We start from the raw sequence: 288,358 nt of genomic DNA on the forward strand, positions 1-288,358 counted from the left end.
AGAAGGCCTCTTTACCAAGGTCTGAACAATGTTTAATATTTCTAAAAGTATGAATCTGATTTAAAATGTGTTTAATATGAATAATGTCAGAAAGATGTGTAACATTTTAAAGTTGGAATGAGGTTTCTGAGTGAAAGTATGAAGGAACAGTTAGCAGTTGAAGTCGCATGAAGATTTTTCAAGTCTGAAGAGTTTCTCCATCGAGAAAGCGAAAGCGATCGAGCTGAACGTTTTGATGTTTGAACGGAGTTTCTGCGATGTGGAATGTGGGAGAAGAAGACGGACAAAATAACCCGGCGGAATAATAATAAAGAATTTTGTGCGTAGAAGAACAGGTAGTTGGAATGCTGTATCAGCATATACATTGTATAGTATGTTGAAAATATGAAACAGAAGGCATAGTTTAGTATTTCACATTTTGCAAAAAAAGGAAGAGTATGGTATGTCGAAAATGTGCAAAAAACTGCATAGTATAGCATGTTGAAAATATATCAAAAAAAGACATAGTATAGTATGTCTAATCTTGCTAAAATAACTAGATAGTATAGTATGAAAAACATTAGAACATAAGCCTAAAATATAAGAAAAAATGACATAGTATGTCGAGAATATCTGAAAAAATGACATTGTATAGTACTTCTAGAATATCTGAAAAAGAACATCATAGTATATTTGAAAAATGTCCGAAAAACTACATAGTATAGCATCTAAAAAATGTCAGAAAAAACATGTCGAAAAAAACCGTTTATAATAGTATGTAAAAAACATAGCATAATATGTTGAAGATAACCACAAAAATAATATAGTTTAACAATAAAACAGTATGTTGACAGACAAAAATAGGCCTTGATTATTATGTCATAAAAAAAGGTAAGTTGAAAATCTCAGTAAAAAACAACATTGTATAGTATTTGTTAAATATAAGAAAAAATATATAGTATATCATGTCAAAGAAAAATCACAGTACAGTATGACAAAAATATGAGTACAAAAAAGCGAAGTCCGTTAAGAAATATTTGGAGAAACAGCATATTTTAACATCAGAAAAAAAGGTTTTACACTTCATCATTGCAGCCATCACTTTGTATTGTATTGTTCCCTAGAGCGACACTCCGTCTTCTGCGTTTGGGGTACTGTACAAACGGCTTATTAACAGAATGTCGTATAGAATCAGAACAAGTGTTAAGCTGCTTCAACTTTCGTATACCAAGCTTGAACCAGGTGATCCCTTACTGTTAGACAATTAGTCTGCCAGACAAGTTCAGACGGAACAATGGAAGAAACTGTTGACCCCATACAAGGTTCTTAAGTATTTACTCAGAAGTGTTTAAGAACACACGCTCCTTTTTATGATGAAAGTAAGAACTTAACGTCTGATTTCAATGGGGTTCAGTTGAGGCCTCAGGCTGAAAAAACTACATTTAAAAAGGATGCATACCTACAGACGACATTGTGCAAATTTGGGTGTGGCATAGCAGTGACACAAAAACAACAGTATTTTCCCAATTTTCTTTTAGCAGTTTTTTATGCTGTGACAAAAAGAATCCCATCTCATCTTGTTTGTCGAGGCTCAAAGGATTAAACAAAGTCAACAGTGATGGAGAGGCACTGATCTTTTGAAGTATTTACATTTGTGTGTTTTTGTGTCCCCGTTTTCCCCCTGAAGGCTCAAGTCTATATTTCCTCTCTTCACTCTGAGTTTGTCTTTGCTCCGGTTTGGTAAATGGCAGCCTCTGCGACAGACAGGTGCTCTCCATCTTGTAAACCCAGAGGGGGTTCGGTATAAGACAAATGGGTCTGGGAGCGTCACCCCGCCCCGTTCCACCTGGCTCATCTCACATGCAGTGATATGTCATGGGAGTTGTAGTCTTACCTCAAGTCCCAGTCGGCCCCTAGAACGCAGGAACTCATCACTCACCACAAAACAGCTGAGACAAGTTGGCTGAAGTAGACAAGTTTATTAATGATAATAATGAGGATGATGAGGATGATGATAATATTAATAATTAGTCATAATTATAATAACGTTAATGTCATAATAAATAGAACTCTTCATCTGAAGCACATAAAGAGAAGCATACAGAAAGAGAAAAACCAAAAACACAAAGTTCAGAGTACAGAGCCAGAGGGGGGGCGGGGACTTCTAGAGACATTTTTTTTTTTAACCTTTCAATATATCCATTTAATTTTTTAACATTTTAAAATTGTATTTAACTGGAACATTTACAAAAAGGAGAAAGAGATAGATTTTAAAAAATCCTTATAAATAAATGTTGTCATTATTAGAACAAAATACAAGATTTCGGGGACTCAGAGGATGGAGTTTTTTTTCTTTTTTTAAATCTTTTTCCCCCTGAAAGGACAGCTGGGGGTGGGGTAGGGGTAAGGAGGGGTGAAGGTTATTATGTACAGAACACCAGGTGTACAAAAGGGGCCAGTCGACTCACATACTAGAAGGCTAGGTATGGTGGGGGTCGGGGGGAGGCGGGACATCCTGCTAGTGTCACAGCTCAAGCAGTTGTGCTCAGGAAGATCAGGACCAGGTCATTACAGTATAATGAAGGCATCAGAGGGGAGGGTCTCTTTAACACCGTCTGTCCCCGCTGAGGTGCAGGCTGGAGCTTTAGACAGACTCACATGTTTGTAAAGGCAGAACCTCTCTGGACGCAGAAAGTTTAAAATGCAAAGGAGCAGAGATAAACAACCACATTTGAAAAAATTATAAATCCAAACCATACCTGACCACTGACACTAACATGGAAGACCAGCCAGAATAAATAGCTCGATTGGATACATCTAAATACCACCAATAAATATATTTTTTATATCAACAATGGATTAAAGTATGATGGTAAACAGGTTGCACATCGTCCCACGAAACATTATAAGGCAATACAATCTCAGGTGTGTTTCTTTTAGATTAAGCCTTTGTCAGTAATGCACCAACAACGCCTCATGGGAGCTGTAGTTGTGGAATGCTTACACAATAATATTTTTTCATACAGTAATGCAATAAAAAACATACTTTTTGTTAGTTTTTTACTTCTTCTGTCCCAAGAGCCCAAAACAAATGACAGTATTTTAAATAAAGAAATCTGTTTGATCAACCATTAGCTCTGGCTTACTTGGAGTCATTTACATCACAGGACATATTATTTATAATGGTCCCTTAAAAATGCCATATTTACTTCTCTAAGGCTTTTAAAAACTACAGTTCCAAACTTTTTTGAATGAAACTGCATCTATTGTAAAATATACACATCATTAGTGGGAACCAATGGGCTGGAAGCTAAGGGCAGGAAACAGGAAGTCAGAACGTTTTGAGAGACAAACCCAACACTTTGTCAGTTTCGGTCTGTTTATGGGATTTATTTAAACAATAAAATATATAATATAATTTATGAACTACTAGCTTATAAGTAGGTAACAGTGGTGTCTTCACATGTGACATCATTACTGTTTTGTTGCAAAGTGCATAGATCATTTAGTGAACAAAAATCAAATCAATGGTAATAAGCTAAAAATTAAAAGCTGTGGTTCTTCATCTCTGTCAGTTATTTTGACCCCCCCCCCCCAGGAAGTTCCTTTTCAAAGTAAAGCTCCAGCCTGCCCCTGAGTCTGTTCTGACCCACCACCAGCGCAGTAAGTAGGCCATACCAATCATGTGACTCTCAGAAACAAACCTACAGGTATAAAAAATGCTAAGCCTGAATGTGATCGCTGCATGGGAGAACAAATGACCGACTTTACCCCAATTAGACTTCACAACAGTTAGTTGCCATGATATAGATACTCTTTGTAATATATGAGAAGCTGTCCACAGATGAACAGAGGTCGCGTGGGTAGAAGCCCTGATTCAGAACAAGTTTTTCTTTTTTTTTTTTTTACCTGAAATAAGATGAAGTTAAGTGTGAGGTGAGATTTACTGCACAGGATATTAACAGTACACACTGCAGTTTTGTACAGGAAGTCAGCAGCTTAAACCTAGTGTTGCCTTCTCGGAACAATTCACACAAAACCACTACGAGCTAAGTAGTGTACCCTGAACTCTCAAACAAAGTTGTGCTTCACCCGAACCTGCTCGCCTCTGATCAAAAAAAAGTTTCTTTTCAGGGCAAGCAGGTTTTTTCTCCAATATGCAATAAAAGCCTGCCCACCAGGGTCAGCAGGAGAACAGCGAGGCTGCTGCAGGAAACTGGGCTTCATCAGCGGGGCTCCTCGCAATACAGCGAGCTCTTCCTCAGCCCTGATGAGCCAATGAAATCTGGGTCACGTCAATACACATCCGGGCTCCGCTGTCATCACACAGTCTTGCTGCCTCCTGATCAAAGAGCACCGAGACTGTGTGTTCAAATCATACTTTGGTTCAAGTAAGAAAAGAAAAATCAATATTCATAAACTTTTTATCTGACACCCACAACACCTTGCGCTAATTAGCAAGTCTTCCTAGCCTCCAATGAAGGGGGGGAGGGGTGGGGGGAGGGGGGGCTGGAAGGACTTCAGATGTTTTTTCCTGAAGTGTCTGTCGGGTTAAAACAGGATGTGATGTCTTGCATTAGATGGGGCATAGATATGTGTAAATCTGCATTATTGTAAAATCTATCTGTGTGGTAAAGGGGGGGAGGGGGGTTCAGGGAAGATCAGTTCACACTATCACCATCACACTTTCAATCATATAACACATGATCACATGTTACAGTAAATATCAGGGACATATTTAGTTGGAGGGGGTCTGATATCTATGTTCGGGGGCCAGAGGCGTTTCCTGCCCACCCCCTCTACTCCCTGACACCACCACAGCCCATATAATAGATATGTATATATATTTATATACAGGAAAAGAATACATACTTATTGGACACCCTAGACATTAATGTACATTCAAAGAACTGAACCAACATTCTTTTTAAACACGTTTACAGTGACTCTTCTGATATAAAGAATTAAGGTTTCGCCTCCACCAAATTAAAACTTTTTTTCCTCTTTAAAAGTTTTCAGTGCTGCAAAAAAAAAAAGAAACACACAAATAAATATTCTCAGAATACATTGACAAACAATTTGACATATTTCAGCCCTCGTTCCTTGTTACCGTCGGATGGGCACTACTGTATTTCTATAATGTTTTATCTAGCGACATAGTCTATATGCCTCAGGCTTGTGTTTTGGTTATGCACCTGCTGATGTAGTACAATGGGATTATTCGGTTATAATTCAATTTGTTACATGGACGTTGATGAGTTATTCTCGTCAGGTGGAAACGTGCATCCTTGGTAGTTGTACGCACCTTTTTCCATCGTTAGTCTGATAGCTTGTCCGTCGGTGCAGAGTGACACAAAGGCTTGGGCTCGGAGTCTGGCAGGTGAGTAAAGTCGGCGACTTTTGCGCCATTTTCTCTAACTAGTCCTCAGTCAGTGACCTCTGCTGGGGCGTGGAGAGGGGCAGACCGGGGGCTCGGCTTTATACCGTCTCACCGTCCCGCCGTGGCTCACCCCCCCACTCCCCAACGCTGTAAACCAGAAATCGCTGCCCATTGGGGAGGGCGGGGATGCCCGATGGTGCTGCCAGGAGAAAGTGACATCACGACAGTATCCACGGGGGACGCTGCTAACAGTAGGCGCTGCGGGGCCAGTGACACCGCAACAAGGAGAAAGGAGCGACATCACCAGCCCGAAAAAAGGAAGTGAGAAAGCAAGGAAGGAGGTCAGGGAGGTTGGAAGGAAGTGGGCAGAGCAGTGAGACCAGCAGGCTGACCTTTGACTCCGCCCACAGGAAGTACAGCGTAGAAAGTGCTTCTGGCTGCCGAGCTCTCCCTGCCACCTTTCCTTTTGTTTATTCTGTTTTTTGTTTACACGACCTCTGCGACAGAGCAGTGTGCCATAGAGAGAGGAGGGGGGGCTCCTCCCTCCTCCTTCCTGCATACCACAGAATCAGCATCAAGGGCCAACTGTTCATCTCCCTTAGCAAAAAACATAAAAACAGATTTGTACATATATACTGCTTTATACACACTTTTTACCATTGTAAATCACAAAAGTATAGAAAAATAAAATGTTTTATAATAACGGGACACTTTTCATTCTCTCTCTGTCTTTTCTACACGGCAAAAAGGTGGTCCCTGGTGGAAACTGGCTCACTCCGTCTGTCAAGTTTGTGGCTGGTTCGACACCGCTGCCGCGGCGCCACTTTGTACGCCTCCCGTCTTCCCTCGCCAGCCTCAGTAGAGGGACTCCTTCTCGTCTTCTTCTTGTGTTATTTTCTTAAAGCTAGTTCTCCTCCCTTCGTTGTTTTCATCTGTGATGTCCATCAATACTGAGTACAGCTCTTCCTTTTGTATTTACTGGAAACAGGGGAGAGAAGCAGGGAGACTGGTAAATATGCAGAATGGAATGTTATCATAGGCATATATAATGAGGTCTTATTATAAGTGTAGCAGCAAGTTTATTCCTTTCTAAACAAGTTTTTTTAGGAGTAAGAATCTTGTCATGGAAAGAATATGCTGGAAAAAAAGTCCTTTGAAAAACTAAAATACAAGTAAACATGTGAAATAATGTATGGGAACTTCATGTAAAGCCCTCCAAACCCCTCTTTTCCCCATCTATGTAATGTACAAGGAGGAAAAGTGCAAAATGGGTAAAAAAACTGTCACAAAAAAAGGAAACAATGTTAAAAACTCTACTGCAAAAAAAGTTTGGGAGCAGAGAGACAAGAGCTTCATTCACTTTTCATCCTGCTCTTGTAATGTGACATAAAAGAAGTGGGAGCAGAGGCCTGGCGCCTGCCAACACTACCGCTGCTCTCCCCAGAATACAGATCACAGCCCGCTGTAATCATACAAGTGGAGATCGGCAGTTTGGCAGTGCAAAGTGAAAATCTCAGTGTAATGGGGCCGGATGGAAGCGGGGGAGGAGGGGGTGTTAGGGGCAGGCAAGGCGAGTTTCCCAGGACCCTCGTCACGACATATGCTGGCTAATTCGGATGGATCTCTGGCAGCTCTTCCGACAAATAAATAAATAAAGGAATAAAAGGAAGACAAGCTTCTAATTTGCCTTTGTAGTGCGTTACTCCCCCCCCTAACTCCCCACCAATCCAGAGAGACAAACAAGTGGCGTGCTCAATCAGCGTCCACCCCGTCTCCCTTTGCATATATCTCATGGAGGAGCTGCTCCCCCCCCCCCCCCCCCATCTCTCCTATAGCTCGGATTCACTGAGCGCTCGCTAGGGACCGCTATACAAAAATATCCTCATGCAGCCTTACAGCTCAGCAGGGAGGGAGCACAATACAGCGGAGCTACATATAGTCCTCCCTGACAGGCAGCCTCGAACTGAGAGGGCTGCGGAGACAAATATATTAATCACCCACGGACAGGAAGTATTCAGGGGGGGGGTTAGTTCAGGTATTACAGCCTGCGTCCCTTTCACTCATACTTTGTTTAAACCAGTCTATCTTTAGCAATTAAAAGTGGAGCCTATTAAAGGGCCGGACTACAGAGAGAAGCTTTCTTCTTCAAAGACCGAGTAGTGTCGAGCCATGCAGATGTGTTTAGTTGTTCAGCTGTAATAACAATGTGATGCCACCCCAATACAATGGAATGTTGTTCAGACTATGATGGCTGAGAGAGTTCAACACAATACAACTTACACCTGAGACAATTGCATTTGTTCTTCTTCTTCCTTATCAACTCCACCACCGGCTTTGTTAGTTTGTTTTTCTTTCAGCAGGATTTTGCAGTGTCCATGTTGTTTTAACGTTATGACTTTAAACTCATGAGCACACCAAATAAAATCTGCTGAATTGTAAAAAAGGAAATCTGAGGAGCACCTGAATGCACCATTGGCATTGGCGGAGGTTTGCGCTGAAGTTGATGTTGTGTTCAATCCTGCCAATTAATCTTGAAAGATATTTATATAATATATAGATATTATTAACTATTATTAGCTGTCACATATCGGCACAGTTGTTTTTATTTTTATTTATTTTTTGAATTTGTCGAACGTTTTTCTTTGCAATCAATTGTTGTCAAATGTGTGAATAATTCCAAATTTGCAAAACTTTTTATAGAATTGAAATGATTAACTTGTTCATATGTTTTTAGTCACATTGTGTTAAGCTCTCTTCGCCATCATACGGTAGCAGCTGTCCCTATTTGCAACCATCTGAAGGGCCAGACACCACCAGGGCTCAGTGATGAAATGCTTTAAACAAACAGATGAGATGCACACATAATGCAACAATCCAAAATCAGATTCTGATAAAACCCTTAAAACAGCAACAACAACATCCATGTGTGAAGGCAGACATAATGTTCTTATAACTGCTTTATTCTGACACTGAAAACAATCAGAGGTTACTTATATGTCACATAAATAATCCATGAAATAAGAGAAAATGTCATAATAGTATACTATGAAATGAATCCAAAAGAAAATTACTTTACACCTTTCAGACAATATATTCTCATTATAGAAATTACATACAATTCAAGAACAGCTGAATTGAAAATACACAGATGACGCCACTTCATATAGGAATACATATAAAACAGTTAATCAGAGATTTGCGATAGATGTATATACATCTAAATGTATTTACAAGTACTGTAACTTTTTTGCTTGGTTCTCTTTTGTACAAATATTTTTTAACTAATAAATGCACCTGCCAGCTTATCAGGGCTTAGTAAATACTTGTATTAAATATAAATTATGGATAAAGAGTCTTTTTCTGCTGATATGTAAACGTTTCTCAATACTACCATTAATAAATACGAAGAGATGTGTGGATCAAAGAGGTCTGGTTGCATATTAGGCTGGTTATGGAATACAATGAAAGCAAACAAAACGGAGAAAATATCAAAGTGTCTGTTTTATAAATTCACATTTAGATTACTTTTAACTTGCAGAACTAAACGGCTCAGACCTCTACAATACCGACATCCAGTTATTTACATGTTTTGTCTTTAACATTTAAGCCTTGATAAGCTGACACTGACACAGACAATGCTAATTTGAACTTTTTCTGTAAACTGTAAACAAACCCGTGCAGACTGATAGGAGCAGATTCTAGATGACAATACTCAAACGTGTCCCTGTAATAACAGTGCAGTAGAATCATATTTCCAGTTGGCTTTGAAAGTCGGCCATTTTGAATTTCTTTGAATTTTCTGCTTTTTAGTGGACATTTCCGAAATACTCTAGGGTGTAGAGCGGAAAATATATATAGCATGTCAAAATGTCATGCTATATTTAAAAGGAATAGTGGTAGCTCACAAATTAAATCTGTTTGTCGAAGAAAAACAAACATTTTCAAAACTATTATTATGTGTCTACTGAACATTGTCTTAGATTTTGGAAAGGCCAGACCTCTCTCACTGAAGTCCGATTGACAACAAATGTTGCACACTTGTCCATCTGAATGTGCCATGGTACAAAAAGCTCCATGGTACAGCAAGGCCCCGCCCACCTGGAAGTCGGCCATTTTGAATGATATGCATTTCCCTGTATTTTTGGTGTACGAACTACTCTTAAAGAGTAGATTGATTCACTTACATTTTTGGTGAGAATATACCATGTCAATATGGTATTTATATCATTTGAATGCTTTATAAAGTGGTTATTTAGACTGCAAATATTATGTTGATTGACTCATCAGTCAATCAATGAGTACTGTGATACATTCTGTCATGTTTGGAATTATGATGTTTTTGTTAGCATTACATTGTAAGTCTTGGATAAATACTGAATAAATGTCAATAACGTGGCCAAGTACTTTTTATTTCTCTCTATGACTGTGTAATGTTAAAAATCTTTGATTGATACTGATATTTTAGAGGCTATTGTGATGTTATTACAGGGACTTAGAGTGAAGGCATGTCAAACTGTATCCTAACTACAATATGTTAGCAAACTGCATTCACTTCCTCTTTCTCTCTTATCCCAAACACACTCGCACACACACATTCTAATGCATATGTATATATATATATATATGTATATATAGAGCACACACATTCACATCAGAAAACTAAAATCTATTTAATTCCATTCTAGCTTCCTAATAGTGGTCACTAACCAACTACATGGTACACATGAACTCTGCTGCAGAGTTTACACTAGAAAGTCACACAAATGCACAAACAACTTCACCTGTTTGGTTAAAAATAATATTCAAAGTTCGCTTTGACTCATATAAAAACCCCAAATGGTTTGTAAGTACTAGCATATAAAAGGAAGAACGACATTTGTTTACCCACGTGAAGATTCTTTTAGATTCATGAGATTATGGGTTCATTTATTTTTGTGTGTTGATATACAACATATGGTTTTAACATCTCGACTAGACATAACTAGCTGTATATGATACTTTTATAAATATGTAACATCTTGTAAAGTTTGGAAAAACAAAAGTGCAACAAACTGATTTTCTTTTTTTTTCTGAGACCACAAACACTTTTGTGATTACATATAAATAAAATACTGTCAGCAATAGCTTTGAGTTGTATTCCTAGCTGCACTGAAATCTTGAACCGCTAACAGCTACACAGAGATTTTTATTTTCAATCTGCCTCACGTAGCACACAGTTGTAATAGAAGCCAATGCAACCACTGTATGTGGACTAAGAGGCGAGCTCTGCTGCACTCTACACATTTACATCACGTCTCCTGGGTGCTTTTAGAATATATCGTACTGTACGTGTGAGTATGCAGTGTAAACTTAGTTATACAGTATATGTCTACATATATATAATACAGTAGCTTTAATAAAGAACAACAGTACAGTCGTTTTTTATCGTCCTCTTTTGGGGTCTTTGCTTGAACAAAAAATCATCTCGTATAGAAAGCTGTGTTTGCTAAGAGGACAAACCTGCTGGTTGTGTTAGAAATTAAACGATCCTGCCTGCTGAGGAGTGTGTAGCACTGTATTGTTGTGTGTGATCAGTTAGTTTATCCTGAGGTAAAACATTTTGTGAAATGTTTAAAAAAGAGACTCTATGCAGAACAGCCCCCTGTCGGGTTCAGCCACCTCCGTGCTGTGTCATTACTGCGTATCAGTGTGTTTGTGATAATACAGCGCACCTTGAGTACAATTCATCTGCCGTGGTGTTAGTGCCAAGTCTTCTGCAAATTACGTTCATCTGCAACTATTTAGCAATTTGTTTATTCTGCAAAAATGAGGAAGGCGACGTCTTTAAATAGCTTGTAGTGTTCACACAGAAATCCAAAACTAAAGGGATGCAGATTAAAATGATAAAGATAAAGTTGGATCCATAATGTTAATTTTCTTATGATGGATTTACCAGTTAATTGATTAATTGCACTAATCCGTTTAATAACTCCTATTTACAAGCTTCTGAGATTGTAATCTATCTTGATGTATCTACCAATACTTCCCCTCAATATCCATGTCATTTTATGTGAGTAAGATATTAAAATGCCTTCCTATATAATGCATCACCAATGATCTCCAATTAAAAAATACAAAAAATCCTTTGACTATGTTGAAAAATATTCTAACTTTATTTAAACAGTAGTTAATATGTTTGAATGGCAACATTAAAGAGAGGCACTTCTCCAATTTTATATTTTACAGTAAGGTGACTCAAACTATTTAGCCAGTGAAAACACTTTTATACTTCATTCCCCTAATTCTCGAGGAGCATCATGGTCTAAAAAAGGTTACTTTTTACATATTTAAAAAAAAAACTGATTTAAAATACGTTGCCGTTTACCAAGTTGGGTGTGATACAAGAAGGAACTTTGTTCTTCTAAAAGCACTGTGTATACAGTATGTGTAAAATGGGTGTGTTAACAATGTAATTACAGTGTAATTTTGCTGTAGTTTTGGTGCAACATGGGTAAAATAAGGGTGAATGACGGGTGCAATAACTGTAATATGAGTGTAATATTGCTGTTATTTGAGTGTAATATGGGTCTAATAACAGTGGGTGTAAGATATAAAATAGCAATCAATTCATTTTCTAAAATATTGATATGTAAATCCCCATTTAATGTTTAAAATATCACTGCCAACTACTAGAATGGGCGATGCAAACCAAGGCTGCTGGTTGGAAAAACAAACACTCTATCCCCGTTTTTTTTGTTCCTGAACACAACCAAGACAGCGCTCCATTTCCCTCTAAAACCGTGCAGAATAGTTGCATATAAACATCGAGTGATTTGCAGAAGACTGAGCCAAAGTGTGAGCATTGTGAGACAGAAATCTGACCTTCAGGCAGTGGTCTGCATGCTGTCAGACCACAAAGTACAGCTTGTAAGGCTCCACTGCAAGTGCACAACAGTAGGACACTCCAACGTTTAAAGAAAAAACAAAAGCAGTCAGAACAGTGCCGTCTTTGAGCTAAGAATTACCGAGGCATGTGAGTCAGCGGGTACACCGAGCTCTTTGTCCTTAATGGAAGGTTACAATTGGAATTGGATCAGCGTGGACCCGATAACACCTGCTATGTTTCCAGTTTGTCATGCATGTATCATAACAAATAAATGCCCCAGTATATTCTTAGTCAGATGACAGCGGCTGCGTATACACACACCTCTGAGCATGCATCATGCGTGCTGCAGTAGGCTCACATTGGTTATGGTGACACAGCACCCATATACAGCAAGGTAATGCACATGTGCATAAAAGACTTTCCAAAAGAAAACCAAAAGCACAAAATGAATACAAAACAAGAGCAGACCAATGATGACATCAAATAGGTTGTTGTAGAAATATCAGCTTGAGAGGGTGTCAGGGGGAGGGGCTCAGCGTGGGGACCTGGAAGCTTTTAGTTTGATTTAGCTCTCCACCAAGGACCGGGCCTTTGCTTGTTTTGTGTTGTTTTTTTGTTATTTTTTAAGATCGTTTGTTTTGTTTTGTTTGTTTGTTGCGGTAATGTCTCTGTCTTTTCTTTTTCGTTCTTTTAGTAGGGAGTGAAGCGACTGTACCCTCCTCTGTATAGGCTAGCCTGCAACATCAAAGATGAAAAAGTACCAATCAGTATTCAGGTGACAGCTTTAGTCCGTTTCTCTTTTTCACCACAAATTTCCTTCCTTTTTCCATGAAAGTTATTTCTATATGTCGGAATGATGAGTTTCCATACGGGACCATCATTAGTGGGGTTGGACATGTTAAGCCAATCATTGGAGTGTGTGTTAGGAACAGGGTCATTACTATTTAGGATGCATTTAACATGGAGTTTAATTGGGGAAGAGCAAAAAAGAAACACTGGGCCATCGCATTTTAATTTCTTTAATTAATTTCTTAAGGGAATTAAAACATATTGTTTTTTCTACTTATGAAGACTACATTCCTATCTAGGGCAGAGACACATAACGCCTGCGAGTGGGCCTATGCATGCACGCACGCGCACACACACACACACACACACACACACACACACACACACACACACACACACACACACACACACACACACACACACACACACACACACACACACACACACACACACACACACACACACACACACACACACACACACACACACACACACACACACACACACACACACACACACACACACACACACACACACACACACACACACACACACACACACCTCATCTTCCTGTGGCTCTGCTGCAATTAGGGATTCAGACAAACTCCAAAGGCTACTGAATGTCTTCAAAGGCTAATTTTGCCTAATTTCGGGGAGTCCTCTCTCTGGTGCGAAACTTTCATACGAGACGCTTCTGCACTCTGGAAGTGAGTAAAGAGAATCTCAAACCTTAATCTCAGAGGAACTCATTATTGTATAGCTTTAAAATGCAAAAATGACTCCTCTCTGCTGGAGAACCATTAATCAAATATGATTAAAGAATTAAGAACCACACTGCTCCTTCTCTCCGGCCCATGAGTTCATTGGATGTCGGCCCTCAGCACAGCCTGTCTCCCAGTAGCCCTGCCATTTGTTCAACACCAAACCCCTGCCCCCCACCTCCTCCTCCCCCTCCCCCTCTCGAGTCCGTGTTAGCTCCCTGGTCTCCTAACACACACAACATGAGGTATTTTTAGTTGGTCAAAATCTTCTACTTTGGTTGAGAGGAAACAATCAAAGTGTCAGACAAATGGAAGGAAGTTTGGAGGAAAAAGAAGAAAGAATAAAAAACATTCAAGCACATTTTTTATTAATTAAGTAAATCAAGAGGAAAAAGAAATGTCTTAATTAATGAAAGCTTTTAGCTAGCAGCTGCACCGGGGAACTGTACGCACCTTTTTGTTCATTGTCATGTTAGTGAAAAATCGCATGCATGCCGGAACTGCACATTTGAGTCATTTCTCAAGCTGAGAGCACGCTTCGGAACAAGCTTGTGGGCACCAGGGGGAAGGCGAGACAACTCCCTCCCCCTCCCCCGCTCTCTGTTTTATGTCCCACGGCACACTGCTGCATGCGTTTGAAGGCCCTTAATCTCTAGGTTTGTTTTTTGTGAGCCCGGTCCCATCTCCTCTTCATCATCAAAACTAAAAAAGAGAAACTCTCTCTGTTTAAAAAAAAAAAGAGGCTCTTTTATTTATCATCACTTTTCATCTTTGATGTTACAGTAGCTGCAAAAGCTAGCTAAAAACAGACATTAACAATTCAACCTCATGCCTTCAAGTTTGGTTGGACTGAATGGAAAGTAAAGAAGATGATCCACTCTGTAGTGAGGTGTGTCGGATGAACAGAATGCTGGGAAATGTAGTTGTGTTAAGATGCAACGTTTGGGTTCGGAAACAAAAACTGCAATAAGCACTCATTCTCATTTCAGGAACACATGTCAAATTCATATTGCATGGGGGGGGGGGGGGCATGACATACAGTATGTTATGTATTAAGGAGCCTATTTCAACATGCATTACCACTGAGCTCCACTAGGGTGTGCCAGATAGCGTGACACAAATCAATTGATGAATAAATACACAAATAAAGACCAGTGATTGCTGCAGTCTCTGGTCTTTATTTTTGGAATCGAGAGTGTGTGTGTGTGTGTGTGTGTGTGTGTGTGTGTGTGTGTGTGTGTGTGTGTGTGTGTGTGTGTGTGTGTGTGTGTGTGTGTGTGTGTGTGTGTGTGTGTGTGTGTGTGTGTGTGTGCGCGCTAGCTGGTGTCGTGGTGTTTCAGACAGGGTGCACGCAGAAATACAGGCGGTGGCCTCAAAGACTCACCATAGTCCCCACACTGTATGTGGCTGCGGGGCCAATCGTGTGGTGGTAGGGGTCTGCCGTTGCATAGACTCTGCCATAGCTGCACAACAGGAGGAACAGAAGAAGACAGTCATTGATCTATCATTGACGAGGAGAGCGGAACATTTATGCATGCTTGTTTAATGCTCGAGCCCTCGAGTCAACTCTTTCAAGTCTCTAACACAATCAATTATTTCCCCCCCGGCCTCCTGGGCTTCCTGCATTATACAAGGTGGTTCAAAAAGGGGAGTTCAAAGGTGGCTGAATTATACTTGTCTTTTCATTGTCATCTTGATTAGGTGCAAGGAATGGGTAATGAGCAGGGAGAGAGGGAGGCGGAGACACAGAAAGAACGAGAAGGAGGCTGCAGGGCTTGGTCTCTCACCCTGTTCTTGTTTACCCAGAATGCACACTGGGCTCACGCCCTGTCTTTTCATTGTTGCTGGTTTGGAACTAATCCTTCCAATTTCCTTCTGAGACAGGACAAGATGTGTCTGCCTCATTTACTTATTTATTCGACTTCACATATTCCTCTATTTACTTTCCTCCGGTTTTTTTTCTCCCCTCAATGCCTGCTTGCAAATGAGGGTCTGCACGGAGCAGATAAGGCACACCCAGCCAAGGACTGAGGGCACCAACTCAACCAGGAATACAACGGGAGTGGAGAGAGGAGAGGAAATTCTCCTAAAGGAAACAACAAGACATACAGCCGCTCATGCCTCTCACATTGACTTATATAAGATCTAAATATGGCTCGGTCCATTTACGTCCGGCAGCACCCAAGGTCAGTGAGCAGGACGTGAAATCAGAAAAGGCTGCCTCGGCTCCTTGGGGAAGAGGCCGGCGCCATGAGATGGTCAGAGGGAGTCTCCATGGTCCTCTTATCTTCACTGAGCACTGAACCCCACAGGCCCTCTAAGGCTAATATATCTACAAAATGACTCTCACCAGAGTGGCAGTGCTGACGCCTGGCAGGTCAAACCACCCAGCACAAGGTCGCAGAGCCTCCACAGAGCCATATGGAGGCCGGCAGGGTCTCCACAATGTCACTGGCTCCTCTCTAGGCTTCTTAGATACATCACGCCCACTGCTATGAACCGTAGAGGTGCTTAAAGGGGCTTTGGTAGTGCAGCCTGTGAGCACTGCAGGAGGCTTTCCAGATAATAAATGTTTCATATTTTTCAGGGGGTTTCACACGCCTTCCTCAATCCTGGTGACCTCTTTTTATGATTGTCTACGGTTAAGTCTGATAAGGTAAACAATAGCAACAAACCCCTATTGATCCAATGGGCCGCTTATTCAAAAGGATACAAACAAAACAATCAAGTTGAGGGCGAATTACTTTAAATCTCAGAGGCAAGAAAAACAGGAATTAAATCACTCTGAGAGAAAAAAAAAAGAAATCCGCTGTCCAATTTCTGCTCTCGCCGAGCACGGCTGCTCATAATTCGAGCCGCGGCGACGGCCTGATAAATCTTACATTATCGATATGATCTTCAGGCTCTCAGGCAGGGTGTACGTTATCACAAGTGACATGCTCAATCCTTCCCAGATTAGATTCCCAAACCAGCCCACAACCCCGGCTGACAACGGCTTTCAGGGGCCGAAATGAATCAGCGACGCCTCCTCAAACGGAGCACACCTGAACCAGAGTGACATCGCTCAGAAGTGATAGAGCTCCTGCCGGTCCATCTCTCCCCCGCTCTCTGTCTCTCCACCTCCCCTCTACAGACCTGAGGCCATTCATAAATACCGCAGTGATATACCCACTCTCCCATCACAAGCACAGAGTCACAACATATATCACGGCTTTTCTCATCCAGTCCAACAAGGTTAGTCCTTCTTTTTTTCGGTGTGTGTTCTTTAGCTCCGAGCTAAAAAGAATATGACGGTTTGCCTAATAGATAACTGGAGAGGTGGAAAAAAAAAAAAAAAAAGGAACCCGGAATAACCTCCATAGAATATTACAAAAGTGCAAGAGACGATCATTCATCACACACATTCTCCCACGACGATAGTTGTTTCTTTTGGGAGGAAAGCACTGTAATTGCTTAAAACTAAAATCCACTCTCTGCTACTTCTACGTTGCTCGATATCATTCTGCTGTATTCTCAACACTCGGTTTCCTTCAATCGTCCTCATCTGTTTCTACTCCAGTCTGTCATGTCCTCCATTTGACAGCCTGCAGGATCAACTTGTTGCTTTAAATGGAAGTTCCCATTAACAAAAAGAGCTTGTCGAACACGGTGCGGAGTGTCTATCATTTCACTTTATTGAGCAATACGTTTGGTATCTTCTGCTTATAGGGCAGGGGGGGGGGGGCAATATCTGCCTTCTCTAGGATCTCTGTTTTACTGAACAAAATAGAACATTAAAGGGGCCCTGTTATGATTTGGGTTGTTTCCTTTCCTGTAGTGTTAGTGTAGTTATCTAGGTGTTATTCCTGCTGTGTGTTGTATAGGTTTGTATACTGTGCATGTCAATGGTCTGCAAAGGCAAACATCCCTGCGTTCCCTCCAGAGGGAGTTTGAAACGCCTCCATTGGACTACTTTGTTTACTTCTGTAACATAGTGACATCACCATGTAACACCCGCTAAGGGGCGGTACATCTCTAAGCGGCTGAAAAATCACAACAGAGCCAGCCAGCTAACCAATCAGAGCAGACTGGGCTCTGGTTTCAGACAGAGGGTGAAAGGAGGTGCTGATGAGAGTGAAGTATGAGACAAATAAAGACCGTTTTGAAAATGTAAAGCATGGAGACATTTCCCAGTAGAACCACTAAGCACACGTATGAACCTGAAAAGGAGCATAATGGGGCTCTTTTAAAAAGTATATAAAGAAATAATAACAACATCTTACTCTGATGATGTATTTTGGAGTGTTTCTATGACCCCTGGGATCACACAATGTTTCATGCATTGGTTTCTGATGCCATCTGGGCCTAATGCAACACCTAATACATGTAGAAGTCCTGGGTTACAATTTACAATTCTGCATAGGAAGGTTCCTAACGGAGTGAAATGACCCGGAAGTACTTTAGTGGCAGCCATGATAAGAGCTGTTCAGCTTTTCTAGATGATAAGGTAAGGAGTTTCAATGCTTCCTTCATAATCTAGTTTAGTTAGTTTAGTTTATTTATTTTTTTCGAGCGTGTAAAACCAAAGAAAATACAAATGAAACAAAAGGTGATACAGACATGATACAGTACTATACAAATGAATGCAATAACAAAACGAAACATTTAAATAATAATTGAATAATCTGCAGTATCATTGTCTGATATCAATAAACAATAAACAACAAAGCTTTAGCTAATTACACGTCCGAAAAGGGGTCGGAAGAAGTTTACACTTATTTAATCCGACCCCTTCTCCCTTTTTTATTTTTATTTTTATTTTTATTTTTTTACATTAACATACAATATAAACGTATACTTATAATCTTGAATAATTGATATAATATATAATATAATAATATATAATATATACAGGCAAGTTAGGACAATGGTCTCTATATATTTATATATATATATACATATATATACATACACAAATTCATACAAACACATATTCATAAATAAAATACAAAACAAGAATACAAACAGTTATGGTTTAGCAGTTTCATCTATCATGTACCTTGTGAGAATTGTGTCTTTATACCTCTTTTTGAATAGTTTTATGTTTGGACATCCCTTTAGCTCTTCACTCAAATTGTTCCAGATCTTCACCCCACAAACAGAAACGCAAAAACTTCTCTTTGTTGTGCGCACCCTAACATTAGTGAATATAAATGAACCCCGTAAATAATGATTCCCTTGTCTTTCATTGAATCTCCTTTACCTTAGGATACACTTCTTCAACACTTGTTCAACATGTTTGAATGGTGAAATACTCAGCGTTAGAGCTGGAGGCCTAACAAGTTATGCGTTTTTGCAACAAATGTATTTTTGTTTCAACTCCAACCTTGGTAATGAAGAATATATTTATCACTGTCCAAAAGCCTGCATGAAACAAAACCATAAGTGTGCATGGGGGCAGGTCCGGATGAAGTTCTGATGAATTGTCCTAACATATTTACTTAACCCCATGATGTTTTTCCATGAAGTTAAGGCATAGTGGTTAGGAAATGATGATTGGAGCTGGGTTTTTTTACGATTCGACTGCAACCCTTATGGTACCTTACGGTAAATAAAGAATGGATGAAGGGATTCTCACCTGTCACTGTAAGCAGCGGTGGTGGCGGGCTGGGCAAATCTGTATGCTGCATATCCTCCCTGTAAACATAGCAACGTGTTAATCAATAATTAAACACACACAGAGAAAAGGGTAGATCTCACAGACACAAACAAGAATTCATACACAGATTGCCTTAAATGTCACCGCAGTGTATCTGCTTGCATGTGCAACGTCGGACACCAGAGGGCGCTGTTTGATGTATGAGGCAAGTGGTGGCAAAAGGGGGATGAATGAGAGGCAGCAGATTGGAGGGGGGTCAGTCATTGTCAGCAAGAGCATAACAAGAGGCCACGTGAACCAAATATTTTAGATTGAGGAAGCGCAGCTGCTACATTATTGAAGAGACCCTTTTACCTATACAAGACCCCCTCGGCTCACAAATTAGGTAAGAAGGCAGGAGACGGCCGGACCGTGGGGGAGTCAGGACCGCTGGGGAGTCAGGACCGCTGTATTCATTTGCCAGAGTGGGGAAGGAATTAAAGACCTCATTGTGGAGTGCTGCTATTACTCTCTTTGAGAAATGAAGCTGTTCTCCCACTGTTTTTCTATTAGTGCCAGTGGAGTGTGTGCCCATCTGCGTCTATACCGTGGATAGGTGGCTTTTAATAATGCATGTTTTCATTCATTTTTAAAACTCACGGGGGGAAGACGTCCGACGGAGAGTGGTGCAGGGAGGCAGCGGTGCGGTGGTTGCGGCGGTTGCGGCTGCACGTGAAAAAAAAATCAGGTCAGGGGCCGCGGCGAGAGAATCCCACTCCACGCACAGGAAGTCCCAGCACTCGAGGCAGATGACTTCCTGTGGGACAGCCATGCCTTGGGACTGCGCTGATTACAGCAACAGCCTGAACAAACACGGACCAATAAATCACTCTCCCACATTGTCAAATCCTGCACACAACAGTGCAGCACATTTGTTATTTCGTCGTGCCGAGTGCGTGTTTCTGCATTCATGTATGTATGCGCTTCCACATTGAGGTGCATGCATGCATATATATAAGCACATGCGATGTATGTAGAGTACATTTATACGCAGCCAGTTTCTGCTAATGTCAGCGAGTCATTTATTTCCAAAAAGGAAGCCTAGACGAATCAGCTTGCTGGTTTTGACAGCAGGACAGTGTCCACTGAATGATTGTGGAGGACACTGAGGGCTGAGGGACGGCTTCCTCTTGGTCACTCGAGGCCTCCACGCGCACTCAGACAGTCTGAAGCAGTGCAGTGGCCAGTGCCAAAACTAATGGCAGTAAAAGCACCAGGGTCTGGCGTGACGGGTTGAGTGATGGAGCGACCTGGCCGGGGGCCGTGGTCAGGGGACATCTGGGTGCAGGACTTAGCTGGAGGTGGCTGAACGAGTGCGAGAGGCAAACAATATCACTCAGAGCACAGCCCGGGTCTCGCCTATGGTGGTGGATGTCACTACAATAAAAAGCAGTGAAATACAGTCCTATCATGTGGGCTGGTGTGTAAGTGATATATCACCGGGGTTCAGCAACCGTGCTCCCAGACACTGGGCAAAAGTGAGAGGCAACTGTCATGTCGCTATCTCGGCAGACGGGGGGAAAAATAGCGGCAGAATAAAAGGGACAAATTACATCCCCTCCGCAAACGTTTGGACGAATGTCAAAGTGGGGCAGCGTGGTAATTTCAGCATTATCTCCACAGCGACCATGCTTTTCTCTGTCAAGGGCGACGTGCAGCAGGGCCAACCCCCGATATGACCCTGCCTGCACGGACAGATCCAGAGGGACGGCTAATCCCTTTATCTGCTGCCGCTCCTCTTATCTCCCACATGGTGATGGCCTGCGCGAGACCCCCCTGCGGCATGGCAGGGATATCCCGTCCAAACCCTTCGGATTGAACACACAAACACAACACGGAAGAGAAGAAGGAACGAGGAGAGTAGAGGGACGAGCCACCTCAAAAACGCAGACAAATCTAAAGTGAGAAATGACCTGACTTGACACGGGACACTGAGCCTGGGTTCTGCCTCTTTGCCAAAGTCTGAGATCATAGGAAGGGAGAAGGGAGAAGAGAGAGAGAGGGAGGAGCAGAGGGGGTTTTAAATGTGGTTGTTGGGTTTCTTGGCACAGCAGACAGAGGCCTAATCGACGCCGGCTTGGCAGCGAGGCTGGGGGAGCGCTGCGGGCTGAGGAGATCACGTTTTTGTCTCCTGGGCTGGGCTTTTTGTCTGCTTGACTTCTGTTTCATCTAAGCAGGCAGGAGGAAGAGCCAACTGTACTTACATAGATCTCTGCACCATAGAAGCCATCTTGGTACACCACCCTGTGAAATGAAAGAAACACGGAGCATTAGTTTCCGAAAACCCCCCTGAATCTCAGCCCTACACCTATGTCCACCATTTGAGGGTCTGTGGGGTCAGCTCTTTGCAGCTTCACTGTGCTGAACCACAAATACTGAATGACACATTAAAGGAAAAAGTGCAACCGTTTCACATCCCCGTCCAATGTTCTGCTCTGGTCAAATTGTTTGTCTTTCCAGTTGCTGCAGTGTTGTCGAGAGGTGGTGGGGAGAGAAGGGGAGGGGAGGACAAAAGAAGGCAGCGGAGGAGCTCCATCACATGACTCCGCTATATAAATCAACCAGCTGCCATCAGTAGCGAAAGGGCCCTGGAGTGGGAGGGAGGGCGAAATAGAGCACGTGGGATTTTCTAGACCGAGCTTGGACAGCAAGTCTCTCCCTGCAAGTAAGACGGATCCTGATCTAATCACAGATAGACAGCTATAGTGGGCCCTGGGCTGGCCCCCGTCAGACCTCTCCCACGGCCACACAGACCACTGCTGATAAGAGCGAGTGTGAGGCAGTGGCTGCACAAAGCCAGGAGATCAGCATAGACCCTGGTCACAGTCCAGTGAGATCTGCCCAGTAATACGCTATCTGGGCTCTCTGCAGCTCTCTGCAGCTCTCTGCAGCTCTCCCTGTGGCTTTGTTAGCTCCTCGCTTGTCAATAGTACAAACATAAGGATAGGCAGAGTTAAGGGATGAACATACCTAGATAGCAACAATGATTTTACCCGCCGAAGGAGTACAACCCCTTTGAGACAAACAGAGTAGAATAACATAAAGGGGGAATAATTGAGTAAGAGGACAGCAACACCTAGCGACCAGTGTTATTATTTGAACACGTTTAAAGAGGCCCTTTTAAGCTGTTGGTTTCTTTTTCTTTCCTGTACTGTCATGTAGGTGTGTGTGTACCTTTATCCCACATGTCTTAGCACACTGAAATGCCTCGATTGGACTCCTCCATTTCCGTAACATGTCACACTAGGCCCAAAATACTAATATGAAACAAAAAATGTGCATAAAATGTCAACTTTAAATAACTATAATGAATAATGACTAAAAATGTCACAAACCCTTGTGGAGGAAGTGTTTCCTTTTTGAAATGTGAATGTATGACTGGCACACCTACATTCAGTATGTAAGACTGCAGCATGTGCATCCAAACATAATTGGAGCATGACAATCCTACAGCAGCAACACGACGAAAACACTGAGCGCTGTCTGAAGTGCTCATCGTGGTTGTTTTCAGCATGCAGGTGAGAGACTCAATACTCACGCTCCGTAAGCTGGGATGGGTGGTGGGGGTGGAGCTGTGCGGAACGTGTTGTACACGGCCCGCCCTCGACCTCGCAAGTGGGCACCCCTATAGGCCACGGTAGCGCCTGTGGCAGGGTAGGGAAACCCTGTTACTACGGAGAAGGAGAGAAAATGACTTTCAGAAAACATCCTCCACTTGGCATTGCTTACCTTTTGACAGAATACATTAGAGAGAGACGTGTGGCACTGCTTTGCCTATGACAGAATGCATTATGGGGAAGACAAGGAAACAATAGATTTAATCTTTTCTAGGTGCGCCTCATCGAGCACTCTCCCCTTTCCCAGCTCGCTGCTTTGTGCCGTACTCAGCAAGGATCCACATTTGCTGTACGCATCCTTTCCTGGTGCCTGGCGAGGGGCAGCCTTGAAGCAGAGGCAGGTAATGGATGCAATACCACTAGTTTCGCACCACGGCTTTTGCATAGTTTCCACACAATGGGCTAGCAGCGAGGAGAACAGTGGGAGGGTGGACGGGGGAGAGGTAGAGGGCGTTTCTAGGTTTTTGGCTACAGTCGAATGGAAGGTTGTTGAACAACCCGACTAGATGATCGGAACCTTCCCCAAGGGAAAGTGGAGCAGATGGGCTGGACAGCCAAGGCCCAAACCTCAGCATCACCCCATCCCAAACCCATCTGGGACCATCTTTGGCCAATCACAAGGCCACATATGTCCTCTGCTGACGGCTACCAGTGAGTGAGTAGGGGTTGTGGTTAAAGGGCTTCAGCAAGGGTTGGTGTGATGGTGAGCAAAATGCCCGCGGTCACAGATCATTAGAGGACAGGCGATTGTGATCCTTCGCTCTCTACTTAACCTTCAATCAGTCCAGTGGCTGTCTGATTACAAGCGATGGAGGTGCATACAAACACAGCCATCTCTAGACATGATTAAGTTGGCCTCCTCCCTTCCAGCAATCGAAATATCCCTCACATCCCCCTTCCCAGGTTCTTTACCCCCCCCCCACACCCATGCCTAGTCCATCAAAACACAGTCATCCCCATTATTCATCATCCCCAGCGACGCCCTCTCATCACCCTCCCCTCACCTTATTATTCTTTATTCATTTCCATGACATGTTTTCGGTGAATTCATCACAGAACGCTTTTCAATCAGACATGTGAAGAGGAGCTCTGGGTCTGGCCTTGTTGGTGTGTTGGGGGGGGGGTTGGGTGCTCAGTTGGGGTGACTAGCACAGGTTAATAACATGTATCCGATGTGTTTTAGATGGACCCGCTGCCACCAAGGCGACAGCAGGCAGTCCCTCTCAATGGCAGACGAAGATGCAATGAAGATCCATGGTGGCTAGTGTACGAATCGGTGGCGTGCAGGGAGTGACGGGCGGGCGTTGCCGTGCCGTGTGCAGAGTGTGACCCTGCAGGTGGACGAGGCCAGTGAACACCCTAATGAACGATGCACACCCCAGCCCCGCTGCCTCAATAAAGCTGACAGGGAGACAGATTAGTGGTGCTTTTAAAAACACAGAGAGCCAGGTTTAATGTCTTCTGCCATTAACATCACGCTCCATTAGTGGGTCTGCACACATATTCAAACTCTGCGACTTATTTGGCCAGGTAACACCCCCCCCCCCCCCGTTCAACGCACACACTAAGGTGCACAACACTTTGTTTGCTGCCAGCGTACCAATAGTCTAGCCTGGACTCGCAGGGTGCCCCCTTTCCCCCAAGTGATTTATAATGCTGACCTTGACATTTAAATTAGTCTCTTTTTTTGAAGCAGTGGACATCTGAGTGCGGTTTGCTAAAGGGCAAAAACAATCCTCTTTGATAGTTTCCGAGGTGTTTTTTTCCTTCTCTTCTTAACAAATCGCTACTACACCTAGGCCCCAGAAAGTCCAATCCTTTATTTTTTGGAAATTTGTATGCAATATGCTTGCGGTGATGTATGTGAATGTAAACTTATAATGAGTTGGCGATAGGCTACACTGCTTCAATAATAACCCATAAATCAAAGGCACTGTCACACCTGGGTAAGCCCGTGAAAAGCAACAACAGCTACGGTGTATGAGAGCACAAACCTGGTCTAGCCACCAAAGTCAAACACCTTTTTCCAGGAGGGGGGAGGGAGGGGGGAATGGAGGAAATATGAGTTATGCGCTGGAGGGCGGCAGGGTCACGCTGCACCTCATATGTCATATGTGTCAACCTGGGAGAAGCTCAATACCTGCAGAGCCAGTTGGACCTGAGGTAATCCAGCTCTGTGCCAATGATGGGGTCATAACCGGCTCCCATAAAGAAAGATCTGATTTTCCACAAGGTTGATCTCTCTAATACTTCCTGCTCAAACACATCGGGCAACGAGCACTTAATCCACGCACTGGGGACCGAAAACAGCTTAATCTAATCAAGAGTCTGGAGCTTAATTATCCCCCTAACGTACACTCCAACAATGAAGGGATCTGTCTACTTATAATAAGCAATTAGCCTTTCTTTTCTGTCATTTATACAGCTGCTAGCTTTACACAAGTACTCAAGAAAACTCCACCTTAGTAGCAGAAACTGTGAAAAGCTACTTGTCTCCATAGGAATCAGCTGCAGAGGAGAGTCCCTCTCTGTTAGCCTGAGGGGAACTGGCCATATGAAGGGATTTCTAAGTGGCAGCTGTCCATGGTGCTGAACACATCCAACAAGAGGAACAATCCAGATAAGTCGGCCAATTGTTGTCAAAAGAGCTAAATAGTGCAAAATGTATCTGCCTCTCAATGCTTTTTACACTTTAATCCATCCTTTGATGTGTCATTTTTGTCAGCAATTGTTTTTTTTAAATAAATGTTGAAAAAATTAAAATGAATGCCAATTAAAAGTGATTTTAGGCCTACAGATCTGCATCTCTGCATGTGCACGTGTAAATACTAATATGCATGACTTATTTAAACACATTTCCTGTTCATTTCTGTGCTAGCTTTAGCTTCACACACAATCACTGTATGCATCATTTTAACTGTAAGGTGCACAGGTGCCATTAAGCCAATACAAGGGACCAGGGAAAGGGCAGACAGATGGTCGTTGTTAAGTATAGATGTACCTATATATATATATAGGAGTTAGTGCAGGACTAAATCTGGGGTTTGTTCTACAAAAAGTGTTCCAGATCAGCGCACAGTAAAGGAGGACAAAGGTGAGCACAGATCCTGGATGCCATGATTTGTCTCATTGCTATGTTTTTATTGCCAATACCTCCATTTGACTGGGAATCCAATCACCCTGCTCCTTTTTCCAGGCTTCCGGGGGAGTTTTTAGGTGGAAGCAGAGGATGTGGACTCCCCACCCCCCCCCACTTCTCCATCAGTAGGAGGAGCCAATCTACCCTGGAAGAGGTTAAGAGCGGGGAGCCGGCGTGAGGCTCTCATCCGTCATTCTCCTGAATGGGTTTTGAGGACAATAAACCTGTAGCGCCAGGACGAATGGAGACGAAGTGTGCTGTCACCGAGCCAGGATTTATGGCTCCCAATTTCACTGATCTCCCGCACAGAAATGAGGACTGATAAACAGTGATTAATCGCCTTTATATCCCATTTTACTCCCACCAAAAGTATATTAACTGTAGCTATGATGATCCTGGAGTATGTCCTGAATCCTGTGATGTTCATAAGGTGGGAAGTAGTCAAAAAGCATGATCTGTTTTTTTTTTTTTTTTTTTTTTTTTCAGAGCTAAAGCGGCCTTTTGCTGCTCATTAGGGCGGTTTGTTTAAAAAATGTATCTCTTATTTATGTATCCCATCTTCCCAGCTGGCAAGCATATGTTGTCGTTTAGGCTTGGCAAACTCCAGTGCCATGTCAAGACGACTTGAAAAATTAGCAGCCAATAAATCACCCAACCCCTCCTGCTTCCCCTGCCTGGAGTGGTGGACCACACTCCCTCTGATTTATGAGATGATTTGGGAAGTGTGTGTGTGTGCGTGAGTGTGTGTGGGTGCAAAACGGAGAAAGTGTGCACAGAAGCGGGGACATGTATTAGTGTCTGTGTTCTACATAGGTTATCTATTTCTGTATGCTGGAATGCTTTGGTCTGCGTGAAAAAACAGGGGGCAGTGTTGTGAGCATATAGGTCAGTGAAATGACTGTTTACATAAGTTACTTAATGTCCGCATGTGTAATTTAGTGACATTTTTCCCGGTACCTGTTTGAGCACCTTCGAAGGGATGTGTGTGTGTTTATGTGCGTGAATAATTATCAGGGGAAGATGTCGAAACCGAGGGAGTGTTAGGGGGGAAGGAGGAGGCAGGGGAGGAGGCACGGAAGGGGTGAGGGGTTGGGGATGAAATAAAAATGATAGATGACTGCTTTCTGTCATGGACAGTTATTTAGAGGTTCGCCGTAAAGCTGTCCGGGGAATGAACAGATTTTAGTCTAATGAGCAGAAAGGAAAGCCGTTAAAGTGGCGCGATGTGCTCAGCACTTCTTCCAAATGAAATAGTACCATTTCCCCCTCATTAAAATGCAAAGGGTTCATATAACATACAGCAATAAAGCTGGCATGTCGAGGCAGAGAGAGATAGGGAAAACCCCACTGAGCTCATCTCATTCCTCCATTACGGAGAGCAGAAGGAATAGCGGCCTTCGACAGGGTAGGTGCCAACAATATCGCTCACTCAATCTCCCTTATTCGGTTAGCTCTGTAAAAGTCAATCTGGCGCACTTGGCAAATCCATCCACAGCAGCAGCCTCCACAATCTGATAACAGTTGCAGGGGCGCCTGCTCTTGAAATCATTTTTTTTTCAGCTTTACAGTTGCACACGGCGCAAACAATGGCTCAGGCTCCCTCAGCCACTCAGAGAAGCTTGGATCATCCACTGCTTATCTGCCACGCTCTCAGATTCACTTTGATTTGAGGGGAATTTCATGTTCAGTAGGTGCAGGATGAGCCCGATTGTAGAAATTCATGGGTCAGATCGGGATTGGTTGTGGCTGAAAGTGGCCTCAGGTATGGTGCGGCGCGTGAGGTTGGAGAGGGAGGGAAACAAACACTCAACATTCAGAGCTGCACACGCTGTAAGTTCTCTTACCGGCATACAGTTCAGGGCCGTAGACAGCTCCCACCACTGGATTCAGCTTCCAGCCTGGTGAACGGAAAAAGTAAACTCAACTGAAAATGAGAACGAAAAACTTGATTATTTTGTAAGTTTTACGATACTGTCTGGAGCTTACCGTTCGTGTAAGGGTTGGCCACTTTTTTGTTTGTCATCACTCGTGCTGTTGCGTTGTTCACCTGTTCAAAGCAACACAGACTGTTATCACCCACCTTCACACTCACAACCTCTATATATCGAGCACGGGCAAAAAGCAAGCAGCATACCAAGACAAATAAAGAGAAATTCATAAAAAGATAAAAAAATGTAGCACTTTGGTGTGAGTTTGGCTCACCCGTGCATGAATGTATTCATCATGCCTTACGTATTACCAAGTTATTGTGAATTGGGGGGGAAGGCATGCACCAATTACCCACAGGTATGAATACAAAAAAACGTTCAGAGTCAGTAATTGGTTGGATAAACAAATGAATTCCAAAAGAAAAACACAGACAGTTTTTAGATTTTCTTCTATTGACCTGATGAGAATGACTCGGGGGGGGGGGGGGGGGGGGGGGACTCGGCTCATCGTAAACAAGAGCAGGCAATACTAAACGATGGTGTCAAGACTTCTCAGATTCGACAGGAACCCAGAGGATGATGGCATGCATTCATTCTGCATTTTCAGGTAATGATGGACAAGTAGCGTGTCCACGTATGGACCCCACATTCCACTCAAGTAATATGCACCATTATGCATGCATGTTTCCAGGCGCACAGGGATGCAAATATCCACACACGTACACACGGCATCCACATGCTAATGAATGGCTTTGTGGGTCAATTTAGAAGGCAGCAGGCAGGAAGTAGAAAATGATGGTTAAAAGAGGCGGGGGGGGAAAAAGGAAAGCACCTCTATTTTGCGTCCCTCTACGATTGTACCATTTAGTTTCTCCCGCGCACGATCGGCATCTGTGCTTGTTTCGAAAGTTACAAACCCAAAGCCCTGAGAGAGCCAGGTTAGGATAGAGAAAGGAGAGTAGGAAAGGATGGACACACACACACACACACAGAAAAAAAGAAAGGGGAGAGAGGGAAAAAAAGAGGTGAGAAGACAGGAGTAGCAGCAGCAGCGGCGGCGGCGGCAGAGTCGAGTTGTAAGCAGCCAGATTAATTAGAGGCAGTTAGTGAGGCGTCAGGAAACAGCAAACAGAGAGATCCGAGGAGGAGAGGATAACGGTGACATGACCCCGCACAACAACACCAACAAACCTGCCTGCTTTACCCAATTAAACGCCACGGCACCTGTGCCACGGGTGGATGTCAGGAGGCAGCGGATGCAAAACGCTGTGTTAGCTGCCATAATAGTGGTATCATTATCGACGCACATTTTGGGCAGCGCGGTCGCTCAAACGAGCCCCTTTGAAGACGTGGGAGAAGGAGTGAATGAATCCTTGGGGGGACATGTTAACCTGATCTTTCACTATTTGTAATTCACTTCTCTGAAAATGACAAAAAAGTGAATGGTGTCGCCGCAAATACCATCCATCTGTGATAAAGATATTGATTTACACCCTGACCAAAATATACCTTGCATTTCTACCCCCCCCCCCCAAAATAAAATCCTCCCCCCTCCCTTCTTCCCTGGGGGGGGTTTGTCACTTCCTTGAGTTATGTGGACTGGGACACTGGACCTGAGCTCTACAGCAGCAGCAGCAGCAATGAGATATGCCGGCCAAGTCCCATTCCTTTGGTTTCTATATATACTTATAGAGGTATAGGCTAGAGGGGGGGGGGGGGGGGGGGGGAGGGGGGCATGGCCGGCGCTGCCTGATAATTGCTTGAGGATGTAATACATGTGAGAGATGGCGAGCGGCGTGATCTCGTATGCATACACAGGATCTCAGAGGTTGCTATTTCCAGCATAAATAACACAAGACCTGTCCTTGGGGGGAAGAGAGATAAAGAAATAAATTCAAAAAAGGAATTGAGGGCAAAATTAATCCTTTGGACATTCACCCGACTGTTACCCCCTCCATTTTTTTTTCTTTTTTTTTATCATGCACAAATAATTAGCTTACAAGAGGGGCGAGTGGAGCCACCATTTTTCAAAGGAGACAAACATATTGAATGCAAATTGCCAAAGCTTCATAGGAAATAGATTGTTTATTAATGGCCTGGTAGGTTCATTATATAGCACACAGGGTGCGGGGAGAGAGAGAGGCATCATGGGTAATGGCTTTGTAGGGCACAAACAATAAATGCTTGTTACGGCGGAGGAGGCAGGTTTATCCGGTGCTCAATCTTGTCTGGCAGAGGGGGCTGAGTGCAGCGGCTCCCAGGCTCCCTGCATGCCTGTGTACCGGCCCAAACTACTCCCAGGTATGAATGGGAATCAATAGTATTCATGCCTCAACACCCAGCCAGGGATCCTGTCTCCTTTATGAATGGAAAGCTGTGGAGCTTAGTGCACTCTATTAAATGAACAGCTGGATGAGTAGCACTCGGCTGTTCGCACCACCGCGGGCCTCACCTGTCCATGGTAGGTGGTTAGGAGACTGATACTGCAGCACAATGCGGCGCTTTGGCTATGCTACTGCTGGGTTATTGGAGTTATTGCTTCAGGGCTTCGGAGTTTTTGACATAATCAAGATTAAGATTACAAGAAATACATTTTGTATTGAATATTTCCATGACTTTAAAGGATTGGGCTGTCTATATATTCTGTATTCTTGCATAATTCCATAAAAAGACCAAAGCCACAGTATTTCCTGTGCAGTCAGAGCGTGCTAAATGCTATTCCTCTGTGCCATTGTTGATTAAACACATAAAGGTCCCATCACAAACTCACAGTGTAGAATCATTGACAATTTCATATATTGTGGGCCGTCGTGTTGATGGAAATGTACACTGGAGGAACACATGTGGAATAATCCGCTGCTGAAAATAGTCCTCAACAGCAGCACTTTTGTTACTATTCTTTAAGTAACTAAAAACTACAGTTCCCAGCTTTGCTAGGAACATTTTAAGCCTTTACATTTTTCTTCTTTTTTTTTATCTGTGACCCAATTTGAACGACTTACAGCATCAATGGGAACAATTGGACTTAGAGCCGAAGAGACGGACTGACACATTGCTGGTTGTGGTCTTTTCATGAGCTTGTCCTTTAACTGGCTACTTAAAAAAAATCACATTAAATTAGCTTGTGTGTAGGCATTCATTAAATGTCCGAAAGCTCCCACACAGCAAACACGTGAGGTCCTGTTTGTCCAAAGCTTGAGCTGGAAGTAGGATTAGCCTTGGAATTGTATTTTAGCTAAACTAGCATTTATTTGCAAAACACCCCAGAGAACTCCTATAGTGAATTATAGTATATGTAAAAAACAAAATGAGAAAACCCTGAATAATGTAGGAGCAACACCCAGGCTTCAAACACCCACTCCCTAAACAAGGCGTCTCAATTCCATAAGCTTCAGGACCTGCAGCCTGCTGCTGGATTAAGTGAATTGTGAAACAGCTCAATAATGAATTGATTGACAGGGCTAATGATTCACAACTTGGGTTAGAGCTGCAACAACAAAAACAAGAGGGAGGGAGGGAGACGGAGAGGCATGATGGGATGCGGCTCTCCAGGACCAGGCTTAGGGACCACTACCCTCCACCAATGTACACACTACACTAATGCCATCATTAGGAAACAGAAGAAGTACATGGTAATGAAGCAGCTGGTGTTCTAGTTCACTTACCTTGGATCCTCGCTCATTAAAGATAATCTCCACATCTAAAATCTTTCCAAATTGCTGCGGAGAGAAAAGAGAAAGAGAAGAGGGGAGATGGAGTTAGAAAAGCCTCGGCGACCGCAAATTCATGAGAAGGACGGCTGGAGAAAGAAAAAACCATTAAGGCAATATGGAAATGTTACTTTTGTGAGGAAATGGTGGTCAATTTGCATTTGTTAGCTAGGCAAACAGTTCTTGAAGCTGGCTTGGCGTGCTTTAAAAAGAGAACCAGTAGCCGCTGCTTTAATGCGCTTTTGTATTTCGATACAATTTGAAATGAGATCACAGTAAAAAAGACTGGAACTTTGATTACATAGGAGCTTTTCTGCTGTTTGTTTTCCCGTAAACACCCACACAAAAAGCATCAGATTAGATTTTGAAGTTGAGATATGGAACCTCCTCCACCTTCATGATCAGCTGGGGAAAACTCTTCTGAGCAGATAACGGCGGATCAGACGTGAATAAACCTTTCTTTCCTTTTGATATTCCTCTCTTTCTCTGTCTTTGTTTGTGTGCTCTCACAGTCAACAGGACCTAAGGGGCCGGTCCCCGGGGGTTAACATGCTCCAGCCTTTCCATTTAAAGGCCTGCATTCGGATCATTAGAAAACAGAGGAATGAAAGTAAACTGTAAGTTCCTCTAATGAGTGGAGTGAGAGCGACTTTTAATTGCTGTCTACAATGGCCGTATTATTTCATTAAAAGTAATTACCCTGTCAAGCGGTCCGCGTCGCCTTCATTTCGGCACAACAGGGAAGAAATGGGCCTTCCATGTGGTCGACGCTCAATGGGAATGGATGGATCGTTTGACTGAGCCACTAATAGGGGTTAGGAGGAGCTGGCTATTATCTAGCTGAAGTGAGTGGCTTGAAGAGGTGAGGGTTTATGCGTTAGCACTTGAAAACGCTCCGAACACACTGACTTAAAGGGAAAACAGTGCTTGGTTGTTTAATTGCTCCTCTGTTTCAGCAGATTTCCTCCCCTATATAAACTATTCCATAGATCCTATCCGCACATCTGCCTCATATGGCGCTCAGCTCCATTGATTCGAATGGGAAGCATTGGCTCGATCACACACACAAGGCATTTATATCCCAGCGTGATGCCCCTTTCTCGCCTGAGATGACAATGCTTCCCCCACGCAATGTGCAGATGCTAATTGTTTTAACCGAGCGTAATGGGCTTGTGGCGTCGATTAATTAGTTTCAGTGGAAGTCGTCTTTCAGGGTTTCCACATGGCGCTGGGGACTGCTCGCTGCTCACCAGTGATCTCATGCACTCCTATCCCCACCCACCCACTCACTCACACACACACACACACAGACACACACACACACACAGAAACAGCTGCATCAGCAGAGCCGATAAACAATAGCTTCAATGGGAGGAGTCTCCAGAGGGACCAGAAAGAGTGACGTCATCTAAGAGGCTGCAGCTCGATCCGTCCATACATCCATACACGGCTGAGACGCTTCAATATCAATACGAAGATGCAGATAAGAGCAGCATGCTAAAAGACCATACCAGAGGGCGCTTGCTTTATCCTATTTACCCCGTATTATTGCAGATTTGGCAAATCATGCTGCTGCACGTAAGAAATGTGGAAGTATTATTTTCATGTATCAGCTGATTTCTATTTTACATACAGCTAAAGGATTCTGCCTCTTTAACATTCCTGCAGAAGTAAACCAGGAATTGTAGAAGTTAAAAAACGTCTGGCAAACATGAAAAGTATACACGCAGCTATGGAGCTAAAACACACTAGTGACGCAGTGTGGCCTTGTGTGGCTTCCCCATAAATGAATCAACAATACACTGTGTTTTCAAAGCCTGCCACAGTGTGCCTCCACCTTTGATTTGCTTGAATATCTTTAAGCTCTTAAGAAACCTATAATTACGCTCCGGCAGCCCCTGTGTATTCAAACAGCAAAGTGGCAGTGTTGAGCATGCTCACACACACAGCAGTCAGCGTGACAGCAGGACGGGGGGGAGGGCAGAGGTCCTGATTGCTCCGGGGGAATGCAGTGAGAGCCCTTACATGCACTGAGAGAAGCGCCGCTGAAGAACCCAGTCGCACAAACGAGGGCACCCTCGAGCGGCACAGCATGGGCTCCGCGCATAGCTCACTTGCGCTTGGAGTGTTTTCATTTTCCCCCGCACTTGCTAGCTCTCAGAGATCACAGTTTCTAATTACTGATTAAGGTCCGCTGTGGTCGTCCTAATGAGCTCTTCATTCAGCGCCTCGTTAAAGGCTCACAGGTTTCTTCACACCCTTAACCCTGTGGCGCGCGGGGTAGAGTGCGGTCCCTCCCTTCTTGTTTTCAGGGCGCCGACACCGGGGAGAGTTTCTCAGTGTGACAGGGGAGCAGATGGAGCTCCTGGCTGGGGCTTTCCTTGTGCAGCACCTCCACTCTCCTTCTCCTCTGTCTTTCCCCCCCGCTGCATGTCTGTGGGTTTCACTCATGCGCAACAGTAATGGCGTATTGAGCCGGTGGCGCTCCAGAAGCCATTAGAGCTAGAGGGATGAGGCTTTGCACACGCTGATCACACAAAGGCCCATTGTGGAGGCCATGTCAGAGGGTGGAGCGGACCAGCTAGCTCTGTGCCAAGCGCTACCCAAGACAATTAATCCCACAATGCCAACCACCAAGTTGGGTGGGGCATGAAACAGGACGGAGTGGGCGATACGTGGGTGAGCAGGGTGATTGAGGGGGGGACTGGGTGGGCCGCGATCAATTTTATATCGTATATCTGCGAGCCAGGCACACAAAGCCTCAGAGCTAATTACTGAGGCGATTTGGATTCCGCACGACCTGCACCAGAGCTGGGAACAATAAAGCCTACAATCACAGGGAGAAAGGGAGAAGGAGAGCAGCCATGTTGTCTGCTATTCATAAAGCCACAGCCAGGGCTCTCCAGTAATTAATATCATCAGCTGGATGTTGTCTTCATAACGGCGAGAATTAACGCCTCCGGGTTCTAATGGTCCAATTAGCGCGTAACATTTAAAGTACATTTTTGGCAAATCGCCTCCGTTCAGATCCATTATGGTTATTGAATTGGGGATGTATGGTTCAATTCTTATTGAGGCTTTTGTGAGACACAAGGGTGAGCTGCTGAACTATTCATTGCCTCATTAATTGGGCAAGAGACAGAGAGAGGAAGGGAGAATTTCTGTTGAGGGATTTCGGTATGCTGATAAGAAATCTGATAGCATTTGTCTGCAGCTGACAGCTCTGTATGTGTATCTGCTAAACAGGTAATCAGGAGGAATAATCGGCCTGATTTAAGCTGTTCTATAGTGGTCTAAAAGCTATTAAAGAAGCTTTTGGGAGACCTCTGATATATGTGGACTGCTAGTGACCAAAAAACCCCATTCTTTTTCTCTTCATAGTTGCCATTACTATTGTTCTTGCAAAGTGAATAGCATCTTGAGACACAGAGACATTTCTAAAATGACAGGGCGAGCCAGTTCAGCTCATCAAGTTGATCAAACAGGTTTTTAAATCAACTCTGAAAAGAGAAAACCAAGATGAACGGTCAATGATCATCGTACTGGGTTCCATATCTCAACTTAACTTCCTCCTTGTGTCTGTGTAGCAGAGAGTTCTTCACACCCATCAGCCCGATTTTGAGACATTGGGCTTTACTTCTCCCAACTTGTCAAAACTCTCCTGTATTTCCTGAAAATGTAGTTACCTAGATGCTGGTTTTAGCAATCGCCTCTCTCATTAAATATGTGGCCTTTGTTGTGTGATTTAGCCCCAGTGCTCGTTTTCCCCCGAAGCTAGAATATTGTATTTGAGAAAAGTGTAATACATTTCTCTGACGTACGAGGATGCTCTCTTGGTTTCAGGCGAAAACGGACTTTGTTGTTTCGTTGTTACCATGCTACCAGATTGGAGGAATTAACTTACCAAGTTCAGTGTTATATAAACCGATGGAAAAAGGCCAAACCTTTTATAACATAATGGAATACATTTAAATGTTCCTTCAAGGTACTCACCCCAAACATTTGCCTTAGGTCAGGGTCCCGGAAGCGGAAGGGAATGTTGGAGACATGTAACCTTTTGGGCTGCTGCTTCTCTGAAGAGTCTGAGTGCTGGAGCTGGAGCTGCTGAGAGCCCTCTATTTGCGTCACATCATCTGTCTGCCAGGGGGAAACAAACAGAAAAGACACAAGCTGCTCATTAGCCGCTACAGTATACTGTACCTCCCGGTCCTGGAGTACGACAAGGGGGGTGGGGGTTGCAATAGGAGGGAGGCGGGGATGCAGGGTTGGCTAACTAACTTACTCAGCGTCTGCCATTTTTCAATCTGGCGAGAAAGCCAAAGCGATAAACAGCCGATGACTTATAGTGTCAAACCTGAGGTTGTGCATTACAAATCCACTTATTAATCTCTTGCACTTAGCTCTTGAGCAACAGGGAAGATTGAAGGCGCTGACAAAAAGGCGTGGATATAGATCCCACGGAGCCCTGACATGTCTAGACTAAAGACACATTATTGGTGACGTTTGCACACAGCCATCAGAGTGCGAGGCCCAAAGCCCTCAGCGTTGTTGTTTCCATCATTATGCGAATGCTATGCTGACATTTCTATATAAATGACGTGTCTGATGTCAATGACAAATTCCACTTGTTTCTCCCCGTGACACCCATGATGGATTTCACTGAGGGGGCTGGCGGCTTGTCTGTTTAGATGGACCTTGTTTTCGAGGCGGTTTCTTTTTTTGAAGCAAAACCTCATTGGTCAACAACTTGGTTTATTCTCTCTTATATGCACCAATGTGGAATGAGACCCTATGTTTGGCAAAATATGTCATTGGTCGTTTCCTTTCAATACGCTTTTTACTGTTGCGCAAAATGTCAGACCTCTCCTTTAGCGTGTTTTCTACCCTGCCTTCACTAACCCTAATCCTAATCCTAACCCAACCTGAGGCTTTGTTGAGTTAAAGTATTATTGTACTACAATTACTATAACAATTGTATACAAGTAATAGTTTTTGGAAGGTAGGATTATTTGCTTTCTTTCAGAGAGTTCAGATCAATTTCACTTTTAGGAGATGTTATATTTGTCTTTATGTACAGATTAAAAAAAATATTGTTAATTAGTGAGCTTTACATTTCTTCTTTGGAGAGAGCCTGTCACGGCCAGTTAAACCCCACGGCCCCGCGGGCGGGGGCAAAACGCAACATCTTGCAAGAAACAGCGTCTGAGGGCTTCTTAACATTTAATGAACTATGAATGTGTCATACTCACTTAATGGGAAGAAACTCAATATTACAATTTTTAGCTAAACGAAACAAAAGGGTAATAACAAAGGCTCTGAATTAGCCCTGAGCGAAAGAATGCTAACGCAATTAGCACAGAACTCAAGGTAAAATACCCTTATTACTTATCAAATCTGCACAAACAATATACCGATTAGCAAGCTGAGATTCCACAGACTCCAGAAATATAAGTATCATCACTGAGCGATCCGAACTCACGACAGGGGAAGCGAAAACAGACATCGCAACACGTAGCTTCACGGAGGAAACACGGGACATTTTCTTACCTTTGCTGTTGTTCTGATCAAAAGTTGTGTTCAATGGCATTAAAACGATAACAACGCTGCTGAAGGTTAATCCATAGGTTAATCCAATGTGTCTGTGTCACTTTGAAATGATTACTGATAATCCATCATTCCATTTTTGTCAATAACGGAGTTTTCATATCAAGCTGCTATGAGAGCTATGAGAGCTACAACCCAGCTTCCGGTTTTGGGCATTCTGGCTACGCATCACTCATTCACCAATGGGTAATGTTTAGATGGATTTTAGGGACTTCCCCTCGATTCTATTGGCTCTAACGGTTAAAAAGAGGTGTCAATCATCAAAATCGACCAAGGGGGGCCAGAATTATGGAAAATCTACCCAAATGACCCCAGAAGTGTTGTTGTTTTGCTAAACCTCTCTAAAAAGGTCAAATGTCACTTGTTTTGCATCAATCTTGATACAGGGTACTTATTATATGTTATAGTTTGGATTCCTAAAGCTTTTAGTCTCCAATCCCATCATTCAAGGGTGGTTTTCACTATAAGTCATGTTTTATTTTTGGACGGACACTATAATTTACATTTTCTTTTACTATGTTCAATCTGAATTTACTTTAAAATAAAAAAAATCTATATTGATTCTGACTTTTCTACATCCAACTCACAGGTTTATCATTACTTTGAGAAAAAAGATGATTAATTTAACCCTTTTAGAAGTGAAGATATAGTCATTTGTTCTGGGAATGTCCTTTTCGAGCCTGAGGCCTGAAAAACAGGCTCAGGGCTAAACAGGTTTTAAACGTTGGCTGTTTGTGAGAACCGCAACGAAGTGATGTCAGGTCCCACAAAACCAACTGCCTAATTAGCAAATCTATGACAGCATCACACTGCTCCCACCTTTGCCTCTGAGAGCGGATAGTAATTACTTCCATGACCACAAGAGGTCACTCATCAAGAAAACATAAGGTTTGTTTTTAGCATTTGAACAAACAGCCAGTGCCGTGGTGTTTCCTGCGGGAACCGTCTGCATTCTGCAACAGCGAGCGGGTGATCAAAATGAACAAAAATGAACCCTGATTTAGTGGCAGTGCCTGGGAAAGGGGACTAAATAAAGAAATGCAGAGAGGAAGAGGGGAGGGGATGAGAAACGCGAGAGGGGAAGAGGCAGATATTGAGCACAAAAGCTGTTTGAATGTGATATGTAAACTGCTAGGTCTCCTGGGAAGAGCTCTCTGAGCATGGCAAACACACTATACACTGGCTGGGGAGTCACATACACAGACACAAGCTTGTACTGAGATACAGACGTGAAAAGGGAGTAGGTTGTTGCCAGAGTACAAACGGTTCAGATGACACACACGCACACACGGTGATAACCCTCACCCTGCTCGGAGGCTGTCACACGGCTGCGGGCCACTCTTAGTGATACATTTCCCACCATTTAGGAAATGGGGTAGGGATTTATTCATTATAATTCATCATCACAGTATTATCATTATCATCATGATCGTAATGATGATCGTCTTTATTATTCTCATTATCATAATCACAATCTCCACTGTAATGGCCGTCATTTATTTGGTTTTTATGGCCCATTCGGAGACGGTGACATACATTGTTAACAGTGACAGTTGTTTGATTCAAGGTCCCACTTTGTCTCCCCTGCAACCATCCAGGTAGGGCAGGTTGGCGGCAGGTTGGCGGAAGCTTCCTGAGTCCTGCTCGGGCTTTGGTGGCTTCCGGACCAAAAGGGTAACAAGTGGCGAAGGACACGGGGGGCCAGGGAATGTGCGGACGGTAAGGAGTGGATTTGTGACAGAGAGAGGCGGGCGGAGGGGTCTTAACTCTGCCGTGTCCTCCCGCGCTGGAGGTTAATAGCCTGAGTAGCCATGTTGGGCCCCGGGGTGACACATTGCAGACAGATGCTGGGACTGTGGAGGGTGACAAGGTACCAGAGCCCCGCGGGTCAATCTGTTTCATCGGTCACACATGACACTATCGACCTTTAGCGTATGTTGCCAGACTACTGAGCACCGCTGTCCTCCAGCTCTGTCTGTCTGGCTTTTTATCACGGCGAGCGCAGTCGCGTGTTTGCAAACATCCAGATTAACTTTCACTCTGCGCTCAGACAGGCCGGCAGCACGCTGACATCGGGGGCAAGTACACATACGGAGAACACAAATACTGCAACGCTGACTCCACAGCAAACCCAGACTGCATGCTACTAACTCAATAACTTGGAGTGTCACCGGGATCCGGGATGTTGCCTCCGCTCCCGGGGCTCCAAATACCTGCCTGGTTGGGAAATGGTGGTTTTGCAGCGGAAAATAATTACCTTCGTATTACCATAGGAGGCCACCTTCAGTGGCACTTTACTGTCCCGACAGCTGCTGTCACGGGGAGGAAGAGGAGGAGGTGGGATGCAAAACATTCCGTCACCGCCAAAGCCAGCAAACCAGTGAGAGAGCTGTCAACTCCAGCAACTCTCCGGCTTCCTGTTCAGTCATTTCTCTAAAAGACTCCCTTGCTGTTATTTGCAAATCGCCTGCAAAGTGCTCTGCTCAGCACTTTCCCCCTCCGCACAGAGTGGCATTACAAGAGCATAATTGAAACTATCTGATTGGAATGCTGCCAAGCAGGTAGATTACATCCGATTAAATAGGGGGGGATACTGAGTCCTCTCTCACAATAATTATAATGCCCAAGCTTAAATTCATTATTTCCCCCCTCCCGGTCCTCCACTGTTTGTTTTCTTTTTCTAAGGAAGCTGCAAATATATCCTCTCCATCACCTGAGAGTGCAGGGTGTGTGGAATGGAGGGACCACCCCCACCTCCTCCCACTGATTTATATTAAAATAGCGAGTTATTTCGGGCGTTCAGGCGACAGTACTCAACTGTAACAGTGTCTGCGTACACACTTTAAGGTGATTGACAGGTGGAGCGCCAATAATGTTTGGATAGACATGAAACTGTCCAATTTAATGTATCAACAAAAAATGTAAGCTTCTGTATTGTCCAACTTTTGATTATTAGATTAAAAGGGAGCATTGGGTCAGTCCCAGTGAAACCATAAATGCCTGGCTCTTTAAGTAATGGCAGCTGAGGCTTCTGGGTATCGTAGTGTCAGGTTTGGGGAGTAACATTTTACGGGATTACGAATCAGGAAGAAAAGCTGTATTCCCTTACAGTAATATATATTAAAAAAAGATGACGTAATCAGATTACTATTACATTACAAGGATCATATTTTATTTATTCTGTGTAAGCTGTACTGTTCTGTAGGCTAATATTAAGTTTAAGCCGACAGAATATAAGTGTGATGCTAAACTGACATAATCTAACACTAAATACTCACTTATATAAACCTTTTATAGTTGACAGATTCTTCCAAAGACCAAACAAACAGTGATTTTATCTACTGACAACTATTATCTGTCTATCTTCATCCTTCTCTCTGCCATAAAGGCTCCATTGTTGTCCACAAATTATTAAAAACTCATCAATGAGCAATACTGTTGCACTGTTTGACATGTTCCTTTATTATACAATGTGTATTTAGACACAATCCCACATACACTGTCCTGCTGCTACAAATACTCTCTACCACAGCACCAAAAGTGGATTCATCCGCAACAGAAACTAGTCCTCAAGAACGCTTTATTATCAGTATTGGTGGTAGGGCGTACAAGTTTAATCTGTTTTATCTTATTCAAACCATCTAAACTGACATTCGTCATCACGACCAATTCTGGCATTTATTGGTTTAATATCAAACATTTGAAATGTTTGCAGCAGCTCAAATGCACTTGAAAATGAAGCTACATGTCAGCTGTTTTAATTTATTTATTATTTATTTAGAGGCACAGTCAGGTTATAGAATTGTTAAGAGAAGGACTTAACTTGTTACATTGGCCTATTCAAGGATAACTACAAAACTATAAATAGAAACGGCCTTATCCTTCAAATGATCCAGGAGTTTTTTATGTGGAGGAGCACTGATAATATCTGTAAAATGGGAATGCACAGTGGTGTAAAATCAGCGGTTCCTCCCACTTGAAGATAACCGAGTCATCCCCTTCTTAATGGTGGCCTACATGCTGCCATCAGCACCGCCTCTGAAAGCTACACCCGGCGGAGTCTCAATCCCCTAAACACTGCTCCCGACAGATGAGAGGGTGCGTGCGTGGATGTATGAAATGTTTGCATGTGCTCGCCCTTGTGTGTTGGTATGTGTGTGCGTTATCACAGTCCCCCAGAATACCCTTTGGAAAGTCTGACACGCGTCTGACACGGGCTGTGAAAAATCTGGAATGGAGTGCTGCCCCAACGCCACTGCCTTAATTTGTTATCTGAAAAGAGAATGATTACTCATGAAATTCAACCAAACCTCAGACTATTTGAACTGAGCCAGATAACGAGCTCAGTTTTTTTTTTTTTTTTTCAGCAGAGCTCCCTGGCAGCCCTCTGCTCCCCTCATCTCTTAGGATTTGGAGAGAAAAAGTTGGGGGCTGCCTCTCTTCCTCAAGTCGTCCCGCTTTCAAGTCAGCTTGTTTGAACATGTCACAGATCGGGGGTCCCAGAGGTCTGGCTCTGGACAGCGCCTCCTCCCCAGTGTGGACGGGTGAGACTGGTAGTCACAAGGCAGAAAACAGAGAGTCACCCCGCCTCATTAAAACACACTCTCCGTGCTCTGCGGGGAATTCACACAGAATCCATACGTTTCACTGAATGTTCACTCTCTCTTGACTCTTTTTAAGTCTTTAAGTCGAGAAGATGTGCAGAGTAAAGCGTCTTCGTGGGGAAGAGGAGCTGAGCGCAGCAGAGTCGAGCCTAGGGAGGAGGGGGGGGGGGGGGGGGGGGGGGGCAGGGGGGGAATGCAGTGAGTAGCTGATCTGCTCCCTCAATCTGTGTTCCTGCAGGGTGCCCTAATCAAAGGCACCCGGGCCCGTCTGTGGCACCCAGAGCAAACAGGCTGGGTCTGTCATTAAAGCTGGGGAACTCAGCGGTGGGCGACACTACACCAGCGGCCCCCGAGGATTAGACTCTCTGTTTACACCCCACTAATCTCATCCCTCTGTCCTCCCTGAGAAAAAAGATGGGTGGAAGTGGGGAGAGCGCGGGAGTGTGAGGAGGGTAGGGGGAAAGCGGGCACGGAGAGGGGATGTGGGGGGAGAGCATGAAGCAAGAAGTAAGGCGAGCTCTCATCTCTCCATGGCCACCATCTCTGGGCTTTCTTCACAGCGGGGGCACAGATGAAATGAAATCAAATGGAGAGAGAGAGAGGAGACAGTGAGAGCTGAACCTCACTTTAAACTCTCTTGTGTGTCAGCCATTACTGTAAAGTGCGGCGCGTAACCACGGAGCAGTTGGAGAGCGTCACACAAATCTTCAAATCAAACATTGCTACATTACCAGCCGGCGACAATACGCCACGGCTCCATTTCTGCCGTATAAGCACTTTCCTGCCACCAAATGTCCCCCAGTAATGGAGGCTCGGAAAAATGGAGTTATTAACAATGCTCTTTATGAGTGACCCAGATCCCTCTGAGGGGGGATGTGGCCTCACCGTGACCCCTCCCAGCAGGTGTTTTCACGCTAAAGGAGAGGTCTGAAGGTCTTATTTTTTTCCCCTTCATCTCTGTGAGCATTATCCGTCTTTCAAGACACGTCTGGAAAGTTAGGCCCTGCCTTTTATCTACACCTGACTCTTGTGAAGGTAAATCTCAGGTCAAGGTATTTCATATCGGAGTATCAGTACACAAGAATGAAACGAATAATATATCGTTTAGAATTCCACTCAGTCCCAGGCCGTGTATCTCCACATGCAGCATCGCCAGGGGTTTGTTTTCCACTCGGAGTGCCAATACTTTAAACATATCTTATAGTGGGGGGGGGGGGGGGGGGGGGGGGGGGGAAATGCAAATAAATGAGAGAGTATAATCAGGTCCTGGCACAGTTACGCAGGATTCTGTTTAAAGGGACGTCTCTTTTGGACGCTGGTACAAATAAATTAGCGGATTTGACTCAACGGTAATTTAGTTTTGGCTGTTGGAGAGAAAGTGCGTCTCTCTTTTACTGCCCGAAAAGATCAGGAGGGAAGGGCGTGCCCTCCTCTCACAGATCCTGAATCATTCATGTCTACAGCAAGTCACATCTCCTTTCACGCAAATAAATAAAACAGCGCAGGGCTTACATGTTTTTTAAGGGAGCCCCAAATGGCTCTTCAGAAATGCACTTTCATTTTATGAGCATATTTTCAACCAAATTCACCTCCCACGCCGAGCACAAAGCACTGCCATGACATCAAAGTCTTCTGCTGCTTCTGGATGATTAGTACTGTGAGACTCAGTATAACTTTTACACTCACTTTTTATTAAGAAAGTCATTTTTGTTGTGATTGTGATGCAGAGAACGATAATATTGTCAACTGAAATACAAGTTTCTCAAAGCAACTCTGTATAAACCTAATGGAGCAGAATTACACATTTGAATATTGCATAGTGAAAACAGAAGGACCGTATTTGCAAATGAAGACAAATTATCGTCGCTTAAATTCTCCTTTGACATATCTTGATTAAAATCGTATTTAATTGTGTGATATTATGATTTATGCAGAGCGTAATTAAAGGTGTAATTATTCTTAGTTCATTACCATTTTAATTCTGTGGGAATGTTTAGGCCTAATTCTTTTAATATTAAACTGATGGCAGGATATTTATCGTCCAAAGTGCTTTTTAAAGTTGTGTATAACTGAGTTGGATTCATGGCAATTGTGTCGATTTGTTGTAAAAGACAGAGAGTTTCTTCATGGCGTGAAACAGGAAGAAGGCAGGTGCTGAAGCTTTCAGGCTTTAGGCCATGGCAGACGGTGGAAAGAGTGAATGGATATTAGCAAAAATAGCTAACTTCCTCAGTGAAACCACAGTCAGGGAGAAGAAACAAGTACTGGGAATAATACGATTATTATGTAAGTAAATCTGTTCCATCTGAAAATAAAAAGCCATTGAATTTTTAGCACCAAATAATTATGCATTAAAATGATGTATCTGTACTTCAGCCTGGAAAATGAATAGATCACATTATTTTTCTTTTTTTCTCCCAGTTCAGAATAAACATTTTAAACGTGTAACATAGAGATTCAAGATTCTCAAATTCAAAGTTTCAAAGTTGCAATAATTCAATGTATACATTTAGGTTTGAAACATTCAGGGAACCCAAGGGAAAGCAATCGATTCCATATCAAGTCAAGCTACGTTCATACCCTCCAACGATGTGGGAAGGCAGTCATCTAAACACATTGAAACCTGGTTGAATGATGGTGCTTAAGTGAGTATATCAATTCTTATATATGCCATTGTGTTTGTCTGTTTTTCAACAAGGTGGTTGTCTTTTACTAAATCTTTGAAAAAAGCAAACACACAATGGCACATACAGTAGAAGAGTTGATCTAGAATTGAGTTTTATACATCATATTCATGCAACTGGATTTGGTCTATCAACATGAATATGTATATTGTATTTTTTAAGCGAAACGTTTTAATTCTGAAGTTGGGAACATTGAAAAATAAAGAATATTTTGAACAATTACATTACATTCTGAAAAATAAATTCACTGCATAATTATTCGTTGCTGGGAATTCTAGCACAGATGGCACAGATTTACTTCCATAGGTTCTCAATGAAACCTGTGTGAGACCAAATCTACCAAGCGTCTTCACTTGTGATCATTGTGTTTAGGGGGACAACGTCAGAATCACACATTTTAAATTGATATGAAACAACACATACAGATATACAGTATACTTTTCATCCAGGCATCATTACAATATAAGAAAAAAAAAGGTAAAGAAGTGATAATAGTATAGTTTACTTGCTGACAGCGTGTTGAGAACAGTGTTTGCAGATGATGAAGGACACTGACCGGTGCGGTCGTGGCGGCGGTGATGGCGGGCGTGCTGTTGTCACTGCCGGCCGGCTCGCTGTGCGTCTGTGTGGGGCGTGTACAGGGTCATGGCGTGTTCAGGGACCCGGCTCTGCCCGCTGTAGTCCTGCGTTGGAAGTGGGTGCGGTGCTGCGAACTCTGCGGGGATGCCATTCTGTGGGGGTGGGGGGTACTGGGCTGGGGTGTACGGCTGGGCCATCGCTTCTGGGGGATTAGTGGCCTCTTGGTTACCCTGCAGAGACACACAACAGGAGGCAAGCGTTAGAACTCGGCTCCAGATGAAAGTTAAAGTACATTGTTGCACTCGTACGAGCAGCATGAAAGACGTGCCAGTTCCCCACAGTTCAGAAGGCAGCCGGGGAGAGCTGTCCTGCAAACTAACTAAGTCAGGGGGAAACAGCCATCATATCACATCTCAGCTCACATTAGAGGATTCCTTGATCATTGCTAATGAACACAGTTTATGTTGTAGAGCATGGCTCGCTGTTGGAGGGGCAAGAGTCAGGGGGAATCTCAATTGCACTCGTGGCAAAGCACAAGAGGAAAGATCAATTCATTGATACAATTTTGATTAGAGCCTTTGATTCCGATGACAGGTCTGTTAAGCTCGCAGCTGCTCCCTCTCCGAGCTCCTACTTTAAACATTAACCTGTGTCTCACTTTATGAGGATTTCCCACCTCTCACTCTCGTCTTTATCAGAGTATTATTCAGAACGTTTTCTAACAGGTTTTAAAGAGGCCCTATTTTATCTTTCTGGCTTTTCCCTTTCCTGTAGTAGTGTGTTATATAGGGTTTTGTCCATGTCAATGTTCTGCAAAGTCCCCAAAAGTTCCCTTCCAGAGGGAGTTTCTCTCTCAAACACTCCCCCCCCCTGCCTGAAATGCCTCCATCCCCCTTTTGTTCACTTCCGTAACATAATCACTATCACTATGTAACACTCGCGCTTCTATCGGCTAGTGCTCCAGCACATTCTACGTGATAGGCTAAGGGGCGGGACATTTCTAACATATCTCTAGTCAGTTGACCAATCACAACAGAGCCGGCCAGCTAACCAATTAGAGAAGACTGGGCTCTGGTTTCAGACAGAGGGTGAAAAGTGCTGCTGCAGTATGAACATTAAAGCATGGAAACATGTCAAAGTAGAAGCAGAAGATACAATTATGAAGCTGTAAATGAGCTCCAATCAAATGAGGACACCCGAGATTCTTAACTAGCTGTACAAACTTGCCATTTTGGCAGCATCAAATTATGTCTCAAACCAGCAAAGCCAGAAAATAAAAAGTGTATATTTCATTGGAGACACATTTCAGTTGCCATCCTTACAAAGTTTGAGGATAAGCCCCGTTATTATTCCTATAACTCTCTTTCTTTCCATATGCTTCCAGAACACACACTGTGGAGTATCCGCAGCACATATGTTTTTAAGTCTTTCCTCTTGACTCAAGTGATAGATGGCCCTTTGCAACGAAGCACTTCCACGGACCCTTTGTCTCGTGCGGATGCTTGAGATGATGAGCTGCAGAAATAATGGACTTTTCTGGCTGGTGCACATTGTTAAACTGGGTAATAGCTGGACTACAGAAGTGCATGTCTTATTGTTGCGACGAAGCACTATAGGCTCTGCGACTCCAGACTAATGAGCAGAACAGTGAGATCAGTGCTGCCGGAGCGGATATCCATCCCAACATTAAAAACACGGAGGGAAAAGGTGAGACAATAACACTGGAATCCAATAACACCCCCTGCAAATACCCTCAATCAAATTTAAAGATACAGATCATGCGAACTCAATGCATAACTCTTTCGATAAGAGAGAAGGAGTGGAAAAAGGCACAATAGCAGCCAGGAGTAAGGTTTTTATGATTGGAGAAAAACAATAACAGTAAACAGATAGAGAAGTTTCTGTCTCTTCCTTTACAAGCGGGCTGGGGATGGTGAGATAGGAGATAAATGTGTTAAATTCACTTCTTTTCTTTTTTTTGTTGCTTGCCGTGGTGTTTGGCCTCTTTCTGCACACTTCCACAGAAAGCTCTTCTCTGGGCAGGGATTTTTTAATGAGAGAGCTGTGCAACACTATGCTGTAAATGTAGTGGAAATAATTCTCCGCTGACGTGTTGGCAAACAAACCTCGGCCTAAACTGTGCTCTGCCAATTAAGGAAATGCTCCATTATCTAAATGAAAAAACGGAGAAGCCTTGAGAGAGGAGAGGGATTGACCAGTTTCCTGCAGCCTGCGCTGGGCCTCAAGGCTGCTTGGAGTGGACCCTCGCTCCTGCCTGACCTAATCCCCCCCCCCTCCCTTCTCTTTTTTATTACACTGTATTTCTATCTCCTCTGTCTCTCCCTCAATCCCTCCTCCCTGCATTCCCTTTCATGCTCACCCCCCCTTCTCCTTTTATGCAGAAACTTTTTTTAATCTCTACCCCTGTGCTCTACTTTCCCTCTCCCTCCAGTCATGGCATTATATAACACACTTGCATTGCGGGGCATCCTAATTCAAGGAAGCTCTTGATGTTGGCAATGTTCAACTTCTAAGCGCCCATTGCAAAAAGGAGAATGGGGCTGGTTACCTAAAAAAAAGATGCACCTCCTGGTATGACAGCTGAAAAAAGTCCAACCGGATCCTGTGTCCTGCTTTTAACCAGCCGGAGCTACACCCGTCAACACGTCGGCGCTCAGCAGTCCAGCGGAGACATAAAGCTCAGCAGCCTGGATAACAGGGAGATGCTGAGCTCCACTGTACATCAAACACGGCTCATGTCATTAAGGAGATCAAAGCTTCAGTTATGTCTTTTTAGTAAGTCACTGTCAGATCGCTGCCCACCGATTGGTGTTTTTTGAAAGATTTGCCGAGGAGTGTTTACACTAACACCCAAGTGATGATCGGGGAAAAACATCCTCGTACAAACATCAGAATTCTGGATAAACCGTCATCCTGTGTTTTGAGATATCTCATTATGCTAGCCCGGGTTTTTCTGATTTAATTTGGGAAACTGTGGCACCTCAGGCCGTCAAAGAACACAGAGTCCTCATTAGGAGGAGCAGAGGCCTCCGGCAACGTGACGCAGGGTTACGCTGCAAGAAGGTTTAACCTGTCTCAACTACAGCCGCGAGGCATTGCTGTGTCATCCTGCAACAAAGTGCTTAGGACCATCAATTCCATGCATGCATACATTTCTGCCAGATGACTTTGTGATGTGAACTGTGTTTTCCTAAGGTATGCCTCACAATTGTTAAGACAGAGGATAAAAAGTCAGTCTTATACTATTATAAACAGTTGTGCGGTGGTTACCATTAGAAAAAGTCTGTGACATTAATCTCAGAATTTGACGTTTTTTGGACTAAAATTAGACTTAGCTACGGAAGAAGATTAGGGCTACATGTGCATTTCTTTTTGAGAACTGACCAAAATGTATTTATTTAGGGGTACTGAGAAAGTTGCTTTTGTCGCCTATAACTAAAGATTTGATTATAAGTCAAATCTAGCATTTGAGTAAACGCAACAATTTATCGGTAGACCAAATTCGCCCATTTCTATTGATGTAACAAGTTGAAAAATGACAACTACAGGTGTTCCATGTCCATCCAGAAAGACAATATAATAGAAATAGTTGGAATCATGTTTACACAGAGCTAGAAAACCAGCTTTGAAGTGAATGTCATATGATGAAACCAGTACACTAATGTGAGACACTTTGTGGGAATGTATTGGATCAGCGGTTTTGTTTTTGGATGTTTTATACTTTCGACTATTTCTGATGAGCAAGTTGTGAGAGAGCTTCTGCTTTCAATTTCCTTCTTGCTCAATCTTCAGCTATTTATCTGACAGTTCCTTGGCTTAGGGAAATTCTGTGATGTAGCTGACTTTCATTGCTTGCAGTACTGGACACTTTATTGTTCATGCCTCAGTTCTGCAATGGTCATGACGGGTTCTACTACAATTGTTAAATCATCGTCTGCCCTCGAGTGTTCCCTCCGTGCCGGCGTAATGCTCGCAGGGCATACAGGCCAGTGTATCTGTGTCAGGTCTGTTGCGATTTGAGCCTTAAACAAGTGCAAAGGACTGCGCCGGAGCCAAGTGACATACAAACAGGATAACAGCCTGCAGTTCAGTACTGGAGAAAGAAAAAACTACTTAAGCCTTGTAGCACCATGTCGTTGCTGTTTCAAAAAGCAGCAAGGCAAAGGCAAGGAGGCGGAGAGTACAGGCCTCATTAGTGGAACACAAAGTAACACTGGCTCTCGTATGATCTTCGCCTTCCTCTGATGTATGTGACAAACGAGTTATTCAACTGGATGTGAACTGGGAGAAGAAAAAAGGCCAGAGCAAAATCGGGGGGGGGGGGTTGGAGTTGTGCTCGTCCCAGTGCGACCGCGCGCCCTTTCTGCCAGTGCTGACGTGCCGTCGTCAAGATAATCCATGGTGCCTAATGAAAAGCCCCTCCATGACAAACCGGTCAGGTACACAGCACATCTCATTCCACTGAAACTGATTGCTGTTCATTACGGCTACGAACCGGCGCTACGAGTCTGTGTTCAATTGGGATGCTGGCGAGTGTTTCTCCACCTGTTTATAGGGAAAGAGCAGGTCCCTTTGCGGCACTTTAATGCCCCCCCCTTACATGGCCTGCTGCCACCAGCCGCCTCAACATCGTCTCCACGGACACGGCGACGAAGAATAAAGGCAACCAGAGAGAGCGGCTTTTATCGATCTGCCGTCCTCTCCATTCCTCTTTCCCTCCATCTCTCCTTTCACCCTTTTTACTCCTATTACTGAAGAGCACAATAAAAAACACTATCTCTAATCTTAAGCACTCTCCTTGTGTAAAATTGGATTGGACACCCGTACTTAAGGAGATCACTTTTGGAGCGGAGTTTTTGTTTTTACAGTCAGCATCGAGAGCCAAAGAGGTCAGGAAGGCCTTGTGGCAATGCCCACTGCTGAGGCTGGCAGTCTGAGAGAAACTCCCAGCATACAGTGCTTCAGAGAGACAGGGATTTCCACCAGTGTTAGCCACAGTGTACGTGGTCAAGGCTACATTCCGTCTCAGCGGGTACGCCTTGGCCGCTTGCCAGCCATCCGTGATCCTCTTTAGCAGCGCTGCGAGGGACGGTGTTGAGAGGCCAAGAGGAGACGGGCTGTGCAAATACAGGAGCTGTTAGGAGGAACTCATATCGGCAGAGTGCTGCACTGACTCACACGTGTGACGGAGGGTCAGAGAGCAGCGTAAAGGCAAAATACAGCGGGCGACTAATTGCGTTGCATTGAATCCGGAGGGAAATCACTCAAATGGGAGCGGGCTGATCAATCTCAGCGATCTGTGCCGTGATGGAGTGGGCAGCTTTATGGCTTCAGCTCAGTCACACGCAGCCTCCATCATTTTTCAGCCAAGGCCTCCCTACTTTACATGGTCCCTACTGTATGACACTAATAGTCTCTAGCAAGGAAAGTTCCTCCTGCTTCTATACACTAAGCAATTCAAAGAGATTTATGAACAGCTCTGCAGTGTTTTTTTGCATAATCCAAACAGCATGCATAGTTTAATGTTGACTTAACATAAAGCACCACTGTCTCTTTCCTTCACGGGGAATGTACACAAGCTACTTGCTTTGTCAGACTACAAATGACATAACATTTTTCTTAAGCGAATCTTAAGCTTTTCAGTAAACGAAAATAGTCCTTGTCTCATCCACAGCCTCGTGCGCTGAGTGTTCCTCTCTAGAAGAATGCTCATTTGGTTTTAATGACCTCCTGACAGTGATGGTGGCAAACTTGTGACAAATCCCGCTGGGCCGTCACAGCAGAATCTTTGGTGAAAAGCGTAGCGCAGCTGAGCCGAGGCCAGCGTACGGCAATCAGTTGATGCAACACGAACGAAACACTGAGTGGTTTTCAGCCAGCTGCATGAAAAGCCTCTTGTTGTCCCCTGCTCTGCTGCTGATGCTCGGTTAATTGTGCCCCGCACACAGACACTCAGGCAGGCAGGCGAGAAAAGACGGCCTGAGATGATTTCCACAGGCAACTGGCATTCATTTTGTCTTGAAGGCGCATAAATAAAGGCTGTCTAGCCGGGTCCATTTTAATTAGGCGAGCCACATGATCTTACTCCAAGTCTCTCTGTTAACGCTCACCAGAGGCTGCAGCATGTGTTCATCACAACCACATGCCACACAGACAATCCGAAGGTGAGCCAGGAAAAGAGAGAAACTCCCGAGCAGGTAAACAACAACAAAACAAAACACTTTCAGCTGAGTTTCTCATGATGAGGCACATATTTGGTGCAGCGGCTGCTCCCCTCCCCCAAGCCACCCAATTACAGCACCACGTCGAGAGAGAGGGGAGATGTGGAGAAGCAGCCCAATTTGATGCAGATTCACACACCCCCACCATGTCCCCCACCACTACAGCAGGTTTATGATTTCAAATAAGCTGGGGAGAGGGTTATTGTTTTGTCTCACATTTCCTCCTCTGCAAACGCCCGTCTTTCCATTTTTCCACCTCATTTGTGGAGAAATCAATTCATGGAAATAAACCCTCGGTGTCTTCGCTCCGCGTCCGAGTCAATTTAGATTTGGAGCATGTTTGAGAGCACTTTTTGTTGCTCTCCGAGAGGCTTAATCGTTTTCACATGTCACATATGTTTCATCCCCTCTAACCTGATTCTTCCTGGTTATTGGGAGCACTTATTTGCTCCGCGGCCTTGGATGGAGGTATTAGAAAAGAGAGTTCATTTCCCTCAATCCCTTGCTGATTTCTTCATTACGTTGCAGCGGAGGCGCCGCACGCGGAGCCCCCGCGCCGAGATGGGACTGCTCTTAGCGGTGCGATTGCGAGTGTTACTATACCTCAGAGACGCCCGAGCGCCACTTAATAAACAGAGCAGACAGAGGATCACTTTGAACTCCGGTGACATGTAATGAACCTGTCTGTCTCAGCCACAGCTCCCTATGAGCGCAGGCACTGCATGGTAAAAACGCAGATACATAAATAAACAAGCAAAAACACATCCAAATAAGCCTGGAGGCCTCTGTGAAAAAGCCATCAGTTACACATGGTTAGACTCGTAGCATTTTGCCAACGCCATAAGAGGAGATAATTGTCTGTTTCAGTGTTGTTGCCGCTTTTGTTGCATAACAGATATTTACATCTGGGACTAATTACTCCAGACTGGGTGTCAGAATTTGGATTAACTTGTAGGATGCATCCGGTTTGGTGTTGAGACTCATGTATTAGCGGGAACAGACACTGTGCTGCTTTAACCCCATCAAAAAGCACCGCTGATAACTTTTCATCTACTTTCCTTCTTCCAAAGTTGTCTCAACAAAAGTGCTATTGACTTATATTCTATTAGAGATCCACCACTTCTTCGAGATTGGTATTGATCACTAAGATAAAGACCGGGATAAAATGAAAACTGATAACCGAACAGTGGGTTGTTCTGTCATTCTGGTCATATAAACGCGTAAATCAATCCCACAGCGTCGTCATGTCAGCGAAACCCCTCTTCTGACTACTGATGAGCCCTTTGAAATTCTACAAGGGATGAGGAATGGCAACATTTGTTTTAGAATCAGCTGATTGTCATGTAAATTCAAGTCTTTTTTTCCCCCTTCTCCCATGCTGGGATTATGATACGGGGTCCAGAGTTCCTCGTGGGGACAAAATGCCATTACTTAAGCATGCAGGAATCTCGACGTGACATTCTTTGACCGCTGTGACAATGGCAAACATATGCAAATGACGGAGAGTGCCACTCTCATTATGACCCTGTCACAGTGACTCTGACACCTCCCACCGGACCCCGAGCATGTTGGAAAAAGAGAAAAAAAGAGAGATAAACGGGAAAGAAGGCACGACAATGACGGAATTCTGTGAGGAAAACAGGTGTAACATTGTTGTTTGTGTTATCTTTCTCCATTCCCTCTGCTCTCTTATGACCCCCTTTGTAATTTATTCCATTGGCCTATTTGCCTCAGTGATTTTTTTTGTGCTCTGCAGTATAAGCAGGAACAGGTTTACATGTGCTGGATTCTTTGAAGTGAAAATGCAGAGTACTCCCTGCTGTAGCCAAAGCTCATCTAATCAGGGGCTAATTCCAGTTATTAAGATTTGAGAGATAACTTTGATTCATCACAGTCCATCTACCCCTATCGGTTAATCACTGTCGCGCTAAGCTCTTTTTCAGTCATCCTTTTGTTTCCACACCCTCTGGCACGCAGAGTGGGGGAATAAGGGAGATAGAAGAGAAGGAAAGAGAGAAGATATTAACAATATTAATGACCCGTGATTCTCGTCTCCTTAATGAGAAGGGTTATTAACTGTGATTATCCATGATGAAATGGTGGTAATTCTTGAAAGCTTGAGAAAACTTGTACGATCGCTTGTCGGCTGATTTGTTCCTGTGATGTTTGAGAAAGGAAAAAAAAAAGGTGAGTGTAGTGAGAAAGAAACGTGGAGGATAAAGAGGCAGGGGCAAGCTGGGGGAAACAGAGATGCTCGCAGCAGGGAGCCTTGGGGTTTCTTTTTTTTTTTAAACTGCGGCTAAGGCAACTGTCTTCAATCCCAGAGCTGCTGCATATCAGACAGTTAGAAATCTGTCTTCTTCACAGATCCAAAACTCTGAAGTGTTTCTCCCTCTTAAAAAAGCCCCCCGGCGCCGCGTCTCCTTCTCACTTCCTGTCCCGGTGGCTAACGAGTGGGCTAACGCTACGCACCCAGTCGCCCATCTGCTGGTTGACACTGCTGAACGGCTGTTTGAACACCTATGCTGCTTTTACGCCAGATCCCTGATACAGCATTTCCCTCACTCACCCCTTTTTTCATTCCAATTATAGGAAGTTGCATGCTCGTGGAGTCCCTGTCGGCTCCACGCGATTCCCTCAACGGAGAAGGGTGGGGGGGGATGTATGGGGGGGGGGGGGGGGGCTGTCTGGTGAATCATTGATGTGCAGTCAGACTGTTTCATTGCAGATCTGTGTGCGTGTGTGTGGGGGAGAAGGGGGTTAGCAGCAGACGGATAACAATCCTGAATTATGCATGTCTGTCCCTTGTGAGGAGTGGATGGGGGGAGGGGGGGAGTTTGGCAACTGGGATGAGCCACACTCTCTTATCCCCGGGGACACATTTGGATAGAAAAGAGCTCGAAAAGTCGGGGCCACCGTGAGCGCTACCTGACCGCCTGTCTTTAGTTCCACGAACTCCTCAAACTGTGATAGCTGACAGACGAGCAGCTAGCCCGCTAACACAGGAAGTCCTTTCCAGGAAATCACTATAAGGCCTGGTGATAATGCTAATGAGCCGGCGTGGCAGATTTTTCCAACTTATTTGTTAGATGTTTCTTTTTTAAAGCATCTCTGGGAATTTAAGCCCGAAACACTATCACCCTCCTGAAATTACACTGCATCACAGAAACACCTGCTGGGCCCATTTTAGATAATAATCCCATTTCTACATGCCAGTACAGCTCTCAGGCGGGAGGAATGGGATTGTTTGCATTACTGACCTGTGGAGCAAGGCAGTCTGGAGAAAGCAACAGCCTCGAGGCTTTATTAGATTCAATCGTTCTTTCATAAACAAAACCTTACTTTTCGGAAAGGAAAAAAAATAAAAAAAGAATCTGCTAAATGTGGGTAGGCCAGCACTTTGTGGACACACTCCATCTATTTTCTCCAATTAAATCTCTTTAATTGGATTGAGGGCTGGCACCTGGTTTACACTCTGTCAACCACGCAATCCACAATAATTGATGCCAGAGCCATGTGTGTGTGTGTGTGTGTGTGTGTGGGTGTGCACGTGGGATGTGTAGCAGTAGGGGGAGGGATTTAGAGCATGTCTCACTACTCCACAATTTCACTGTGATCAATTTATCAATGGCCCGCCTCGCTGTCCACCAGCGTCCACTGCACTGAGATGGGAAATGCCTCAACACTTTGACACACACACACACACACACACACACACACACACACACACACACACACACACACACACACACACACACACACACACACACACACACACACACACACACACACACACACACACACACACACACACACACACACACACACACACACACACACACACACACACACACACACACACACACAGGCTGTGGTGGGGAAAGCATTCATATATTATAGGGAAGTAACCATGCTACAACGCCAATCTTCAACAAATACACAATTTGACATTTATATTATTCATGTTTTAGTACCGAGTCATTAGGTGGTTAAACACAACAATATTTTATATGTTGATGACCTACCTGAATTTAATATATTACATTGTGTCTGAATAATCAAAGTGAAACTAGATCTAAATGTATTACAAAAGTAGTTGAAAACACTTCTCCTACAGTATAGTCCTGTGCATAGCATCCCTATAGTAAATCGCAAATAAGTGAATATTATAATGTATTTATTTGTTTTAAAGATATTTATTGGGACAGAAAATGCCTTTATTAGAGACACGTAGGTGTTTAGACGAGATCTATTTGGTGTAACATTACCAGAATACTCCCAGTCAAACCCTTACTTAGCAGCTGGCATCAGATATGGGTGGAAATGTGTTATAATTATTTTTGACAATATCATTACGGTAACTAGCAACTTGCTGTCAAATACATGCATAAGGGTTAACATAAACTATACACCATCTCTCTCTGTAATCACATACAGACCCTCATGTATATGCTTTTTTAAAGTTCAAACACATGCTAATGCTGCAGATTTACATACATAGTTGTGATCCCTGATACACGGTGAATATGCACACCTACAGAACCGCGGATCCACTCCCTGAATACAAATGCCCGTGCAGAATACAAATGGTGTTCTCCCACACGTGGAAACACGCAGAGATACAAATCCGAGAGATGCATCACGGCGCGCTGACAGCACCTTTAAGACACTTTGAGAAACACCCCGGCTCCTGAATACCGAGCTCCGCCGCCATACAAATGGGGAGAGGCAGAGACAGAGCGAGAGGGAGGCCAAGGGAGACCCGACACAGTAAATAAAAATACAATTTCCTCCAGTGACATGCCCATTCTGTTGGAAGCCTGACTCTAATTATTCTAAGCACTTTGAGGGATGGCTTTCCACTGCATTAATCTACACATCCCACTAGCCCACCCATAGTCGATGCACTTTTAACTACCTAAGGACGCCCCGAAACTCTTCTTAAAACCTCGGGAGGAGGAGATTGACTTTGTACAGTGATGGGGTAAAAGTGCTTTGCCTGAGTGAATCTTTCTCCAAATCTCACGGCACAACACCACGCAACAATTTTCATTTCCAATTTCAAATAGCACATCTCTTCTTACCCAACACCAACAAAAAAAGACCAGATTGGAAGGGGGAATGCGTGGCGCGGCTCAGAATAAGTCTGTGTTCTCATTACGCCGCCTGTGTGAGAGTGTGGTTGTTTTCCTCTGGGCAGGAAAGCACTCGTAGCTCATTTGGAAACGGAGATGGATCGATAAATCACCGGGGACCATCGATCAATCAATGAGCCTATCAATACTCGCTGGACGAGGCTCCGCCCACCACGAGAGGCCATCTTTGGTAGGAATATGTCGGGCAAATGGGCTTTTAACATAATAGCTCTGTCCACTTGTGCTGAGTGCAAGATTGATGCCGTGCAATGTTTACATGTTGACACAAGCTGTAATGGTGATACACAGCAGCTTCCGTGTTTACATGTAAAATAATCAGCACACACACACACACCAGCAGATGTACTGTAAATTGAACGACTGCTCACATTCCGGTCATGTTTATCAAAATCCAAACAAGATCAAACCGTCTTTGAAAAGCTCTCTGATCGAGGCCGTGTACTTGGCTTTGCTGCACTGCAATATCTACTCTTTATAAACATCTGGCCCCTCGGCGAAGAGAGGAAAAAAATGTAAATAGGCGGAAGCAGAGATCTATCCATCCCAATTAATCTCCACTTGTTTTTAAGTCAAAACTTTGTAAGCATCCAGCAGTTCTTTATTCCCCGAACAGAGGCCAAACCGCACGGCGGGTTACGGAGGGAGTGACGTTTTGAAGTGGGCAGATTTTCTCCTCATTGCCTCTGCTAAAGACAGAGTAAGGGAGATGCTGCAATAGCTGTTAGCATTGCTACAGTTTAAGGATAGGGCTGGTCTATATGTACCTTAATGTCAGCAAATCCAATAATGGATGGATAATGAGAGTTGGGAGGGTCACTTTAAACATTAATTATGTTACAATTAACCAAAATATAAAAGTAAATGTAACCTGATTACTTTGTGGCATATGGATTACCTCAATATCAAATGCAATGCTAATGAATACAAGATAAAAATAATAACAAGATGTTTTTTATTATGTTAGCAGTGTAATCCTGCTAGTTATCCCCCATTTTTTTTTAATGAAACGGTAATCTGATTACATTTTTTGTAACCGTAAGGGCATACTGTTACATTTTTTTTTGTATCCTGATTACCTCATCAACATTGAATTAATTACTGCCAAAGCCTGAAGGTACAAAAACATATTGTCGTCATCACGGTGAAAACCGGATGCCACAAGCGTGTGGCTTGTCCGGTTGCCCTTTTCAAATGTGTATTAATCCGCCACTGTAAATAGTCCCCGACTGTCCTCCTGTCTGAGTTACATTTTTGTGAAACACTGCAGATGTTTCAGGAAATTACTGACCTTTTTAAAAAACACTTTATCTGTGAGTCACTTTTGCAGATTTATGTCTTCTGGGCGTCAGGATTAGTGCCACAGAGAAGATGATCTTGGAACACATTTGTAGATAATAAAATAAACATAGGATAATGTAGCCTAAGCCTTTAATTTAGAGCTAGAAAAACATATAATTGTAAACAACATTTGAATTGCTCTCTTCGTGTTACACCTCATTCATGAATAACTGTGTAATGTTTGCAATCTGGTATTCAGTAGGAGGAACACACATGTTATCAGCGGTAGCAGAGACCTGGGATTCTTCTGCCAAACATAATTCCTCACCCTGGCTGCAAGCGTAAAGTGTTGGCAGGTAAATTAACTTTGCTATAAGTTACCATCTCCATCCTACGTGCCCTTCAGCAAATCACTTATCCCCAAACTGAGCTGCTTGGTTGCCATCAGCAGAAAAACTGAGACTGAAAGTTAACATGCTGTGTGAGAGCACTGCGGGGTGATGCCTGAAAAAAAAAAAAAAGGCTGCACACTCAGCAAACACCCGTAGAATTAAAAGAAAAAGTAACAGATGAATAAACAAGCAACCAACACTTCTGTGAATAAAGTCGTCGTGTTTTTATTCACAGAGAAATTACTAGCGAGTGTGAGGAATTTGTTCCACAAACTACGGGGATTACGGAAATTGATTTGCATTATGGAAAAGAGAGGCGGCTGCGACTCTTGTTTTTCTATTCCGGCACCTAATGATGGATTTGAGAGTTTTAAGAATGCTGCACATCAGAAACAGAGCCGTTTCAAAAGGATATATTGCTGTCAAAGACACAAACAAAGTGCATTGTGTAGAATAATGAAAGGTGTAAACAGTATGATAACGAAAAGAAAATGACATGGTGAGCAACTGAAGAGAAAGAAAGTGGCCAAACTGAAAGCAAGATGTTTGATTGGCGTTTCCTTTTTGCACTAATGCTGTGACTCTTAGTGTCCCACTGTCTTCCTTCTGTGGTTACTTCTGGAGTAATAAATGATTATGAAAGAGTTGTTCTGCATTTTTGCAATTGACAGTGTTTATAGGGTGAAATGACCGAATCAACAACTGTTTTCTTAGACCAGTGGGTCAGTAAAAGACATGAAACTAGTCAAGAGAAAAAGGCACTTGGGCCGCTGTATAGCCTCCCTCTTTCATCACCGTCCCGTAAAGGCACTGGTTGCCTAAAAAAAAGAAATAAAGTGACTTATCCAAGCTGATACAAATCTTGTATAGATGCTATGTTTTATAATCTAAAGACAATAATACGTAGGCCTTATTACGAGATGGTTACACTAATACAAGAATGTTTCAATGAGGTTTGTACACAGCAAGTCTCAACCTGCAGCCATAGAAGGGCCACTCTTGTCAAGTATGCATTAATGATGAGGGCTCTTAATTCAATATGAAACACAAGCCGTCCAATCACAAGCACTTCCAAAATGGCATTTATAGCTCGCCAAAGCTGCACATTCTCTAAATGTGTTTGTCTTACAGCAGGGGAGATTCAATCTGAATCTGGATCAAAAGTGGCAGACTTTTTTTGCAAAGTTAAGAATAATTTCAACCATGTCAAATCCAGAAATCCACAGCAAAAACTAACAAACTGTTAAAGTTTCTCGCCCATGTCTTAACTTTGACCAAATGTCCCTGGTTTCACAGTAATGTATCCTGCTGGCTAACACCCAGAACAAGCACCAAATTGGACAGAAAACCCTCCTCGGCAGATCTAATAATCCGGACCCTTATTTATGTAATTGAATACAAGTATCGCTCCAAATGCAACAAGCTAGCCCGGTGACATGGAGTTCTTATTTAATGGGGAAAATCAGGTGCACGTATTGGTGTAACCCGAGTACACAGGCATGCATGTGTGTGTGCTGAGGCTGTGAATCCAGCGCTGCTATGTGGCAGCTGACACAATGGAAACAGATTGCCACGGTTGCTGTGCAGCTTTCCATCACATCGCAGCAGATAGAGGGAACGTGAGGCCTAAGGGTCAGCGCTGTGCTGCCTGCAGACACCCGGCACCGGGCCCAGCCATTACTGTTAGCTAATTGGAGTTTTCCTCGGGGTCAGGCTAGCCATCTGTGGTGCCTTTTACCAGCAAAGACCCCCACTCCAAAACCCTCCCGCATCATTTTTAACACTATGTCACCGCTTGACGTGACTCTCTTTCTCTGTCTCCCTTCTGTAAGGACAGGAAAGTAGTGGTGGTGTGTGTGTGTGGGGGGGGGGGTAAGGAAAGAATGTGATCTCCCTCCACCGCTGCTGGTTAATAGGAAAAGTCTCTGTCTCCTCTGTGCGCCATTCATCATGTCAAATGGTAATATCTTTAAAGGTCAGGCCGAGTCATAAAGAAAAAAAGAGGCCTTGGCTAAACTTTCCCTGGGATTTCCAGAGGTCTAATCACCAATCACCAAATCTGAAGTGTCTCTTTTGATTGGCTTTTGATGGCCTTGGTTCAAAGTGAATCATTACACACACAAAAAAGGGGGACATTTAGGAGAGCGGTAACTAATTTTTACACACTGACATGAAAGACATTTCTTCTATGGATTAACCAGGTTGAAGAAAGGGAGAGGAAAATAGAAGCAGGGATGAAAAACTGCAGTGGCATGATTTATCTAGCCCCGGAAAGCAGCGGGGTGCACAAAGAAGGAGCATAAAAGCCAGATAAAATAGCAGAAGAAAAAAAAAGGTGGCGGGGATATAAAGGAGAGGCAGAGGAGCTAAAGACTGCTACTGTCTGACAAGTGTCACACTTGCGCTTCGATCCAGCCTTCCTCCTGCGCTAATGACTGTCAACACGACAAGCAGGGCCGTCTGAAGGGGGAGAAAATTACTCGCTGAAAAGCAATTGACTGACCCCCATCATTTCTCAGGGAACCAGTGACCTGTGAATATTTCATTATGGGGAAAGTCGTGAGGCCCATATAAATGGGGGGAGAGAGGGGGGGGGGTGCTGTTGATCTGCCGAGCTGCGGCGTGAAAAGCGGAAGAGGGAAACTGGGGGCCTGCCTTGTAGCCTTTTCACTACTGCCACAATGCATGTTTTTAGCGAGAGAAAAGAGAGGCAATGAAAGGACTTGGTTAGCGATTTTAGAATTGTTCAACAGAATGTCGATGGACTGGGAGAGCATCCAGATGAGAAAGGTGCGCCGTTTACCAAAGTCTAAAGAGACGAGAGGGGATTAGAAGCGGGGAGAGAAAGGGAGCTAAACACCTAAATGTTTGGGAGGTGAGGGTCAAAGCAAGCCCTTTTACCCTCTGTGCGACATTCGTCTTACATTGAGAAACATCAGAGGCCCCGGAATCGAGAGGGGCAGGAAAAGAAAGAGAAGACGAGAAAGATGAAAGAAAATCAATCCCGCGCCAAGCCTGATTGATCGGTGGAGTTTTGGACAATTTCATCAGGAGACTCCACTAACCAGAGATGACACGACCCATATTGGAGGGAAAACGCATTGTGGAGATTAATACCTGCATTAGAGGCATCAGGTCGGATAAACGCGGGCTCTGGCAGTAAATACACCGGGCCTTCGTGCCCCCTTCCATGACGACTTAATGCCAGAGAAATCCTCACAACCCACACTTTGCTTTTCAAACTTGAACTGGACAGGATAATTGAGTCAATTAGGAGCAACTAAATCCATGGTAGGGATCTTCAAAAGAAAAACATACAGTCAAGGTTTGGGCTTGGTCTTAAGGATATAAATAAAAAGAGCTTGGAGACTGCCTCTGTTTATCCAACGATGGAGGGGAAGGGAAGGAGGATTATATCTGTTCTCATTCCGGAACCTCGTGTTACATATTAACTTCTACTCTTCACTGTTTTAGCAAAACTTTAATTCATCACTTCTCTGTGTGGGGAGGAAGAGTTAAGTATTCGCCCACATTGACGGAGTTATGTTCCGTCTGCGACAAACCGGAAAAAATATTGGAAATGAGTTTAATTAAATAAGAACTGGAGAATGGAGAAAAAATAATGTGGTCGTTCTGACATTTCTCTTTATACCAAGACAAGCTTCAAAGACGGGAAAGAGAAGGAAAGTCAATACGCGCATCATGATCTAAACTTCCACTTCGGAGAAAAAGCAAGTTCTCCGCCGTACACCGTGTATGGAGGGAGGAAATGGACAGGGTGAACTAGGGGGAAGTGCAGAGGGACAGAGGGAATACTGCTGATCGAGCAGATTGGGCAAGAAAGCATGAAATACTACATTACAGGGGGAAAAGGACAAAAGCAGCCACCAGGGTCTGATCATGTAAGCCTGACAGGGAGGCAGGGGGTGGAAGTAATCGAGGGTCACACAGGCCAGATGACTGATCGGGGGACGTCGGGCAAAGTGACAATTTTTGCGGATGGTAAATATTTCAGCAGTGCTTGGTCGTGCGGTGGAGGTCAAGCAAGCTCCATTTTAAAACACAATAGACAGACACCTTTAATAAAACATCCCACATAAGCACACAAACCAGAGCTGCTCGCATGCCCTCCACACACACACACACACACACACACACACACACACACACACACACACACACACACACACACACACACACACACACACACACACACACACACACACACACACACACACACACACACACACACACACACACACACACACACACACACACACACACACACACACACACACACACACACACACACACACACACACACACACACACACACACACACACACACACACACACACACACACACACACACACACACACACACACACCTCTCGCTGTCCTTTTCTTTTCGGTTAATGGTCTAATTTCCTCGCTTGCAGCCAGATGAAGTTGCCTTTAGAAAAAAAGGGATGAAATTCAGGTCTGTGCTCATAAGAAAGTGGGGGGTACGTGACCATGACTGTCAGTGACATTTCCCGGCGATCTACATTTCACACATTTTAATGCAACAAAAAAGGCTTCTCAGTGCCTGTCTCATGAATGGTTTAAAAGCAAAGCCTTAAAGAGCATGAAGGATTCCTTTTCCCCTCTTTAAGTGCACTGCTGATGAGGGGAGCAGAAAAGTAAAGTACAATTTCAATAAAAAAGAAAAAGAAACCCTTGCTTCCAGCCCATCAGCCTGGCATCCCTCCAGGAGTGTCTCACTGATATACAACACCAGCGCCGGTGTGACAGTGCACATGGATCTCATCCATGTTTCGCTGGCTGAACATCACTTGCAATAGCTCCTGTGGACACATCCAACTCAAAACCCTTTGAGGACTAGCCAGAGTGCCCCTGTTCTCTTTGTCCGTCAGCACAGTTAGCAAGTCAAAGTGACAAAGCCGGAGTCAGGTCCAGAGGCTCGCCCAGCTCCTGTAAACCTGGCACCTGATGTTAGTCTCCGCTGAGTGGGGTTTGGGAAACCATGTCCCCCCTTAAACCCCCCATCCTCTCTTGATAAGGGTGGCAAGGGGGGTTTTCATAGCGTCAGAGATGGCGTTGGCCTCTCATTCTCTGTTTTACATTACTGCATGTCTGCAGGAAAGTTGATTAAAGCCTGGGAGCAGATTTGAACTCCTCACCTGCTCTGCCTTTCATCACTGTTAGGTTAAGGGGATTGGGGCGGGGCCTACTGCCCTGCCTCGCAGTGCTGTGTATGCACCGACATTATGACCATGAAGGCAACATTACAGTGGCCTCAAAGGGTAATCAGAAGCTCGGTGTGGGAGTGGATAGTGTGGCCTGGGTGTGGGCTGCTTCGCAGAGCTGGATTGTGGGTGCTCATTTATCAAACACCTCCGGGATAACCTCCCTTCGCTTTATTTCTTCTCCATCAGATCAAATGTGCCGTGCATGAGAAAGTCGCTGCCTCTCGACCGGCTTCGCTTTGAGCCTGAACCTGCGCTCCCTGCTGCATGGTACCCACGCTAAATTAGCTCTCATAATGAGCTGGAATCCAGTCCTCAATGCCTCTATTAAAAAGGGCCCTTGGGTCCTAGGTAGACTCTGTGACAAGACCATTGGTGTGTTAAAGCGGTGAAATGCATACCTAAGACCTCGAGCATGTACCAGCTGAACTCTTGACCCACCCCCCATCCACCCTCCCATCTACATCTCACACCGGGCCCCTCTGACACGCTTCTTCAGAGCTGTGTTTCTTGATCCCAGAACCCATTCACCCATTTACTCATTTTGAAACAATGAAACGGCCACAATGACTTCTTGGACCGGATTCAATAGGTACTTCAAGAAAAGGGGAAACCTGCTGGGATTGGCTTAAATGATGAAAACTATTGTGCTCAGAAAGAATCAATTGGTGCTTTTCAGCGTAATTCAATTCTATTCACAAAGGGGCTTGAGAGGCAATCTTAAAATGGAAATGCCACTTTGCTTGGAGTGGGTTGGGAAGAAATGAAGAGAAAGAGGGATAGTTTGCATGGCAAGACACCATCTCCGACGATTAGTACTCCTTTCAATCAAGTCCGTATGTGTCTTACAAACCGCTGCAGAGTTTGTGCTGATTGCAACAAAACCCTGCTAAAGTGGGTTATCGTTTTCAGCCAAATAATTACGGCGACGTGGGTGGGATCCATCACACCTCTTCCCGTACATCTACCGCAAAGCAGCCTCACGGCGGGTGACATTTTAAATTGGTCTCTGCTTACATTTTCACAAACCGCAGTCCTTTTATTGTGAAATATTAGAGGATTTGAAAAGACTGGCAAGATCAGTTGGGACTGAGGATCAGTTTTCTTGCAAACAGAGGAAACAAATGGCCGCATTATCTGTTTAGAAGGAACAAGAAAGCTGCGGGTGTAGGTAGTAAAGAGCCCTAAAGGTATATAATGATGGGAGGTGTGTTACATATGGTTGCCTAAGATATCAAATATGTCACAATAGAAGCATGTTGTTATCAAGGCAGAGCAAATTGGTAAATGTAACTGCTTTGATAAAAGAATGCCAAAGGGCACATAATACATAGCAACTGTTTTGTACTTTTTTTGTACATACGGTGAAAAAAACGACACATGCAAAAGTTGATCCTGCAGCAGTCGAGCTATGGTGCATGAAAAGAAAAAGAATGGCGGTGCAGAAAGGAAGAGCTAAAAAACCAACTTCCCCTCTCGAGCGCCAATCCAGCAGGATGTCGCTTATCTCTCTGCTCGGTAAAGTGCGGTTGAGGCTCCGGTCAGCATCCTTAACCGCTATCTGTCACTCTACCTCCTTCCCTCCCCTCCCCCCTCACCTGCCTTCCCCCTTTGCTGCTGTGGGACCGGTTCAGTTTCAGCCTGGCTGCGGTGGGAGACGGACAGGATGAGGTAGACGCGGAGTTGGACTGAGTCTGCAGGCAGGCGCGGAGTGTTGAGCGTGCGAGGAGGAGGGCATTGTTAGAGTCTAACCCATGGGGCTTTTCAGTTCAGGGGCCCTTCTCCTCTGCCTGTGTCTGTCTTGGCAGGAGAAGAGGTAGTGTCTCCTGCATCATTAATGAAGGCGGTTGACGCCCCGTGCAGCAGTGCCCAGCAGCCAAAGTCTCCTGCCTGCCACCAGCCTGGAAGTTCTCAAAGAGAGCTGATGTAGTGTATATCCATACTATGGTAATGACAGAGGTACAGCCGGGCTTCTCTCTACTTTGGCACCGCATGCTGTATAAACAGCCATGAGGATCCACAAGATGGAGGTCTGCTAGCTTCGGGTTGGCACATGTTGGACTCCTTTGTGAAGTTTATGAGAAATAAATAAGGCATACTCAAAGAGACTCCATCTTGTGAAAGTTCCAAACATGAAAGGCGCTGTCTGTGTCTATGAAATGTAGTCTCGACTGAAAAGTGAAGAACAATGAACTAATTAAAAGATATCCAAAATACAAGTTTGATTGAATCCTGGATAACTCGCATCTCAAAGAGAGATGGAGGCTCTGTCAGAGTCTGTTTACTGTAAAATGCACAATGGAGACAGACAGGGAGGGTGGAAAAAAACTACCTCTACTCTCCTTTCATCTACAGTGAAGACAACCATGTCACAATTGTTGCCTCCTCTGATTTCCTGATCAAAGTGCCTTAGTTCAGTTCCAAGCCTTCAAATCACAGCCATACTTCATTCTGGGAGTTGAACTTTCCGTCCGCGCAATCGATACTTCTTTCTGATTTCTGCAGAAAATTGGCACTTCTCAGAAATCTAGGGGAGCAATTGACAACATATAAATTGTATTTAGAGGCCCAACCTGTAATTTAGTGATAAACACGGTGCAGCCTCACTAAAACATCTTAAGCCGGAGGGCAGGGAACTATCACTCTGAGGCCAAATATGAAATGTCTGGGGGACACAAATTGGGACTTCAAGGTCTGAGGGTTTGTTACACCGACTAAATTCATCTTTGTTGCACACCAAGCGGAAAAGTCACATTTTCTCAAAGTTATAACTTACTCCATCCACATTGTTAAGAAGTGCACATTGCAATTTGGCCACAAATGGTCTATTTGTAATTTAAAATGTGATGTTGTACGTGACCCTCATACATTTGTTTTCTATAATTAAAAAAGACACATACTACACTGCATGTGGTAGACAAAATGTATAATAATAATAATAATAATAATAATAAAACAATAAAAGTATTAATACTTATTAATTAAAAAGACACATGCATGTAGTAGACAACATGTATTATTATTAATATGACACCATACTTGCTGATACACAATTTTTAAATGTAGTAGATAGAATTTATTAATATTATTATTACTTGTATTACTATTATTATTATTATACTTATTTTTTAAATAATTTTAACCATCTGGATCTGTTTTTTCGATATAGTTATACATGTTTAAATTGTATTTAAATAATTTTCTGCTAATGTTCCAAAAATAAAAAAAGGTATTACTGTATAAAGGAATACATTTGATAATGACTGAATATCATCAGGATTATTGTCAATTTTAATATCTGTAAGGATTATGGACTAATGAATCCACAACTGTTATACATTTCGCATACACTGTGTTTAAAAGTCAGAAAGCGATTTCCATTTTAACAAAAGAAAATACCGACTGAGGCAGAGTGAGACCCATGAGAGTCAGAAATGATCATTCTCTCATTCTCTGGTCTTAGACATTAAGCTTATTACACACCTGCTGACGCACTATTTTTACATGTAGCAGATAATTAGCAATACAAGTATTCAACCTAGCTTTGCAAGTAAGCCTTCAAAGCCTTTGTGTTTGTTTGACACACTGCCTGAATACATATAAAATATGCCTTTGTTGACATGCTTTTTCATGAATTCCCATATTATAATACATGAGGAGGGGGTGTGCAGTAGCTACATGGACTTGGTGGGATTTGTTTACCTCTGCGACATATGGACTGGGGTTGAGTATATTCAGAGAATGCTGTTAAATATTTTATCCTACACCACCTGTTTCAGAGCACAGCGATTGGACTATCTACCTGAGAGTGTTGCCCAGCAATCCCACACACATTTGTTTGCATTGTCAGCAGGACTGCAGCAGTATGAATCACAAAGAAAGTAACACAAAAAAACAGATTCTAGAGCCATACAACATATGCATATGCAGATTAAAGAAAAAGAACAACATATTTGTGTGAAACACTGAGCAAATTAAAACAAACATGCACCCGTGAAGGATTGAACAGAATCTCTTTGCCAAAAACTCATTCAAGTGCACGGATAGATTGGGAAGAGGACATTTGTGCAACTGTTGACAAAATGCTTGTCAGTTCCATTCAAATGTGAGACTTTACAGAGGACTCAATGCTAATCGACACATGAATGAAGCCAGGGAGGCGAGCTTATTCAGCAATGGAACCACTGCAGCCCTCCACTCCCAGAATAGCCTGCAGCTTTACTGTATCTCTGGCTCTTTGTTAGCGCTTCGCCTCTAGCCTCAGCCTGCTGCATTTTTGCAAAAAGCGACAACAAAACACTTGTTTTTAGAGGGGAAGAGCCTGAATCTGATTCAACTTCAGAGGATTAGAGCAACAATGGGGGCTCATGCACTCACACATGCATTCAGACGCACACTGTCACACACACAGAGGAACAGTCCCTGCCCAAGTGGGAATGAACTGCTCCAGAAAGGCCAGGGCCTTGGCAAGGTAATTAACCGAGGGTGCTTGTTTCACATGGCAGAGTCCATTAAGTGCCATGTCACACTGATGTCAGGGTAAAGGTAGTGCACACGCACGCGCACACACACACACACACACACACACACACACACACACACACACACACACACACACACACACACACACACACACACACACACACACACACACACACACACACACACACACACACACACACACACACACCACACACACACACACACACACACACACACACACACACACACACACACACCTTTGAAATGGGGGCAAGACCGTTTGAGGTGGAGATAGTGAAGTGAGAAACGACAGTAGAAAACGAACAGAGAGAAGTGGCTGTGGCTTCGCTAAACCGATCCCTCCCTAATCAGCAACCCCTCTCTCCTCCCCCCCCCCCCAGGTCCAGCCATTGATCGGCAGCACTACCACCCCAGCGCCATGATGAGGAGCAGGGGGGAGAAGTGGATGTGTTACCCCTTCCGTATACCCTCTAATTGCCCAGCCTGGGTTACCACCACCCAGCTTTCGCGGGCAAAATGGCCCCCGCACCAATGGATGGAGCAACAATTATGCTGACAAAGCTTGAAAATGGGCCCCGATGTAAGCCCATTAGCCACGGATGACCACACCGGACTCTGCGAGAGTGGAGGGGCAGCGGGTGAGTGGGAAGGGCTGCATTAGCTGCTGGAGGAAGTGGGTACACTCGGCCCAATAACCACAACAAGCCGCGAGGGCACCACACACCTGAGAGTGTATCCACACAAGTACCAGCACATACACACACACCGAAGCATAGACCTTTCTGGGCTTCTCCGAGTACTCCTGCATCTCAGATAACATTGTCCCCACTGAAGAGACTTCCACACAAGCTAACTGAGGTTTATCTCCCACTTAACAGATGAGCCAAAGGAAACAAGAGAGCCACTCGGGGACCAACGGAAGGAGAGGATAGAGGAGGGGACCGAGTGGAGGTAGAGACAACAAAGAGGCGCTGCAACACATGGGTGTCTGCGTAGGGGGCTTCAGGGGTAAACTGCACGATGCAAATGAAAGGCTCATCGCGGGCAGGTTGCTTAGGAATGTTCTTAAAACAATGATCACACTGCCTTGAACGCCATTACATGGAGTGTGTGTTTGGTGGAGCGTGGAGACGGATGGATGTGCGCCCGCAGCGTCCATGAGATGCCGTTACGCCGCCCAGAGCAGCACTGCAATTAAACCAGCAAGAGGCCTGGATGCTGAGACCGGAGGAGCAAGGGGCCGGAGAGCTTTTGGACGGCGAGGGCTGAACGGAGCACCGCGCTGATTTGTGCGCACTGACTGTCCCCGAGAATAGGGCCATGTATTTTTAATCAATGTCAAAGTGATGAAGTGTGTGTTTGCCTCAAAAAAATCCCCTGACAAACACAAAGAGAGAAAGACAAACTCCCTAAGGGTGCACACACACACACACACACTGAGACCAGACAGATTCCAGCATCTAACAGCTTCCTCTATATTACTCTTAAGTGTAAAATGCTCATCAGTATTACGTCATGAAAAGCAGTCTCATTTGGAATGCTACTGGCATTTTTAATAACAATAAATACTCTTCAGATAAGTGGTCCGCTGGCCGATAATTAGAAATTGGCCGATCCATGGCCATCCCTCAAGACAGACACATGCTGACTTTTCTGCAGGTTATCTGGTATTGGGAATCATTCCTGAAGCATAAACAAGCCAGGGAGAGAGGCTGGCTCGCCTCCAACAGCCTGTCTCCTCAATTTTACAGGCCTCTTTTCCCCTTTCAGCCAATTCAGCCCCAAATATCGATCGGCAGAGAGAGAGTAAGAGGGGGAGAGGAATTGAAAGAAAGAGATGGGTAGGAAAAAAAAGAGGGGAGGGGGGGGGGGATTAAAGAGAGATCAAATGGGGGTGAGGGAGGAAAGGCGGAAATGAAGGCCAAAAAGGTGAGGTATGTGGGTGAGGAAGAAAGATTCTTCGTGGAGTACGCACACACACACACTTTGTGAGTAAAAGAGGGATAGTAGAAGGCAAGGAAACAGAGCAGGATGAGAGATCATGGCGCGTTCTGCAAACAGACATCTAATACTTAAAGCCGTGACGCTGTAATAAGATCATTAACCCAGAGAGCAATGACCTAAGGAGAATGCTTGGTGATCCCTGACTGAAACGCAGAGCATTAAGGAGCCTTCTGGATGATTGCTTCAGAATGATGGGACCACAGAACACGAGCAGACCCGGCTTGTGGGCGTAAATGAAGCCACAACCACAACTCTGTGCTGCATTATTCTCATAAGTTCTCTCAGCTTTTATTAGACTCTTTTTACAGTCCTTGCCCCTCCATTTGGACTCCGCCGTGTAATCTGACGAGGAGGGCATCGAGGAGGGCTTGATGCGATTACTAGGAAATTAAATTACAACACATTCAATGCGCCAAAGCACTATACCAAATCAAAAGGACCATTTGGAATGCCATTTAAAGAAGCGCCAGATGTGATGTGGTGGAAGACTTGTCGTGATCCTTGACCCTGCAGGGGGGCCAACAAGGGCCTTGAGCAGCGCTAGGAGCAACAAAGAAAAGGGGGCCAGTCAAAAGGCAGGCTGCACATAGTTTTACACTCTATAAAATATGCATTTGCTAAGTGGTACAGCATTTTGCCCTTTGAGAGGTTCATGCATTGTTTAGGCAGCGGAGCAGAGGAGGAGGAGGCCGGATGGTGGCGGAGGAAGTGCTCCGTAATGGGGCCAAACAGGAGTGCTGATTTATGTGCACAGTCACCGAGGTAAAAAGAGGGAAAAGAGGGACAGAAAAAAGTGTTCCGCCGCCGCTCTGTCTTCAAAAGCAGTTCACCTCCTCTGCACTGCACCGTGTTTGGCCCAGCTATCAGCGCACCAGCACGGTTCACCGCTTGTGATGCTGAAAGCTTTAGCTGCTGAGGTTAAACTTTTCCTAAATGGCATCTACTGTATTTTTAATTGCGTGTGTTCTCAGATGTCAATTACGTCCAAAGTTAAAAGCTACCCTTTTGGAAGGAGCAGATGGTGGGCTGCAGAGTTCCACCCAGCAGCACTGACTAATCTGAGGCATGTGCTGCTGACAGACACACTGCCTCGCTGTCTGCTGCACAACACAATGCAAACTGTGATATTGTCATCAGGGTATTATGAAATAAAAGGGTCTACCCACCCTTTGTATACCCTTCTGGGTCTTTTACACTAATATTAAGGCAGCCATAGGACACTGAAAGCCAAGCTAGACACACCATGACTTAATTCTCAAAACGCATTGAGAAAATCTTCAACTGGGTTATCCCTCAGCCTCGGGGCCTGTTATGCAGCGGCCCCTCCCTGCATCCCACATCAACAATAGCATACGCTAATGCACAGGCCACCGCATTCCTGGCAAACACAACCCAATCTTTAACCTCTTTACAGTGCACATGATATACTTTGCAAGCAGAGGCCAAGGGTTTATCCATTATGAATGAACCCATATTACTCCAGGCATTAGCAATGTATGAGCTGGGCTTTAGAAACACAAGGTCTGGGCTTTTTCTGCCTGCCTCCCTGCTACTCTTTCCTCCCCCCTCTCCTTCCATGCTGTTTTCTTCCCTGCCTAGCCACGTGCTGCAGTTCTCACACAGCCTCCCATGGATGCCCTGACTCCTGCCTGACAGCTCATCTGAGCGAGCCCCGCCTGTCTGACCGGCAGCTCCGTGAACGCAAGGAGTTTTGAAGAAGCAGGGCCACGCCCGGGGCTGAAGCCCTCCACTGATCTTAGCTTTGCTCGCGCTCCGGATTCGGCACTCCTATCCCGGGCTCGGCTCCATCGCTCTCGCACTGCCCTGTCCTCCTCAGTCTGATTTCGATGCGCCCTTGTGACGGTATCTGATAAGCCAGCCGACTGAAAGTTTAATAAAATAAATAACATCAAGGCAGAATGCACTGTTGTGCTGTTCGTACCATCCACATAGTTTACAGCTTACGATACATTTTTCATAAGTCTGTCAAATTTTGTTTGTTCAAGTGTGCGCAGAGTTCGTTAAAAGGAGGTCATGTTGGGAAATGCCAAACAAGAACATAATAGCATGTCATGAGTTAACAGCACCTTACAGGAAGCGTGGACAACTTCATGTCATGGACACCACTACCTTCCTCATTGGATGCAACACACAAATCAATGGGCTTGTGATGGCTGGAGCATCTTTACTGCTTACTTTTATCATTTTGCCGGAGCAGAGTGAGGTGGGAAGATGGAGCAAGTGCTCTCCATGGAGCCCGGGACTCCCCAGGGCTGCACCCCCTCTTCCCCACCTCCTCGCTACATTCCCTTTTGTGGGACAACGAGATTACAGCGGTCCCCGGGGAGAGCCCAGCTCCCGTCAGGCGCCAAGGTCCCCTGCTGGTTGCCTACATGAGAAAAAGAGCGCTCTTCAAAAAGCCCCTCTCTGGCCCTTACATGGGTCAGCCTGTTAGAGATTACGTCTCCCTTTTTAAATGAACAAAACAACACACTAAAGCCATTAACCTCTGCTACAGCCTTGCATCGCATTACTACACAACTGCAATGTGATTACTGGGAGTTTGAACAAATTCAAATCCCATTAATGATTTTGAAAATGCACAGAATGTTATTAGCTACAAGGTAAAGGATGTCCCATGTTGTCCCCATGTAAAAAGGAAATTAACATAGTTTCAGCCACAACAAATAGCGGACGACAGGAAGGAGTGTGGTGAGCAGCCGAGCGGCAAGAGGCCTGGACAAGGCCTATTATGACAGGAAGCTAGACTCATCAGCCATTCAGGGCGCTGTAAGAGGAGACATAAATCAATGGCGTGCCAATTATGACACCACACTGAGCCGTGTGAGTGCAGGGAATTAGCCGCACAAATCTCAGTATCAGGTTCAGTTAGATGGGCTGCTCCGGAGTGGGGAGGGAATGCCAAAGACGCACCACAGGGAGGATAAGAGAGGAGGCAGGGGAAGGGAAAGAGAGACGAGCAGAAGCAAACGCTGAAATACGAGGCAACTCATTACAGTCGACAAGGAAATCAGCCAAATGTGTATGTCTTTTGTTTCACTGAAATCATAGTATTCTTGGGTGGAAGACAAGTTTTTTGCAAGTTTGAAGTCGCCACACGTCAGGCACTCGTCTCATATTTTATTCTCTCACACTGAGATTTCTCTCTCAAGAACATTAAACTACACCGGACACCTCCACACACACACACCTCCACACACACACACCTCCACACACACACACCTCCACACACACACACACACACACACACACACACACACACACACACACACACACACACACACACACACACACACACACACACACACACACACACACACACACACACACACACACACACACACACACACACACACACACACACACACACACACACACACACACACACACACACACACACACACACACACACACACACACACACACACACACACAGGGGGATGCTAGCAGCGCGGATTTGAAACAGGCAGCGCCGACCGGGCCTGAACACGAAGCCTCGACGCCACTGAGCACACAGCTGTATCCCAGAACTTAGATTCTGATTAAATGGAAACAGAACAGCCCATTAAAGTCATTAACATACATCTAGAGTATGCATGGGGGGATGTGCACCAATGTAGCGCATATATTAAGAAAAGATCCGCTGATAGGACTTGAAAGAGCATATCTTGCAAAAGCTTATATATATTATTTATCACTCAGACATCAAAAAGGAGACTTTGTAATGACCTTTTTAATTCATATGCAAAGGTAATGCAGATTCAGAAGCTGGAAATCCACCCGGAAGCACAGGCACAATTACAAGAAGGCTGTAGCATGACTGTACTGGCCTGGCATGGCATGGCATGGCTCTCCATTTCACAGCTGCATGTATGTTTAATTTAGTGTCATATAAGATATGGTTCTGCTTTAATATCGTGAAGCATATATGTTACTTTTAATTTCAGAGATTAGGATGTGGTAGTTATCTCACTGGTGTGAAAAAAGGGAAAAAACGTGTTGAAGATAATGCGTGACTAACATGGGACATTTAAGTAAAAAATAATGTTAAATCATCTCTGCAACACTAATATAATTTAGTGTAGGGATATTTTTGAATACTTGGATACCAGACACTTTGGAAAATATATCAAATATCTCAATATTCTGTAAGTAAAACCTTTATTTTGGTTTTTAAGGGTGCTAATTTCGAGGTTTCATATTTGTATTTTGTTCCTCTACTGTAACATGTTTACATCCCTCAATGGTCGACAGCTTAAAGATGTCCCACCCCTTAGTATGTTTGTCGGAGAGCTAGCCAAAATAAGCACAAGTGTTACGTAGTGATGTCACTATGTTAAATAAGTAAACAAAGGACTACAACCGAAGTGTAAAGCAGGGATGTTTGCCTTTGCACACAATGTACATGCATACAAACCTATATACCATACTCACAAAAGGAACAACCTCATAATAGGGCTCCTTTAAGAATCTGATACCTATTGTAATCCTGCAGCAAATACAAATATGAACATATATTAGAGATACAGATTGTCTGTCAGAGAGGATACACTGTGTGTCTGATAGCTCCTCACCTCCAGAGTCCACACACTTTGGCCCAGAGTTATTTGATATCCCCAGTGAGCCGCTCAGGTCACACTCCTTTACCGTGTGTGTTCAAGTCCTCAAACATCAAGGTTTGTTGCCTGCGATCCCTGCTGATTTGGGGTTCTGTTCATTGGTGGATAACTCATGAATGTTTTAATTGGTCGCTGACCTTGATGAAATGAATGGACATCATTTATCAATTAGGAGTGCAATGGGGTGATGTAGGGAGAAAGTGTCTGCTGACAGAATTATTTTTCATCTCGTCTTTGGCTCGGTCAGCCTTCCTCTACGCGGCACAACAGCTTTTTAAAGGCTTGTCATGTTGAAACAATTTTCATCTGGCGGTGATGTTTTTATTTTTATTATCATTACATTTTCTCCCGCTCGTAAAAATCCCTCCCTTTGGTACAATCCTCAGCTGTTTACTTAGTCTAATTCAGGAAAGGGAGAAATAAAGACAAAAATGTAGAAATTGAGAGAGCTCCGGTATGACCGGCCTAATCTGTGCGTGGGCGCGTCAGTGTGTTTGCACAGTATGGCTTTTCATGACATGAACATCAAATCCCCAGAGAATACAGCTGCCTCGATGAGATGTGTTTTTATGGGGATTTAGGCTCTGGAAGAGAGATTTGAGTATTACCTATTGTCAAAAATGTGCAATGTTAGGAGAGCTGTAGCGATGGCGGATGGGGATATTAAACAGGCCTGTTAATGTTTAACACAGTGTTGTTGATGCTCCTCTAGTCCTGTAAAGTCTTGACTGTAACTCTTGGTGTTGAGTGGTACAGGAGACTTATGGAAAGGAGGTGAGTAGGAGGTACATAAAAGAAGATAATTCTGCTCTCCTGAGGGTTTTTGCGGGAGCTGCAACCCCCCACACTCATCAGCCATTTCTTCCTCGGAGCAGTCTAGCATGCAGAGGGACGTCGTTTTTCATCCCTCACAAAAGGCTCAGTGAGCCCTGTCTTTAACCAGCTAACAACAGACCAGCCTACCCTTTAGTTCTTCAGACATCTAAATGCTGGCGGCGTTCATTTTTACTCGGGCATGGGAGAATCGGCTCGGGACAGTTTTTCTAACCTGGAGTGTAGTCCAACAACGCACCCAGATAGATGTGTGACCACGAGCCAGAGAAGCTCCGGTGCCGACCTTTTGAATGGTGGGCTGCCATTCTCAAACACCGGGCCCCAGATTGACTTCGCCCTCAGCCAGATGAGAGAGCCTGCTCATGTGTGAACATGACTGCCTGCATGGGCTTCGCCAGATCCAAATGCCCTGCAGGTCTGAGGGAGCATTTTACAGCCTGTTTAACAGTAACTTCAAGTATCCCCCCCCCCCCCCCCACCCGTCCCACTTTTATTTTTTTTTCCACAAAGAGATTTCTCAGACATCAGGCCTTGCTTGCTGATTGCCTCTGAACGCAGTGTTGATTAAAAAGTCAGCATTGTTCAAGCTTTCTTGTTTTCTCTTTCTTGTGGATCCTGGGAGTACAAACAGCTCGATAGGCTGCGTGTGAAAGTCTTCGGGCCTTGTGTCTGACGAGGGACCCGCGGTGAGAGAGAAAGGGGCCCGGCTCGCCCGGCTTTCGGAATCCAATAAAGTGCTTTATTCCAGGGCCGGGGCAGACGTGAGGCTAATCTTTGATCTGAACTGGAAGCTGAGGGCTCCGGAGAGGGCCACGCTGCCCGATTATTTATGGGAACTTCAAAGGTTCCGCTGATCACACTTGTGTCTCTTATCTAGCGCGCGAGAAACAGCCACAACAACAAAAAGTGACTTGGCGAGTGGAAATTCAGAGCACGGAGCAAAAAGGTAGGGATAAAGGCGTTTGAAATAAAAAAGGGGTTGGGTTTGGCGGGGCTCTATGGGGAGATCTACGGATTAGAAGTGATCAGGTATATGGGCCATCTGCCTGAGAATGTGCCTCTGGCTCCGTCCTGAATGGGATACGTGTTCCCATGAAGAGGCCGTCCATGTTAGGGAGCCCCGCTATCCTTCCGTTCTCAATCACTTTTCTCCTCCCCGTCTCAGTCATTTCCTCTCTCTAGCCACCCTCCTCCATCCCTCCTTTCACTATCACCACCGCCACCTCCACATCACATCAGAAATGTGACTGGCCTCAAACTGCTGACTTGCTCACAGTCCATTGAGTTTCCTCTCCTTATCAAATTACAGCCACCTCAATAACCCACTCGCTGCAGCACGCCGGAAGAAATGAGGTTTTCTCCACCGCCCGCCCCTGGCACTGCACTCGCTTTTTTCTCCCCTCACATTTTTCTTTAAAAAAAAAAACAGCAGACAGGAGGGAGGGGGGGGGGGGTGGTGTAAGAGGATGGTGGGTGTGCAGCTGATTTGAACGTTGGCGTATATTTTTCGAGTGGTCGTGTGATCGTAATGTTTCTCACGAGCATGTGCGAGGAGGGTAGAGATGGCCCATTGGCTGCACATTGCTGATTTGCAGACACGGGCCGATGTCCAGATGGCAGGCACCTTCCGGGAGTGATTTTTTTTTTTTTTTCCACTCCAGCAAATGCTCAGTCGCCGAAGCCCACCAAGACCCCTGCTACCTCCTAGCTTCAGCTTGGTCCCTTTTCTTCTTTGAGTCGTTGCAATCTCTTCTTTTCCTACCCCTCCTCCCAAACTACCACCAAGCCTCCATGGAGAAAATGACACAGTCCCATCACTTGTTATATACCTGCAGTGAGGGAGCTTCGGGGGACCACGCAAGGTCATCCGTCTCATTTTGTGAGCGAAGCTGCAGATATTACAAAGTCAAAATGAAAAGCATCATCCCCAGGTCAGCCGTCTGACAGTTGATGGATGTCATTTAACCTTCTCAGCAGCTGGTTACTGGTTCAGACACCAAAGTAAATAAGGCAAAGGGAGGAAAAGTTGAAAACACCTCCACAGCCCTGGATCCATTTCCTCCTTCGCGATATGGGTCGCCTTCGAAGAGTAAATTGATTCATTTTTTAACGTCGGCGCCATTGATGTTTTTCGGAGGTCGTAATTGCCCGCTGCGTTAATGCATGCAAATGAGAGTTCAGGATACATTTACAATAACTTGTACTCCCCCCTACACACTACTCCTCCAATGTGAATTAACATCAATATTTATCTTAGTTCTATTATCCAATTCTTACCTCATTCGCATGCTAATTGCTACAATTACCATTAAATAAGGGCGCCGGTTCAGAGGAAATAACCTGCTGCTGAGCACTTGAATTACTGACTCGTCACCTGTGTGCACACACACACCTACACAAAGACAGCGGGAGAAGAAAGAGAAGGTATGTTAACATCTGCCTCATGGTGGATTTTTAAATCCCGAAGCACCTGACAACACTACAATGCAACAACGAGTTTATACATTTCTTTTTTGGAAAGCTATCCTGTCAGTGGCATCACGGTTGCGACTCTGACACGAGAAGACAGCACGAATAACTGATTGGAAGAGCGGGCCAAATTGAGAATGAACGCTCATGTATAATGATAGGAGGGATCCCGGAGAGGGTTCACATGAAAGCCCAGCAGAGTGCCAGCACCAGTTACCTGCAGAGTTGCGCTCGACGTGCTCTGACTTCACCTGTTTTATTGGAGACGACGCCGGCGTGTCAGTGACAGCGAATGTCCAAGTTGAGTGGGAGTAGATTAGATTAACTCCCCTGTGAAAGAGCCTTGTCTGCTTCCATTGTGCATCTTGTCTAGTTCAAACTCAGGTACGACGCGGCAATAAGCAGGTGCGCTGACATCAGAGTTGTGTTGGGAATACTGGCACTGATTGGAAAACCTATAGAGGATTCTTCAAACACAAACACACGGCTGACGTACAGCTTCTAACCCCCCTGTCTTACATGAAGATCAAGTGAGTGATTCTCTACAGCCACTGCACCCACCGGACGCTGTGCTCGCCACCTTAAGGGCTGTTTCTTCCCCTGCAAAGACATCCATTTTGTAAATCGACATGATGGAAGGTGTTATTGAAAAAAGGCCTTGCAGGGAGGGGAGACGAGAGGCAAGGCAGCAACCAGCATACAGGCCTCAAAGCTAACTGAGTAGAGACACAGAGCCCGGTGCTAACTGAGTTGTAAACTTCTATTGCGAGGGCTGCAAGTCATACTCCGCTCATCGAATCAGCCTGTAACGTAGGAGAGTCAATTCAGACCTTGTCAAGACGACAGGAACAAAAATAAATGCAGGGAGAGACAGAGAGAGAGAACTATGCAAACTAAAGAAGAAAATCAAATCTAATTCTGCTCTCAGGAGCAATATCAATGCCTTAGAAACTTCCAGAGAAAAATGCATATAGTGTACTAAAACTGACCCAAGCAAACGATCCAAAGAGGCTTTTTTTATTTTTCTATGAGTCTACTTAGTTTATATACAGTGTGCTAACCTTCCTCAAACAGAAATATGTATGAAGAATGATTACGCACGTCAGAGCCGTCTTGCCTTTTGGCCTGGCCTCTTGCTCATACAGCACAACAGGGAGCTGATGACCTTTGCTGATGGAAGAATACCTCATCGTGAAGGCCTCCGTCGTAAATTAGTGGACACGCCGCGCGCACGATCTATTAGTTTGCTCTTTTGTCTGTAATAATCCTGACAGAACAAATAATATCCGGGCATATTCTCAGCAAAAGAATAAAAAAAAAAAGATCATAATCATTCAAAGTGATGCAGTGGGACTAAATGTGAAAATAAATTCAGTTTCGATAAATCGACCGCACTTCTCGCAGTGAATGGAGCCCGTGGAGTGGATGGATACCATGGAGCACTGTCTGTCTTACGCACACAAACCTCCCTCGTAAATTATCTTGAGCAATGTAGAATTTATGAGGCAGAGATATCTCACTGCCGGCCTATCATTTCCATGCCTCTGTCACCGTAATTCTCTCCAAAACTGGCCAAACCCATATATATAAAAAAAAACGGCCTCTGCAGATGAAAAAGCGAGAAGTGGCAAAAAGGGACGGTAAGTGAAATAAGTGAGTCTGGATGAGGAGGCTGGGGTCTTTTTCCCCCGACTCGAGTGCCCACTACATCCGGTTGAAAGCGAACCATGGAATATGCAAACGTGGAGTAAAGGAGAGGACACGTGTGACAATTAGAATCTGCTCTGTGTACGTTGTGTGAAATCAAGTGGTCGGGGTAAATTCGGTAAAATGGGACACGAGTCAAATTGCCATTTTTCTACCTCAGCTGACGTGGCTCGACAATAGCATTTACCTTTTGAAATATGTGTTTGTGTTTCTCTGTGTCAGTGGGACTGCCTGTGAGTGTGTGTGAAGATATATTTTTTTGGGGGGGGGGGGTTGGAGGGGGGCTTTTAGAGCACTATCATAGAGTAGGTGGAGGACGCTGGAGTGTATCAGAGAGGGCAGTCCGCACATGCTGCCCTGTGAGATTGGATTCTCACCCATGAAATGTAAGCACACATAAAAACGCTCCTCCGCAACAACCTCATATTTACACAGCAATTTTCCACTCGTTGCGACAGAACCAAATCGCATTTGTCTCCCTGCCGTTGATACCACGCTGCCCTAGAATTTCATTCATATCCAGTTAATTAGCCCTTCCTCTCCCGGCACCAGAAAGAGCAATCATTGGACGAAAGAAATGTATACGGGCTAATTTATTACAGTTCATCGAAGGAAGTGTTGGATATTAGAATGATTACTCGCTGATAGCAGTCAGTGACAGGAAGAATAATACTAATACAAAAAAAGTTATTTACCCAAAACAGCTGGACGGATAAATTAGGCCCTTTCTCTACATGACAGTATCTCCCTCCACTGCGCTGTTTCAACATTCCTGGGTGAAAAGCGACGTCTCTCAAGCTCCTTTGAAAACGTTAATTGCTATTCATTACTCCCTATTGCTGAATGATAACAATGTTGGAGTTACCATTCTGAGTCATTACATTAGAAGGGAAGGGGTTTGAATAGGAGGAGTGGGCAATGGAAAGCCCTCATCCCTGCTGAGCCTTGACAGCGTGCGACCATTTGAAGGGTAGCTTCCCCCAAAAACACATTAGTACTGGTAGTAACCAAGCAAATAGTTCTGGATGGAGGTTTTTTTTTTTAAGATTTCTGTTTCCAGCCCTATGACAATGATGAATCTAATTTCTTTGAAAAACTCACAATTCCAAGAACAGAAGCGTTTCAAGAGTTTTCACAGGGACTGTATATTTGATAAAAACTAGTTCCAAAAGCAATATTGAGGATTATCTATACTTCTTTTTTTATGATATTTGGGAAACCAGTGCCTTTAGTGTAGAGACAGAGTTGAAATGGGCAGACAGAGGGGATGATTTGCAGCACATGGTCTTTGGCCGGATTCAAATCTACCAATCTCTCTACCAATTGAGCTATACAGTGGCCCCCTATTCTTCTTTTGACTGAAATCGTGTAACAATTATGAATATCTGTCCCTTTTATAATTGTTTTCCCTTCACTTTAGAGCATTTGGAGGTGGATGTTCTTAAACACTGGAGATCAGGTGTTCAGACGCTGCGCTTACTATACTATGCAACATATTCTAGAAATATATATTTAATGTGTCAGTGAAGGTTCTGGAGACGCACAAACATTTTGTGATTCAGCAAAATGTTTCTTCCTAATGTAAATACAAACAAGTCTGTCAAACGTAATATTAATTTCCCCAAAATATTTGCTCTTTTCGCATTTTATGTAAATATATAACACATGAGACAGGCTTGATGGTAAGATACATCGACAGATAGGTGAAGTGGGAATTTATTTATTCATTCAATTTTGTTATTTGGGTCAATGGACCCCTTAAGATCTTGAGAATAACCCCCCCCCCCTTCTATCATCACTAATGCAGCTTTCACCCAGAATCAGCAGCAGTACACACACACACACACACACACACACACACACACACACACACACACACACACACACACACACACACACACACACACACACACACACACACACACACACACACACACACACACACACACACACACACACACACACACACACACACACACACACACACACACACACACACACACACACACACACACACACACACACACACACACACACACACACACACACACACACACACACACACACACACACACACACACACACACACACACACACACACACACACACAGAGAGAGGAGATTGTGCGCACCTGCGGAGGCTGTAATCTGTAATTTGTAAGTTCCATTTGTTTTTAACACACACCAAAGCAGTGGTCCTGTGGGACCTAATAAAACCTCATAAGCACACGGAGAGGAAGCCCGAGGCGCTGCTCTTTCCCACAGATCTCACCTTGATAGATGATTTTTTTAAAACACAGAGGCGTGCTCCACTAACAAAGTGCTGCGAGAAACAGCCGCGATATTTAGACTCTCCATCTGAGGAGAGGGAAAAGTGAGGAGGAAGAGGAGGAGGAGGAGGGGGGAGGATGAGGAGGAGGGCTAAATTGCATGAGCTCCTCTCCTCTCTTACAGATTACCCAGAGAGAAGCAGAGTAATCAGTGGGATACCTGTTCAGATGCCTGCAAGGAAAACGCAGAGGAAAAAAAATGGTTTTAGCTTCTACTGCTTTTTATGCAACACAGATGAACTAAAAACAGAGGCCATTGTTGTATTTGATAGGTCCACACCATAACTGTTTGCCTCTCAGTGTTAAAGGGAGTAGCCAGCGGTGATGTGCTGAATCACGGCCATTACTTTATATTACTTGAGGTCTCTAAAAACAAACGTGCCATAACTGGCAATTTCGGACCCCCAGCTACCGCATTATAGAAATAATAATAATAATAATAAAAAGGCTCATTTAATTTGGAGAAACAAAATAATTATGAATGCGCCTGGGTGGAGGTCATCCCCTCTCTGCGGCACTCCTGCTCTTCTCCGTTTCCTTCACCAATACCTGTAGACTTTCTTTTCTTTTTTTCCAAGGAGAACTTGAAATCAATTTCAAGCCCCATTTAATTTGATACGCCCGTACATGCTGACCCAGAACAGCATAGTAACAAATATTGATCTTCTTTAGCGGGTGACCCGGGGTGCCTCTTAGTAGTCAAACACACTGTACAGCTGCATCCTTTAAAAAAAATTAAATAATGAGGACAAACACGAGGGAGGAAAACATAGTGAGGCCTGTTTGATAGGAAGTCATCGTTCTCTCAAACTTGGTTCCCATGCAAAACGCCTGCTTCCCCCGTGAAGACAGATAATGACCTTTTGAAAAACAAAATGTCAGTGTTTGCCTGGAGATCTATTTGTCAGCAGCGGCAGCGTGACTCCTGGCAGTGGAGGCAGGCTGCAGGAGCACAAGGAGAAGCGGCAATAATGCTTTGCTGTTCACCACTGCCATTAAGCCGCTGGTGATAAAAAGGTGCAGTGCTTTTAATGGCTTGTGATAGCTCCCCCTATGTTTTGTTTAGTTTTGCTTTCACTTGTACGGCCACTCTGTTCACTCAGCACACAGGGTAATACGTCTCATTTGAGAGGATCCTGCCGCGAGGAGAATGCTTGAAGGACAGTGTGAGAGTGACACTACATTATAAACATACTAATCACAGCTGGCTAAGATACCGCAGTAAAGAAATAATTGGACTCAAGCTGGTTTGGCTGCTTAAGCATTTTAGCGTGCAGAAATGGGAGAAAAAAAACCTCGGGACAGATTATATTCTCAGGGGGGGGAAAAAGGCTACAAATGGCTTCTACTGTGAGGTTATCCTCCTTGTCTTTATCCTCCTGTAACTGTATGCATGTGTGTGCGCGATGTAGTGAGAGCTCCCGCGGTGTACAGACAGCGAGGTGTTGTGTCGTCCCTCCCCGCCACCCCCCCCCCCCCCCCCCCTCGCCAAGTCCTCGTCTCCGTTTGGCCTAAAGGAGCGCTCAAGCGTACCGAGTAGAGATTTTCAAAAGCGAGAGGACATTCCTGTGGCTGTGTTAAACTGCCTGGGTGGGAAATAAGGCCACTGCAATGCAGATTTGACAGCAGTGAGTGTCAGCAGCCCTCTGCGAGCAGCAACCTTTATGTGAACCTGTGTGAGGCAATGCATCATAACAGAGGAGCGGGATATCCAATCGCAGTAGCTTTGTAGTGCTGACCAAAATGTGTCAGAGTTTTTTTTATCTTGTTTACTTCATCTTAGATCAGCAGAAATTCCAATTTTAGATTATTTTATGAATACCTTTTGTTTCTGTTTACTTAAAGTCATTCACTTTGGCTGCTTTTGGTGAATGAAAAAAGCAACAGTATCGGAAACCAAGCATCAAAACGTCTCATGATTCTTACACGTGATCAGGTAACCCAGAAAAAGTCTTGCGTGATGTCTTCATTTGTCTCAGCTCTGTTATGAAAAGCGGTAAAAGTTGATTAAAAGCGGTGTTGGAAGTATTATTATAAGTAAAAGTAGCAATACAGTGTAAAAATACTTAATTACAAGTAAACAGTCCTGCATTAAAAAATGCACTATAGTAAAAGTTAAAAAGCATTAAAAAAGACTTGATATCTACTGTATAGCAACACAGGTCCTATAAAGTAATAATGGCCTTAAACTGGAAGATAGTTAATCCCAGGCAACCCTTTTGCCCTGTGCTTGTTGCCATAGTATATTAATGATGATAATGATACTCTGAGGTACACTACATTCCTTTATTGTGTATATGTCTTAATGGATATACTGGTTAATGGTTCCTGCTGAATAGTTCTAGTACCAAAAGTAAACATACTTGTTGTGCAAAAAGTGTTCATCAATTCAATGTTGCACTTGGTAAAGGTGGGGTTTATGTGAATTTCCTTTATACACTACTGGATAGCTTAACCTACAATAATAATATATTATAATGCGAGTCCATTTTTATTTAGTATTAATAAACCTAATCTGCAAAGAAACTAAATATGTAAAAATATGTAGTGGAGTAAAAGTATAAAGAATAGCATAATGTGAAAATACTCAATTAAATAAAAGTACCTCAATTATTTTACTTAAGTACTTGAGTAATTGAAGCTAGTTACATTACACCACTGAGTAAAAGCTGTTTGTGAATTGGCCACATTATTAAACAAAAAGCCACTTTGAGGCAGATATTTGTGCAGCTTTGTTAGCTGGAAGGGAAATGTATTAGCATCAGCAGCACAGGAATGCTAATTCGCACAGGTCCAAAATATAAACACCACCAGGCTAACGCTCAACATTAATGACTGCAGGATATTTAGCATTATTGGCAAAATGTAAATGCACATTTATTGACGCACTGCACAACACAGCGTGTGCAAAACCCTCTGCAAGCATCCACCTACAGATGACAAGCATTCCTCACAGGCACAGAAATAAATATACATATGTAAGCTAAAATATGTACGCTAACATAAAAAAAATGCACCCAGAGGGAAAACCCTTTTGTTGGTGAGTAAATCTGTTTGTGCCATTCTTCTATACAGGGAACACATTTAATTTTGTTCCATTTACAAAGGTCTAGTGGAGTAAGACGGTGGGTAGCCTTGAGAAAGAAAGAAAAAACACACAAGTCAGCCTGACTGTGAAGTCTCTGTGAAGAACAAGGCAGCACTCGCTCACACACCAAAATGAAATTTCAAAATAAACGACTGAGCTGTGATTTACAATTCTCCTCCGGGGCAGAGAAAAGTGAGAAAACATCAGTCCCTTCTGCCTTTGTTATGCCGCTATGAATCAGCTGTTTAAGGGACAAAACAGCTGAACAGCGGCGAGAGAAAGACTCACACCAGAACACAGGACATATTGAGAGGTATATTCCTGAGCTCATGAAATTGGGTTTTAAGTTGTTTTTTTGATTTGTGCCTGATTCAATCTGGGTGAATTGTGCTCGACTAAATTGACTGAAAAACAACAAAGCTGGGCGATATAATGGAAATATTTCAAATACTGCCTTTACCTATAACAGAGAAAAATCAGAGAGCTTGTAAAGCCAGATGTAACACACACCTAGATCTTATTTTGACTTGCAAGTGGTTAAAGAACAAAGCTGGTGTCTTTCTTTCTTTGATTCTTGTTAACCATTCTCCCAAAAGAAAACACCAACAACGTGCTAGTCTGTCTCTAACCCCCTCACCCGCCCCAAGCCCAATGGTTCCTTCCTGAGATGTACATCTTTTGAGAAGACTAACAAATCCTTAGTTTTATTTTTAACGTCTGTCATTTCCTGAAACAGCTGGTAGCATTTGCTGTTACACCACCTTGTTTTGTGCTGAGGACTATTTTCAGCTGCAGATGACTTCACATTGGATGCTCCACTGAGTATTTAAAGCAGCAGGATGGTGTGTGTGTGGGATTGAGAAACTACAGTGTGTTCATGCTACTAAAGGAACCCGGTGCAACAGTGACTCATTGATGTGAATGTGGACAATGGAGCTCTATTGCACAGAGGAGAAAAAAAAAGGTATTTTTGGATACAGAGATAATTCATTGTGTTTGTTTTTCCATGGGATTTGATGACAGAACTGCATAATATCACCAGCTTTATTTCAGGGCAAATGAACAGTGAGCGTTATTATAGATTGAAACCGATCCTATTGTGTGTTAACCCTTTTCCCAAGAGGTCAGGAGGGAGTTGGGGGGTGGCGGTCCCTCTGAGTCCCATTTAAAGCCCAACGTGGCCGCGGCTCATTTCTCAAACTCATCTCAGATGCACCCACACCGGCCTAACGAGAGCCCATGTAGGGACAGAGACCTATTAGGCCTCCCCAGTTACAGACAGCATCTCCATGTACAGCTGTCAATAGTACAGCTTGGCCTACAATCATTATCCCAGAGGAAGGAGATGTCTCTGTGCGGCTCGCATTAGTCTGGCCCCCCGAGACCACCAACCTGAATCCTTCGATATCTAAAGTCCCCGTGAATAGCTGCGCTTTGGGAGGCAGGATCAAGGCCTGAACCGAGGGGGGGGGGGGGGGGGGGAAGTGTGTCACGAGTATTCCCAGTCCTCTCCTCTCTGCATCCCTAGCCTTTAACCAGATGTATCAGTGTGAGAGTGTGTGAGTACAGTCGTAGAAAAGAGATCAGCGTGAGTAGGAGGAGGAGGAGGAGGAGGAGGCCGCTGAAACCAGAGATCCCGGGCAATTCCTTTTAGGATCCACCGACATAAAAGGATCGCTTCTCCTAGGTGACCTAACCGTTTAGAAACGATACTGAAGCCGTGTACAGTTAAGGGAGGGAATTCAAAACAGCCCCGACCAAAGAAGCCACAAAAAAGAAATCAATAGACGCAACAATAACAATAGACATCAGCGCAGCGGAATGCCATGATAGGAAATCCAATTACAAATCAAAGGGAGGCAATTTTAGGAAACGGGGAGAGATCTGGAGATAAGTCCGAGGCAAAGACAGTGAGAGAGATGTGACACGGAGACAATAACAACCGCTGCTTCCCCCCTCTTTAGACGTAAGTAACACCCTGCTTCCCACCCAACAGCGTCGTCTTAGATAATAGAGTTACATTTACGAGCGTTGCCATATGCCCACCCAGTGCCTGGTAAATAGAAAATCCATGAGATGCCATGTTTTTATGGCTTTGAAGACAGCTACTAACTACCATGAGCAAACCTGAGCTACCCCCGTCAGCATCGGCTCGTGCCATAAATATATTTATACTTAAATACGGGGCCTACAGCGGTGAGCATTGCATGCCGTAAAAAGCCTCCCCACACTGTAATTCATAACTCCCTCAATATCCCGCGCCATAACTCACGAAAAGAGGCACCACAATGCGAATTGACGGTAGGAGAAAAGTGACATCATCCTGCGGAAGGATGGAGCCGGCACCCCCGTGAGGTGGAGAAAGTCTCCCCCTGTCGAGGAGAGGGACGGCCCTTCAGCGGTGGTGTGATACCACTATACTTTTATTTATTTGTGTGTAATCAGAAGCCCACAGTTCTCCCACCACACCGCAGGGAGTCTCTCCTTGTGTTAATGAAAACAAACATTTAGCCAGGATTTATATGCGCCGCAGCCGACTACAAAGAGCATCAAAGCAAACTGCCTGGGAACACACACCCGAACACTGCTGCACACAAATAGAGGCAAGGTATGCTTCACTAATCTTTTATGTAATAAACTCCTGTCTTCCTGTGATATCACGCGGCGCCATGTTCACACATAATAAGCAATGCTGTTCGCGGCCCAACTTAATACAGTGTCTTATTTGAAATGCAAACAAACTGTGAGGCAGAGGCTATCACCTCAATCTATTCCCCTTCTGTTCTCTGGCTGTCATCTCACGGAGCCGCGCTGCAGCCCCCTGCACTGTGGAGAAGGGGAGGAAAGTAGGGGAGCACTGCTGGTTCTGTGTGAGGGGGAGGGGGGGGGGAGCATCCTACGAAGGATGGGTGTTGTGGAGAGGGGGGAAGACGCCGGCCACAGTGTGATTCAGAGGGTTGTTTCCCCTCACAGCGCTGCAGGGCGAGGATTTACCGCAAAGGGGGGAAACAAGAGAACAGAAGAAAAGCTGCTGATACATTAAAGGGATTTGAAACAAAAAGGGATGCTTCATGAACATAGCACACAGGAAGTTTCCATTTCAGCCCCGTGTCGGACTGTTAAAGAAACCTAGTGTGGACATAAACACACACTCCCACACACACTCCCTCAAGAGGCTTACTGGCCATGCTGAGGATTTGGATGTAAGAGTGATGTAGTTGCAGGTAAACCCACCTCCACTCAGTTTGCTAACACGCTAACCTGGTGAGCTCAGCAAGCCTTTCACAGCTTGATACAAATGCAAGGTATCAGCTTGTCGTTAAAATACAAAATATTAAAATGTGAGGAAATGAAGTTGAATGGAAGAAAATAAATACAAATGTAACACAACATTCTAAAAGGTTTCCATAATTGTTTGCATCAGCCTGACCCTCCACACGACACTCACTAAGCAACCATTCGGATTCACTTAAAACAATATGAATATATGAGCAGTAGTTAATGCCTTGGCTCGCCTACAGTGTGTGTTTTGGTGGCACCTGGTTGTCCACATGCCCCGTCCCCCCCTTCCCCCGTCCCCGGCTGGCCGGCGGGGTGTGCCCGCTTTGGACAGATGGGTGGGAGGGGGTGAGGGCCATTACTGTGATGGTGGGAGAGAAAGGGGGATGAGGAAGATTCTAAATGTTTGCATCGCAGAGCTTCCCTCATCACTGCAGTGACACACACTGTTTACTGCAACACATGCAGCTGGTTGTAAAACTGAATTGGACTACCCCCCCCCCCCCACCACCTTCCTCCAACCCCCCACATCATCCTATCACCAACAGCCCTCCCATCTCCCAACTGTGTGAATTAAAACATGTGAATAATTCAGCAGATAGACAGACACAGGGGCTCTTAAGAGTCACCTTGTTGTATATTTTTTCACCCCCCTTTCAGAAAATTGCACTCTTCAGGTTTCAACAAAACAAGGGGATCAGTGACACAATCAATTTCCAAAGGAGGGAGGACAAAAAAACAAAAGAAAACAGGGGAAATCAATGTTAATTTGCAGAGATATATCATTATTCAAAGTGTGGTCACTGCTGGTCGCCATTAGAAACATGAAGGGGTGTGTGAGAGGAGCTCGCTGTGGCCTTTTGACAAATTGAGACCATTTAAAACAAGTTTTGTATTTACAAGTGAGAATGTTGTGTGCATGTTAAGCAAATGTATGGATTTAAAAAAATCTGTAACGGTGTGATTTTCCCACGTTTCACATCCCTACACTCAAAAAGGTGGTTTGATAATAAGCAGTCATACGTAGAGATAAGACAAATGATATTTCAGAGACACTTCACTATTAGTTTTCACATCATTTAACTAAAATGAACTAAAACCTAGGCCAATAACAGATATATTTTAACAAAGTAACTTCATATGATAACTTGTATTAAGACCACAGGCCTCACATCTGTCCCTTCCAGATTTTAGGGATTGAAATATAGATGAATTTAAGCACATTTGCAAAAAAGATTCTGAATGAATGCACCGTCCTATACAGTAGGTATATACGGTATTTTGTGCAAATGATTATCGTACAGCTGAAGAAAAAGTTGCCATCCCTCTGAATAAAGAGAGGAAGAAGAAGAAGAGGGACGTATGCTGAGCAATCCTTTACTTGTAAACCTTAAACCAGCCTTCCTATCGCACAACAAACTGATCCAAACATTCCCAAGCACCACGAGCGATGAAGCCACCGATGTACACAAACACTGCGTGGACCTGCGTCACAGTATCCGCTAAGTCACTGCTTTATTTCACTCAAAGTAGGGTGGGTGGGGGGTGTGTGAGGGAGTCGAGTAAAGGGAGACAAGAGGACGCGAAGAAGTGAGATAATAAAAGAAAAGAAGCTATTCTTCTCTTCACCTCGATTGCTCCTTTTTCTTTCCCCCAACAAAAGGCAGGGTCAAGGGGTTGGACGGGTGAAAGTACTCAGGGTGACAACACAAAGCCAATATGCCATCACGTGCCGGAGGAGCGCGCGGAGGAACGGGGAGAGAGAGAGAGAGAGAGTGAGGAAGGGAGGAAGGAAGGGAGATAGAAGCGCCAACACAAAAGCTCTGGTCTCAGTCTTACCTCGGGCAGGTAGAGGAAGGCAGGGGGACACTGGAGCGAGTGAGGTAGCATCCCGGAGCCGGAGAGCAGCAGGCAGCCGGAGTTGGCCATGGAGCTCAGCGTGGGGTGACGGGACGCTTTGCGCATTTAGCAGGGAGATCCTTTTTTCTTTTCTCTCTGGCTCGCGCTCGCTCGCACTGTCTCTTCAAATCACTTCCTTTCTTCTTCTTCTGCCTCCTCTCTTTAAATATGTCCCCCCTTTCGTTGGCTTTCTCTATTGAAGATGTAGCGGGGGGAGGCGAGCGGTGGCGGTGCGCAGACAATGTGCACCTTTATCACTACAGCTCTGTCTCTCTTTTCTAGGTCTCTCTCCCCCTCGCTCTCTCTCTCTCTCTCCCTCACTATCCGCGGCGCGACTCTGTTTACTTTGAGCGCGATAAAAAGCCAACATAAGCATTCAGACACAGAAAGGGGGAGGTTCTGTGCGGAGGAGGAGGAGGAGGAGAGGAGAGGAGGGGGAGGAGAGACGACAGGGGGTTGGGTAGGGTTAGGGTGGGGTTATAAAAAGTGGTGGTGGTTTCAAGGGGGGTGGGGTTATAAAAAGTGGTGGTGGTTTCAAGGGGGGGGGGGGGCGGCGGTTACTGATGAAGTCCCCGATTGATTCATACATCAAACGGGGGCTGGCTGAATAACAGAGGGGATGTGAATGACATTAGAACAGCTGATCCTGGGCATTAGCACCTCGTGGGACGCTGCATGCTGCCTTTTAATTGCGGCCCCCCCACACCGCTAACACACACAAAAACAGCCCCTTAGTGGCCACCTCCCTCTCCATCTCCTCCACCAAGGACAGATAGCATGTATAGTATCTGGAAATGCATTCAAAACAATAAGGCTGTTATAAAGGCCGGTGGAGACGTCCTTTCTTCATCCATTCGCGCTGCTAATGTACATTTCGGCTTTTAAGTACACGCAGGGTGACTTCCTTTCAATGTGTCTTTTTGATTCTGTTTGATTCTGCTTTAAAAGGAAGTGGACAAAGGGAATGCACAAGATGGATTCGTTACATCATAGTTGAGGATAGACACTCCATGACCTTAAAGATGGAGATATGTTGAGCAGCGATTGGTGGAAACATGGCCAAAGTGTGGTGACTCTGGATCTTTTGGACTCTTCTTAATAACATCAAGAGCATTCATATGAATAAAGTCCCAAAGGCATGCCTCTAAGAGCTTTACAATCTCTCTACAATGTACAGCCGTCTATCTTTAGATCCTGGAGCATGATGCTATCGCGTGCCACGAGGAGCGCCCGGATGAATTAAGAGGGATGGATAGAGAGTGTGCCAGTCTTATATCCAACTCAGTCCTTACAAGATGATTTCTATCTTTTGGGTGGCTTCTTTTTTTCTTCTTTTTTTACAGCGATTCAAAACGGTCTTGTGTTGTGCTCGCTTGTGGCAGTTTCCCCAGCTGGAAAAACAACTGAGACAATCAGAGCTCTTCAGGCAGGATTAAGAAGAGGGATGTTATCTTCCTGTGCCAGAGCCAGAATAATGGCAACGGAAAAATTGCCTCAAATTCAATGTTCTGCAGGCTGGGTCATTCAGACACATTTTCTGTGTGATTTCTGAGTGTTTACATGTGGTTTCTTTTTTTAAACTGGCCTTCTCAAAGGATTTGGGTTGGGGAGACATCCCAGGTAAAAAAAAAAATCACCATTAAACTTGATTAGTTAGCATGGAAGGGGATTCAGGCCAAATGTGACATTAGTATTTTTTTTGTTGAGAATTCTGACTTTTGTTCTCAGAACACACTACGCTCATTAGGCTTTATCCTATTGAGATATATTCCAAAAAACTGACATGAAGTTTGTTGAAGCTTGTTCAAATCTCATGTTTGATTGTATTGACATATTAGCGTCAGAGGTTTTTAGAGAGGGGATTTTGGATATCTTTCCATATCTCAAAATGTATCTGAAAATACTTTCAGCAGCCTTAAATGAAAATGAATGCATGTTTTTTAGAAATAACATTTGATTTAAATCAGGATACGGAAGATATATTAACAAAGCCCCTCTTCGGAAGAATTCAGAATAGAAATGAATTTTGAAGGTTTGGTGTATGTTAGTGATCATTTTTTTATTTTGTGATTACATGCATTATCTTATGCTCATTTTTGTGAATTTTGGAGAAATCTGCAACATACAAAGATATATAAAAAAAAATTCTGAGGTTTTCTTTCCACCAGTCTGAAAGAAGACATGTTATGGAAGCAAAATATCCCAAAATATAAAAAATTGAACCGTGATTGACAAGCCATATTTTGACCTGGGGTGTCTCTCTTTAACCATACAGCTATCATGATGCTCTGGTATGCAAGACGTGGTGTTGCTGTGACAACAACATCATGTTGAGTGATTCATCATCTTCTTTCTTTCATGTAGGTGAAACAATAAAAACTGCTCCTAGGAAGTGTTTACAGATCATGTGTCAAAGGTTAAAGCATGTTCAGGGGACACTGAAACATGTCTTTCTGCACATTACCTAAAGTGTAACCTTCTGAATCTGTGGCCACACTGACAGTAATAATAGGGTCCTGCTGTGCGAGACACAACGCCACCACGGAGGGGAATTACCTCGCTCTGGGACTCTCACATTAAACAATCTCAAGCAGGCAGCAGGGTGGACGGCTGACCCGTAATTACACATTCATACTTGTATTTCATGAACTCGCCGGAAAGAAACTGACATCAGTAACTCAAACAAATGCTCACCTCCATTAGCGGACAGCTTTATTGCCAGTAGGATTCTCATTCCTGGATAATTGGGCTGATTGTTTGATGCGACGTTCTGTCACAGAGGACATGTGACGAGGTTTATGCTGAACTAAACGCGTGAATCCATTCCCTGTCTGTGTGTTTTCCTGTCTCTCGTTCTTCTGCCTGTTTTTGTTCCTCCCCGCTCTGTCTGTCTATCTCACACAGTTAATAATTCAAATGAGCACTGCCAGATCACTCCCTTCAAAGGGAGTTGCTGGAATGTTCTCAATGGTGCCTTTTTCTTTTTGTCATGTGAAATCAAAGCCCTTGAAACGCGGTGGAGATATCCTCAGTTAACTCCCCAACACGGCTGTTTCGGCCAATTAAAGAAAGATCAACAAACGGCTCACGGTTGATCACCAAAAGGCAAAAAGGAAGTGATCATTATCAGCCTCATCATTTTTGTCACTGTCGCCCTTTTGACTTCCTCTATTTTGTCACATACCCGTGATAATCAGCATAATCATTATTACCACAATCCCCATCATCGTCCCCGCCACTGTCAACTCTGTCATGGCTGTCTTCTGAGCCCGTGCTGCTGGCCTTTTCCAGAAGCCGATTTACCCTCAGAGGGATTTACCGAGTCTGCATGTGTGTGGATTTGTGCAGGTGTTCACACATTTCTCTATTGAGTGTCGTGTCGTCCCCCCCCCCCCCCCCCCGACTCTGAGATTCAGCTGATTTGAAGCATTACAAGAATTTAAATCCGCTTTTAATCTCCTCTCAAAAAAACATCCACCGAACATCCCTCTTTGTGTACGAGACACAGCTTTGGCGTGAAAGGAAGCTGTGGAGTGGCTTGCCTTTTTTGGAGCCAGTGCTCCAAAAAAGTGCTCCTCAAAAAAACGAAACAAAAGGTTGAAAGCAGCAGCTCTAGCAGTAAAAAAGCCATCACATGCACTGGGAGCTCAGTCAGCACTAATCAAAGGCAATACAAGCGGAGACTAATGGGGCCCAAACGATCGGCGGCACATTCCCGTGCTCCACTGTTTATCGCATGACCGCTGATCAATACGGCCCACTCGCACTAATCTTCATAAGAGATGACTGTTTATTTCCCTTAACTCCCATCACTCTGACAGTGGGGAAGGAAGTACCCAGATCCTTTACTTAAGTAAGAGTAGCAATAACACCGTGTAAAGTAATCCATTAGGGCAAAAGTGCTGTATTCAAAATAGGGCTGCAACTAATGATTAGATTCCTTATCAATTAATCTGAATTCTGTTTTCTGGATACGTCAGTTGGTCTGGAAAATGACAGAAATAAAGTGAAAAAACCCATTGAGAACCAAGGTATGCCTTGATATTTCAGTAAAAAACCCAAAGGTGTTCTATTTTAAAATGTTATAAAACTATGAAAGGGAAGTAAAACATATTTGGAGGCTGAACATTGTATTTTCTACCATTGTTGCATGAAGAAATGCTGTAACAATGAATTATTATAGAAATATTATTATTTTAAAATACATTTTCTGTCAATAAATTGACTGCTGCTTTAATTAATACAATATAAATGCATTTTTTGTTAATTTTAACATACGTTTTTATGAATAAACCTTGAACTTGTCAACAGTCTTGCACTTTGAATCCATTTCCGTTGGCCTTTTATGCCTCTGTTATCACGTATTTGTCTTTTTTTAATTTGTATTAAACTTTAAAGCCTCTAAAGTCTTTAAAATGTTATTTATTTTTTACATTTTTTACTTCCCAGGCCTGCTTCAACAGCAGTCTCATCACTGCCAGGATTAAGGGTTCATATGAGAAAATATGAAGGCAATCATAATGTTTTTAATAAACATCATCCCCAAACGTATACAAATAGAAATATATTGAGTCTAAAATGACGGAAATAAGTCTATGTAATACCCAAAAGTGTGTTGGTTTTTAATATCAGAATGTTAAGTACCCCCAGTCTGCGAAACTCTCCAAATTAACTGAAACATCCAGAGAACATAACTTCTGCGTCCTCAACGGTAGTTACAGCACCGGTTTCAATTAATCTGTAATTATAGGGGTCATATAAATGTAGTGGAGTAAAAAGTCCCTCAGAATGGGGATTATGTCATTATATGCACGGACCCAAACTTTGTATGAAAGCAAATATGGAACTTGATTAGTGAAGTGTGGAGTATAATAATCCCATCTGATGTGATCAGTGGAGAAGAGGTTGTAGTGTCCGGTGGGGAGCTACGCCCCCCCCCGCCCCGCCCCCACCGGACACACGGCCTCTGGAGACGCGCTCTGTCGAAAAACAAAGCAGCAGTGTTGGTGGATTTTGCTGAGAAGCAGCAAGGCCTTTGGAGGGGGACCCTTGAAGTGCCCCTCTGACAGGCTTCCTCATTATCTGGCATCTTCAGAGTGCCAGCCAACCCCGCTACAGAAGAGGGGGCACGAGGACGCCTCCATCAGCCGGCCCCGGGGGTACTCAGAGGAGGAGAGGGTTGTGCTCTCGTTAAAGGTCCGCTGATTATATCTCAGGCCCAGAGCTTCAGGGATCCCCACTAATTAAAGGTTGTGTCATATCTGTTAGAGATAACAAACCTATGTAGCTCTATTTTTTCATAAATCAGGGAGTCTATTTTACCCTCCTCCCTACTCTAGCATCATGTCAGGACTGGTCTGTATTCGACCAGCTTCATACACCCCCCGAGAAAGAAAAAGGCTTCCTGTTTAACCTGACCTCACCCATCTCAGCATGCCAGCGGTGTTGTGGAGGCATCAGGGATCTTTGTCTGGAGGCATAATTAAAGATCTCCTTCATTATTTCTTCACTTTGAGCGCAGATCTGAGTAATTACGAGGCAGTGCCATGGGGTGGGAAGCACATACACACAATCACACAAGCCTGCACACAAAAAATAAAGAAGAAGAAAGTTAGCCTGCACACACACACACACACACAGGAAGAAAACATTTTCCATCTCAGCACCAAATAAGCCGCATTCATCTCCCACCTATCGTTGGATGCCAATATCTGCCTCCGTCTGAAGTATGTGTTTTCTTCCCTCAAAGCTGTCATGTACTAATGCATTGATTAAAAATGTTGATTAAATGGACAGTTAGGGGAGGAACTGCGGGAGTGATCTGTGATCCATGCCTCAATTTGAGGCTGGGATGGGATGCAAGGGGCCCTGGCTTTCGCTGCGTTTCAGAGCTGAGGCACTTGCTTCTCTAATGGATTTTGAAACAGAGCTGGGCTTTTATATAGTGTCATTCATCCTCATATGTTTTCGCCCTGCCACGTCTCACAATCACTGCTTCTTTATGGCAAACTAATGCACCGGGTGCTAAGATCAGCAGGTTGGCTGTGGCCATCGCTCACCCAGCTCAGGCCAGATATTAGGACGTTTCGAAGGCTTCCACCGGAGGAGGCAGAGCAGAAACCGAGAGGTACTGACTCTGCCTGCCACACCGTCATACATCAACCCTCCACACCGCACACCCAAAACACACACACACACACTCCTCCTGCTGCTTTGGCGAGGGGGGAAAGGAGGGAGGTGGGGGGTGATGGAGCTTTATGGCCACGGACAGTCGACGTCAATACATCGAGCGTTTTACCACCCTCTTATCCAAAGGTCTGGTTTGCTGCCGGCTACAAAGAGCCGAGGCCAAGGGGGGGGTTGTGAGAGTCCGAGGTGGTGGGTGGAAGACAGGGAAGGGTTTTGTCAAGGCATGGTGGGGGACAACCAACGGGGGCGATGGCTCACGCCCTGTTAGGATAGAGAGGGAGCTGACAGGGCAGAGGGACGGCCAAGCATGGAAATCACATCAGATCAATGATGAAAAATTCAGTGGCGGCAAGAGTCGCTCTCGGGGACGATGTCACATGGTGCATGTAAGCGTGTGACTACTGAATGTACACGGAGAGGCTAATGTGTCAGCCAGCAAATATGCGTTCGACCATTTTGTCTTCCAGGGTTGGTTACAAATGAGCTTGGTAGCAGATAGGAAATGAATGTAAGAGAGACTAAAAGGCATGGTTGTAATGATATTATTCTGTTGGTATTTACAGTGGCAAGTTGTACAATGGTTTTACAATCTATAGAGAATAGATCTGTATCAGTATCCATCCCCGAACGCCACCCCAAAAACAACTGTATAAAGTAACAAGATGGGTCCACTCATGTGTTTAACCAGTAGCACAAGTGTTACAAAGTGATGTCACTATGTTACAGAGTTAAATAAAAGACTCCAATGGAGGCGCTCCAGGCATGGGAGGGGGGGGGGGGACTTGTGTGCGGGAGAGAAACTCACTGAAAGGGAAGACACCAACAAGCATAATAGGGTCTCTTTAACATTTAAAGAGACAAAAATAAAGGAATGTCATATCTGCTTTTTTCAAATTGTCATTTTTTGTGATGTAATTGTTTCACATATCAAAGAATATTTGATTGAAGTTGCAGTATTGCACATTTCTGTGGAAGTTATGTTGCTCAACAGGGGGTGCTGCACAAGAGACTGTACAGCAGTGACCATCAACTGGTGGCCCGCCAGACATTCTCATCCGGCCCGTCACGGCGGGGGTGACTGTGGCGTTGGCGTTGGCCCCCCCACTAATTTCTTTTTTACGTCTCGTGAGTAATGTGCAGTACCGGAGTCCAACAGAGAGGCAGCAGCTGCGGGACAGTAGACTGCGTACTGCGTAGCCTTCCCTGCCCTGAAGAAGTGATCCTTTGTTAGCGTGAAGAGTCTGCTAAGCTTCATGCGCTCCGCAGTACCTGAGCGTGCTCCACTAGCCCCCCACACATTTTGGCCCTTGGACTAATGTAGTTGGTGATCCCTGCAGGCTACTCCAACATAACATTATAATTGTTTCTAAAAAAGTAAATCTACACTGAACTCTAAAGCCAGCCATATAACTTCACTTTGGATCTTTTTTTTACAACCCATGAGAGGAACTACGCACAACACACTGTACTGTGCTGTAATCATGCTAAGTTGCCAGTCAATAAGTCAAGCCAATGTTATCTAATCAGATCAACAGGGTCCAGAGTACTGCTGCTTTGCTCTCCCGCCACCTTGTCGATTGCATTCACCTGTGGTCCATATGAGTCCCTGATTCAACAGTTAGAGTGGAAACTACCGGGCAGCGGTGAAACCAGTATTGCTCTGGAGGAACCTGACAGGATGTGCTACTTGACAAGCACATCATCTGTTCTTCAGAGCCAAAATGTCCCACAATTTGAATCCATCCGAAGCAATCATTCTCAAAATATACCACCCTTGTGCATTTCATTGACATTCTTTCCAAAATGTAAAAAAAAGGGCAACCCTAACTTTAATGGATGCAGCCCAAAGCGAAGTCAATGACATAGATTGGTGCGGTGACATAAAGTGTATTCCATTTGGGAGCAGATTGGTCATGCCCAGTGATGTTCCCTTCCAGCAGGCATACCTTTGACCATTACTCTAAACAGGCAGTTGGGGAACCAGAGACCTATTTCCCAAACTGTGAATGCTGGTGTGTATCCCAGAGGGGTCGGGGGTTCACACTGCAGCTACCATGCTCTCATATTTAGCAGCGGAGAGTGAGAAATGGTACATCGATACTACCAGACGCACGGGGGCACAGCGGCCTCCAGCACACACATATCATATCAGAACCACAGCCAGGTAGGAGGTGTCAGGATAAGTGTTAATATATGTGACAATACGACTATAGGCATTTGAAACACCTCGAATATGTATGATACATGTGTATTTGATCGATATTAAAACATTTTTCATGTCTTCTGATTCATAAAAATGAATGGTAACATTTTGGACGACTTGTAGCCTCAAATGAAAGACGTTAGTGTTCATGTTTATCCAACGTAAATCACATTTTCCATGCACCTTATACTTCCAGTCACCAGAAAGGATACCATTTGCCTTTTGCTGCTTCTTGCTCGTTCATAAGTACTATTGATTTATTTAGGATTGAACAAATAAGAAAACATGTGTTGGAAGTGTGACAAAATAAACACATTTTCTAAGTCTTTAGTCTCTGGCAATTTCACCATTTTAAAAGTGAAACGATTGATCAATTATGAGGAAATAAATAAACATATGAGTTAATACTGAAAACGATCCATAGTTCTAGTTGTCGGAAACTCTAACATAGCTTTCCAGCAATCAATCATATCGAATCAATCCATCATATCTGCTCTAGAGGCTCACAGGAAGCAATAAAAGGCCAGACAAACAATATTGAGCACCAAGAAGAGCATTGGAATGGAATATACAAAACATTTCAATGGCTGCCAAACATTGGATGACCACAAATGTTTGCCTAAGAACATTTTCAATAATTTATAGAAACCGTTTAACCCTCTTTTGAGTTGAGGAACAGGCTAAAGACTAAAAGTGAGCCAGCCTTTCCATCAGAGCTAAATCAGTGCTGAACCTGAATGTTTTATGGACCATATTGTTTTTTTAGCAGTGCCTTTTTTGGTTGTTTGGTAAGCGCCTGTGTTTTGAGAAGTGCTACATAAATAGAGGCTCTAAATATAAAGTTTGTGTGGGTGTGTGCATCTTTTCCCAGTCTCAATGTGTTTCCCTGAATGTTCGGTGTGTTTTTGGCTGTAAATGCTTTTTTTGTGTGTGTGGACACCTGCCAGGCTATAAAACCTTCCTGTGTAGCATGAAGTGCCCGGAGCGCCTGCTGTCGTTACCTAAGATCCAACCCTGCCCTCTGACCACATCACCAGCAGCACACAACAACAACCCGGCCACCTCCTGCATTCTTTCCATTCCAGCGCCATCAAAACGTAGCTACGGGGACTCTCGCACTGATACACATTTTCCACGGACATCTGCCCCGAAACCATGGCGGCTCGAAGAGAAAGGGTTTAAGAGATTCAGCCCAAAGGAGGTGGAAGAAATGTGAGCGTAATATCTTGAGTGGGAGTAATATTGTACTGAACCCGAATGCTGCTCAATATTTTAAAAGGTGCCGCTCTGGTGAGGAATAATATCGATGAAAAAGTGTCAAACTCTGCGAGGCGCATATCTGGGAGAAAGAAAATTACAAACATACATATATACACGTTGAGGTGTCACATAGGTAAATGTTCAAGCACAGCACCCTTGGCTAGAGGGATTGTTTTTTCTGGTCATGCGTGTCCGTTGCAATCCGTCATGCTCATGTTGCTGTATTACTTCCTGTGATGCTCACTCGCTCTTTCCCTAATGCTTCTTTTTTCTCCAGTCTCTAAATGCTATCTGTCAGTAGGTGTTGCAGGACTGATCGAGGCTCGTCTGTTGCCTTTCTCATTACAGCGGGGGAGACAAAACCCCGGCAAGCGCAGTAACCTTTCATGGAGACAGAGGGAGGGAGGCATCCGCACAGAGCCAGCACCTCCGTCTACTTGACATAACCCTATTACCGCTTCCTTAATTTGTCCCGCCGTGACAACTCGCAGCCAAAGAAACGGTTAAAAGAATGAGTGAACAAAAGCTGCATTGCATTATGGGGGGTGGAGGAGGGAAGGAGGGAGTTGTTGAGGGTGGAAGACAATGGGGAGGCAGAGCTGATGCATCAGCCATATTGGATCGTTTCTATAACACAACACACTATCAGGAGGAGGGCCTAAATATACTCCATTTAAGTGATCGCTTTCTACGGAAGAGGATTAGGGACACTGTGTAAAATGAATGTTCTAAGATCTGTTTTTGTTCTGAGATTAAAGTACATTTTCTGTGAAAGAAAAAAAAGCAGGATTTTGAGTTTGGGGAAAAAGTTAAAAAATTCGGAGAATAAAGTCAGGATTTGAGTTTGAAGTTCAAATTTTGAAATTAAAGCTGGAAATCTGAGATTAAACCTATAATTCTGAGTTTAATGTAAATGAAGTAACAACTCTTGGATTAAAGTCAACATTCTTAGTTTGCAGTCAGAATTATGATCTCAGAACAAACACACACAAAAATCACTTTTGGTCAGATCTCAATTTTTTTGTACATGTGGCCCTAATCTTTTTCAAAATCTTCCTACCTAATATCTCTCTGATTAATCTTGTTCTTCATTAGTTCACTTTTTGTTTCAAATCTCTTTTTCCATATCAGGTGTGCAAGCTTTAAAAGTCTAATCAACTACACTTCATCAAAATAGTTTTGTCAACAGTTAGCACAAGAAACATTTCAAAAAGCTCAGAAACAGGGATAATGTTTTATTCTGTTTGGTCTTGTTTCCCTTTGGAGAACGTCTACTTTTGTTAAATGTAATAATGCATCTTATCTCATTTAATATTTACAAACAGGTTCTGAAGAAAGGTTCAGTGTTTATTCTGTGTTTCCTAAATCTGTTTGTACAAAACATGATCAAAGCTCCACGCGGCAGAGCGTACCTCAACATGGAAATGACAACGTTTCAAAAATAACAGCTTCAAAATGGCTGATAATAAGAGCCCCCTGAAGTATGAGCTCAGTCAAAGTGCCAGACACTCAGACAAATGTGACACTAAATCCTGCATTTGGCACATCCTAAGTAAACAAAGTACAAAATACAAAAGTGTTTCTTTTCTCAGTGTCTGTGGCAGCCCCACGTTTCAGCTCCTCACCAGGAGAGTGTCCACTGAACACAGACACAGTCATCTCACACCGCTGGGCTTCCACTAATAAGCTGTGACATCTCAAATGTCCATTGTGAAAATCTGTATCACAATCTGATCTAACAAAAGACCGAATTAACCTAAATACATCTCCATGTCTTTTACAGTTTCCTATTCTAAACACTAGTGGACATTCCAGTTATTCAATTTCGTACTTTACATTTCACATCACCTATATATGCTTTCATTATTGTATTCAAAATATAGAGTATAACCAACATTATCCACATACAGCTTGCAAATAAAAAAATACTTGAAGTAACATTTTGAATGCAGAACTTTTACTTGCAACGTATACTTTCTACATCAGAATCAGAAATACTTTACAGGTTCATTGCTAATGCTCATTTTCAGGTTGATATTTGTGTTGTCTGCTTCTACTGAGACATGTCTCCATGCTTTAATGTACAAAAAGCTCTTTATTTGTCTCATACTGCCTCTTTTCACCCTCTGTCTGAAACCAGAGCCCAGTCCGCTCTGATTGGTCAAGCGCTTAGAGTTATCTCGCCCCTTAGCCTATCACGTACAATGTGTTGGAGCTCTAGCCAATAGAAGCGCAAGTGTTACATAGTGATGTCAATGGAGTCCAATGGAGGGGTTTCAGGCACCCTTGTTTACTTCTCTCTCTGGAGAACCTTTGGGATTTTAGCCTTTGAAGACCATTTACATGCACACAAACTTATATCACACTACAGGAAAGGAGAAACCCATAAAAAAACCATAAAATGGCCCCTTTAATAATCCCTGCAGGATATTGTTTTTTGTAACTGCCATTTTACAATGAATAAAATAGAAACAAATAAAATATGATATATAAATATAAGAAGTACAAATGTGCAATCAAATAAAAATATAGATATAAAAACACAATACATTAAAGTCATATGTCCAATTGAGATAAAATAAAATAAACATAATACAATGTTATGCAACACTAATAAGTCATTTGCCAGTATATTGATTCATAGACACTCCAATAAGGATTTCTGATTGCCAAGGGCAACAATGACTTCCTGTCGCCATAAACAGTTGTATTTATGCTTTTCTTTAAATATAAGAGGTGTGTTTTATGTATCTGGTTGCAGTCACAGCCAATGTGTTTGGATTTTTATTTTTTGGGGCAAAGTATGATAGCAAAACAGACAAACTAAATACTTTTCCTTATGGAGGAATCTTCAAGTCTTGACTTTAGTGAGCACTAGTTTTTCACGCTAGTTATGGAAGCATACAAGGGGACACACTCATCATAAAACTGTTGTGTGCTGAGTGTTGTAAACAGGCCCAGCTCGGGGCCATGAACCGTGTGTCGCTGGCTGATCTCTCCCCCTCTCTCTGGCCTCTGATCTGGGCTGCAGCGTGGTGGCCACGGGTGTGGGTTCAACGCCTGAACGCGTTAGCTGTCTATGTCGAGAGATTAAAGGGCCTGAATCGATCCACAAGCGCTCATGCATATTACATGAGGAAGACATTGTCAAAGAGGCCTCTCAGATTAAAAAAAAAGAAACTAGTAGAGGCAGAGTTCTAGAAAATATGCTGAACTCTGTGGAAAACCCCAATGTTGAAGTGTTACAGTATGCATGTAAACTGGCTTTTATTTATTGGATTGTCCATGAACTCTCATCGACTCGAGATATTACTCGTTTTTTCATTTCTTCCCCCAGCCCAAGCCCCATCATCCCGTCTTCTTTTCCTCCTCCATTTTTGTTGGTGCCCAAGTCAGAATGTGAAAAACAAGACCCCAGAAAAAGAAAAGAAAAAGAAACACTGGCAGCCAGAGACTATCTAATGGCGGCAGTGAGTCTGTTGGAGAATTCTCAAGTAGAGTGTGAATTATTTAGGATGTGTGGCTAGTGTGCAGAGCATGAAGCCACCCCGCCCGGCAACCAAGGCAGAGTGGCCGAGAGAATTCAGTGTGCAACAAACAGTCGCCCGGCTGAGGTCTTCATTTTGGCTCAGTTTGGTGGAGTCAGAGACTGAGGTTGGGCTAACAGGCAGGGAAGTCCATTTTAGAGAGTTGAGCAACATTTAAAATATTTGTTTTAGTTTTTTGGGTACATTTCCTCATCATTCCTGATTTGGTTTTGCACTTTGAAGGGGAGGAGGAAGTGCTGCTGTACTGCCTTTTTTTTCCTTTTTTTTTTCCATAATTTCGAACTAGATGACAGATTTTTTATTGTGTTATTTCTTTTTTAAATATTTATTTATTTGTGTATTTATTAATCCTATTATTATTTATTGTATTTATTTATTATTTTTCTAGTTTTATCTATCTATGAATATATTATTATAATTTGTAGTTATTTAAATTGTTGCTTTTTTCTGTCTTTTACAGTGAATATTTGTCTTTTAACCTTTGATAATCTGATGAAAGTGCGGTATACTTTTGCAAAACCCAATAGAAACTACACAAAACATGTTTATGCACTTACAAGTGCTCACATTATATCTGCCAAAACATAATGGTATACACGCAGAACTAACTTTGACCTATTTACAGCCCGCATGATGCAGCTGATTATTCATCATCAACATTTCATGCAGGTCATCATGCATGTTTAAAGGCACACCGCTGTACTGTAGCGAGTACCACCCCCCCCCCCCCCCCCCCACCCCTCCTCACTTTCTGAGAGCCCTCCTTCGGAGCCTCCTTATCCTGCGAGCACATGTCAATCTCACCTGAACGACCCCGATAACAAGACAAAAGCAATCAATCTCTGATATTGGCCGGGTGGGAGAGTCGCGGGATAACAACTGACGCTATCAGCCAACGCCAACAAAGACGGGAGATTTTCTGCGTGAGGATGATTAGAAAACACGGCGGCTGTGATGTGCGCCGGTTAAACAGGGCGGCTGTCATCGCTGGCAAATGATGACGCCGAGCACCCGATACTGGAGATGGGATCTAGGTGTGTGTGAGTGTGTGTGCGGATCAGAGGAGGCTGTGTTGATACAAACGCACACAAGGAGGGTCATAAACATGGAAACCAGTTCATAAGGAACATACTGTATAGGTGCACACATGGTTTGCATTGTTTCAACTGATATTTTGTGGATATTCTTCATCTTCAGGCAAAATAAAAATCAATCTGACTCTAATGAACATGAATAAAAGTCTAAAAGACCTTTTTAGATTACCCCGAATAATTCAGCAGGTTTTGGGCTTTTAACCAAAGACTTTAATATGAAACTGAACGGTAAATTAACCATCTGAAGAAATGAATTGAAATGAGGGCTGTTGATTAGAAAGCCAACCTTCATCATGTCCACTGATACTGGTTTGATATCCAACACAGGACCGCAGCTGATGTTAATAGGATGTTATGAGGTGCTGGACAGGGTCAGCTCATTGCTTACCAATTAAAAAAATAAGTGACACCTTCTCTTATCACAGAAAAGGTTGCAACTAATGAGTGTCAATTAAGCAGAGAATTTATTGTGTGTGAACAATTCCTCCAAAACGGATTACATGTAACAGGATGACATAATGATAATACAGATAAACTCTATTTCCTTACAGTAACATACAATCAAATACTTCATCAGATGACTGGTTTCAAAAGAAGGGGATTACTAACAGGATAACAACTCATTTTTAGAATGAGAACACATACAAAAGGTAGCCATACTGCCTGATTTCCATCTAGGTTTTTACTTTCATTCTTTTCTTAAATTCTCTTTTTTTAAACAGTAAGGGAACACCTGATTTAAGGGAAATACCGTTTTTTGCTTTTAATTCATGTGTTAAACTAAAACAGCATTTTTAAACTACACCATACTGTAGGCCTATCCTATAATTTGACACATTTTGATAATAAATATATATTTGTCTTACATAATACAGTAACAAACATAATATGTATTTATTTTCTCTTGTATTTATTGTAGTGCATTTGATATTGAGGTGATCCAAAAGTAACGGAAAGTCAGGATACATTATACGTTTAAACTGTAGTGTGACACATAGATTACTGATTACATTGTGTAATATACTAGTAATAATAATATTTAGCCTGCTGTAATATCAAGTCAATGAACCATTAGAAATGGAAGTATTTTACGTACGTTATTTAAAACACTTACTGTTATTCTATTTTGTTAAACATGAATGCTTACAAAAATGGACAACAAGAGCTACTGTAGTATACAAACGCTGTTGGCTTTTGTTTAACAGACCACCTTTCCATATACCATGAGCCAATAGTACTTAGTAAGAGTACATCAACAATTGTTCACACACTCTCACTGCATTCACCTGTCACAACTGAGCACTAAGAGTAACAAAAGGGAAACATGATGAACAAAAGGAAACACAATCACACCATTACAATGCAGGGAAAGAAATAAAACAAGACTAATGTGCAGTTGTCCAGGTGCATGATGGGAGGTTTCCTTACACATGTACCTTGGCATGAAACAATCTAAACTATGCAAACACAAATGATGATGAAAACACATTAAACTCATTAAAATACATCACATTCAAATAAAATGTTTTAGACTATGAACTGAACATACATTAGTACCTTCATTGAATTTAGTGTATGTGAGAAAATAAGCAACTACTTATATTTACTAAGCTAGAACCACGTCCGGTTTGCTGTTTGTGCATAATAAATGATAGCTGTTGCATTGATTAACATCCCGTGCTTTAATTTTCTAATTTTCATTCTAACGCTAATCCAAAATACGATTAATTAAATCATAAAACACTACCTGCCCTACCCTACAACAGCCCTAAATGCACACAAATGCACACCTTCGCTATATATGCAGGGACATGAGGGGATTTTTCCAACATCAAAAAATCAAAGCATTTAAGCAGATTGTACACAAGCACGTCTTGGAAGCTTGATCTTACTAATCTACAAATGGCTTCTTGTTATTAAACTGCTAATTCAGAGGATTAAAGGATCCATGAGAACACAATCCCCTTTACTTCCTTTCTAGGGTATGCTGAAGGTGGCTTAAATATTAATTAAGCACACGCACACACACATGTTCGCCCATATGCACACACATACAGTACAGCAGAGAATACTCGCTTGCATCAGGACTCATATCCGGGACTTTTTTGTCGCAAGTAGTGCCTTAATTTCTCTCAGGCACAAACACCCGGAGAACCTGACACACACAAAACCATTTTCATATCTCAGACAACCATATATTACTGATCTAGTCCTTTTATTCTTTTTTTAGGGTGTTCATCTCACCGCTCACGTGACCTAAAGTCCTCATTTGACTTGTTTTTGCTTTTAGAACGAGGAAATAAACTCTATGCGAGTAGAAACACACCTGTTTGTTTTTCCGGAGTGTGTGTGATTTACTTTGCAGCTTGTTCCCGTTGTATATCCTGCTTGTTGGAAAATGTCCCATTCAGATTACGCCTCATTGTGAATTCATGAAAGCGTTTTTATGTGGACAATCCCAAAAGTGCGAGCCACAAGATTTGTATTTTCTTTTCATCTGAAAACACAATATTTCCATTTTTGCAGAGAAATAACAATCTGAATCATTTTTATTGTACTTTATCTGTAGCATAAAAAAAAGGCTCATTTCGTCAGCCAAGGGCACGCCAGCTCCTTTTATAAAGAACTGTAAATTGTTAGAGATTTTTCTGATTAATTCCTTGTTTCCACATTTTTCAAAGGGCCGAGATCTCATTTTTTGATTGAATCGGTTATATATGGCGCATTATACATTATATATAGTGCATTAAGACTGACACTAATAATACATTTTGACGTGCTCGCCTTGCTGAAGCTGCACAAACCCGCTGATAAGGCGGATTTATAAGGTGTATCACTGCGGCCCGCGTGGAATGAAAAGCTAAATTATGAAGCAATCTATCCCTGATTTTAACAACATCCTCCAACGACACATTATTTTAAGTGTTCCTGTAAAAAAGCCATTATGAATATAAAACACCTCAAATTATTGTAATATCTTGATGAAAAGGAAAAGTTCATCTCGTCCAATCCCTCCCGGTCTTAAAAAGGGAGACCGTAAATTGACATCAAGTGTCAAGCGTGTAAAAGTCAAAGAGTCAAATCTGCGCCATAAGAGAGAGAGAGAGAGAGAGGGGGGGGGGGGTGGATATACTGCATGAGAAACTACTCGCGGCAGATCACATTACCCGCCTTTTTCACTGAAATAAGCAGTGTAATTTATCCTGACCTTTTTAGATTACTATGAATGTGCTGTCTGTGTAATTTTAACTGAAGTCCTCAGCAGCTTTTGCTGGTCTGGAAACAGCCGCTGTGAAACCCGAGGAGGCGGCCGCTTGATGGGATCCGTGGGCTGAAGCCGCCAATACAGCAGTGATACAATACCAAACAAATACTGAGGGACCGCCTGACATTCAAAGCTATTAACACACATCCAGGACAATCACTTCATTTCATCATCATCGCGCGCCAAGACGTTCACCTTCAAGACTCGCTCTACTCGAGGACTGATTCCCCACCACTTCTACGTGACGGCTCATAACAAAAGTAGAAGCCTGTTTTAGCTGTGACAAGTGTTTCAGGATTATAATTTCATTCCTAATGGCTTCTCTGGTAACGGTTTAATTCACTACCTATGCGATATCAATTCCATTATAATCTCATTAAGCCATTGCACACCGAGGTGATTTCGAATGAATGTGAAACAGCCAACCGTACGCTCCCCTCTAATTGAGCAATACTTTTTTTCTTTTATTCATTTATATTGCACATTATTAAATTAATGAACTTAATGGACTTATTTTCTAAATTGCAAAGACCCCTGGCAACATGTTTTTAATTCCATTAGCAGTCATATTGAAGGGAGAAATACAGGGAGAAAGGGGGGAGATACACAGAGGTGTGTGGGCAATTAGCCTACTGCTGCGACAGATCATCAGTGGCACAGTTTCCCTTCTCTCACCAGCGGGAGTTTGTCCATCTTGTCCTGGATCTCTGCTGACAGCACTCACCTTCACACACACTCAAATAGGTCTCAGACACAAGTTTATCTCAGATCCCTGTCCGTTTTAAAGTCTAATCTGTCTGATATGACGCCACATGACATGACAACAGATTTGAATATTGTATTGTAAGCCGAACTAAACATAACCTGAATAATATATGAAATAGATTTTCTGAAATGAGATATTTTCAGTAACCAGAGGCCCCCTCCACACAAAATTGCCCCTAGAAGATGAAAGCGACGGATCTGCATAACTGAGCAGGCCGATCGATACGTCTCAAACTAAAATGGCAAGTCTTGATAAGGTTATTGAATTTTCTTTTTTAATTAAAAAGCATACTACTGCGTGCCTCAAATACCACGGCATGCGCTGATGATGAGAGGCGGGGGAGTGTCGTCCTTGTTTATATGTTCATCACTATATGAAAAACACCAGCCGGAGCGGCGGCTCGTCATCAATCAGCGCGGCGGAGAAATGCATGTTCTGGTTGTCTCTGTTGTGTCTTGGGATTAAACTGTCACGGAAGCTCTCAAACCACAAACGATGACATTCAAACAGATATTAATTCTCATTGCGTGTCATTCGTGAGCCCTAAAACTATCAGCATTATTTATTTGATGCTCAAGCAACATCATTTTCTATTTAATGTCTTCACCAAAGCAAAACAACTTTCATGCTGTTATTTATGTTTTCCTCAGAAAATGATGCAACGGCAAAAAAGGCGACGCTAATGCATCTGCGCGGATTACGTAACATGTGAGACATTGCATCCGTTTTGTTGAATGTAAACGTCCAGAAGTGGCACACACTCTTCCCAGATTCTAGTCATGAAAATGCATAATTTAAAAGAGCTGAGACCGGGCTGTTCCTCAGCGGTGCGGAGCGAGCGCTGCATCGTATCAGTGCGAACATCAGTGGATAGAAAATGCTGCTCCCCGGAGAGAGTGCCATTACATTCAATCGTCAACCGCTGGATGAAACTCATTTCACTCTGCACAGTGTCTGAATGGCTCTATACGTTCTGCAGAGGCTGCGATGTGATAGCACAGCATGTCAGAACCACACTAAAGGGATTTTAAAGCAGGTTAGAGTGCTGCACAAAAGCCACCGCACAAAGACACAGGGCGCCGGGGCAGAACAGCTGACCGTCATAACACAGCCTGAAGGGCCCCGAGTAAGCAACGCTTGATGGGAGGTCCTAGACAAGTGGTTGACAACAAGATAATGTCAGGGTCTATTTATAGATGAATGAGAGCGTCTTTGGGGGAAGTGAGCTTGTTTTAAATATTCATCCGCAGCCTCTATTTAGCACTATCTCTATGCACCTGAACTGAAGGAGAGTTTTCTTATAGACATTCATTGAGATGAGAGGAGCATGAACACGTTTACTTGGTTATTTACTTCCTTTTGTTCGAGACTTATGGCACAGTGACATGATGCTTTGACAGGCAAATATTATCAGCATAACTTGGACCTGCTGGAAGTGATGTCATTTGACTTATAGGGATATCCTAAACGTTGGTAGCAAGTGGATGCCAAAATGCTGAAAAAGTTAATAACCCTAACCCTAATCAGTCGTAACATAATGGCCAAAATGTAACATTATGAACACAGTTTTCTGTTGAAAAGGAAAGCTAGTTATGCTAGCTGTTAGCAGGCGGTGGCTAGCATAGGCTCTGCTTGGCTGAATAATGAAGCTAACAGCTAACTTTAACTGAGCTCAATTGAGTTACATCATGATGCATTCAAGCTCCATTCGGTAGGAATGAGTATTGGTTGAAGGCAAATTATCATGTTATCATAATTTGTGTATTTTTTTACAAAGATACAAATCGATTTTGGAAAGGGAATAATGATGTTACTGATATCGTTATTGATGGCATGACTTCTTAAGCTGTGCGTTATTTTGCCCAGGGGTCAATTTGTTTGTTTTGTTGTTGTTGAAAAGCAAGCGTGTTCATTAGTAGAGCTCATGAATCCAGAAACAGCGAATGGCTCTCTTTGATTGTATTAGTGTTAGTATTGGATTTTATTTAGATGTCATTTCCAGCGATAGTGGCTTTATAGCAGTTATGCGAGCAACACATGTACACCATTTTCTCTAAGTTTCAGATATCAATACGTTCTGACAGCTGAAATATTACAGAATTACCAGTAGGATAATGTGAATCTCCAACTGGGCTGCATGTAATGTGATGTGAAGTGTCCCTTAGCGCTTAGCTTATTGACGCTGAAAACTGAAAAGAACTACACTTCACAGATTTATATCTGGCTATATAAATATATTTATATTGGGGATATATATATATTTTCGATAATATACGGCGCTTTAACTGAGAATTATTTATCAGCAGGGGTTCAGTCATCGTTATGGCCGGGCCCTTTGTACGCTGCTGAATATTTCTGTTTCTAGTTGAGGCTTAAAGAGGAGCTTTGACCATCTCACACCGGGCATGGAAACAGACACCAGTAGCTACAATCATCCTGCAGGTTATATAATGTTCATGAAAACTACATGAGAAACCCCCGGCCCCACCCCCCTACCCAACAAACACACTCAGACTCACACTGACAGGAGCGTGCACGCATATGTGGAAGCACATAAGCACACACACATACTGGCTGACAATGGAGAGAGGCCAAGGCTGACATGAGGTGAGATGAAGTAGCGGTTCTCATCATCCGCTGAGCCTGGCTGTGTCTGACCTGGAGGATATGGGTAGGCCCGGGGCATGGCCTCAGGACCCGGGCTGCGGGAGTGAAAGGGGGCCCCCGCCGACACTTATAAAGTCCCAGCCACAATTTACTGGGGAGGCTCAAATTGTGGTGTCCAGTGGCCACAGTGCGGCCCTGCTGTCAGCGCCCCTCTTATTTGCTTCATTCCCTTTGACACTGCCTCTCGATTAGGGTCATAAATTCCATGAAATCGGTCAATAACCTATAACACTAATGTCACTCTCTTGCCATTAATTTTACAGCCTGTGTGCCACACTGTTTCTTAACCCCTTTTTACGTGACAGCGGGGTTTATACTCCCCCGGATTGATTGAGAAGAGTATATAACAAGCTTTGAATGGAGCCTCTGCAACCGTAAAGATAAACAGATATATATGAAAAGCGCTAATGGAAAATTGGATATGACTGGAATTGTTCTAGTGTTTGGAGATTACAACCTACACTTGGTTGGATCACATATGCTATGCACCCAAGAAGGATTTTCTCAATAAACCCTATGACTCTAGCTTATTAGAAAAGTAGTATTTCAAAATACTAGTATCAGCTTTTTAAATCTACACCATGTGTTACCTTTAAATTACAATGCAGCATGTATGGTATAATTCCCTAATAACTAAACATGTTTTTAGCATTTATAAAGACAGCATAACACTGGTGTGCTTTACTAGTAGCTAAGGCCGTGTGAAAATGAGTTTGCTTACAGTATATATGTCATGTCAATGTTTTTTATTTGTTTATTATGAACTACACAATACTTAATTATCTCCATTCAGTGATACTGTGTATATGTCAATATAGTTTGAAAAGACGTGGACATTGGTTATTTACTGTAGGCTCTGTTTTTGATTTGATTCTACAAATCTTGTGCGATTTCAAAGGGACAGTGTGTCAGTTTGGCGAGTTGCGGTTGCGCATTGCAACCAATTGAATGACTCCTTTTTCACCCCTCCCATTACAGGTCCACGATAACAAGCTAGTAAGTGTCAAACTGGGTAATGCCGTAGACCTTCTCCACGCTAAGGCCACACTTAAAATATCACAACTTGAGGAGCATTGAAATTGAATCTCTGAAATCACAATTTTCGCAAAAACACTGTGTCGGAGAACTACGGTAGTACAAACCAACGCAAAAGACAAATTCAGAGCCAGAGTTTGGTTTCTCTGCTTTGAGCTAATATGGCGGTTCAACATCTTGGAAGAGTATTTTCTCCCTAGTGGTAAAGGGTTGACTCTAAGGTAAGGAAAACACATCAGATGATTATGCACTAATGAAAACACATGAATAAATACTATATAGATCATTTCTGCTAGTAGATCCCCCTTAAGAGTATACACTGCTGCCAAAATGACAATTTCAATCCATAGCTTTCAATCTCAAAGCAGTTATATTAAGGGAAATATCAAAACAACCACTCCACCCTAATGCCTGCACATTTTTGGTTCTGAATTTTAAACAATACAACGTGACGATTCAATTTGAGTAACTGAGTATAAAATAGTGGAAAGCGCACAAATTACATTTGTTGCTGTGAGAGAGGGCAGAAGTGGTTTTCTTATCATGCGTGGCAGGTTGCCAGTGGATATGTTGCTGCTGTTCTCGCAGGGGCTTCTCCTCCAATCTTTTCCTTATGTGAGAGCTGACACTTCAGGGCATATCTATGGCACAGGCGTGTTAGCGATGCACACGCCTTCTGCTGCAACACTGCAGGACTGCCATGAGAGACTTCTGGAGTTACTGGCAGCGCAACAGGCCGACCGCAAAAAAGTTAAATAAATAAATAAGACTGCGAAAAATAATTACTGCGGAATGGCATTTTGGCAACGGAAAAGCTCACTGAGACAGATACTTCTGTTAAAGTACAATTTGAGCTGAAAGAGGATAGGGAAAGGAAACTTCTGCACAAAAAAACAGTGCTGAGAGAAGCCATTTCTTTCTTTAGATCAGCTGAATGGGGACATTTTTAGGCCAAGAAGTCTTCTGCTCCTCCAAGTCTTAAATGACACATGCTGTGATCCTGAAACTGACTTGTTGTCCTACTGTCAATGCTCCATGCCTTTGTCTATTTATAGCTTTAAGATGTCATGGAATTTAGGGCAAAATCTTTGAACCCACGCTCCAGTTTTTCTGTGGATCGTCGTTTGTTGAAAAGCCGTCGTTTTAATATTTTATTCTCCGGGTTAGCAAGATGTAAAATGTCTGCTTCGCTTAAATTTAAAGCATTATTCTGCATCCGGGTTTGTTCTCTCAGTCACGTGAGAGAAACAGACAATATACTCTTGTGTTTTGGCGAGTTGGCGTTCGCTGGCTACTTGCCATCCTACTACTCCACCGGCTCCTTCTTGTTTTTCTGTTGGAGCTGCACTCTCAGGGAGAAAGAGAGAGCCCTTTAAACAACACGGCCGCCGTTAATCATTAAATCGGATTTTTTTTTGTTGCCTCCTCTGGAATGGCTGGAGTTAAATTGACACGGAGCCTCGACTGTGGCGAGGCAAAATGGCCGCTCGTAGTAACAGCTCACAAGCCCCTGGACAACCTGAGGCATGGCCATCCAATCCCACATCATTAAGGCTAGAGTCCTTTATTGTGTTGGAGGCATTAAATGGTGTGCTGGCTATAGCCCTGAAGTCACACTCCACTAGGAGAAAACAGCAGAAAAAATAACGGCACAGCTGGATAATGACTTTTCCCTGGGAGGCTGACCATGTGTACAAAAGCGCTAATGATAGCAGGTGCAATAAGCGAGCGCAAGGCTTTTACTGCGTCCGGATCTATTTTCCTCTGCTAAACTCGCCAGTGATTTCCCCCGTGTAGGTGTCTTTCTGTAGTTTAAGAACACCCCCCCCCCTTTCCCCTGCCTCCCCTCCTCTCCATTCTCTCTCTCTCTCTTCTCCTGTATCTAATCTCTTTATCAGCTGTGCAGCTAATATCAAAGAGGACTGTGGTGTGAAAACCTTCCAAGTAAAACCTGCTGTCAGAGTCTAATCACAATTAGCTGGGCTTTAGACCCATTAGCCCCAAGGGGGATGAGACCGAAAGCTGACAGAATTATTGTTAAAGCTTCAGATTGCTAATGATCCCACAGAGCAAAAAAAAGGGTAGGGCCTATAGGTTGATAAAAATATAAGAAATGAACCCTGATTTAATCCTGGGATTGAATTCCACTGGAAAGATACACAATGTAAAACCTGATGACGTTTCTTGAATCTCATTGGTATTAGTGGTTAAACAGATAACACGTTTCCTGGATGTTCTGACTCCACTGCTTCCTTAGCTCGGCTTTGTAGCTATTACATCAGCTCAGCTACAAAGGCAAGAGTGCCTTCCAGATTATAAAACATTAAGCGAGAAATTAATGACTGATTGCAACAGCCGTTTCTGAAACTTAAAAGAAAAGGAGAGCAACAACCGGCAGACAAAACAACGGCATGTGACACCCCTGGAGTGAATCACCTGCAGTATAAGCCTTTCAAAGAAGTGCCTCGCATTTGATGTTAAGCCCCCAAACTGCTCGGGCTGTCGGAGGACTAGCCGGGAGATAGAAATGTCTAAAGTTATTACAGCAGTCAGGTAAAGTGTGTGGCAACACCGTCCTGTAATGGGGGTGGAGAGCCGGCGAGCAGCAGCTAATGAAGGCGTCTCAGGGAGTACTAAAGAGTCTACGTGACACTACTCCTGATTCGCCCGTCTGAGGACACAGATCAATTAATACATTAACAAACGATCGCAAGCACTTCATCTTGCAATATGAAACCGGCGGCCTGGACTTGCTGCCCTCCCGCCCACAATGGCTGATCAGCTCTGCCTCCACACACACAGTCCGCCATGAATTTCAATCCTCTGCCAGTCCAAACCCCTATGTATGGGTTTGCTATGCCTCACCAGAGGCTCAGAGCGTATGCATGCATTGTAACCACAACACATGCTGTACACTCAGTATATGCAGCGTGTGCAATAAAGGAAGATATGGAAATGCTCCGGGCTATTCTTCATCTTCTAAGAAAATCTAACCTACTGATACAATTTGCAGTATAATGCACCGTCTATGACCAAATCACAACAGCTTTGATTGAACGCGCGCCTAGAGGGAATTTGCTCTTACTAATGACCACAGCTCGAGAGCCTCAAACCGGCTCCTTCCTGTTTTTTAAACGTCTGCTGCTTGTGTCCTTTTTTTTTTTTTTTAAAGGATAAAAACAAAAGCATTAATGCAGGCCAAACACACCATGTGAGCAGCCTGCGGCACACTCCACTGCGTTGGTTGGAGAAGTCTAACGTAAACCATTGCTCCTTGCCTCGCCATATATATCCAGTCTCCCCATTACCACCATCTCTACTCGACAGCGAGGGCCCAGCACTGCTAAATTATTCATCACACTGAGGGGAGGACAGAAGCATGCATGGTTTCTCCACTGCATGCCTCTTCCCTTTTTCTCTGTGTCTCTAATGCAAAGGAACAGCCGGGTGGAGAGAATGATATACGGGCCGTCTCTCCGTCACTGTGTGGCCATCGCGGGAGATGTCGCCTCCACTTCCTCCAATTACCATGGTGCAGTTGGGCTTAGAGGTGCGCGCCACCGCAGTACAGACGGTGGCTTGCTCGCCTGCCACGCACACGAGGGGTAAAAAGGTGGGTGGCACCCAGGGGCCCCATGCATAACCTGGGACGTCTTTGTATACACATTCATCTATATCAGTGGGCAACGGGGAAATGTAAGCCAAAGGTAATTGCCCTGGATAAGAACATCTGCTTGGTGAATAAATATTCTAATGAGGGGAGCTCGCAGGTTCCCCAGACTGATGCACGGCTGACAGGCCTCCGGAGGGACCCCCAGGTAATGCTCACCACCTGCAGTTCAAACAGGAGGCGGTCCCACCCTCCTCTCAAAGCTAAACGCTGGCCGACTGACGCACACACACACACACAGCCATGGGTGGTAGATCATTGATCATGCACTGGTTGTGATGTTACTGTTCTCTGGAAAGTGTAATGCAACACTCCTGCAGTTTCACTTTTCGTGTCATGCAGCGAAGGTTCTGAGGCTGAGTATTTGCTGATTTAGAGGAAAAAGGCGAGAAGATGCTTACATGCGCAGCTGGAACTCTAACTCACTCGCCATTTACTGGTTTAGCAACCAGCATACTTCACTTATCTTCTGTTAGCACATAAGGCTCGAGAAAACCACCATTTTAATCTGTTTCCAGATTACTTTTCATTTAAATAAATAAATAGTTTAATCTAAAAGCGTGACATTTCTGGAAAAAGATGCGTCATTATTTCCCATACCCCAGTGCTTTGCTTAAAAGTGCTTGATTTGATGGTTAATTAATAACAATATTATCCACGTTCTGTAAAATGCTCTTGGGATTCATCTCAAAGCAATAACAATGCTAGACAATTAATAATGACAACAACTTTTGGTCACACTGACACTCTACAAGCTAAAAGGGTTAAATCTATAGTGATGTGAAACAAGGAAGAAATAACCAGATCCACATATTTAGAAAAGTTGGAACACAAGAATATTTGGCGGTCTGTACTGATCAGTGACGATAATGAAATGCTTATTTTAGTAATACTTAGTCTTCAAAAAACGTATCCCCATCCTGCAGGAATTAATAGGGACACCACATTTGAGGGCCGCAACTTATAATGTTTGTTGTCTATTCATGTGACCAATAATTACCTTACATTTTACCAATACGTTTGGAAACAAATGACAATTTCCTAGAGTTGCCTGCTACGACAAAAACATTTAAATATAGTCTAAAACATAAAACTATTGAAACCAAGAGAAGCAGCAAATTGTGTAAATGACGTAACCAATTAATCTGATGAATAACGCAGTGCAACATTCTATTGATCAGCGCAAGTAAATAACTTTGTTTGCTTTCTTTTTTTCAGATTGAGGTTGTCTTAAAACGGATACAATCATATATGTGGTTCCCTTTCTCTTCTGTATCTATCCCGGAAGCAAAATAGAGAACATATTCAATTACTAGTTTGTTGTTGTTTTTTTTAAGAAAACTTTAACAACACTGAATATTTGTTTTTGTGATGAACCAGACATTTGATATATATATGGAGGTATATATGGAAACTATACAATGAGGAGTTGTGTATTGAAGAAGCTTATAGATATATGTAATAACTAAACACTAGTTTGGATGCGAGTAGAAATGTAAAGATCATCAGATCTCCAGCTTTCTTAGTGTCTTACTCGCAGGACAATTTACCATCTGATTAAGGGATATGAAAATAGGGTTAGGTTGGAATGGCTTTTCCCCCATAACTAAATACTGGAATGCTTAAAAACGTGCCTGAAAAATGAACACTGCTTCTGCCTTTTCAATATATACACACATGCTCATAAACCTTCCATGTTCATGTTTTATCTTGTTATCTTTGTTATGTTATCGATGCTTTAACTATATGTTGCTCTTAAAGTCTGCCCTTATTATTGACTGTAAGTTACTGTTTGTATGTTGATCTTGTGTTTTCTATAAAATTGTGATTTTTAACATTATTTAAGGGGAGGCTCCAAAAAAGACCTTGTGGGTTCCCTGCCTCTTCTTCTTAAATTGAGCCCCCGCCCGCAAAAAGTAAAAATGTGTTACTTTAATTTAGCCTAACATTAATGGATGAACTCATAAAAACATACACAGGGAAACTAAGGCATTTAAACGTGAGGCCCAGAGTCGCAGTGATGAGCCTACAGGTTGCACACTGTCAGCATTACTGCTCCCCTCTTTTCAATCAGCATCAGTGTGTGTGTGTGTGTGTGTGTGTGTGTGTGTGTGTGTGTGTGTGTGTGTGTGTGTGTGTGTGTGTGTGTGTGTGTGTGTGTGTGTGTGTGTGTGTGTGTGTGTGTGTGTGTGTGTGGTCATCGCTCCACTGGCTGCAGGGAGATTTAGTGGTGAAACTGCAGGTGGAGGAAGTTGAGCTCACACACCAACAGGCCATAAGACCCTCTGGATAAGCATCAATACCCATGAGGCATCACAGGAAAACACTCTTTGAGTATCAGGAAAGCCGGTGTTCAAGTGAGGCCTCGAAAAACATGCTGGATCCCTTTCTCTCAGTTATGACATCATTTGGAAACGATATCCCTTCCTGTCAATTCCACTCCACTTGGAAACAAAAATAAAAACTTTTTCTAGTGGTTCAATTGAGAGCTCATTACCCACTTAGAGTAACTTTGGCCCCAAAACATCCTCTCTGTCTCCAGAAACCAGAGCTCAGAATCAATACCGAGGGCTGCTTCAGTCACAGCATGCTTAACATGCTTTTGTTATTCATGTTTTGCTCTTATTACCAAATAAAAAAAAGTCCTTTCTTATGATTCAGATAACTTTCCCCCCCCCCAAAGAAGATGCTCTCTCCCCAGACATGTGAACTCACGATCAATAGCTACACACACAGTCTGCAGGAGGGACTCATCGCTAACTGCATTTACAGTGGCAACGCTGGAAATATGTGGCGCATTGGAGAATCATTTCATTTACTTTGAGTTGCTGCGAAGAACACAAGTTGGCAAAACAGTGGAGGATTAAAATGATGTGCTGTGTGCTTTAGTGAGAAATAAATGTAGTGTAGACGCTAAGGCAGCGAGCGCTGGGGCGGGTTCTGTTGTGGTGAGAATACAAACCACCGAGGAGACAAAACCAATCTGACTAATCACACATGATCTCAAACAGAATTAATCAGCAGCGCTGGTTAACAATCTGTAATCATCCTCATTCTGCAGCCTTAATGCTGCCTAATTTATGAAAAGACAAAAAAAGAGAGAGGAATTCTGTCTGACTTGGATACGATGGCAACAACACCACAAAGCACATTTTTATAACACTAAGAATTTAAAATGTGTCCCCAAAAGACCTTTCAATGTATCTGGAGTTAAATGGCAGACATGCTCCATATTTAGAAGTTGAATACTTGTATAAGTGTGGGTGATAATCGCACTCCAACATCCTCTGTGCATTTAAAGGCTGAATACATCCGACACGTACGCGCAGGCCTCGATAGCATCTGGCTGCAGCGTCAACAAAACACATGGAAAACCATCAGCTCTGCTCATGTGCACACACACACACACACCCACACACACACACACTCCGGGTCACCACACAAACGCCACACAACATTTGTAAAACCACTAACCCAGCAGCGTGAGCGCTAAATGCATCCTCACGTTTTCCGGTACTCACCCAAAAGTACATCATCATGGCAGAAGCAGGACAGGTGTGGGCAGGCTGGGGCGGAGGAGAGGAGCGAGGGCCGAGCGCCGGGGCCAGTCCAACCAGGAGTGTGTGTCAGGAGTGTGTGTCAGGAGTGTGAGTCAGGAGTGTGTGTCAGGAGTGTGAGTCAGGAGTGTGTGTCAGGAGTGTGTGTCAGGAGGAGTCCGAGCGCTTGGATTGAGCTTTACTGCACCCTGATCCACTGAGCAGCCTCCCTCTCAACTGTTCAAAAGAGCCTGACTTGATGTCTCCCCTCCTTCTTCTTCTTCTTTCTTCTTCTTTCAAGCAGATTTATCTTCGGTTAATTCTTCAAAAAGAAGTCCCCTTCTTTTCTCTTCTTCTTCTCAGCCAACACCGGGAAAAAGGAGAGGAGGTAAAAAAGCAGCGAGGAAAAGGAAAAGGAAAGAGAGAGCCGGGGAGGTGTTGTAACCTCTTTTTTCTTTTGACACTCTTCCACTCCACTTGCCTCTCCACACCACTCACTTGGAGACTCTCCCTCTGTCTCTCTGCTCTCTCTCACTCTCACTCTCACTCTCTCTCCCCCTCTCTCTCCCCCCCCTGTGCCGTCTCTTATTGGTGAATGTGAAATCAGTCGGTACGGCGCCGAGGCTCAACTAGAGCAGCAGCAGCCTGCGCTTTGACAGCTGCCTCCAGCGTTCCTCCACCGGAGCCGTGTTGCTCTGCATAGAGGAGTGCGGCGAACAAAACTGGGATCCTGCAGACTGGTACTGTAAAAATTCACCGTCCCGGGGAGGGGAAGGGGGGGGGGGGGGGTGCGCAGGAAGCTGGGAGTCTTGGTGGAGAGCTCTGCGGGGAGGGTGGGGGGGAAGTGTGTTGATGATAATGCCGGTGATACCAACAGATTGCTCCTTGCTTCTTCTCCTCGCTGTCTGTGACTGAGATGTTTAACTGAAGTTGTGTCAGTTTCAGTTCATTGAACAGGAGAAGACAATAGTGAAGGGTGAACACAAGCAAAGAAACGGAGAAATTGTAAAAGTGTGCCACAGGCAATCGGGAGAAACAGCCTATTTTCTACTTGTTTTCAAATGCTCAGCTTTACGTGCTGCATTTTTCTTCCGCCATTGTTTTATACCACATTAAGTATATGATGTCAATAGATATAATATGAAGTTCAAACAAAAACGTAATATTTTTGTTTTCAATAAACCTAATACAGTTATGTGAAATTTGTTGACATAATACATTTAATTAAAGTCAACGTTTCAGTTTTTTCCAGTGCAATGCAAGCGACCAAACTCAAGCGTTGGTGACCAGGAAGTGTGTTTGGTAAACAACATATATATATATATATATTTCGTATCAGATCAGAGGCCAGATGAAGTTAGTGTGAAACACCTTGGTGTGCCAGGCTATATTACATTACATGCTTTAGTGTGTTTTCCATCTGGCGGCTGTAAAAGGGGGAGGGGAAAACCGGCATTGGCAGGAGGGAAGGGGGGGGGGGGCTTGGCTATCTTCTAGACAGCACAGTTACAATGAGCCTGCCTCAGCAATTTTTAAAACATATCATCAATACACGACTGGGAGCTCGCGCTTTTAAATATTAACCCTGTGGCTCCGGGGCGGGCTGCGGAGAGCTTCCAGTGGTTTTTGCGGCAACCTCTAGTGCTGGATTATCCAATAAAAAGACGTCCTGGGGGATGAGCTAATTTGCTGTAGGATCCTAAAGAACATTTGCCAGCTATAGAGAACATTGGCGTAATGAACAGAGCAGATATATGCAGGTTATGTTACCCATCAGTAATTGCCACATAAGGAGGTTGAGTTAAATTTGCAGCTGGCTTTGAGCGGAATTTATACACGAGGGGCCTCACTCATATGGCGTAACTGTCATGTTGAATTTATCACCCATTTTATCTTTTCCACCGCCTTCGTGAAGTATGAAAGGCATCCGAAGAATTGCAATTAGTAATTTTTGTAAATATTGTGGTGTTTTAGAAGAATTGGTTTATTTTTTAAGTGCGCTTCTGATAAATCAACACAAGCTTGGTATACATCTCAGGCCTTCCCACTCAATCACATCACAATCCAGCCTTGCTATTACTTTGAACACACACACACACACACACCATTTCTTATTTGTGGCATTACCATGCACATACAAGTCCCCCATATCTTTACACATGTCCACCAGAATCCAATGGATTTACATTAGCAATCACAGAGTGGGGTAACTGCCCCACTCCTACATCAATCTCTGATGGGAAATAAAAATGAAATGCACTTCTCAGGCAACTCGGATTAAGGATCACGCTTTTTATCAAATACTGAAGTCTATTTCAAGTCCTGCTCATAAATAACTGAAGGGGAGAGAGGGAGGAACATAAAAAAAGTGTGGAGGCGAAAGAGAGAGACCTGAGGGGAAGGGTCGGGGTGGAGTGGATGTAGACAGAGAGCATCATGGTTAGAAGCTGAGGGCACTTGGGGTTGGAGGGATTATGGGGGAAAAAGTAGGAAATAAGAATCTGAGGGCATTTTAGCATCACATAATCCCCACTTCTCCTTTTCTAGAAATCTCCTTCAATTACAGATGGAAAATGGAATTCGGGTTAAGATGGCGTTGCTCGGGGTGCAGACCTCGCCTGCTTTCTGTCTCCCCCCCCCCCCCCCCCTCCTTCCAGCTGCTTTTTTTCTCCCATGCTTACCAAGGATGCGAGTGCACGGCTTTCCCTACCATTTAGATTTCCCACCATAGTCTAGACAATCCCAGGAGACTCCGCCATCCATTATAAAAGATGGAGCTTTCAAAGAGTGGAGGAAGTGGAGGGCCTCACACAGAGCGTGTTCTGCCTAAAATGTCCGTCTGTCTCCCGCACCGGCTCGAAGATCTGTCTTAATATTTCATGATAATCTCACCTTTACAGAGCATCTTCTATCAGTCTACACTCACATCTCTGTCATCAGAAAGACTTCAGAGGAGACAATGAACCCCGCTCTCGATACAAATCCCAGTGGACTTCCACGCTATAGTTATCTCCACCTGTTCAACACACAGCCAAGACTCAGCTGGTGTGAGTCCATCCTGAGTCTCACAGGTTACTTTCCTCTAATCACACACTTCTTTTTATGGAGTGACCTGTTTTACTACTCGCTGACATGGATCCTCAGCTGCGCTCCTTTTATCTGCCTTCATCAGCTCCACAGGTAGCTATTGACATTTCTATACTAAACGCAGCACATCATGAAAGGAGGCTGCGCGCGGTGATACTGTTTCGCAATACCGCACTGCAGAATTTAATGCTCCGTAAGCTTTCAAGATCACAGCACGTTAAGAATGTGTGTGGTGGTGGAGTTTTACATATTGCATTTCAATTGAATTTTTTATTGCGGTGACAAAAGTTGGACTAGTTAGGCTGTAAAGCTCACTCTGTATAATTGTCTCTGTGGGGTGGACCCAGGTTCGAATCCCTCCTGGAACCATTTAACGCCTTTCGTCCCCCCTGTCACAACGTATCAAAAACTGTCACTTCACTGGTGGCCTGTAAAAAAAAAAACTAGTTGCCACTGCTGGATACTAAATGGTCCTATGAGCCAGAATATTTAAATACATATGGAGGTTTTTAACTTCAAAAACTCTAATATGATTTACACTGATGGATTTAATGAACAGGCATATGCAGTTTAACATACACTGTGTAAAAGGAAATTCTACCAGGTAGTCAATTATTAAAATAAGATATATACAGTATATATCTAAAAGGTTTAAAAGTTTTCAGCACCGCACTTTTTTTTGAAAAATGGTTTCTTATTGAGTAACGAGGAGGCCATCAGCTCGCTATCGGTCATAACTCTGCTCTCACCGAGCTAGCTGCCAGCGATCAGGACTGAAGCATTGCTACCTTAAACAGTGGTACAAATTCATTCAACACTGTGACAAAGTGGAGCTTACATTAAGCAGGGTGGCTGGTGACTGACATGTTTTCCCTTTGGGGCTAACCATAGTTCGACAACCCCTGATTTGCTTGCTGCTGAGATTACTGCAAATGTGTAAAGTCGCCTCGCCTGCTGGTGATATCAACTCCAGCTCACAGGGGTCCATGTTCCGGTACAGGGAGGACACTCAGTGCTCCTCAGTATGAGACTGTTCCTGCTCTCAGTGGAAGTTTTGGGATTTGAAACTTCTACTTCTGCATGTTATGATGAACCGATTGAAACTTTCCTGCTGCCACACACGTTAGATATTTGTTTTTCTATTTCATAACAAAGTAAATGGCCTATGAATTCATGTGATCTGCATCATTTAAACTCAAATTAGCTATTTCAAAGGACAGTCTAGCAGAAATTGCTTTACTTTGACTTAAAAATATCCTCTTATGCGTTAAGGTTTTTTTGATTGCCTTTAGTGTGTTGTATAGGCATTGTGCATTTCAATAGTTTAATGGTGGGAGGCGTGTGGTGCAGTGGGTTGTGCGTTGGTGTTGGGATCAGGGGGTCACAGGTTCAAACCCCACTGCAGTCAGCATGTCGTTGTGTCCCTGGGCAAGACACTTCACCCCAAATTGCTCGTGTGGAGATTGTCCACAGTATTGAGTATGTAAGTCGCTTTGGATAAAAGCGTCTAACAAGTGACATGTAATGTAATGTAATGTAATAGTCTGCAAAGGCTAAACTCCCTGTGTTCCCTGCAGAGGGAGTTTCTCTCCCACACACTCCCACCCCCCCTGCCTGAAGCGCCTACATTGGACTATTTTGTTGACTTCAGTAACATCACTATGTAACACCCGCACTTCTATTGGCTAGCGCTCCAACACATTGCACGTGATAGGGGAGGGACATCTCAAAGCAGAGGATACATCACAACAGAGCAGGCTGGGCTCTGGTTTCAGACACAGGGTGAAAAAAAGGCAGGCAGTATGATACAAATAATGACCTTTTTCAACATTAAAGCATGTACACATGTCACAGTAGAGACACAAAATACAAATATGAAACCTGAAAATTAGCATGATAGGGCCCCTTTAATATCAACATATTATGCCAGCTGTGGCTCAGTGGGTAGAGTGCTGGACTTCAAATCAGGGGGTAGCAAGTTCGAGTCCCACTGCAGTCAGCATGTCGTTGTGTCCCTGGGCAAGACACTTCACCCCAAAATGCTCCTGTGGGGATTGTCCATAGTACTGAATGTATGTAAGTCGCTATGGATAAAAGCGTCTAACAAATGACATGTAATGTAATGCTAGTGTGGCCTGCACTTCTCCGGCCTTAAAGACAATCTTGCACAGGATAAGCAGGTGTACATTTTAGGTGAATAGGCACAAACTGTGAGATATCTACACCAATGGCTTGAGAACCACCTTTACCAATTATTTATTTTTCCAGACGGCTTTATAAGCGACATGGAACATGTATCAGGAATACAGTATCTTGTAGAAATATAGAATATTGGAATGAACCTAACAATCTGCATAATATGTTCCCTTAAGACCTAAACTGCACTTTTTTAAATTACATTTGAATTTAGCTCATGTGTGGGCTACAACGACAACCGATAAATTGTGTTGCGTCATCAAGAAATCCCGACAGCCAATAAAAAAAGAGAAAACAACAATAACACCATGCTTTCACATATCTCTTTAACTCAGGCATTCTGACATGGAGAGCTTGCATATTTAGCCTTGAACACAGTAATGTTTTGTTTCGTAGCCCTGGAAGACATCATTAAACATCATTTGTAAGCATACATTACACTATACGCAGCAAATCGCCCATCTGGTGATTTTGGAGCTCACTGTCTGGAAAACAATAAATCTATTGTAAGGCTCCACGTAAAGAATCCCACTAAAGTAACGCCTCTGTGTAGACATACGTGGAGTATATTAAACATAGCAATGCGTGCAGACTGTATGTAGTGTTAATAATGCAGTGTTTACACCTTGGCATGGAGCAGGCAGCACTGGCCCAGGGCTGTGCAGTAATTAGGGGCGCAGTGTTGGGGGTGTGAAGCTGGCTGCGTGTCGTGCTGATACCACTGCGGGGCGGACCTGGTGTGCTACACAAGGCCACACCCCCGAGTCCCAGCAGGAAGTCACACCTTTCACAACGACAGGCGCTGCTCCAGCCTGTGAGCTCTGCGGGTACTCAGCGGTCCAAGACGGGACACCCATGATGTTAACATGGGGACAGCAGTCTTTAGCACCACAGGAGCCAGGTGTGTGGTCTGCTCATACATTAATATTAACCCTTTGTAGTGGATGGTGCAGGCACATATTAGCACGAGCATACAAATGTGTGTTATACCTTTAGGTGTCTTTTATTCTCTGTCATGGCTTCATTTTATGGATAATGCCATGGTTATGTTTCTTTTTCATTTCACTACATTCTATAATTACTTTTGCCCTTGCATATATTTGTTGTCCTCCCCAATTGTCAACATTTGTATTCGATATAAAAAATATATGAATAACTTTTCATTCAGAAAAAAAAGGGCATAAAGGTGAGACCTGAGGTGTTTAAATTATAAACATTCAATGACATCGACTTGTGGTGAATGTCATATGGAAAAAAGAAGGAAAATGTTTGACAATTTTGTAACTTGAATTGTGGCACCATTTGTGTAACTCAACTCTCAACTCAACTCCAATAGAGTGACACGAGAAGAATAAATGCAGTTGAAATCACAGCAGGAGAGCCAGAGATTGACCGTTAGTCCCCAATTCATCCTACATTTCCCATGATGCAATACAGTAATGCCTTTTGAGAGATCTTTCCTGCCTTGTATATGCCACACATTACATTATACAACAGTAAACTAACACTGATTTAAAATAGTGCGTACTGCCTCTTTAAGAATAAAAAGAATATGATCGTACCAATTCCTAAGACCATTAAAATATCAGTTTAATTATATTTTTCTTCCTCCATACTCTATACGACTGATAAGAACAGAAAAACAGCAACACTTTCTGTTTAATTGAAAGCCAGATCCCTGTCAGCTGTCATGTTTCTCATTTGTTGCATCCTTCAAAGACTTGTTTACTGGCTACGACACATGTCAGTGAATGCATGCTTGAGTATTTCTTTGAATTCATTAGTGCATATATATAAAGATACACACATATACCTAGTACAGATAGTAGGGAGAGATTCAGTAGCAGCACAGGCATCTTAACAGCCTCTTGCATCTCCATTTGACATTAATTGATAATCAAACAAGCCTTCACATTAGACATTTATGAGATCAGCTGAATTATCTATTTAATGTAACCCAATTATATGCAACCCTTGTGCACCAATCAACAGTAATTCCCGACTCATAAATGACAGCTCGAGCGACATATTTAATCAATAATAAACATTGATGAAAACTTGCGACCCGCTTAGAAGGAGGGTAATTAACGGGAAGAAAAGTGCTGTGCTGAATTTATTTTTTCTTTAGGAAAATGTGCTCTGTGATCCTCGTGGTTTTATGACTCGCACAAGAATCTCTTCTCTCGCATCGCAGCACCAGTGAGTGTAGAGCAAACATTCCATTTCACTTCGACAATTAGTGATAGACGTTTATCATTAATCCTTAAGACGGGCTTCCACTGCTGCTAAGTACAACATTTATTTTTATTTTAAGTTGTTGCCATGAAGCTACATTTCATTAAAGAGGCCTTATTCTGCTTTTTGGGATTTCCCCTTTACTGTAGTGTGTTGGTTTGTGTGCATGTAAATGGTCTGCAAAGGCTAGTTAGTGCCTGGAATTTTGCGTTCACACCAAAAAGAGTACTTAGTTCCGAGAACTTTTACCCCCATGTTTAGTGCCTGCTAGAGAGGTGGTACTATCCTGGGGAGAAAAAAGTACCAATTTCTGATTGGCTAGGCGGATTGCAAACCACGCCCCGTAAAACTCTGAAAAGTTTTGTGAAGCCGCCATTGTATTTGCTGACATTAGCATTATTAGCATTAGCCCCGCGCACCAACGGAGAGAGAATAACTTATGGCAACACAAAAAAAAACATGGGAGCGGTGGAGTGATGAGGAGGTGTCGGCGTTCTGGCGATTTACTCGGCTTAAAGGTCCCATGTCATGCTTTTCCGGTTATTACCCGTCTCCTTGTGTGTTATGAAGGTTTTTATGCATGTAAACGGTCTGCAGAGTCAAACACCCTCAAAGTACACCCTGTACCGAGTAAAACTCTAACACAGTCTATGCTGCCCCAAAACGCCTCGTTGGAGATTTCTCATTTTCCATTGTTTACTTCCTGGGTACTGTGACGTGTGAATACCCAGAGGCCACACCCTCTGCCAGCCTTTCACGAAACAAAGCTTCCCAAACCTCTCAGCGATTCATGCCGGATATGTACAGCGTAGGGCACTGAAGAACGATGCTGTTCCTACTTTGTTTGGACCAGCGGGAGATTCGGGTACACAACCTGTAAGTATTCATTGTTGTTTGTGTATTTATGATGTTTAAAACAAACAAGGTATCTACCACGACTGTTTAAATGGGTAAACGTTTTTCGGGCTACTACGTTGGGATGGCGGAGAAATGCTCTCCGCAGACCCATTCTCACAGCGTTATAAACCTTTCTCTTACTCAATATCAAGCCACACTTATTGTTTTTACTTCGGCTGTGAGTGTTTGTGTGTGCTCAGGATGAGTTTCGCTTGTTCTCCTGTATCGCTGACCCGGAAGCCTATCCGCTCCTCGCAGCAACGAGCCTCTCAACGTCCCGACCAATCAGAGCACACTGGGCTCACAGGGAGGGGGGGGGGGGGGGGGGGGGGGGGGGGGCAGGAGCTCCAACAAGCCGTTTAGGACAGAGAGTGGATACACATACTATACAGAGATGCTGTATGAGAAACCAATGTGAGTTTGGAAAATTGCACAGTATACATATATTTTAGTAGACCTCAACAATGTAATTATGATCAGTAGAAATGGCCATGACATGGGACCTTTAAGGGAAACTCAAGAGAGCATGCTCTATATTGGCCCAGATACGGGTACTTTTTGAATCTACAGTCGCTCCATTTTGGGCTTCATTCGCCACTGAGCAACTCTAATAGTGTTGAACAGGGCCCTACATCCAATGCTGTATCAAGTTCTCTTTTTACATCCAGGGTGAGAAGAGGTGCTGCAGCACATGCAGCACGAATAAAGGCCTTTTCAAACATTAAACATGTAAACATGTCACAGTAGAGGCACAGCATACAAATATGAAACCAGAAAATGAGCATTGTTTGTCCTCTTTAATAATTTAGCCGGCCTTTTCTCAGTGTACCAGATTAAACTGGGAAGAAACTAATCCAAACACCTAACTTCACCTTTGTTTTTATGGCCGGAGATCACACATATTTTGTTTCTCCTCACATGGGACTTTCCTACCTGAAGCCGGAAAGAGATATGAAATAAGACGCTAAGATGTGGCTGGGTTCTGTAGTCTCACATCCACAGCCGAGGACCGTCACATCCTGTATAACTTCAACCAACACATGGCAACAAAGCGGGCATCAAAAGCAGCCTATTAGAGACACTGGGGAATTCTGCACCTGAAGCCTGTTTGGGGTTCAACAGCACTGCATGAAAGTCTTCTGACAAAATGGAGGTAAGTGTGCCTGCTGCTCTTACCAGTCTTGTAAAGAGGGGCACTCCCAAATGCCAGAGGTGATCGTTCAGCAGTCCGCTGTACACCACGTTCCCGAAGACAGCAATGTTTCCTGACTTACACAACGTGTTTCCTGCGGGGACACAGAGAAAACACAAGCATTGAAACGGACAGGAAGCGGCCGGAGGGGCAATTGTATGCACTCTGAGACAAAAAAAAAGGCAAATTCAATCAAAGGAAATCATTGCACCGGAAGAGAAATAATAGAGAAGGCATCATTGATTGTTATAAACATTGATTTCCGAGGTTTATTGACCTTTCATGTAATGTCAGATACATGTGTAGCTCATATACAATCAATACAGTTACACAACCGAGCACTGCTGATCCAAAACACACTGTAGTTTCCAATATCTAAATGACCAAAAGAGGTGTAATATGAAGAACAAATCTCTAGAACCTGTCTGAAAGAAAAACATGTCAGTGTCGACTTGTAAGCGCTTCATCATAACATCAAAGGCATCAAATAGGTGAGGGAAAAAAGGGTTAGAGAAAAAAACTCTTATTTGACACATTTGATCACAATCATGATGTTGGTCTCCAACACTTCAGAGTTTTCCATCAATAAGTCACAATTAGTCGAAGACATTGCCAGCTTTACGAAGGCCCATTTTGGGGTTTTGTCTTGGGCCGCTGTAACGAAATAAGCAACTGTTGCTGCAATGATGAAGGGATATTACAATCATCAACACAGATAGGACCTTGAGAATACCTGATTGGTATTTGGAAAGCTCCTCATTAAATGCTTTATCGCCCCCAAGATTGAGCCTCATTACGTTTTTTTAAATTGCAGAGCACTGTTGAACCGCCATTTTTGTTGTATCGACAAGGCTATCGTTCAAGTTTTGTATTTGTTTCCATTTTCCTTATATCGAGACATGGATGTGTATTGCATTTGGGTCCCCTGTTACAGTGACCATGTTAGACCTGTTCCTACAACATGTCCCTGGTGTGACAGAAGTACACAGTAGTCATCATTGATATCCTGCAAGCTTTTTTACTACAGACATCTGTTTATATCCAAAAAACAATGATGGAACATGATAAGGACACGTAGAATACTTTGAAGTGCAAGTCATGGTTTGCTTTCCTGTCAACAAAAACCTTATAAATAGCGTTTCCAACGAGGAACCACTTTTACATTTCTGTTGAAATGTTCAAAGTTGTTCAAAATTCAGGGTGTGGACTGTACAATAACCTTCATGTTAGTGGAAAAGGGCTACCATTAGTGTTGATTGCACAAATGCTCCCTTTTCTGACGAACATATCGGCTGTAATCTAATCCAAAAAAACAAGTAAGCTGTTTCTCCCTGTTTTTTCTATACATGCAGCTCTCAAACAGATTCAGTTTGTCGAGCTGCTGGCGTTTATACCGCAACACTCCTGGGCTTGTTTGTTAAAGGCTTCTTAAACATCAATTAAAAATACAGACATGCATGTATAACTATGTATTTGCTTATCTTAAACCCTTCTTGTAACCACATTGAATACTGTTGTCATATTTCAAGAGTGGATTTCTTGTCATTTTCATTTTGACTGGATCAGAACTCAAGTTACAGTTTCACTTTGGCTCTCAGAGGCTTTCCAAGTCAAATCAAAGGTTAAAAAAACATATATGCTGCACACACACACACAATAACACTGGCATTCTGTCAAGCATACTGCTGTAAAATGCAAAGCTTTCTGTGTACAGTAAGTCGTGTCCACAGCACACAGTTCACCCTCACATCGACACTCTTAATTAGCTCACATGCAACACACATGCGTGCCCGTCAAACACACACACACACACACACACACACACACGTCCCCAAGAGTGTGATGTAGTACACGCTGACGTCCCCATGTATGTGATGAATGCAGCTTATGGAGGAGGCAGCACAGAAACACAGGTCCCCATTGTAATTTCTGCACAAAGGAACGCTGCAAAGGCACACCAGAGGTGGAGTGAAGCAGTGCTGACACGCAGCACATGCATTATTTAAAAACAAAAGTAAAAAATGCCCATTAAAGTGTCAGTGGTGCTTTCGGCAGTGCTGGCTTGGGCGCGGTGTGCGTATTACTGTTATTAATGGGCCAGGCGTGGGGGGCATTGCTTCGGTGTGATTGCTCTGCTGCTATCCGCGGTTCAAGCCTCCCACTTTTTTTCTTCTTCTGTGTGTGTGTGTGGAAGAAGAACAGATGAAGAGCGCGATACCGACAGAGACGGAGAGACACGGCGAGACCCCGAGTGCACAGTCAATGAGCTCCTACAACTAATATCATTTCACATTATTGAATGCATATTAAGGCAAGAGAGACCTTGTCAGACGAATAGAAGCAGCAGTGCTTATATCACATTCTGATACGCCGTCACAGCCATGTCTAAAGAATGCCGGGAATGTAGTCAGCACATTGGAAAAATAAGTGCACACCGTTTTTATTTGCAGTTTAAGATCAAGGGGCTATACATTACCGCTACTGACACAGCAGAATGAGGTCATTGTGCATGTTGTAATTACAGCTGCTGCAGCGCAGAGAAAAAAAAGAGGGTGTAAACTTTTGATCAAACAGTATTGGAAAATGTTGAATACATCAGTGGGAATAAAGAAACGCAACAAAATGATCATTTGGTGTTTGTTATGATCAATTCCAGAGCAGTTGAAATCAATGCAGCGGATGCTATCACTGTTTGTACACACATCCCTGACCTATTGCTCCACCAACCGTTTGTTATGGTATTATTGATGGTGTTTACATGCAGCGAACAGAGCATATCATCAAACTCTCCATATATGCATGCAGAGAATGTCACATAGAAGAGACAGCTTCATCCCCTTGTAAAGTCTGCAGAGCTGTAAAACCGGGTGCTTTTGTATGTATATTTCTTTCTGTATTACAAATGGATTCGGCTCCATGTTTGCATCAGCGCTAGTTTTTCCATAACGTCTAACCTAAAGTGATGACATGTTGCTTATTGGTTCTGGATGAGCTGTTGATATTCTTGTTTTTTTTGGTTGTTAATCCTGCGTTTTTCGGGCCCCCTCTCAGCAGTTGGAGCCGTTCTCTCATCTGCAGACTCGACAGCATTGAGCCCAACCTCTGATTAATTATTAATTGTGTGATTAAAGTGTGTGTGTGTAATGCTGGTGTGTGTGGCTTCTAAGGAGGGGAATGCAACCTGCAGTCTACTTTGCATTATCTTCAACTTTTTTGGGGGGGGGGGATTTCAGAATAAGGCATTAACCTGCAGGTATCACATGATTTAATACCCAAATAATCCGCCATGTAGAAAAGGCTGCATGAGTAGAGGAAGGGAAGGAGATGGTGTTTTATTAAATCAGTGAAGCTTGTTTGATTCTGTCTCTTTTTCCTATTTTTGGGCTGCAAGTCAGATTTTTTTAGTGCAGACATTCATGGAGCTTATTTCAAGGTAGATGCTGTTATTTATATATTTTGTACGATTGAATTTGCTCATACGTTATTCTGAATGCCAATATTCAACCTTAAACTTTAGAATCTTTTAAAGTTTTCAAAAAGGAATGAATACATACTATACTGCAACACACAAGGTGTTTATGTCTATATTTGAGTATTAGATCAATATAATTGAAACAATACAATCTGTCAGTGTAGTAGTATGTTTTGTTAAAAATAGGAATAGTATTTTCAATATATGGTTGTTTGCATTTTGAAACAATAAAAAATGACGCAGACTTCTGCAGGAGAATACAGAATGTAACTTGATTTTAGGAAAAGGGGACCTATTATATGGTCTGGGTTTTGCCTTTCCTGTAGCGTGTTATATATGTGTTTTTCTTTGCATGCATGTAAATGGTGTGCAAAGTCTAAAATCCCAAAGTTCACACCAGAGGGCATTTCTCTGCCACACACTCTCTGCCTGAAACGCCTCTATTGGACTCCTTTGTTTTACTAACACTATTTACTTCTATTGGCTAGCGCTCCAACACATTGTAAGCGATAGGCTAAGGGGCGGGACATCTCCAAGTGGTTGACCAATCACTACAGAGCCAGCCAGCTAACCAATCAGAGCAGACTGGGCCCTGGTTTCAGACAGAGGGTGAAAAGAGGTGCTGCAGCACAGGCAGTATGAGAAGAATAAAGAGCTTTTGAAACATTGAAGCATGTAAACACAGAGAGGCACACATACAAATGTGAACCTGAACATTTGCAAAATAAGGCATCTTTAAACAACTTAATGTTCAGAGAGGCAGATTTGCTTTGAAGAAAATGTTAACGTAAGGACTAAATTGCAACATTTTATTGGCCAGGATTTTTTAATTATTGCAGATTTATTCAAAATGAACTGGAAGTCAAAGTTTCATCACCACGTACATGTGAAAAACAAATATGACCATTAAAGTTACATAATATTGAAGCAGATAAATGAGGCAATTCATTGATTGACAGAAGATATTTATGTTAATACTTGATTCATCATTAAAGCATTTTTTAAAGCAACATTTTAGAAGTAGTGGCAGTCAGAAATGGTGTAATTGGGTCTAGCTTCAAATCTGAGAAAAAAGGAAAAAACATTTGAACTTAGTGTAGACACTATAGGGGACTGTGGTTATTCATATACATATGTGTGTGTGTGTGTGTGTGTGTGTGTGTGTGTGTGTGTGTGTGTGTGTGTGTGTGTGTGTGTGTGTGCGTGTGCGTGTGCGTGCTCTCCGGCCCCCTCCCCTGGCTCTGCCTCTGGAGGTGGGTCGCTTTAAGCATTCAAACTCCAGAATGTGCAGCTCATTTCTAGCAACGAGGCACATTGCTGCAATGCAATAAGGGAAAACAACACTTTTAATAATTCAGGCCCTGATACTGAGAGGGGGGGGGGTGCGTGAGGTGGAGTGGGGGGGGGGGGGATGGGTGGAGGGAAGACGTCTTAAAGTACCGCAGAATGGCTCATTTAGCTCCTGCTACGCATTATTAAAGTTGTATCGAACCCCCCTCCTGGGTCTTTCCCAAAGTTTGTCTTTTTTTGTTCTCATTTTCCTTTCCTCTTTCCCCCAAAGCCTGCGAGGTAACCAATAACAGCTAGCAACATTTATAAACGACACAGTATCCTGCACCTTAGAGGAGGTAAACAATGGTGTAGCTCTTAATCTCTCTTTCTTCCTGCCCTCCCCGCTCACCAGTCCTCCGGTCCGAAATTTGTCAGCGCTTTATCCTGTTTGAGCCGTAACACGGAGAGCCCCTCGCTGTCCAGATTATTTCCTGCCTGAGCTAAGCCCACGATGCATAACAAATGTGGGGAATGAACCTTGTATGGAATCAAATGGAGTAATAAAACCGTGTTCTCCGTGGCACTGATGGACGCATGATGGTACTGTTAAGGACGTGTTCAAAAGGTACCACAAATTGCCTCTGAGCCTGATGGCAGTTTTCCCCGGCAAAGAGAGTGGGTGAATACAAAATAGAGAAAAGGGATCAAGCTCAAATGCAGATGTGCTTATTATATTTTCTTATCCTGCGGGAAAAAAACATCAATGAGTCAATCTGACCAGTAAAAACAACCAGCAGATGCTATTAACTCCAATATGCCCCCCTTTTCTCTTTTCCCCTCTAAAACCACCATCATCTTCATCCACACTGACACAGCATCATGTATATGAAGGATGTCTCATGGTGTTTCCGTTCCTAATTGAAGCCTCATGATGTTTACACTGAGTGAAATATTTAACACAACATGTTTTTTTCGGATGCATCACTCCATCAAAGGAACATTTCCCAGATGTTTTGTGCATCATTTGACTCAAAATCTCTCCTGACATCAGACCAGAGTCAGTATATATCTAGTGTATAAGAGGTATACACAAAACTAATACTGCACGTCCGTCCTAATAGGCTGATAAAAGCTCGAAAATGTAATAAATGATTTCAAATCAGCGTTGGTCAAGCTTTGCACAAGGCTGTTATTCTTTGTGAAAACTTGACATTTCAGAGATACCGTGCAAGGTTTTCAGCCGGCAGCAACAAATTCTAATTATTATAATTTATGATTACTGCTTACATTGCACAATACAATAAGGGGAAAAAAAGTAAAAGGCCTATTAAAACGTCTATTTCGGATATATAAACCATAAACTGCTGCAGAGATCTTAAATCAAAGCCCACTGAGCTGCAAGAGACGCTCAGACAGAAGACAGGAGGTCAGGAGAGGTGGGGAAGGCAGAGGATGTCAAGATGCGTTATGATTGGCTGATATATTGGCCTTTTATTATGAGAGATCAGCGTCGTCGAGTCAGTGTTGTTCACTTCCCAAACGATAGATATGAAACTGTCTGAAGACAAATTGACTGTAGTATGTGACACTAATGAATGCAACATGTTGATCAGAGTCCAGACTAATACTAATATTCAGTAGTTAGCGGAACAGATTTAAAAGGAACTCTATTTATTTGTCACGCATGTAAATGTACACAGCACAGTGAGATTTGACCTGCATTTAACCCATGATAGTACTAGGAGCCACAGTTATACAGCTATAATACAGCGACTGGGGAGAAGTGTGAGGGGGGGGAATGGGGGGTGTCTGTTGCTATGCTTAAGCACCATGGCAGTGCCAATGAGGTAAACTGGCACCTCACCAAGTACCAGTCCATACTTCTTACTTTGGTCTACTCAGGGACTTGAACCGGCAACCCTCCAGCTCCCAAGCAGAAGTCAGATAGTTAAAAGTCATGCGGAGTTTGAATATTGGCGCCACTCCCATGTCTCATGAGAAAACTATAGTTTGGTATGAAGCTAAGCCATCATCACATTATATTTGGTTTGTTTGAAACAAGCTAGCCTTTCCCCCATAATCCAAGTCTTTATGATAAGTTAAGCTATAGGCTAGAAGCTAGCTGGTGGTAACTTTATAAATACTATACAGACAGGAGTGCAGTAATTTGTATTTGCTCATAGCAAGAACAAAAACACAACGTGAGACTATTCCTTTAGAGAGGACATATGCTCATCTTCAGGTTCATATTTGTATTTTATGCTTCTACTGTGACATTTGAACTTGCTTTAATGTTCAAAAAGCTCTTTATTTTTCTCATACTGCCTGTGCTGCAGAAACCAGAGCCCAGTCTGCTCTGATTGGTTAGCTGGCCGGCTCTGTTGTATTTGGTCAACCGCTTAGAGATGTCCCGCCCCTTTGCCTGTCACTACACTCTGATGGAGCGCTACCCAACAGAAGCACACGTGTTATGTAGTGATGTCACTATGTTACAGAAGTAAACAAATTATCTTTTGGATTGTAGCCGTTGCAGACCATTTACATGCACACAAACCTATAAACATACTACAGGAAGTTGGAAAACCCCCAAAAGTGGGGTGTGTTTCAGAGGATTCTATCGTCCAAGCATATTGAAAAGCTTAGCAGTGCTTTGCCAGTAACCTTTTTAAGACTCTTCTGCTGTGTTAAAGGCATATGGGAAGGATGATAGGAATGGAGAAGATCTCCATGTTAATGACTAGCGAGCGTTTATCTAAGATGGTTGCATGATTATATGTATATGTGAGGATTAAAATATTGAGCATTGACAATATAACACCCTATCAATTAATTTATAGACAGCTTTGTATGATGAGTATTAAAGGGGGATGCCCATATACTCCTATTCTTTATTTATGATCTTTAAGCAGTTCCTCATTATTAAGTGCCAAGTTGGATCTATCTTCCAATCGTAATCACGAGTTTGATGTTGACGTTAATACTATTTAAAAGTCGGAAAATTGTAATAACGATAACTCCGTCATGACATGAACATGCCATTAAAGTCAGGATGGAATCTCATGAATATCAATTGACTTTATGGACGTGCAATAGGTCTATTGTAAGCTAGAAAAAACTGAAATGTATTTACCATGACTCATTGAAAACCATGCTCCAGAAACCTGTTAGTACCTGAGTCAAAGAAGGTGAAGGAAAAGAAAACACTTTGAGCTTTTGTGCTGTTTTCAGTAGCTGCTGAGTGTGAAGATAAAATGTAATGCCGACACAGCCCTGACAGTGTTTTTGCATGTGGTGGATGTGAAAAGATAACACAATTGACAAACAGCTTTTGATGCGAGTTGATGAGAGGCCTTGCACATCAAAGCCGTAGCAGTGCAGCCACCCAGCTCCCGTCAGACGAACAGTCAGCCAGCTGCTTCGTCTCCCGCTGAGTGTCAGACTCTGACGCTCTTCCTGCTTCTGCCATCCAAAGCTGACTAAACACAGACCCCGTTTTCCTCAAAGCTATGTAAATTAGCCACGTTGCTAAGTGGATTCCTTTTTGGTTTTGCTAAGCCGCTGGGCCGATTAGGGCCAGTTCTATCTACATAATGTATACATCCATACGTTCATACAGTAAAAGAGAAACTCCCCATGGGGGTTTCTCCGTGGTCTTCCCTTGTTAAAGCCTGCTATAGAGTGCCCTAGTGACGCGTCCTAAAACCCGGAAGCAAGAGAGCATTTTACCACTTCCTTCAACAAAAACCAATGCAATTTCTCCATAGGATTTGGGGAAATAGCTCGAAATAAGGTCTGTGGTTGACACACATTGAAGAGACAGATCACGTTTTGTTCAGCCGGATAATATCCACATGTCTACCCTACTTTTATCATTTTCGAATCATACATCTTCGAAAATTCATAATTCATAAATCTATCGATCATAAATCGAATAGATAGATTTATGATCGATAGATTTATGATTCGAAAATTACTTGATAAAATGTTGTGTGATATTTAATGTGATATTTTATTTTTGTGAAGTGACTAAGTACATTTGCTATAGTAGGCTACTGTGTACGGCTCTTTAGTACATTTGAAGTACTTGTGGCAAATATTATATGTTTACTCTACTACATTTATCTGACGGCTTCTGTTACTTTGCAGGATTATATCATGAATACCATTTTTTATAAACTATGATGTAATAATTAATTAAGATACCTTGCAGTAGACAATTCATTAAATAAACCAATTACAATCCATTGATAACATATATATTTTTCAGAAAAAGGCAATTTTGTTTCATGACTATTTTAAGTTTTGGTACACTAAGTATATTTTATATCGAATATTTGTTTTATTTTGCTTGAATAATATTTTGAATGCAGGATTTTCACTTATAACAGACTATTTATCCACTGTGGTATGACTATAGGGGCTCTTGTGTTTTTTTTGGTTGTCCCCTTCCTCTAGTGTGTTATAGGTTTTTGTGCATGTAAATGGTCTGCAAAGGCTAAAATCCCTGTGTTCCCTGGAGAGTGAGTTTCTCTCCCACACACTCCCCCCCTGCCTCAAACGCCTCCATTAGACTCCTTGGTTTACTTCTGTGACATAGAGACATCACTATGTTACTCGCTTGCGCTTCTATTGGCTAGCATTCCAACATTGTACATGATAGGCTAAGGAGCGAGATCACTAAGCGCTTTACCAATCACAACAGAGCCTGCCAGCTAACCAATCAGAGCAGACTGGGCTCTGGTTTCAGACAGAGGGTGACAAGAGGTGTTGCAGCACAGTATGAGAGAAATAAAGAGCTTTTTGAATATTAAAGCATGGAGACATGTCCCAGTAGAAGCGTAAAATACAAAAAATAAAACCTGAAAAGGAGCATATTTAAGTGAAGCTTTTGAGTACTGTTTCCACAACTGAATTGTCCCTAGCTTGGAACCATGGTTTTAACTATGAGATTGCATCTTGTCCCCTGCCTTCTTTAAAAACGCTTTGTGCCCAAGCCGAGTACATCAAAAAAGGTTTTCCCACTTCTGTATCTGTCTCTTTCTTAGCTCCCTTCATTGGACTCTATCTCTACAAGAAGTGACTCTGTGCTTTCTTTAATCACTCCTCATTAGTGCACGGGCCCGTACACTAACATGGGAAGATAAATAAGTAATCTACACTTTTCCCCATTCACTGGCCGTGCGGCTGCAGGGACTGGGTGGTGTGCTGGGTTGGGGGGGGAACTGGTAAAATGACTGGAGGTAGCGCTGTGACCGCTCCTGTTGCTAATGAGAAGCAGCGGGAATGAAGAGGAAGCAGAATGACAGGAGGAGGGGATTTCACACTCATTATAATAATAATAATTATAATTATTGGTAAAGTGTTTTGTTGTGGAATCATACTAAAAACAGCATACCTATTTGCCACAGTCATTTCCATCGCTTCTTATCATTATCTCTTCATTATCATTATCGCCATTATGATCGGTCACGGCATTATCATCCTAATTGGATGTTGCATCATCGCAACATTCCGCGGCTAATGACAACCTCGAGATGAGGAGGAAAGGGGGCTTTTTAATGCAGAGATAAATAATGCAAATGCAAAACGACCAATGAAAAATGCCTCAACTGCCCATCTGGCTGGGAAATGTTCTGGAGAAAGAGGCGAGGGGATGGAAACCAAAAGCCGTTTTGATGTCTCAGTCTGGATGTGCGCTGGCACAGAGCGAGGGCCCCGGGATTCCATCAGACTATTGATTGTTACCAACGCTCGAGTCCTGCTTTACTACCCTTATAAACAATCTCTCTGTCAAGCACACTATAGGGCAACAAATGATTTTATTTCATAGATTTTTGGATTTGACTGATGAATTATTCATCAACGCTTCATCCTTGGTCGGGAGAGGGTGTTGAAAAGGACAAAGAAAGTTCAAAATGGATCGTACACAAGCCTGGTGTACATGAACGGTTTCTCTTCGAAAAGCTTCTTTTTCACCATCCTACATCAGCCCTGCTTTGTCAACATCAGCTGAGTGAGAACTCCCAGGGGCCGACAAATCTCCTGTAATCTGCCAGACCTCCGCTCCATGTCCGGCGCTGTTGTTTTCCTGTATCCTTCTAAGTGTTATTGAGTCTACAAACTCTGAAAAATTGTTATCAATTTGGACCCAGTCCAGCACCTGTGAAACACAGAATGGCTGATTCTCTCTGCCCATGTTGTTGTGTTGCTTTAGTGGCACACACTCATAGCCCAGATGTTACGCGATAATGTGACAGTAAAACTAAAAGAAAGATGGTTGCGGGGCGGTAAAGATTTCACAGCTCATATTTTGTGATCTTTTCAGTTTTGTAAGGTGTTAAACTGCAGAGGTCAACTGCTGCTCCCTGATTGGTTTGGTTGGAGGTGTGTGTGTGTGTTTGCTTTGGGAGTTTGATGTCCTTGCTAACGGCGGATGACGTCTGTTTGTTTAAGATCTCTGGTAGCCACAGGTGGACGACATGAGTAATCCTGCATTGGAAAACACTGGGCTGCAGCAGCCGCTCATACTGGGGGAAGCTGAGTGGGGTCTATACAATATCAAAGCTGATCGATCAGTCTGACCTCATAGAATATCCACGCTTAGTAGCCGGGCGGGGTTAAACCCAGACAAGAGTGGAAAACAAACACTTCACAACAGTCAGATTTTCCGACAGAATGCGTTTTCTCCTCTTACAATAAAAATACATAATAACGCAGCTACTTTGTGCATGCAAAAGCACCAGCTGGAGCTGCGCTGAAATTAACTTTAATGCCATTCTCTCTTGTCTAAGAGATAGAGGCTGAATAATGTAGCGGCGTTAGCTCACTTCCTGAAAAAATGCCAAGATGACAGGGGATGATGATTGTTGCATCGCGCCTGGCATTCGTGTTGTATCCAGTATTGGACCAAGGCACTCTCAATTGCACCCTGGAGGCTGGAGCCTGCTAACTGAAGAGAAACCAGGTCAACTGATAGGGGAATTGTGTTGTTATCTTTATATGTGCATGCTGCAGATACAGTGGCAGAGCTCTCGCTAGCTGCTCGCAACATTTTACAAAGCAATCAGGGCCTGTTATCGACGCATGGGTAGCAGGGCTAAACTACAGTAATCCACTTCATGTTTGCTAATGAATCGCCATTTAGGGACGCAGCTCAATTGTGCACAAGGCTGAAGGCGGGGCCAACAGTTTGGTGAATTCACATTTGATGGGGGGGGGTGCGAGCAGCAACTCTCCCAGACTTGACATCCCATCATGAGGGGGGGGGCCGCTGGCTGGGCAGCTTGCTGGCAATGCAGAGTCTGTTTGTTGTGCATCCATCAACCCCGGTGTCCTGCCCAGGAGCCGATCGATAGCCAACACAAAAGCTCATTGATGACAGACAGCTCTTGACAAACATATAGCATTTTTTCTGTCTAGTATAGCAATAATCTCCAAGGTCACCGTGAGTCGTTCAACAGCGGTGCCTAGGACAGGAGCCGCTCATACCGAGTCGTCTCTGTCTGCTCACACGGCGGGAACAAAAAGGCCTGATGCTTTTTAAGTCAGCGCTGAAAGCTCTTGGCACATTGTTAGGCAGCTGTACACAAAGAGAATGAAAGCACACATACTTAACAAGTGGAGAAGCTGGCCTGACATGTCACTGACTGACAGTAACCCCCCCCCGCCCCACCAAGGACACATAACTAACCCCATACTTAATGGCATAATGGAAGGCCAAATTACGGGGTATTCTTGCTCAGCGTGAGCTCAAATACAAACGTCGGTTAATATAATACGGATAATGCTTATATATGAGGAATCTTAATGCTGCTTCTTGCACCAGTTAGTTTGTGTGACAGCTGAGAAGATGGACAGCCGCACATACTCACACTCTCACTACAGGTGTGTTAGGGCACCGACTTGGAGTTATAATAGGAGGGCCAAGGCTCCCCCCGCAGGCCATCCTGCCAGCTGGCCGGACTGAGTGTGAGTGATGCCCGAGCGAGGCAGCCCCATTAGGGAAGTGCTGGTGGTGAGTGCAGGATAGCTCAGGTAATTAAAGCCAAACCAAAGCAGGCAGACGAGGCGGGGGCTCCCAGATTTATGTGGCAGAGTAATGCACATACTGAAGTCAGCTCGCCGTCCGAAGGCCTCCCTCACTTACAAACAGTCTCGAGAGGCATTAGCTTCCTCACCACTCTGATGCAGCCTATTACTCCCGCTCTCTCCATCTTGTTCTTCGTTTAGCGGTTTTGTTTTGGACCCCGGATCCACTTCGCTGTCCCATCACATAAAACATCCACATCTTTGATGATTAAAACTAGATTTAGATCTTCTATTATTAGGCAACCACATGCTGGTGAAAAGCTTTCTACTGATTGGCGCACACAGTTTGATTGGGGATGTCTGTTTGAATAATGGACATGGCACAAGCCTTGTGTCCAACATTTAATGTACATAGGGCCGTTTATATATTGGCCACAATTTAATGGTGACAGGCCGGCATAATGGGGAACCACTGATTAAACAACTTCAAACATATTTTATAAAAATACTTCCATGTCCACAAAATGGTTGGGTGTATTTCCATTAGTGAACGTTGGGAATGTCACAAAATCTGTAAGCACATATTCAAACATTACTTAAAAAGCATATATAAAGGCATTTTACTTTATAATTTCATGTATTTATTTTTAAATAGTTGTTATATTTTTTTACATAATGGATTTTTGCTCATGTTATGCTACTTTGCTCAATGTATAACTTGTAACTGGTTCACATTGGTTATATCATTTTTTGTTTGGTTTAGTAAATAATTATGTTTCTTTATTTTTAAAAGTGCTACATAAATACAATTTCTTATTATATTATGATCTATTGCGCCTGATTTCTCTCACTGTGTTTATGTGTAAACCCTTATACACCAATACCGTTATGGTGTAAACCTGATTGACAACACATCTGTTCAAACAGGATTCAATATGTTTAAGCTTCCAACACTTTCTGACTCGAACACCCTAACAATACAACATTCCTCCAAGATCACTGAAACTGTCTATTTTTTAGACAGTGTAACCACTGCTGGTCATTAACTCTCAGCTGATAGGGGTCGCTTGTCCTCTGTGTGAACTCTCACCCTCACATGTCAGGGGACTGTGCTGGATCTCTGCTCTGACTCGTAGTGACAAAAAGCTCAAAGTGGAGCTTGGTTAAGTGCAGCTGTGATGTTTGCCGCACCTTGTCACATTCTCCTGACACCCATTAACATGATGTTCAACATTTTGTAAAATGATAACAACGTGTCTAGAGTGCTAGATACAGTTCTGAAGTCAGCACTGTCAAGAAACTGTCAGAATAAAATCTGAGAGATGAAGCGCTCAGAGGAAACCGACCACACTCGGTGTCAAGGTTTTTGGTCGATCACACCTGTCAGCCTGCACATCAGTTGCCTATGTGGCTCCTTGTTAGCTGACTGATGATGTGAATAGCTTCGGACTACCTGCTGCTGTGGATGGGCTTATTTCTGAGCATGGCATAAGCCAGCCTCGCTGATCACATGCGATGCAGAATGGATCAGCTCGGATACTCAAACAGAGAGCTGAGATCAGGGGTGACTGAGTGACTGTAAGGTAGCATGCAGTAAATCCAACCTCCCGTCAGATCACATTTCGTTCCCATCTCCACAGATAGATAAGATAGCCTTGACACACAGACGTATCAGATGGACAATGCTTAGATCGTCAAACAGAAAAACAGATCAGCGGGAGAGAATGAGAGACGGGCGGCCCCGGTCCTCTGGAGGCAGAGCCAATGAGCAAAAAGCCAGATGGGCAGACAAGCATAGAGTAAATCATGGAGAAGCTCCTCAATGCCGGAGCAGTATGGAGAATGGCAGCGCGGGTTGGGAAGAGTTAGCCGCAGTGTGCACCAGCTAGCATTATCAATGCTGACAGGCAGACAACCCGTTTATAGGGAAAGGAAAAAAAGCATCAAGGAAATCCTGCTCTTGTCTATCCCCAATTGAATTACTGCCATGATCCAAAGATGGGAGGGGTGAGGTGGTGTGAGGAGGGAGGGGGGGGTTCGGGATAATATTCTTTGACGAGAGGGGCCGCTACCAAATGCGCACAGAAAATGTATATCCGTACAGTGCATCCCTCAGGGCTCACATCTCACAACTTTGCCCATCTATTTTTATTTGTTCCTCGTGCTTCTAGTTAATGCAGTGCTGCAGCCTACAAAATGGAGAAAGGGGAGGGAAGGGGGGGAGAAAGGGGGAAGGAGGGGGCAACGAGATGCACTGCTGGGAGGGAGCGGGGCGTAGATCGCATGACCCCTGCGATGTTGTTGGAATACTAATGTCACCAAAGTTCCCCAGCAAAAGATTTGAAGGAAGAAAGTGCACAGAGAAGTGTAGAAGGGAAACACATACACAGCACACAGGTACACACACATGCACGTGCATTGGCGCGTGCACAACATCCACCAGATCCCCAAACTCACGGGCTAGAGGAGATGATGAAATCTCACGAAGGCCGAAGGGAGAACTGTCGGCCAAATGAGACCCTTTGGGGTTCCGTCACGATGACAGGAATTTGGATAAGACGCTGGTCCAGTAGCAGTTTATCCAAACACACTCTCTAATCACTGAGCCAGAGGACATATTGCACATGAACATGACATGATGCAAACACCACTACCTCATGGGCCTTACATGTTTATTGTAAATGCATTAAACCTTGGGTCTTGTCGTGTTGGCAATCGTTTCTGTCAGTTGTACTAACATTGTTTTCAGCAAACTTTGCTTACTACAACAGGTTTTCTCAGAACTCAACACTTTAGCCAAGTTTTCTTCAGGCGGTCAAACCAGAAGAAGGGTCAAATAAATGTTGGCAATAATCTGTCATTGCACCAAAATCTAGTATTGCTCCCTCTTGGTCGGTTAATTGGTTGATTTGGTCGTCTAATATTTAAGGTCTAGTAGCTTTTTTCATGCTTAATGACTTATTTAAAGGTCTGTATGAGCAAATCTATAGAAAACACACAATTTAAAGTGTTGCTTTTGCATGATTCTGCATAAACCCAGATGTGTCGTTCAAATCAACAAATCGACAAGTAATCAAAACCATTTACGTTTGACAGCCCTACCGGAAGCAGTAAGCAGGAATCAGTGGTACCGCCATTGGGCTAGCTGTTGTGCAACTGCAATGTTTAGACAAATTATCTTTGGAAGGTAAAATGTTGTTAATAATCTGCCGCTGCTCGAGTCCTCACTAACACTAAGAAAGTGGATCACATCACTCCTGTTCTGAAGTCTTTACACTGGCTTCCTGTGTGTCAAAGAATAGATTTCAAAATACTGCTGCTGGTTTATAAAGCTTTGAATGGTTTAGGCCCAAAATACATGTCTGACCTCCTGCTAAATGATGAACCATCCAGAACTCTCAGGTCTTCAGGGACTGGTCAGCTTTCTGTCCCCAGAGTCAGAACTAAACATGGAGAAGCAGCGTTCAGTTATTATGCTCCAAATATCTGGAACAAACTCCCAGAAACCTGCAGGTCCGCTGCAACTCTTACTACTTTTAAATCCAGGCTGAAGACTTTTCTTTTTGCCGCTGCTTTTAATTGAACTATTCACATCTTAAACTGCACTGTAAGTTTTATCCATGTATTTTTTCTTTTAATGTTTATTTTATTATCTTTTCTTTTTAATGACTGATTTTAAATGCCATTTTCTTAATGTCTTCCATTTTTGTAAAGCACTTTGAATTGCCTTGTGTTAAAAGGTGCTATATAAATAAACTTGCCTTGCCTTGTCATTATACAGCGTTGAAACTATGGTTGCCCACTCTTAGTCGACCAATTTGGCACTTTGGTCTTTGATAGTCTAATATTTAATAAGTGAGTATTTTACCGCTTTTTACAAGCTGAATGACTTGTTTAATGAGCAAATATATAGCAAACATGCAATTAAAAGTTCTGCTTTTGATTCAGTCTTTCTGCACAATTCTAGATCAATTCAACTAATCACTACGTCGTGAAAAAGTATTTATAATAGCCTACTATCTTAAGTCAAAGACAGTGTGTAGTGTGCATGAATCAGTGGGACTGGCAGTGAGTTTTCCTTTGCTTTGCAGTCAGCCATATCTGCCCCTAAACACTAGAGTGCCAGTGTTTTAGCTCTCAGAGAGACTGATGCTCCAGCAGAAATTGTTGTATTACTGCCTATACTTTCCCTCACTCGTCAGTGTGCAGGAAATAGAAAAATGATGCATAAGTATCAAGGATTTACTGTCACATGCAGTGCTGCTGTCATCACACCGAGGTGCATCATGATGATATACGCCTCCCATCCTCCATTTCTACTGAATGTCTTTATAACTCTGCATTAACCCAAATCCCCGGCTGGCACCGGGAGGCATCAGTGGGGGTTTGAAGGTGGGGTATTTCCTCAGTTACACCTGCCTATTACACTGGCTACTCAACTTAACGGCACTCCCAGGCACCCCGAGCCTCTTGGAGAAGATCATTTTCTTGACAAAATGCTCGACTCAGGAAGCTATTCTGCAATATTTTCAGAACACCCGTACATAAGTGTGTTTGGTTGAAAAACTAAAGTCAGTTTTCAGTTTCAGTCTACAAAATGGATCTCAGTATTATCCATTTATTCCACTCAACACCTCAGCTGGTATCAGTTGGTGACACAGTTTGAAATATGTAACAATAACAAGGCTGTTTAAAATTGCGAGGGAACGTTGTAAAATGTATTAACGACATACAAACATTTGACCACTCGGACGATGTGACATTAAAACAAAGCACCTAACTCATTCATTAGGACATACCATTTGGAATGAGCCAATTGAACACATGCTGCTTGGCTAATTCCACACACTTCTGTCCACCATTGATTTCATTTGACCATTATTGTCCGAGGTTGTGACCAAAATTAGATGCAGCCTGGCTAATTATCTGACAGTCGGCAGCTAATTATCCGGCTGTAGTGAGACAGGGAGACAGGAGAGAGAGAGAGAGAAACCTCCAACGACCTCTCTCAAACTAGCCATCCACTCAGGCTAGAGACCACAGCAACGATGGGGATCCGGATGAGTGATTCCACTTAAGATCTGAAGCAGGTTCCTCGAGAGCGAAATGAAGCTGAAGGTAAATCCCACCCAGGCCCCAGAAAATTACACAATAAGCCAGGAGACAAAAAAAAAAAGGAAAAGGCTTGATGCTCGGCCTGATTCATCCGATGAAAATGATTTCCATCATTCACCTGACGGCAGGAGGACTCGGCAGACAGAGCCAGCAGACCGTAACACACACTGTGTAGTCACTCAGCCAAACAAATGACTGGAAGATCATGCATAATAGCAAATTAGCTCTGGTGCTACTACCCGTGGATCAGAGGCTGTTTGGTTATTTTCGTTGGCAGAGAGTCACGAGGGGATGTCAGCATTGATGTTGGGGCATGAGGGGAAATGGAAGGGGGGAAGATAATGTTAGAAGACAACTACTGAGGTCAGGGGTCAGGAAGACGGACCATTCTTCAGATACGTTAATTACCCAAGAGGCTACATCCAGCCTGCTGCTCACACACAGGGATGAGCTTCAGTGCACACATGACACACGCATGCAACAGGACACAATAACATATTTCATGGAACTGTCCTAACTGTGATGGATCTCTAACAGTAAGTCCACTTACGTTGAACACTGAAACAATTTGTTATTCATCGACTGAATATAACGCACATGCTCTGGTCCCAGCTTCTGAATGTGAAGATTTTTCTACCTTATATCATAGCAATTTTAATATATTTCAGTTTTGGACCTAATGATTACCATACGTTCTTTAATCTGTTAAACCCCGAGCCTGTTTTTCAGGTCTCAGGCTCGGAAATGACATTCCAAGAACAAATGACTATATCTTCACTTCTAAAAGGGGTAAATTAATAATCTTTTTTCTCAAAGCAATGATACACCTGTGAGTTGGATGCAGAAAAGTCAGAATCAATATAGACGTTTTTATTTTAAAGTAAATTCAGATTGAACATAGTAAAACATTTTTAATTATAGTTTCCGTCCAAATAAAACCCATGACTTATAGTGAAAACCACCCTTGACTGATGGGATAGTAGACATCAAAGCTTTAGGAATCCAAACTATAACATATAATAAGTACCCTGTATCAAGATTGATGCAAAACAAGTGACATTTGACCTTTTTAGAGAGGTTTAGAAAAAAACACCCACCTCTGGGGTCATTTGGGTGGATTTGCCATATCTCTGGGACCCATTGGTCGATTTTGGTGATTGACACCTCTTTTGAACCGTTAGAGCCAATATAATTGAGGGGGAGTTCCTAAATCCACCTACACGTTACCATTGAGGAGTGAGAGTGATGCGCACGCAGTTTGCCCAAACCGAAAGCTACGTTACACTCTGAAAACTGAAAATAGGCTTATTGCCATAAATATGATGATGGATTATCAGTAATCATTTCAAAGTGACACAGAGACATTGGATTAACCTTCAGCAGCGTTTATATGCGTTTTAATGCCATTGAACACAACTTTTGATCAGAAAACAGCAAACTTAAGACGTATTTTAGGAGGTTAGGGAAGCTGTGGCTCAGTGGGTATTGTGCTGGACTTTGAATCAGGGGGTAGCAAGTTTGAGTCCCACTACAGTCAGCATGTCGTTGTGTCCCTGGGCAAGACACTTCACCCCAAATTGCTCCTGTGGGGATTGTTCACAGTACTGCATGTATGTAAGTCGCTTTGGATAAAAGTGTCTAACAAATGACATGTAATGTAATGTAATTGTGTTGTGTGTTGTCTTTGCTTGCCTTTGCTGCCCTGAGTCGCACAGTGATGATACATATACCATTGGAATCTGTGGAATCTCAGCTTTCATATGATATCTAGTTTGTGCAGATCCGATGAAGTATAAAATATTGCTACCGTGAGTTATGTGCTAAGTGCGTTAGCCCTCTTTCGATTAGTGCTAATTCAGAGGCTCGGCGTTAGAGTTGTGTTTTGTTTCGGTACAAATTGTTCATATCGTCAGTTGGCTGAGTTTCTTCCCGTTAAGTGGGTATGACACATTAATAGGTTGTTAAATGTTAAGAAGCCCTGAGACACAGGTTTTGCCGCGGGGGCATGGGGTTTAACAGGTTAACTAAAAACCAAGAGGTGATTTCATTAGACTTTGTTTGGGGACATCTTGTATACATAATGGTTAGTTTGACCTGAGGATGGTACGAGAGAAAATCTTCTGGTGTGACCTTAATGGGAAGTGTCTTATTGGTAGCATAACTGTCTGGGGAGCATGAACATCTGAAGCAAATTTAATGACAACCTGACATGCAGTCATAAAGACAAAAGTTGCTCAGGACCAAAGCGTTGTAGCGAATGACCGACCTACATTACTATCATCAGGGTCCCTCAGTTATTAAGTGGACCATATTACTAACCAAGTCAGCAGAAGCAGCAGTACTGACAGCCGCCCTTATATTTCTCTGCTGATGTTGCCTCATACCCTCATAGTCATAACATTTTCATTTCACTGACTGAAAATTGCTTAACAGTATAAAGTATGCAGCGTCCCAGCTCAAGATGGCCAATCTGGGCAGCTGCTACATTGAGAGTTGTTGGGTTATGACTCTGCAGAGTGTAAACAGCAGTCTATATGTGTGTGTGTGTGTGTGTGTGTGTGTGTGTGTGTGTGTGTGTGTGTGTGTGTGTGTGTGTGTGTGTGTGTGTGTGTGTGTGTGTGTGTGTGTGTGTGTGTGTGTGTGTGTGTGTGTGTGTGTGATTGTAAGCTTCGGCAGCACACCTGCTCTGCTTGGACCAGCAGTGTCTCTGGACCTCATATCCCATGCAGGCGAGGCTCCTGTGCGGAACAGGAGCATATGGTGTAAAGAAAAATAGTTTTTCCTTCCTTTGTGCCACTGTTTTACAGAAGGCCCATATACCCTCAGTGCTCCCAGGAAAGCTGTTCCTTCTTCTTCTTACCCACAGCACTTTGCCCCTGTCTGTATCAGCCGCCTCATCCGTGATGACTTTGGTGCCGCTCATCCTCTGACATATGAATATAGACACCCCAGGAGGCAAACTGAGCAGAATGAAGCGTATTCACTCTGATAAAATAACTGTAAGACTTGAATTTATTTCAAACGCAAGTGTCTTTTGGCGTTTTATTCTGTGAGATAATACAAAAAATGAGCAAATGCAAATATAACATTATATTGTGGCTGAATAAGACAACATTCAGAATTGAGAAAACAAGAATGTCTCGCTATAGCAATTCAGTAGGAGTTTGTGTAAAATGAGGAGGCAGTGGATTATTTCTGCATGCACTTTTAGGATTGTTGCTCCTGTGCTATTCACTATTGATATGTTTTCTCATTGATGCAGAGATTTGGGTTGAGGGAGCGCCTCCACTTTGGAGGAACACCTGTTTCAGCCTGCCTCCAGATGGTTAGCAAATCTAAATGCATTTTATATGATGTCACACTAATCTGAATATAGCATGGTGTGCACATCAAAACCTATGCCTTAGGTCCTGATGGTGGCATCCATATGCCATCATACATGGAGCATGTTTACAGTGATGTTATTGTATATGGCAGTGTTTTTCCTGCAGAACGCACATTACTGAGAGGCAAAAGTAAAGTGTACAATATGATAAGATTACATCTGTCATAATGTTTTTCATCACTCTTCACATGGTTGGATTGGTATTATGCTTTTTAATTCATGTTATTCAGTCCTTAATACAAATAGTAGACTGTATATACAATAGATATAAAGCATCAGAGTCTAAACCAAATATTACCTAAACCCCCCACCCCTTTACTCTGGTTCGCGGTTCTGTAATTTCGCGGTTCTGTAATGTTGCCAATCAGCGGTGCGCAGATTATGAATAGCAAATCTGTTTTGGAATTGGCAAGAGGACATCTAATTAATGTTAGCATTTAGCACCCGGCGGGTATCACAGCCATGTTAGGCTAAAACAATGTAGCCAACAGCTAGGGTGACCAGGTGCCAGAAAGCCACAAGTGGGACAGAGAGTATGTTTGTGTGGGACAATGTGGGACATGTAATGTAATGTTGACGCATGAACTGTCAACGGGGGGGGACCTCTCTCGCCTGTCAGCGCAACTTACATAATGCCGTTTAAAACATATAATAATGGGCGGTGCCGGCCGTCAGCGAACCGAGCCGGCCTTTCTCCGCAGAAAAGCGTTTTGGCCAATCAAAATGAAATATGCGGGACATCGTCTCAATTGGCAGGACGCACCAAAAGTCGTGAAAATGCTGTGCAGTCCCGCACAAAGCGGGACATCTGGTCACCCTACCAACAGCTAATGCTAATAGAGATTGTCCTGAACATCTCTGGTTGAGTTACGTTAAGATGCGTTCAAGCTCTATTTAGTAATAACTACACTGGACGATGATGCATTTAAATCCCATCATGTGTTCAAACATGACTAAGAACTACTCAGTGTTTCCCCTACCATTGCCTTGGAGGGGCGCTGCGCCCCGCCAACGGAGCCCCGCCAACGGAGCCCCGCCAACGGAGCCCCGCCAACGGAGCCCCGCCAACGGAGCCCCGCGCCCCCCCTGAAATTCAAGGTGTTTAAAAAAAAAAACCAATTTGATATATATTTTTTTAATGTATAGCACCAAATTGCAACTAATCTATATCTACTGTCACTTTTCACATTGAACATGTGCTCTTTTATTAAATAAACTAAACGCTTTCATTTTAAGTTGTGAGTTTAGTGTTTTTGACCCTAAGAAACACTGATGCATTAATCAATAACAATAATCCACAGCTCCTCTCTCTGCTCCAGAGGATTTAAAAAAAAAAACTATCCCAATGCCACCCCCCCCCGCTCAGGCAGCACCCCCCCAAAGCAGTAAACCTATGGGAAACACTGCTACTCTTACGCATGTTGTCCACAAACAAAATGCACAACTCTGAAATCAATGTGGAGACTTTCTGACATGAACATGATCACAGTATTTAAAGATATCTGATGTTGATAAAATGCAGACATCCAACAGCTTCAGTGGAGAAACACTCATCCCGAAAGATGACTGGGTTCACTTTCTTTTGCAATTATAATCTACTTCAAACCATATCCGGTGCCGTACTCTGAGAAAGCTGGAACATGTTATCCGATCAGTTACCCAACCTTAAAGGAAGCACATAAACATGCATACTTACATATAGGCCGTAGCTTTGATCAGTGCACCGCCTTCATCTACAGCCTTGCGTGACATCCCCCTGTGTGATATGTGACTGAGAACCCGCTGCCCTGGCTCCATAGGTTGACATGTATATTTAACGTCCTCTTTTGTGCATTAGAGCGCTATGTAGCTGAGCTACCCGGATCGTGTCAGTTCATGAATGTCCACGTGTAAGCTAAGATTTTTGTGCAATAGCCCGGGAATGGTTACATCTGGATATTCACGTGGGTATGTTTTTCCCGCATTAGCTCATACATTTTTAAACATGTGTAACATATTCCATAAAGCATATTTTTAGATCATTCCTCTGTGTGTGTGTTTAGTTTATACATGTCTTCTCTTTTTCGGCCTCTGCAAATGTGTGTTTCAGTGTGTGTGTGTGTGTGTGTGTGTGTGTGCGTGTGTGTGTGTGTAGCCCCAGCCCCTGTGATCCATCCTCCTCTGCACCGGGGTTAAAGCCGCACACTCAGGGCACAGGGGCTGCAGGAGGGAAAGCGCGGGTGGGCGGCTCATTAGATAGCACTCCCCGCGGAGTGTGAAGGAGAAAAACACCCATTAGCAAAACAAACGACGTGCCTATCGCTCACACAAACACGCAGATTGTTTACCGAGAGCCAGGCGCCGCAGCCCGCCGGCAACCCGAGCCTGCTGGGGGCTTCCTGTCAAAGTGCTTCCGGGTCATGCATGAGGGGAAGGGTTATCTGGGAAATATACAGTACCCCCTGGATGCCTGTGGTGGCAGGAGTGAAAAGACAAATTAATACTAGTGCCAAAAAAAAAGGACAAGCCAAACATCAATTATTCCGTGATGCATTAACGTACATATCTGTAAAACTAGTGAAACATTTATTAGCTTACTTAACAACTTATACAAGTGTTTCACATTGACCCCCATAAATGACACACTGAGGAAAGTTCTTCCATTGTGAGGCCATCAGTAACATTTAGGTTGTTCCTCCAAACTAAATGACGAACTAGGTGATTTGTCATTGCCTTCCATCGTGACACTTGTGAGCATGATTGAACTTCCCTATCAGCAGGACAACATCATTTATAAGTGCCATCCGGAAATTGTTGCAAATGACTATTACAAAAAAAATGATTCATATCATTGTTTCCTTGTCTGCCACCTCAACGGTTTAGGCAAATACAACAGGGTAAGGAAAAGATTGTGATCAGAAATGTAGATAAGACCGGATCTGAGCAGTGGCAATACTCTACTTGACTAAATAACTCTACTAATTCATTCTTTTTGCATTCTTTTTGCCAAGAGGTAACTTTGACTCTATCCGTGATTTAAAAAAAATAATCTTCTTTTAAAGTGGACCTATCATGCTATATTTAAATGATATATTGTAGGGCCATACCTATATAAGGTATATTTATACGTTTCTGTTTTCAAAATACCAAACAGATCATGCATTTTAGCCATGCCTCATTTCGCTCTATGTGCTGTTTGCTGTCTACGGGTCTGATTCTGCTGACCACGCCCCCCTGCAGGAGAGGGGAGACGTGCTCTGATCAGCTGCTGGGCTGTCAGAAGAGGGGGAGAAAAAGAGATCTCCGTCCTCAGTGTTTTATTATATAGAGTCGTTATTCATTTGTTTTAAAGCTCAATAAATAACAAAGAAGACCTTTGACCGGCACTTTTCTAATTTTGTCCGGAAGATTTAAACTTTAGCGGACATCTTGACCGGCGAAACAAACTGAAACTCTGCCGCGCGGTCCCCTCGTTCCTTGGAAGAGGCGGAGAGGTGGGTGTTTGTCATCTGCTGGTGGACTAACCGGAGAGAATTACAGTGCTTGCCTCGACGGGGAGGGAGAAAAAAAGCCACAGCGGAGAATAAACAGAAGGGTAACCATGGTAACTATGGGCGGGAAGTCTTCTTCGCTGCTTTTGTGGCAGACTACAGCGCCACTTACAGGCCTGGCATATGTACTACAGCGTCTCCAGCGCTTTCGAGCGGCAATGGCCGGCCGTGGCCCAATCCCACATTCCCCTGATAGGTGGAGAGTTGGCCCAATAGCCGTAGCGCCACCGTCCTGACGTCAGGACAGTGTTCAAATCTGGATCAGTTTTTATCAGATCCGTTGCAGCCCCTTTTTTAGAGATGTGGGTATGGAGGAAAATAGAGAGGGATGTGTTTTCTGACACTTGGTGAGTTCCCTGGAACACCGGGGACACATATTCATGTATAAAAGACGTACAAAAGTGCATTTTGCATGATAGGTCCCCTTTAAACAACTGGTCCATGGTTTCTAATGTTATCAGCCCGTTATCAGATTCTATCAAAACCATTCAAAAGCTTCCTAAAAAATAAAATGTGATATCTACTTCTCCCAGCAAAGATTGAGAATGAACACTCATGGTTTTAAACATATTGTGAATTGAAGATAACAGTTTTTACGCTTATATGCTTGGTGAGTTAAAGGATAAGATATGGGTTTGGGTTAAAACAAAAAATGTTGGTACACAACTTAACACAATTATGTAAGTCAAGTATGTTACGGTCCCCCCCCCCCAGCGCGTCACAGTTTCGCCGCTGCGAGGCTCCACTAGCACCCCCCCCCCAGCGCGTCACAGTTTCGCCGCTGCGAGATGCGAGATGCGAGACACGAGATGCGAGACGCGAGATGCGAGACGCTACTAGCACCCCTACCCCCATCCCTGGTTACGGTTTGAGTTTGTAATCACAGCATCCAACGGGCCAAAGACAAAGATAGGGAGAACTCAGCATTGGGAGAAGAAGCTATAGTGTGAGTGAAGGGAGGGATTGGCTTTCGAAATAACAAAAAAGTGAAGGAAAGGAATAACATGTCATTTTCTGATTGTTTCACTGTGGTTCAGGTACAGCTACATTCACATTGTATGCAGTAAAGGCTCTGACTTTGCCGTTTCTATGGAGAGAGCGGTGACGCTGACTAGGCGGAAGCACAACCTTTGGCGTCGCTTGAAATTGTTGCTGAGAGTTGCACTCAAAGTTTGATTTATATCAATTTCGGCCTCTTTTAGCACTGACTTTTCAACGCACAACCAATAAGAGGACAGCTGTGCTAAGCAGCACAAGCTATCAGGGGAGGTAACCGTAGAAGCAAAACTTAACTGGCTGTTTTCACCACAAGGCTCTACGTCCATTCAGCGGTGAGCAAAGAGCAAATCACGCATCATATGAATGCAAAATTAAAACATTAACAACTCTGCATGGTCATTCAGCTAAGTGTGTGTGAGACCCAGGAAGCTGAAACACCAGAGATGGACAGGGGAAACACTGAAGCACATACACCACAAATCTAAAAAACACTTATAATCCAATCATCGAAGCAGTTGGATTGCTGAAACTCTACGAAAGCAAATATATTGTGGTAAACACTGAAGCACTGCTGTGAAATACAAACATCCGACTGAACTGCATCCCTTTTGGTTAATATCAATGCCAGACCAATATTTTCCCACTCTAACTCATTTAGCACTGAGTCGAAATTCAAAAGTGATTAAGCCCTTCATCATCCCCATTGACAGTGAAGAGCCATTCAGCCGAATACAGGAAGCACGATTTGTACACTTGTGAGCCAGGTGTACAAGAAACAGTCCTACTAAAAAAAATCTGTTCAGCTTGAACATGCAGGTACACACACGCAAACACACACACATCCATTAATGTGACCCTCCCCTTCCTTCTACAGCGGCTCCAGTATTAGTGAAACCCCAGTCGGCTGGCAGCCCTATCCATCATCACACCACGGCAGACAGACAACGGAGCACACCCTCACACAGCCCACAGTCCCACATTTGCATTTGACCACCTTCATTAAATTCAGCAAAGGTAAGACTAATTTAGACTCTGGAAAGGCAACTTGATCCATCCATTTCAGACTTTTTTTTCTCCACGAAGATTGTCCTGTAATAGAATTAAAAATAAAGGTCATGGGTAGTGTATTAGTGTGGTGATTGAGTTAGTTACTTCCCCGTTGTTCTGCAGCATAGGGTGACATCTTCTGCCGTCACTTGAAACCAGTGGCTGCTATGTAAAATACGCCAGGCAATTCACTTAACTATAGGCAAAGTAATTACATTGAATCATGGTTTAGAACAGTACCAGGCAAACACGCTGCTAAGGCAGACCCACCTGTTAAGATGCTTTTCATCAGTCGTCTTCAGGTTTCGTTCAAGCATTGGATACTATTTGAAACACTAAAAAACTGAAATAATTTACTACGTCTAGCTTTTTTTTTGGAGAAGCCCTATAAGTGCTTAAATCTTAGCAGCTACTTAGCCTACATGTCAACAGATTCATCTCCATGATAACTTAGAAAACCCTAAGCATTCAATACAAGCTACAAATACTGGACAAATAACACATAAAGATAGTGTCCATCAACATAAACCAATTTTTTTGTATTTGAAAGTCAGGAATTGATATACATCTAACGTGTGAGGCACCATAAAGAACCCTACATAACTGTTGGTAGACAACATTGCAAAACCTGTTAGAACCCCAAGTGTTGCATGTTCTTGTACCAAAATAAACATGTGAGGTTACACAGTTTATACGCAAGGAGATTTGATCTGGAAAGGCCAGCAACTGATAAAACACACAGGGCACACAAAGATTCTGGATGGAGAGATGTGGCCTTATGGGTTAGGGTTGGGTTTAGATTTGGTAACAGGTATATTTTCCCAGCCATTTATTTAAACTCCCTCTTGAGGGAACTTTGGGATTTTAGTCTTTGCAGAACATTTACATGCACACAAACCTATAGAACACAGTACAGGGGATCACCCGGAAAAGCATACTAGGGTTGCTTTAAATGACTCACAAGACCATTATCTACGTTTTCATGAACAATTTCCTATATTTCTACCAACCATTACATTCGTCCACACTTACTCACTTATTCATTTTTATTTTTTTGAATTTGCATAACAACCATTGTATATAAACCCATCTGTGGTTTATTTATAGACACTATCTGGAGGAGGACCATAACCTTGTGGCTCTACTTTCAGATGACCTTATGATCTCCTGTTATAATGCACACTACTTTTCCCTGTTGCTCCTAGTACTAGGAGGTGTACGGTTGCATCAACCTCTCACTGCTCCAGGCGATGTGAATGCAGTGTGCCAAACACAGGCCAGAACTTTCATGCACATACAGTGTGAGAATATTTTCACTCCTCGGTTGGCCTCTGGCCCGACTGACTCCTGGCTGTGCTCCGGCCAGCTTCTCTACAAAGAATGTGATGTGCCGGAACAAATGAGATGTCTCCTTTCGCAAAGATTGCTTCTGTCTACTGCGTATGCACACATTCAGTGGCAAACATATAAACACACACACATGCTGTCAGACAGTTCCCTCTGTGTATTACCCACTGTAGGTGATAAAGCTACCTTTAGAATTTGACAAAATATGATCTAACAAATGGTGACAAAGTGCAATTATTTGTACCATCACAGATGATAACTACATAGAAAGTAATATGACAGATCATCTCCAAGAGAGCGGGAGAGTGTAGACTAAATATAATAAACTTTTCAGCTAAAAATGTAATGAATAATCAATAGTAAATAAAAAAAGAAACAAACAAATACGGAATAATAACATTATGAGAAGAATGTGGACGTTGCAAAGCAGAGAAGAAACAGGAAATGTGTGCGTTCCGTAGGCTGTGTCAATCACACATCTTACTGAGCGCAAAAATAATTTCATTTCCATTCCTCGGGGAAACAGAAATCAAGTTGCTCGCTGACAGTGAGCAGTGACTCAAGCTGTTCAATAACTGTGTATGGGCTCGACAGGCTGCGAGGTTTTCACAGCGACTCAAAAAGCCACCAGAGGCAGTTAAAAACGACAATCAGATAAAGGAAGGAGCCAAGGTCCTTCTCTTTTGGTGAGAAACTTCCCATTACAAGTAGACGGTCTCATCAGGGGTATCTTTGTTAAAGCGGTACTCTGCAGGTTCATTCTTTTATTGATTTTGTCCCCGTCTTTGGTGATAAGAAGTCATTGCTGTGGTGCTTTTACACTCAGGGAAAACAATCAAACTCACAATCAAACTGTGTGTTTTTTTTACACATATGTTTTGTTGATAAAGTTTCTTAGTGTATGTTGGAGCTTTATCCTATATCCTCTGCAGTTCCCCCAAAGAATGCTACCAAGCAAGACTTTTCTTTTATTCATCAATGTGCCAAACGGCTGTCTAATAGAAGTCTAAAAGTTGTTAAAAGTTGCAAAATGTCTTGATTGGTGGACACTGCAATCAGTCTGAAAAGGACACCAATACTTTTTTTTCAATTTTCACAGCACAGCACAAATCTTAATGCTACAGCGTATATGATATTCTACCTTTTACTTATGGCAGCAGTTCGGGGAAGGCCCATTTGTGTTTCAAAATAAAATGCTACGTAAGAAATGTTCTTTCCCAGTTTTTAAAAGGTAGAACTTCTCTTGCACAAACTGCAATGCAAACTGGGAGGTAGGCCTCACCACCGAATCAGTGTTAAACCTAACTTATGCACTTGTGAATAAATAGGAGCAAACACTGGCAGCTTGTTTCTTAAAGAAGAAGAAGAAGAAAACACGTTATTATACATACACAGTACAATTTTTAGGGTAGCAGTAGCTCAGTCTGTAGGGAATTGGAGACGTTGCCAGTTCCAATCAGACCACATACAGTTTGTGGACCGCTAGCTGGACAGTTGCAAATTCAACTCCAAGGCAGTCGCGGTGCCCTTGACTAAGGCACCAAACCCCCAACTTCTCCACTACTGCATGTGTATAGGTTCTGTTTGTGCATTGTGTTCATGTCAGTGACGGCTCCAGAGTATTTTTGTTGGGTAATCTATGGTAGGGCTAACCCATACAGTGGTGGGGCTCAAGTCAGTATTTGCAATGTAATTACATACACGCTATATCGCCCCCCTTGACAGTGAAACGCCACGCGTGAGGTTTAGATTATTTCCCCGTCTCCTTTTCTCAGCAAAATGACATCGAGAGCAACAGGTGTGAGTTAAACCAGTGGTTCTCAACTGGTCTGCTTCAGGACACACTTTTTTCCTTCGTCAATAAATCGCGACCCAAAGATATAATACCAAAAAAAGTGCTATAATATATGCTTCTCAGCATCCACTTTTAAGTAAAGTGAAGTACAGGCATACATGTTCAGTAAATGCAGTCCATGGGAATAAACCCACATCCTCAACATTGTTTGTGCCATGCAAGGCAGATGATATCCCTTCACAGAACTACAGTATGCTTTTTAAACAAGTTTAAACTGATGATGGTCATCAAGTTTCTAGAATCAAAATTGAACTGTATGAAATAAAAAGGCACATTTGTCTTGTAGTCAATAAAAAGGGCGACCTGGAGCCAATCCTGCAATTTCCTCACAGGCGAACAAGTTGACATGCTGAAAACCCAACCCCGGTCTGGGGGGATTCCCTCCCCCCGGAGATCTTTTGAAATACTAACATATAAAATACAGATTCTGGTACTCTCTTGAGAAGAAAAAAAAAAAATCTATTACTACACAACATATTGAAAAAAATGAATGCCATTTTTGTGTGTTGTTCTGAAAGCTGAACCTGCTGCTCCTCACAGAGAGAAGAGGGAAGAGGCTGTGTGAATTACTTTACATTGTGGATAAGGGTGGATAGCCCCCATTGTTCTGTGTGTCAAAAGGAAAGACAGCCCACACACCTATCAATCATCAAACCGTGGGGTCTTATTTCATTACCCAGTTGTATCCATGGAGATATAAAGAGTAGTACTACCGCAAAAGTATTCTCCGTCGGGACTTCCTGCAACAACACCACGCCGTTATCGTGATTCTTATTGGCCAGAACACATTAGCAAAGATGTTTTATTGAGAAGACGATCACTACGTGACAAAAGTTTTCAAAACCATTTCTAGTCTTTGGCATTTCCAGACAAGTGGCTACTGAAATCAATCTTACTAACTGCTGTCTGTGCAATTTACTCGGCGCGAGTTGGCAGACTTTTTTTTGCTTACTTTAACATAATTTTTCATGGTGGGGCTAAGGTGGGGCTAAGCCATTTCTTGGTATGGCTGTAGCCTACCCCAGCCATACACTGGAGCCGCCACTGCTTCATGTGTGTATTTTGACCTAAAGCATGTGTGTAATGTGAATTACTAACAGAGTACAGAACTGCATTTCCTCTCTGGGATTAATAAAAGCATGTCCTTCTTTTTTTCTTTTCAAATACACACATGCACATAACCTAAACAAGTTTGGTCTGAATACACACATGCACAAACACATGCATTTTTGTTATGGAAATGTGTCGAAGGAGCGAATAAACTGCCATGTTTTCAGGCGCAAGGCAACAGTTGGGAGTTTCGAGCCTTGTTCAAGGACACCTTGGCAGTGACCGATCCGGCGACCCTTCTGTTCCCAAGCCAAGTCCCTAGAGACGGAGCTACTCACAGTGAAATCTGATGGAGAGCGTCAAACTGTAAGAGTGAATGCTGTAATAGAAGAAAAGTATTGCCTTTCTGGGGGTTTTACAATTGCATATACACCTGGCTGTTTGGCTGCCCGCATTATTTTGGCTGTGTACATTGGTAAACCTGGAATCATTTGTAATTAATTACTCAATTCATTAGCAATGATTATAACTAATGTCATCTGGATCCACTAATTAATGAATCGTCTTATTGTCTCAGCACCTCGGTCCAGCTGTTAGTGTTTATTTTGGTTGTTAAAGCAGAACTTATTCAAGCGGAACATAAAGACATGTCTGCGCTCCACCCAGCAGGTGTGCGTACGGTATATATATCTCAGATTGGAATAGGAGAGAGAAAGCAAAAGGGAATAAGACAAGGTCGCTGGCTGACTTATCACTTGTCTCATTACTTGAAAAAGCGACTGTCAGCAACTGCGCCTCTTTCTTCCTGGTCCGGTACATATCCATACTCCAGCAGAAAAAGAAATGAGTGGAACGGGGCAAGCCAACTCGGATCGCTCCTGGTTATTCCATACAGAAGTTATGAGCTCAATTAGCGATAAGAAATCAGAATGTGGATGACTGATTCCATGTAAGTACAGAGAATATTTAAAGGACTCATAATGGTATCATGAAAACAGTGTGTCAGTAACATTATATCTTTATCGCTGAGGACACACAGCACATTAGCAACCAACTATGATGAGTTATAAGTGGAAGCCAATTATCTCAGCGGGGTGCATATTACTGCTCGGCCTCTGAAACTTCTGTCAAGGTTGAAAAACAATGTTTCAACCTTTAGCAGGCTGAAAGAATGAGACAAAAGGGGTTCAATAGGGAGATACACAGAATGCCAAAGAAGGGAGGGAAAAAAGAGGAGGGGAGAAAGACAGACAGAGCGGGAGAGTGAGAAGGAGAGAACACAAAAGTGTGGCCCTCCTGGGTTGGATGCTGACACCAGTGAGGGATTACTGAGGGGAGGAGCGCGGCCATATGGCTGCATGGCAAAGTGGAACCCACGGGGAGGCAGCGGGCACATTAGCTTGCACGGGGCCCTCCATCGCCTCCTCTGCACTGCGGTTTGCGGGACGCACAGGAACATTGACAATGACATCAGGCTCTCCCACCTCTATGATGGCTCCTGGATCCCAGCTGACACCGCTGGCAAAGGGCCACGAGGAGAGAAAATCACCTGCTCCGCCCCGCGAGCACAGAGTTACTTATGCCACTCAATAATGACCCGGGGACCGCTGCAAAAAACAACACGGTCACGAGACGTGGCTGAGAGTGAAGGCGTTCACCCGGCGCTCGCTATCGCTGGCCCCTTTCAAACAACAGAGGAGAGAGTCATAATAGCACCACGTTTCACACCAAAAGCGCCACTGTCGTTAAATCAATAAGTCATTACCTTTAATGGGATAAGCACTTTGAAAACTAATTGAAAACAGCTCCATTTACTCCAGCCAGGCCCCTTAATGCAAACAATACTGTTGTTGCAGCGAAAAAAACAAAGGAAAAAAACACAGAAGGAAGGGAAATACGGCAGCTAGGGATCTTGCGTGTGATCATTTGGTCAACTGTTCCACTTTGTAAAGCACTCCTTTTTAAAAGCAATGCGGCCGTTTGACCCTCATCACATTTAAAAGGAGGACTGTGAAACAAAGAGGCGGTGTAATGATACCGGACTATGGTAGATACAAACAGACAATGCCAGCCGTGGAGATTTCAGAAGTTAGGGAGGAAGGAGGGATCCAAAACTTCTTACTTAGCAAGGTAATATGATTAAGTCTGAGTGGCTCTTAAGTGATTTGTTTTCCCAGGATTTCGCAAACAGACTAATCTCGCTGCACAAAAATGTGTCAACCATTTGACCGTTTCACTAGTGCTCCGAACTGCAATTGAGCAATAGTGAGCAGCTAAAATGTGTTGTGGCAGGGTTTGGAGAGTATTGATTTATATTAGAGAAAATGACTGTGCATTCAATTCCAATCAAAAGCCTCGGTGGCAGGCAGCCAATTCTGTTACTGGGTGAAAGACACTGTATTAAATGTAAAGCAAATTGAATGCGCAAAGCCAAATATAAACCTTGGCAAGAGTTGCTTAATCAGGAATGGATTCTCATCAGCATGGTCACTAAATGGGATACGTCAGTTGGTGTTTTGTCATATGATTAAAAATACAGGAAGAGATTATGTGTTTTGTTCATACCGTCAATAGCACATGTGACAGTTCCGCCAAGTAAAGACGTAAAAATATCATATTTCTTGGACAAATTGGAAGAAATGCCAGACAACGGTGTGTGGCCACGACGATCATTGTCTAAATTGTAGGAAAAATGTCTTTCTTTGGGATTTTTTTTTTCCCGTTGGTGTCTGAGGTATGGTAGGTGGCATATTTCCAACTGACACTCATGAAATTGATTCATTTAATCAGCGGCGTGTTGAGTTTGTCTGATAACTAGGTTAGCCATTAGGCTGCTGGAGGAAGAGATGATCGTGCTGACAGACAAAGCCGGAAGATTAGTTAACAGGTGGGAGTGTGGAGGCACCCCCAGTTACCCATGAGCAACCCTAGCCCCCTGCCAAACACATACACATATGTATGCACACACACATGCACACACTCATTCCATCTATTGCTTTTCTTCTTTTTCTTTACACTTGGAAGAATGACATGCCCACATAAATGGGTGAATAAAAGAACAGGAGCACCATCTGGTTGATCCCGGTGCTAATGGAGCAGCTCAATTACGCTTTGACTTTCAGTGGACTGACCGGGACGGTGCACTAATGTTTTTGTGTGCTGTTTATGTTTAACTCCCGACACTGAGTGGACATGCCGGATTGCTGGAAGGCTTCTGAAAGGAGTGCCAACAATGTGTCACATGGTGGCCTCCAATCCAGGAGCCGCCACTTCCTGTTCTTCCTCAACGGCACGAAATGAAGGGGAATGTGGCGTGGTTTGTGGATGGAGTATTTGATAGAAAGGATGCAGGGGGGGTTAAGGTGGGGGCGATTCGACACTTGTTGTTCTATCCTTGAACGAGGTGCTCAAGCTAAATTGGTTGCGCAAATGGCTAATGTGTATAATGGAATTGAGAGTTGCCCCGCGTAAGGGCGTCTGCTAAGCAAATAAATAATTTAATGCAAATCCCAGCATCGTGCCTCCTGCCAATTAAGCTAACCTGTTTTAGCTGTAAGTGATTTTATTACATTAGCATGCCGTAGCTCTGACTGCATTAGGGAGGGTTTAATCAGTCTGTAATCAAATTAGAGCACAAGACAGAAGGAGGAAGTGCCGTGCTTCCACAAAGCACCTTGCCCGCGCACCTGCACGACTCATCTGAGAAATCTATATTTTAAAAGGCTTTTTATACATATGTAGTGTGCACCATCATGTGGCACGCATGCACAAGCTTTGACATTTCGGAGCATAAAAGCCACTCGGCTCACTTGACTGCAACTGAAATAGAATTCTATATTAGCTTACATACCACAAACCAAGCTGTGGTTGTGTATGACCAGTTCCTTTTATTTTCCTGTCGACAAGCACGCGAGGAGTAATCGATGGGAGATTGCTCCTTTTGTTTTTAACACTATATGTATGGCTAACTACATGTCATCTTGTCCCCGTTGATGTTCGCTGTCACATTCGATAAAGCATCACCAACAGGCAAACTGCATTACCGCCCGTGATTAACATAACATGCTCATGCAATCATCCATGTTGCTTCATCAAGCTGACCGGAGAAAAGGGGGATTCGGAGATGATCTATGGCTACTTTGCACACGACGTTTCAGGAGAGATTCACAGCGAGGTAGCTGCTGTGCTTAAGCTGTCAAGAATCAGCCTCGCAAAGCCTGACAAATCTGCCTCGGTGAGAGTGAGCGCTCAGAAGGCCCTGCCAAAACTGATACCCTCATTGCCTTGTTTTCCAGATTTTGTTTTTCTTTTTGCTTAGTGGAAGCTGAGGTGGCGTTGGAGTGATGGTGGGGGGAGTGACGGGGGGGGGGGGGAGGGGGTAGCAACATGAGAAATGTGTTTGCCCTGAAGGCAAAGTGCAGAGAAGAGTCTTTAAAGATTCCCTGTGCTGACAGATGGTGGTGATGGCTGACAGACACTGTCTCACATGAATGAGATCTGCTGGAGATGAGTTCAATCATGATCACCTTCCTTACCAGTCGTTCTCCGATCAACAGAAATAAATAAGTACATGAACAGACAGCTTATCCCCAGCCAATTAAACGTGCATAAACGTGCATTGAATATACAAGCACACGTTGTCCAAATGTTTTCCATTCGATGCATTTTTTTTTTTTTTAAGCGAGGCTCTCTGGACTTTCTCATCCTACCTCTTTCCAAGAATAAGGGCGGTGAGTTCTTATATCTTGATGTGGTTATCAGCTGGTGCCAGGAGTGTGTGTGTAAAGTTCATCCTTTTGGCCTAATTACCATAGCTCCTCTGTCACTAATGAGGATCATTACAGGTGGGACAATAAGGAGATGTCCTCACCCTTATGACATTTCCTATACATACATGCAAGTAATGAATACGAGGCGACTGAAAGTGGACATGATGAGAAATGAAGGAATAAATAGACAGGTTACAGGAGAAAAGGGCTCTAATGTCGAAAACTCGCTTCATATCTTTCCAGGAGTGTCAACCAAAACATGGTTATCATCTCTCTCGGTTAGCATCACCGTGAAGCCGCACATGCAAAGTGCTGTAGGCGGTCAGCGGCGTGATGTCATACATTTTTACATGCACTTACATATGCACTCAGCTCGGTCCACACTCCACCCCTGCAGCCCTCTCTCATGAATTATGGCCTTGCAGTTTGAAAAGTCATTGATAGGAAGGCCGAGCAGGAGCAGAGGAGGAGGAGGAGGGAAGTGAAAAAAAGGAAAATCAATCGGAAGCGTCTCAATTAATCTGGCGCGTGGCGGATTGATTGCAGCCCTAAACTGGGTAAACAGGATTGTCTATTTAAGGGCCATGATCCCTTAATCATCACTTTAGCTCAAATAGACCAGGATCGCCACATCTGCTGGCCTGGCCTGATGCAGATGCCAGGGCCTCGCCTTTCAACTTCAGCCCTCCGCCCCCCCCCCTTCCTCCCCAACGGCTTCCCTCACTTCCCTCCCCTTCACCTGTGATGGACGGACAAGGCGCATGTGGCCTGGAGCGCTCTCCTCCCCAAATTGCCGACGTGGGACTGCTTCCGAATGGTCCAACCTGAACCCTGACCAACGTGCAAGCTGGGGCCCCCTGGTTTTTGTGGCTTTGCTGAAATGGCTGCTATCAGGGGTTGAATACAAAACACGGCATTATGGCTCCGCTCAGCTCGCCATGAGGACCGTATCATAAGGCTGCGAGCGAGGTGGATGGAGGAGGAGGAGGAGGAGGAGGAGGAAGAAGGGGTGGGGGTGCATGCACTTGCGCGCCTGAACCAAAAGCTTGGGCTCTGGCGGCATAACATGAATTACAATGGGGAGTGTTTTACGGCGGGATGCAGAGCGGAGAGGACCTGAGGGTGCAGGGATGCAGCTCCGAGAAGATGGCTGAGGCCCGATGAATAGTACACCTCACTCCGAGCGTAGTCATCACCATACGGGAATATCACTGTATCTCCTCCCTCCCTCCCTCCCTCTCTCTCTTATTGTCTGGAGTGCCAGAGTTGCCCAGGCTCCATTCTCTAGAGCCTGATTGAAGAGGCTCTCCTCTCCTCCTCACCGGTTTGATTTACTTAGGCTATCTGTGGGAATTGGGCTGGAAGCTTCCTTATTAAGAGGAGACTGTCTGAAGGGTTCCACTGACTGATTGGGCAATTGAAGGCAAGGCACGTGAGCCGAGATACAACAACTATCGCTATCTTCCAACAACACACACACACACACGCGCATACAAACACCCCAGTGGTTTATGTATGAGGTCTAGCAGGCACATGTCTGTCACAATTCTTGGTAGCCAGCTTCAGCCCAGTAAACCGGACGGATCTATCTCTATATAAAAGGCTCTTAAATCGCTCCCCGGTGGTGACTAGCGTGCGTTCAGCGGCTGCTCCCACACATCCTGTACACGCACCGACACACTTGTGAGGAAAAAGGAAAACAAAGCTCTGATCTGATCCTTTTTTGGCTGAAAGACAAAACCTGCCTCGTGTGTGTGTGTGTGTGATGCCGACTGTAATGACAGCTGATCATTTACATTTTAGAGGCACACATGCACGCACACACATTACACACTCCCTCCTTTTCTTCCCAAACACCCATGTTGAGCAACACAAGCTCAAAGAGGGGAAACGGCGCTGGAGGGAGGAAGAACACAGATATATTTTTTTTCTTCCCCGAAGTCACCCGGCCCTGCGGTCACACAGATGAGCCGGCATGAATACAGAATGTAGCAAATTCCACCACTCTCACTTCATCTGAGAGACAAAGATGAAGCCAGAGAACAAGAAATCTGGTTATGAAAGACAGTGTGGGGGGGGGGGGGGAACACATTCATCAAATGATCCCTGCCCATTGACGGCTGTCTGTGCCCAGAGGCCCGTCCTCTCCCATATGCGCTGAATGCATTTGCGCCAAAGACACCTCTTTAAACAAAACTCTTTCCTCCGCCGCTTCACACCCGACGTCTTGAACGCACGATTCACAAGACCTGCTCGATGACCTCAATTTGCTTCAGTCTCTGTATCTGTAATAGCCCATCTGTTTCTTCCTACTCATAAGCAAACCCCGCCGTCGTCGCAATCTAATATCAGAGCAGTTATTTTAGACACAACAGATAGATACGGATTGCAGCCGTAACTGTGATTGTGTTTTCGATGATTCTAAGGAAGTGAGTGGACCTATAAATAAACATTCAGTAGTCCAGACTTCATACTCTTGGAAGCTAATGAAATAAGGGGTGACACATTGTGGGATTCATGGTAGGGGGCAGTTTATGGATAGAATTCCCTGTGATGTTTCCATGAAGACAAACACCAGCTTATCGTCCATCTACAGTATGACAGGGTACATTCACATTCAGCCATATCTGCCTCATAAAGATCAGCCTTCATCTTAATCAATTCGCTAAATTATTTCATCCTGCAGGGGGAATCACATCAATAAAGCCCTTTTTTATTTTTTTTCTCCAGCTCGCTTGCTATTCTGTATACAGAAAACCAGCGTGCTGTGAATATTTATATTTCTGCTTATAAATAATGTTGTTTGTATCTCTCAATGAAAAGGATTGTAATGATCACACAGAATTACCATTTATGACAGTTATGGTTCCCTTCCCAAGACTTTGTGAATTATTAATGAGTTCCATTGATTCCCTGGTCTAAAGAAGGTGAACTGGGTAATTCCATAAGTGCCATAGTGTAGATTGGTCTGTTAGCCCGGCTCCTTGCTCCGCTCCTTCGCTCCATCTCATCCTCCATTTGTACCTTTCACCAGTGCGACCAGGGCAGGGTCTTTTCCTGTAATTCCATTACTGCTGCTACTATGGCATCACATCATCCCGCAGGACAACTTAGGGACCACTTAGAGACTTGTGCACGTTTAGCTGCGTTACAGTAATGCTGCCAACCGGGCAACAAGCACTATCTATCACCATCTAACAAACAGCAGCTGTGGATGGATCAGCTTCAAAGACACAAGTGGGACAACATAGAAAAGGGAAAATACATCAAGACGGAAAAGAAGAAGCCAAAATCATATCGAAGATTATTATTAGCATTACCTTGAGACATTACAAGACAAAGGAACACCACGTGACTTAATGACTTGCACCAAGAAAAATAAATGATAGGAAGAATATGTTACATTATTATGCAAGAGTGCACATCACATTCAACATCTAAGGCACTTACTGTAAGGTAACATACGGTTTATATAGTGATAGAACGATTAATCGGGGCAATTGATGCACTTTTGAGATAATCGGAAAAACATTTATTTGTCTATTTATGTTAATTTACAAATGTTTGTTGTCTCTTAGAAACAAAAATATTACACTATTTGCTGATTCATACTATTTAATGTCAACTTATTCAGTTGGTGCATGTTTTGTTCTAATTTAAAGAGGACATATTATGCTAATTGTCAGTGCGAGAGAAACCACGAGCACCAAAAACCTACAGGAAAGGGAAAACCCCCCACAAACATGATAGGGCCCCTTTGAATACATGTATTGCAGACAGAGAGCAGATCTATATAAGACTTATTAAAATAAATGTTCATTTAGTTTATGCTATGTTGTGCCTCATTTATTTGTAAGATTCAATTTGTTTGTATTTTATCAGAACACAAAAACAACATATACAATGAAATGTCTTGTTCTCTAAATGTCTGCATCCGACATTTCAAACTCTTATCTGTGGACCAATTAATGATATAAAGACATGAATGTATACTATTAAAACTTTATGCATGATTCATCTTGAATGCTCATCAATTAGTTAGTAAAACAAACAAACACATTGAAATCCCACAAAACCCCGCGTTTGAGAACTTTAAGCAACCACTGTTAGGATTAATCAGTTGTAACTGATGAGTCTTCTGTTGACTCGCACCAACACAGTGGCTCAGAGCAGAGCTGAGCCTTGCAGAGGACCTATCAGCGTATAATGGTTTATTTTAGTGCTGTGATGGCTCAGTGGATTAGAGTGTGACCACAGCGGACTCTGTGATGGGCTGAGGAAGTGCTTTTCCCCCCACACAGGGCTCGCTGCTGTACTCAACAGATTAGCAGCCTTTGTTACACAAGTGGTGTTTTCTGAGAAAGGACAGGGTGTCTGAGAGGCTGGCTGAGGGCTGAGAGGAGTGCGTGTGAACAGCAGCAAAACACACACTCACACACAACAAAGCTCAACGGATCAGTCCCAGATCTCATCAGCAGCCCACTTTAGAGCTCTGGTTTCTGCCTCCGTCTTCCAGGCTGGAACCGAGTCCTCCAATGCCGGTCCGCTTTTACTTGATCAGACTCACTCATCTCCACCTACGTCGGCCCGGGGTTAACCAAGAGGGGTCAAGCGTGGGCTCACCCAATAAACCCGCCTCCCCCTAATCACCCTTCTCTCACTCCTCCTTTCCATCCCTCCATTTTCCAAGCCACAGTGCATAAATCTGCCCTTCTTGACAGCTGCAATCAACAAGGGCCGTAGTGAACCATGTGTAATGGGCGGTTAAGACAGGGGCGTAGGGGAGCGGCAGAATTTACAGCAACAATTATAGCCCCTGTACAACGAGATGCCCGGGGGCGGGAAGCTGCTCAGGATGGGGGGGGGGGGGGGGGGGGGGGGGGGCCTGGAGGGGTGGTGGGTTTAAGTGAGACACAGGTACGTCCCCAGCCAGCCACTCACAGCAGCCTCATAGTAATACATTTGGATCTTTAGCAGAGCAGTGCAATGAATTCCCCTGCCATGCAAGAGAGCAATTGCCTCGCAGCAAAGCTAGGATCTGGGAGGAGTGGGCCTGAGCAGCGCAAAAAAATAATAATAATGTGTAAGAGATAAATGGTGACAAGTGTGAGGAGAATACATGGATAATCCTTTTTCAGGGAGTGCTAATGCTACACGTCTCTCTTTCCCTGCTTTTGACCATATTACTGAGAAATCCCACGTGCAAAGTCGCAGGAGAAAAATGTGACAATATTCCAGCGGAGTGCGGAGCTTTTCATATATTTGCCTGACCTACTCCACTAATTCATCTATCTGCGGCCCTCTCTGCATCCATCCATAACAAATGGCACTATGCACAGTCGGACGTGACCCGCGGTTACGTGTGCGCACGTGTGTGTGTGTGTGTGTGTGTGTGTGTGTGACCAACGGATGCTTTTAACCATCAGTCATTTTAATCAACATGTGACCTTTTAAAAGCCATTATGACAAACAGATCAGCCATGAAAGCTGGTGACCTGGTGTGTGGCCCCGGGACGTCAGACCACTGCTCCCCAACGTGACCCCTCCCCCTGCCATCAAACACACACAGGAAGTCTCAGAGCAGTAACAGCACATGGACAGAAACACTGCAATACAAGTGAGCAAGAGGAAAGCTGAAAACATACATCATTATTTTTATTTTTGTATGTGAATGGAGCTCAAATGACTAAATGCATTGAAGGGAATGATAATTGGACTTACCTTTATGATATCATATTTTATTGGACAGGCGTCAACGCGAGGTAAAGTGAAATAAAATACCTTCTAATTAGTGATTCAAAGAGCAAATGAATTTAGCTTCATTTAGAGATGAAACTAACAATATCAGCGTTTCAATTTCAAATCAAATCTTTCTGCGCTGCATATTGAATTACTCAACTGCACGGGGAGGGATCTGGTGGTTGGAGGGCTTAGGGTGGGAGATAAACACTCGGTCATTAGTTCCAAACAAGGACTGAGATTCATTAGGATTCACCGAGTAAGAAAAAAAAGGAAAACTTTAGATAAACTTTAGGGGGAGAAAAGAGAAATTGTAATTAGACATGAAAAATATTCCCAATAATCAAATCACATTTTGTACTCGGGGCTTTGAAATTAAATTAACTGAGTTCATATACTGGTATATCTCTCAGCCACTTTCTTCACTCTAAAATGTGTTGCCGGAACACAAGTCCCTAGAGACTAGATAGGAATCTAATTAACTAAGATCAATATTACTCAGAATTTTCTCTGTCTTTCCAGCTCTCCAGCTACGAGTGTCTCCTTTGTCTGCCAGTCTGAGGCCCAGATGAGTTTTATTTCTGCAAATGTGCTCGGTGTGAGGAGGTCAACACGTGAGCCAGACCCTCCATCTCCGGCATGTGAGCTGCAAATATGATCCTGCATCTTCTTTCAGAACAAGGCGTCCAATAAGAACTGATGCAGTGGTTTATTGTTTCAAATTTGATTTAAAGAGGCCTCATTAGGCTAACTGGGGTTTTCCCTTTCATGTAGTGTGTTATAGGTTTGTGTGCATGTAAATGGTCTGCACAGGCTAAAATCCCTGTGTTCCCTTCAGAGGGAGTTTCCTAAATACAAAATATAAAGAAAGAAAATAGTGACATCACTATGGATCACCCACACTTTTATTGGCTAGCACTCCAACACGTTGTACAATATACGCTAAGGGGCGGGTCATTTCAGATACATCTCTAAGCGTTTGACCAATCACAACAGAGCCGACCAGCTAACCACTCAGAGCAGACTGGGCTCTGGTTTCAAACAGAGGGTGAAAAGAGGTGCTGCAGCATAGGCAGTATGAGAGAAGTAAATACCATTGTCACATTAGAGGCTAAAATACAAGTATGGACCTAAAATCAGCCGAATATGTCCTCTTTAAAACATTATTTTACACTGACTAATTGACATTTCTTAGTTTTTTTGGATAATGCCGTTTAAAAACAGACATATGTGTTAAACACGGCGTGATGACTGGATTCTGGCAGAGCACTGCTGCCTAGGGAAGCCAAATGTGCTGATTCAGGTGAAATAAGTGAGATTTGGTGCAGGGAGAATAAGATCCCACAGCCATATGCCGTGTACAGATCAGCGGTTGGCCTTTTCTGCTCACGACGGTTCAGATTAATTACGATCATCACGTCTCAAGTCTGGGCCCCATAAATCACACTGACTTACAAATAATGTAGTAAAATAATATTCCAATACATGGCATCACTAGAAATTCAACACCATTATCGGCCATCTACAGAGACAGACGGAGAATTAGATAAAAATGTGAGACTCCTTATAAAAATCTTTTCTCTACGCCGGAGCATACATAATTACATTTCTAGTAAATGGCCGGAGGTTGAGAGCCACTCAGAGCACGGCGACACAGTCGTGGGGAAAAATGCAAAGTTCAAATAAAGTGTAAAAATGGGGATATGCGAGGCGCAGAGCACTTCCCCTACAACGCTGGTGCCTACAGAACATAAATCCACTCTGAGGAAATCTACAAGGCTGTCTATCAGCAAGATAAGTTGGACTGGACACCAATCCTCTCAGTCATAAATCTGTAAAGGGAGAGAGGGACAGCCCCTCAATCAGCAGTCAGCTTCCGTCAACATGTCCCCCCAGGTGGATGCAGAGCTCACATGTGTGTGTGTGTGTATTTCCTCCTCTGCCATTACCCCTGTATTACCCTGCAGCCAGCGTCCCTGCAGGTCAATCCACTGTGATCCGTTCTGCTGAAGGATATGAATGCTGACACTTTATTGACACGACATGTCGCTCTTTCTAAATTACGGAACCCCCCCTAAGTCCCAAAAGACGATGCGGCTCCATACCAATTGCACGTTTTAAAGCTACTTTTACTATTCTTAGCGTTGCAAAGGTTTGTCCTTTAGTTAATGCGGAAGAAACTTATATGGAAGAAGTTGAAGTTTTGATCGATTATTTATTTATTTTTTAAATAATTTTTGCAGTTTGGAGCAATTCTATAATCATATTGGTTGATGATGGCACAAGGACATTAACTAAATGAACACGTTTTTGGGACTAGTTGAAACCCAGTTTGTATAGGGTGTATTTTATCAGCATTCATAATGTCGTTTCTAAACTTGTAATATAATCACTTCTAAATCTGTGCATTTGTTTACTTTATTTAGATTTACAATTTACTAATGGTGGCACTCCTGCGCATGCAAATACAATGATTTATTGGCATCATTGTTTTGAGTAATTTTTCTATCTTTCTAATCTGTTTTATGGCATTTTATGAGTCATGGCGCATGCTTCAAAAGGTGCAACATGTGATTCGTCCAACGAGTCTCTGTTATATTTGAAACTATAATGAAAATCTCTAATGAGTCAGCATCAATCTAGTCATACACTTTCTCACATTTAGAGTCAAGGAAGCCCAGTATGCATAACATTTTCTAGTTTTGTTTTCAATGATGTAGCCAAAGCAAAGATCATTGTGATACTCTCCGTGTGGACATGAATAGATTTTCAATTAATCTCAGTACCTTAAACAAACTGATATGTAATGAATCTGGGGCCTTTTAGGGTCTGGGGCCCTGGGCAGTAGTTTCTTGCAGTGCTTGATTTGGCTAGTATCTTAAAGAGGCCCTATTATGCTCATGTTCAGGTCCATATTTGTATTTTGTGTTTCTGCTGTGACATGTCTCCATGCATTTATGTTAAAAAAGTGATTTGATTTTTCTCATATTGCCAATAAAGTGGGGGTGGTCCATAGTGATGTCACTATGTTTCTGAAGTAAAAAAGGATTCCAATGGAGGCATTTCAGGCAGGGGGGGAGTGTGTGGGAGAGAAACTCCCTCTGGAGGGAACACAGGGATTTGAGCCTTTGCAGACCATTTACATGCACACAAACCTATAGAACACACTACTGTACAGACAAGGCCTCTTTAACATTACAAGCAAGAAAGACAGAAAACAGCAAAGGGCAAAAGTCCTTCTCTCACCTGCTCATGGCAACCAGAGGTGATAACAACCAGTGACATATCAGAGAATTGTTCCCACTATTAAATCTGAAATGATATGAGACATTCATTAGGCTTGGGGGGACTTATTAGCTTTGCGGCAGTGTGTATTTCTTACACCTTGAACAACGGTTCAGATATCTGATTCGGTAGAGACGGCGTAATACTTCAAATGTAACAAACAGGAAGTGTTTGCCGTCTGCTTCATTTCAGAAACACTGATGCCGCCTGGGGAGAACAAAATGCAAGCAATGTCTGTTTGTGTTTGCGTATGTAGTGTACACAGGTCTAACACAATATTGCATAATGTCTTTCTTGCAAATAACTCTATTTGAGATGTGATCCACCACATTGCACACATGTCATGGCGTGCATAAAAATCACACTGATTGGGCTTGACTGCAGGGAGGTGTGTACAATCTCTGCCCACTGTAAAATGGTGCAGTGGCTTGCGATGTTATAACTCGGTCCGTGTTGATTGTTACTTTTCAGGAGCGAGAGGATAAAAACGCAACAGGAGGACACTGTTTACTGATTCAAGCCCCTGGATTTCTTACACAAACATCATCTATAACAGTGATTTTGTTTGTGCCATATCCAACAGACTCATGCATTTGTTAAGTGCGAGTAAAACTACAGGTTTTGCTTCCTTGTCCTAGGCTGTTGCACCAGGGGGACTGTTAAAAATGGATTAGTCATCGTTTCGCTCCTGATGAGATTTTCCCAACACTTCATTTGATGGGAGAGCGGAGTAAAAAACAAGCGATGTAGATTCCTGCATTTCTTCCCCAGAGCTCCACTGTTTTTCCGTCCTCCTGGGATCATAGTTTGGACTCAGAGCTTTAAATAATGAAAAGAAAATGTAATTCTGGTTTAACATAACACCCACATGTTCTACAGTAGCTGTCTGTAATTCTCCTAAGCATCTCAAACAACAGATAGCAGCACAAAGGCATCACACATGTATCATCCCGTCAAAGAGCCTGTGGCGATGCAGGGTTTGTTTCAGGCCATTGTTCTGGGACAGGAACTTGTTTTTTCTGGATTACAATGCTCCCCCCTCCCAACGTCACCATCTGTACCCCCAACCACCACCACTACCACCACCGAACTTACTCCCTCTCTTCACAGGGACTCTAAGCCTTTCTGTGCAATCAGCACATTTGGGCACAGTGGATATTTGAAATGTCAGGACATTTACTTTGCTTATGTGTAGATCTGAACTTCCATACCGCGAGGCACATTCCTGAATCGGCCACATGTATTATTCATCTGGGGGATGTATACAGGGGCCAGTGCACTTGACTTTGTCAACGTTCTGTAAACACATGCACTAAATTATTGAGGTGTCTAAAGGAGGGCCTGTTGCTCGGGATGGTGGGCCCGGTGCCATGACAGGTTTGGATGGGCAGTAACGAGGAGCTGCACCCCCAGACAAAGCATTAAAAATGTATGAATCACCATCTCCCTCCGGCCAGGCAGGGGATCATCACGCCACCCACAACTTCAGCTCACCCCCCCAAACAACTGCAACAAGGTACACCTGCCAATGCACGCCTGTCACCTGCCTGCGCCACATCACTGTCACCTCCGTCAGCTGGAGATGGAAAAAAGGCGACTGTCACTCCTTCACAATCAGCTGTTCGATTATACTGCCTGGTGATTACACGGACACTGATGTTCACAGCAAACACCGGCTGTAACTGGCGCTCTGTAAAGAAGATGGTATCTTCTCCACACGTTTACATTCTCCTGGTCTCATGTGAATCTCCCACATCATGTTTTCCTACAAGTGTTTGTTGAAAAGATCCTCAATATGATTTCTTCTAATGGTGCACAATCCAATAGATAGTAATTTCCTGATGGTCTAATTGGTCTCGGGGGGAGTTTTGTCTTCATCTATTATGAGAAGACCCACAGGACCTTAGTTGTATTGGCTTTATGACAACAGAGAGAGAAAAGATGCTAAAGGTATCATTTATTAACAGTTTTTGGGTTTTAATTGAGCTGTGTATTGTAGCTGCTTCTTCCTTGAGGTTTCCTTTATTCAGTTGAGAGGCTGGTGTGGGAAAAAACAGAAACCACATTTGTAGATATTCATAATAATGAAGAGAGCCAATGAGATATTAATGAATTAGTCGCTTTCATTATTATATATTTTGAGCTTGTATATTCCACAGCTTTGGACTCTATTGATCTGGTTCTCATTGAATCCTGTTTCTGATCCTTGGCATATCATTTGTAAACAAAGTATGCTGAGAACAAACACCAGCCATATTCTTAAGATTTACATAAATAAGTTAAAAGTGATGTAAGAGTGTTTTTGATTCCTTTAAAAAAAGAAACAAACAAGTTTAATGTCTTTATTTGATTTACTAGAGCTGGAGGTACTAGATCATTCTGACAATGACCGTAGACATTATAATGTTAGGCAACATTCTACAGTTGAATGAAATTATTTTTGTGACATGATTAGATTTCAATATGTAACTTTGCTTAGCCACACTTTGGAGCTCCAGCCTCCGTCTGCCATATTGTGTTAAAGCATGCATCACTGGCAATGTGGAAGAAAGTTTTCTTTGAGCAAATGAAATACTTGTTTATTAACAAATGACCAATCCTTTTAAAATTGGAACCAGTTGGACAAGGGGTTACCCCTTTTCCACTTAAGCGGTTCCAGGACAGTTTCCCGATTGTGTTTCCACTGCAGTGGCCCGAGAACTGGTTTCACATTTGGAACCAACAAACTGCTGGGCTCGAACTGAGAGTAGCATACGTTGATAAGGTTACACCGGAGGATGGGGCAAGAGTAACACGAGCAATACCATTATACATGCACCCAGTTAAGGTTCCACAATGTGGTGTCTTATATAATATGCAATACTTTCTTTATACAAGTATTATTTTGTTGTCGGCTCTACATGTATATGATTCGTAAGACTGGCTTTGCTGACATAATCCATGTAATATGAGATCAACTTTTTTGCGGCACATTGGTACTTAACATTGTACCTTAAAACTGATCATCAATATTCATTCATGGTGAATTACGCATCAGCGTAGAATGACCACTTTCCAGTGGGAGCCGCTCTTAGCAATAGGTTGGCTAAACGCTGATGGACAAGCGGCCCACCATTCCAGCGGTCGTCAAATCGTTCTCCAATTCAATCTGGCTTTGTAAGAATAATTTAGTCATCATTAGTACAGCTCTGATGCAGTCCGTCATTGTTGTTGTTATATTAGGCTGTAGACGCTGAGAAATGCAATCAATGTCATGACATGGCTCCTTAAGGGCTCTGGTTGTTGGAAAAGCAAACTGGTTCGTAGTTGGGTTCAAATTGTGAACAAATTGCGAACAAAATCGAACACCAGTATGGAACTAGAACGGAACTCCTTTCAGTGGAAAATGGGTAATTGAGAAACACAATCCAACCCTTCTTGTCAGAGAAAAGCTTGTATACCTTATTCCCATCATGAATCCCTGGCTTGTGTTAACCCTCATAAATAAAACAATAGCACAATCACAGACTCCACCTTAACCTCTACCATTGACAATAACACTCGGGAAACTCGTCTCCCAGAAGACCCTCCCTCCTCAGCCTCTCATTGGCCCCTGGTATGCATGCCTAAGGTCCAAAAGGCAAAAGCCAAAGCAATTAGAAAAGCATCTCCTCCCAGAAAGAACAAGGTTGATCTGGAACACCACGACAGGTCCCTGAGGGGCGCCATTTAAAGCTGAAACACCGTGAGCTGCAACACAGTTAGACCCTGCCATTAAGGCAATCTGTTTTGTAAAAGGATGGCCATCATAATTTATCTGTTTTTAAGCTGCAGTTGAGTACTTTTCCACATCCATCTTGGCGCGCATTAGAATTTCAAAAGCATCTGTGAATCAGGGCTGGAGACTGGCTGAGATGATTGCAGTGGTTTTCTATAGTCTCCTGTGGCGCTCTCCCTGACCCCGAGTCTGTAATCTATATTTTCAGAATAATACACAGAACCAGAGATGTTCAAGGGCATAACCCTCTAATCTACTCTACTTGCCATGTACTTGGAATGTCCACAACCACTTTTGAGCCCGGAGAAATACAAGCTGCTTGTTATAAACAGGCTATTTCAACATTTCTCGTATCAAAAAAAAAAAAAAAAAAAAGGTTATGGCGCAAATGTGATGCCTGGTTACATCACGCAATTAATACCACACACACGTCTGGGCAAAACACACATGGTCACCTGCACACATTGCTAGTGACAGGAGCAAACACAAGCCCAGAGACAGACAAACACCGAGCATATGCTCCTTCCACAATGATCAGTGACCTCCCAGGCTCGCAACACAGTGCTAAATGAGCAACTTTCCTCTGCGGAGTAGTCAATAACCACACAGCCACAACGATCGTGTCAGCGTCCAGCCTGGCCAACATCCCCCGTAATTAATTAGTTCATGTCTCCTCCGCTCAGAGAGAGAGGGAGACAGCACAAGGCATATGTACTCATCCATTTCATGTGCGAACCAGGGGTCAGCGGCCTTGGGAGGAGCAGTCGGCAAGAACGCCTGCAGACATCAACCCGGGTCCATTTTAGAAAATGGCCTTTTAGGTTTAAATAAAAATGGTGCCATGTCAGTCAAAGACAATTTGATTAGTATCAATCAGCATTAGGAGACAGCGGATCTATACGCCGGAGGACAACTTGACCAGAAGTAACACCCGCCGGCCCGAGAGGGGGTCTCTGGGCTCAGGGTGTTTGGAATGACACAGCGGGCCAATCCCTTCGGTCTCAGGGAGAGAGTCGGCTTTTCCATCTCTGTCTCACTTGTTCACATCTTTCTCAACTCCAATCAGTCCTGCCTATCCCCACATCACCATCCTGTCATCTCCACCAATACCAATCCCACTGCCCCTGCACAATACTAGACCCCCCCCCACCCAAACAGACCCTCTCTGAAAGTCTCATATCACCCTATGTGGGAAAAACAAGCCCTATCTCTGGGTGGGGAGAGAATCAATCTCTGCTCGCTCTGTGGAATCCCTGACCGTCAGATAGGGAGGAGGAAAAGAGAGGGAGAGAGGGTAGGGTAGGGGGGGGGGTTTCGGCACATCAGTCTTCACTCCGGTCACATGCTGCCTTTTTGACTTTGCGCTGAGTCAGGATAAACACTAAAGACAAAAGCCGACCCCCCCCCATCACGCAGCGTTCCCTTTTATCGATTCCCAGCGCTGCCACCCTCTGAGTCCAAACAAGGTGGAGGAGCGCAGCACATCTGTATCAATCTGTGTATTCCTATAAGTCTGCACTTTGAGCATCTGCGTTGTCTGTGTGGGGTAGCATTTTAATCAAGGCCTGCACATCAGATTAATGGAGAAATTTGATAAACGTCTCCTATTCGCGAGCGGAATTTTGCAAACTCAGGACTTCGGCTCGGAGCAATGGGAAATGAAGAATTAGAGCGGAGATGAGAGAAGTGAGATGTTTGAGGTCATCTCTTTTAAAAAATGACTTTTAATCAGAATTAAAACCGTCCGCAATATCCCAGTGATGATTTCATTACCGGGGAATCAAGATGTCATCCATTTTACAGGACAGGATGTCAGAAGTTTTGGGGCTGGATCACGAGCAGATTTAGCAGAATTTAGCGCAGCTGCTGGCAGAACTAGTTACATTCACCAAGAGACAAAAGACAGGTCTCATCAAATATTCATGTTTTAAAGTGAGCCTTTGCACACTTAGTACTTTAATGAGCTTTATATATCCTCGACAAGACTAATTGACACCCCTTTAACTATCAGGGCTAAGATTATGTACAGAAATTGAGTTCAGCAACCATGTCTGTACAAACCTGTGAAATAATATGTCCGCCAAATAGTAAAACATCACTGTGACCAATGTGAGGAAAACTCAACAGAGGAGGGACATTTACGGCAGAATACAAAAGCGAAGCAAGGAACATTTCCTCTGTGTGAAAAAAACAAACATACCTCCATCTTTCATTATGGTTTAAATGGCTGCACACAACACCAGTAGGATGGCAAAGTTTCATAACAAATATAGATTGGTGGTTTTCTTGCTCTCTTTTGACATTGTCACAAAGCTGGGATCATATTGATGGTGAAATTATTCTATTTATTAAGTAATCTTTGCGAGGCAGGGTTTCAATCGTGCGCCGGTTCCACAGGCAAACCAAAGTGGCACTTTGCGGACACATTGAACCGTGTCACCGCTAAGCGAGGCTGACACACAGGGAGATGAAAGTCTTGTCATTCATTTGCTCGTGACAACCTGTGTATGCTAATGTCCAAGCATCTTTAGCTCAAGAGAGGACAGTTGTGCCCGTGTCGGCACACAGTCGGGCCTGAAGGGAAATCTGAAAGGACGTCAAGTGCAGCCCGGGCGCGTGACTCGAAGCCACGGGAGTCACCGATACAACATGTGGGTCATAATACCAAGGCTTTAATAGCAGGCCTGGGGAGTAACGGACTACATGTGACGGGATTAGGATATATCAGAATACAACACAAATAGGACTGTATTCCCTTACATTATAAGAGACATAATCAGATTACTGTTACATTTCTAAATTGTCCAGATTACTAACAGGAATACATTAGTAAAAAAGTAAAAAAGAAAAGCATATAGTGTGTATTGTAAAAGGATCATATGTTATCTCTTCTCTGTAAGCTGTACTGTTCTGTAGGATAATACTTTAAGTGTGAATCCATACACCTACTGCCTGCATTTGCTTTAAGGTTTTCCCTTTCTTTGGTTCATTTGTTATTTTTTTCATTTAGCAGGTGAAACTATATGTTCATAAAATAGTGTGTGTGAGCTTAAATGTGTGTATTAAACTAAAACAGAGCATTTTCTCTTGGCTCAGATTTGATTTCTGCTTTTTCAAACGGTAGTATGTGCTCATGTGTTTCATTGTTGGTGTATAGGCTACTGTCTGAATATGTTCAATGAAAGGCAGGTTTTCCAATAAATAAAATCATTTGTGATCCTTAATATCTTGGTCACATTGTTCTGTTGTCTTACATTATACATTACGTAACATTTTACAGCTAACTAGTAAGTGGAATAGATTTTTTTAAATAACCCTCCCAACCCTGTTTACTAACCTTCACCACTGCATATGTGGTAAACAATGCTCTGTAAGAACTGTATTGTAGGTTTATATAAATATACATATATTGTTTTGTTTCCATTAAAAGGAAAATAGGGAGGTAGCAAAAAGTAAGGGTATGTATTTGGTTAAAGCCATGAATTATGTCAAGGATGTATCATTGAATATGTTGTAACATGTATTCAATTCTCTCATGTAGCTACAGTATCTAATCTGGCACACTTCATCAACATATTTTCAGTGTTTGCATATGTTTAGGATACACTGAGATTTTGCAGCCTTGTTGCATGTCTACACAGCACAGTTGTATCATTTCAAAAATAAAATGTTGTTTCTGCATTGCTTTTATAATATAAAAACCAGAAAGATACGTATAGTAGCTGTTTGTAACAACGACTAATCTGCATTCATACCAACACAGCATGTGTTAGCCTGGAAATACAGTATGCATCAGAATTCCTGGCCTCTAATCAAATTGTGGATTCCTCCCTAATTTACTGTTTTGTGCCCTAAACTGATATGGCTTTTGTATCATAACCCAATAAAGCAATTTCCCCGCTGCATACATCCTGGTTTAACGAGCAATGTGGAGGCTGCAGAAGTGGTGTCATTTTGAATAGTCTAATTGAACTCGCACTCCAGATGAATGTTGCATGTGATGATTTATTAAAGACGCGTATGCTGTTATTGTTTGAGATCACAACATTTCACATCATCTTAAAATAAACATGGCAATGCAAATTACTCCAGAAGATGAGAAACATTCAATACAGCTGCCTGCAGCCAAGGTCTAGTGCCCGTCACCTGGCAACCGAGCCAAATACTAAATTCTTCAAATGCCGCGCGTCGATATAATTCGCCTTTGAGCGGTATTGACATACAATTAGCTTTTCAAGTATTCACAGGGGCTATTTAGGGGGCAATAATTGCATAGTATGGATCTCTGTTTGTTCAATGAATTCATCGAGTGGATTGATACATTCAATGGGTGGACTGTGCCTTTAGGGATTCATGCAGGATCTGCTTTCCAAAGGTCTGTGGACTTTTCTTTGCACTGAGCAAAAACAGACTTGTGTTGTGTATACTATGGTTATTTTAAAAAGGATAGATTATGCTAAATTATTTAGGTTCATCTTTGTTTGTTGTGCCTTTACTGTGACATCTTCACATGCTTTATGTTCAGAAAGGGCTTTATTATTCACAAACTGCCTGTGATGCAGCACCTCTTTTCACCCTCTGTCTGAAACCAGAGACCACTCTGTTCTGATTGGTCAACCGCTTAGAGCTGTTGGAAATGTCCCGGCTCTTAGCCTGTCATGTACACGTGCTAGTCCTTAGAAGCGCGAGTGTAACATAGTGATGTCATTATTTTACGGGAGTAAACAAAGGAATCCAATAGAGGGGGTTCAGGAAGGGAGGGGGGGTCGATTTTGAGAGAAACACCCTCTTTGATGACATGCAAAACATACCTAAATAACCCACTACAAAGAAAGCGAACCCACAAAGGAGCCATGGGCCTCTTCAACATTACATCACATGCAGTTCATTATAATTCCTCTTTTGCAAAAGTCTTATTTCTAACCTTTTTCTGATCATTTATCATAAAAACAGGGAGTAAGGAAAGAAGGAAAATGTAGAGTGTACATTATATTGAATGTGTGCATTATAACGAAGGACGGTGATGTTGGGGGGGGGGGACTCTCTGAAGGCGCTGTCAGATGCTCTCCAGGCTATGGATCATATTCGGCAATGTCTCCCACCAACTCCATGACTCCAGGCTGCTCAGGCACAAGAGCAGCTTCAGTAAAAGACACATTCCACCAAGATGCTACACAGAGCACCACAGGAAGTACTTCCTGCTTGTGGCCTGCAAACAGGAAGTCAATTCCGCCTGTGGCCATCATACTGTTTAACTCCTCCCTTATCAGGCATGTCCATATGCTGGAACTATATTTTATTCTTTTCATTTTTATTTGACCTTTTATTGGGCATTTTCTTTTAATTTCTTATGTTTATATACTATTTGAATTCATTCTAAAGCTTGTATATTTAGAAGTGAAATTGTATGATATTTTATTTTATTTATTTTCTATTTTATTTCATTCTTAAATGGAACATCTGTCAAAAAAAGTCATTTCTGTCCGGGTAATAGAAATATTTCTGAACGTGATAAAAGGCCATCGTACATGGCAATGACTTTAAACTCATGCACATTACTATGTTTGCTTTTTAAAAAACATGGCCATCAGTGTTTCTCTCATTGCTAACCCAACCATGTTATTAAAAAAAATAAGTATATTCTTTCAATAGCAGTGTATCATGGCCCGATGCTTTCCTGTGTGTACTCACAGCTAAAACTAAACTGTATCACTGAGGTGAATGTCTTCCATTGGACCAAACCGACACCACATTTCTCTTACTGTAACTGCTGTCCAATTACCGGCTTACATCGACCCAGTTAATAAAACAGTCCATTTGATCCGGGTGAACCCATTCATGTTTTGGCTCTGAGCTACAGTGTGTGTTGACGTCGTGATCAGATGTATCGAGGCAGACACCTGACATGTTGGTGTTACTTTCACAGCAGCTGTCACTGCAGCCTGGCAGTGATTGACTCGCACCAGATCTGCTTTTGGATTAATATTTCATCTTTCACTTAATAGAAAAACAGATGTTCTGCAGCCGTGTACACTGGGAAATAAGCCGGTGGTAATGTATGCATTAGTTACAGACAGCTAACTAAATTTAGAATGAAATATGCATCTGACAGATGCCTCACAATCAACTTCCAAAAGCCTATAATGGGATATCGACAGATTTCATTTATGCAGGGCAAACTGACCTCATTGGGGGAACTAATAAAACTTTTGGTACATTCAACCGGAAAGATGCCCAGGCTGTATTTCAGTCTTAGGCAGCTCTCTGGGTGCCCTTTAAAGCATTGACCTCTTCACAGAGTGAGGGCTCCTATGTGATTAATACTGCTAGGCATTTATTGGCACACAAGGCACTTTTACCAATAGGTCACCTGCTTGACCTGAGCGCGAGCACGAGGATCGAAACCGAGTGGACAGGAAACTATATGGCTTAGGGTGGTAACAACAGGCAAAACACTCAAAAGGCAAACTCATAACCATCCCACTCATATAAAGACACACACACACACACACACACACACACACACACACACACACACACACACACACACACACACACACACACACACACACACACACACACACACACACACACACCACACACACACACACACACACACACACACACACACACACCACACACACACACACACACACACACACACACACACACACACACTTTCTATCACATTCACCAAGACCCACCCACACAACACACACACACACACACAGCCCGGGGCATAAAAGGTTTCTGTGGCCAGAACACAAACAAACTCATTTGTAACCTGCCATGACACACTCCCAACACACACATACACTCACACGCAACAGAAAAGCCTAGTAACATTATCCCTCTGTGCAGCTAGATGGATCAGACTGTTTATCAGAGGTTCTCCACCAGCAAGAAGGATCATAATGTCAGCAATCGACTCATGGCGATCAATATGGATACCTGTACAGATATGTATTGATGCAAGTTAACAGGGAAATTAGTTCGAACTCGGGAAAATGTCAGTATTTCAGCAAATCACTGTTTCTTTTTCAAAATTGGACTGAAAGGAGTTTAAACGACAATGGGCGGTAGCATTAGCTGGCTAAAATGTTTGTGTTATTGTATTATATCAAATCGGAAACAATTTTTTGTGTGCATCAGTTCAACACGCTTCTTAAAATAGGATATCATTTGTCTTACATAAAGCAGGATAGATGGGGCATCAGAATGAGAATAACAAGCCTTGGAGAAACGGCAATGCAACACAACAACATATGCACACTGCAGTAAATAGCCAGTGCCATGTTCCCCTGCTCCTTAATCATACTGATGCATGTACACAAACACACAATACTATACCAGGCACGCACTCATGCACACACACATTCTTCTCCTATATCTTCCACAAGCAGTTGGAAAGCGCGCGCACACGCACTCATTCGCACACATCTTTTCCGAGACCAAAGGAAGAGCTGACTGCAACATTTTTCTCCACTTCAAAAAAGTAGCCAGTGTCAAAATGATAAATGAGGGATCATGAGGGAGAGCGTGCATACTTACATTAGACTGCACAAGAGCTTGGAGAGCTGCAACAGCATGGACCAACGGGCGCTTTCACGTGCACCGCTCCAAGGCTGTTGTTATTACACACAAGGAGCCCGTATGCAAATGACGTGCCACGACACTGATTAGGTATGTGAAATTACTATCAACATAACAATAACGTTTTCAACACAACAGCGTGCAGAGTGTGTGACCTGACATTACGAGCGGCTGGATGGGGGAAATGTTGTGTTCCTTATACAGGTGTTGGCTGCTAAAAGGTTGATTGCTAATTTCCCGGAGGTGAGTACGGCTCACAGATGTGTGCGGAGAACATCTGATAGGCCTTCAGACTGCTGATGCAGGGCGGCATGGGGATATTTTCAAACATCATTTATAACATCATTTCGGCATCAGTTTACAAAATGGCGGCGGGGAAAGATTGATGGGCAGGCGAGGGCTGGTTAATATGCGTGATTGGAATGATACACAAACGCCGCTGTTTGTTGTTTGGAGAGTGACGGCGAACATACTGATTCGCAGGATCTACATCCATTCCAATAAAACGCATATTGACATGTAAGCATCTCTGAGTTTTTTTTAAAACGATGTGCATATAGCAACATTTGTTTGTTTGCATGTCCATTTTATGACCTCAATAAAAGTGTAATCTTGTATTTTAAGTGTCTGCTATGTAATCACTATTTTATCTTTTTTCTTTTATGGGAAGTTTTCGGTCACAGCACGTTGTAAAAAGAAAAAAATAAACTCCACAAGGTTTGCCTACAACGATATTGTAGCACTTCTCCAGATAACAAGAGAAAAGAAAGCCCTTTGCAAAGTTACTGCACGGGCACTGCCCCAGCACACACCCTCGGATCAATTACAATGTAATTACAATAGCAGACAGAAATACAACCTGGGTCTGTGCTCTGTCTGCACTGATAACTGATAGATAAGCACCTGAGGGATGGCTGAGAGAAGCACCTGGCCAGAAAAACATCTCAATGCTGTCAATAAATTACTCTGCTGGGACTGTTCTTTCCTGGGTAAGGCTATACACGATCGGCGGGCACCAGCCACATCCCCACCTCCTGTGCAGTGCATCTAGCTGTCCGCCGGGAATGACAAGTGGGGGGAAAAGCAGCAGTTTCGGATACTGCGGTAGAAAGAAGTCCTGGCTCTCTAACCGTTCCCCTTACCACTTTTCCTGCGAGCCCTTCCGTAAACCCCACAAGTAAGTATTTCAAAACTCTGATCCACCCTTTTCCGCTTATCAAGAAGCGCTCAGAGCTGCAGTGTGTGACAAGGATGCAGATGTGCCGGTCAAAAGGATGAGTGGAAGAGCGAATTTCACTGCAGAGAGTGTACAAAGACAAAGAGATCAGCGATAAGGCAGAGAAGTGCACCCATATCGACTGCTGTCACTTAGGAGCATGTTAAGGAGTGTATTAAGGATTAGAGGGGATTAGTCATATCAGATCACTAGAGGGTTATCAGTGGTTGCAGCTCCACAACGAGGAGCCAGCGGCGGCTCTGAAACAAGCGCCCCGCCGTCCTCGTATAAGTCTTAATATTAACCCATTAAGTCGGACGATTTATGAGTTTGGAGAAACAATTAAGGCCGTGATTTTTATTAGGAGCTTGATTGAGTGCCTCCCTCCCCCCGGTGTCTCAACACTACCAAAGTTTACCCCCTCCAGAGAGCTGGGAGCCCACTCCAAATATTACCGTGATTTAAGATGCAAAACCAACACACATTAAAACAGCTCAGAGCTTATTCCATGCGCGCTTCCACACAAAACCAATTTAGTTTCCATTGATCGCTTTTCAAGCAATTAGATTTCCATTGATGGAAAAAGTAGAGGCTGCTTGTATGAGATGGGGAGGGTCAGTGGTTGGGCGCTGTGATTTGCGCGTTTATTCAGACTGTTTGACCACCTCCTCTAACCCTTGACAGATCTCTGGCTCCCTCCCTCCATCCCCTCTAGCCCCGCCGCGTCCCCACCTTCCGGACAACAAATAACTCACCCACCATGAAAAAATGCCTGGCGTCAGATTATATATCCGTCTTTATTTCCGATATTGCCTCTTTGTTTCTGCAAACTTGGCTGATTTTCTAAATTGTGGAGTATTGACTGTTTCAGAGCCTGACCAAGCGAGTCTGATGTAACACATTGGAGGTAATGATATCCCAGCGACGGGAGAGGCAGGCTGGGGCAGCACTGGACGATAGCCAGGCCCTGTAACCATTAGTCTCCTCAGGAGCCGGGCTCTGTTCTGTTCCAGCACGGCAGGGCTTGCCATCAGGACAAACGGTAACCCAACTCAACCAGTGAAACCACCAGCACCCCTCCCATGTGCCCCACCACAGACAGATATGCCATCAGGAATCACTTCCTTTCATACAGCCAAGGTCATTCCTCGCCTTTCTGGAAAAGTCAGCTTAAACTGTCACATAGCTTAGCAACGATCCCATATTCAAAATACGTCTCAAAGGTTAAAGGGTGAAAAGTAGATTCAAGGAGTAAAATAGAAACACTGAATGCCATTAATGTGAAAGTAGGGAGTAATTCCCAGCATGCTCCCAGAGGAAATCCACCTTTCTCCAAAGCCCGGGGATTTTGACAAATGCCTTTCTCAACACCAGCAAAGGAGACAAATGTTACATTTAAACAGAAATACTTAATTTCCGCTTTTGGTGACTTGCAGCAGATATCATTAATCAACAGAGGCCTACCACGCTCAGTGAGCCTGCTAAGAACCAGATGATCGCCCTCTTCCACTCAATCCATCAAGTATGATTGGAGAAAGAAAAGGTTCAAAAATGTTGAGTTGCACCCACGCAGGAAGAGTAATTACCCTTGTGCCAGTCGCTGAGGTGTTCCCGTGACACCTCGACCCTCTGTTTATCATGCACCAGATTACTCATGGGGGTGTCAACGTGGCGTGACAGAACCAGCACCTCCACCTATGTTCCCCTCACTCACTGCACCGGAGGAAGACAAATATGACGTACGAGCATCCTGAACTTTTAACGAGCAAACTTATCTCAGGGATCCGGAAAACATAATGCCCTTCACGTGTCGAGAAAACACAGAGATCCACACTTCGAATGACGGTATCTGGGCTTCATCTTTTAAAGACCAATTTGTTGATTTCTATCTTGCATTGTCACATCAACCACAATTGTTGTGCCTTGGGGGTATTACTCACTGTCTAATCTATGATAATATGCATTGAAAGGGTTTTTTTAAAGGTGCAATGTGCAGCATTTTGAACATGAATAAATCATTGTCAAATTAATTGTGATACATTTGTCTACCTCAATGATATGGTATACAAATTAGTCTATTATCCTCTAACTCATGCCACTGAAGTGGTAGTCGTGTGAAAGTTAGCGCCTTCTTTAGAGAAAAGTCATTTTTTTCCTATTTATGAACATGATATATAAGTAAAAGGTAAATTAAGTACAAGTCACTGTTGGAAGGGCTTCTGACTCTGCTAGCACTGACATAACAGTGCCCTCTTTCTGCTAATTGTTGTAAACTAATTGCTATAAATGTTCAAATGAACAGACACATTGAAGAAAGTCACCAATAGAACCAAGATATCAAATTAAAGAGGATATATTTTGCTCATTTTCAAGTTCACATTTGTATGTTGTGCCTTCTCATACTGCCTGTGCTGCAGCACTTCTTTTCACCCTCTGTCTGAAACCAGAGCCCAGTCTGCTACAGACAGGTGTTATTGTTTAAAAAGTTAAACTTTGCAAAACATAACTACAATATTTGATTTAAAAGCCTTCAAGGGAAGGAATGGTGCCTGAAAAGACAGCTTATTGTTAAAAATACCTCCAAAATATCTGAGTGGATGTGATTGGAACAAAATATTAAATGAAAGTGATATTGTGATAAGTAGGATGGGATTTTTTTGCAGAGATGGATTTGGAACTGCAGAAATGTACTGATAATATCAAGACAATGGGTAGAGAAAAGAGTCTGCATGAAACATTAAACAGGGTATTAGCGATAAAGGCCTATCTCTCCGCTTGAGGTAAATAAAGGAAACTATTATGGGATGTTATGGTAAGTAGTCTTCTCTCCATCATTTACAGATTTTACAATTTACCCAACATATACACACAAAAGGGAAACATTGGTTAACACGATTTAATGACCCCGATGCAAGTTGTTTTGTTTCCTGCAGCAATTTCCTCGTGATACGAGGACATAAATGGGGACAAAACACTAATGAGCTGAATTTTCCAGTAGAAAACAATACATAGTTAAACTACAAATTTCACCAAAACTAACTTTTTTTTCATTTTTGAAACACAACTCTGACCCATTTTCTAAGATGCCAATGAATTCCTCATTTTGGTGAAAAAAAAAGAAAATAATGAGGTTTTCTCACAGTGTAACAGGCAGACTGTATCAGTCCACCGAATGTTCTTGTGTGTTTCTGGTAATCACACTGATTTCCGTCAGTTAAGGTGTTAAGGTGGAGAGGTTCTATGTTTATGTCTATATTAAAGAGGCCAAATTATGCTAATGTCAAGGTTTCATAATTGTCTTTTGTGCCTCTACTTTGACATGTTAACAGTGCTTTTTCTTTTCTCAAACTGTCTCTTTTCACCTTTTGTCTGAAACCAGAGCCAAGTCTGCTATGATTGGTTAGCTGGAAGGCTCTGTTGTGATTGGCCAACCGCTTAGAGAGGTCCCGGCCCTTTGCCTATCGTGTACAATGTGTTGGAGCGCTAGCCAATATAAGCGCAAGTGTTACATCGTGATGTCACTATGTTACGGAAGTAAACAAAGGACTACGACAAAAGACAATTGACATGCACAGAAACATATATCACACTACAGGAAGTGGTAAAGCCTAAAAAGCATAATAATGAAATGATTTAAAATGAAGGGGTGATTGATGTTTTTTGAAATAGTACTGACCGTTTCCAAAACATCAAAGATGAACAAACTTGGAGTAGTGTTTAAAATGTCGGGACAGGGGGAGAGTCAGACGAGGAAGGACGTGCAGAGGCAATAACAGTAAAGCAAACAGGCTGCTGCCTTTGCACCACTGCTTCTTGCCTCCCTAGTGATACATGCCAGAGATAACAGCTTAATTTCAACCTCAGCACTTTTACTGCACTGTCCGAGGCATTCACTGCATCAATGTATCAATGTACCGCCATGCTAGTCACTCTCCACTGCGACAACTAACAATTTTCCTATGATGGAAGCTTTCAGAAAGGTGCCCCGATTTAGCTGCACACAAGCCGCCCTCCTCTGATGGCTTTGGTCTTTGGAGACTCTGCTGGCTGTTTGTTTCTCGGAGCACAGGTCACAGGGCACGCTTTTGATTGAATCCCCCACACTGTGGCGAGCGAAGGGGGCGGAATTGTTCTTGATTTTGCTGCAGAGGCTCTTCCCTCTGCAAAACATTTCCTCTTTCACTTTGAAAAGCAGGTGCTGGTGCTACTTCAACTGTCCAGGAAATAAAAAAAGACGTACAAAAACAACTACAAGGAGCCTGAGAATCTTCATCTGAAGGGCTCTAAAGACTCCAGGTAGCCATGCCAGAGGAAGAGCAGAAAGGTTATGGTTCTTTTTTTCACTTTTAAGAAGCAGGATCAAAGCTGAAGAATGGAATATTATGTTCTTCAATCCATAAAATAAGGAATAATATTCAAAAATGTTGGATATACTTCAGAAATGAGCATCAATCTCTTTCTTTGAAGGTGACATTATAAAGGCTAGTCTTCAAAGATGTTCTCCCTTTAAATTTGAATCTCTATTTCCTCAAAATAAAGAAGAAGAAGAAAATGCTGAATCTAACTAATACTTATTTTTAACTGCCACCTTGGTGCAATTCATTTGGAGCTCCTCAAAGCCATGTGAGAGGAGTGATAACGAGATAATCACTCTGTGAGAGTTAACATGTCAGGTCCCTAAACACACACTTTATAAACATATGTGTTTTTGCTCAATTTAATTGCTAAATTGTTCATCTTCCAAGCTTGACACGGTGCTTGAACCGGGACTATTCTCCAAGCAATGAACAGTGAGCATTTGTATAAAGTGCTACGATAGATTACATTTATTGTGAATCTTCTTGTCCATTCAAATTCATTGTCATGCTCCCAGTTTGGTGGGAGACACGCCGCTGCCCGGGCTTCCTTCAGAAAGTCCGGGGTCTTTGGATGCGTTGACCCCGCGTTGCACTGAACACACCGGACTGTTATTAACACTGACGTGACGGAGGACGGAGCGCGGCCGCCCGGGGAGCTGAGGCCACCGAGGGACCCGGGAACCAGAGGAGATCCACCTTGTTGGGGGCGTCACGGTGAGAAACCGGCCACATCACACATCCCCTCCAGCTGTAGGGGGTCATGTAGGGCAGCGTTTAAAAGGGCAAACATGAGTTGAATAAAGGAATATGCTTAGAAGCAAATTCCTCTGTCCTCTTTCCTTTCAGCTGGCTGTGTTGTTGAGATGCCATTCCACAGGGTTTTATTTCAAACACAGGAATGCTTTTCTTTTCTTTTCACGGAACATATAACAACGACACGCTCTTTTCGGCGTTCCCAGTGCTCGCCGTCCTCTGTTATGACAGCGGATCCTCTATCTTAGCTCATGCATCTTACACATGAGTAATGATCTCACAACTTAAAAATAACACCGCTATCCAACGCTTTCACAGAGAGGAGAGCCGTGGCAGCCGTATTGCAGGCATGTCTTATGTTATCCATAGGGAAGTCAAAATGAAATGTGCTTTTTATCATGTGTCATGAAGGCTCTCCATGCCTCCCCCCCCCTCCCCTTTTCACTCATATCTACATTGAACCTCCCGTCCAAAAAAATATTGGCAAATGTTGTAATTACGTGCCGAGTATCTGCGGCTCACATGGCTCGAGGCGTGCAGCGGTCCTGGGCCTGATACTTCAGCTTTATCATATTTTAGTTTTATTTGAGAACGATGGCAGCACCGTGCCTCCAGTCAGCCATAATTGAAATGAGGGAGGAAGATGTAGAGGCTGTGTGCCCCACTCCTTGTAATCAAGCCCTTAGTCCTGTGTGCTTTGCCATTTTTCAAAGTGAAATATCTTGGCAATCTTTATAGTAATATGCAGCGAGTCCTCTTCATGCTTTAGCCTGTGGGTAATTAGGCATGAGAAAGTGTACTTTTGTACATGCGGAAGAGAAATGCAGTAAGAATGTCGAGGCCCAATAAAGAAAGTGGGCCTCGGATGCTGCAAGTTCACTGGAAGCGTTCAATTAAATTCATGATCACATCCATAACAACATAAGGCTGGTTTGTGACTAATTTGTTATTCTTTCTGTAGCAGGCGTGACATCAGTATTCAACCGGCGACTGCCATCCGTTTTTTTTCCACCCTGGCTGTATGTGTTGTATGTGCGAGCCGTGTGTTGGGAGGCGTGTGGCGAGAGAAAGTGAAGCCGGGGGACTGATGGAGAAGTTGATGTATGATCCCTGGTGGCTGAGCTTGTTTGAAGCGTGGAGCTGGGCAGGTGATTCGGAGGCGCCGGCTCTTTAAACAGCGTAATGAGCCGGAGAGGACGCTGCTCCCCCCCACTCTCTCTCCCCCCCAGCTTCAACCCCCCTCCCCTCCTCTTCATATCATATTGGAAAACAGATTTTGTTGCAGATTTTGTTGTTTTCCAAATGAGTGATTCCAGGCTAACTGTCACTACAATCTAAGAGTTACAGCATGTAAAGCTCTGCTAATCAATAATCTTGCATTGCTAATGATTGAAATCAGTCCCAGGGATGAACCCAAAGAAAATGGCTTTGCAGATTTGTTAGCCTTTTTAGCAAGGTTTTTACCTGCCCAGCGCCTAATGACAGACAGAAAGTGAAACATGTAGCTGCAAGCCAGATCTTTTTTTTCAGGAGTTGGTGGACATTACATCAGGGTATAAAACGTAGTAAAATGTGTCCCTACCTTAAAAGCAGTCTGGCAGAACATCAGTGTAATAAATACTGCAGTACTAATTAATTACAGGGGTGTATCAGACATAGTTTATGTCTTGATTCAGGTGGACATAGGTGTTTTGAGGTTTTGATTTGGAATGTGAGTACTGTGTGATTTTGATTTAGCATTCCCTGTAGCATAAGGGGCCGTATTATGCAAATGTTCAGGTTCATATTTGTATTTAGTGCCTCTACTGTGACATCTTAACATGCTATTCAAAAAGCTCTTTATTTGTCTCATACTTCCTGTGCTGCAGCACCTCTTTTCACCCTCTGTCTGAAACCAGAGCCCAGTCCCCTCTGATTGGTTAGCTGGCTGGCTTTGGTGTGATAAGTCAATCTCCTAGAGAAGTCCCGCCCCTTAGCAAACCATATACAATAGCCGCTTTCACAGTACTTTGCCGTACTTAGTTCCCTCCTGGAACTAAAGAGCAGATCGCGTTCACACCGGAATAAGTCCCTGAGGGAAGATTACACAAATGAAGCCGCTGACGTCACTTCTTCTTCTTCTGCTTTGGGTTTACTGGCAGGCCGCAAACAACTTCACGGCATATACTGCCACCCAAAGTCCCCGGCCGGAAGTCCCCGGAGTTGGGGACTGGCTTCAGTAGAAGCTGCTGGGACTCCCAGCAGCTTCTACTGAAGCCTTCCGAGTAAATCACCAGAAGCGCCGACACCTCCTCATCTCCACCGCTCCCATGTTTTCTTTTGTGTTGCCATAAGTTAGTCTCTCTGCGTTGGTGCGCTGGGCTAATGCTAATAATGCTAATGCGAGCAAATAAAATGGCGGCTTCACAAAACTTTTCAGAGTTTTACGGGTCGTGGTTTGCAATCCGCCCAGCCAATCAGAAATTGGAACCTTTTCTTCCCCAGAAAAGTACCACCTCTCTAGCAGGGACTAAAAAGGGGTGAAAAGGTTTGCATGAACTAGGTTCTAGATCTGTTTGGTGTGAACTCAAAATCCCAAGAACTATCAGAACTATTCCTGGGAAAAGTACTCCGGTGTGAAAGCGCCTAATATGTTAAGGAATTAAACAATGGTCTACAATGGAGGCGTTTCAGTGATTGGGAGAAAAACTCAAAAGCATAATGAGGCCCCTTTAACATGCACTTCCCTTTCCCTATAAGTTAGATGCATTGCAGGTTTAACACAAGTTAGGTGTACTTAGCCCGGCCTTGCAGCCTTTCGAACACAGCACTGTTTAAAGCTATACAAAGACAAGACAACTCACACTCCATCATCAAGTCTGCAGACACTCCAACAGGTTCATACAGAGCAGTGTCAAAGCCAGGGTCTAAACAAGTGTAACAAACACAAAGCTAGTACAGATACTAAATGTGTTTACATGAAAAGAGTATGACCGCCTGCAACCGGTCCTCATGCACAATTTATCGTGTGTCTGTTTGCAGACATATTTTTTGCGATGCCGAACATAATACGGCAGCGGCTCGAGGAGGGAACAAAGATGCGGGGGCATGCGGGGGAGAGAGACGGGCTACAAGCTTCCTATGCATCGTTGCATTGCTGCTGATAATATATAAATGCATGCAGACATGGATGCTGCTCGTAAATGAATAAACACATACATCAATTTCAAAATCCAACACATTTGAAATTCAAATGCAGCTGCGCCTTTTTTTGTTCTTCCTCTTTTTACGATATGTCTCATTTCGCGTGCGGAGATATAAAAGTAGGGGGGGGAATTAGAGGGGTGGAAGAGAACAAATGCTGTATGGAATTTGAGATTATGTATTTGGTTTGTGTGTTTCCCTCCTGTTTAAATCAAACGTGGAGGGGGGGCCGCGTAGCCCTGGGCTTGTTGCTGGTGACAGTTTCAGTGTTTCTAGACTTCTCTCCTCCCCCTTTTTTTTTTTTTCAACGACGGTCCTGAATTGAGAAGCGGGGTGGAACGGGGTGTGGGCCTCTGGCGGAGGGTGAATTAAATAGTCACTCTCTCTCCTTCTCTCTCTCGTTGCACTTTCTCTTTTTTTCAGTGGCGTTTAAAATCAATTCATTCAGTGGACTGCTGACACAGCCCGGCCCAGAGAGCCCAGGATTTATGGCTCCCTCTAATGGGCATGCTCTGAACCAAAGCCCTGCCGTCAGCACAATCCTGCCAGCCACCCGTCCGCCCCACTCCCTCACTCCATCTCGCTTTTAAAGACGCAGGCACCCCTCCTCTTCCTCCCTCTGCTCCTCCTCCCCTTTCCCCTCATCACCCCCCCGAGCTGGTACGGAGGGGTTTAAAAGCCTTAAATAATGTAGATATCACAATTTACCACAACACAACAAAAAGGGGACTAAATACAACCTTTAATCATTAAACGTTGTGGTGTTAAACGCTTTCTTGTAACGCTGTGACTGATATCTGGGGAATTTCCCTGGCCTTGTCCACAGGAAGCTTTTCAAACAAGTGGTGCTTCAAAGAGCAGTGACTATTATATCTCCATCTGTTCTGATATCTATTAATACCTGCACTATTTACCATAACAGTATAGGGTTTATTTTAAGGATGAACAGACACTATATAATGCTGTCAATTTAACTTTGAAACTCGCATTAAGTGTTACATATTATCTAGATATTCTTACAGTGGTGCTTAACTGAGCAATGTATAATATCTCGTTGTAATCATTCACAACAGCAGATTTTTTTCCAGGAAGAATTGGAACTGTTTGTCAAGTTGAAACTCAAATTGAAAGTATTTTTCAGCGCTGTGGGCAGACATTCTGTGCTAAATGTTTTCTTATGATTATTAAAATCCGGCGCTAACAAGTGGTGCTTCCAAGAGCAGTATATAATATCTCTATCCATTACCTTGTTTGACTAGTGGAGCTTCCTAAGGTTTTCGTAGTGTATATATATTCATATATTCATAACTGAGTCTAGTGTCACAGGATCTGAAACAATTTATGGCGCAAGAAAAAACGTGATTGAAAACACTCGCCAGTGTAAAGATATATAAAAAGGATCATGGCCTGAATTGCGATGACAACATGAAGTCACTGCTGCGCGACACTTTGAGGGAGTTAGCGAGTCTCTCTGTGTGACTGAGTGTGTTCCTGGATTGTATTTATGTCTGTTTACACTCCGCCGCTGTTGACCCTGTTGTACCCTCAGGCAACCCAGCAATTTGCAGACAAATACAGACCTTTGCTTCAGCCCCGGAGCCTCTAACGCACACCCTTATCCATATTCCTGCTCCGCTCCGCAGCTTGTCAAGGCGTTATGGGCCCCGAATTAGCCTCCCATTACAGCAAGGCTCCAGCTCCCCCCTAAAGTTAACTATAACTGACCATTTGGCGTGGCTTCATTATAAAGCCATGCATGTAAAATCAAGTCATGTTCCCCGGGCCGTCACATCCAATTTCAAAATACAACCCCCCCCAACCCCCACAGTATCTCCATCTTTCTCTCTTACTTAAGTTCAACCTTCTCCTTGTTTCATAAAATATGATCTGATTAAAATAGATTACACACCTTGTTAGCAGAGCGTTTCATATATCGTGGCCTTGTTCTCTGGCCTATTTGTTTAATAAGCTCTGCTACATCAGTGTTCCTTTTAAGTGAACATACTCCCCTGCAGCAAAGGCTAAGATCAATACCTATACCTGTATTAAAAAAAAAGAGAAAAAAGGAATTACTGCTAAGGATTCTTCTCCTTCTAAGGAAAAATAGGCGAGATAATCAGCAACAATAGTATGAGGAGATCCTAAACAGGAAGCAGCGTTTATGTGCTGACCTGTGGGGAGAGCTACAGGTTTGAAAAGTTTATTAACAGCTTGTATATTGGGTACAGTACAGTACAGCTCAAAACATACAATTGTTAAGGGGATGCAGGTCAGCTGTGGAAGATTCAGCGCCGATTAGAAGCTCGGACTAAAGCTTTCCCAATGTCTCCAACACTAGGTTATGCAAATAGGATATTATAAACAGAGAAGAAAGGCAGAGTCTTTGAGGGTAAATGAATTCATTATACTCGTCACCTCATCAGCTGACTGATGGAAGACTTCTCATGTAATCGCTGATGAGGCGGGGGGACCTTCTACTGTACTTCTCAGATGTGGGAATAATACCGGGTCGTATCGCCTTAAAATGAAAATAATACTCCCCCATTTGCCGTACAAGTAAGAGGGTAAAATGTAATACTGTGCTTGAGGAATGCAATTATCATTTAGCGAGTCCGTGAGCTGTGTTTGACAGGGCCTGAACTGCGGGAAAAACTCATTTTCATTTTTCTTATTATATCATGATTATATAAACATTCTTAACCAGTGGCCACAGCAGCAGCAAATTATTGCAAATTATCCCCATATTGCCACTTTTTAGCGGAGGCAAATGAACAAGCACTAGAACTCCAGTGTTTATTCCATAAATCAGCCGAATGCTGCACCTGTTGAGAATGTAAATAGCTGAGGCTATTTGATTAAACTCTTACATCAACACATTTGAAGAGCCATTTCTCTTTTTGGGTTGTTTATTATTCGGTTTTCTTCCCAGCATTAAGTTCTTTCCTCCTACACCCGCTGCAAGTGTAGTTTCAATGGGTGGTGACGGGGGAAACATAACACCCACCAGCTATACGTGGGGGCACGGGAGGTCCATCATTACCAAGCCACAGTGGTGATCACGGCAATAATATAGAACTATAACTGAGCAATTAGACTAATGGAAAACGTCCCTATTTCTCCCGGTGTGCGGCAGCTAGATGCGGCGCTTGCCCCGTGGGCCCCCCCCCCGGAGATGGGGCTGGAGATGTGAAGTGGAGAGGAGGTAATGGCGGGGGCCCATTGATCCTCACTGCCACCTGCTATATGGCTCTACGGAGGATGGGCGGGGAAGCAGAGGACTCCATCTGGGGAGAGATCAGGCCGGCTCCTGGGCTCTCAGGCATATGGATAAGAGTCTTTCTCTAGTCTTCCGCTACTTAACCAGCACACATTAGCAGAATATGGCCGAATAGGGGGAGAGTAAGGCGTGCATACATACAGGCTTTATTACAGTGAGGGTGCATCCGCAGCGAGAGGGCGTGAAGCCGTTTCCTAAGACTCGTGAGCGCTTGGCTTCTCGTGCAGAGCCAGGTGAGAACAGGAGCACTCAAACAGCCAAACTGTCTCACTTCCAAATGTGTGGGAGTGGACATGGAATTGAAAACATCTAGAAAAGGACACAATAGAATGTCCTACCAAGAAGAACCACAGCATCAGTTGTTTATATGCCCATAAACAACCGATTGTTATGTTTAACTGACAAAGGCCTCGAGCACTCGAGTGAATGATGACCTTTGGCTGTCAAGAGCAAAGGCTGAAGAAGCAGGGCGTTGGATTGGTGGATCATGGAAGAGTCCTCAAAGGAGTGCAAATATGCTTTAAAGAATGTTTAAAGTGTGCAACACACAACATAACTGCTGGTTTGTACCTGACATCACCAACAAAAGTGATGTCATGGTGTACTGACACACCCTGAAGTACACCTCGACATCACTCCAGTGTAGCGAGAAGTCACTGGAGATCAGCACAAGTAAACTCTTTAGTTTACTAGAAATCCAACATGGGTTTCTTTTGTTATCAAAACATTATAAAACAAACTATGAATTTCCCAGACTCGTAATAAGTGTAATGTATGCCTAACCCTATCCAAGCCTTACTACTACTACTACTACTACTGCTACTGCTACTGCTACTGCTACTGCTACTGCTACTGCTACTGCTACTGCTACTACTGTGGTTTATAATCAGAATAAAGCAATATGAGTCGTGTTGTTTTGAAAGGAACAGACACTCTTATCCTGGTGATAAGGGCATTTTCAAACCCTAACCCTAACCCCTGAACCTAGCGCTAACCCTAACTAAAAACAAAGTTTCCAATGGCCTTGATGTCCAAAACAATGACCATTTACCAAAATATGTTTTAAAGTGAAATGATGGAGAAAACAGGCCATGCAGTTGCAGGTCTAGATGGATTTTATATCTAGATATGGCTTTACATAGTTGTCGAAGAAGTTTCAAGAAGCAGGAATTCCCAAAAATATAACGTTGATTGGATTGTTCTCCGGATATTTCTCAGATCCCGATAGAAAATTCAACGTGTCAAGCTTGGTTTCAGTGAAGTTTGGATCAATACAACCGGGGTAGCTTTTCCACCAGTCCAAACAAAACAAACCTTAAGTAGGAGTGGGAGAAACTTCAAACACAGACAGGACCTACAGAGCACAACACACGGACATGAGGGTTTAAAGGGGGTTTCTGAGAGACTGACCTGCCCAGCTGGGGGTCTCCATGTACAGGTAAAGCCGGTCGGGCTGAAGCTGGGTCACTCTACTCGCTGCTGCTGCTGCCACAGGTGCTGACGAACCCTGCAGGAAGACAAAGAAATACATTGTGTCTTAAAACACAGACAAGTGCAGAAAGAGGTGAAGTGCGAGGATAATAAGAACCCACTAACAGAGTGAGGAACAGCTTCTTTCCTAGAGCTGTGGTGTCCAATGCACCTTCCCTGTTCAACCACAGAACACTTTACAATGATGGTGAGCACACACACTCACAGAGACCAAGTCATGTGACACTCTCAAAATCACACATCCATCTGCTTTTTTTAGCATCTATTTATTAACACCCAACCACAATCTGTAACTGTTGTACCTTTACCTGTAAATAACCTTCAATTTGTTTTATTCTCTCTGCTGATTTTACTGCTTAATTTATTTCTGTCTATTTTAAACAACACAGAGAGAAGAAAAAAAAAAAAAATTGTACATGATGACAATAAAAACATCTGATTCTAGTTTGTTTATTTTTTCAGATGGACATTTCAATAAAAACAAATATGCCCCTAAAATAAACAAGACGCCATGTTGTAGTACATCTTGCTGATAATACTGGGAATGCCAGAATCGGCCTGTATTTATTATTCCGACTTGTATTCAACATTTTTAAACCTTTATTTGCTTTCCTTCGTAGAATTATAGAACAAGAACAGGTGTCATATTTAATGTGTAGAGCTGAAATCAAGATGTTGTTATCCTAGCTTAGCATAAAGGCTATTAACAAGTGTAAACAGTAAGTCTGGCTCCGTGTGTTGGTCTCTGTTTAGGCACAAAGGTATCAAACCTGGCAACCACCCTATATCTGGTGTTTGCTACAGAAGTACATGTATAGCAAAATATTCTTTAAAGCTGTTTTCAAAACACTTGTACTACTGTTAAAGATGTGTACACATGTATCTCCAACTATAGCAATGTGAAAGGTTATAATGTTTTTTTTTTTCTAATTACGTTAGGTGCACCAGGTTTTATTATACACATTTAGACAGGTGTTATTGCATTTAAGTAATAACATTATCTGCCGGTGATGTTATTAGTTTGGTCAGAGTGACTAATTGTGTGGCTGATTGTGTCTGAATGTGCATTTGCATCAACGTCTGCAAACATTTAATCTTGTGAGCGAGCATTACGGCCCACATATGCGTCTGTCGGGCGGCACATACAGCAGCATGCCTCCGCCTCAGTGTGCGGCGGCTGCTTTTTCTGCTGACTTGTGTATCCTCGCAGGCCTCGGGTTGGCTGTTGCCCAGAAGCCCAGCCGGTGAACCGCAGAGAAAGCGCATTGATTTCATCCCAGCAGAAATCCCTTCTCCCGGTGCACGCCTTCCTACCCCGCCCCGCACCTGATTAAGCATTTGCAGGGAGCCATGCCAACACAATTTGTCATTTATCAAAAGTAATTAAAAGCAATTTCTTTTCTCTTGTTGATTGGGAATTGACTAATTGTTGAGGCTGTGAAAACGAGGGAATAAATAAAACAGAGAAGGATGAATTTTACATAAACTCAGAGGAAAACATTAATGCTGTAAAATGAGCGCCAGACATCTGGCTCTGTGATTTCTTTCTACATGATTATGACTGCGAAACCGAAACAGTTGTTTAGCGCATTCTGATATACTACCCATAGGCAGTAAATAATATATTAGAAACAGTGTATTGACTAGCCGACTTAAAAGGCTGTTTTCACTTCATGTTGTGTGAACACAAGAGTGGGAGGAAATACAAACACTGGTTGGTTACTTGTTAACACAAAATGAAAAACGCTGCTCCCACTTGTGCCAAAGGAGATATTTGAGCCAGTAAACACCACGTTTTCAGCATGAGAGGAAAAACAATAAGAAGGAAGGTAAAGAAAAGAGAGGCAGAGGGTCTAAAGCCATCCTCCTGCAGAGGTTACAGTACGTCTCTCCAATGAAACCAAGCATTGCCGTTTCAACATTATCGGTAACAACCTCTGAATGCACCATTACCTTCTATAAGGGCAGAATGAAATGTCAGAATTGATTCCAGAGGGGAGGGTTGAGATATAAGTGGGCAGCTAAGGTGGCCATTTTGTTTCAGTGGCCCTTTATTTGGTGTCCCTGGATCATTAGCAGACAGCAAAGAGGGAGCTGGAAGAACATGAAGGAGGAGTGGGGCGGCCGTCACGCGTGTCTCTAGTGACAGCGAGTGAAATGGAAACAGAAAAAAGACACCACACACGCGTGCACAAAAAGCCAGAAATCAAAGAAAGAAAAAAAAAAAAAGGAGGCACAGGGAAACGCCAGAGGAGTCGTTTAAATTTCCCACCACTTTGTAAATAACTTTAGCTGCACAAATACCTGGCTATGCTCTCAGCGGATGAAAAAATACTCAAGCCAACAATTTATTCTCTGCCAACAAATGGAGCCGTTGCTTCAATGAGACAATTTGAATATCCCTTTGAAGGCTGCAGATGGACAAGCAATACTATCATTGCCTGGGAACACAGAAATAATTGGGCAACAGTGGGAGAATCCTCCATTCTCTGCTGAGGCACAGCCCAGCTTTGGAATATCTAATTGAAGCGCTCACTCTCCTGCCTTTTGTTTACATTCCCATTCATCATAAAAAACTCAATTACTTATGTTCCCTAACATGTATGGTTATTAATGCTCTAATTATGCTCCTCCCCGCTAATCTTTCGCCTTGCAATGTGGGTGATATATGTCGGAACAACAACCCCTGCAAGTGAACGCTGAATTAGGAACCCATGTGCAATAACACACCTTCTCCTGGGAGCCATCTGACGGAGAGAGAAAGCTTGTCATGGTTTGTCTATACATGGGGATTTATTCCAGCTCAGTGAGCATGTGTTATTATATACTGTCTTTGTTCGACATGCATTTCCAAGCAGAAAGTTGACTAATCAATGATCGCTTTCCAAAGAACAGATGTAGCCGGGGAAAGCTGACAAGAACAACGGAGGAAAAATGGCCAAAAAACAAGGCAAAGTACCTCTGGCCGGCTCTTCTTATTCTTCTTGTGAAAGGCTGTAGGTATGACAGCTTTAGAGGTATGAAATAATGTCGGTGTGATCCTTGAGGAGCCCCTGCAGAGAGGCTGAGAGGGTCCTGTACTGCCTCGAGCAATGAGTGTTCTTCAAGGCTTTTCCTCAGAGCACTTTTACAAGAGCACAAATTAGGTGTAAGGAATGCCTGTGTCGCCGGGCGCACCCAGCACACAGAGAAAAAAGAGAGGTAAAAGAAAAAGGAAGGGGCAGAAACTTGGATGACAGTGAAGAAACGGAGGGCGTCGTAAAGTGCGGAAAATAAGCTCTCACTTTCAAACGTTTACGGCGGCTCAAATATCTGATGATACCTCTCATAGCTTTTAATCTTTAATGTGAAAAATTAATCATCCCATTCATTATTTTAATAGCTGTCATTTTTCTCTCCCCAAAGTGATGATTTATAACCATTAAGCCCTGCGTAGGCTTGTGTGAGAGGGATTTATCGTAATGTTTGCACCAGGTAGCCTCCAACCATATTTCATTACTCTGACAAGCCATTAAAATGCCCTGATGATTAAACAACAGCTCTGAGGTCAGTGTGGATGGCTGTTTCTTTACCCAAGCCGGAGTGAGCGGCGCAGCCATGCAGGCGGGGACCCGTAGCCGAACAAAGCCCTTTCCCCCCCAGGTTCCCTCCAGACCGGAGACGGTAGTTATAGATCTGTATCTGTTGTGCTGTGCGAGAGCGACGGGGGCGGATGAGAATAATGTACATGCACAGAAGCTACAATGAAATTAAGTTAAGAATGGGGCTATTATGCCTTTCTATCCTCAGAGGTTTGACACCGTGATAGCTGTGCTCTTAAAGGAAAAACTCAGATTCCATTCAGAGGATCCATCCATCTGCCGCGCTCACTGTGCTCCACGAGTTATTTTGTGACCATGTATTGCCATTTATCCCTCTGGTCTGCACACTTGTCTTCTATACTTCTATTTCAGTTATTGATTTCCTGCTGATTCTAACAGGCAGGGGCGTGTCGAGCACATCTCGGGGTCGACGGGCATAACTGTCACAGGATGAACCCCAAATTCCCACCGTTACTTCTTTGCAGTTAAATAATGAGGAGAAACCTGTTGCTGTAAGCTGCTCCTACACATTTCAATAACATTATTTTGACATTTTAATCAGTTGGATCGTTGTAGGGTCTTAAAGTGTTTTAAATGGTGGCCAAACCACATTTTTTTGAAAGATGAAATGCTCTGTAATGACAGGTGTGAATGTGTATTCTCGCTATTCAATGTAAATAAATTGCTAGATAGACAGGGTTCATCTACATTTAGTCCTCTTTATTACTGCAGGGACACAACACAAATATCTCAACACTGCCCACCAATTGTTACATTTTTTCCTGTAGTCTGTTATATAGGTTTGTGTGCATGTAAATGGTCTGCAAAGACTCCAATTCTAAAGTGTATCTCCCACACTCCCACCCCTCGGCCTGAAACGCCTCCATTGGACTCCTTTGTTTACTTTGTCGAACAAAGTGACATTATGGCTAGTGCTCCAACACATTGTACGTGATGGAGGCTAAGGGGCAGGACATTTTTGACAAATCTCTAAGCGGGTAACCAATCACAAAAGAGCCATCCAGCTAACCAATCAGACTCGGCTGGAATGCGATGTGCTTCATCAAAAATAAAGCACTTTTTGAAAATGAAAGCGTACAGTATATAATGCCACAGTAGATGCACAAAATACAAATTTGAACCTGGAAATGTGCATAATAAGTTATCTTAAGGCTTTGAATATGCAGTGCATTCATTCTAAAAGTGAGTAATTTCCCTAATCAAAGGTGCCAGCAAAGCGGGCCAAAAATGCTTGAACTCCCAAGAAGGCGCTTCCAGTAAAAAAGCAAATTAGAAGAAAGAAACATTTTGTAACAACAAATAGCTCTTTGTGGATTGAAATAGATAGTGACATTCCAATGTCAAAGTTTGATTGACATACACATTTTTACAATTGATGTGGATTAAAAAAAGTTGAAGTACATGGGATTTTTGGAAACTACAAAAAGATCACAAACTATGCTACAAGTGTGATATTACATTTGGACATAGCTACTTTGTTTGCTGCTGCGATGCATTCTGGTAGCATTGCTGTTCAAACTCAGTCTAACATGGCAGTCAATGAAAGAAGGTATTAATTTGCCATTCTAAGGGAGTCATACCAAAACATCACATTCCCTTTGGTGTTTTTGGACAATTGGAGGGAAACATGTATATTTCATCAAAACCATTGCCTTTACCGCATTTGGCCAGTTATCTAACGGAATGAGGATGAGCAAACAAAAAAAAGAATGACTTGAAAACACAAAAAAACATTGTCCAATACTGTTTTTAAATGTTGGATTTTTATGCATGAAGGGGAATAGTTTTAGAATTCTGTGGGTTGAACTGGACAGATGTTGCCTGAGCTGTAGCAAGATAAACAGCAACGCGCGACACAAAATGGATTCCCATTGGATCCCAGTGGAGGAAGCTGATTGAACAGCAGGCCGGCGCAGCTCGGGGAGGATTTAACTCCCCTGCATGTATGTTCATGTCTAATGTCCTGAGTCCAATGGGCTGGATTGATCACCGATGCCACATCTGACAGTGACTGACAGCGCCTGTAATTGCTATGTTTGCTTTGGGAGAAATGCAAAGCGCCATGGTGGGACCATGAGGAGGAAACAAGTCCAGCTCGGGTTATTACATCATAGTCTGTGTTGTGAGCCGCTTGATGAATTGATGTGATCAGCGCCATTTGGGCCATGATGGCATCGTGAAAAAAACACCTGCTGTGATTCCCAATAGTAGTCCACTGATATTCAACATTCAATCTAATGTTGTTATCCTCACTCAATAATGGTCACATTTATTTATCTATATAGAATGGTGCAGGAATTATTCCTAAAACCCAGGAATTATTCAAATTTGACCACTTCTGGTTTCTTTATCACAAAGTAAACGCTTTTTCTGAACATGTTTTGGTTGAATGCTTGAGGTGGGTTAACACAAGCTTAAGAGATTTTCTACGTTTTGTTCTTTTACATCAAGTATGTCAGTAAATACCCCACTGGGGAAAGCTTCTATGTGTCTTAAAACGGCAGTTGCTAACAAATGGCTTAATGAGACTTCTGAACGCATCACACCTTTAGCGGGTGTTACCTTAGTGGTGGTGACAAAAAGTAATTTGACTGTAGTTCCTAACGTTAGGTTTTTGGCTGTGGCGATGGCAGTTACGCTTAGAAAATCATAAATGTGGAGTTAATATGTGGATATTATCCTGCAGCAAATGCATTATGGTGTATGATGACTGATACATATGTAAGACATTGCATTGCTGTAGCATGTATTGTAACTCCAACTATTTAACATTTTGTTGGACAGTTTTCTCAGGAACAATTCATTTTATTTTATCAAAGGACATGTTTGGTATGCAAAATCTAAATTTTTGAAATCATTAGACACAACATCTGTCAGATGAATATGGTAGATTAATAAAATAGTAGTATAAATACAAATGGACATTAAAATACCTTAGATACAGTGAAGTCCATGTACCTTAAATTTGTGCTTACATAAATGCACCAAGTTACTTTCCATCAGCGCCCGTGACGAAGGGTCAAGACATATCAAACAGCAGGAAGATATATTGGCAGAGAGATGGGATTTCAGCCTGTGCCAGATTCTAAAAACTCTGTGTTGTTAACATTTACAGCTCCTGTTCCTGAGGGAGAGGAGTGATCATCAGTAAAATCACTCTCATAGATTTGAAAGCTTCTACTGAAAATTGGGACATATACTGTAGGCCATGATTCCTACCATTTGTATTCCTTCTCGCCACTGATGCGCGGGTCTGCTGTGGATAAATGTCAGAACATCCTGTTTGGCTGCTTCTTCTTGCTACAGCGATCCAACAGTTGTTACTGCGACAGAACAAAAGCTGCAGGGGGAAATTTGCATCCTAATGTATCTAACGTCTCGTGTTTGTTGTGTCCCCGAAGAGAAGCGCCAAAAAAATAGTGCTAATTTGTAATAGATATCAAAATTCCCAGCATTAAAAAGTTAATTACCGCAGCAAATACAGCAGTGATAAATGGCAGATCATGCCAGTTCTGCAGAGGACTGTCGTTTACGCCAACCAGAGAAATGATATTTAGTATCCAGCTGTACTTCTGGATGCAAGAGGAGGAGGAAGAGGAAGAAGGGGGGGAAAGGTACTTGTAATTCAGAATATTTTTTTCTGCAACTTAGCAGGTTTTTCATCTATCAGCTAGGCACATTAAATCCCAGCTGGTCAGATGCTAGACTCCTGATGCTCGGCGTTAGACATGAAACAAACTAGTGCTGAAATGAAAGCAGTTCTCAGAGCAGTGGAAACTCGACTCATACACGAGTCTATTAAAAATACATGTTCAAATGAATCTTGGTGGTGATGACAAGTTTTACCACATTCTTCTTGAACTTTCAATGTACTCAGCTGCAACTTCAAAGGGGGGGGGAAATTAAATATTAAGGCTATTATCTAAGCTGTTTTCAATATTATCCAAGCTGAGGTTATTTATATAGTACAGTAATAATTATCTTATATAAGTCATTTTTGAGCCAACATAATGATCAGGAGGTGGCTGGTTTGTAGTTTTGCAACCTAAAATGAGTAACCCAATTTATATATTTGCTGCAGTAAACCCAACAAGATTATGTAGATTTATTGTAGCAGTCCTAGGTGGATATTGTAAATGTAAATATATTTATAATTTATGACTGCGGGGATATAGATCATCTTTAACGCCTTGGATATGGAGCGGTACAACTTTTGGCAGAGGCCGATGCCTACTCAACATCATTTTGTGCATCTGTACAAAAACCACAAGTGTAAACAAACAGTGAATTATGATCTGCTCTGATTGAGAGGAATCACAGTAAATCTGCTGCTAGCTAACGCGGATCACCACTGTTTACCCACCGGTGAGACGGTAAATACTCTGGCTGACATTTGAGGGAGGTTAGTGTGCTCAGAGAGCAGAGTGGAAGTGGAGGCTCGGATGAATTTGTCTGACAAATGCTCCTGGAGTATGTGTTGTCGACTGTGCTTCGGCGAGGCCCTGGACTGGGATTTGAGTCTGACTGAAGCCAAGCAAAGCATGCCAGATCACTAATTGCACAATTTAAAACCAAAGTCCCTGGCAGCTTGTCATTTGAAATGGAGAGAAGAGCCATTGCTTAATCAGCGAGCTCAACATAGATCTGCGAGGCTCTCCACTGAGGAACCCCAGACGTGCGTGGAGGAAGCTCAGTGTCAATAGCCAAAGCAAAGACAAAGTGATTGGCTGGCTGCTGCCGCCACCGCTGTAAATGAAGCATGTTATGATGTGCCGCGTGCACGTGATTGGAGGATTGAATCGCCGCGCATAAAATGTTGGTGCGCTGACAATCATTTGATTTCCATTTAATTGTTCATGAGCAGGCAACTGTTGCTCACAGTTGGTGGTGATGAAGTTCACAGCAGCTATTTTATGTCTCTTACAGGCATCAGACAACTGTCGAGCCATAATGCAATTTCAACAGTAGCTTTTTTTTAACATTCATTTGGCTCTCAGCGTTATTATACCCTGGGTTCCTATAGTTTATGGAAAGTTAGATATAAGACTTGTAAAGAATATGTAATGTGACTCGGAATGCAAGACATAACTTATTTTAAAGATTGTTATCTCCATTTTGATTTTTGTGAGGTTAATGCAAGAGGTATTTGGTAACTTTGAGAAAATATAGATACATTTACGTAGGTTTTAGAGGGCTATATCATAAAAAACTATTAGTAAAACATTTTTAGGTTCACATTTGTATTTTGTGCCTCTACTGTGACATGTGTCCATGCTTTAATGTTCAAAAAGGTCTTTGTTTTTCTCATCCTGCCTGTGCTGCAGCACCTCTTTTCACCGTCTGTCTGAAACCAGAGCCCAGTCTGCTCTGATTGGTTAGCTGGCAGGCTCTGTTGTGATTGGTTGACCCGCTTAGAGATGTCCCGCCCCTTAGTCTGTCATGTACAATGTGTTCAAGCGCTAGCCGATAGAAGGGCAAGTGTTTCATAGTGATGTCATTGTGTTACCGAAGAAAACAAATTGAGTCCAATGGAGGTGTTTGAGGAAGGGGGGGAGAGAAACCCCCTTTTGGGGGCCTTTGGGAACCATTGACATACACAAAAATCTATATAACACAACATGAAAGGAAAAACACCCCAAAGCATAATAGGGCCTCTCTAAGGTTCCTACCCACATTCATTCTAGATCTCAGTGTTCCTCGTTAATAGTCGTTTATGTTGCCTTATGAAACACTTACAGTTTTATGTAATGAAAAAACAACCCATGAGAAAATTCTGACTACATTTATGTCTTAGATTATATTTCAGAAATCCCAGGACCAGTGAGAAAATATTTTCATTAAACGTGCAAAACAAAATATCTTAATCCTCTCAAAAACAAGCCCGGGAGCAACAATAAGAAAGAAACATTCTTCAGTCTTCACCATATATAATGAAATATATGTTTTACTGCTAGTACGATGTAACTCTACGGGGCATTAAATTCTCTATTTCCTGTTATAGCTATGTTACAGGTTCAGGCAATTCTCCACTGGCTATTGGGATGAGCTATAAACATTATTACTATTGAGGCCGGGTTGTATTTTGGTGAGAACATTAGCAAAGAGGCAACTTACTCATCGCCCCAGCGACATGAAACTGAAGTGGATATTTTTTTTTCTGTACTTCTTGGCTCGGGCCTAACGAGAGAATACACACACACACATCATCGGGGAGACATAGAGAGAAAGAAAAGGGTGGGGCCAGCCGGCACACACACATACACGAACACACACTCACAAAGTAAGAAGAAAAAAAAGAACACTGCCCTGAAGTCAATTCCACACTCGAGCAACATCCGTCTCTGATCTGGGAGCGTTCTTGCAGCGGCGGCACAACAAGAGTGATGCGCCACTGAGGGCCATGAATTAAAAAGTCAATATGTAAAACCATAGAGGGATGCCATTTTGAAAAAGCGTTCCATCAATGGAAATCATATTAACATGATAAAGGGCAGATTGGGAGGCAAAGGCATCGATTCAGAAGCCGCTCTGTGGCCCGCCATGTCCACCTCAAACATGTTAATGAATCGCACCGCAAAAACAAAAGGTGGGGTGGGTTTTGAGGGGGGTCACATGAGGGGAGCTTTAAAGGCAATCCGGAGGAGGAGGTCAGGGTGAGCTGCACCTATGGGTGTCAGTCAGTCTGCTCTCGACATCACTCCTGGATTGTTTTCCAGAGGTGGGAAGTAGTGGAGTACAAATACTGCGTTATTGTACATAAGTACATTTTTCTGGTATCAGTACTTTACTCCGCTACTTATTTTTCTGATGACTTTTTACTTTGACTTCTTACATGTTGAACACAAACACCTGTACTTTCTACTTCTTACATGTTGAACACAAACACCTGTACTTTCTACTTCTTACATGTTGAACACAAACACCTGTACTTTCTACTTCTTACATTTTGAACACAAACACCTGTACTTTCTACTTCTTACATGTTGAACACAAACACCTGTACTTTCTACTTCTTACATGTTGAACACAAACACCTGTACTTTCTACTTCTTACATTTCCCAAACAGGCTGGTTCCTTTAGTTTGAATGTGTGGCGTGATCATTATTATGTAGAGTCATTGCGTGCCTATTGATTTGAACACGATCCGTGTATCCATCATTTCCTGGTCTTCTCTAAAGAAGAGGGACCAATGAAAACGTTGTCATGTTGCCGTTGTTCAGCATGGAAACATTCATTAGCCAACAAAGACATTATTGTTCTATTAATATAAAGGGAGGTCAGGTACTCTTTAAAACAGCTGCTAGTTATGGGTACTTTTTACTTAAGTACATTTCAAAGCCCATACTTCTTTACTTTTACAGAAGTAAATAAGTTTAGTCAGTACTTCTACCAGAGTATTTTTAAACATTAGTATCTGTACGTTTGCCATCTCTGTTGTTTTCTGAAGTTGGACATTAGGTGGCTGACTTGTATAGATTTTTTTTTTTGCAAGTTGTGTTTGGATCCAATTAGAATGAAGCCTGGGAGAGAAAGATGAAGTAATATAATGCCACCCAGAGATGGAGAGTCTGAGAGCAGAGAGAGCAGAGGATTCACCCCCTGTTGACCATGACTACAGACACATAGCCTGAGGGAGAGAGCATCCAAGGCTTCATACACACACACACACACACACACACACACACACGGAGAGAGAGAGTGACATGAAAGAAACAAGGCAGTGCTGCGAGGCCAAACAGATGAATTACTTATCAAAGACGCGCACAGCAGACCGGCTATGAGGCTGCAACACACAGACAGCTGGGGCATTATCAATTCACCTTCAATTAGCTGTCCTTGGCACTGCCTGCCAACGGGACCTGGAGTATCAGTACATTCACAAAGCATAAGCTCATTCAAAAAAAAATAAAATAACGTAGAGGATCAGGTGGTTTCTTTTGAAGAATTCAATTAAAACAGTGTTGAAATAAAAAAAAATAAAAAGAGAAAAACACAGACACAATTTGCGGATGAAAGGCAAAAGGATTATTTCCAATGCCATTGGAGGCGACGAAGAGACAGAGAGGGAGGAAGGGGAGAAAAGAAAAAAAAGAGTCCTTCCTCGGAGTCTGATGGCACAGCACCTTTGTTAAATATGAACTAATTAACTGGAAAAATGAAAGTGTTTCATCTTCATTAGTATCAGACAATAGGACTATGAAACATAATTGAGAGTAGTTCCAGTTTAATAGAATGAACAGAAGTCATTTGGTATTGAAATGTGCAGGGTGATTTAGCCAAAAGAAAGTGTATTATTAGATTTAATAGAATACCTACACATGATCAATGCTCTGAGCACAGGTGGTAGTTTGTCTCGGGTTCTTGAAATGATTAGGCCAACAGAATAATGGCCGGCCCGATTCACGTTGCTCCTGCATTGATTACAAGGAGCAGCCCATTTTTCATGGAGTGGAGCTACACACACCATTTATTAAGCCTTTACACATGTGACATAACAACTGGCGGGCGCATAATGCACACTGGATTTGGAGGAATCAGGACGCAGTGGTAAGAGCTGTTGATGATGGTGATGGATTACACTAAGTGGTGCACACCCCATGGCCAAAAGTGTGTGGAAATGTAAGTGTTTTATTGTATGGGATTGTTAAACACGCCATGTAAAGTCCTGTTGGACTATAACAGCCTAAACTGTTCTGGTTTCTGGCTTTGAGCAGGTCTTTAGAACATTGGTTAAGTGATAGGGTCTACCAAAGTTGGGTCCCAGACTGTAAACCAACTTGATGGACGAAGAAAACGAATTAAATGTCACTCCTGTACCGTACGTCCTTCATTATTGAAAGCTAATGTACTTGAAGAATTCTGTCTCTTTGAGTTTGTGATGTTTGAATGCAGTTATTGTAAGTAGCTTTGGATACAAGTGTCTGAATTATCATTTGAATCTGTCCTTCTAACCATGATTGTAGAAGTTGCTTCTGTCAAAATCTAATTTTAGAACTTCCTTTATTGTAGTTAATTATGTGTTTACGTGGTAGATATTTCTTGAAACATCTCTGTACCACAAATCAACCATTAAGCACAGAAAAAATGTGCATTCAGTTAACAAGGAATTGGAGTGATGGTTGGTGTTGGATATGAGTAGGGGAGGACCAAATAGAAGCTCAACAGCAGATTCTGACCCCGGGGCCGTCTAGCAGGTAATCCAGCTATAGTTAGATTGGGCTGTTCCTGGGCCAGTGAAGTTATTCGAGACAAAACTGGGAATACATTTCAAAACATTTTATGGGCCTGGATTTGCAACATGCCAAAGTGAAAGAGAAAGGGCCTCCTCTAAACTCGTGCTACAAAATTGGAAGAACACTATTGTCTAATACATTCTTGTATGCTATCTTATCAAAATTCACCTTCATTGGAACCAAGGGGCATATCAAAAACCATGAAAAGAGCCCAAGACACACCAGGGTGTCCACACACTTATAGGCCACAAAGTGTACACCACAAGAAGGCTAGCACCAAGATCTCCTGACTTTAAAGAAAAATGTAAAGAATTTAAGTCACGCAGCATATGACCCCCCCCCCAAAGAAAGTCATGGTGCGCCAAAGCAACACAGTCATTTTTAAAAAACATGAGCGCATCACAGACCTCGGCCATATGAGAAGGCTGTCTTGAGAAACAGTGGGTCTTTATCACTTCAAAGGCTGACATCCCTCCGGCGTCTCGGGGAAGCCGTGACTGGCACTCGTACAGCCCTCTTTCTGCTGCATTTGTCCAATCTTAGAAAGCCCAGAGTCAGGAAACACAAGGTCTTTTCAAAGTTAGTCAACAGGCCTTTGAAGCGCAGCCAACGGAGTCAGCAACCCAGCGACAAGGTGCCGAGCTATTATCATTCAATAGACAGCCGGGATTTTGCATATTTAAGAGGAAATTTCACTTTGCTTTTTTGACACGGGGCATTATACATCCTCTGTACATAAAATCCATCAGCACCTTGCCAATTTTGTTTGTGCTTTTCCCATTTCGCTGGGGAAATGTGTTTCTCTTGCAATGCACAATACATTCAAAACATGCGCTGGAATTAAATTATATGTCTGTTTGGACAAACAAATTGGACCACAGGTTCAAGGTAAACTGTTTTCCTTGTTTATTCATTTATTTCGTTAGCTTGTTGGTTTAAGAGGAGATATAACCTCGTGGCTGGAAATGCCTTAAATTGGGACATTTGTTATTTGTTCTTGCTTGTGAAAGAATGAGGAATGTATGAGAATGTTAAAGATTATATTTCAAGCTGCAGCTAAAACAAACGATTCCAACCTAAAAAGTCTCATTTGTTTTTGACATTAATGTTTGGTTTATTGATGAACAGCACATTTCATAAACTATCCAGATGCTGATGATTACATTATGCCTCTGGACTTGATGTCACAGTATTATTTTAATTTTTTCCACAAAAATATTGATAGGCAATTGTGTTTTGCACTCAATTCCAAAACACGTATGACGAAGTTGGGCAGCTAGTTAAATATATTTTAAAGTAAAACATTGATATCTAAGTCTATTTAGCAATGGAGTACCAAAGCCAGGGTTACATCAATAGACACAGCCCGGAAAATGTCCTTAATACAGAAACCTTTTGAATCAAAACGCAGAGGACTGCTTCTAGAATAACCATGTTTGCTCTGATGTATGATAGTAATAACAATTTTTTTGTTTGAAAACACAGGGACACTGAACATACAATGGTTCATAATTCTAGCCATTGTTTTGATGGAAATCTATTATGTACCCGCTCCAGCTCATGCACTGACACTATTAGTTGGTTGAAGCTACAAGCCCTGAGACTATGTTTTATTTAAAGCCAGACGTTAGTGCCATTTCCTCTGGGATTTACTGTATATAAAATCATTATGAAAGGCTTAAAAACCACTGAACACAACAGACTGACGCAACTAACAGCAGCTGTTTAAGAGCAAAAACATCTCCTTTTAAAAGCAATTCATTATTTTAAACTCTTCAGTATAAACTCAACAGCTAATTCCATCCACACGACACACTGTTTGGCATTTATTATTTGGATTGCGGGGCACAATCTTCTCTCTCTGGTGTCTTCATGAGCTTTGGCGTCCCTCGGCAGGCTAACCGTACAGTTACAGTAATAGCCGCGTTCTCGCCTGCTGGGATTTGCTCTGACGACCCAACTCGAGTGCAACCAGTCCTTAATGAGCGGCCATCTTCTCCTGTGGGCTGTCAGCTGTCTGTCCCCTGGTACGAGGAAGCAGGGAGAGGACCCAGAAACCCCCTCAGTCCCTCGGAAGGGCAACTTCATAGGACGCGGTCCCACGGCGAGCTACTAATGATCCATATGATGGCCTGGGCCAGCCATTGTTTGGGCTACATTACCCAGAGAGGGACAAACAATCGTTCGCAGTGTCACTTGATAATGGCCCAAAAAGCAAATCTCACAGACCTTCATTCTTCACAAGGGTAATTAATTTGCCGCTGTGCTGGGATGCTTCGCCTCTTCCAGCTCCTCTCGCACTGCCCCCACTATACTCTCCCAAAGATTTCCAATTGTTTTGCAGACAATGGTTTCAGAAGGCTGTAAAAGACCATTGATCTGAGGGCTATTTGCAAATACCCGTCTCCATACAGAGAAATGCATCTTACTGTGTTGCGTTAAGCAATTCCATATTTTAATGGGCCGACTATTGATGGTTGATGCCAAAAGAGTATGGTATTGATGCGCTCAAACACATCCACAATGAGGTCTGGAGGGGATAGCACCAGCTCAGCACAATAAATAAAGGAAGGGGCATCAAACTGAGGAGGAGCGATTGCATAATGTTGCAGAGCACTCATAAAAAAGTTACTATAATGTGTGTCATGATTGACTTTTATGATCAATGCTGCTGTACGTCCAAAAGTGCGCAGCAGCAGCAGAGCTCCCCATAAGCAAGTCAGATCCATACTTCTCAGGCCGCACTACCTAGTAATTACAATTGCCGATTAGCTACATGTGCATTATTGGATGTAATTAGGTGTTGATTAAAATTGGAACATTACTTGCAACAGCTCCTGTGAGAGTGATAATAGCAAGGCCAGATATTGGACCTCTATCTGCATTCATAATGTAAAGAAATGCAGGGTGCATAACAAAAAATGCAGTTTCTGTATCTCCAATAAATCCCACGCACTGAGAGAAATGAATGATCTTTCGGCGAAACAGAGACAGCGCGAGACAAGACAAATGTCTGTGCTTACATCAAATGTTCCCAGATACGAAACAATCCAACCACACCAATAAAGCAATCAATGCTAACCTAATCTCTGCAGCCTCAGCGGCATTTGCTTGCCATTTCTTAGCCCCAAAATGAAGAGGAAAAGAGAGCCCGAAAGGCATAAATAAATAAACCTCAAACCACTCATGTTCTATTGCTGCCACTGAGGACGGGGCGAGCACAAACAGCCATCACACTTCTGCAGTTTATAAAGCTCATTTCGGATAGGAGCGCAGCTTTATTCAGGCGCAGAGGTGAATTACAAACACAGTCGCTTTTCAAATTTGGTTAAGGGAGAGAGAGAAATAGGACTCGGCTGAGGATGAGTCATCCCTGTCGGTCTGGATGCCCACACTCCTTGTGCAAGGTCCGACAGGGTGGGGTGAACACTTGTTCTTCTCCTAAGGGGGAGCGGAATGAAGCTGGCCTAGTCAAAGGTGCTTTAGGGGGGATAAGCTGGGCACCGTGTCTCAAATGGGGACACTCCAATGGGTAAAGCCTGCCTTAAAGAGAGCTGCGCCTCTTTTTTCCCCCACTGTGACTCTTCATACCTCCACCCATGCAGAACTAAGGGCGCTGCTCGGCGAGATACAAAAGGGACCAAATCACTCTTTCACACTTCCACACTCCCATCTCTGCATACCCCGGCGTGTACAGCACAGACAGAGGCTCAACAACACACACCAACAACTCACACACACTCCCAGGCACAAGACTGCTCCCTTCTGGTTGCAGCGTGTGGCTACAATTGACCCCCCCCCACCTTTCCCATCATCACATCGGGAGCAAAAACGTGGCTGGATATTGTCCAGATGCAGTTATAATTTCACTAATGCTCACTCAAATGTCAATGGGGTCCGGTGACAAAGGATTGTTAATCCCTCATATGAATGTAGCGCCCAAAGGCTGAGAAGAGGTGCTGTGTGTGGCAAATATGAGGGGGCTGCATGAGGGGGCATACATTACACATGACTTGTCTTTGGCCTTAATGGGAGAGATCAGTGAAACATCTATCCCTGCAGAAAGAGGGGAAGCAACGGTGAGAATGAAGAGCACGTCCAACTTTTATAATTTACTGTACGTGCACCTGATTGGAAATATACTCTGTCAACAGTAATCAGTACATTAACTCAAGTACTGTACTTAAGTTCAATCTTGAGGTTCTTGTGCTCTACCTGAGTATTTCAACGTTTTGCTACTTTGTACTTCTGCTTCACTTCAATTCAGAGATCAATTGTGTACTTCTACTCCACTACATGTATGTAATAGCTGTAGTTACTTTGCATATTTGGATGAATGATGTGAAATATAATCAACACTTAAATCAGACTTTAGTTCCACCTGGAGTAAATTCACAAGCTACCCTGCAGTATACAAAGTCATTCAAACTAGCTGCACCTTTACCAGCTTTGAGAACACTTTCATGATCAATCATTACAAACAAAACATATCATAGATATTATTCTGAAATGGGTTAATCTGAAGAATGAGTACTTTTACTCTTTGTAGTTTAAGTACATTTGATGCTAATACTTTTGTACTTTTACAGACCCTAACCCTAACTAAACCCTAACCCTGTAACATTTTAAATGCAGGACTTTTACTAACCCTAACCCTACACTCTGGGACTTCTACTTTAACTTAAGAACAAAATCTGAGTACTTCTCCCACCTCTGCCAACTTGTATTGTTTACTGTACGTGTGGCTGCTTGGAAACATCCACTGTAAAGTAAACGTAGATGTGTTGAGCCAAAAAGCTGCACCACACACACAAACACACCCGCCCCATCAGCCTAAATCACTTAAGTGGGGCAGAAAGGGAGGAGAGCGTCCCCTAAGTGAGATGCCGTAGTTTCACTCTATTTGCCCAAATGATGCTCTGCTGTCGGTGGGGTCGCCTCGTCCTCATGAAGTGATGAATCAAAAGTGAAAGGCTAAAACTGCTGCAATTTGACTTTTTTTTCTTTCTTTCTCTCCCCCTCTTACAGCTGTTAAAAGCGGGAAAAAGTGGAAACCTGACGATGTATTTCCGAAACTGCACCACAGTCTGCTCGGCTGCAGGTTTGCGTCTGTGCCCATTGCTCTCAGAAATCCATTAAAAAACAGCTTGCAGAGCCATACTGCTTCACAAATGCAATATACATCGGGTTGAGCAGCACTGTAGCTTTATTGTTTTACGTCTATTTGTACTGCAGTTTCTTTTTTACAAACATAACTTTATCTCACAGATGATGAGCCATCTAATGGGGAGCACTTTCCGCCATTATTCACTTCTCACTCTTTGGCATCTGGTGGCAGTAAGTTAAATCTCCCTTTATGTGGACTTTTGGTGTCACATTATAATAGTTCAAATAATTGTCTTTGTTTCTGTCCTTTGAAGCTGAGAGTGATAACTTTGCATAGAACACATTTTCCTCTGAAGGATTACAAAATGCCTTATACATGTTGGTGCTCTATTACGCTTGTTGGGGTTTTCCCTTATTTGCTTCTACTGGCTAGCTCTCCAAAACATTGTACGTGATAGGCTAAGGGGCGGGACATCTCTGAGCTGTTGGTCAATCCTATCAGAGCCCACCAGCTAACCAATCAGAGCAGACTGGGCTCTGGTTTCAGACAGAGGGTGTTTCTCAATGTCGAGTAAAGCTGCTTCAGAGCCACTATTTCAAGCATACTACGTCATCGAGTGCCGCCGAAGGACTGTTCCAATCTCCAGCATACTTGGAAATCTACCGAGCCCGGTGTACTTCGTAGCGAGAAATTTCGAGGCTGCACATGTGTAGACTCCGCGGTCTTAAAATCCCCACAATGCTTTGCGCACGGACCAATTTCCCCAAATCTGTGGCGGAAAATGTAAGGCGGGGCCTCTCATATGACGCACACCTGCACACTTGCTCGCGTGTTCCACTCTTTGTTTTCCGAATGCCAGGAAGTATTCTTGCCTCGCTTCTGAAGCAAGTGACTCGGAAGACATGTGCTACCAAGCAAGCGTACACGACATTGAGAAACACCCAGAGGGTTTAAAGTGGCTGCAGAACAGACAGTATGACAAGAAATAAAGAGATTTTTGAACATTTTGGAATCAAAACATTTCTCAGTAGAGGCACAAAATACAAATATGAACATGAAAATTAGCAAAATAGGACCTCTTTAAAATGTAAGGACTATTTCAATTACCTTTTAGTGATTTTCTAGGTTTCTTTTAGGCCTAAATTACATTCATGCTTACTCTTGTCACATTCCCTGCACACACTTGTTTCCCTCTAGCAGTGGCCCTCATCAGAAGGGACAGCTCCTGCAGTTTGGGCACAAATAATGACTTGACTTTTACATTACATTACATTACATTACATTGTCACTTGTTAGACGCTTTTATCCAAAGCGACTTACATACTCAAGCAATTTGGGGTGGAGTGTCTTGCCCAGGGACACAACGACTTGCTGACTGCAGTGGGGTTTGAACCTGTGACCACCTGATCCGAACACCAACACTTAACCCACTGCTCAACCCACTGCACCACACGCCTCCCTACTTCATGTCATAATCAAATCCCGTTAATAATGGGAACAATTCAGCGATTGCCTGGCGTAATCAAATTAGCCAGGGTCTTTTTGGATTTTCAATTATCTCCAGTCGGCGGAGCACTTTATCCGGGGATGTCTCCGGCTCTGACTCGGAGCTCTGCTGCCCCGTGGCTGTAAGCAGGAGCCTCACAATTACTATGAGTCCGGGCTAATGTGATGACAAGATCGCCTGCCCGCCTTACTTAGCCTTTCATTTGAGCGGGGGCTCCTCGGCGGCCCCTGGTCTTATCATAGTGTCCGTGTACTGCTCGATTATGGCAAAGATCATAATCTCGATTATTTGGGTCAATAATTGATATCACAATTATTAAAAACGATTATCCATTTACTTTGAAAACATTCATTGAAAAAAAAAAAATGGAACAGTATGTTTTGAACAGTTGATTACCCTGAACTTTAAGTATAATTCAACTGAAAAACCAATAAAAAAAAAAAAATAATCGTTTTATTTCGATTATGTTGTTTTCATAATCGTTGCAAGCCAAAATCGTAATTGCGATTAAAATACGATTAATTGAGCAGCCCTACCGTGTACCTGCTATGCACTGCCCAAAAACACTACTTCTATTTACTGACTCCTTATATGGAGCACAAGCAGCATTACAAAGGATTCCCTCCTTTAGAGTGTGCAAAGAAAGGGTTTGTTGAACAGGTTTGCTACTTATTTATACTCTACTTTCACAAATGCACACTTGGAAGCTGTGCAGTAAACTACAGCCTTTTTTCGCCATAGCTTTGAAGAAATGTCAAGTCTGTGGCACTGGCAGCCATTAGTAGGGCAAACACTACCATTATCATAAATGGAAACGTAGCATGTGGCGCTAGCAGCTATATGGCAGCTGAGCTGAGCTTAGTTGGAAGAGGAAAAGAGAATGAAATCGAATTTGTTTGGGTTTAAAATATATGTTTGCCTTTGGAGGAGCTGCATATAGCAGACGTTACAGTGTTATTATGGCTGCTCCACCAATGATTAAGTCATATAAACTGTATAATAAGGCTATTATTTTAGGGCTGTGTTCTCCCTTTCCCTTTGTTGAAGTAAGGTAAGGTATTTGGGGGTAGGGACAATAACAATGTAAGTAGTAAATAATTTTTGGACACAAATTCAATTATTAAGATAACAGGTCTACTATAGACTACCATGGTGTATTAATAACAAATATACCGACATAACTTGCAAACCAGGAGGCTTATATAAGACATTTCCCAGAGGGAAGGCATGCAATGTTTCTACAATGTATTGTTGATAGACTCTGGCAAACAACTAAGAGGCTTAAAATGTACAATTGTCAGTTGTTAAAACAAATCTTAACATACATTTTTGAAAAGTAATAAGCTGAGGTAATGCTATAGTATAAACAAACTACATCACCGTTGCATGGCTGCTCATCACAACCACTAAGCTAAAAGCAGACTTGCGTTGCCGTGCTGACTTTAAGTAGTCCCATTTAACCATCATTTTTATGAAAAACACTTTAGTCATTCATGAGTGGGGTATTTACTGACATATCTTATGTTGTGCAATCAAACGCGCAGATTTCTTCAGTTTGTGTTATCACAGACCTTATAACCAGCTTCTTACCACAAACACGTTCAAAACACATTGACTTTGAGACGAGGGAACTGGAAGTGGTGAAATGCTCTTCCGGACTCACTACTGCGTCTCTCTAGTGGGCAGTATGTGGGTTTAGGTTATATAGAAAGGAAGTACATTGATACATATTGTGCTACCAAAGAGAGAAAAAAACACTGTAAAACCACAGGCAAAACACAACTTAAAAAATCATGACTGTGCACCTCTTATGTGCATATTCATCAGAAAGTCCATCTGATGTATCCAATCTGGCTCGAATCTGATTTTCACTGTTCTAACATACAGTATATGATAGACATGTTTTACACTGCCTACGAAGACATCAACTTCATTACCTCCTGTTGATGATGACTCTGACCCCTTCACTGATTTGTCATTAACTGCTGGACTAAAGTGTTAAAGGGGCAATATTAAAATCTGCTAGATCTCAGAGTGTGTGTGTTCATGTGGTTCCTCTCATTACTGCTGCCACCGGGGGGGCTGACACCACTGCACTTCCTGTTGCATTCAAATGAATCCAGACGCTGAAACTTTCTGTGCCCTAAAACTCCTGCACGTTCAATACTATCCACCTTAAATGATGAGCTGATAGAGAAGCCCCTGAAAATAGCATATTGATGCAGATAAATAAAGTTCGGGGTGACATTCAAGTTTCACTTTTTGTAGATAACAAACGTGTGTCACCGCAGCGAGGTGAATCAAGGAGATTATTTCCAGTGAATATTATTCGGACAAATTATCATTTTCAAAGTTAATGTGGACTATAAAATACTGCAATAACTTTTTAAGTTGAAAATCGGAGGTGTCGTGAGGACAGGTGACGTCTCTCTGTGAGTTAAAAAGCAAAAAATCTACATTTCTGAAGCAATAAGCTCAACATCAAAAGGACTTATTTAGTTTACTGTGTGAGGCTTTTCAAACAAGATCCAAACATTGAGCAACATTTTATGCATTTCCGTTGATGGTAGGACAGATTTTGTTTAAAGAAAAAGACAAACGGATGCACACCAGGCTGCAGGCCCAGCAGATTTATTAAGGACTATTTTCAGCGGCGGATTAGTCCACATTTGGTGCACTGGTGAGTATTTCTGACAGCATTATGGTGTACAGTATGTGGGATTGATAAACATACCAGTGCAGTGTTTTGTATAGTTTGTGGTGCAGAGGAGCTCTATGGCGCAGAGGAATACATATGAACAGACTGTTAAGATACATTCATTGTGTTATTTGAGTACAAATAGATCCTTTAAACTACACTCTCGTCACCCTCTTTCCAACGAGCCTGAGTGGCGTCTTTATAATGTAAAGTGCCTTGCCAAAAGGCATGTCAAAAACAGCATTCCAGTACCTGCCTGTCTTGTATATTCAAAGCAGCCGCTTTCAGTCACATGCTCACAAAAAAAAACCGAACAATGCGCGATCAAACATTTCCATAATTGAAACATTACATTTTAATCATTTTGTGTAAGGACAAATGGATGAGTAGAGTCATCGCAGTATTTACTGTAAATGTCCCTCCTCTCTTTTTACTCATTGACAGATGCAGTCGATGTGATTATTCTCCCTTTTTTTTTCCTCTTGAATGTGCTCTATTTGAATATTATTCCATAATCAACACAACATGTTGCTGCTTGTCTGTGTTTACATCACTGATTTGCATTCAAATCATATTTTCCTCTTTCTCTCCCAGCATGCTGAAGTGCAGATGCTCCAGAGGTAACCGGGAAAAGGTTGTTGTGTGCCAAACGTACTGTAGGAATAAATAAACACTTTATCAGGACACGGAAGAGAGGGAAACCTATGTACGGGGGAGGAGCGGGACCACAAAAAGGAGGGGAAAAGACTCCATTGTCCTCTTTCCGAACGAGCAGGGTGAGAAATGATAATTAACCGGTAATTAATTTGGTGGTCTTTATCTCAGAGCAATGTGTGCTCTGTGAAAGATTAGGAGAGCTTTTTAATAAGCGCCATAGAGTTTGATTCTTCCTATTTCCGCCCGCAACAAATAAGCCCATGTTTGTTTATTCCAGACAGGCAGCTGGCAGAGAGCGGCTGATACGTTCACAGGAAGGCTTTCCCGCTTTATTCTCCGTCTGCTGGTGGAGGCCCGATCCCTGCGTGTGTTGTGCACATGACATCAGAACACCACTGATAATTACACATGAATGGGTTTTCTCCTTTTCCCCCACAGCAGTACTGCACTGCATTCAACACCGGCAGTTCTTTTGGGGTTTAAAAACCAAAGGGTTGTTAATGAAATATGCACTGTAGAGCCAACTGACAGAAAATGTGCAGTATGTGCAACAGTGTTGATCATTCCTCATGTTATTAAGGTAAAAATGCCTCACTGTTTCAAGCATCTGAAAATAAGCTGGTTTCCTTCAATTTCAATTGTATTATATTGAAAAGTTGGGTCTTGGACATCACAAGCAATTGGAAATATTACTCTACAGCAGAATTATGTTATGGTTTTAGCATATTTGATAGAAAAGAGAATAATGGATAATGAAAATGACTTATAATTGCCGCCCTTTGGCACCTAATGATATTTTATACAGATACTCAGAGCCTGTTTATGGTAAAGATAAAGGTGAACAGTTGAAAGAGATTTGAGAGATAAAGCAATGTGTACATTCCTGATGAATGCACCATATATTTGTATATGTTTTATGTCCAAACACTGCAATACAATATGTTTATTATGACACACCTAAAACAGATCAGCTCTTAGTCATTTCCTGCTCTGCGTTTAAAGGGAAGCAGATGAATACGAGATCATCTCATTAATAGCATGATTTCCTTTGCAATATGAAAATCACACAAAGTGTTATTAAGTTAAATTGTCTTTTAGAAAAAAGATCACACACAAGCATGTCAGTTAGAAATGAGACAGATGAATAATTCCTTCACATACTGAGGGTGTTTACTGGGTTTGTTATTTCACAGGAAATGCAAACCCAGAGCACTGCTGCCATCTACTGGCCGACACTGACACCAGAACAGCACAGTCACACAGCAACACATACTGTAGCCCTGTCGCTACAAGTATATAAGAACAACTGTGCTAAATAGAAACATTTCAACATGACATTATTGGGGGGAAAAACGATCATATGGCATGTTTATTTCAATTAAGTTAAGATTTAAATATATTAGTCAAAAACATTATCATCCAGCCCTTTCAGTTAATATCTATTTAAACTGCAACACATGGTGTAAAAACTGAAGCTGACTGAGTATTCATACAGGAAATACAAAAAAAAAAGTGTAAATGTATGTTGCAGTATCACACTGCAGTCCCGCCTGTGTCCACCAGATGTCCCTGTGCAGACAGAAATGGCAGAGGCCACTCCTCTGTCCTCAGCCGACCCTTTCCAAAAACTGCAGCAACCAACCAGCATGCCCCCTCCAAATCTCCACCACCACCACCACACAACCCGCCACCTGCCTGCCTGTACCCATCAGCCCCTGCGCCTTCAGTGGAGGAGAGTGATCATGTCACCTCCCTGAACCCTGCCGAGGAAACAGCATCGGCCGGTTGAACAGGAGTTAAATCCTCCTGAGAAGCAAACTGTCTCCTGGTTTGTATTTAGCACGTGCACCCTGTGAGACGTCCATGTCCGAAATGTCACACAAACCCGCAGCCCTTCCTACTGTATACGTCCTTCACCGGATGACCTAAATCAATTGTCAGCCCACGCGACGGGGTGAGTGCCCCCTACTGGAGCGTGACCTTAACACTCCTGTCTGCTGCTTCCAAAGGCCTGGAAACAGGAACCAAAAAAGATTAAATTAGTCTGCTCGCAAAACACAGTCGGCCTGTGAATAATGAATAGCAGATGAACACCGTTCGAACCAATAGAGGCCTCGATCTGCAGCTGTTTGCGATGGCTCCCAGCATGCACTTCACTCCCGGGCAGTTCGTGCCTTTATACCCTCTAATACAGTCGCGCACACGGGGCCGCACCTGCTGTCCCTGTGGCGGCCCCGGGCCCTCCGACAGCATCGCCACACAGCCAATAAAAGAAATATGAGCAGGATGTAGTGGGAGGGCAAACACACACATCCACACACATCCACACACATACACACACACATCCACACACATCCACACACATCCACACACATACACACACATACACACACACGCGGTGCTCCCACTCTCTCTATGAAGAATGAGGATATACGAGCACACAAAATCCAACTATTTGTCTGGACTACCCCCCTCCCTCCATCTATATCCTTTCCCTCTGCACTCTCTCTTCATCTCCCCACGGCAGAACTGACTAAAAGTAATTATACATGTTTAATAACTTCAAGGACTATAAAAACCGCTGTCGGGGGGCGAGGAGGTCCAGTTTAACGACGGTGATAAAAATGAGGGTAAGGAAGAGGGGACAGGGGGGGGGGGAGCGGTGACAGCGAGAGAATGAGCATGTGAGGAGAATCCAGGCCTCGGGAAAATATCCAGGGACGCCGCTTGGAAAGTAGTTCAGGCCTATTTCAATAACGCTCTATTGGCATTACACAAGCTCCCAATCAGAGGTCGGTGTTTACTGTGTTACCCACAATCCTCCTCCTCTCTCCTTTCTACCAGCAAAGCCTGGAATATGCCATGACCATATTCCTCGGGAGAATCGTCTATAAAAGTCAAACAGACAACGACGGTGAGGGAAAACCTGTTCCAAAGGCGCTGAAGTGAAGCAAATCTCTTGTAGCTGGCATCCTGACGGAGGGAGACACTCGGGGGCCGGGCTTGTATTAGTTTGAATTCTGGGCGTGTGGGATTGACGAGACAAAGCCACGCCGTTCTGTCTGCTGTGTGAGAACACGGGAGGTTGAAGGAAATATATGGCTCTGTTTTTTTCCTTCGCTTTAGAAACAGAGTGATCCCGGGGTTAGTTCAGAATGTCTGCTCTGACTGACTGTGGTTCTGCCTATTTGGTGTGCAGCTCAGCATGACAATCCCCAGAATAAGCTCCCCCCCACCCGTTTCACTCATTCCCACAGCAGCCTGAACACATCGAACACTTCTCCATGTTTTGGTGGAAGCGAACAGGTACTGGAACACGTATCTACTTTTACTGACCTTGGCTGAGTTACATTTTGTAATACTTTGGTTTTGTTTTCACTTTAACCTCCTGATCATTGAATTATTGGAAAAAGTCTAGATTTGTTCTCAGCCTGGTGTAGCTGTCTGGTGGAGTTCCACTTGTGTTCACTATGAAAAGGAACAGAAGGTCTGCTGGGTTCATGCTGCCTCTGCTCTTCCTTGCCCCAGGCCTGAGCATTTTGCGGTTATGTATTCTTTCCCAACTTCCTGACCTTGTGCAGGTCCAGGTGAGAGTAGACAGGTTCAGTCGACCCAGATGCCCGGCAGGCCTGCTTGGCCCGGGCCGAGCGGAGGCGCCCGCTGTCCCGCTGAGGGCGTGGGCGAGGAGTGTGAGGGACGCTGCGAGGAGGAGGAGGAAGAGAGGACATTCCTTGGCCTCAGGTGAAGTCGGGCACCGTGCCGCAGTGCCGGACGCACACTGAGAGCAGGAATATATAAACACACTGAGCTGCAAGCTGCACCCGCTGGCACACACACACACTCAGTATCAGGAGAAACATGCACCGGCATGCATATGCAAAGACTTTGGAGGCTTGGCTATACAAATCATATTCATAACAAGGCTGGATGTAAACAAACAAAATAAGTAACGTGCTTACTTCTGGCATAAAAATACACAAGCCATATTTGACTACACAGGAATGTATCCTCTGTATTTATATCACAAACACAACACCGACACACTGCTGGGAATAAGAGCACTCCGCCACCCTTCTGCTGCTACTTCCGGTAACCACGGCCAAGACCCGAGCTTTAAAGAAACAGTGAAGCCATGGATCAGGCCTGCGTGCCTGCCAACACAAACCCCCACCGCCCCACCCACTCCCTACAGGACCATACTGCCCCTCACATAAACCCACTCAGCTCCAGCAAGCAGAGCACAAAAGGATGTGGGAAGACCGTGGCAAGAGTCCCAAAGCAGAGAGGATGCACGACAAAATATGTTGCTGACCCAAAGAAAAGGAAGAAAAAAGAAGAAGACGTAGGTGCACGGTTGCGTATCAACATCCAATACGTGCCTAAAAAGAACAGTGTTGAATATTCAGGATTCTTATTTTTGTCAGGGTGGAGAAACCTCTAAAAACAAGTAGGAACATAAAAGGAAAAATGCCTCTCAATGATATCCAAACTAACATCGGGGCTCCACAATCAATCGTTTCATATGACCAATAAACCATAGCGCTACTTGTGGGTTCCTCAAAGGCCGATCCTAACAGAGAACCACCATCAACTCTTGGGCTCTACTTCGTTTTTCGCCTCGATCGTAGTTTTGATTTTATCGCACATTTGCCGTCTGGTTCAGTCTCGCAGCTCTCATCTATCCCATTCCTAGTAAAGGCAGGCAGCTGCTCTCAACAAATACACTCTGATGAACCCAATGAACTGGACATTACCTGCTCAGCACCAAACAACAGAGGTAAGCAACTAGCAGCTAGGCAGGCAGGCATTTTTCTCAGAAGATGGTGGAGACCAAAACAGAGCACACATGGAGTGATTAGTGGATTTACAGACAACATGTGGAGACTGTAAATAAATGATAATGTTGCTTTGCGTCTGTCGGATTTCAATTTGAGATTTGTTGGCACCTGGTCGCCATGTTTTTTTAGAGGTTGACGCCCAGAAATATCCCGAACACAGCAAAACACACACCTCTATTGGGTCACAAAGGGATGATTGATAGGATTTTTTATTAAGCCTACAAATTAGAAATATCCTATACCTATCAGTTGACAAATCAATTTTCAATCTATATAATGGTGAAAAAAACCACAGAGAAGATGCAACCGGAGAATGTCAATATAATAGTTTTTTGGGAAAAAGATCTATAAAACAACAGTTTATTTCTGTATCATCTTAGTTGTGGACCAAACTGACTGGCATCTGATCTGACTTTTTAATAAAAGGCAAGCATTGAGGCAATAGAGACACAGAGGAAGACAAACACACTCTGACACACACCCTTGCGCCTACAGAGTGACAGAGGAGAGGGATCTGTGGAGGCGACGTCGCCTTGGCCCCAGAAGATGGCTTCCCCTCCAGAGCCACGGGAGACAGGAGACTCAGCGCTGGCTGGCCTCGGTAGAGCTCCATTTGGCAAAAAGGCAGGCCGAGCTGGCCGCGGCGTGGTCACAAATGAGCGTGGAAGGGAAAGGTGATGATGTGTGCGCGGCGGCGAAGCCAGTGGAGTCATTATGAGGATCCATCAGGACTTATTATCACTGTAACTGATCATATCGTACACACGCATGGTTGTACTGTTCTTGGATGACAGCCTCTTATTTCTCAGTACAAACACTGATAGAAATGAGAGGCTTGTTGTTGCCGTCGCCCCCGCAGCACCCAACCCGGCCCGATCATGAGATACATGCCGTAAAAACTGCACGCCTGCTCGTCTGATGACAATGACCTCCGCGACTCTGCCGCCTATTTTTCTGGGAGCTTTCAGGAAGTGTCTTTTTGACAGGCTGACACGGCGCTGTGCCTCTTCCTGAAAGACAATTCCAATCAGAGCTTCATTCAGATAGCGCCATTCAGAAAACAGGAACAATGGAATAACTGAAGTCTATCATGTTCTGCCATGTAAAACAACCTTTGAGCTAATTGTTCCCAATTAGGTGGCTGACACAAAGGAAGGCTGACAAGCACACAGGTGCCTGTCTGGCTTTCTGTCTCTCAGAGGGGTACATCCTAGCTACTTTAGCTTTGTTAGCCTCACACGGCTCTCTGTGCATCTCTGTACTTCAAACCAAAGCCTGAAAAAAAGAGAAAGAACAATAGGTGGTGTGATTTATAATGAAACAAAAAGAGAGGGGGAGGAAGAGAGGCAGTAGGGCTTTCATTTTTTTTCCAAAACATGTTGATAGAGCATAGAGAATTATACAGGGTGTCAGCCAGACTCTCACTGGGGTTGGGCTATAATGTGCTGTGCGTTTGCTTCGGGGCTCAGTAAAGGTCTGGTTCGGACAGGAGGTGTAGTAACTCATCTGATGAACTGTGATCTTATACTCTATAGTATGTAGAACTTATCTTATACAAAACATCATTTTACTGGGGTTTCGACACTCAGACTTATTTTTAATATGTTTTTATATAATATGATCTGGAAAACCTAAAATATTTTAAAATGTTCAATGCAAGTTTTATGCAGGTGACTAATGTTTATTCTCAACTCAGTTCTTGGTTAATGGCAACATGTATTAAACACGTTACTCCTGTCATGGCTGTATTGATGCCACTGGGACCCTTGAAAAGAGGGTCACAAGAAAAGCTCCTGTCCGGAAATCATATTGTACTTCAAATGAGTAAATTCAAACATGTCTTCAATCATACGTTCACATTTTGTCCATCTAATATGACACACAGGAGCAGAACAGTTGAATTGTTAGTGTAGTAGGCGCAATTTAAAAGACTGCGTTAATAACAGATGCAACCAAAAATATGGGGTAAGGTTAAAAAAAGATCATGGTATGAGTTAAAATAGTCTGTCTGTGACCGTACTCAAGTAACAGATGTACTGTAAGCACATAATGTAACGCAAGTACACAACATCATGTCAAAGAAAGTCAACATTGACTTTTGGTATCACCTCTAGGTAGACGTTGGTTTGGCCCATTCATCCTCTACCACCACCCACCATACGCAGACTTATTGCTCTAATTGCTCAATATGCTGCCTCTATTTGTGTGTGTGGAAAAGGCTGGTAAACAAAACATTGCAAATGATAAAATTGGGGTTTGGGACCCCAAAGCAGCTGTCAACTTGTGGCAGGAAGGTAATGAAGCTTTGTCTGAAGACCATCAAATAGCAGAAGCTATGACACCTAAACACCCTCAAGGCTTCAATGAACTAGATAAGTTCAGCTGTTATTTTCTATTTTTGCTGTTTCCGCCCATACAGCAGCAAGTTCTCCTTTTGCCCCTTATTATTTTAGTCTTTGATGAAACGATAGTAGACAGAAGTATATTGAATGCCGCTGCTGTTTAGATTACTTTAAAAACTCACATTGGTGGAACTCTTTCCCTCCTCAAAAGATTTCCATCTCCAGCCTCTCGGAATTTGAATATTGACTTGACATGATGAGACCTTCCCTTGAATCTGCTCAGTAGACACAAACTGGTGCCATCCATCACTAAAGTGAAGATATAAAACGAAGGCTGACATCTAAATGATTCTGCCCGATCCCCCATATTTCACAGGAAGCCTGCTAATATGAGTGTTGACATTTAAATGAACATTCTCATCTATGGGAAAGTCTCATTTGATCAATGCAAAAAAATCCTAAAAAAGACACACACACACACACACACACACACACACACACACACACACACACACACACACACACACACACACACACACCACACACACACACACACACACACACACACACACACACACACACACACACACACACACACACACACACACACACACACACACACACACACACACACACACACACACACACACACACACACACACACAACACACACACACACACACACACACACACACACCACACACACACACACACACACACACACACACACACACACACACACACACACACACACACACACACACCACACACACACACACACACACACACACACACACACACACACACACACACACACACACACACACACACACACACACACACACACACCTCTCCCTGTACATATGTCACCTTCATGAAAGGAGACCTCCTGGTGACCTGGCCCCCACAAAGACAAGTCGCTGCTCACTGATTCACTGCATGCTGCCAGCATCTGAGCCTCATCCGCTACCAACGCCGCTGTCATTTAGCATGGCTGCAGGCAGCGGGGAACAAACAATACAGAGGCTTCACACCGACATGTGACGGCAGACCGAGACAAGTACACAGATACGAACAAAACGCTTTCTGCGGCAGCCATGGCAGCATAAACTGAGATAAAGATCCTGCCATTCCGCAATAAATCTCCCCCAAACCTGCAACACAATCTCAGTTTATCCCAAAAGGTGTTAAGTTTGATTTAACGAGAGCAGTGTGCTGCATTACTTCCCCTTTTGCTTTGTGACAACGTTTCATTTATCCTCCCAAATGAGCTACTACACAGGAAATGATGAAATCTCTTGTCAATGTTATTTGACGACACACAGAGAAGAAGAAGAAAGGAGCAACTTGAGGCAACCCAGTAGAGAAGATTGACAAGCATACAGTAATATTTCATATCCAGATGATCCACTTTTACTTGTGATTACAATCAAACCTTTATCTGTGTGTTGTTGTACTTGTAATACAGTAGAAATGAGCCATTGAAACCAGTAATGTTGTGAAATCAGTGAGTATATTTTATGTGGAAACAATCTTTGATTACGCTTCATAATAATAGCAAAATACACTTGAGGTTTATATTTTCTTCAACTTTTTAGTCAATTGTGACAGAGGCTCATAAAAATCCAAATGCTGGAGGTGCTATGAGAGCCAGTTAGAATGTTCAGTTATTGTGTCCAGAGGATTATTGGTGCATCGTGTCCATAAAGCAGCATGTATGTTCTGGGTGATCAATATCTACAACAATAGTAAAAGGAATAGTTGCAGGAACAGGTTTTGAAAACTAGCATTTGCTATAAATACCATAATTTGCATTATATAGCGGTTTTCAGTCTGTCAAAGTTATTGTATCTTTCCCTACTGAATATATGATCAATTAAAACATATTTTGCTCTGCATGATTCCTGTTGGATTCAGACAGCACTAATAATCAGCTGAATATTGATGGTCAAAGAGAAGGAACTCACGCGTTGTATGAATTGTACTAGCGTATAAGTAATGTTTATGAATGTATACTGTATGTATTCCAGATGCTTGTAGGTTTTAGTGTGGTTTCATTTATGTGTCTGATTATTTTGGATTTTTGTTGTAAGCAGAGGTTAATTAGTTGATAATTGCCATCACTTTAAAAGACAAGTCAATTGTAAAATGTAGTGACTGTTTTTCGTATTTTGTTTACTTGGTTGTGTTTTCTGTATTTGATATGTCTGTGTTATGTGTAAGAATGTCTAACGTTGCTGCCTTCTTGGCCAGGTCAGCATTGTAAATTAGAGTTTGTCTCAATGTTTTCTTAAATACTTTTTTTTTTTTTTTTTTTAAACAGCACTGTTCTATTCACAGAGATATGAAAATGGATAGCAAGTGCATCATGAAATAAAAACAATATACAAACTGTAAAATGTCGGACTGTTTGTGCTGCAAAATTATTTGTAATTAAATATATGTGCACTTCTCCATTCACGTTTTATTTCACTCAATATGCCCTTGTTTTAATGACCACTCTACATTCAGCAACTCATGAAATACCTGCAAGCACTCTCAATAGCATATCCGTTGAATTATACAACAAAATAACATAATTTACCTAAAATGCATTCATAACCTTTCTTACTCTTGCTTTCCATGCATGAAATAATAACAAGGTAAATACTGCTGTTTCCTTACAGTAGATTCAGAGCTAACTGCAGAAACAGCTCACCCAGCCTAACCCCCCCCCCAGCAACCATACAACAAGATGCATTTCTGAGGCACGTCGCACACCCACTCAGACACACACATCAATCCACGGCATATAAACACCCACTGTGGCCTCCCGCCTGCTTATGAGAATCTGTCACCTCGTGTGGCACCTGGAGCAGATAGCAGGAGGCCGAACCAGAGTGTTTAACTGGGGCTGCAGTGAATGGCTGTAGGTCACCACTGTATCATCTCCCCCACCGCACACACACAGGGGCTGCCAGGTGGCTTTTATTTGACTTTAATGTGGAGAAATATTAGATTTTTCCAGGGCAGGCTAAATCCTTCCCCTGGGCTCCCAGATAGCCCGGCGAAAGCGTCCACTGAAGACGGGTCAATAAGAGCCCTGATGCCAAATCTCCTTAAAAGTCGCTCTTTATTCATGAATATGTGCTGAAACAATCTTTCCGAGGTATTAGGGAGTTTGTGAGCAGAGTACTGGCCTCTCTAATCCACTTTAGTTAACACTTTGGACAGAAATGTAAACGTGCTCACTGCTGCACTTTAAGCCCATAAGGAGGATAAATGCTGTGCCACCTTTTGCTTCTTTGGCCGTGGAGGCAACATTAATACTTTTTAATCTTTAGTGTGTTAATGTTGAAGTAATTTGGCTAGCTCCTGTATGATACTGCAAACAGACCCTATCTGGTAAAGAAAACTGCTATTACAGGCTTTATTCTCGCAGTATTGATTTTAATGTAAAAAATAAACGTTATATTTATTTCTGTCTTTTTACTTCTCTCACTATATCCACCGTAGAGAATCTGAACTTTGAGCTCTTCCATTCCAAGTCTATTTTAAAACACAGCACTGCTCATTTTTGCAATTTTCTCAAAAAAAGAAAAAAAAAGTCTCCGTGGTTCACAGTCAGTTTCCAGCTGTTGGGCTTAAATTGATTCTCAGTTGGTGTTTCTTGAACTAAAACCTTGGATGGAATACTTAGCTTGAAGGATTCGGTCTCCACGCTCTAACACTAACACAATGGAGAAAGTGGAGGAGGCTGCCAATCTTCCATGCAATTTGCCTGTTTTTGCCTTTGTTTAATTACACGAGTTTGTCAAAATTCATGTACTAATGAGTATTAATGTCAAAATAATACATTTATCACCGTTTTAGTATAATTTTTTTGGATCAACTTGACGGGCTTGGACGCAGGTTTTTGTTTTATTATCACATTGTTCCCATAACATCAACTATGGAACTGTCAGTTGTACCTGTAATAATAAGCCTAGGAAACCTAAAGAGATAATCTAAAGAATAGCTAAGGAAGTTACAGATACAAGAATGTTGAAATGGCTTGTTTATCTATTTAAATAATACGAGTGCTTCTGTTTACTACACAAATAGATGTAACTGTAAGCAGATGATGAAGGCAGCTCTGTACTGTGCCGAACAGGAAATGTCACATTTGTCTTTCAACTGGTTAGTTAGCAGGAAAACTAACAAGCGTAGCTGAGGAAACAATCAGCCTTCATTAAGAGAAAGTACAAGGAGAAATTGGTCACGGCACTGGATACACTGATTAACTGACAAGTTGTCTCGGGAACCCACAACAACAATAATGACAGAAATTGGCTCCCCTTGTGCATTGCTTTTTGCATTACTGCTGGTTATGCCTGCCAGTGAAGGTATGCAGGAGAGTTTCTCTAAAGGCCCAGACACACCAAGCCGATTTCGGCCATCGATAGATGTCTGGCCGTCGATGAGCGTCCTGTCGCCCTACTACTCATTGGTGTGTCCCGCACCGTCGTGTCTTTTCGGCCGTGTCGACACCTTCCGCCCGGCTGTCGGCAAAATAAATCACTCTGATTGGCTGTTCAGCTTAGTGAATCAGTGTATGAGAAGCGAGGTACGCAAACAAACAGAAGGTACACACAGACGGCTATTATTTTTCATTTTCATCTATCTGCTTCCACAAGCAACAGTCCAAGGGCTGATACCGCCAGTACCGCACTAAACATCTTTTCGATGGACGAGAGTGAACATGGAACGCACACGCTATTTGTTGTTTGTATATATCACGCAGTCTGTCTTCCGGTTGCCTCTATTGAATGACGAATACACACTACCGCGGCCTGCTGGTAAGGAGAGTTATTGCCACTCACACATGCGCAGTTCGTACGTGCTACTTGGCCGTCGGCTGAAGTCTTTGCGGTGTGTTCCAGTGCGACTGTTGGCCAAGACGCAGGAGACGTGAGGCGACAACAGTCATGTTCCGTCGAGACGTGTTCTTTGGTGTCATCTTGGTGTGTCAGGGCCTTAACACACACAACTTCCCATCTTCACAGACTTTGCAATGCAACGACATCGCTGACCGCGTTATTCGTAAATGGACATGCATTTATATAGATGAGAGGAACCTATCTGGGTACTTTCCTTACGTCATGGCCCCGCCCCTTTTTGGGTGAAAAATCAGTCTGCCAGGAAATACAAATTCCAAGGTCTTTGCTGGTCTGATAAGTTTTTCAGATGATGCTACTGGAGATCCATTCAATATTTGTTCGCTGTATGACGTGCAATATATACGACACAGCAACTTTTAGGCATTATACAACTTTTTTTTTTGCTTGCCGCCAATTCTTTGTTTTTACCAGAAAGAGGTGGGCCGTCAATTCGCCAGACAGTGACATAGGGCTGTTCACATCTATATCTCAAAAGCACGTTTATATACAAATCAGCATCTGCCCATGCACACCTATTCATACAGAGAAACAAAAATGTTCACAAACATTCACACACCATTTACTGTGCCATTGGTAGCAGCTTGGGGACCTGTTAAGCCCCATGCCCCCGGGGCATACCCACTTAACGGGAAGAAACTCAGCTATCAGACAATATTAACCATTTTAGCTAAACGAAACACAAGGGTAATAACAAAGGCTCTGAATTAGCCCTGAGCGAAAGAATGCTAATGCACTTAGCACAGAACTCACGGTAAAATACCCTTATTACTTATCGGATCTGCACAAACAAGATATTGATTAGGAAGCTGAGATTCCACAGATTCCAGAAATATAAGTATCATCACCGAGCGATCAGAACTCCCTACAGGGGCAGCAAACCCAGACATCACACAACGTAGCTTTACGGAGCAAACACGGGAGAAATGTCTTACCTTTTGCTGTTTCTGATCAAAAGTTGTGTTCAATGGCATTAAAACGATAAAAACGCTGCTGAAGGTTAATCCATAGGTTAATCCAATGTGTCTGAAATGATTACTGACAATCCATCTTCATATTTATGTCAATAACGGAGTTTTCATATATAGCTGCTATGACAGCTTCCGGTTTTGGGCATTCTGGCTACGCATCACTCATTCACCAATGGGTAATGTTTAGATGGATTTTAGGAACTTCCCCTCGATTCTATTGGCTCTAACCGTTAAAAAGAGGTCTCAATCATCAAAATCGACCGAGGGGGGCCAGAGATATTGAAAATCCACCCAAATGACCCCAGAAGTGGTTTTCTTTTGCTAAACCTCTCTAAAAAGGTCAAATGTCACTTGTTTTGCATCAATCTTGATACAGGGTACTTATTATATGTTATAGTTTGGATTCCTAAAGCTTTTAGTCTCCAATCCCATCATTCAAGGGTGGTTTTCACTATAAGTAATTTTTTATTTTTGGACGGACACTATAATTTACATTTTTTTTTACTATGTTCAATCTGAATTTACTTTAAAATAAAAAAAATCTATATTGATTCTGACTTTTCTACATCCAACTCACAGGTTTATCATTGCTTTGAGAAAAAAGATGATTCATTTAACCCTTTTAGAAGTGAAGTTATAGTCATTTGTTCTGGGAATGTCATTTCCGAGCCTGAGGCCTGAAAAACAGGCTCGGGGCTTAAGTATCTGGGGTGGTGAAAAAGTTTGACCATATGATTTGCTATATGTTGGGAGACAGGTGGACGAGTGACTCGGCACCGGACAAGTCATATCGAGTTTTATCAGGGCAAGAGAGGAGGTAAAAACTATTGTTCTTTGTATTGTTTGACTGCATAACCCAAGAAAAATAAACTAAACTAAATAAATTATCACCTGAACAATGGACTTTATCGTGCGTAGGATTCACTACCTGGTGCATCAGCGGGAGTTTAATATTTGAGTTAGTTTTGTTTGGAAAAAATCCGGAAGAAAGCATGAATGTGGATTTTCATCTGTTGTGATATCCCGAGAATCAAATTGCCTAGAACAGTAGCATATGACAACTTACTAATGGATTACCCAACATACTTTGCAAACAGATCATAGCCCAGCACAGTGAGGAACATTAATTAAGCCTGAGCATATGCACGGCGTGACTTTCCTAATGTAAATACGCAGTATGTGTGAGGTTTGTGGGGGTATGGCTGCTTATTTGAGTGTGCGTCTGTGGGTGGGGTGCACATATGGTGGTGAGTTTTACTGGCTCACCTCTCGCAATGACCCATAAAATACAAACACACATTCGTGCTTTAACCGCCACACGTGGCGAAATCTTGACGCCTAATGATTGGACTCTGTGACCTTCGATACTTCATCGCACCGCCCCACTCTCTCCGTCTCGGTATCAGCCAGCTCGGTGCATCTTTCCCTGTGTTTTACACTCATAATAAAATGCTTCATCCCGCTCCTACACACTCCTCCTCCCCCTCCACACGTTCCCCTAATGAGATAAATTAGCGCCTTGCAACAGATGCATGGAATATACACTAATGGCCACCATCTGTCACTCATCTCTGGGAGACGGAGTGAGAACGCGGCGCTAAATCCGATCACAAGCCCCTGGCAGAGGCCCACCATGGTGAGGAGGAAGGAGGAAGACACACACAGAGAGGAGGAAGAGAGAGAGATAAAGAGTAGAGTACATAGCGAGGAGGGGGTGGCAGTGTGGAGGTTTAGGTGCAGACTGGACCGAGGTACAGTACACTAAGTGGTGGAGAGGCGTCAGAGCTGCAGTACAGCAGGTTAGACCTGCTAGTGATTCAGCTAACATAACAACATCTTTAAAAGTCTCGAAAGGGGGTTTGTCCAATCCCTCTGGCCACTGAAAAAACGGTTTGTTATTTATATCTTGCTTTTGAACTGACTAACTTTCTGATGTTTTGTAAGTAAACACAGGAAGATCCTGGTGGTTGAGCCGTGCTAGTAAAGACCTCCTTTATGCAGAGTTACACAGCCTTTGTGTTAATTCACGGGTCGGGACTTTTATCAACAGGTGGGTTCAAGACCTGAGGTTTGTGGGGGTGGACTCTCTACTTTGTTATGTCTCTGGCTCCTTTTTGTGATTTGTTGTTGATTTTTCTCAGTGTTTTTTCACTCTAGCAACTGTTGTGGTAACTTCTGCATTTTTGATTTTGTAGGAGGGCTGCACGATTTCGAGAAAATAACCAGTTGCGATTATATACAATATGATTCCCAATGTTGGAGGAATAAATCATTTTTGTTTTCTCATTAACATTGAAAAAAACATTAAAAGGATCATGGTGACATTTTGAAGAGGATCTGTACCAAATCAATGTTTTTTGTTTTGACTGTGGAATACTATTTTCAGGCCAGAATATCTCTGTAGTTTCACAATGTTGACTGGTATTTCAACACAATAGTATCATTTAAGTATCTTTTACTTCCTGCAATTTGTACTTTGCACAATTCCATATTGCAATTTCTATCTATTTTTGGTTCATTGAGCAGCTGTATTTTGGAGAGCATGTTAATGCTTTTGTTCTTGCATGTGTTTTGTCCTTAAGGGTAGACTTCAGTTTGGATATTGATACTTCATGTCAATGAGACTTAATGAATACATACAGTTTAAGAACAAAGCAATCCATAATTCCTTGAGGTAAACTTTCAGTTGGACATATTTTATGTTTGTAAAATTATAATATTCAATCAATTATTTTGCTACTTTCAATTTATGCCAGAAGAATACTGGTCGGGACACTATTGAACTTCAAAGGAACCTTTAAAAAATGCAAATGATCAATCTGAGTATGCAACTTGCTGGAAGCAGCAGGGCTTTGTATTTCTGTTCAATGTCAGAATGAGCAGGGAGGAAATTGTGTGCGAGGGAAGACTTAAGCAACTCTGCAAAGGGCTTAAATAGCAGTCTGAATTGCACCATTTATGCATAAGATACCTAAAAGAAATCACTCAAAGAAAAAAAACTCAACGTCAACTCCCACTCTGGGATCCATCACAGATATTCTAATGGAGCTTCCCCTTGACGGCCGGTAATTCCCCCAGCAGCGTTCTCCCGTCAGAAAGGAGGACCTGCTGCAGAGCAGACGGACGTTCTGACAACCTGCTGCGGCTGTACCTGCACAGGAAACTCAGCTTTTGATATCTAATGTCGCCGTGACACTTCCTCTGTGCAAATAGCCACGAATCCATTTATAGAATGTAATCAGACTAAGATATATTCCAGCCTCGAGCCTGTACATTAGCATGCAGCTTATGATGAAAGTGAAGGGAAACAATGGGAAACAAAAAGGGCGATGAAAAGGCGGACGAGCCACGTATCTCTGGACCCAGAATAAAATGAATCACCCGGGGAGCTGCCCTGTACAGCTTCCATGAGAACAAATGGACTAAAGCCAACCACAATTAATCACTATTTGCATTGAGCTGGCCAGACTTCCTTTTTTGTAACTGGTTTAACTAATGATAACAAGTGGAAATTAATTACTTAAAGCAAGAAAAGAAAGAGAAAGTTGCCATTGGAGGAAAATAACCTTTTCAGGAGACCTTTAGAGAGCCATAAGGAGTGCTAAAAGGACAATATAACGAACATGTATAACACAGTGGAAGTTTAATCCTTAATAAATTACATTAGATATTCATATTGTAAGTTAAAGATAAAATGATGAGCTCAGGACAATTATTAGATTTTTTGTGTTAAACAGAGGCAGTGTGTATTGGACGGAACCACTGATCCCTATAAACTTCACAATCCAGCAATCATACCGCATCAACATTTCCACTGAAGGCTTCACATAAAAAGAAACTGGCCCCATAAAAGCGTGTCAAATACGGCCAACCTCTCATAAAAGCACTGATGAAATTCTCAGACAAAACTATAAATGGCATCTGTAGAGAAAAATAAAATACTGCACTTTATAGAGCGGAGCTGGACTGCTTTAGTGCATTTTTTAAAGTCAGATAGGTAGACCCGGTGACATACCGTTAATAGCTGAAACACAAACCCTCTGCAGCCTTCAAACTTCACAATGCATTCACAACATTCAATCCATTCATCCTGTCTTTATCTTTATAGTCTTTACACTTTTGACATTTTAAAAACTTTTTCAAGACTGCAACGTATTTAACACCTGACTAGGGATGCACCGTTATTCATAAATGTAAAGGAAGTGTGTGTCCTTCCTGAAGTCTTAGAAACTTCTAGTTAGTTTTTCATATTGATTTATTGAACCATCATTTAAACTTAAAGACGCCCTTCACTCCAAAATGTGTTTCTATATGTCTCCAAAAAATGCCTCACCTTGACTTCACTGACTTGCATACGGGAACAGTTTGAGAGATGTGTTTTCACATTTCTCCTCTAAAGGGGGGGGGGATGTCATGTCATGCTTCAAAATATGAGATTAAAGCTAGATTCTCACACATTTCAAAACAATGTGCTGTCTAATACAGGAATGCCAACACATGGCGCTTCCAATTCAGCTTGGAGCTACTTCTTTTGACAGCAAACATGACAGAGTATACAGTTTTAGGATTTAAAACCCTGAATCTTCCATTCACTATCTACCTTAAACAGCATATATTATTGTATTGTCTCTACCACAACCAGGTACACGCTAATGTTAACATGCTAACAAACTATATTAGCCCAACATATGCTAACTGCACTCACCATTTGGAAATGTCTCCTAGTGTTCGGTTTTGGTGCACACCTGTCTTCTTTATCAGTTTACAAAAATGGAAGAGACTCAGCTATACATATTTAACTCAGGTGGGGGGTCAGGAAACCGAAGTGTTGTTGGCGCGCGCTGATTCACCTGGCACTCGTTACATCCACGGTCCATGAGCTGGACTCATGAGCAGCAGGGGGCGTGGCTAAACGAGCATTTGTCAAATAGGGGATGTGTGTTTCTTTTTTTACTTTTAAAGTGGTAAATCCACGTTAAACTAAAATATTGACAGAGTATAGAGACTGTTTTTCTCTGCCTACCTCAACATGAGGGAATCTGACTCACCTGTTCAATCTAGACCAGGCCTCATATCCCGTATATTTGTATTTATGTATTATATATATATATATATATATTCTTTGAAATAATCAATACATCTCCGATTTGATTGGTTTATAACACCATTTCTTATCATGGCAATACAGTTACATCAACTCAACACAACATATTGGACAATTATGTGTAACTGTGGTTAACGCTCACAGTCAATGTTTTGTAGTACAGGTAGGAAATAGGGTCAGGTACAGTATGTGTTATTTAGGTATGAAAAAATCATTATTACACTTAAAGTGTGCAAATTCCAGCATGATATTCTCACATAATAGAAAAACACACTAACCCCAACACCTTTATGTTTGTGTTTCAGAAACAATAGCCCTCAATAATTTTGTCAAACAATAACAGCATAACATTTAGTAATTTCATTTTTTGTCAAAACATTTGAGGCATATCTCATTAAAAAAAAGTAATGATGTTAATTAGGGTTAATGTTGAGAGTGGAGCCTTTTTAATTAAACAGCACTTAGATCAAGTGTCAGATATGTCGACAAAATTACAAATGTACTCATACACTCTATTAAGGTGATATACAAGCAAGCTATACTGTAAGCAGGTTGGTTAAAGGTTATTTCTGGTAGGTTGTGGGTGGAAATATTAAGGAGCCATGTTTACATGATTCATGTTCAAAAAGCTCTTTATTTTTCTCATACTGCCTGTGCTGTGGCACCTCTTGTCACCCTCTGTCTGAAACCAGAGCCCAGTCTGCTCTGATTGGTTAGCTGGCCGGCTCTTTTGTGACTTATCAACTGTTTATATATGTCCCACCCCTTAGCCTATCACATACAATGTCTTGGAGAGCTAGCCAATGGATGCGCAGGTGTTACATAGTAATAGCTTTGGATAAAAGTGTCAGCTAAATGCAATGTAATGTACTAATGTCACTATGTTACGTAAGTAAACACAATAGTCCACAACAACCTATATAACACACTACCCCAATAAAAACCCAAAAAGCATAATAGAGCCCCTTTAAACTTAGTAATGCGTATATCTCCACCTAAGAAATAGTTTAGTTTTAACAAGGCTAAGTTTGAGCTCACTGTTGATAAAAGGTAATACTCATTAATGATATACTGGCCCTGCAGTAAAGAATGGAGCTATTTTATTGAGCAGACATCAGTGTGCCTTTCTTTTCTCGTACTGATTAAAAGGTTTGGTACGCAGCCACACACTCCTTCATTTTCCTTTGTGATTGGTTGCTGATTAGTGGGACGTAATTGTTTCTGGGTTTTTGTGTTGCTCCTGTCTCTCTTTTCTTTGTCTGTCCCTTTAAAGTCCTTTGAGACTTGCCGCGTGATAAAGGGCGATGGAGATAAATGACCTTGAACTTTAACTTGAACTTTATCTGCCTCTCCGTCTCCTCTCTGTCTTATTTTTCTCCGCCTTTCACTCCATCTTGCTCTACCTCATTTACATGGCCGGGGCTGCAGAGCTCTAACAATCCATTAGCTCTGCGAGGATGTTGGGGAGATCCATGCAAATAAGTGTGAAATTACACTCTAATCAGTCATGTAAATCGCTCCGGTTCTCAATCTGGGCATCATCATATATTTGTACTTGTTTGGAAAATGGCGTGCGGAGGAGTGGGTGAGGTTTGGGGAGAGATACAGAGAGAGCAATACATGGGAAAAAAGACAGAAGAAATCAAGTTTGATAAGGACGATATATATGAAGAAAAAAAAAAGCTTTGATTCCTCATTCAGAGCTGAACTAAATGTTCCTGTTGGATTCAGATTTATAAATTCAAGCCATGATCAATATTGTGCAGCGATGCGAGACTTCCAGCGCGAAGGCTTTCAGCCTCTTGTTTGATGATGATTAAGGAGAGGATGGAGAGAAGGAGTCTGATGAGACGGAGGGACAAACATGCAGTTTGTGTGCGTTTTGTTCACAGCAGAGTGCCACGGAGTAATGTACAGGAAGAATATTTGAACATGTTTTCATTAAAGTGTCGCACAAAAAGAGCCATGTGGGGAACGTTTTTGACTAAAATAAAATGATTAACCTCTTAAGCCCTGAGCCTGTTTTTCAGGTCTCAGGCTCGAAAATGACATTCCCAGAACAAATGACCATATCTTCCCTTCTAGACGGGTTAAATTAATAATCTTTATTCTCAAAGTAATGATAAACCTGTGAGTTGGATGTAGAAAAGTCAGAATCAATATAGATGTTTTTTATTTTAAAGAAAATTCAGATTTTACATAGTAAAAAACTGTAAATTATAGTGTCTGTCCAAATATTATGTTTTACTTATAGTGAAAACTACCCTTGGATGATGGGTTAGTAGACTAAAAGCTTTAGGAATCCAAAGTACAACATATAATAAGTACCCTGTATCAAGATTGATGCAAAACAAGTGAAATTTGACCTTTTTAGAGAGATTTAGCCAAAAAAACCCACTTCTGGGGTCATTTGGGTGGATTTAACCTATCTCTGGCCCCCCTTGGTCGATTTTGATGAATGAAATCTCTTTATAACCGCTAGAGCCAATGGAATCGAGGGAAAGTTATATACACAACAAAACATTAACAAATAAGGAGTGAGAGGGACGCGTTACCAAAACCGGAAGCTGCATACACTCTGGTGGCTACCATTAGCAGCTAACTTTTCCGCTCCGATTTTTACATAAAAAATGGAATTATGGATTATAAATAATTTTTTCAAAGGCACAGGTACATTATCAACCTATGGATCAACAGTTGTAGCATTTTTTTTTTTTCGTTTTAATGCCATTGAACACGTCTTTTGACCTAATTGACTGCTACGGTGAGACGATCTGCCGTAAAAGCTCCGTAAAGGTACGTGTTGTGATGTCTGTGTTTGCTTCCCCTGTCGCAAGTTCGGATCGCTCAGTGATGATACTATACCTAAATAATCAGTGGAGTCTCAGCTTTAATCGGCTATATTGTATGTGCAGCTACGATAAGTAATAAGGGTATCTTTATCTTGAATTGTGTGCCGCAGTGCGTTAGAATTTTTTCGCCCAGGGGTCATTTAGACGCTTCTTATGAGACTTGTGTTGGGGGTGGTAGTGGAGTACAGCGCTTCGCGATTGTCAACGGGGGGGGGGGGTGGAGTACAGCGCTTCACGATTGTCACATATATTTTCCACTGTCTTGTTGAGTGATCAAATAGTTTATACAGTTATCTCTTAACTTGACTATTTCCTTAAAGAATGACATATTATGATGATAATTTACATTAAATAGTTCTGAAAGGACAAAAAGGAATATCAAGTTTGACCAGACATTTGAAAGGTTCACAGGGCTGTACAATTAGGTGTTGAATGATAACCACTTTTCTTATTTCTTCCATTGGGGCCAAAATCAACAATTCATTATTCTTGCATCCAGACTGTGACATATCACACAAGATAGTCACCTAAAAGAAAAGGAACTTTTTCCGGGAAAAGCAATGTCATCCTCCAACGCACGGCCTTGGCCAATCAAATAAATGCAAGTTTGCAACGTAAAAGGCTAAAATGACGCTCCCCGTGTTAATCAAGATGGAAAATAAATAGAGTGTCACTGTGATATATTCTCAGAGATGTCTCACAGCGGAGCAGTGTTGTGACATCTATTAATCCTTCAATCTCATGGATGTGTTAAATGGATGTGCTAACACGTCATGTGACACCTGTAGCACGCACCACACACCACACACACCACACACACCGTACATACAGAAACAGTAAAAGTAACATGGACGCAGAGTGAATGTTATTAAACTGATGCCTTTCTGGGGGGCGGGGGGAGAATGAAGACAAATTAATCATAGGTGGATGTACTGCCTGAATTATCTTTTTTGTTTTCAATTTGGCTATTTCTATCGTTCTTTAAAATATCTTTATTTTTAAATGCAAGAGCTTGACACCTTGTTTATTAAACAAAAACACCTTGTTTGCTTTTGATTAATGTGTTAAACACACTTTTTAATTGTAATGCAATACATTTTAAAGTAACCCTCCCAACCCTAACAATATTAATTTCCCCGAAGTGGGACCAATCAAGGGTTTTTGATTACACAAAATATCTTCCCCTAAAACCTTTTCAATGCAGTTTTGCTGCATGGGAGCGTCTTTTTACGGAGACCAGGCTCGCCATACCGAAGCATCAGCACCAGGAGATGTAACATCATGGTGCAAAAAAGTGGTAAATAATCTCTCTAAAAGCATCAGGCCATTGAGCCACTTGAAGTCAGATTAAGCCCCGAATAAGGTCTTTCCCCAAAAGCAATAGGATTGGCAGGTAGTACTTTGGTTTGTTGGGATAAACTGCTGCCATTAAAGCTGTAGATGTGGAGCTGAATGGCTGATTGCAGCTAACAGACACTATTAGACTCAGTTTCTCGCCTGTGTCTCCTGTTGGACACCACAATCTGTTACACAACACGCCGTCCCGTGAGTTAGCAGTGCTCGTATTTACTGTACACGCGCGGGAGTGTCAGCATACAGTATGCATGTCGACAAGCCGGTGGAGGAGTGAGAAAGCAAAAGCAGCGAGAGGAGCAGAGAGACAAGGGATCAGGATTTTGGCTCAAATACAATCTGTGGAGGAGTCACTCAATGAGCTGACAGCCGTCACTGAATCCTGCTGGGGAGAGGGCTGAGCCACTGTGGTCAAACACACACGCTGACACACATACGGCACACACACACACACACACACACACCCAAACACAAACAGAGAGACTCCATCAGCACTGGGAAGCTCAAACAGACAGATGGGCTAATTCGTGACTGACTGTGTGTTATGAAACATTATCTCTGTGTCAGTGAAATCAAAATAACATTTTGGGTGTAAACAACGCGCGTGTAGCTGCCAACACAACACCACATGGCCGTGATGGATGCATATGGGCCGTGATGCATGGCCTTGGAAAAATGTTTTGTTGCTAAACTGCTGCCAATGCTGTTTATCGAGTCATTCAGGGTGAACTGCATGCGGCCGTATATATGTTTGCCAATCGCATCCCTCCTGCCAGCGCCCCAAATTAAGCCATCGAATCAATTTCAAGAGTCTGGAGGAAAATGAAGGCCATTATAGGCATTGAATTTTATTTGCTCTCTATTCAAAATTAAAGGCTATTGACAGACGGCTTTGTTTTGTTCTCTTTCAACCACTCCACGGCTAGAGTGGGGATAGGTGTTTGCGGCTGCATTTTAATGGCCTGCCCCTTTAACGGCTACTTTATAATCCCTCTCGCTGGGTGTTTGTGTATGCGGGGAGTGTATCGTAGCTAACTGAACCTGGCTCACTGCTCTCCGCGGATGTTTTGTTGTCAAATAATGGGAGAGTGATGGGGTCCTACCCTGCTGCGAGCCACCGCAAAGATTAGACAGATCTTCACACTGGACGATTGGTGAAATTTATCACTGTCACTGGGTGCCAATCAGGCCTTTTTTTTTCCTTTTTTTTTTCTCAAACCGCCCCCCCACCTACACAGTTTGTGGTGGTTTCTCATTTGGAACCTGCAAACCAGTTGTCAAGTATACTTTCCACTCGGATAGTGATAGCTTTAAGCAGCGCCTCAAAAATCACCCTCTGCTTCATGGTCTCTACACAAATGCTCATCGCGCTCTCTGTCTGGCGTGCGTAGGACATTTTTTTCCGAGGGTGGCGGTGATTTGTGTCCATGTCGATGTGTGTGCCGTTACATCATTGAGCAAGTAATAAATCTGGAGGAGGAAACATACAACATGGTTTGTGACAGTTAGGCACATTCTCCTTTTTTTCCCCCTTCCTCATCAAGTCAGTTTCGAGTAATTCATCCAAAGCCAGATGGATTCAAAGAGACCATAATATGCTTTTTGGGGGTTTTCCCTTTCCTGTAGTGTGTTATAGGTTTGTGTGCATTTAAATGGGTGGCAATGGCTAAAACCCCAAACTTCCCTCCGTGGGGGTTTGTCTCCCACACACTCCCCCCCTGCCTGAAAAACATAGATGGTAGTCCTTTGTTTACCTCTGCAACATTGTGACATCACAACACTTGGTCCAACATAGTGTACGTGATAGTAACGGCCCGTCCACACGGCGGCGTGCGTTGAAGCTTCAAAGCTTCTGCCCATTCACTTTGAATGGGGTGACGTCACGCTTTGCCGAACTGCATTGTGGTTCCGTCGCTTCGCTTTGCTCGCGTTGCTCGCTTCAAAAGTTGAGCAATGTTCAACTTTTGAAGCTTCGACGGAAGCGTCAGCCAATCAAATCATATGCCACGTACAAGCTCTAGCCAATCAAACCGCGTGCTTGTGTGTCCGGGGCGGGAGATTCATGTGATTGGTTGTTGGTTGAGTTTCAGACAAGCCCACCGGCAAGCTTCAACGCACGCCGCCGGGTGGGACATCTCTAAGCGGTTGACCAATCACAACAGAGCCAGCCAGCTGACTATAGCATTTCTTGAACACTAAGTATGTAAAAATATCAAAGTAGAGGACGAACACAATACAAATATGAAACCTGAAAAGGAGCATACGAGGGCCCCTTTAAAGGTAGGGTAGGTAAGTTTGAGAAACCGGCTCGAGATCGCTAGAATTTGAAAATACACAACCGGAGAAAATCTGCCACTTCCTTATAGAGCCCCTCCTCCAACACACACGAACGTGCACATGACCAATGAGGGCACGAGATAAGTTTGTGCACAGATGGAAGGCTGACAGGCAGGTAGGCCATCCAGTCATTTTAGCCGGCCGGCTAAAATGATTGGTCGTACTTTTTACAGTATTACGGCTTCCACAGATGACATTTTTTTATGGATTTTTTGTCAAAGCACTTAAGATATTCATTGCTATCGGGATGTTAAGAGCATTCCATGGAATATAACAACAAGTGTATCTCGAGCCGGTTTCTCAAACTTACCTACCCCACCTTTAACAACAACATCACACTGATCTTGACAATCCATCAATTTAAATGAATTCTGTGCACCTTCCTTAAAATATTTGTTTTGCCAGCAGAAGATATGTGCAATCATCAATGTAAGACCCCAAAAGGATAGCATCCAATTTCCATTCGCATTTATTGAGGGTCCTTATCAGCCAGCTGACGCAAAAGACAAAGAATACCTGCCTTGTGCTCTGAAACACTTAATTTAAACACTGTGTGCAGCTGTGTGTTGATAAGCATATGTATGCAAACTGCTTGCTAGTCGAGCATCAGGCAGGAAGCAGGGTTTTTTTCTACCTTCCTTTAGTGAGTCGAGAGGCCACGTTTCTCAGCCGGCAGATTTTGATCCCTTTCGAAGCGCTGCAGGAATTAGCATGCAGAGGAGAGCGCTGAAAGGTGCTCTGGCCCCTAACTCAATCTCTCCCTCACTCCGCCTCCCCTCTTCCTCAGGTAAAAGTAATGGATTGTAGCTGGCTCTGGCCCCCGTCCTGTCGCGTCACGCCTGCCAGCAGCCAGCCAGCCGGCCGGGCGGAGGGCAACGCTGCGGGCTCTGTTATTTAGCGTCCATTCCTCCACAGTCACACTCGCTAACTCTGAGGCCAGCTGTCCAAGCACACCAGGCCTCGAGGATGGCAGCGCCGCCTTAACTGAGAGGTGACACCCCCCTCCACGTTCTTTAACAGATTGCCACCTCGGGCCAGCATATCTGAATACCAATGAATGGAAAAAACTGCAGCAACGGACAGGAGGTAAAGTAACAGACATGCGTTATAGCAAACAATGGAGTGGTCAAACTTTCTAATGGCACAATGTTAGGGTTAAACAAATGTGTGGAAGCTCAAATTGTATTGTAAAGGAATAAAATAGAGCTGCAATAATCATTGTTATTATTATTTAGGTATTAGTAAGTTGTGTTATGACTGTATTAGTATGCTATGTCGTTGTTGTATTGTTTAATCCTGTTATTTGGTCAAGTATACATCTAGAGGACCATAATATAAATAATAATTATTGTGATTTCTTACCTATGTAATAACTGCAGTAACCCTTGAATGTGTGTTTTTAATTTAAAAGAAACAATTTGAACAATCTAAATGTACATATTGTTTTTACTTGATTATTTGTTTTTGATTGACCTATACTACATACAGTATGTAAAAATATGAGTTTATATAATGAATACTATGTTTTGAATTTAATACCATCAATAAATTTGTTATCTATTCAATTCATTCTTACGTCAATAAAATACAAACAAATAGGGATAAGTTCATGTTTAGATGTCTCGTTTTGTCTGAAAAACAGTCAAAACCCCAAATGTCTTCAGTTTAAAATGTTATTACACACAGCAGCACATATGTACGTGTGCTATGTGTATCATGAAAGTGGTTGCTGGCAGTGATAAACGTTTCTCACCAACTCTTTTTAGCCTCTCTGAGTTCAGAGTTAGACTTTATGGGTCGGTCTCAGCGCTCTCATCAACCCTGTTCCTGCAAACAAGCTCCCATAAACCCACTGTGCTGCACAACAGGATCCAAACAGGGGGCAGTGCAACCCAGAGCTAATAATGAATTTGGATGGAGCATTCATTTCGTAGACACCAAAACAAATTAAATGGGATGTTCGCTAACTGTTAGCTAACATGAATCAACTATTTAAACAGGCTGGGGGTGTACAGGATTCCAAGTAACAAGATTGCATAATAAGGATATTATAAAAAGGTAACTGCATTCCCTTATAGTGACATAAAACATTCAGATTCAGTTACTTTTCCAAAATTGGGGATTACTAGCAGGATTACAATGTTACTAAAAACAAAAACGAGCATATTGTGTTGTAAAAGGAGCAGATTGTATTTTCTCCTTTGTAAGCTGTACTGTGATGTTGGCTATACGCCTACTGCCTGTATCTCCTTCATTGTTTTCACTTTGTGGTTCATTTGTTCTTTTTTAACTCAGCATGTGAACCTATATGATCATACAAATAGTGTGTGTGAGTTTAACTGTAGGTATTCAACTCAAACAGAGCATTTTCTGTCAGCTCAGATTTTATGTCTGCTTTTTTAAACTGTAGTATGTGCTCGTGTGTTTCATTGTTGGTGTACAGTATAGGCTGCTGCCTGAATATGCTGAATGAAAAGCAGGTTTTCCTTTTACATTATTTGACACTAAATATCTTGGTTTCTAATGTTACAATGTTCTGTCGTCTTACATAATACATTTAAGTAAAACATCTTATCAATGTTTGTTTTCTCTTGTATTCATTTGCATTGCATTTGATATTGAGGTAATCCAACAGCAATAGAAAGTAATCAGGTGCATCCACATTCCCATAAACCTGAACATTCGGACACACAGGGGAGCACAGACGATATCTGTGTTATCGGTGCTGACAGTGGCGCAGCGCTCACTCTGCAGCGGCCCCGTGTTGATGGATATGTAAATGTCGCAGGTGGTGGATGTGCAGTGGAATGTGCGAGTCGGAGTGAATGTCGACGTACAGTCAGTGCAGGAGTCCCTCACTGAACTGACAGCTGTCTGTAAACCATGGTGGGGAGAAGCCTGGGACACTGCGCTTAATGAATGCCATCAGCTTAGAATGTCAAGCAAAACAGGCTCTCACACACACACACACACACACACACACACACACACACACACACACACACACACACACACACACACACACACACACACACACACACACACACACCAGCGTTAAGTGTACTGCAAGATTAGCAAGAATCTTAACAAAGACCGAATAGAGAAACAGTTCTTGGGAGTCACTTAATCACATTACAAACACTGAGCTGAGTCATATTAGGTTGAATGCCAATGAGCAGCATTGTCAGATATAAAAGACAACCAGCACTTATGTGACTTTTCAAAGTAACCTTTCAAAACAGCTGGGCAAAATGATTTAATATATCGAGGGACAAAGTTGGGGGAATTTGCATACCATCTGAACGATTGAAGGCACAAGCCTTGACAACAGGGGATTTGCAAACAGTATATAGTGTTCAACTGTATTCAAATATGTATACAACATCTTCTTAGTTTCATAAGAGGATTGATATCCCTACATAACACAGCTTTACATCACACTCAAGGAAGACTTACAGTAGATTAAAGGGGCCATATTGTGTTGGCCCCTTGTGATTTTCAGTAGCACCTCTTTTTACCCTCTGTCTGAAACCAGAGCCCAGTCTGCTCTGATTGGATATGTGAGTTAGCAATGTATGTGTCACAGCTGTAAATCAAACAGTCTGCAATTTAGTTGTTGTATAGACAGAGTGTCAGAGTGGACAGTTGTGTCATATTTCTTTATATTTTTCGGTTGTATTCAAATGTTTCGGTTTAAACAGCCTTTGAATCACCACAGTACTCAAGTTCAAAAGCAACAATTATACAGATACATAACAACTGTCCTTAAATGCAACCAGAGCCCAAACGAGTTTTACTCAGTAATATTAATATATATATTTGTATGATTCACTTTCTATTCTCTAAATCACAATAATTGTTGGTTTAAATGTGGGAAAACGGATTTAAAGTCATACATGGATCAGGCTTTATATACTGCAGCTGATGTTAATACATTACAAAGGCCTGAATCAGACATGATCCAGTAAATCAATTCAAATAATGAACCAATTGCATGCAAAGTAGGGCTGTACATATTTTCATATCTCTTGCTTTACACATAGTAACCGATAGGCTAAGGGGCGGGACACTTCTACACATCTGTAAGTGGTCGACCAATCACAACAGAGCCAGCCGGCTAACCAATCAGAGCAGACTGGGCTCTGGTTTCAGACAGAGGGTGAAAAGAGGTGCTGCAGCACAGGCAGTATGAGAAAAATAAAGAGCTTTTTGAACATTAAAGCATGGAGACATGTCACAGGAGAGCACATATGAACCTGCAAATGAGCATAACAGAGCCTCTTTAAACTGATCACTATACCTTCTTCATGCCATTTTGCCTGATAAAGGTCTATACCAAAGCTCTGCTTATATATATATTTCTGTTTGCAGGTTAGACAGGGTGCAGGAGCTTATTTTCAACTTTTCAGCTACTCGTCTCTCCTACGCACCTGTCTAATTAAAAAGACATGTGAAGTGTTTTTCTTCTCTGCACTAGATATATCTAAAATCACAAACTTCGACTCACATAACATTCCACCCCGAGTACAACAAACTCGATTTATTCTTTATTCCAGAATTCAACTCCAGTGTAGCGAAGTGAAACAGGAGACATCTCCGCTCACTTAAGGTGACAAACAAAGCGCAGTCCATTAGAAACCGCATGCAGAGCCACACTGCCGCATTAACAAATGTAATGGTGTTGAGCGGCACATGTATTTTTCATGTCTCCTTCCACTGCTTCATAAGGCCACAGTCACGCAGCTGCAATCATATCACAAGACAAAATGAATTTGAGGAGCTCGCTGTGTGTATCTGCCCTCCACGCTGCCTTAACTTCTGCTCTGCCTCCTCACTGCCGGGATAATTAAACCACAGTGTGCAGTAATGGCAAAAGTGAAAAAACAGTCTCCATTAAATGTGATAATAAGCTGTGTGATAAAAACCATGTTGGGAAAAATTGCAATACATGTGTCGTTCAACAAGATGTATTAGTTCAGGTAGCAATTTGTCTCCGCAAGCTGTTTTTAATGGACTTTTAGAGGCGAGGACTTCCGGAAGGGGAGGCGAATATGCATTAGAACAGACAGGATGGGCTTTGAACTGGGACATTAGTGGGTTTTAGATGTTTCCTGGGTATAAATGGCAAGAGAAAAACAAAGTGCATCATCTTACAAACAACAGGAAGTGAGTTATACGTCTATAGAAAAAGTTTGAGCTGTTTTTGGCAGCATTAAAGGGGCACTATTATGCTTTTTGTGTGTTCCCCTTTTATGTAGTGTGTTATAAAGGTCTATGTGCATGTAAACAGTCTGCAAAGGCTCAAATCCCTGTGTTCCCTTCAGAGGGAGTGTCTCTCCCACATACTCCCCCCCTGTCTGAAATGCCTCCATTGGATGCCTTTGTTTACTTCTGTAACATAGTGACATCATTATGTAACACTATAAATAAATAAAATAAATTGCTCTTTTTGTCATTTCACAGTACAGGTACTATGTAACGAAATTGTTCCTCTGCATTTGACCCATCCTAGTGTTAGGAGCAGTGTGCTGCCGTGTCCGGCGCCCGGGGAGCAGTGTAGGGAACGGTGCCTTGCTCAGGGACACCTCTGTAGCACTTGGTCTTGCCGGGACTCGAACTGGTGACCTTCCAGTTGTCAAGCCAAGTCCCTATCGACTTCGCCACCACCGCCACGAACACTGTTCTATTGGCTAGCGCTCCAACACATTGTATGTGATAGACTAAGGGGCGGGACATCTCTAAGCGGTTAGAATGAATGAATGAATCACAACTGAGCCAGCCAGCCAACATTAAAGCATGTAAACATGTCACAGTAGAGGAAAAATATGAACCTGAAAATGAGCTTCAATGAGCCCCTTTTAATACGTGTTTTTAGGATTGTTAATAAAGAAAATAAACCAACAACTAAATAGTTCTGATAAGCAAAGGGGTGTGTGTAACTGCTGTTTCAGAGGCAGAAAAGAGGGGTTAAAGAACCAGTACAGAGGCCTTCATGCGATGAACCCTTCCATATGGTAGCTAAAACTTTTACGTCGACAAAAATCGGTCACACAGTCATTCCACTGTAATTTTGTTCTCTTTAAATTGCCCGATACGCAGCCAGCAATGACAGTCATTCCGAAATGTCAACTAAGCGAACAATTAACAGAGCAGCAAAAATGTGAGGTCAGATATAATTAACATATGTGCTGCTCAGCTATAATTGCTCAAGTCGAAAAGCAAGTAATTAAATCATTCGAAGTGAGCCACGCAGACAATGACTGTCTGAGTATAGTGCACGAGGGGGGCGTGGACGAGCTCGCTACGCCCCTGCTCCTCTCCATCACACCACTCCTGGGACCACCACCGCCTATCCACTGCACACACATGAACGCAGCTTCCTCCCCTGAGCCACGAAGAGATCCTTCATCTCCTCCTTCATTCTCAGGAATCACAGAAGTTCAGTGGCACGCTTAAGGTGCTCCTAATTGACGGTGTAGAGATCCGCTCATTGTGATACATGCACGGGGCCGGCCTGTCAGACAGAAGGAGGTGGAAGGGAGCGGCAATAAGCGAGTGGCAGCAGCATTATCAGTCTATATTTCACAGGTGTCAGCAGGGACTTGTCCCCATTTCGTCCTCTGGGTGTCATTTATTAAATGAAGGAATGAAAGGGATGTTTAAGGTAGAAATCCAGGCCTGCTTGGACAAGGGATTATACATTGTTACAGGAAGGGAAATTGCATTAGAACCTCGGATACAAAATCCAGTCTCCAGGGGGTTTCATTCATTTATTTTCCTAACAGCTATTCATAGTCACATATACACAGCATTAGCTGCACGTTTCTGATTCAACTCGGACAGGTTTCTGTACAAAACCACTGATGTACTATCCATACCAGAATGTAGTGCATGTTGGAAAGACATTTAATTACAACTAATTGTTTGCTTTGCTTTTCTTTCAAACAACTTTTTAAATAAGACACGCATACCGTTCGACACTTCTGACCTTCTAGGGAAGAGAGATAATAACAGATGGTCCAAAGTCGAGGCGTATGCCATTTTAAGCTAATTTTATCATAAGTCCTTCAAATTAGAAGACAAATATGTTGTTTGTAACTGCTCAAACACATTTGTGTTTTATGATCTGAAAACTCCATAAGATCCTTTTTACAGTGGAAACAGCTTTCTATGAATACAAAAATGTGGGACGTACTGAAATCAAGTAGTCCCCTCACAGTGTTCATTTTGAGTCCAGTCCTACTTATATTCTCATACAGTAAAAGAAGCATTACGATATGTTTGCATCTGTTTTATTCGATTATAATGTACCTAGTAATCCAAATGCAGAGATGGGAGAACTGGATTACATGTAGTGGGATCACGTAATCAGGATTCGAAGAAAAAGGTAACTCAATTCCGTAATATAAAAATAATATGATTACTGTTACATTTCAAAAAATTGGGGAGCAATATTACAATGTTAATACAAAACAATAAATAGTATATTGAATTTGTTGTAAACAGATTGATATGTTCATAACAAAGTGTGTGTGAGTTTAACTGTATGTATTAAACTAAAAAGCAGCATTTTGGGTTAGCCCAGTTTTTGCTTTGTTGAACTTTAGTATGTATGTGTTTCATTGTTGGTTTCTTCTTTTCTAAGCTCACATTATTCGGTTGTCTAACATAATACACTTGTTTTTTAATAGTAATTTCTTAAAATAACCCTCCCAGCCCTGCCCAAATGCTTTCTGGCTGGCTACCTGAGGTGCACATTTAAATGATGGCGCATTAAAAACAATATAGGATAAAAACTGATGGTGCCATTATTTTTGTGAGGACTGAGTTTTTAAAAAAAAACATGCGGTCGAACGATCATGAAAAAGGAGTATGCATCCAAAATTAAATCAATCCCTTTAAATGAATGCTATTTGTTGTATCTATATACAGAACAGGACAAGGACACCTAACAGTAGAGACTCTCCATCACAGCAATATTTCCAAGAGGACGCAGAAATGAATTCTGCTGTGTCACTTGCTGGTGTGACCTTCTATAAAATACATATTTCCGCTCATACATTTGGGGGACTGGCAGTCTCCGGTCCACCTAACTTGTATATCTTCGGAGCATGAGGGTGTACTGTGGGGCACCCAGGGGAAACCCACACAGGCATGAAGAGGGGGAGGGGGGTGGGGGGCACCGAGTCCTTCCTGAGGATTTGTTTCTGTCAAATGAAGAAAGGCGCTGGCAACTTTTGACACTATGTTCTCAGCGGACCATGGATGAGGTCAAAAGCAGTATATCATATTTTGCTTTCTTCTTTTCAAATGGCAAAATGGTTACAGTGCGTCTTCCTTTTCATAATAAACCAATATGCTTTCAACCTTTCCGACCCGGAGACTGAGGCCTTCCAGGCGCAAATTCAAAACACTTTGCGTGTGCTCTGTTCTTGACATTTAAAACCATAGGAAAATGAAAATGGATCCCAATTAGAGCCGCAGGAAGCATAAGGCCCTCTTGGTTCTCTTGGTAACTAGCTGGTTTAAACATTTCCCCCCCACAAAGTGCCTTAAAGATTGACCTTCTCATTTTGCGCGGGGCGATAAAAGCAGCCTTGAGTGGCCTCTGATCAAGCTATTTTGATAGTGCGAGGAGTAAAATGGACGAGTAATAATAAGACGAACATAATCACACAGCGCATAACTGCAGAAGTGGAGCCTCGCACTTAAATGTTCCACGTACTCTCGGTACAGAAACATGACATTAACCACAGGGTATTAATGTAATTCACAGGAGCGGAAGACGCTAATAGCCACTTTGGGACAGGTGATCATTATTGAGGTGATTGACATTGTAGACTGAGTAGAAGTCTAAAAATATATGAAATAATGCGAGTACATGCTACAGAGCTACTGACATAAACACACAGCGGGGGCTGTAACAGGCTAATGTGAAGGGAGGTTGAGAAAAAAACCAAAAAGGAAAACAGAAGCGGGTTATATTTAAATCACCTGTTGAGGAGCATTCATTTCAGCAGGGTGAACAAAGGTCAGCATATGTGATTGGCAGGCGGGGGAGCTTGATGCCCAGATGTCCCGCCCCTAAGCTTATCTCGTGCAATGTGCTAGAGCGCTAGCCAATAGAAGCGCAAGTGTTACGTAGTGATTTAACTATGTTATTGAAGTAAACAAAGGAGGGAAATAGGGGTGTTTAAGACAGGGGGGAAAGTACACCATGCAGACCATTTACATGCACTAAAACCTATAAATTACGTCTCTCTCTCAAAAAAACCCAATACAGAGTCTTCTCGTAGGCTTTGACAAACCTACTTTAAGTATACGTTATCATATTTTGTTGAAATGACTGCTTGTGCTGTTACTCTTGAGGACAGACCTCTGTTAAAAACATGCTGTCGAACAATCATGAAGTATGCATCCTACATGAAATCAAACACTTACAATAAATACTGTTCTTCAAGTTTCACATCGTGTAACTTGAGCAGAGTCTAAAAATATAGGAAATACTGTGAGTACATGCTACAGAGCTACTGACATAAACACACAGCAGGGGCTGTAACAGGCTAATGTGAAGGGAGGTTGAGAAAAAAACTAAAAGGAGAAAAGAGAAGCGGGCTATATTTAAACTTGAGGGTGGCGAGGCAGGGATCACCTGTTGAAGAGCATTCATTTCAGCATGGGAACAAAGGTCAGCATCCTTGCTGGAGCTTTGATTGGCAGGCGGGGGAGCTTGGTGCCCAGTGCAGCGGCCCAGCGGAGCAGCCAACGGTGGCGTGTGGCTTGGCTGGGCCACATTTCTGACTCAATGCTGACTAACTGAGTGTGTCTGCTGACAGTGTGTCTGACTGATAGGATCACCCCGGGAGGCTCTTCCAGGGCCTTTACAAAGTGTCTCTGATAGGCCAGGCCCGTAGCACTGCCGCCAGGGCCCGCCGACAAATTAAATGTAAGCCCTGCTAATGCATAGCGTAATCATAGAGTGAGGTGGCGATACATTTTTCAGCAGGGTTACCGTGGGCGCAGCAGAGGAAGAGCTCTGTGCAGAATCCGAGATGGCAGAGAGAGGTGAAGCGGCAGGGAGAAAAAGCCGAGTGTGACCTCAGCTCTGCCGCTGGAAAATCCTTCACTAAAGGAGCCGAGGACTCGTATGAAAGAACAACAATAACACGCCATTATGAGATGTAACATTTTGCAACGACCTGCGTTTCCAGGGGGAAATTTGAAAGAAAAGCAATTTCACATTAAACTATCTGACACAATGCAGGTCTGGTGGAGGAGCAGAGAGGGGGTGGGGGAAGGCAGATAGCGAGGAGTGTATGTGTGTGAATGGTTGGAGGGGTAGTGGTGGTGGTGGTGGTGGAGGGGGGGGTTACAGGAGCTTCCTAACAGCCATTGGCCAACTGGAGTGAGACACACATCCCCTCCGCTGAGTTAAAAGGGATGGAGTGGATGAAATTTCAAAGCCTCCCCTGCAGACACACGCTCTGCTTTGCACACATCAGCACTGAGATGTTCAAATATTCGACACCGGCCTGGTTTCATCTCCTGTACGCTAGTATCAGACATGGTTCTGCTGTGATTAATGAGAAAACCAAACCCAAGAAAAATGTCTCCACACTCATATGTGTGTATGTGTGCGAAAGAAACTCTCCCTCCACACGTTCAAATGTCCTTTTTTATTCTCTCCATGATGCTAAAAATCCCCCTAATTAAAAACGATGTCCCTGAGTCGTATATTTCCCATGATTACTTGCTGCAGGCAGTACAAGAAAGTGAAAGTCACTGCGAGATAAGAAGGGAAGTGGAAAGACATTCACCTATTAAACTCCATTCACTTATTATGACCAACAATGGCTCTCTGATTAACTGGCACGTCGTTATAGCACACATTCCAGCGGCGCAACACAAAGAGTAACTCTGTTGCCCTTGTACAGACAATAAGGATCCTTCAAAGCTGCAGCATGTGTAGCTCTCCCTCCTCCGCTTTTTATTTCCCTGACTTGACAGCCTTGATTTGACCACTCGCCTCCTTTTCTTTACGATCATCTCTCACACTGAACATCTGTCCGGCAGACGCCACAGCGGTCCGCGCCATAAAACAAATGCGGCAGAATTACATCCCGACGCACTAAATCAACTGAACAATTCCTAAATCTCCTTTTTTTTGTTGTTGTTTTTTTCTTTGTTTGCTTTGTCTTTCTTTTTTATGGTGGCAACATCTTTGTTGCTAAGCAGTCGTTGCTGTGGTGATTTTGCACTGCACTTCCCAGAGATCACAAGTCAGTCAAAGAGTGTGGCCGGCACTCTGACGTCTTCCACGGCCAAACTGAGTGAACTTTGCCTCTTCTTTTTGTATGTCATTTGATTGCATCCGTTAACCCTTAAATGGGCAATCACACACATATATATGTATATATATATATATATACATCTTTTTTTTTACATTACACCAACCTGTATCCAACACTTTTATTACACCTATATTAGACTGTTATTCGACCCATATTACACATTATACACCCCTATAACACCCATGCAAGACCATTATTACTCCCATAGTATACCCATGTTACAATATTGTTACACTGATATTACTCCCTTATTGTACCCATGTTACACTGTTATTACACCCATATGACACTGTTATTAGACCCATATTATTACAAATCAATACACCCTTTTGACAACTATGTTACACCATTATAACACCTGTATTTCATTTATATTATACCCATGTTACACTGCTATAACACCCATGTTACACTCTTATTAGACCCACATTACACCCATATTAAACATGAATACACCCCTATGACACCCATGTAACATCATTAGTACACCCATATTATACCCATGTGACACAATGTTACACTGTTTTAACACCTATATTAAACTGTTATTAGACCTATATTACAGTGTTATAAGACCTGTGTAACACCAATGCTACACCCATTTAATACATTGCCACAGCTTGAAAAATGACTGTGTCCCTCAGTATACAGAAACCATTTAAGGGTTAATCATTGGGTTTGATATATGAAACACATAAAAATGGACTGAACATCATTTGTTAAAGCTGTGTTATTTCCAGCTAATATTATGGCTTTTCTACGGTATCACACACAATGTCATACCTCATGAGATGGATCTGAGGAAATTGCCTGACTTGCTGACACATCTTAAAGCATTTCCTCTTTTTTTTCTGCCCAGAGACAGATCTTTAACATTAGAGGGAGTCAGGTTCACCTATCGACTGGTCTACCACAACCCACCCCCAGTCCTTTACTGGTATATAGTGTGAGACGCACCACCAGAATGACTGTCACCCTCATTGAGTAATTACAGCGATTAATGCACGGACGGCGCTCGCCTCTGGGTCTGGACACTCTATCAGGACGCGTGCGGTAATGGATGAAAGTACATTCTTAATAGAGAATCCATAGTGTCTAAACCTGGGGAGAAAAAAAACAAACAAGAGCGACTTTACCCACAATCCTCTTGGGCGAGATCATTTACGAGGCTTGAAACAAGAGAGAAAGCGGTCAGATTATTTTGCCCTTGTTGTTTCGCTCGCGCTGACCTCTAAAAATGGACGACAAAGATCATATCACGACACCAATACGAGCGCCATCAGCCTTTGCACAAATTGATTTAGCCACCCAGAACTCACTCCCATCTCAATGAGGTGGCAGGATGCTCACAGCATATATCACTGTCACACAAGCACCCTCTAGTGAAATGTGATTTTTATCTTTATGAGCTTTTCCCCCCCCTTTTTTCGGTACAGCATGTAGCGGGTTGTGATAAGTGATGAGAAATAAACGTTTGGCGCATTACGCTAATACAGGTGCTCTCGACACATATGTGTGCTATCACACGGGGGGGAATGACATTGTTGTGTTCATGTGCGTTGGAAAGCGTCTGGCGAGGCGGCAGGGGGCCGGTGGTATATGGCTCATAGATCACTAATGTGTGGGTGAGAGTTGTCACCAGCCAGCGCCTGGCTGCGAAGCACAACATAGTTTATGGCACACAACCACTAGACGTAAGCATGAATCGTGGCCCAGGCAACAATGAGGAAAAGCACACTAAAAATAGATGATAAGCTTTTTTTTGTTCTTTTTGTTTCCGCTCGCCCTAGAAAAACAATTGCTCCTTTTGTTTTTTTCATGTGTTCAAACTGTGGTGGTAAGGATAAAGGAAGTATAATGTCTGACTGGGCCTGTAAAAGATCTGGATGAATGCAGCGGAGAGGCTAACCTGAAACGCTCCCCCGGAGAAAGCTGGGAAGACACGATAAATGTTGCACTTTTAAGTGTGTTAAATGCACTAAGATAAGTCTGGGCTTTCTCCCTTTCCAACTGACAACCTCTGTTACACAGTTAATTACAGCCAAGTGCAACACAGCGCTGTGTCAATTATCATGTGCTTTAGCTCTCTCCCACCGGATATCTTTACTGCCTGGGTTTCACTGCAAAAGTTTCTACCTTTCTTTTATTGCTATTCTGCCCAGGTCTCGCGGCTGAATTACATTCGGCAGACAGAGCTGTAAAAACAGAAGGGATTTAAGGATTCAGATTGGTGGAGGGTAACCTAATCTTCCGTAATTGGGGGAATGGTTCTCATTTATATCAGCCTACTTCAGAAAGCAAGCTCATCGGCAGGCTGCTATCATCCCAGGCATGTTACCCCGACGATTCATTTTCATAAAGGCCGGGGAAAGGGAAGTCGGGCCGCCACGGCTGCGAACACACATATTAAACTTAATCGTCATTAATCAAAGCACTACTCTTACTTTGCAGGTCGTGAAATCAACATACACAACATAAACGCCGCACGAAGATCCCTCATGTGCCGCGTTCGCCTGTGCTGCTGGAGTGCTGTGAAATAACACATTCTGGGCTGCGTCGTCTCAAAATGGAACTAAAATGGTAATCCTCTGCCAGGCGAAGCGTTCTCGCCTCGCCAGATGCTTAGTTCTGAAATTTGCCTAATTGCCATGCTCAGATCAATCCCTTTTACTATGCCAAATGAATCTGCCAAAGTGTGTTGCGAGCGATTTGTTGGCCCAATATGCTTTTTCTCTTGCAAAGATGTGTGTTTTCGTGACTCCTGACGAAGGCCGGTGAGAGGTGTTTGGTCTCCGTGACATAACCCAGCCCGGTCGGATGCGTGTACATCCCCGCTGGCCCGCGTGCCTATTAGCCATGGCGATTTCAGTGAGGGCACAGGGCCTATCCATCTCAGCCTACACACACACACACACACACACACACACACACACACACACACACACACACACACACACACAAACACACACACACACGCACACAGGGAGTACACCCACTCTTCATATGGCTCAGACACATGCCGTGGGCGAACTGAATGTGGCCCTTTGATCAAAGGGCAGCGTGTGGGAAAGGACACTGACTTACTGACCTACACACACACAACCACATACACACACACACACACACACACACACACACACACACACACACACACACACACACACACACCACACACACACACACACACACACACACACACTAACTGACACACACAGTAGGTACTGTAATGCATAAAAATATACTATTTGAATTTGATTTACCGGAAAAGGTTGAAATGAAACAAAACCATGTTAAGTTACTGGGCATATGAGCAACTCAAGATAACATACACAATCACACACACACACACACACACACACACACACACACACACACACACACACACACACACACACACACACACACACACACACCAACTGACACATAGTAAGTAAGTCGCTAACTGTAATGTAATGCATGAAAATATGCTATATCCATCCATGATTTATCAGAAAAGGTTCAAATGAAACAAAACCATGTCAATTTACTGTGGCATAAGATCAGCTCAACATCAATGTCTCCCACACAAACACACACACACACACATACATTATATGTGTATGTGTATTCAATACTGAGAATACATAATAATTCAAGTCGGAAGCAGATACACTAAAGCTGAAATCCACATGTATTGATAGACATATGTGTGGGCGCAAATGTTGAATGAAAAAAGCTCATTAGTGCGGCTGCTACTGTTGTCATTATAACTAAGTGCATAAGATGTATGGCACACACATATGCTCCGTACATCTTGACAAGAATCCATCTCCCATCTGCACAAACGATACAGCGTCATGAGGAATGACTGCATGCCATAAAAGTTCAAAATAATAGAAAATGAGAGTGAACAATGGACAAGACATCAGGGAGGTGTCTCTTTGTGTGTGAATACAGAAAGTGACGGATGAATCAGAAGTTTAGTCAACAGAGAAAACCTTGGTTCCAGCTGCCCGGCTGTCTGATGAGCCACTCTATGCTTGTCAACAACATCCCCTATCATTCCCGCACAACTATCTACTCACAAAACCAAGACCCGCCCCCTACATCTCACCGGCAATTCCACCATCCTCCAGGAGAAACACCTCCGAAAGCAGAATGGGAAGCTTCGGCAATCTCTTTCCCCCTTGTCTCCTTTTACCCCTCCCCTGTTCCTCTCCTCTCTCTATTTCTGTGCGTTCCTTTTTGTCTCCACTTCTTTTCCTCCCTTTCCCGCGCTGCTGCTGCATTTGGCGCGGCGGATGAAAACATAAAAGAAGGAAATGAAAGCATGAAAAAGGAAAGAGACAAACCGACGTGAGGGGAAGGCTGGAGAAAAGCCAAATTAGCATGAGAATACTCACAGTGTTGTTGTTGAAGGGGCGCAGGGATGGGAGCGCGGCACCGGTCCCTCCGTCAGATACAACCTGCACGCACAAGATTGAAGAGGAGAAAAAAAAGAAAACTAGGCTGTGAGAGCGGCAAAGAGGGAAGAGGAGGAGGAGGAGGAGGAGGAGAGAAGAGCAGGACAAGGAGGAGGAGGAGAAGAAGAAGAAGGAGGAGGAGGGAGCAGAGCATCCACTGCACGCACCATCAGGAGCCCAAATAAAGAAATAAAGGATTCCTCGAGGAATGTGTGTGTGTGTGTGTGTGTGTGTGTGTGTGTGTGTGTGTGTGTGTGTGTGTGTGTGTGTGTGTGTGTGTGTTTGGGTAGTGTTTGTGTGTGTTGTAATGAGTGGAGGGGGGGTTGTCTTTGGGAAATATAAAAACACACACACTCACATGCAGGGCTACACTTGGGCGCGCAATCACATCTGACAGGTCTGATCTGTGGTCCCACCTACCCTCCTTATCGCTACCTCACTCTCCCACAGCTCTCTCTCTCTCTCTCTCTCTCTCTTCCTCTCTCTCTCTCTCTCTCTCTCTCTCTCCTCTCTCTCTCTCTCCTCTCCATCTCTCTCCTCTCTCTCTCTCTTCTCTCTCGTCCTGCTCTCTGCTCCTCTCTCTCTCTCTCTCACCCCCCCTCTCTTCACTATCTCTCACCCGCTTGCTCTCTCACTCTTTCTCTCTACTGCTCACACTGATGCCAGAGATTCAGCAGATACAGGGGAGCTATCGGCCCCTCACCGCTGCATGTTACCGAAAGAGGGAGGGCACAGTCGGATCTCCCACCCGCCCACGCCACCAGCTCCCCCCTCCCTTACACACCTTCCAATGTACAGAGAAAGAGAGCGCTTCAATTGAATGAAAGCAATCCCAGTGGCATTGAGGCAATTATAGCGGCTGCTGGCACTGTTTTCAGCTTGTTTTCCCCCCGTCCTCCCCTCGTCTTTCCCCGGTCCCTCCGTCCCTCTCTCCCGGGCCGGTGGAGGGTCTGTTTTCTCTCCCTTTTAGTTTCTCCACACTCCAGACATATGCCACTATTAATGTAGCTTCTGTCACTTCAGCTGCTGTTGGTCAGATCGGTTCTGCCACCACCTTGAAAGGCTGCCTCCTTCCCTACCTGTCTGCAACTCCACCAAACTCCAACAACTCCAACCTGCTCCAGGAGCTACTGATATGCAGTGTTGGGGGGGGTAATGCATTACTGCATATTATGTTTGTCTGTAACTGAATTATTATGATGAAAACTGAGCCAAACAACATGGCTGGCGTTCAAACAAAGAGCAGAAAACAGACGTCTTGTGATCAGTATTGTCCTTATTCGATTAAGGATTGTGCAGATCTGGAAATAAATGTGGTTTATCTTTATATTGTTATTGTCATTTGACCATGGGCGTCGCAGCCATTATATGAGGGTGGGACAAGTCCCCCCCACTTTCTCAAATGATTAGTTTAGACCCCCCCACTTTTACTATGCGGAAAGTCCGTGAATCGGTCTATCCACTCGCTGCACTTTGTCGAGCGCTGTGTCAGTGCTTCACTATCAAATTAAATCCATTCCACTTGCTTATTGAGAGAATGCCCAAATCAATGAAACTCCGTTCCATGTTTTCACTGCTACTTTGTACCCAGGCAGATTCTCACATAGCGCGCATGTTCAAGGAGTGATGTCATAGTTGGACAGCTCAGATCTGTTGTATGAAGCGATGCCGGTAGCGGAGGTAAGGCACACACACCAAATGTTCAGGAAATGGTTAATACAGCGAAAATCAAAGCTGACGATCTCTTGGTTTGATATGTTTCTCCCCCAGACAACATGGACATAGAACATTTTTTTCAAAGAAGAGGAAAGTAAGTCATCAGCTGGTAGCAGTTAATCAGTTAACAGTGATGGCGGTGTCTCACTTCTGGAGAGGAGTTTCGTCTTTATGTCATGATAGAGAGATACAAATACTGAAATAGTTTAGATGAGAAAAGGCATCGAAATGCCCAGGATTACTAGTATTTATCAGTATTTATTATCACTTCACCACCTCTCTTGACATCTAGGCACCTGAGAGTGAGTCAGAGGCAGAATACAGGGACAGTGGAGAGAGGTCCATTGCTGAGGTGAGTGATGAAAGGGAAATGACAGTTGAGAGTAAATTGTGATGTGGACTCTCATCCCAGGATTTTAAGGAAATCAGTGGGGATATTGAACAGGAAACATTTCAGTCAAGGGGCATCATATGACCAATATAGACAGAAGAGCAACATTTATTTGAACATTTAAGTCAATGATACCATTCCTAGGTGAACTTAACATCCGTATGGAGTCAGATCAGTCTCAATATTAATAAATGCTCACAGAAGGATTCACAAATGTATTTTGCGATTTATATATAAATGACTCTCCACAACAATATCTCTCAATGCACTCACAAATATTTATTGTTGTATATAAATGTACAAAAAATGGGCATTTAAACTGCTTTTTATTAATTCAAAGACAGCTCTGAATTAATAATCAAATATGTTTCCTTTCTTTACTACTGAAATTACAAAATGTACCCATCATTTTCCTCATGCTAGTATAGCCACATAAAAGTATCAAACCACCTGTTAAAATGCACCAGAATACAGGAAATTTATATTTTTTTTCGCCCCCACACCCCCGTTAAAAATGTCCCCCCCACATTCAGGATGCTTCCTACGCCCATGCATTTGACTAATACTAATAGTGCATCTCAGGTGATGTTACACTCAGAGTAGTCCAGCATGCATGTAACTATTACTTCAGCAGTGAGGTCATTTAATAAAGTCAGGCATTACTTTTTTAAACAGTAACTAGTAATGGGTAAGGCATTATTGTGTTTGAGTAACTACCCCAACCCTGCTGAGATATATCAAATATATTAATATCCCCGGCCTTGATCGGGTCTTTCTAGGTTAGCTCGCCAAACAACACGAACGACTCAGGAGAAACTTTGATAACTGTCTTCTGGGTCTGGGTGTTTTGATGCATGCTGCTCCTGTATTTTCCTCCTACCCCTTTTTGAAACTCCAGCAGTACATATATCACCAAAAAACGAGCTGTAAGTCAAACACCTCGGCCTCTAATCAGGTAGCCCTCCCTCCTTCCCCTCCGCCCCCGCACATTGCATCCCTCCAGCCACTACTGCACTTTATCTCCCCTCAATTAACATCTTCTGAGCGAGCCGCTATTATCTTAACCACACAGAGCAGAGAGGTCCTCCGAGGAGACGCTGTGGAGGACGGCTGAGCTGTGGACAGAGGGCTCCCAGCTTCAATTTGCAGGCCTAATTAAAGCCCGAGTCAGACATGACAAACTGCGAGCCAAGGTGCTACAGAAACAAACAGAGACAGCCATGTTGCCTGTGCGGCTGCGTGTAGCCCGGAGGGTTCTCTTTGTGAGGATTATCTGCCAAAAAACAGGCACGTTCACGTCAACGTCATGACAACATCATCTAAATCTCTTTTGACTGTTCGCTCGGTTTGATCGTGTTTATTTTCAACCCCTCCGTACAGGCATCTCCACTGTGTCATGGCACCCGCTATAAATCATCCGCCATATGAAGGAGAGACAGAGGGAGACGATACCAACTCGCTAAAGCTCAAGGATTCCTATATAATATATAATTGATATGGTTGTTTGACGTCACGTTTATATATGGCTAATTTCCGTTTTGTATAATGCCCCCCACTCCTTGTTTCATCAGCGTTGTTGCCCTCACCAACTTCAATTCCACCCCATGAAGCCATCAAACCACCCATTAAGCCATCAAGCTGCCCTCTTTGTCCTTGCTCCCCCGTTTGACAACAACAGCGAGAGCCGGTGTCAGGTCCTCCTGCACTCTCACCACCGACGTAGCCGCGCAATTTGGTGGACCCTGCCGCCGACTTTGGCTCAAGCCAGACTATTAAGGGTATTCTATTACTGTTGGGTTAACCTGTCACGCTTGGCTGTGGCTCTCTTTATTGTCTGGCCGCTCTGAAAGGGCAGGGGATAAAACTCCATCAGCGGGACAAACGACCACACATGCCGCCATTCATCAGACGCCTGGGGTTTCCCCCCTTGGACGCTGGACACCACAACCTGCAGGGGTAGCCTTGGCTCCACTTTTTTTTTAAACGTGAGCTCCCGGGGGCCAATCTAAACAGCCGAGGGCGGAGAGAGTGGCGTTCTTTGGGCACATAAGGTTTCCCTCCTTAATCATGACTCTGGGAATAGCAGTTCTATCAGGGCTGAAGGAGATAATGTATTGACTAAGATCAGGTAGGCAGGCGGTGTGGGGGAGTGATTAAGAAAGCAGACTAGTGATCAGTGGATGACATGGGTCAATCCCCTGTTGGGCAATTAGGGTGGTGGCCTTGGGCTAGGTACTTAGCCCCAACACACCAGCTAGATACTCCACTGTGAGAGTGGATAAAATGTCAAATTCAACTTCACCCTCCGCAAAGGTTCAAAGCAAGGAGATGACAGTGAACGCTTTGGTTATTAAAAAATTCATATCGTAATGAAACAGCCGTGTTCCATCTTCACACATCCCCCTCCAGCAAACACGGCGCTACTTTTTTCATGGGATCCATCAAGGGAGGGCCACAATTAAGTGACTAATTTGATTAGGAGATAATGTGAGTCCCACTTAATGGAAAGGACAGACTTCACAACATAGGCAGATTAGTTTGGTGGATGCCTGCTTATTAATTAAGACAGCCTTCCGTGTCCATATTAAGTCAAATGCACAGATGCAGTTTTAATGGGTCAGAGTATGTGCAAGTGAAACAAATTGTATGTGCAAAAAGACAGAAGCTCCATGATGAAAACTGAAAATGACCATGAAATGTTTTAATTAAACTCAAAATAGCTTCTTAAAATGTGAAAGGTAGCTGGGTCTGTTGTTAAAACAAACCCAAGTTCTCATCTTAAATGTCACTGTTCTGCGTCTGTGTTCACGCTGTGTGTCATCGTACACCATAGCAACAGTAAGTCATTATACTCACTCAAATTACTTCTCTTTCTGCCATTCAGTTTTATTTTCCACTACAACGTAAGCCCTTTAGAAAAAAACCTGCTTCTCATTTATGATTTCATCTGCATGCTGAGCCACCGCCACAACTCGTGCTCCGTCCCTTAGAAGATTTGATATAAACAGACAATGAATAATTTATTGATAAACTAGTTTAATGTTTGAGCAAAAAGCAAATAAACAGGTCCAATTTTCTCGTCTGTGAACTGTGATTAGGGCTGAATTCCTGCCTTGACTGAGCAGCTTTAAGATAAAGGAAGACATATTTAGAAAACATGGTTCCTGTGCAAACAACTCTGTACCGAAGTCATATTCTCTCTGCTTTCTAATGAGATACATATTTCCTGAAGTCCAACAGATTTGACTTAAAAAAACTGAAATGTTGACTTTAATTAAATGTATTATGTCAACAAATGTCACATTACTGTATTAGGTTAATTGAAAGCAATAATATTAAGTAGAACCTAATCATTTGTATTCAAACTTAAAGGTCACCTATTATGCAAAAATCAACATGTGTCCCCTCTGTGTAAAGAGATTCCGAAAGTTTCAGGAAAAAAGATTCTCCCACTTGTTGTCCTGATCCATTTATATAAAAACCTGTCTGAAAATGAGCTGATCAGATTTTTGCCACTTTATGATGTCATAACGATTTGTTTGGCTTTTTGGTAACCATTAGCCAATAACCAACCAAGGTAACCCCCACCCACTTTATCACCTGAACCTCCTCCTAGAGCACATCTGTGTTATTTGTAAACAAATATGACATGCTGCAATGCATGATCTGTTTGGTATTTGGAGCCAAACACTTCAGAGACATGTTTTGTTTATCTGATAACTATAATATATAGATGAAAAACAGTATAATAGGGGACCTTTAATATTATTGCTTTCAATAACCTAATACGGTAATGTCAAATATGTTTGCTATAATACATTTAATTAAAGTTAATATTTCAGTTTTTTTAGTGTTTGTTTATATCCTGCATGCCCCAACAGTTGCACATTGCACACCAGACGGATATCCAGTGCGACGATTTGTGAGTCCCCGTAGTAATAGGTAAAATCCACAACTGAAAGCATGAGAGATTACTGTATTTGTGTCAGTCCTTGAGTTTGTGCCCGCCGGCTGGCTAGCATGGTTAGCCGCCGTGGTGCTCTGTCATTCCGGGCACACGGCACAGTCCCAAGCGCTCTATTTACGGTGGCCGGATCCCTGCTGCGTGGAGCGGGAAGGGTATAATCTCCCAGCGGTGTTGTTGGAGGTGAATCTACCGCTGTCGTCTGTGCATACCAATGGCAACCTCACCTCTGTCTCAGGATGTATAAAGAAAGGAAAAGAGCTGCACGCCAGTCCTTGATGCGTTAAGAAGTCGGAGGGGGAAATGGTGGTGTCTGGAAACCCCCAGTGGAGAAATATATTCAACACTACGGTGCCAGTGTTAGCACTTTGGCGGCTGCTACTCGCACCACCTGCCTCTGTGCAGTCACACTGCGCTGGATTCAATCAAGCAGCCATGTAAAACAGCGACGTAGTGTTTATGCACACCGCCACCTGCAGACACACTTTGAACGCTGTGATCGTCTTACACAACAACGTGAAGGAATTTCATTTTACAAATGGAACATTTATGTTAGGTTAAGGAAGATAGGTTAAACTGCTTTTAAACCCATTGTCTTTGGATTAAACGGAAAGGGAACAACTCCCCAAGAGAGAACACACAGCTCTGAAAATATGTTAAGGAAAGATGTCATACGCATATTGCCATGTATGTTATGATAAAGCCCCAGAGTGAGGAAACGAAATGGAGCCACGCGAGGGGCTAGCGTCTGCAGAGCGAGGTGTCAGGTGACTTCCCTCCTGGCTATATGTGCGTCTCATTGGTATGTGCGACGCGACGAGGCCTTGGCTCTCCTCTGATTATGATGTCTGCTGAGAGCCAGGGCCAGCCCAGGGTGAGAGCCAACCCGACAAGGCTGAGACAGAGGGAAGATTCAGAGAGCCTCTGTTCTCTCACCGGGGGATCCCCCACATCATTTAGCGCCTCATGCAGATCGCTGCTAGTGGCAACACAGCCCTATGGGCCCGGGGAATTAATGTACCAAGCAATGGCAGAAGTGATTTATTAAAATAACACACCCTGATGAGAGAGAGGATTCAGGGTTGCTCTCTTTCAGCTCGTCCCCATATGCCGCTCAGGCAGGAAATGGAATCGTATAGGTGCCGCGGCGGAAGAAGCCACAGAGGGGAGAGTGAGAGAAAGTGGACAGCCACTACACAAATTGTGCAACAGTCTCTGCTGTCATTGCTTATTTATTTACCCTCTTTCCATTTGAGTCAGGCCTTGTATTAAATTGATCCCTGCTGCCGCATGTTGCCTTGTTGAACAAGCGCAAAGCCCCGTTAAGTGTCTGTGAAAGGCTGGTGATTGTGTTTGCGGCGCCCCGGGTGCGCCGCGGCCATCCGCTCCCCTCTATCTCCCCCGGACAGACGGGATTAGAAGCAGGGAGAGGCGCTGAATGACCCTCTGGAGGGGACAAGAGACAGGCTGGCAGTGAGCAGTTTGATTTGGGGGCTCACACACACAGACACAAATACCAAGCCCATGCATGCACACAAACACACACACACACACACACACACACACACACACACACACACACACACACACACACACACCACACACACACACACACACACACCACACACACCACACACACCACACACACACACACACACACACACACACACACACACACACACACACACACACACACACACACACCATGTTTAAGGTTGAGCCTAGCCTGCCCCCACACAGATGCACAGCCTTCCAGAGGCTCTGGCTAAATGTGCACTTCTCCATGAGCTACTGTACAAGCAAATAGCTACTGTATGCAGACTCTGATGAACATCTGCTGTTTTGCTAAACATCTGCTGCTCACTTCTAAGCTCTGATACTTTATATGTTTTTATTGTTTTTCATTAAGCCACTGGGAAAATGGTGTGGATGTCTGCCGCCCTGCATAGCACTGCTGAGTGGTTCAGAGAGTGCTTCTAGGAACGTATTTGGTTCCCCTACTAGAGCCACTGATGGGAATGCACAGTCAGACCTGGATTTGTACACAGGAGGTCTCGCATTTACATACATTTACATCTTAGACATTTAGCTGACACCCTTATCCAGAGTGACTTACTATACAAACACAAGTGCACTAATTCCAAATGACTGAATTGCTCTCCAAGCACCTGACACTAAGGAGTGCAAAGGTTAAAATACGAGGGGCTAGATTATAGAAGAAAAGAGGTGGAATGGTAAACTGAACGAGAGCTTTCTGCTGGGAGACACTGGGTGAAATCAGGCTCACATGTAGCATGAATGTTGTGGGAATGTGGGATTTGAAGTTTTGCTCCTTCAGGAAAAAAAAAGATGCCTGGAAAAGAAGTGTACTCTAGCGCTCAGATCCCTGAGAAGCTGCAGCACATCTTCTAGCCTGCTCCATCTGATCCACCGAGCCCCGGGGGGTGTTACTGTACGGCTCCCGCACCAAAGCAACGGAGCAGCACTCATTCACATAAAGCAGCACACTTTGATTCCATTCATATGGGATGATTATGATGCCGGGCACCTTTCCTTGGTGGGGCAGATAAGTGGAGAGGCTCCATTCGGCATTTACATCTCATACACCTCATCAAACACTGGGTCTTTGTAGTCATGTGTTACATTTGAATAAAGCTAGCTTTTTTTTAAGCGGGTTGGAAATTCATCAAACCTCTCGGACGATGAGGCCCTTGTCTCTCCAAGCAAATAACTCTTGGTTACCCTATTCAAACTGAAAGTGGCAGGGCTCAAATCAAATCAAGTCAAATCAAATTGTGCAGGGATGAAAACATGGGGAAGTGGGTATGTAGGGAGAAAGGGTGAGAAAACAGTCACATTTTCTCAGGGAAGTTCTTTCTTTAATAGCTCAGACCAGCTATTTGATAAATAGTGCAGTTGCTTTTGCACAAAGGTAGCTTTAAAGCAGCAACAGTTTTTATTAAAGACAAATTCAAGTGGAAAGGAAGGTAAGGAGTGAATACAAATTGAGATTTGCAGACTTGTATACACGTAGAACTCAATATTATGACCTTTTTATTGTGCATAATTGTGTCGCAGAGTGTGTGATATAAGACATATTTCAGAAAGATGCAGGTCTTTATCTTCAATATAGGAAGACTCACAAAAGGAAACCTAAACCAATGCTATAGAAACTCACAGCACCAATGGAAAAAAGATGTCTCACAATGAGACGCCATTGAATTACAAAAGTGCATTCTGTCTGATGAACGGTTTCAGACGGTAAAAAGCAGCGGAACGCAGACAAAAGGCAGACGAGGGAGGCAGACGAACAGGTACAGAGCGAGAGGCAAACCTCAATTCGTATCGGGTTGCCTCTGCCTTCAACTTGAACTTTGGCGTCAAACACGGAATACAATAACAAACGGGTTGCCATAGCAATAACGGCTCATAACTAAGTAGTATGAGAAATGGGGGAGCATCTCGAGGGTGGTGGAGAAGAAGGAGGGGGGGGGGGGGGCTTCCAGCTTTTATCTGTCAGTCGCAATCCTCCATCATCAAAGCTCTTCTTCACTTTCAGTGCCCAGACTGAGACACCAGTGGATCATTAGTCTCCAGTGAAGAAGTCATTTCTCCATGTGCTTTTTCTTTTATTCCACAAAAAAGGTTTTGTGTGAAAAAAGATTTTTTTCTCAGCAAGTATACTTCTCCGGGCACTAGCCCAGCTCCCTTTGGGCATCCCGTCCAGGTATCAAGCCCGGGGTCTGACGGGCTCCTCTCCCTGTGAAGCAGCCTTTGCAGCACATCAATACGCTGAACTCTTTCCTGCCGAGTACCTGAGTTCTCCTGCATGAGCCGCTCCTCCTTTATCTATTCTGTTTAAAGATACCGCGAGAAGGAGCTTGATTACCTCCCGGGACAACACGGCTCCTCTTCAAGTTTGCCAAGTGAGATAGTCTTCAGAAGTTTGTTGACAGATCTCCGCTGTGGCGGGAGGGGAGCGATGGACAGGGTAACCTTGGCTCTCCAAAGGACAAACGGAGAGTTTTGAAGAGATCAAGCAGGAGGGATTTTGTTTACGGAGGAGACGGACAGGAACAGGATGTTACGGAGAACACAGGTGTGCATGGAGAATATATATAGAGTAGCATACTCAGAGCTTTCTAGGATGTATATCCTTCTAATGCATCAAGCTCAAATGGCACTCCAGAATCCCTTTCATATTAATATGAATTTGAATAAGAGCTTATGGGGAAGGGAAAATACATTTCCTTGACGTGTCTACAACCTCTGACTACATTTAAATGTGTAAACTTGTCATTTCTCGACATGTCATTCCCCCTGCTGCATTCAGGCATAGCGTGTTCCCGTACAGTCAAACAAGAGTGCTTGAGAAAACATGAATGCCTTTTAGAATCTGTGCATGCTGTTTATCTGAATGCCTCTGGTAATATGTGTATATAGTAAAAGGGAAAAAGTGTTTCAAGTAACTTCTGACAGGTACACAACTCTATCAGACAATCAGGCCTTCAGCATTTTAGGATGCAGTGTACTGGAAGTGTGACGAAATGATGAATATGCTTTTCATATTCTTTCACAATCATTTTAAAGCAATTTGAAAAAATATACAGAAGCTGTGAACAAGTAGATACATAATGTGATTCAAGCAATTCAGTGTTTGGTCAATTATGTGAACATCTGGTCAAATGTCATTGATCAGAGAAGTTTATTAGGTTCAGATTTATTTTAATAAGCTATACAGACTATTTCCAGGCTGCAATGTATAAGGAAAAAATACAGAATATACACTTTAAATTGGAAAATAAAGTTTGATTATACACAGATCCCTTTTTATAATATGTACAGACTTTTCAGGTATGGAAGCTCTAAGAGGCAAATGAGAACATTGATTTTCTATGTATTTAAATTGTTTTATGTGTTTTCAATTTGCGAAAAAAGTTCCTAGATATTTTCTTTCCCTCTTTGGAACAGTTTGGGGAAAAACGCAGTACAAGGCACTTAATGATCTCATACATGCAAGTGTAACATACACATATTAACACATAGGACCGCTATGTGTAAACAAGGTAAATATAGCTAATGCTAGCTGTGCAATAAGCATGTATACAGCCTAGTATAACTAACGCTAGCGTGTATGCTAACGCTAGCGCGAATGCTAACGCATTTTCTCATTGAGTTTAAACATCTCCAAATGTCATCACATAAACACAATACATGTTACTAATTCTTACAGTGTAAGTGTAAGGCTTACACTTACACTTACAGTCATTGCTTTCTGACGGACTTGACCCTTTTACTATTCAGGTTGCATAGGGAAAATTAGTAGTAGTCTACTGCCATGCTATTCAGTTCACGTTATCCTACTTCCTGTACCCGGTTTCCACTTTCAGTACAAATTTTACAAAAATATAAATGTGCAAATATTAAACATACAGGTCAATATCACCTTGCTATTGGTAGCTGAACTGTCAATACCCCAAAACATATTCTTAGATAGAAATACCTAATGTTTTGTTATTTAGACACAATTAACACTTATAGTTTCATGTCTTGTTACATAAGAATAGATCATATTTGTTAAGTGTTATTATGGGAGAATTACTATTCTTGTGGTACTACTGCCTTATTAGGCCCATATTGAGCAGAGCATATTAAGACCAAAACTCATGTACAACAACTTCCTTACTTGCAATAAATAAGCACTAATTAGAGGGTTATTGAGGAAAAACTCTCAACTAATGGCTTATTACTTGTAGAATATGGTCATGCAGAATAAGGCATTAATAAGTGTTTTATAATTACTAATAAAGAGCCAATAAACTGCTAATATGCATGTTAATTAACAACAATTTGATGGTGAATTTGTGTACCTTAATATAAAGTGTTACCTAAAGTTTTGCTTGGATCATTTTCCTGAGTTCCTTTATTTTCCATTCCTTTGTTAGTTTGTTTTAAAACACTACAGTAATGTGAAATAATGTGCTAATACACAATATAATTGGGTTGTATGTGGAGAAAGGAAAATTCTCCTCAAAGAAAACATGAATATTTGTAGTTGTATTTAGAACATGGTGTATTGTTGCGCTTATGAAAAAAAACAGTCCATTTCTTTTTTTTAAACCTGTGCAACAAATGAAAACAAATCTGAAAACCTTGGAAAGATACTACTGATGTAACTATAACACATTTATGACGAAGTCACGATCACCTGGCTTAGAAAATGGATCACAAAATGTGTTTTTTCTCAATATCCTTCCAGGGCTTATGTAGTTATATGAAAGCCTTAAAGGTCACCTATTATGCAAAATGCATGTCTTGTATACATCAACATGTGTCCCCTCTGTGTAAAGAGATTCCGAAAGTTTCAGGAAAAAAGATTTGCTCACTTTTTGTCCTGATCCATTTATATAAAAACCTGTCTGAAAATGAGCTGATCAGAGTTTGGCCACTTTATAATGTCATAACGATTTTTTAGCTTGTAACCATTAGCCAATCACCAACCAAGGTAACCCCCCCCCCCCCCCACCTTATCACCTGAATCTCCTCCTAGAGCACCATTGTGTTCTTTTTAACCAAATATCTCGCAGAGGGGCGTGGGGAGTGGCTCCTTATTTTCATCTAAAGTAACAGACAGAGAATCAGCACTTTTGAAACAGGGCTGAAACAGAGGGGATTATGGGATGCTACAATAATCTGTTTGGTATTTTGAGCCAAACACTTCAGAGACATGCTTTGTATTTATCTGAGACCTATAATGTATTGATGAAAAACAGTAGAATAGGGGACCTTTAAAAAAAACATGTACAATTCATAAAGCAGCTTTCACACAGATTTACACCAAGCAACTCAGCATTGGGAGTGCAGCGTATTCGGACAAGATGATGAATACACCATACATCTAGTCAAGCCTGTATAATGGATCCATGTGTCAGGGCGTGACTTCGAAGGGTTTCCTGAGGGGAGCTGTGTGTCTCCTGGCCTTTATGAAAGCCGGTTGGTTGTACAGTATATGTGTGTATGAGGCTTTGTAGCTGCTGGGCTCCACAGGTACGGGGGACCATCCATCACACGGTGCGGCCATTATACACAGGCGGGGGTGGAGGTGGATAATGCTCCCACTGCTGCCACCGCCGGGGCCTCGACCGCTCGCGGGTCAAGCGTTTGGCTGGCAAGCAGTAATCAAGCTAACAGTGGGTTGCCTGTCTGCGTGACAGATAACGTCACCAACACTCATCTGTACACAGGAGCGCGCAAAGGCACCCTACACACACACTCAGTATCATACTTTGCTTGCAAAAAAAGCACATGCAGGCAGCTGCAAAGTTTATGGTAATGAGAATACAACCTGCTGTTTTTCACAACAGAAACCCAAACTAACAATGAGTTTATTCTCCTAACAAGAACTGTCTAGGTTCCCAAACGCCTAATATAGGTCTACTTTGATTTGTATCATGATTAGGTTCTCCCTCTAATGGAAGTATTTTGGGCTGTTGTAACTTGTTTGCACCAGTTGGCCACCGTATTATATCTTTCATAGTTTTTTTGGACAACCAAATATATGTAGTATGGAGGCATTAGGTTATCAGATAGCATGATCAATGCGTTGTTGGTTTTGCTCTCTTCAGGGTATTTGTTTATAAAATAAAGAAAAAAGATCAAATAACACCAGTGCAATCCTTTCAAGCTGCTGTGTGAGATATTTCTGCAATAATACAGTAACCTCATTAACTTCAAACAAGGAAATGAGGCAGAAACGGAGCAGAGTTTTCCTCCTCTAATTGTGAAACTAGCTGAAGAGTGAAGATTCAAAATGGGCGAGTTAAATATAAAACTGTCTCTTAAACAGTGGAGAGCTTTTAGAGATTCAGAGCTCGGCTCACCGGGGATGACTCCACCTGTTCAACACCTCCGCCTTCACCACTCAAAAAGACATTATAGACAAAAAAGTGTAAAAAAGAAACTTACAAAATTGGTTATATCAAGCTGTCATGTGTTGTTGCAGAGCTGACCGAAGAAAACAAATGTAAAGCCCAATTACACAAAATAATGCAACCAGCAGGTAAAGACAACTGCATGCTAGTTTAATGTAAGCAAGGCTGTCTTTGTTATAGTTGCTAAATTAGACGGAGCCGTCACATCACGTCTACCGAACGTCAAAACATCTGCTGTTTGAGCTTCCGAATGGCAGGTGGAAGAGGAAGCGGGTGAGACGCAGACGGGTAAGGAGACAGAAAGAGAAGGAGACAGAAATAGAGGACAGCAGATAAAGAGAGGGGAGAGGATGTGGTGAGGAAGCGGAGCGTAGTAGAGCCGGCCGCTGGGACTGTGAGGAATGAGCTGGCTGTGCTATAGGAGGCCTTAATGAGCATTCTCTCTAAACCCTGGAGAGCCTCTCTGCAGCTCTCACCCAATCTCTGTATTTTCTCTCAGCCAGCAAGGTACAGACACGCAAAGCTGGCTGTAGCGCTCCGTATGCACAGATTCATGCAGAACATAAAGATGCAGACGGAATTTATCACCTCCGCAGGACATCCTAAACCCTCGCTCGTAACCAAATCACAAGGCTACATGACAGTCCTCTCTGCTGCTGCGGACAACACTTAATGTCTTGTTCTGTTTCCATTCCGTTGTGTTAAATTGGTACAGTGAAGTCAGTGTGGATCCTAATAAACCAATAAACACCCCTGCACCAAAGGGATGAGTGTAGCAGCCGTGTTCAGATAATGGCCACTTTATGCATTAGCAAAACACCTGTAGTAATAATGGCTTCCCATACTGTAGGTCCGTTTCATTTTTTCTCTCTCCGCAGACTAATGTGCCCTTGATTTCCTCTCACTTATCACTCCTCCCAGCTGTAGTTATGGATGGAGGGGCACAACAGAGTTAACCCTTGTAAGCGTCTGTGTGTGGAAGCCTCGGGTTTTTCATCCCCACCCTCTAAACACAGGCCCGTTATTTTCTCCCGGGAAATGGCTGAATGACAAGTTATCCGGCAAATCCTGAATTATGGCTTGACGCGCACGGGCCTGAAAAATGGAAAAATGATGAACAACAGGACAAAAAAAAAGAGATTCTGGGGGAACAAGTTGCTGAGGCGATGGGGACGGCTTTAAATCTGACTCGGGGACAGGGCAGGAGATGAGGCAGGAAGAGGAGCGAGCGACTGTGTCTATGGTGTTTGTTTTCCGTTTTTATTGAGTGCATAGATATCTGCAGAAGGATGAAGGGAAAGCCATCTTTATTTAACAAAGCGATTAGACCTATCTGTTGCCTCTCAATTCCAGCCCAGAGTGGCAGCGGCCCCTGAGCTGGACGGACCTTGGAAAGCATCCAGGGGCCTCGGAACGACTCACTCTCATTAACTATTAACCAGCAACCCGGGCCTTAAATCATCTGGCTGATCCCCAGCCTGCTGACCCTGCTGTGGATGGTGGAGGCAGCAGCAGCAGCAGCAGCGCGGTGTTTCATCAGAGCGAGCCCACCGGACACCCTGCTGATTTAATAGGCTACAATTACAGTGCTTCTGACACAATATACGGCAAATATTTATAGATCTCCCTCCCACCATCCCCACAGCCCACAGCGCCGATACATTTTCTCCTCCACCAACCTGCTTGACAAACGTGTGTTCCTATGACTAAATTACGTTTTGTGAATTCAGCTCTGCATTGACCTAGAGGCCAAAGCATACGGTAAATGCTGCATCGCCCACGGCTACTCCACCACGTGTGCAGCACATATGTACATGTTATACAGTAGGCAGCTCCTATACTCATGATGCAGCTGTTTGTTACTTATTTTAAGAACTACTTGACTATTGTGTGTCCACACAGACGTTTTTCACCATGGTTGTTTGGAAATACTTTCCAATAAAGAGTGAGTGCTTGACGTAGTCTGTAGCCGCTTCGAGTTAGCGCCGCACACTGTTTTTTCTTTTAAATATATATTTTGGCCGAGAAAGTATGATGGCTAACATAACATATGCAAATGGCACAAAACATTTCCTTTAGGAGAAATGTGCTGTAGTTTAAAAAATGATGCAACTTTAAAAAAAAGAAAAGGTGCCAAAACACATGCAAATAAGAAAACACCTTCATCTGAGCGCTTGAATTTCAAATATTGAAACTTTTCAGAACAGTGTCATTGTAGAAACTAAATGAGAAGCTATGTTTTTGACTTTACGACGGAAGCTATCAAAGCAATCCGTGAAAGCTCATTTGTTTAAGCAGATTGATCGTAGATGTTGCTGCCGGTGAGTGTTTTGCTGTACGCAGATTGTACTACTGATCGCCCTAGAGCTGTCAGACTGATTCATGTTGTAAAAACAATATAGAATAAATACAGCATACAGTAGCACAAACAGATGATAAATCCAAGGTGGAAATGCTAGTCTGTCAAACAACAGGTGTGATACGTTATTATGTCATGGAAACTATATTACATTTGTTAAATGAACCATTCTCTCCCGGCGCTATGTGGATACAGGCCCTAAAGGTAACTCGATACCTGTTTTAAGAAAGCCTTGTAATGAGGAACTACCTGCCAACATATGGCTGGCCTGCTATTTATGTATATCCGGTCTGATTAAGTCAGGTCTGCTGGCCCCAGAGTGTAGCAGCTAGTTGATGGTGACTGGAATGGGCTACTAGGACGCCACGCAGCCCAATCAAGCATGACGTTAAAAAAATTAGACAACAGTCCCCCGAGAACCGTGCCTTGTTTTTATCCCTTCGTTAGAGACGACATGCTAATGTGCATTGTACTATAAGTGGATCACAACTGAGAAAGTGCACAGAGCTCTGGGTCGTAATCAATCATACCGTTGATGTCTATTGATTCTGTCCGGACTCATTATGACATCCGAGAGTCGCCTGGCCTCCAATGTGTCCTTACGTTGGTGTTGTTGGGGACCCGGAGATGTTTGATGCTCAGATAAACATGCAGTGGGAAGTTTTTAGTCACTGTGTGCCTGAAATCGAACTTTCATATATTCAGCCAATTAATGCAAATGATTTGCAGAGGATGCGTTAGTGTAATAATTAACATATGTATTTTCATTTTTCAAAGCTATATAGCTGATAGACCGTGGATCATCCTTTACAATGACATTTGCTTGTTTACAGGTTCCCAGCTAAAATCATACATTATAACTAATACTAATTATTCCAGTAAAACAATATCTTTGTCCTGCATCACCATCTTGAACCATCCCTACATATACACACACCTATACACACACAGTCCTCTCTAACTAATCTTGTCGTGTCACTTGAAGGTCATCTCATTGAAATGAATGTCCCCTGGGGTGAGACGGCAGACTGGAGTTTGGCTTATCGACAACACTTCTTGGAGAGGGGAAAGGATGCAGAAAGAAGAACTTATCAGCCTCATAATCACACTTTCATTTTGACTTCATTATTCGGCCTGACATCATGTTCATAATTGATGTTCTCTGTTTAGAAGGGGCTTGTTATTTTGCCCAAAGCAATCAGCGACAGACAGATTTTTTATATTCCGTGTCAACACAGAAGCTGTTGTCGCAGTTGCGAGAAGCAATTAACTCACGATAGAAATAATTTGCCACTTTGAATGTTGTTGGTTGAATAAAAGTAGTAAAGTTGCATGACTATAAGTCATGTTACCCGCCATTTTCTTTTGGAATGGAGTGCAGCGACACAGCCATCGTCATGGATGTGCTTTATCTACTAAGTCAAAATGCATTTAAAAAGTCCCATTAGCACAACATGAAACCTATTCTAGTTGCTTACAGGGGCCTTATTATGCTTTTGGTGGTTTTCCATTGCCAGTAGTATGTGTAGTTTGTTGTTGTGTGTGCATGTAAATGGTCTGCAAAGGCTAAAATCCAAAAGCTCCCTCCAGGGGGAGTTTATCACTCACACATCCCTCCTGCCTAAAACACTTGCACTTATTTGGGCTAGCGCTCAGACACATTGTATGTGATTTGCTAAGGGTCGGGAAATTTCCAACACATCCCTAAGCTGTTGACCAATCACAACAGAGCTAACCAATCAGAGCAGACTGGGCTCTGGTTTCAGACAGAGGGTGAAAACAAGTGCTGCAGCACCCTTTTGGCCTTTTTGTTTGCTCCAGCCTGCTTGCCTTCCATTTTGTTACATCTCTATTTAATAAACTCCTTATAATTATGACCAATTCCAACTGGTGTGTGTTGCTTTTCCTCATCCAGTGGGGACGTAACATACTGTATGAGAAAAAGGAAGAACCTTTTGAACATTAAAGCATGGAGACATGTCACAGTAGAGGCACATAATGTGAACCTGAAAATGAGCATAATATGTTCTCTTTAAAAATGGCAAACATGACATGGGGATGATAGTTCAGAGGTTGGTACAAGACAAAATAAAAAATCTCATTAGTTGAGGAAAAGCCCAAATAAAAATGTAGCAAGAGGAAATATATAATGAAGCAGTTTTTATGTATTTAGCACTTTAGTCAAATGCTCTCAGTAAAAGCGGTGGTAATAAGACTCTAGCCATTAAAGTTTAGCTCAATAAGTGGTTTTATTCCTTCCAATATAACTTTTCTGTCTGAGATTCTTTTTTGCCTGTGGATTATTTTGCAGGCAGAAAAAATAATCCATCAGATTGATTTGAAGGGAGAACAGCAGAAGGGGCCCAATCAGAAAAAGGTGCTACAGAAGAACACCAGACTCAGTATCATAGGAGTATTGTAAATGATGACAAAATAAATGACAGTGACCTCTACGTTACCCATTAGCTGCATGGGCTTAGCTCTTTCAAACACTGACACTGTAGAAGAAGCTTGGTAAGAGTTGATGATTCAGAGCGAGTCCTGGTGGGAGGACCCAGCCGGGTAAAGCCGGCCTGTAGGAGTCGGCCTGCAGGCATGTAGGAGGCCTTTGTGCCAAACACAAGGCCGGATCCAGCACACCACCGCACAGTGACAGGAAGATACCGGGCTGTCCTCCTACTCTGTACTTCCTGAGATGAGTGTGTGGTGGTGTGTGTGTGCTAACGCCTTCTAGGAGGTGGTGTAAATATATGTATACTCCATACGTCTACTGTAAACAGAGCGCCCCTGTGCAAACACACTATGTGTATATGTTGTATAATATTACTTTGAGCTCTGTTTGCTCGCGCTCCCGGTTTGTTTGGTAGGCAGTGTGGATGTTTTGGGAGCAGAGTGGTGTGGAAGCGACCACGGAGTCCTCCACAGATCATGGCTGGCCTTTGGACCAGGCAGGCAGTGTAGGCCTGCTGCACTTCACAGCTCCCTGTGATCTCCCTGTGATCTCCCTGCCCCCCCCCCCCCCCCCCCCCCCCCCCCACACCACACACACACGCACACACACACACACACACACACACACACACACACACACACACACACACACACAGATATAGCAGAAGTGAGCTCAACGTGCCCCCTGATTTTAGCACTGTGGGTGGCAGAAGACAGGAATCTGAAAGGAACAGAAAATGGCCTGACTTGTGTGAAGGTTTCTGCCAGTTTTTTTGGGTTTTATTTCACAAACCCTTGAGTGACTCTGGGTATGAAACCTTCACATTTAGGACTCTTATATTTTAAGAATTCCAATATCTCTGAACTCCGGTTACAGTACAATACCAATAACCAATTTTTCAATATTCTTCTTTGAGAAAAATAAACATTGTAATTTCACCAACAAAATAAATCTGCATTTTAGTTTTCTCTACTGTATGTATTAAACTTGAATGACTTTTCAGATTTTCCCTGCAAAAAACATGTGATAAACTTTAAAATAATGCACTATTTCAATAGTTTAATAAGGTTACTTTTAACCTTTGGTTTAAAGGTCCCATGTCATGGCCATTTCTACTGATCATAATTCCATTGTTGAGGTATAGATTTATACTGTGCAATTTTCCAAACTCACATTGGTTTCTCATACAGCATCTCTGTAAAGTATGTGTATTCACCACGTATTCACTCTCTGTCCTAAACGGCTTGTTGGAGCTCCTGCCCCCCCCCCCTGTGAGCCCAGTGTGCTCTGATTGGTCGGGACGTTGCGAGGCTCGCTGCCCACTCAGCTGGCTTACTGGTGTGGTTTCCGGGTCAGCGATACAGCGAGACAGCGCGAAACTCATCCTGAGCACACACAAACACTCACAGCCGAAGTAAAAACAATAAGTGTGGCTTGATATTGAGTAAGAAAAAGGTTTATAAACGCTGTGAGAATGGGTCTGCAGAGAGCATTTCTCCGCGATCCCAACTCGTCTATTACCAACCAGGGGACAGCAATAATTTGGTTATTAATACTTTGTTTGTCTCCAACAGTAAAATCTTTGATGCAACAATTTCCTTTTGATAATACTGCTGTACCTCTAATTGCCTAGTATGAAGTGTTTTACTCGAAATGGAGTATTTTGACATGATTTAGTGCTACTTTTACTCAAGTAAATAATCTGAGTACTTCCACTGATCATAATCCAGTATTTTAATATATATATATGATTCTGAAATGGGCCTTTAGGAATAACGAGTACTTATATGTTTGGCAACTTATATGTGTATATGTATACTGTGTTACAAGTATAAGTGCAGCATTCCAAATCTTACTGAATTACAGTTAAGTATTGCTTATTTTCTTAAGTAAGACATCTGAGTACTTCCAGCCCTGCATTTAAGTAGGTGATCAAAAGATCTTAAGTTTTGACAGAACCGAAAAAGCTTATTTTCTGGAAAGACTGATTTTGAGGCTTTCGTGCAAATGTAAAACAAAGAGTAAATATGTATTTAGTGAGTCTGTGTCCTGTCACTATAATTAATCAAAAGTCTTTTTGAAAGAGGCAGAAATGAAAGGATAACATTTATACAGTCTCCATACTTTGTTGTCTAGCAAGCACTAGAAGCCCTGATAATCTCTGAGATCTATCCGTTGACTGCTTTCCTGGCTGTAATAAGTTTGGTTCGTATTAAATCTACTCGACGATAGAAATTGCAAACATTTTGGAGCCTGAGGTATTTTGATTAGAAGATGCATTTTCAGAGAGAATGGCTCGGATCCAAAAAATGACTCACATAATGTTTTTATTTACATGTAAGGTCAGATGGTTTTTGCTGGCTGTTTCCACGAGGGATCAACTTGGCTTTGAGGCCTGATGAGGTTGCTGCAGAAAGTGCAAATAAATCATATTATTGGACCAATTTCAATATCAGATTTGAATGCATTCACTTTGTTTTCTCAGTATTTGTTTTCCCATATGTTTCATTCATAAGTGTACCATTTAATGCTTGTGTTTTCATAAACTTGCTCCATTATATTTCGGTGTGTAGTCATGTTTCATTGTTTCCTTATGTAACCATCCTTTTCCTTATGGGTATCGTTATAATTTCAATATTTCTTCTTTTTTGGTGCTTGTCCAAGTGGAATAGCCTATCAAACTATATTTGGTGTGAGTATACTTGAACTTTCCATCCAAGTGTGCAGAACATCATTTCCTACTGCACTGTTGCACAATGCTACATCGTAACAAATGACTTAAAGTAGCAGAGTCCTTCTTGCCTCTCACAAGCCCGGAGCTTTCTGGTGTGTTTAGTGTTAATACACACACTCTGATCTGGTTGGAAATGTTGTTTTCTCCAGTGGCCGTTACAGCAGTGCACAAGGAAGCATCTCATTTCTCGAGTGAGGTGTTTCTACGCATCAAGTTCAGGTAGCTCATTAAAGTTAAACCATAGTGAATGGTAAGGCCGTATACCATGACAATCGACTTGTGTGTGAAATGCTATTACTTAGTTGACTTGGAGCTACCAGTTCTGTTGATTTCACCTTTTGTTCCTCAACCGACACTCCCGCATGGCAGAGGGAATTTACAGAAGTCAAACATCCTTCATAGCGTGTCGCTTGGCTGCTTGGATGTTGCATCGGGGGAGGGGCACTATAATGCTATTTGGAGGTTCCACTCCCATGCATGTAGGGTTTGATATTATGTGAAAGAGGGATTAAGGTTATTCAAGTACAATATTTACTCCTCCGCAATTTAAAGATTCTAAATGACAAATTCAGAGCATTGATATAGGAGCAACAACTATTCTGCATATAAGGATTTTGGTGTTAGCATGTCTAACACAATTAGCTAGTTAATGAATACTGCTGATAATGCCCCCCACCCACAACATTGTCACACAAAGCATTATGGCCACCGCCAGGTTGACCCTAGCTCTGTCAGCATTGTTGCTGTTATGTTTGCGCTGTTAGCATTGCTAACCGCTAGCCGCAGGTTAATCCACCTCCTTGTTGAAAGCCCTGTGGAGATAATCCCTCAATCAGAAAACTGATCTGAATTTGGGATTGTTAAGGAAACAAAAATAAATATATGCATTTTTGGTAAATTAATATCCCCCTCATTTCTACACTGTCCTCTGTAAATAAGGCAACAGATGTTGAAACACTGTGAACAAATTACAAGCAGGGGTTGTTTTGGGTTAAATTACATAAAAGTCCAGCATAGTATGAATCACTACCATAAGGATTGTATAACACTGTTTCATACTGTATACAAGATAAATGGCAATAGAGTGGCCCAAGAATGAGTCCTTAAATCAATATGAGTTAGCATTTTATATATTACAATTCCCTAGGAGTCAATTGTTTTCTGAACACAGTTTTGGTTAGAAGCCTAAAATAAGATCAATGGTAAACACAAGCTTACGAGATGTTCACGTTTTGTACTACAACATAACAAACGTCAGCAAATACTTTACTTGTAAATGTCTGAAACTTCTATGTGTCATAAAAGATGTGGTTGCCAATAAGTGACTAATTAAACGACTAAATGTTCGCCTTAAGCTTTGTGGTGACGTAGTTAGTTTATAGTCTAATGATAGCCTCATACTTCTGCTGATTGCATTTATGCAAGTGGTGTTAATGAGTGGATATAACCCTGCTGAAGAAAACATTTAAGCATCATAAACCTAAGTATAGTGTTGTGTTGGCTAAAAATCTATTTTTTCGGCAATATAACAAAATCCAATTGGGAAATCCCATTGCTTTGTGTCTAGGGAGCCGTCGCGATGCTAACTTCCAGGTTGGCCAACAAAAAATAATCATCACTGCACAGCTCTGTAGTGACCAGGCTTACGTTATTTCTGAATAACAACCTGTTGGCTATACTGTAGGTTTCCAACTTAAAAAATGTCCCTAAGCTTGAAAGAAAACACAAAAAGCATAATTCCTAATAAGAATGCAACAACTTCCTATATCACCTGACATGGGCCTATTAAATGTTATTGCAGTGCTCCAAAGTCAACAAACACACAAACAGCCTGTAGACCTGTTTTTAACTGCCTGCCTTTCCTTCTTTACTCCCTGACAGCTGGCAATTTTAAAGTCTGAATGTTAAAGGTTTGGAAAATCAGTTAAATCTGATTACCTTAGGGTAAGCAGCAAACAGCAAACAGGGAACTTTATCGAGCAAGGAGAGTGAGAAAATAAGTAAAAATAAATCTAGTGAACATATTTTGACAAATGCGATGATAAATGGAAGTTAACTGGTGGATGGAAAAATAAGTGTAGGAGTGCCGCTGCCTGCTGCTGTCTTTTTTAGAAGGAAAGAAATGTTTTCAAAGATATTAACACCATCCATCACTTATGTGTCACCATTACTCATGCACGATCCATCAATCAGATTAGCTATCATGCTGCGTCTATAATAATGTTTACTGATGGTGCTCCAGACAGAAGAAATATATATTACTATACTTTGTCAAAGGTGTTAAATAAGTACAGACACTGCAAAAAAAAGATGTCTGCTTGGATGGTGATGACCAACTTAGTTTATATTGTGGACACCTTTATGCTGCTCGCTGTCATCAATTACCAACAAACTGGCATCAAAACATCTAGGAGGGACAACAGCGCTCAAAAAACACCTCAGACCGTCAGACAGCTCCAATCAGTTCTGGCACACAATCAATTGGACGGGTGTTTGACTTCTACACATCGGCCCTGACAGTAAATGTTAAATTATGATTTTATTTGTTTAGTTTGTCATTTTGCCCTTCAATGAAAGCCACAGACTGCAGTGGAACATCTGTGTGCCTTATGCAGTTGTGTTGTATGAATTTTTTTCTGAGTTTATTTTCTGATTGTGCACTCAGCTATACTCTCATTCTATACATATTTTAATCCCAAAAAAATGTATTCATAAAAATGTATTCACTTAGCGTAGTCCTAATTAGTCTTTTGTTAATGTTAAAAAAATGCAAAAACTAGTGCTCTAAATCCCAAATGTATTTGTACGTTTTTTCTCCAATATAGGCTGCAGGCGACTGAAGCGAGATTGATGGTTGTATGGTTATGTTACGCAACGAAAAAACTGGGTTAAAGTACGGGAAATATGTCTGTCATGAGAGAAATTCATGAAATTAAAAAATATGTGTTTATCATTTCAACATTTGACCATTTGACCAATACCATTTTCGGCCTAGCAGTTTACCTATTTTTGTGAAGGCCGAATTCCAACTGCAAACCTTTATGTGATTTATCTGCGGTTCAAAAAGGCAACATTTAATTGAATAGGTAATAAATCTGTATTCATTTATGTCGATATTTTGCCTTAACATAATAGGTAAAACAATTGTATATACAGTTGTATATTATGGTAATGTTTAGGAGCAGGGTTGTCATGAAGGACATGACATTTTTCAGTGTTTCTTCCCTACCATATCTTGGATGAGCACCCACTAATCTTCATCGACAATCAGGAACAGTGCTGACAGCTGTTTTCTCATCTGCTCCACTTAGAGCTGCACTTTTTGTTTTTTGGTTAGTATTCAGAGGGTATTGAGATTCAACTGACAGCTTGAAAAATGTTTGTCTATGCAAATATTATTCAACTTCCTGTCACTGCTTATCAAATATCAATTAAACCTTTCTCCTGGCCCAGCAGTATACGCATTGTGAAAAAACACAAATGTATAAACAAACAGGGTAACTATACTTACTTGTTAATCAGAAACACTGCTTATTAAAACATGGGATTTTCTTTACATTTCATAAACGTGGGTCAGAAGCATTTATGACGTACTGTATGACAGATACAGTATCTGCTGATCAACATAGGGAAATAAAATGTAGGTTTTAGATAAAGTGCAGTGGGCTTTGAGACAATCATAACCCACGACATATATTGGCCACCCAGCAAGACTTGCCGGACCAAATACCAAAAGTGACTGCTAAGCTATGCT

General features: G+C 42.9%; 1 protein-coding gene across 1 annotated transcript; it reads right to left on the reverse strand.

Moving 5' to 3' along the window:
* Window positions 1–2,332: 2,332 nt before the first annotated feature.
* Window positions 2,333–240,374, reverse strand: LOC117493410 (RNA binding protein fox-1 homolog 3-like). Its single transcript, XM_034143951.1, is given in 15 exon segments — window positions 2,333–6,337; window positions 15,159–15,237; window positions 19,392–19,450; window positions 21,656–21,695; window positions 22,990–23,122; window positions 28,052–28,105; window positions 28,194–28,254; window positions 28,968–29,060; window positions 31,801–31,854; window positions 35,839–35,982; window positions 45,243–45,368; window positions 45,370–45,546; window positions 129,210–129,319; window positions 199,666–199,762; window positions 240,324–240,374. Coding segments are annotated over 15 exon segments (1,233 nt in total). The 5' UTR covers window positions 240,327–240,374; the 3' UTR covers window positions 2,333–6,334.
* Between the last annotated feature and the right edge of the window lie 47,984 nt (window positions 240,375–288,358).

Source organism: Trematomus bernacchii, unplaced genomic scaffold (genome assembly GCF_902827165.1).
Source record: "Trematomus bernacchii unplaced genomic scaffold, fTreBer1.1, whole genome shotgun sequence".
Classification (NCBI taxonomy): Eukaryota; Metazoa; Chordata; class Actinopteri; order Perciformes; family Nototheniidae; genus Trematomus; species Trematomus bernacchii.